Below are 269,008 nucleotides of genomic sequence, written 5' to 3' on the forward strand. Positions count from 1 at the left end.
GGCTGAGAAGAGCTGGAGGCATACTGATTCCGTCAGGGCTTGCCATTGGACAATCCACATATTGCCGCCATCCTTCAGCCTCGTGGTATCTGAACGCGGCCTTGAAGCGCTAAGCGTGCCTCTAGTATGCTTCGACAAATTGGCCAACCTTTGTTGCTATGCATCGTGCCTTCTGGGTTCGTAGTTGATAGGACGGAAGACCGCGACTGAACGGGTGACAGCAGGATACCTAGGTATGGATTGGCAACAGCATCGTCGGCTGTGTTAAGAAGCGAGCGGGCACTACAACAGATGCCGGGTAAATGTCGCTGATTTGATTCGTGCCGCAGAGGTACCAGATACACAGAATACCACTCTGGCATCCGGAAGGCGGGAGATCGATGACTAACCCCGCTAGCTGCTTCCGGTCGAAACTAAGCCGCATTGTCTCAACCTTGGAAGTCACATTGCAGGTCGAAGCTGAGAGGAAGGAACTAATCGTTGGGTATCGAATATGAACGCCGTCTTTTCACGCGGCTCTCCATAACACGAGCGCAAACTCCTACCACCTAGCAAGAAAACCAATAAAGCAGCAAGCCATCAAGCTCCTATTTTTTCAAAGTCTCAGTTTCCAAGACCTGAACTTCCAAGGCCTGAGTTTCCAAGGCCTCTACCTAATGAGGCTTGATGCTGGACCTGGCGAGCCACAAGGCCACGCTCTCCTTTGCGACTTCACTGCCCCATACGCCATCAGCTCCGCCTCGTCGCCATTCCTCGCCAGACACGTCTTCGCCGCCACCTCGTGTGGCCTCGCCGAGTAGCACTTCCAGGTCGCGCTTCTGGCTGGACAACCAGCGCTTGAAAAAGGCCACGGGGTCCTTGGACATGCTGGTGAAGAAGGCGTGTTTCGCCTTCGACTGTCCGATTGCACCCATCAACAGCACGAGCTGCTCGTCAATCTTCTGGATCTCTTGCAGGGTCTGTATGCTATCTGGTCGGCGGAGGATGTCTTGGAACAGCGGCTGCATCGGGTCCTCGAGTGCTACCTGGACGTCGTACACAGTCGGTTCGGAGGGGGTCTTGCCAGAGTCGGCAGCGGGCGAGATGTAATCCTTGTCCACACGGATCGTATATTGTAGTTGGATTGGTGGGAGAGTCGTGAGGTGTTGCTTGATGAGTTGGGGCAGGTTCGGGAAGAAGAAGTGGTCCTGGCCACCGAACAGGGCCTTCAGCCTCGCGTCGCACGCAAACTTGCGCTCGTCGTCTTCTTGTTGTAGGTGTTGCGACCTCGCGTATTCCCAGATGCCCATGAGGACACCAGCGCGATCCTCCTCATCGGTGTCAAGCAGCTCGGCGAGAGGTTTGCTCAGGCGAAAGACCTCGGGGTTTTGGTACCGCTGTAGGTTGATCGTGATGTTGATGTTCTCGTCGCCCTTGCGCTCGAACTCGAGTTCGCTGAAGTTGGCTTCCTTCGCAGTGGGGTTCTCGGGTCGTTTCCATTCGATTTGCGTGAAATTGTCAGGTTGTAAGCTCTTGGCGCGGTCGAAATCGATGTTGATGGACGTGAAGTAGTGTGAGAACTGCTTGGGCTTCGCGGCTGGCTTTTTCTCGGCTCCGTCTTCATCCCTAGATGCTAGTCAGTTTTGCTGTACGTGGTAAAATCCGACCGACAGGCGCTCGAACTGGCGCCGGCGCAAGTAAAAGGTCGACATACATAGCATCGGCGTCCTTCTCCTCGTCCTCATCCTCCTCGAGGCCTTCGTCGCCGTCCTCGTCGAGCAGGCGGCCTTGGATCTTAACGCGGTATGTCGCGTTGTTCTCGCCGTCAAAATCGAAAGCGTCTGCGTCGAGGCCGGTGCTCTGCCAAGGCTGGTTCTCGGCGGTGTTTGATATCCATATGCGCATGGTGCCGTAGCGCGATGCGCGCGAATGGTGTTTTGAGTCCATGACATCCAGCTTCTTGCGCATCATGGTCGCATCCAGCGTGCGCTCGACCTCGCGCAATTCCTTGTAGCGGGCTACGGCGTCGCCGATGCACACGTCTTCCACGCCCTCGGCAATGTTCTTATCGGTCGGGTTCTTCGCGATTCGGCGCATCTTCTCGCGGCGTTCAGCTTCGGCGCGCTGCGAAGCCTGCATGTTGGCGTTGTTGTACTGCGGTTGCGCAGCCGGGTGCGCAGCGTGGACAATGGGGCCTGGGTTGCGAAACAAGTGAGCGAGGTCGTTCCTACTAATCATCGTCTTTTACGGAAGGTATGCGCAGGCGGTCGGTGCGATGGGGCGTGTTGGGGAAGCTGTGGTTGGCAATGGGTACTTACCTGGTCGCCGGGATGGCGTAGCTGCATTGTGCTGTTGCGGATAATTATATCCCCGTGCCTGATAGTTCGGTTGCATGGTGCAAAGTGTGCGAAAATGAACGGCAGCGAAGTTCGCGATGAAAGCGCGTCAGTGGAGATGGAAGGTGGATAGGATGGTAACTTCTTCGAGACGCGTCGAGGTTAGGTACGACTACGTGCATGCACGGATACTCTAGCTCCCCCTATAGGCCATGCGGGGCATCACCCCCACCCAGCCCTCGACTGCACAAGCTTTTCCATCTACTTCCAGCCTCATCGACATCAGGGACCCGCGTGTGATGTAAAATAGCAGCCTTCAAGAGGTGCTTCTCGCTGCTATTGGGGCCCCGTCTCATTCACTGCTTCAGCATCCGTCTTGGCACTCGTTGACGCTCGTTCAGTGAAGCGATCTAGTATCCTCCAAGTTTATCTAAGCGTCATTATCGCTGTCCCCTGTTCTTCTTCTTCCTTTCTTTTTCTCCCATCTGCACCTAACAGGCAAGACCAGTCGACACCCAGCGCTCTAGTCTTTGGCGTGAGTGAAGAGAAGGAAAGCATGGAGGACCAAACGTCCAAGAACCCTCTCAGAAGAATTACCAACGTGCGTATACCAGATAAACCGTCGTCGACACTCTGGGACATCACGATCAACGATGGGAGAATTGCTTCGGTAGACAGCCATGTCAAGGACTCGGACGGGCGCAGTGAAGACACGCTAGATGGAGGCAACCGTCTCATAGCGCCATCGCTTTGTCATGCCCACATCCACCTTGACAAGTGCTTCCTCCTACAAGACCCCAAATTCAGCGACTTACAGATCGAGAGCGGCGACTTCACGGAAGCCATGTCGATGACAGGTGAGGCCAAGTCAAGGTTTGAGGAAAATGATCTCCTGAGGAGGGGCGCGCGTCTTATCGAAGAGAGCATCCAACATGGTGTGACCGCTATGCGGGCGTTTGTAGAAGTGGATGGGGTGGTGCACACGAAATGTTTGGACGCAGGTCTCAAGCTGAAAGAAATGTTCAAGGATCGCTGTGAAGTGCAAATCTGCGCGTTCGCCCAGCTCCCGCTATTCTCTGGCCAAGACGGGGGTGAGGAAGTAAGGAAGCTGATGGCCAGTGCTGCCTCGTTGGAGAAGGTGGCTGTTCTCGGAAGCACACCATATGTTGAGGATGATGAACAAAAGTCCAAGGATAACGTGAAATGGATCACGCAGTTAGCACTCAAATACCAGAAGCATCTAGATCTCCATCTTGACTACTTCCTGGAAGAAGACAAGAAGCCACTGGTCTGGGATACCCTGGACATGTTCAAAGAGCTCAAATGGAACGAAAAGGCGGGAGACAGGCAAATTACGCTAGGACATTGCACCAGATTGACGAGATTTCGGAACGACGAGTGGACGCATCTAAGACAGGAAGTAGGCGACCTGCCAATTTCTTTCGTAGGCCTGCCGACTTCCGACCTGTTCATGATGCGAACACCAGAGAATGTGCGCGGGACTCTGCCTGTCGTTGAACTCATCAACGAGTACGGGTTCAATGCTGCCATTGCCGTTAATAACGTGGGCAACGCGTTCACACCGTACGGGAACTGCGATCCTCTGGTAAGACATCTCGCCTTAATGCTCATACAGAAATGTCGCTGAAACTGTGACTAGAGCATTGCATCACTAGGTGTCGGTCTTTACCAAGCTGGTACAAAGAAAGACGCTGAACTCCTATATGTAAGCAGCCGTTCAACACCCCGTTTGCTCATGCTAACCATGCAGGAAACCGTATCTACACGGGCAAAGACCGCTATTGGCTGCGATTCGACGTCTCTCGCCCTAAAGCCGGGCCAGCCTGCCGACTTTGTGTTGTTCGACCGAATGGACAGTGGCTGGCACTGCAGAAAGAGCGTGGTAGAGGTGGTGTATGATGCCGGGAATGCTCGCCAAACGGTTTTCGGAGGCCGGTTGATTGCATCGAAAGATACGCGAACGTAATGTATGAGGGCTCTTCAGTGATGCTGAATGAGTTGGTGACACTGGAGGGGAATTTCTAGGATGCGACCTCATACCGAGTGTCTCAAACGTACGTATGAAAACTTCACCCACTCCGCGCTTTTTAGTCTGAGCATATGCCTGTCGCTTTTTATCAGCTGCCTTAGATTGAATCGTTGAGTAGGAGTGCAATATTCTTCCGCAGTCATCGCGACTTCCCTCAGATGCAACAGTCGTCCCAATGGGGCCTAGGAGACCCTGCTTGTGACACAGTATGTGCAAACAACCCGCGAAGACTCCTAACCGCGCACGTCCACTCACTATACAAACGAGCGATTTTGCGTTTCCGCGCCCGCGAGACCGAAAAGCGGTGGACGACACGCGCTCACGTGTTTCATCTTCACTTCACCGGAAGGTGCAATCGCTGCTAACAGACCAGACTCGGCTATTTGAGGACCGAGCGTCTGTACCACGAGGCTCCAGCACCCATCAATTCTGCAAATATCTCGCATCAACGCCGGTATTGAGATTGGACTGAAGGTTGTGGCCAAGAGATAGTGACCGTGCTGCCGCCTGGACGAACGTCATGGAAGCTCTCGACAGCGACAACATGCTCAATATTGCGCAGCAATCGCGACACCCAACCGAAATGATCCACTCCGGAACGATCAACGGCAGACACGAGCACGTGATTCGTGGTCATCAACCGACTATCGGGCAGGTCGTTTACATATTCCTGGACAACATCAAGGTGCGTCGTTGCTTTTGCACTTATCTTAGACCCTGCACCCTATACAAGAGAAAAGCTAAACACCTAGGAGCCTACGTTGCTGTTAAGCTACTAACTTTATAAGTTTTTATCTTAATGTAGGCTCTAGGGTATTTAGTTTTTCCTTTAAATAGGGTGCATTCCCGTAGCATCTGAGACTGACTATCGAAGCTCCGATTCGGTGAACATTCGACTGAGGTCATCAGCATCTTGAACATCCTTGGTACATTCCGAGCTGGAGAGATGTCGAAGAAAGACACACTCGTTGCGATCAGGAACACGCTCGGAGATCATGCAGACCTCAAGCAAGATCTTCTGAATATCCTGTTTCACAGAGAGGCCGACTGGGGTAAGTTTTGACTATACGAAATGCATGTGAGACATATACTGACGTCGTGCGTCTACCTCCAGGCGTGGGCGACTTCGACTTTGGGTTCCGCCAGCCTCTCGAACAACCCAGCCCTAGCCCTCAATTCCTGCAGCCGACTCATCAGCCTCAGATGCGCTTACCCCGAATCTCTCCACTATGGCACGAGGATGATCATACCTACTATAGCCAGCCTTGGTCTTCTGTCACCAACGGTCCGATGCTCGACCATGCGCAGTCTCCCACCGGCAATCACTTCAATTCGCCAGCAATCTCTTACCAAACCCAACTGTCTCCAGCTCTCTCGCCAAGGAAGGGAAAGACTGCCACCGCTAGCCCATCTGTGCTTGGAGTACCCGTCGCTGTACCCATCGGCCAGCCCATCGACGAGATGCCCCCTCCATCAAAGAAACGCCGTCGTCGTCAAAGCTCAACAATCCAGGCTAAGACGAAGGAGGAACCAAGAGAAGAATATGCCGAGATCGCTGATCGACTCTCAGACCCAACCCAGCCGGAAAAGAAGATCAGAGAGGCAAACACCATGTCGCAAGGAACAGGAGGGCCATACATTCACAGTCTGTGCGGCAAGGGATTTTCCGGCAGGTCAAAGGTCAAGAAACACCACTGGGGTAAGAAGCTTGATGATCTGGAGACAACTAGCGGTTGTTGGGCGAAGAACAACAAGCCATACGTGAGCTGGAACGAGCATCCGAGCTGCAGAGAGGGCGTGGCACAACGAAAGCCTTCATCGGCCGTTCTGAAACCGAAAACGTTGACCCAAGAAGCCCCATTGGTGCCTTCGATGGTACCTACCTCTGGAGACCGCAACCATTCTTTTGCCGACACTTCGCGGTCCCGCCAAGAGAGGGAGCAGCCTATCGAACACATGAGCTCTTATCATTCTCATCGGCTGCCTACTCGATCAAGTTTCGACGACCTGCTCACTGCTGTCAACGTCGCATCCGAGATCGACGCGCCACGACCGCAAGGACGCATCGACTCAGTGGTCTCTCATCTCGATGCTCAGGCAGCCGCTGCTGAACAGAACAGGCAGTACATCACCAACTGGCAGGATGCTTCAGATGATCGCCGTGAGGAGTCTCTTGCATACGGTCGCCAGTACCCATACACGACACAGGGACTTGGCCTTCGAGGTGTTCACGTGCCAGTACACATGGCTTTGCCGGTTCTTGATGGATCACACCAGTACCCTCCTCCCTCACGTTCTTTCGCCGATTCACACTGGAATAACGGCAACGAGTTGGAGTTCGACGGTTCGAGGCGACAGTATGCAGCTCTCGGATCGCCGTTCTCGCCTGGTGCAGATGCGGAATACCGTTGAATCTAGCCGGGGAGCCAGTTTGCGCGTTTTACTGGGACGAAAACGGAGACGGTTGTATGGAAAATGACTGTAAGCGTCAGCGAAAATGAAGCAGAATTCATCGAGTGTAGTAGTGATTGGAGCTGCAGAAAGAGTGTACGATTATAATCAACGAGAATACCCGACTCATGTATGTAGCGGTTGTTCGTAGAACAACAGAACATGGCGCGATCTAATCTAATGTCTTCCGAAATCATGTTGTATCTGTATGATCAGGGCGTGATGATGAATGACGAGCTGCTTCGTAAAATGATGCAAATGGCGGTGTCATTGCTGCATGCAGTATACCATCCCGACCTTGCATACACGACATGTGGCGTGGTTCAAGCTTCCGCCTCAACGGGTAAGCTCATCGGCAGGGATACTTCACCCCAGCCGCTCTCCGCGTAAACAACAAGCCATCTCCACGTTCTTCTGCCTGTGAAGGGGGCGCGTTTAGTTTTTTCCGCTATTTTCCGCGAATGGCGACTTTTGCCGGTGCCTTTTACTAGACTAATCCTTGTCAAGTGAGATTGTGTAGTCGCGCTGCTGGGAGCTATGACGACCGAGGCTTCGAGCTTGCGACGGAGCTGGATGCCTCACGGTGCAACACGAACGAAGAACAACTGCAATTGAGAGCGACAACCTTGTGCGACAGCTGATCATCACGCTCCATGGCACAGATGTGACTAGTATGCAGCTTCTGTGAGCTTACGCGGGCCGATTTCGTCATAGCCGCGTTCCTGGGGAAATTGACATGGCCTTCCTGCGGGGAAGAAGCGCACGTTCGCTACCCTCGAGCGGCGACCCGCACTTTCCCCAGTACGAGCCCATTAGCACCATAAACCCGGAGGCTGGAGAAGTGAGAATATGCGGGATGGATCCTAGTCACAGGATCGTGGAACGGTAATTACGCCGGTAGCCTGTTCGTCTATAGCAGTATATAATAACCCTCCGCCGTTCAACCCCGTACTCTTCTCCACACCACATCACATCACCTCCACTTCTCAACTCGATCGAGCTTGGCAAGTCACGATGCGGTTCTCAAGTGCACTCCCCCTCTTTGCTGCGACTGCCCTCGCGCAGTACAGCACCCCACCGACTAACTCGAGCTCGTCCGGACCTGACAAGGACGGCAAGTACGAGATCTCGTCTGAGGGCATTCGCGGTCACTTCATCCCATATGGCGCGTCCGTCTCCAACTTGTTCGTCATGGGCAAAGACGGTGTTGAGCGCGACATTGTCCTCGGCTTCGACAACGCGACTGCTTACGAAGGCGAGGTTCACCCCCATTTGGGTGGTGTGCCAGGCCGCTACGCCAATCGCATTCGGAACTCTACCTTTTCCATCGATGGCGAGCAGTTCTTCATCGAGCCCAACGAGAATAACAACAACAACACCCTGCACGGTGGACCAGATGGATGGGATTACCGCAACTTTACTGTTGTGGCGCATACCGAAGACTCCATCACCTTCTCTATTGTCGATCCCGACGGCAAGGAGGGCTTCCCCGGTGAGGTCGTGAGCTACGTTACCTACACCATGACCCCAAACACCTGGAACATCAAGATCGTGGCGCTTGCTACCACCAAGAAGACACCCATCATGCTGACTTCTCACGTAAGTAAATTGCTTTTTGATGCATATTGCAATGCTAATAAGCGTAGACCTACTGGAACTTGGACGGATTCGGTAACCCCGAAGATGAGACTATCTTCAACCACACTTTCCACATCCCATACTCTGGCCAGCGCATGGATGTAGATGCCATTCTTATCCCCACCGGTACAATTCTTCCCAACGAGCAATACTCTGTCAACGACTTTTGGTCGGCGCCCAAGCAGATTGGTGCTAACCAGACTGCGCCCGAGCTTCTCGGCAACTGCGGAACTAACTGCACCGGTTACGACAACTGCTACCTCGTCAACCGCGACGAAGCCGAGGCTCTCGACTGGCGCAACTCTGGACCTGTCGCTTCTCTGTGGAGCGAGTGGTCCGGCATCAAGCTCGACGTCTACTCTGACCAAGCCGCGTACCAGATGTACAGCTGCCCCGGTCAAGATGGTATGTAAAACCCGCAAAATTCCCGTAAAACCGCTAACAAAATGTCAGGTACTCTGCCTATCAAGTCTACCCAAGGTGCTGAGGGAAGCAGCGGCTACGTCCCCAAGTACGGCTGCGTCGTCATGGAGGTTCAAGACTGGATTGACGCCATCAACCACCCCGAATGGAGGCGCGAGAAGGAGCAGATCTTCGGTCCTTCCAGCGGAGCTTACACGCTCGAGGCCCAGTACGTGTTCTCTACTACTGAGTAGATTACGCACTATTGTGACGAATGAGCGGAGCCTTGGATAAGGCGACATGATACCACGTGCGATAGTATAATTAGGCACCTTTTGAGGATGTCGTAATGGTAATCGAGGTTGATTCCTACTTCACGTCGAGTTTCTACTTTGCTTTGTTTGTTGTGATACTCCTTTTCGTCGGTCACCATGGATATGCAGTCGCCTGGATTTGCGGTCACCTTGGAGTTGCGGTCACTATGGAGTTGCCGTCACCGCGGATTCGATGCCGTCGTCGTTGCCTACGTCCCTGTCCATCTCGCCGACTGCTCCTTCCTTTACACCTTTACCCTCACCAAACAACTCGCCATCTTGAGAGCGAGAACTTGCTATCCAAAGACAACCCCAAGGGGTCGTCTATACGACTCTAGCAAGCAAGCTGCTCGATCCCATCCCCTTCACCTTCACCATGGCTGGCGGCCACAAGAACCGCAGCAAGAACCGCCGCAAAAACAAGAACAAAGGCAACGCCAAAGAGGCCACCGAAGAAGGCCCCAAAGCCAGCGATGAGGGTAAGGCAGAGAGCTCACAGCTGCCCGCACCCACTAACCTCAAGTCCCCCATTGACCTCCCCGAGCTCGACACGCCTAACACTACTTCATCCCTGAACTTCGCATTGCGCAAATTTACACCTCAACTGAGCACGACTGACAAAGAGAAAGTGGGCAATGAAATAGGTCCTCAGACACCAGTTGTGAACCCAGCTCCACCTCGATCTGGCTTCGATGACTGGACTTCACCAGAGCCTGACGTTCACAACAAGCCCGAGCCCGGTCCCTCTCAATCACGAAAGAGCAAGACGACTCGCGCATTGGGTCTCGCTCGAGCAACTGACGCAGCGAAGAGGCTGCACCGCGTCTTGGGCATAGCACCACCAGAGCCGTTCGTTATGCCGCCTGACATGCCGGAGGGTCTAAAGGAAGAGTTCGAGGCTGGATTGGAGGAGTATGGACTCGATAAAAAGATGCAGAATATGGGGTTAGATGTGCTGAGTCAGGCGGCGGGTATGCAAAAGCCTCTACCGGATAAGCCGCTGTTCCCTTCTCCTCAAGTTGAGGCAGAGACTTGGGATGAAGGAAAGGGCAAGGGCAAAGGTAAGGAGCCCATGTCTACTCCAACAGCCAAGGGTAAGCAGCCCATGGCACCTATTCAAGCTACCGTCGCCATCCAAGCCCCATCAGGAGTAGAGCCTTCGTCAGCCAAGAAGCGTATGTCGCCTCCAGGTGGCGATGAGGCCCCCGGTCCGGCACCCAAAGGTTCCCGTGTAGACGGTACAACCGGCCTACCAACCCTTCCTGAGTCATCTTCATGGGATATCGATTTCCCCGGCTATACTCCCGCGCTCCTCACCATCCTCCTGAACTGGTCCTTCACAGTACAGTCATTCTACCGGCGCCTCCCAAACCCTAAGGCATTCCGTGCCCATGCCTCATTTCCCTTCCCCGTCACCGCTCCGATCTATAACCACCTCATCTCCGTCGGCTTTTACGACACCAGCGTCGTTCCCCACAAGGAGATCAGGTTCTTGGGTCCAGGTGACGCGGCTGAGATCGCCTACGCAGAGGTCGACGTATTCCGTGGCAAGGATGAACGCGCTGCTTTCGAGGAGCAAGAGCAAAAGCATACGAAGCTCGAGGAAATGAAGAAGAAGCTGAAGCTTGGACGCGGGTACCGTGGGCCGGGAGGAGAGGCGACTCGATCCCAGGACCAGTATCATCTTGCCATCCATGGAGAGGGACGATGGGCGTATGTCCTGATCAAGGGTCACCCCACCTCGCCTGAGGACATCGCGCCGCCGCATATCATGCTCGCGTGGCACATCTCCGCCGTCACCAATGTGTCGAGTTGCCTGCACACTGTCTTTCCCGAGAAGGATACTCCCGCTCCTGGTGACCAGCCCATGACTCCGACATCTTCTAAGCAGCCACTGAGGCCCTTTGCTTCCCTACAGAATCTCGTGAGCGGAAGCCGTGGCCAGAAGCATCTCCATCGCGAGATCCGCTCAGCCTCGAGCACTTCGGAGCTACCTCAGGTGGATGCATCGAGCATTGAGCCGCAAGAGGGTGCGCTGACGTTGAAGAGGACGGTCGCCAAGATGGAGAATGCTGGGAGTATACCCCTTGTTGAGGGCTTCCGGGTTGACGTTGGGCAGTTCAAGGGATGGCTGGATGCTGTAGGCAAGGGAACAGGCAAGCTCATTGTTTGGAGGAAGTAGTAGTCTACTACTCTACCATCCATGCGCCGGTTGCCTAATATGTGGCATCAGTGGCTTGCAGTACGAGTGGGCGAAGGATTGAAGTTGGGTTGGCCGTTCGGAACAGATGCTTCTAGCGAGAACAGTGTGTGAACTTGCTCTCGATTGATACAGCAATCGCTTGAAGCTAGTCATCGTTCTGTCTTGGGGACTCCGTTCTAACTACACACTATTAGCTAAGACCACCCAAGGCATGGAATTTACTTCTGCCCCAAAAATACCCAAAAGGCGTCGCAATCGTGAAGCTCTTGAGGCCATCAGATTGATAAAAATTGATGCAGTTCGCTTACATTAAAGTGCGGCGTGTCATTGCGACACATGGTGGTCCCTTATCCAATGATTCACGTGTTTCCTGAGCCGATACAACACGGCCTCTTCGTCCATCGTAGGCAGGCCACTTTCATCAAGTCGCCTGTTAACGTCTTCCGCGAGTTCCATTCGAACATCTTCGGGAATATCCATCCAGTAGCGGAGTCCTTTTCTGGGAATCTTTTCCATGTTTGCATTGACCGCCTCGCGAAGTACTTTCTGGGAAGTGGATTAGAACATGTGACAACGCTCCGTGTCACCGAGCGAATGCATGACATTGTACTTACATAAGGGAAAGATCTTTGAGCTACCTTCTCCCAGGCTTCGTACTGATCTGCGACTGTTATCGGTTAGCATCGATAAGCGTCATGTGCGCCGAGTATGCATACAGCGCTGATAGTGGCGCAGCTCTGGCAGAACCTTTGAAACACGCCACTCGATCCCTTCATCGTCTACAGGTGGAAGCCCTTCTTTCACTACAGACTCTCTGATCGTTTGAATCAGATATTCCTTCTCTTTTGTAGTGAGCTCGGTCAATGTGGAGCGTGTGAAGTCTTTGCAAACTGCGAGTGAGACACGCTGCGAGAAAGTCAGCACTATGAGCGCGTCGCGACAACTGATTGAGCAAGATTTGTACCAGGAAGATTGGCCATTGTTTCTCAGATAGACCCAGAGTTTCTCTGACGGTACTTCTGCTCATGCGCCGTGGGATATGGGTCCCGGTTGCCCAGAGAAATGCTGTGATCCTCATTGCGCGGGTTATCCAACGCGCAAGGTTGGCAACATCGCACGGGCTAGATCAACTCGGAAATAAGAAGATTCCGGTGTCGTGGTATCCGGTCTGCTCGTACTTGGGTCCAAGGCTGTCGTGTGGCGGTATGGTGTTGGAGATGTGGGGAATGCATGGCGGCGTTCCATGTCGCGTTTGACAGAGTGCAGACATCATGACCCTTGCATTAGCCTATTTTCGGACCACGCTAGCATCCTAGCGGCAAAAAACAATCCGATCCACCACACAGCGTCGTCGACTTCGCGCGCAACACATGATGGCCCCAATGCGGCGTCAACTTATCTACGATCCTCCAGTCTGAGAGCCTCACCGAGAGCCTCAGCCGCTTATCGCGCATGTTCTTTCGAACTTAACCCCCGTTCCGAGGCGGGGCGGTGCCCGCTGCAAGGTACCATGCCGCATGTGTGTGATTGGGGCCAAAAACGCAGGTGGCAGGCAGCATATTTCATGCTCTGTCCTTAGAATCCTTCCTAGTACCTGTGTAGCTGTTCGAGCTTTCCTTTCTCTAATTCGTTTTTCTTTACTGCTTTTCGACTTTGGCGACGATACTTACTTGTACTCCCGAGCGCCATGGCTTATGAACCCGTTGGACCCCAGGCAAAAGGTCCACATGTGTCGGTGGAGTATGATGGCGGCCTGAACACCCAATACGATTCCGGGGCGTACAACACCGCCCCGCATGTTCCCCAGGATAGCGATACGGAATACAGTGTTGATAATACCAAGGGCGTATCGCAGAAATGGCCTTCGGATTTACGGAAGGTTGGGAGGATTACGCCGTTGAAAGCACTGGTCCTGGTTTTCGATGTGATTTTGGCTTCATCGCCTATTATGTTTCTGGGTGAGTACGATCGATCTCAGCGTGACCACACTGAGCTGCTTTAACGATTACATCGACCACTTGCTGACATGCTACAGCTCTGGCCCTTATCGCTGCCAGGTTGAACGGGAAAGAAGTGTCGGACTATGGTACCAAGCTGGAACAAACACTTCTCCTTTCGCCGACAATCTTCCCCCTCATCTTCGCGGCCTTGATGGGAAGGTTTTTCCGACATGTTGGTCTCTTCCTTGCTCAACGAGGCACAACTCTCGGCCGTCTCGAACAGCTGATAGGTTGCCAATCCGTCTTCTCCGCACTCGAACGTCAATTTTGTCTGAGATCTTGGTCTCTGCTTGGACTTGCATCCGTCTTGATTTGGCTCCTTTCGCCAGTCGGTGGACAGTCTGCACTTCGTCTTATTGACCAAGAGATTGGAAACGTCCAGTTTACCAAACAAGTGCGCTACCTCCATCCGACGACGTTTATGGATTCATTAATGGAGACTGCTAGTACCCTTAGTAAGTTCACATATGCCAAGCTCATTTCAGACGTAAACTGGCTCTATACTTACACTATTCGTAGGTACAGGCCGTAGCTCCTTCACTCCGATCTTCCTCACATCTATACTCAGCAGCACCAGATACCGTACTACACCCATGGACCTATGGGGAAATGTCAAACTCCCGCTCTACCGTACTATCGAGAACAGTACGTCTGACGAGTGGAAGTTTGTGCCTAACGGTACAGCCGACAACGTCACATACGCTTCCCTAATCGGTATCCCGATAGCCGGGCCTCCCTCGGTCGGCATTAGCTCTTTCAACATCGAAGCTCGCCAATTTGACGTGACCTGTTCAAGCAACAATGCATCACGAGGAGAACCTATAGATTTTGTGTCAAAATATACGTGGCAACTCCAAGTAGTTAACGATACAGCGCCGCCGCCTTGTAAAAAGAACGAGACGTTCTGTGCGCCCCCGGTTTGTGCTAGTTACCCCTGCCCAATCCGGAGTGAATCTCTCGTCGATTTGGATACAGGAAAGTACTCAGTGGCGAATTGTGGGCTGTCGTTCGAGAAATACGAAGTCGGAGTACGCTGCAATGGGACGGAGTGTGCCGCTTACAAGATGAGGAAGATGTACTTGTATGACGAGGACTACCCAATAGGCTACGATATTGCCCTAAGGAGGCAGTTCATGGCTACCGCGCTCCTCGCCATGACGAGCGCGGACAACTTCAATATGCCTGTTGCATTTGCTCGAGGCGCGACGACTATGGAGAAATGGCTGCAGGACCCACTCGACTTCACCGGCGTATTCTTTGGAAATGCCGAACTCTACAAGCTGTCGCCGCAAGTCTTCGGCGACCGTCTGACTATTCTGTACAACACATTCTGGCAGTCCACATACGCCAGCAGAGCGGTCGGCGGAAATTTACCAGCATCCGTGATGGAAACCGGCGCTATGAACTTCACCCAGGCACAACGTGCAGATGCCAATATTACATTCGTCGCGACCGAAGCCAATGTATCGCAGGATACGACGCCAATGTACAAAACAGATTGGAGATGGTTCGCAGCCTTATTAGTTTGCTCATTCATACTGCTTGCCGCCGCGTACACCGGACTCGTACTCAAGTACATCACGATCGCACCGGATATCATCGGCTATGCGTCCTCGCTGACGCTTTTGAATCCTTATGTCCCAACGCCTACGGGAGGAACTACTTTGACTGGATTGGCGAGAACAGCGTTGATGCGCGATTACCCTGTACGCATAGGAGATGTCTGCCCGAATGAGGCCGTAGGCGCGATAGCATTTGCGAGGGCCGACAGGAACGTAGGAAAGCTGGACAGGAAACGATTATACATATGAGCCTACAAAGTCGTAGCAAAGCGGCGTTGCCGGAACTATTTGAAAGATATAGAAGAACAATAACGTGCATCACATATCATCAATCGCAGCCATGGCTGATCATGCCTCGGAAGGTCGCACGTCAGATCCGCATGCCACCTCATGTGCGTCGATGCGACTCACTACAGAATCCTCGATTCATTCAACGACATTCTCGAACACTATAACGTATCACATATTGTCGCGCCGCGGTTATAATCACTACATGAAGCACACCGAGACAAACGACGCCATACCCACGCGGCTCGCGAAATCCAGGATCATGGCTGCAAGCAGCTGTCACCACCTGTCAAACCTGCGCTATAAACATTTTCACTCTTAACAGTAGGTTGAATGGTGTAGTTGTTTAGTCGCGTAGCCGATTCGAAGGTAATGAGGCATTTGGTGTGTCGGCTCCAAGACCTGCGGGGTTTCAGGTGCCTGAGGCAGCACTTTGGAACACCAACACCGGCGGGCACTGGCATTGCAACTCCGCCTAGTAATTTTGACAGAAGTGCTGTAAATCTGAGTGTAGGCGCCGTGGGGGCAAATGTAGGACTATATATGCAGGAAAGGATGCCTCTGCGAAAAGCTCATCATCAAGCCAACACTCATTCATCTCACGTTCACTTCATTTCATTCTCTTTACTTCACTTCTTCAGCGCTCGGTCGCCCCATTCATTCAATAGCACATCAAGATACCCATCGCTTTAACGCACTTTCATTCCAAATACTTCAATTTGTCAACATGAAGTTCACCAGCACCCTCATCGTTCTTAGCGTCGCTGCTCTCAGCAACGCACGCGCCATCTATGTTCGCCAGAACAACGCGCAGACCTTCACCGGCGCTCTCGGTGGTGTCGCTGCTACACCCATCCTCGACTCCGGCATCGCCAACCGCCCCTTCAGTGTCAAGGGTGACACTTTTGTCAACCTCTCGGGTGCTCTCCAGCGCTCTTGCGACCAGCAGTTCAACGGCTGCGCGAACTTGGCCAATGGTGGACAGGGAGACTTCTCCACTCAGGATTGCCAGGCTCAGAAGCGTGAGTTCGATGATTGATAGTCTCTGGAACGAAGCTAATCATATGGTAGAACAATGCGATGCTGCAGGTGCTGGCAACTAGAATTACCCTTTGAGGCAGTGAACCGGGGTATGCTGGAGGTCCTTTAGCGGTCAGCGAGGGGCTTGATGCTTTGCGACGAGGGGCTTTGCACATACATACTCTTACGATTAAACGTAACGCAATTTATGAGATCCCAATAGAACTTTCACATACGCACCTCTTGTGTCGATGATAGTGACTCAGGGTCATGTCTGCACTAGCCCTTTCTCTTTCTCTGCTTCATCTTTCCCCGTAGAATCTCTCTTCGGTAAGTTCTTGAGGCACGGCGCATTGAACAGACGACCGCTCCATGCACCGCGCGCTGTGCCAACAGCTACTACGCACCACAGCAGAATGACGGCTACAGCGAAGATCGTCCCTAGAACTCTGAAGAACAGACTTGGAAAGATGTTGCCAAGCTCCATCGTACTAAGCGCCATGACTCCGAGGGGAAACGTGAAACCCCACCAGCCCATGTTGAACGGAAAAGGCCGAGACTTGTAGATGGATGCCAGTGCGAAACAGAGCCATGTCAGCCCAAACGCCCACATGATGAGCGCCAGAAAGACCCCCAAGACGAAGAAGATGTCGCCTGCCACGGGAATATCTGAGAAGAAATCCGTCTCTGGAAAGATCCGTCTGCTGACCGAACCAAGATAGGTTATGGAATAGCCGCCCATGCCTAGGGGTCCTAGTGGCAAGAAGGATGACACGACAATCTCTCGTGGTGGTAGCTTGTGCAAAGCCAGGCGCGTGTAGTACATGACTAGAACCGTCATCGCTAGTGGTGTAGACATACCCCACATAATGTACGAAGCAATGATCGTACCGAGAGCATGTTGCGGGTTGGTCAAATGCTCTGCGACTCTGGCGCCGGTACCGGCTGCGACGATGGATGCAGCGATGGGTAGTAGCTGGGCTGCTGTGATGCGATCCAAAGCCTGGCGATCAGAAGCGGAGATCAGCAGGATGGTAAGCGATATTGTGACTGACACAGCGACTACGGAATCAATCATCCAGCAGACCCAGGCAAAGGTAACGGCCCAGGGCCCCCAATATGGGATGCATATTGAGCACCAAGCTGAGATGAGGGTAGCGAATCCCATTGGAATGGTTCCAAGGAACAGCGAGTTGACACTGTCCGCGATCATGACTGTCCATATCTCAGGGTATATCACGTATCGGAAGACTGAGACTGAGAAGGCGCATGCGAACAGGATAGTGTTGAGTCCAAAGAAGATCACCGCAAGCCAGTACAACCAGTCTGCTTTGAACGGTATAGCGACGAGAAGTAGAGATACTACTCCCGTGCCCATGGTCACGGAGAACCATGACGGCGAAAAGTTTCTGACAATCCTGCGCCAGCCCACCTATGCTTGTTTAGAGTACGTTCCCAAGCCTCGTGTGTTGATAATGTACATCGTATTTTGTCAACTCCCCAGATGCGACCGTAGTACTGGAACCGGTAGATTGAGCAGCTGACGTCGATGTCGGGCCCTGAGACTTCAGCCGTCGTATGGGAGCCTGCTGGGCCGCGGGCGCAGTCAGAGCAGGATTATCCGACGCGACGCGATCAAGTTCGTAGTCATCCATCTATGCGATGCGCTGTCCGTGTGTGCATAGCAGTCAGGCCGGCTAGAAATGCCATCTTGGATAAGACACCACTTTAGCGATGACGATGCAGTCGCCGCGCCGCCATTGCCCGCTCGCAAATCCCAGAGCCCAGATCCAATCACGTGGGTAGCACGGACCGATCAGTTTCACAACACTGAACCTCGTCGAAAAGGCTGAACCTCACTTCAATCTTCTCCGCAAACTTTCCTTGATCACGTCAGCTCCTTGTCGTCATCCCCGCATCCCCATTCTCTGGTCCCGCAAGCAGCGAGTGCAGGCCTGTACTCAACAATCCTTCGGTCTCGCTTCCGAACATCCGTGTGCCTGCCGCTGGACCCTGATCTTCGACAGGCGCATTCGCACTTTTGGTCACCAACAACATGCCCGGCTTTTTGGATCTTCCACTTGAACTCCGAAATCATGTCTACGAGGTGTTGCTTAACGAAGAGCTGGGGCGTTCTTTCCGCGGGGTTATGGTGGTGTCAGAGCATTACGTGAGGAACGATTTACCGCTTCGGTGTTATCGCGGGCTGCTGCGCGTATGTCGCCAGACACACGGAGAGTTCAAGCAAGCAATCCAACACCTGGTCGCTGCGAAACGCCTCAACTACGAATTCGACATTACCTTCTCGCATGGCCGGCCGTACTTTTCGTTGAGCTGGGTTCAATTTGCGGCGCTTTCGCCTACCATCAATCAACTCCTTATCAACGTCGACTTGCGCACAAGAGAGCCCCTCCGAGACGGGCCGCGCGAATCTTTTGTTCCTCATGAGCATGAGCTGGCTCATTTGTTGGAGCACTCGCCGACTTGTTTTGCCAAACAGCTCTTCGATTACATTGCTATCTTCCTGAAGACACTTGCGAATCTATTATTCCAAGGCAACCCTCACTTCAGTGTGTTATACACCGAACGTATGATCTTGAACCTGCGTACGCCAACGAAAGTGGTAGCGCTTGGGGGAAACGGCCACAATCCAATCACCCTGTCGCGGCGGCTTCGTGTCGACCAAGCCGAGGCCCGCAAGTTGCATAACACTATGCGCAACACTCTCCAGATTACGTCGAACAACTTCAAGGCATTTGACGCAAACAACTGTGACCGGCTATTCCCTCTGATACAGATTGGTTCTTTGCGGTTTGCGACGGAAGGGGTGATATGGGGAGAAGGACACAACTTAGTGCTTGCGCATGATGATTTTCAGTGGTTACGGTTTTAGACGACTCGCGAGTCCTAAAAGTTCGAGACGCTAATGTGACTACATTGGATTGAGAAAATTCAATCGTTATTAGCATGCTTCATTATAATGTCTACATAGAGTTTAGTAGGCGTAATCTTGGCTGCCATTGATCACTGACATGCCTACATCAGCTTTGGGATGCTTCATTTCTCGCCGTCTATCAGGTATGTAGGCGTCCTGCTGGTCTGCCACCTCGCTGATCCTTCTAAGTAAGATCTATGTAGTTGTGAGGGCCACCCAGCTGGTCGGCAAGATCGTCGACGTCAGATGGCTCTTTGCCCTTTCCTCCCGTCTTCTGCTTCGCCTTCCAGGCCGTCTTCCGCGCTTTCTCTTTCATCTTGTCTTTCATCGCCTTCTCCTTGGCTAGCGCGATCTTCGCAGCTAGGCTGCCCGCCTTCTCATACAGTGTGCTGATCACGTGCACGACGTCTTGAGCGCGGAGGAGTGGGTCTTTCGTCTCATCGTCTTTCGCACCTGAGACGCGGGCGTTGACGGCGTCGACGAGATAGCGGCGTACTAGGCTCGCGGAGCCGTGAGTGAAAGAGGAAAGGACGACGAGGAGACCGAGAACCTTGGAGGACATGTCGTTATCCTTGGCGGGCTTCATTGAAGCGGGCAGGAGCTATAGATAAGTCAGTATGAGTCTCAGTTCAGTTCGGACAAGGACTTTACTGACCATCTCCCATTTCCAAGCCCAATTCAAGAAGATCGCAATCCCAAGGTTGCGCTTGCTTTCCATACCGTCAGGAGCGGCACCGGCGACTTCCTTCAGGTCCTTTTGAACGTCGGCGTACGGGCGCGTGATCCGGATGGTGTTGTCCAAGACGAAACCTCCTGGGCCTTTGCCGAGGCTCATGACGTGCGAGCACCTCTGATAGTCGTTGAGATCCTATTTATTTGGTTAGAGTTTGTTGATTGCGCTTCAGCAGACCTCACTTACCTTCCATGGCAAGCCGTAACCGTCGACCCACTCATTGGACACCTCTTCTTCACCGTTGTAGAAGATGCAGACCTTGGGTTTGTAGTACTTCATGATCTCGCCCTTTGACGCGGCGACTTGCACAATCTGTCCCGCTTCGCAGGCGCAGATATCGTCGATCGGTTGAGCGCGGATGTCGTAGACGGCGGCGTAGTCGATCTTGAAGAACGTGCGAACTTGCTGGAGGACCTTGTCATGTTTATCGAAAGGTCCGAGGGTGAAGTCGCTCTTGGTCTTGTCGATGGAAGGGCAGTGAAGATTTATTTTGTGCGCCATAGTAGCGTTGATGTTGTTGTATACTCAGGGGAGCGCAAGGTGATGGATAGGTCAGGAGACGCGAGATCGTGAGCAGAGATAAAGAGCGGGTAGATGAGCGACGAGAGACTTGTCGCCCTAGAAGATTCTTCAAGTCAAAAGTGAAGGTGAGCGTTTGCATTGTGCGACAGTACGTCACTGCTGCCTTGCGAGCGCTCTTCCACCGCCTCGCCTTCACTGCGCTCAGGGTCCATAGGTGTAGCGACTGATCCACTGTTGCCCCCCACAGAAGATTTGTATTGACTCTAGAATGCATCTAATCTTGTAAGTTTCCATAAGAAGATTCCGGGTGGCCAAATGGGGATTACGACGGGTTTGAGATACCCAATACGCAGTTCCGATTAGATCACAGCTTGAGAGATGACGACGGGTTTGATATACCCAATACGCAGTGTTCATAGCACCGACCAAGGATTTTCTTTTTGCTGCTGGGTTCGATTCTAGGTTCCAACATTGATTCTTTTTGTTTTTGCTGCGTTCGATTCACGAACTCAATTTAACTCTTTTTGCGCGACTTTGCAGGCTGTCATTATACGTCAAAGCGCGAAGTGACTTGAGAACATGTTAAAGCAGATAAGGAGGTCTCGTAGATAACTACAAGTGATTAAGGTATGTATACGCCCGGCAATCAATCGCTAAACCCCTCAAACTCATCCGCCGCGTCTTGCGCCTCTTTCTCCGCGACCTTCTTCCTAACCTGGTCAATCATACCCTTCACCCTCTCCTCCTCTTTCCTCTCATCCTCCGTCAAAGCTGCAACACGATCATGTTCGCGCTTCGCAGCCTTCTTCTCTCTCCTTGACTCCTTAAGCGCCTTCGCGTCCTTCTGCTGCGTCCACGCCGAAGCCTTCTTGTCTTCCGTGACGTATCGCTTCTTTCCTTCTTTCTTCCCTTCCGCCTTATTGGCTTCATACTCGCTCTGCTCCACCTGCCGTTGTGCTTCGCGCGCTTTGTCTTTGTATGCATATGTGCCGAAATCCATGACTACGCCTAGACTGCGGTCTCCATCCCATTTCTTGAGTTCAGGCATGCTGGGTAGTTTGAGGAGACCCCAGGCGTTGCCGTGTTCTGTCCAGTCGAGATCGGGGATGCGGAAGATGGAGCTGGCGGTGTGTTTGCTGTAGGCGCGGACCCAGGAGACGAAGCCTCGTTGTGCTTTGTCGAATAGTGCTCTGTCGGATTTGACCACCTTTCGTATCCGATTGCTCATTGCTGTGGCTTCTTCCGCGGATACTGTGACTTCAGGTGTTGTTAACGGCGATACTGGGGTTTGTCGGACACGGAGGAACTCGATGTAATCTTCTTCTCGGCCGGGACTGAGAAACGTAACGGCTAAGCCTTTGCGACCTGCGCGACCTGCGCGCCCGCAGCGGTGAATGAAGGTTTTCGGGTCGCTTGGTGCGTCAAGTTGAAGGACCAGGTCCACTGACGGGATATCAAGGCCACGAGCAGCGACATCTGTGGTGAGAAGGATGGATGGTGTGACGCTCTCTACGAATTTGATGAAGTTGCGGTTCCTAACCTTGTCCGGGAGTTTGCCGTGCAGGGGCACGATGGTGTATCCTTTCAGAACTTCAGGTAGAATGTGTTGGAAGTAGTCGACTGAGAAACATGTCGCCAAGTACATGATAGACTTTTGCGGCTGCGGATCCAATGACTTTAAGACTTTCTTGATGGCGGGTAGCTTGTGCGATGCTGGTATGGTCAGATATGTCATCTGCAAGCTTGCTGGCGTTTTCTTGTCTTCGATGGCGCCCATTTCCCCTGTCGCACTATTGGGTGCAGCTCGCGCCTTGACCTTGACAGCGATACGAACGGGATTCCGGAGACCCACGCGGATTAGTTGGTCGACAGCCTCGGAAACACTAGCACTAAAGAGACCGGTTCGGCGTTGCTTTGGCAGTCGTGACAGGATCCTTTGTAGGTCATCTTTGAAGCCAAGGTCTAGAAGACGATCGGCTTCATCGAGTACGAGAGCATCGAATGATGACTGTGAGCAATGGACATGTGGTGAAGAAAGGAGTTCGAGTAGTCGTCCCGGTGTGCCGATGAGTACGTTGGTAGATGACTTGAGGAATCTGCTCAGATCCTGAGCGGGCGTTACTGATCCTCCGAGAAGGAGCTGGGGTATGACCTTCAACGTCCCAGGTGGAAAGGTGGGTTTTGGCGGAGCATCGGCGTCTTCCATATCAGTATCTTCATCTTCAGGATCCAGTAGCGCAGCAGAGGGGGCGTGGAATCTGAGGAGCGACGAAAGGACTGTGTGGATCTGTGTCGCCAGTTCTCTGGTAGGTGAAATGATAATGGCACCCACGTGATGCTTTTTTATAGGCGCATCCAGTCGCAACAAGCGCTCGACAATGGGAATGAGGTAACTAGAAGCTTGTTAGATGCGCATGAAGACTTGCAATGTATGACCTTACGCTAGAGTCTTTCCACTCCCTGTGACGGCCTCAACTACAACATCAGAGTTCTTCATGAACATGGGGATGGCTGCGTGCTGCACAGGCGTGGTCTTTACGAAGCCCATGGAATCCACAGCTTCGAGAATCCATTCTGACAAGGCAGGCGTTAATGCGCTGAATGAACGATCTATCTTAGTTTGGGGCGCCATGATGCACTACGATATCGTGAAGGTGTCTGCTGGAGTCGCGATGGCTGTACAGAAAAGTCGCGCGAACTTTGAAAATAAAGTGGAGCACTGCACGGCCACTTTGCGCCACACATTCGTCCACAGGCAGATACGCTCGAAGCACGCGGGCGTCGCGGGGTCGTCAGCTGTCACTGTGCTTCGAGCGCATCTGACAAAAGCTTGATTACTCAGAACATGATGCATCGAGTTCGCGAGCCTGCAATGACACACTGACACGGTGTCTCCTTTCTCGAACCTGATCGCATCGCCAAGACTGATCCGCCGCCACGCTGATCATAGGCGCATTCGCGAGACCGGATCATACATGCGTAGCCGTGAGACCAAATTTCCCAGGCTCATGCAGCAAGATTACAGCCGTCACGCCCCGACCCCTTCCCTGTTCACCCGCCTATAACAAATAAGACGACCGCTGCTGTCGCCTGCACGCACTGTGGCATCTTCTGCCTCCCTAAACGATGCGCGCTGCCCGGACGAATCCGCGGGCCATGAGCCTCTGATCACGCCTGATGCTGACATCAATGTCGAAGCCACCCTAAGTGCCGCCCTCCCACATGTTAGCTGTGACGCGCCAACCCAGCCTCATTACCTTTATTCGCAACCCTCCGATCGCCAGTCCCTGCTGGTAAACATCGCCCTACTCTGTGCCAGGGCCCACTCCACTCTCTCCGGCGTCATCCGGGCTCCTACCTTTCCTTACTTTCCCACCTGCTGGCGCGTAGCCATGGAGTCTTCACGTCAATACCAGATCCCCAACACGCCGCGTGTGATCTCACCGTCGCCAACGCCCTCGGAGGCGGGTAGTACGAAAGATGGTTATTTCGGACCCGTGACGCGCTCTTCGACGCGCAAACAACGGGTTACGTCACCTCCACCTATCGATGAGGACTCAGGATCAGATCCCGACAGCAGGGCTCGAGCAAGGAGCCGGAACGCCAGAAGTCGGAGTCCTATCCTGGATGGAGGCGTGGGACGGCGGAGGATGAGCGGCCTGACAAGCCGTAGGCAGATGAACGGGGGCATGAAGAAGGATCTCGCGCTGCCTGGCAACACTTCAAACGGCCACCTGTCACCCGCGCAAGCAAACAAGAACTACTGGAGGGAGATGAGCAGGAGTCCGAGTCCTCTCGGCTTGATTCCCATCCACCAGAAATGGCGGTCATTTGTGAGTACACACATGGTGACTTTGCAAGCTCATCACTGATACCGATAGATTCACCGACATGAGATTCCGCGCAAGATCCTCCATGTCTCTATCGGCTTCCTGACCATCTTCCTCTACTGCACCGGCACGCAAACGTCACAAATACACAATGTCCTCCTCACCATGCTGATACCCATCGCGCTCGCCGACGTCATCCGACACCGCTACTGGCAAGTCAACCGCTTCTACATCCGCTGCCTCGGTGCCTTCATGCGCGAGTCAGAAGTAGATGGGTACAACGGCGTCATCTCCTACCTTCTGGGCGCATGGATAGTCATGCGCTTTTGCCCGAAAGACATAGCAGTCATGAGCATCTTACTACTAAGTTGGTGCGATACTGCTGCTTCGACTTTCGGCAGGCTCTGGGGCCACCTCACGCCCAGAGTCAGGAAAGGCAAGAGTCTTGCGGGTTCCATCGCGGCGTGCGTGACGGGTGTTATCACAGCAGCCGTATGGTGGGGCTGGCTAGGTCCTCTCTACTCAGAGTACAATCACGGCGAATACGCTTTTGCATTCCAAGGCGCCCTGACGCTCCCTCCCCAGGCGCGGGAAACTTTTGCTCTCTCCGTGAAGCAAGCATCCCTCACCGGATACTGGGCGTTGGGCGCCATGTCTCTGGCGTCTGGCATCATCGCCAGTGCCAGTGAAGCGATCGATGTTTTTGGCTGGGACGACAATCTCACCATCCCCGTGCTTTGCGGAGCCGGGCTATGGGGCTTTCTCCGGATCTTCGGCTAATCAAAGCTCCCAACATGTACGATTTTACGTTTTGTCTCTTCTAGAGTCTTGCTATTTCCAATCTATATCCCCTTTGGATCAAATGATACCCTAGATACGGGTCCTCGGGGAGTGGCATCGCATCTGTCATAGTTACGACGGCGTTCTGGGACGTAATGGGAACTGGGCAGACGGAGATGGACGGGTATTGGGCGAGTAGATGGGGACATGAAGCGGTATGCCTGTATAAGCAAATAGTGATCTTCCTTGCAGCCACAGAAGCTACTTTGGTGTGAAGGCGTCGTAGGGCTTATCGAGTTTCAAGCCGAGGTCCAAATTCTCACGTTGCTCATCTACCAAGCACCGAATCCAGCTCTCTCACACGCCTTTAGGGCTGACTATCGGCAAGCACCCGTCCTCAATGCAGAGCAGACGCAAAAGGGAAGGCCTGACTACCCTGAGAAACCCCTGCAAAGCGGTATTCGACTTGGCGCATACCGCCACATGCGACACGGCCATTGGAGCATGCCGCCGACTTGCTTCTTCATATATGATCACGCTCACGCACGCTCACTAACAAGACTCACGGAGACACTCTGACTCTTGCGCATACCTCCATCCACCCAGTAATGCCCTACCCACGACTGCCAGCGAGCCCCCTGCCGATCGCCCGCAGCTTGCCCCGCCACACCCGCCGTTAAGAGCCCTCCACGTCCTGCGCCCGAACGCGCCTCTGGAATCTCCACCTACCCTCTTTCCGCAACAGAACCGGCGCACACAAAACTTCCCTCACGCAAGAACAACTGCATCCGGATCGCTGTAGAACGTGTGCAATCTCTGCGTCGCAGCTGTTATAACTGTCTCTTCGGCTTCGTTCCCCCACCCGTTCCCGATCTCTCTGCGCATACCGAGGGTTCGACTTCGAGCGCCACTTCACATACACATACCGAAAAGAAGGGTACTATGGCTTCGTCATCTGCGGCAGCGGGGCTGCTGGCTCGTCAACTCAAGCAAATGCAAAACGACAAGAGTATATCGGGCATAAGCTGCGGTCTGGTGGACAACAATGTGTTCGAGTGGGAGGTGATGCTGATGATCGACGACGACACAAAGTTTTATGGAGGTACAGAGCCAGACATGGCCTTCAGAGGTTACAGATCTAGTGCTAACACCAGACAGGAGGATTCTTCCGCGCGCGCCTCACCTTCCCCAGCGAATACCCGCTCCTCCCACCCAAGATGCGCTTCGAGACACCCATCTTCCACCCTAACAGTACGTCTCGTTCCCTACAAACCCCTTATAACTCGAATCGCATTACTAACAGCTCTCAGTCTACCAAAACGGCGAAGTATGCATCTCAATCCTCCACCCACCCGAAGAAGACAAGTACGGCTACGAATCCGCCGCAGAACGCTGGTCGCCCGTCCAAACGCCCGAAACGATTCTTCTGTCAGTTATTTCCATGCTGTCCAGCCCGAACGACGAGAGTCCGGCGAATGTGGAGGCGGCGAGCTTGTGGAGGGATAATACGCCCGAGTTTAAGAAGAGGGTAAGGAAATGTGTGAGGGATAGCTTGGATTATGAGTGAGGTAGACGATTAGGGGGGAGAGGGAGGGAGGCAAGTGTCTTTTGTGATAGCATAAGCGCGGACGGGTATTTGGGTAGGCGATTATCTGATTGTGTCATGGCTTGCATGGCGGTGTTTTTGACTGTTCTCAGGGAGGCTTGAATGCATATGATACCTTCTTCTGTGAGTTTGTTGATAGTATTGGTGTTGTCGGATCGTAGCAAGAGTCGGGATCTGTTCTGGTGCTTCATCATAGGCTTTACGGACTCTGTGATGAGTAAGTGGTTTTAGACTCATCGTTCGACCAGCAGAGGAATCCAGTAAGTAAATAGGGTCTCAAAGCGAATTCACGAGGTGAGGTATAAGATGTAGCTTAGGAAAACAGATTTCTCATTGTATCATACACCTCTCTATTCCTACTAGCCCTCCATCTCGAAGTATATCTACAAATAAACTGTCCCACCTAAAGGAGTGGTAGGCAGTGACAACAAGAACAGTAAACCCCCTTGCGTTACATCTCAGCGATGTCTCGACCGCCATTCATATACATCCATGTCTCCAGATGGTTCACTGCTTCAGCAGCGAACCTAGCATGCCCGAATACACCTTTGTATTGAAGTCGGAAACAGCTTAAGCAGCAGTGCAGAGCAGACCATCAGCACCGAGAGGCACAATGCAGCACTGAGCCGTCGTGCCGTCCTCAGCGCAAGCAGCCTGGAAGTCCTCTGTTGTTTCGATACCAGCGCCGGCTGTTATACACATTAGCACTCATTCTCCTCACTTCAATGCACAGAATGTTGTAGCGTACCGTTCGCGCAGTTCAAGTTGGCAACACCAAGGACATCAGTCTGGCAGCACAATGGCGTGGCGAGGCCACCGCAGATCTCGCTCTGACGAGCCTGGACGGAAGTGGCGGTGTACGGGAAACGCTTGGTGACTGCGGCGGCGGAGGTGAGGCTCAGGAGAGCGGTGAGGGTGAAGAGGGTGAACTGCATTTTGGTGGTTTGGTGGGTTGGGTTGGGTTGGTTGTGGTGGTGTGAAGGTATTGTAGGTGATAAGATGATGAGATGAGAACTGTGGTGATGATGAGTTTCCTTTGGAGGAGAGAAGGATGATTTATATATCTCTGATGGACGCGATGGCGGAGATGATTCCTTTGCCCATGATGCCCTTCTTTGCCTTGCCCCCTTGTGCTACACTGCCTACACTACTCTCGTACGATACTCGATCTTGCTCGATCCCATCCCATGCTCCCACGTCCAAGACCACGACACGTCGATCAATATCCCCAATACCCTCCTCCCCATCTCTTTTTCGTCATTACATCCCACAAACTACCCAATGTTCGCCGACCATCCTAGCCTTCCTCTCACTCTTCACTGTTCAAACTCCACTACCCGCTATCAGCCACCACGCCGATCGACATGAGGCTTAGATACCCAGTGACGATCCCCATCCGCCAAGTACGCCCAATCTACCTCCCCGTGCGCCACGTAGTCTACAAGCAGATACGTCACGCCGTTTTGGGCGAAGTTTCCCTCTCTGTTTGGCCGCCTACCCTGCGTTACCGTGCAGAAAAGGCAACGACATATGTGGGGACCTGATGAACGGCAGGGTAGTGCTTTGGTGTTTAGTGTTTCGCAGGGATCTAGGGACGAAGCGACATGTAGATCTGATAAGCTCCTGCTTTGGACGTATGCCGAGCATAAGCAATGCTTGTGGGAGAGTTTGGGCCGTCGGCGAGAACTAGAATAGTAATCTAGGTTCTTGGAAATGTTTGGTAGTGATTAGGGGTAATGTTATCGGAGGGTTGTTTGTTTGGTTCTGTCCCGCATGATCGCTGTAGAGAAAACGTGCGGTGGAATGGTAGGTAGTGAACGTCTTGTAGAGGTGAATTGGTGGTTGAGGTCATGGCCAGGTGGTGATCTCCTTCGATGCCTTCACAATTTGAAACGGTACCTGCATACTCAGCCCCAGAAACACCCACAACCTGACAGACAGATCCGACACGTCTGTCATCGGCATTAACCACCTTATCTCCCACATCTCCCAATCTCTGTGACAAGCTCGCAACGATCAACGATCCAGTCAGCTCGGCGATCTTTCCCACCCACCAATACCAGCACTAACACTTCCAATCAACTCATCGATTCCATCGATGTCAACTCCAGAATTCCGTAAAACAATCCCCATCCCTCCGCCCTATCTCGCCATCCTCCCCGTACCCACCGTATCGCGTCACCAGCCCCCACACGCTACCACAGCTTGGCGCGGCTGCAGCGTCGATCATGACGGCAGATAGCTACAAGCCTTCCGCCCTGAGCCTATCTCGCTCGGGTGCCCGGGTGCAGTACGTACCGCATGCTATCTCTTGATACCAGGGACCGAAAGAAGGAATTATGGTAGTGTGTATTTTGGGCCTGTAGGATGCAGGTGTGGAGTGGACATGTAAACCGAGGGACGATCACTACCCACACCCACATGAAAGGGGGTATTGGCTCGGCAGTGTAAGACAACGAACAGGGAATAGGGAATGTCACGAGGAAGGGAGCAATGTGGAAATGTCGATTATCTCATCTCGTCTCTTCATCTGCCCCAATAGAGAGATAAAAGAAGAAGAAAGCACACGGCCAGCATATACTCTCTTCTTCTTTTCTTCCTTCTCTTACACACAGTAATTACCATCTCTCTTTCTACATACATACACATCTCTCTATCTCTCCCACATCATCAAATCGTCAAGGAAATCGGGGTGATGGGAATAACAAAAAATCAACAACAACGGCGTATTTACATGTAAACATCCTAGGGTATCAGGCGCCAAAACATCCCGCATCCGTAACAAAACCAAAAAAAGCCAAATAGATCAAAAAGAGCGCCAGATTGCTGTCAATCCATAAACGTCGAAGCGAGTGGGTGTGTGTTATCAATGTAGTCGTTTCCTCCCTCCAGTCTTATATGTCGTCCCATGGGAAGTCTTGCGGATCGATCCTTGTGCATGTCAAATAGGGAAGTCCGCCCTCTCGTAGGTCGAGCTCGAGGAAATTGCGCATCAGCGGCTTGACTGCGTCTTTGGCTTTGACCTTGATCTCTTCGATTCTGCGCTCGAAGCGCTTCAGGTTGTCGCGGTTGTAGTGGTCGGGGTTCAGTCGCAGGAAGCGCTTGCATTCGTCGTGGTTGAGGTAACTTGAGCCGGCCTGGCCGAGCAAGCGGAATATGCGGCCAGTGTTGAAGACTGGTGGAGGTGGCAGCGGCGCACCGTCTCTCGAGTTCTGGGGTCGTGGCGATTTGAGGATTGGGGCCGGGGGTGGCGTGGTGTTCTCGGCGAGCCATTGTCGGAATAGCGAGACTGCTATCCAGTCCAGCCAGTTGCTCGATGGGCTCACACGCTCGCCGCGACTGGTTGTGAGGGATAGGCGGAAGAGCTTGACTTCAATCTTGGCCTTGAGCTCGTCCATCTCGTCGACTTTGTCTTCTATCAGCTCGATCACGGGCTCAGCGATCTGGCCGCGGAGCTGATTGATGCCTTGTGGCCACTGTCCGACAACATGCACCATGGCTTCGGCGAAGATGGCTTTACTCCGTGCCATGTAGCCAAGTTTGAGGTAGCTGGGCGGATATTTCGCGATCTGTTTCCATAGCCGGCCTTGGAAACGCAGCAGATGATGGTCTACGCGTGGTCCGATGACGCCAAGCGCGTCGTACATGTCGGCGAGCTGCAGAAGCGATTTGCACTCTACGTAGGCATTCGCGATGTTGAGAGAGTCGAGCGTGGGAGGGTAGTTGTAGAAGATGCGGAACAAGTTGTCGTAGTCTCGGAAGGTGTCGTCGTCGGGGTCGGTCTCGGGAGTGGCTGTCGCGGGCACGTGGAGGGTGGAGAAGTTGGCCATGCTGCGGAAGAAGCCTGACTGCGGTGCGGCAGGCTTGTTGCGCGCAGTAGGCGGTTGCACAGGTGGACTTGGGTCGCCGCCAAACATGGTAGGCTGGTTCTTCTGTACTCTCGTTAGCACGGTCTCCGTCGCGGACGGGAAACAAACACACCTTCTGCACGAGCATGGGCAGGTCGTCATCGCCGCTGCCCCAATCCATCTCGTACCTCCATTTCCGCTTCTGCTCGGGTCGTGATCCTGATGGTATTCTCGACAGGGCGGTGCCGTTGCTGGGCCCGGCGTTGGTCACATCGCCAGCAGTCGCCCACTCATCGCTCGTGCCAGCCTCGAAGAAGCCCGAGCACTGCGTCAGAATCAACTTGTGCAGCAGATAACGCATTTCCTTCCGCCCATTGCTGATGACGATCTCGACGTCGCCGGTATGCGTAAACACGGGGAACTCATTCTGGGGTGCTAGCGACGAGCCGCCCACATTGGAGCGGTGCTGGCGATGTCTGCGGACGGTGGATGCGCGCGACGAGTGCGACACAACCGACGAGGGACGCCGTATGGGCAGTGAGCGCTCTGCACTCGCCGAGTCTGGGTAGGAAACCATGCGCCGCGACGTCTGCTATCTCGGTGTCTAGGGTTGGTGTTGTGGTGCTCGGGGTGGCCGAAGGAGTGGTTTGCGACAATGATGCGTTCCAACAATATTGCGACGGCTCGCGGATGGCTGGAGGCGGGTGACACTGCGAGGGCGGGGGCAGGTGGCGACAGCAACAAAGCTGCGTGGTGCGGTGGTTGCACGCAGCGGTGCAGCTCGCGGTGCAGGCAGGCTGGTGGTGGGCGGCCGGGTTGTTGATGCTGGTGAGCGCTGGAGGCTGGTGCGTAGGCCGTAGACGAGAATGGCCCGCTAACCACCCCACCTCGAATGCGATGGCGCCAAAGGTGGACCTTGGCCCAGAACCGGTTCAGCGCGACAGGGTAGACTCTGCTGCTTTGCGACGCATGTGCAGTCTTGAGAAGATGTTTCAGGAGCCGTGCAGCACCAGACAGCAGTGGCTGTGGCGGTTGTTCACATGGCCGCTATCCAATATGCACCTGGCCTCATGCACCCTGCCACCCAGCTCGAACAGGTTGGAGGCTGTGCGCCAATCGCCGGCCATAACCGGGCCAAGCGCAGAGTCAGCCTCGATGGTGGCCAGCTGGGATGTCGCGGCCAAAACAGGGGAGTGCAAGCATCTGACGGTCCGAAGCTTTGATAGTTGATGCAGGGGGCGAGCAGCGTGGTTTTGTACTTTGTAGACGGCTGTGGCCATGGGATATCTTGACTGCATGTTTCTTGAGTGGTGTCGCGCATCTAGTTGCGGCACCAGTAACACCCAACCACCTGACATCATAGTCTAGATACATGATACATATCGTACAGTACTTCTTCACACCATCAACGACGCTCCGCCTGTATCTTTTCTTGCCCACCCATGAACGGTCGCAGCACCTCTGGTATTGTGACCGTGCTGTCCTGTTCGTTCCAGTGGTTCTCCAGAATGGCTGCAAGGACTCTGGGCACAGCAAGTGCTGTTCCGTTGAGCGTGTACGGGAACTCTAGTTTGCCTCCCTTCACGCGCATGCGAGTCTGTAGTCGTCGGCTCTGGTAGTCTGTGCACATGGACGATGATGTCACCTCGCCCCATCCTTCGTCTTTCTCTCGGGATGGGAAGAAGGCTTCGATGTCGATTTTCCGCGTCGCGCTGGCACCGAGGTCGGCTGTGGGCATTTCCAGGATGCGGCAGTGCAGCCCAAGTGCTTCTAGTATCTCCTTTTGGATTGACAGCATCTCATCAAAAAATGACTCTGAGCTCGGTGCCGTTGGAGTAGTAAAGTGGTCTTCTCCCATGTTGTCGGGCGTTGTCCAGGCAAACATCTCGACCTTAGTGAACTCGTGAACACGGTACAAGCCCTTTGTGTCGGCTCCTCTTGCGCCAGCTTCAGCACGGTAGCATCTGCTCACGCCGACCGCCTTGAGCGGCAGCTCCGCTTCTTCCAGGGTCTGATTGGCCTTCATGCCGGCAAGCGGTATCTCTGCAGTCCCGGCGAGAGCGAGTTGCGGCTTTGCCTTGTCCTTCTCTGACTGCTCAATGGCATAGATCTGTTGCTCTCCGTTTTGATCGCGCGGCTGGAATCCACATGCAGATGCAATGTGCGAGTACACCAAGGATGGAGGTGCGACTGCTTTCCATCCTTTCCTCCTAGCAACACCTAGAGCGTACTGTACGAGCGCCTGTTCCAGCATTGCACCGTCTCCGACCAGAAAGTACCAGCCCCAGCCCGAAGTCTGCGCTGAGCCCGAGAAGTCAAGTACCCCCAATTCCTGCCCAATGTCAACGTGCGACCTGCGATTCGGTGATTTCGATGACTCGTTGATGTAGCCGAGTACATCTGCTTCGGTGCCGACGGGCGTGCATGTGCTGCTTAAGTTGGGTAGATCCTGCGCCAGCCCTTCTATCTCTTCTTGGATCTCTGACTCTTGTGCCTCGATAGAGCTCAACTCTGCCTTCAATGCCTTCGCATCGCTGATCAACCCTTCTCTCAAGGCTACTGGCTTGCCGTCGGCGTCCTTGGCGCGCGATGCTGTCCTAGCTAGAGTGGCCCGTATGCGATTGTTGCGCTCTCGTAGGTCGCGACTGCTTTGCTGGAGTGCGAGCCATCGCTCGTGCAGCTCTATGATCCGCCATGACGATTTGCTGTGTGCGGCATAGTTGCGGTCTATGCAGTTCTGCTCATATAGTCCTGGGTTTTGTCGAATGTGTTTGATGTCGATGGTGGGTTTCGGTGCGAACGCGGGTCGTGTGTATGCTCGGCGTGGTAGTGAACTTGTCCGGCATGACGTTAAGTTGCTGCAGAAGATTTGCCTCTGACGTGTTGCATTGGCGCGGAAAGATGGTCGGACAGCTTTCATGGTTGTAACATGAGAATTGCAGTCGGATCTCTTGCAGTGTCCCGCTTTCGCGCCTTCCTAACTTTTGAGCATCCTTGATCCCTGCACGCTGCCGTCGCGTAAGTCGCGTTACGAAACCTCCCCGCATTCTCTCACTCCGCCTCACACCAGTGTACTATTCGCAGGATGTGTCTGTTGAGGATCAGCCAGACGAGTAGAATGGTAACTCTGTGCGGTAATTCAACAACTCCTGAGGGCAGAATGTTTATTCGCCTGTCCCCTCACCTTGGCCCGCTCACGACCACGGTACCACGGTGACCCTCTAAAGCCCCAGTGAGACACTCGCAAGTACTCGTAATACATCCTCGTGTTGGGTCAGGGCTTCAAATAAGAGTGTAAAAGACTGTCTGACAGACCTGTGTAAATCATGAGTTCTCTTGGCCTCTCTCTCCTACAACTTACTCACCATGACTTCCAATCCTGGCAATCGCCCAATTGACCCGGCATGCGACCCTCTGGCCGACCCGGAAGACTCCAACATCTGCTTCGAAAATGGCTCTATTGCTGAAACTGAGAGAAGGCGCAGAACAAGTACGAGTCGGGGCCAAGGACAGTCCGCGACTGTACCATTGCCGCGGCAAGACTTCATTCCATATCCATTACAGGGATTGAAGGCACATGCCACGCAAACTCCAAACCTTCAGTACATGCCATTCTACTGTTGCCCCATCTGCAGAGGGAAGCGTGAGGCGCATGCCCACGTGCGTAAACTTTTCCTAGTCGCCGAGCGACTTATGTGGGAAGAAGGACTGGTGTCGATGAGTGAGAAGCATCGCAACGCATACTTCAACAAGCAGGTCAACGACGAACTCGGCGTTCCAAATCATACTGTCAGTTACCAAGACTATTTCCCTGGTGGGAGGCATAGCCAGACCAACAGATACTATCCTTTCAACAACGAGCACGAGATGGGGTTCGCGTTTAACGTTGTACCCACACATGACAACTTGACGGAAGCTGTGTGGTCATTGTGGATTGGTTCACAGTTGGACATGGAAAGAGGGCTGGCCGAAAACAGAGCAGCAGGTACTCTTCTGCCTGGAGGGAACACAGGAGGATGGACAGGACCAACCAACATGGCATCACATGATCATGCGTCTGCCCAGGACTATCTTTCTGGGCTACCTACGCCGCCGGTATCTTCCATGGAAGAGGCTAGACGCATGAATGCCCTCTTCAACTCACCTCTACCGGTCGCACACCAGAGCCAGTTCACCGCCCACCCGGCAAATTTACTCGGTCACAGCAATCGGATCATCAGCTATAGGAGTTTGCAGGACTTCTACTTCCTTCTCGATAGAATCGAGAGAACATCGTACGTTGCAGAGATGTTCCTCGTAGCATACGCTGCGAGGTTGAAGGCGGATAAATGCATCAACTGCTGGCACAATCAGAACGTCAGACTTGATGGGCTTTGAGCGCGGCGTCTTCATCCTTATCACATATTTGCTTTAAGATACCCACTACCACCTCTACGAGGAAAACGCCGAGCAGCTGCACTGCGGTCTACTCTATTACAAAACGAAAGTTAGTCAAGTCAATAAAAACCTCTGAGCTATTTACTTCTCATACTGTTCAACTTCTTCCTTGTATGCGGTGATGCGGCTTCCGAAGAGGGTGAGATTTGTCACGGCATGACGCCTCTAGTGGCGGTGCACTGTACCCATACACATCCAACAGCATCCAACATGACGCGGTCCCGTGGCAGTGATTTAGCATTCCACAAAAATGACCCGGTGGACATGAAATCTGTCGTGTGCCTCTGGCGCAGGGCGATGGGTCCTCGGCTCGCTAATCGCATCTCGGCCTAGAACAAGGGACTGCACCAAGCTTGGTCGTCATCCGCACCTTTTCCCAGGCATCCTCGAGCGGCGTGCATCATTGTGCCGCCGCGGCCTTGGATCTTCGTATCTACCCGAGTATAAAACCGCTCTTGCTCTGCCTTCCTGCCGAACGCCCCTCCGCTGCTTCCCTGCATAAGAAGGGACCATCGCTCCTGCTCGCGTGCAACCCTTACCGCCCTGACATCACTCCTCGCACCTCCACCTCCACCTACCTCCGCGTCTGCTGCACCCCACACTCGACTGCCACGATGCACGACCCGTTCCCTTTCGCGCCGCCGGAGAGCCTGGTCAAATATGTACAGCCCGTCGCCGACTTCCTCAACATGAAGTCGCTGCCGCTGCACTTCCACGAAGTCGCGATAGCCTTCACGTTCTACCAGATTATCTTTAGCTACGGGGCCCCCGCCATCTCGCGCTTCTTCTTCCCGCGGATATACGCCAACTTCACCGCGCGAACCAAGCTCAACTGGGATGTGCACATCGTGTCATTTGTGCAGAGCACGCTGGTCTGCGGAATGGCGCTATGGGTCATGTGGACGGATAAGGAGCTGAATCAGATGGACTCGACGGAGCGCGTGCATGGATACACTGGAGCGTCTGGCTTGATCCAAGCTATGGCAGGAGGCTACTTCCTATGGGACTTGGTCATCACGTTGCAGAATGTTAAGGCATTCGGTACCGGCATGCTGTTCCATGCTATCTGCGCCCTATGCGTATTCTCGCTGGGTTTCGTAAGTAGACCACGGTGCTTCTCGGAGCACATGGGAGCTATTCAGAGTACTGATCGTGTGACAGCGTCCCTTCGTGAACTACTACGCGTGCACCTTTATCCTCTACGAGCTCTCCTCGCCCTTCCTGAACATCCACTGGTTCTGCGATAAGCTCAACATGACCGGCACCACTATACAGTTGGTCAACGGCATAATTCTGCTATGCACCTTCTTCTCCTGCCGCATCGTGTGGGGTTCTTACAACTCCATCCGCGTCTTTACCGACGTCTACCACGCCTACGCGGCCGGCGCATACACACACTCGGACCCAGACGTCGGAAAGCTATCGCAAAACACCACCCTCCACAACGCCGGCTTCAAGCATGACATCCTCCGATTCGCCGAAGGCCAGACCGTCCCTCTCTGGCTCATAACTGCCTACCTCGCCTCCAACATCATCCTCAACGGCCTGAACTGGTTCTGGTTCGGCAAGATGATTGAAACGCTGCGGAAGCGCTTCGACCCGCCCTTCGGCACAAAGACCCAAGGGCCCGAGATTAAGGAAACTACACTGGAGATACCGGATGATGAGAAGGTGCTGGTTGAGGGTATCCACGTCTCTACTCCTGGTGCGGTGGAGCGTGATGCGAAGGATTATATTGAAGTCACTGACCGGGCGGCCGTGTCGCTCGAGAAGAGCAGGGCGGGCACGCATTTGGAGGTTGGGCAGACTGAGGTTAGGAGTCGGAATGCGGGACAGAGAGGGGGTTTGAGAGCTGCGCAGGCGGCGTAAAGGGATGAAGATCAGGAATGAGATGGGTGGGTCTGGGGTGTAAGTAACATGTAAGGCATCATCTACCAAATCTACATATCACCAGGTTCTTTTACAGCCTGGAAATCAGCTACTATCAGAGCTGTCAGCCTCTTCTTCACTTGCCTCCCCAAGATCTGTCCACCCCTCCTCTCGCATAGCCTCTCTAATCTTCTTCAGCAGCATACGGAAGGCTCTAATCTTCCTACCCTTCTCCACACCCAGAGCAATGGATATATCATGCACACGATGGAAACGTTCGTCCGCAAGCCTCAACAGCTCCTTCGCTTGCGCAACTAATCTCCTTGCTGCGACGACTTCAGCATCGGCGTTCACATTGGCGGCGTGGTGATCAGGGTCGGGCAATCCCAACTCTTGCATCATGGTTTCGATGTTACGGATGAGAACGGCGTTGTCTGTGTAAGGATTAGGTTGGATTAGTAGCGTCTTTTGGCTGCATTGGAATACGTAGGTAGCATGGCGATGGTTACTTACATTCGTGTCTATCTTTATGCGATAGCTGTGGGAGTTTGGATAGAAACCATGATGCTGTTGAGGAGGGGCTGGTTAGCTGGTACTTTCTTATGGCTAGGGTAGCGGTTCTGCAAGAGGGGGGAGGGAAGGTTGCCTACTATTGATCTCGATGGTTGCCGGGAGTGGAGCTTCTTCGTCGTCGGACATTTTGGTTTCGGTTTATAGAGAGGGTCTTGGGATGGAGATACGGGAAGGTGTTTGGCGGGTCAAGGTGCAATAGCGGATTGGTAGAAGGGAGACAGATCTGGGAAACTGCTGATAAGAGAGCTTAGTATCATGATTGTATAGACTGCGTGCGGCTTGCTATATAACCCGTCGATTGGTGACATGACTGGTAGATCGACAAACCGCAATCCCGCTAGATCCTCCCACTCCAAGATGTTTTCCACAACGCTTGGTCGACCTTGCTTAGCAAATCCACCAAGCCTTCGTGCTTAGTATCATGTACTACCTTCTCGAGCTTGCTACGTTGCCTCTCTTCCTCTAGTTTCTCCTTCGCACGCTTTAGCTGCTCTTCCAGATCTTCGACACGATCCTTTCCCCGTTTTATGTCATCGTCGGATTTGTCAGTGAGTGATTGTCTCTCGACAATGCTGTCTTGGATGTAGGAGCGCAGGGTGCGTTTATCTGGATGCGTGTCAGAAGATTCGAGCTCCACTGGTGGCTATGATGTGGACCGCATCAGATGGTAAAGTAAAGCGAGCAATAGCTAGGTGGGGGTAGGTAGAAGAATGAACAGGGTGAGGAAGAATAGGGGAGCTAGGCACGTACAGGCATTTCGATCTTTGAGAGTCATTTTGGGGAGATTGGAAGTGAACCATAAGCCTGTTGTTTTTTGTTCGTTAGTCTGCTGTTTTGTTCTCGGAAAAGGACGTTGCGGTAGCACTCACTGGATATGTTTGGACGAACGGGCGGGTTTAGGGGCTCTGCATCTGTAATCATGGTTGGCGCTTTTCGCAAGTCGTTGGTGCTTTTCGGATGCCGCATTTTAGATGCAGAGGTCAGATGTGAGTTCATGACTGAGGGAGAGCTGACTGGCAGAAGAGTGATAGAGGTTTTGAGCTAAAGAGTATCGCACTGTTGGAATATATGTCATGGTACTGCTTGCTGTTTACTACGTCGGTCAAACAAGACAAAGGGTATGCAAACTACAAACCTAGCCAACCCTCTCCATCTAGGATCGATGAGCATCGGCCTCATTCGGCACATGATTCCGCACAATTTCCTCGACCGCACCGGTCAACTTCTGTAAGCCGTCATGCATGGCAGCATCCACCAACGACTCAAACATTCTCTTTTTCTTCTTAAACTCGAGCTTCTCCACCTCGTGCTTTCGTTCTTCGCCTTCTTCCATAGCCTCGACTTCTGACTGAGCGAGTTCTATGACTAATTCGTCGCGTTCACGATGTTCAGCTACACGTCTCACGCTCTTGTCAATGGACTTCTTCAGGACGCTCAGGCCTTTACAAGTGTCAAAATTTACACGTCAGTGACGGTTGCAGAGAAGGAGCCCGTCTGGGGTGTGGGGTGTACGTACATTCTTCTTTAGGACGTCGTGATTGGGTTTGGAGGAAATCTAGGTATTCCGTCACGGCTTCATGGTATCGAGTTAGCAAGTCGTTGACTTTTCCAAGAAGGGACTTTGGGGGCTTCGTTACTAGAGAACTTATCCCCTTGGGACATGTAGATTTGCGGGCCTGGTGGCTGTTCTTGTTCGGACATGCTGGTCGATTCGTTTGGAGATACTTGAGCGATGCGTTTGGGATGCTGTCTTTTAGGTGTGTATTAGATCGAGTGGAGATGTTGGTAAGTACATGACACTGATGTATGTGGCCGCATATATACTTGCGATACTTATTTGTTAGTACTGGAGGTGCTTGGTAAACAAACACAAACTCGACCTCGTGATGGAACCAATATGCTTTCTGGCTTGCTACTCGTTACATCGATCTACCAAAACGAGGAGCACGCAAGCCACGCACCCATTGTGCTCATGTGTTTTCTCAATCTAAATTCCCCCACCCTCATCCGTGAGCTCCTCAATCCTCCTCACCAACTCCACCAACCCCTCATGCTTAGCATCACTGACAGCCTTCTCAATTAGCAGCTTCCACCTCGTCATTGCCTCATACTCCCTCGCCGCATCGACCTCGTGTTCCGGGTGTTTACCTTCAAGTTTCTGAAGTTTCTGTAGTACGAATTCGGAGATTGTGGTGTTGCGTGCTTGTTGCAATGCATTCTCTGCGGCGCTTTCTTTGACGTGCAAGCGGAGGATACGGAGGTCTGTGAACAGGTTGAGATGGGTCTATGGGATGGGCGATTGGGGTATGTCCCGATATAGAGGTAGGTTGAGGGGTAGAGAGGGAGAGAATGAGTGAGATGGGAGGGTTACTTACAATCTTCTGTGTCTTCACGGGACTTCTTCTTGAGCTTGTCTAGAAGCCATTGGCCTGCTTATTTAGAAGGCTGGTACATTTGTCAAGGGGAATAGCTTTGGGTTCGAACTTACTAGAGATGGCTGGTTCTTCTTTAGCTTGCGCATTTGCTGGTTGTGCACTTGGTTGCGGTTGTTCTGACATCTTGTAGTCGTGTGACTGAGAAGGAATGTGGACGATGTGAGAGGGGAGGTATCGGAAGATATAGCAATACATACATACCTTCATGCCTCTGCTTGTTAGTAATCAAGGCGGTTGGTAGACAAATAAAAACTTGATAGATCTATTGCAATCATGTTCTGTACACAGTCTTCCCAGCTACATAGGTATCTTCCGTAAATGATTTATACCGTACAAACCCAATAGAGCCGCCTGGGTAAGACTTCTCATCCCCAATATCACATTCAAAACACTCCGGGTATATCCTCGCTCGCTCAAGTAACTCCATGTAAACACTAGACCAGTCTTGTAGCCGCCTCGTACATCCATCACTTCACTCAACTCGACATAGCGCCAAGCTTCTTCGGAGTGCCCTTCGAAGGCCTCCTCTTCCCCTTCCCCTTTCCTTTCGCACCCTTGCCCTTGATAAGCTTAGCCTCAATGACTTCAGCCCGCTCATAGATGAGGGTGATGGCGTTTAAGACATCGCCTTTCTGCAAAGCGGGATCCTTGTCGTCGCCTTGGTCTTCTTCAGTCCGAAGGGCGACCGCTTCTTCCAGGACTTCTAAGGCGAGACGAGATTGACCCTGGGTGAAGCCCGCGAGGATACTTAGGACAGCCAGTGTGGAGGAGTCGCATGACTTCGAACTGGACTTGGCGGCGGCGGGCTTCATCGACGTAGGAAGGAAGTGTTCGACGGCGACACCCCAGCACTTCTCGATGTGGTCCTCGTCTTCGGCAACACGTGCAGGAGTTGAAGTCGTAGAATCCAGTGATTCGATGTCGACCTCAACAGGCTTGTATTCGCGCGTGATACGCATCCTGTTGCGAGTTGTGGGCTTCTGCTTGTTCAGACTGGCGATGTGAAGGCACTTGTCGAGGTCGCATAGCTCCTAAGTTTCAGTCAGTGACGTGTCTTTGATATGGAAAAATAACAATGTATACTTACTACCCACTCCAGGCCGTAGCACTCGGCGTTCATGTCAACATCGTCGCCCTCTTCACCGTCGTACAGTACCCATTCAGATGGCGAGTCAGGTAACATGACCTCTTTCGCACTAGCTGCTACCAGCACTCGCTGGTCTTCTTGGAGAGTACTCGGTTCCGTGATGCGCTTGGCCTCTGTGGTATATATCGCGGCATACTTGATGTCGAGGGCAAGTCGTACACTTGGTAGAACTTGCTCGAGAGTCTGGAACGGTGTGACGAAGAAGTCCTCGACGGTATTCTTGGTGGAAGGGCAGTGTAGCTGGACGTTGACCATGGTCGCGAAATCGTAGAGGGTATTGAATAAGATCACTATTCTTGTCAAAGAGGGAGTGTGGATCAAGAGATCAAAATCGATGAGGATATATAGCCCAGAGGTCAGTGCTCTCTCTAGGCAGGCGCAGTGAGTTTGCTTTGCTCAATGAAGGACAGAAACTGTCGCTTACGCTCGGCTGACCCTTTTCAGGAGCCAGTGATGACTCACTTGACTCTCCTGGAAGCAGACTTGGGTCACATTGTGCTCACTCCAGTCGCAAGATATGGATTTGATAGCCTTATTGAGCAAGATACATGCGGGGGAGTTCGCATATATGGAGGTAAACGATATCAGATTGAGATGTTTACTGGCTATTAACGCGTCACTGCGACTTATACTCCATCTACTGTTTGCTTTCAGGCACTATCGCAACCGCAGGTGACGACATCACGTACCTTAACAAACGTCCAGCTCACACACCTCCATTACACGTGATTGAGAGTCTCAATCTCCAGACCGTCCTTGAACTCTGCCTCAAGCATCCCATCGCCACCTGCCGTGGTCGGGCGACAAACGTATCCTGCGATACTCACGCTCCATCGCTCATACTCCTCCGCAAGGACCCAGGTGACTTCTCGCAACGGCTGTCTGCTGACTTCCTTGCCAGCCTCATCCTTGATGATCCAGTAAATCCAAAGACTGTTGCCGAGCGCATCGCTCTCCCTTCTCGCCTCAATGGTGGCGCCGGGCATAGTACCGTTCTTGAACTCAGGCATGGGTGTAAGCGACCAGTCAGCCCACGCATCACAGCCCACGGTCGCCACATATGGCTTTCCGTAGTAGAACTCGATACCAGTCTTGATCCATTTGGTTTGGTTGTCTGGAACACCTGGCTTGGTGACATGCAGCAAGAGGCCGGCTTGGTCGTATTGACGGAGTTGGTCGGACGGTGGAAGCTCGAACGACAGCTGCGCTCGCTGGAAATTCTTCAGAGTGTAGGTTGGGAGCTGCTCTGGGTAGGTCGATGCATTGAAGGCGTTGTGCATGGGAGGCTTGCGCCAGATGTCAGTGTTTGGTGGAGCCGAGAGGCTGAAAGGCTTGATGGTTGTGGTTGTCGTGTTGGACATAGTGACTGCGGCTGTGGCTGTAGCTGCAAGAAAAGAGAGAATGGAGAACTTCATCTTGATGATGCATGTTAATCTATGGAATCTTGATTGCATTTATACCTTGGCACAGTGATGCAAGACAGCTCTACGGGCGTGACGACGGCGATTACTGCTAAACTATGGTAACGCATGCGATTGGCTGGAAGTCGGAAGTACGGTAGAACGTCGGTTTGATACAGCTTGATAATTGTGATGGCGGTGGAGGTCCCCATGCTCAAGAGCCCACTCAGGATACCAAAGGAGATTACCCCGAAGCCTTTTCATCCTGGGATGTCGGCATCTTGTGATGCAGACGGGGAAAGCGGGGTACTGTTCCGGGCGAGAACCTGCGAGGTTCGACTTCCGATGGGTAGCTGTGGTGGTTCGTCTTACACATCAAGCCATACTACGGCAGATCATGCAAGACGTTGTCTAGCGGGTACCGATGTTTACCCGACAAGTGGGAACTGACAGAGGAAGGTGCAGTGCTAGGCGCTTCCCTGATTGAGCGGGGAAATGCGAGATCTGCTTGGCATGAGCATCGAGACTTCAAATACGAAATACGAGACGCGATCGGGCTGCAGCAGTCGGACACGTGCCCAGCATGGCTAATCCCATATGAAAGTGTCGTGAATCTTACTCCGACGTGCAATCTGGGTTGTGCAGACTCAAAAGCGCCGACAAGTGAAGCAACTACACCGAGCAAATCATCACAGCAGCGGGTATACGTTGTGGGCCATCGGATGTTGTACAATCACATTCATTCGCAGGTATATACAATCCAAATGCTCTAAACCTTCTATTTCTTTTGCTCTCCCTCTTTGGGAGGCTCTGGCTTTGGCGTTGGGAGCTTGAACTGCGTGCATGTTAGAGGTTGAGTCGAGAACGTGGTATGAAGGATAGCTTACGTTCTCTGGCTTGAGGTCATCACCAGGACCGACCTGCTCCCATGCTGATGAGCCACCACGGAAGTTCCTGAAAGCCTGTGTCATCTCCAGGGGTTCTACGACAATCCTCTTCTTCTCCTCGTCGTATCGGATCTCAGTGTATCCAGTCATGGGGAAGTCCTTTCGCAGTGGGTGGCCGTCGAAACCATAGTCGGTCATGATTCGCCTCAGATCCGGGTGTCCAACGAAGAAGACACCAAATAGATCGTAGACCTCACGTTCGTACCAGTTGGCACCGTCGTAGAGATCGCACAGACTGGGTACTGGAGTGGCCTCATCCGCGTACGTCTTGACCCTCAGGCGCGAGTTGTGACGGATGCTGAGCATGTTGTAGACAACCTCGAAACGCTGGTCCTTGGTGGGGTAGTCGACGGCGGTGATATCTGAGATTTGTGTGTACTCTGCGGCGGTGTGGTACTTGAGGAAGGTAAAGGTGGGGATGATGCCGGCGGGCGGGACGTAGATGGTCAACTCATCCTTCCAGACGGAGAACCTTGGGTAGGGTCAGACGGCAGTTACTCCCAGGTGTGAATTGACATACTGCTGGACGTATTTGGGCAGACATGACATGATGTACTGGCCATATTTGTGCAGAGCCTCGCCCTTCTCTTTGTAGTGGTCGGCCGGGTTCACGATGGCGCGCTTGAGCGTGACGGTCTCGTCGCGGGGGGCAAACTGCGATCACATTAGAAACCACGTCTTCACCATATCATGTGACATGCGCACCCTCATGTTTGGCGTTTCCGATTCGGGACCCGCGACTTCCTTTGCCCGGAGAGCCGTGGAGGCAAAGGTGCGAACTGCATGGCGGGAGGAGCCCGAGGCGCGGACGGCGGCGCCCAATGGCCGGCCTACAGCTAGCCGCATGGCCATTGTGTGCGGTGAGAGAGTGGTGAGGCTACGCGATGTAGCAGGTGAGGGCGACTGCGGGTGGTGATGTCGTCGACGTCGTCGAGTTCGCAGCTCCCACCCGCAAATGCGCGCTTATGTAAGTCGCTAGCGTTAAGCGGAACCTGGTGTGCCATCGCGCAGGTGCAGCCTCTTAACCCCCATCACCTCCTGTGGATCCCTCTTCCAGCGACAGCGACACTCCGGCCGGCGTTTATTTGTACTTCCGCGGTTTCCTTACTGACCTCTCGTCCCGACCCCCAGGTCTCGTCTCACCCCACGTATCTCTACTTCGAGCGCCACCCGCTCTCAACAACACATCGCAACCACACACACCATGTCTCGACTGCAGCAGGACCAGTTCGTCGACGATGACGAGGAGGAGTGCTGCCCGCTCTGTGTCGAAGAGTTCGACCTCTCGGACAGGAATTTCCGCCCCTGCCCATGCGGCTACCAAGTACGCCTCTGTGCCAAAACTCGGTGAACCATCTCGAGTCCCATGCTGACCCACGTGCCAGATATGTCAGTTCTGCTACAACAACATCAAGACGACCATGAACGGCCTGTGTCCCGCCTGCCGCCGCCCCTACGATGACTCCACGATCGAGTGGAAGACCATCTCCCCCGAAGAGTGGGTCCCCTGCACCTTCCATCTCTAAACACATCTGACACTACCCAGGATGGCACAACACAAGCAGCTCATCGCGCAAAAGGCCAAAAAGAACGCGCAGATACGGCAGAAGGAAGCACAAAAGGCCGAAGCCGACTCTCTCAGCCGCAAGCATCTGTCGGGTCTGCGTGTCGTCCAGAAGAACCTCGTATACGTGACCGGTCTCACGCCGACGATACGCGAAGACGAACTGCTCAAGACTCTTCGTGGAGACGACTATTTCGGCCAGTACGGCAAGATCCTCAAGATTGTCGTCAGCAAAGCCAAGGAGAACGCGCAGCATCAACAGTCGGTGGGTGTTTATGTAACATTTGCTCGCAAGGAAGATGCAGAGAAGTGCATCAATGCTGTCGACGGTTCTCAGAATGGCGAGAGGACATTGAGGTATGTGAACCTCTATCCATGCACACGTGTCATGTAACAAGCTCACGTTTCTTGCAGGGCTCAATTTGGTACTACGAAGTACTGCTCAGCGTACCTCCGCGGCGAGACCTGCAATAACCGCAATTGCATGTTCTTGCACGAACCCGGCGAAGATAACGACAGCTTCACTCGCCAAGATCTCTCCATGATGAACTCAATCCAGACGCAACAACCGTCACAATCGTCTACGTCTCGAGCCGCGCCCCCCGCCCACCAGGGCCCCGCTGTCGCTGCCGCAATCCCGATGCATCGACAGGATAGTACCGATACGTCGAGCTCGATACACGAGGCACCCGGTTTGCCTGCAACCGCTAGCTGGGGAAGTAAGGCGTTGCTGGAACGCCGAGCCAGCCGATCCACGGTCGCTTCGAACAACGCCAGTCCCATGGTCACGAATGCTGTTCCCGCGCAACCACCCAAACCATCGAAGGGATCTGAGCCACCAAAGAAGAAGGGCAAGGACAAAGAAAAAGAAAAAGAGAAGGAGAAAGAGAGGGAAAAGGAGAAGGCTGCACAAGCATCGAAGGCTGCCACCCCGCCGCCTGCTCCGACCCCCGCACCCGCCGCCCGCCCTCCGAAGCCCCGCGACAATGGTATTCACGATTTACTGAAGGTCATCTGCTCGCCAGACTTTAAGTTCGTCTTCTCGAGCGCCGTTCTGTCGGAGGAAGAACTGAAAGCTGTCACCGAGTTCCCTCAACTACTGGATCCCAATGGCGGTGCTAAGCGTCGTGCCATCAAAGAAAAGAAGGAGAAGGAACTGGCATTGCAGCGCGAGGCGGAAGCGGAAGCTGTAGCTGTAGCAAAGGCAGCGTCCCAACAAGCCCCGGCTGCTGAGCGTGAAGACAACGAAGCAACGGCTGGCGGCAGCTTGCAGCTAGGCGGAGAGCCTGAAGACGGTCCCGAGACAAATACCAACCACCTCAATCAACACGCGATTGCACCACCTGGTCAGCAAGGTTTCGGAGGCAGCCTTTTCGGGCAGAACACGCCATTGGCCGAGGACTTCAGTAGCCTGGGATTGAGTAACAGAGGCCTTACACCTCAGCAACAACAGCAGCTGTTGCTCTCCAATTTCAAGTCTGGCACCCAAGCCACGGGCATTCTGAACAACATGCCGAGTGCTCAGCAGCCTCAACAGCACAATGCTTCTGGCCATACCAGGCACACTTCACGCTTCAGCTTCGCCAACGACAGCGCTTCCGCTTCCGCGAATGTGCAGCCTGTCGCGAACCAGAAGTTGATGAGCCAGCAAAACTCGATGATGCCCAAGAACGCCAACCAATTCAACCCGATGTCTCAGCATCAGCAGTTGAGTGGACAGTTCTTCACCAACGTGCAGGGACCCCCTCCAGGACTTAAGCCTACTGGTACACCCCCGGTCAGCGGGACTGGCATGTTCGGTCAAGGCCACGGTTTCGCTACTGGTGGTCTACCTTATGGGGCTGGCGCAACGGCAAGGAACAACAATGATGCCATGTATCAGGACCTGCTCCGCAGCCGTAACATGGACGGCGGTGCCAGGTTAGCTGATGCTGGAAAGCGTGAGTCAATGTTTCCTTCTTTCCTTAATCAACATCCTTCAACTTCCACACCTGCCCCTGCCCCTGGCCTCCTCAGCTTCCCTTATGGACCTTCGCCTGGAGCTTACCAGGAGTCTGGTTCGCAGAAATCCAAGAAAAAGGGCAAGAAGCATAGGCATGCCAACACTTCCTCCTCTGGGGGTGGCGGTCTTGCCGATGTCCAAGACCCGAGTATCTTGCAGGCGAGGCTGCACCAAGGCGGAATGGCCGGGCAGGGCTTGTATGGTCAAGGCCAAGGTGGTTTCTCTTCGCTCTATTCCAACAACAACTACGGCGGCGCTGGACGATGGTAGTCACTTTCATTCTGCACTCGGGTCGGCCTAGCGGCTTGACATTTTGTCTCAGTACTTTACTTCAATGATGGCTGCATGGCGTTTCGGATTTACGGCGAATGCATCGGCACATATTCAGTGCTTCGACACTGGATCGCCTGGCGTTATGATTGGACTGCACGGATTTTGTCAAAGCATATGGCCCCGGCATGTCTTCACGGCACCTATACCTTCTCGTTTCTTTTCATCTTCTTTTATGATTTGGTGGATTGCGCTGTCTGCCGCTGCAAAGGTTGGCTTCTCTCGTCGTCTTCGTCATGGCCATCGCATGTACGTAACTACCCCTCCTGCCGCATCATGTCGGCATGCTTACTTTCTAATAGAGAGATGGCCTGTTCACTGTTTTCTTGCCCACCAAGTGACGAAGATGTTCGAGAGACGACTTTGCAACATGATGTACCTTACGCTTTTGTCAACCCATCCTGACCATCGTCTGGCGGCCGCCGTACTTAGATCATGACCTCGCTTTTGTCAATTTACACTTTGAAGATTCTAGTGCTGACGTAGTATTGCAGATGATGGATCCTTGAGTGTAGAGGAACAGGCATCTATCAACGTCGATGCACTTGTTAACGACAGCGACAATGAGCCAACACGGCCCGCTCCAAGCACTCCACTAAGCGGCCAATTCTTCGAGCATCCTCGCCGATCGACTCCTACTATACCCCCTGGCTTCACAGTACCAGCAATTCCCAAAGCAGTACTTGAAGAGTCACGTTCGCGTGCTGGATCTCGACCAATGTCCCGTACTACATCTTCGACCATTATACCGGCCGTGCCTGTTGTACCTGCCACGCCGCTTCCCAACTCAACTCCTAACAAGAATACCAAGGGCAAGCAGAAAGCTGAGACTACTGGACCTGCAACTCCTGCAGCAGCAACTACCGCGACCACTGTCTCCAAGCCTTCACCTGCGCCTACGACGCCCTCAAGAACAACGACCAGGGAAGCAGTTGTTGTTCCACAGACACCCAAGGAACCCACACCTAGAGAGGCGTCCAAAGCAGTTAAAGAGGATGTTTTGCAGACACCGAAGTCCACACCAGACGCCAAGAAGTCGATGGCGGAAACGATCAGCAAGGACACGCCAAAATCGAAGGGCGCTTCTAAGAAAACTCAAGCTGCAGTTCAGACCACCCCAAAGAGAGAGCCACAGAAAGAGACAGCGCGCACTCCTGCGGCGACTGCGACACCTCCAGCTTCGACCAAGCGACAGCCTCCTGGCAAACTCGATATTCAAGCAGCAACTAAATTGCCGGTTGAAGCTGGCTCTCCAGCTCCAACCTCATCTAAGACAGACTCTCAGGCAAAAAGCAATCGTTCTGTGCCAACGACATCAGCTGGTTCTGTGCCTCCAAGTCCCGCCGCAGCGGTGACTGGATCGCCAATCAAGCGCGCGGGTGCGCCGAGGACTTTGCGTGTCGTCGCAACACCAAAGACAGAAGTGCCACCGCCTGTTTCCGCGGCATCACAACCGTCCTTGCCTCAGATCCCAACGGTCGACAAGCTTCGATCTAGGCAAGCGAGTATCGCTTCCGTCAATATACCAGGCACGCCAAGCGAAATGATATCGGACACTGCTTCAGTTACCTCTACATCATTTTCAAGGGCCAGCTCACCGCCTCCGATCGGCGGTAAGGTCGGGACTGCGCCTGTTAGGAAGAAGACAAAGTCACAAGCCAAGAAGGATAGACAAGAGCGAAAGAAGCAGATAGAAGAAGAAATACTGGAAGACAACAAGTCCGATGTTGAGGTAATGCAAGCTCCCATCATTGGGCGCAAGAAAAAAGCCAAAAAGCCGACAACAAACGCCAAACCTATTGCCGCTGCCTTCAAGAGTCAGCCAGCCTCGCCCAAGCCAGCTACTGTTGAAGAAGAACAACCTGAAGTGCCGACAGTGGCCTCACGGAGAGTCTCGTCAGCGAAGATCTCGGCAACAGCAACGCCTGAACCGGAGCCGGAGCCCGAACAGCCCAAGGAAAAGCGGGATCATTCAGCTCAGTCGATCATGGCTGACTTGCAGCGCACGGGCGAGCTCCTTGCATCGACCCTTGAGTTCTTCAAACCGCTGTCTTCGTCACTTGCCCATGCTACCCGCTCTACTCCGAATGGCAATGTATCTACACCTCCGGACCTGAAGTTGCACTTTTCCCAAGCCGACCTTGAGGCGCTTGCGAAGAAGAAGCCAGTACGTCTGAACAGCCAGGACGCAAAGCCAGACTCCAGGACTCTGATTACACCCAACGGCAAGTTTTTCTGGGGTTTGACTGAGGAGCTTGAGAATAAAGCACTTGAGCTTGAAAAGCATATCGAGGAGCTCAAAGGCCATGCCCGCTTCCACCCTCGTAAGCAAAATGCACACGGTCACAGCATGACTACTTCAGCGCATTCGAATGACGTCCTCCCAGCTATCGCCACTGCTCTCAAGGAGGCAGGTAAGAAGCTGAATACCAACGGCGGACAGCAGATGCCGCGACTGGACAATTCTTCTGGACTTCTCGGTTCGACGAACCTTCCCTTGCCACCGGTACAAGGCCAGGACGCGTCCATGCCCCAGGTCCCTCCCCCACAACAGCAGCAAACACCCGCAGATGCCGGCGCCTATCTGAATCAATACGTTCTCCCGAAGACGGACAACCCACCGCCAAACCAGCCACGTCCCGAGATGGCGGCTGTTGGTGGCGCACCTGGCGCCGGAACAGCGAACATCTCTGTCAACTCGAACCGACTAGCCAAAGCGGCCAAAGCAGTGGTTGAGGGAGGAGCGGTAGGAAGCACAGAAATAGACGGCATGGGATTGATGGCGGCTGACAGGCTTGGTGGCGTGTTTGTGCAGGGTCTCGAAGCGCTCGTGGGTGCTGGACTTGGCTACCAGTCTTCACAAGAGTTCGGCCTTGACGGCAACGGCAACATCACCTTTGGAAATGGCGGTGGAAGCGGACTGGACATGCAGGGGTTAATGAACGCGATTGAGACGACAGCTGGAATGGGTGGATATGGCAACACAAGGCGAGGAAGAGGCAGTGTGCTGACCATGGAAGAGGCGGAGCAAGCGATGCATGCGGCGAGGAGAGAGCACGATGTGTTGGAGAAGAAGCTCAATGCGCTGATCAAGAAGAACAAGAAGCTCGCGACTGGCGTAGGAAAGTAGTGGTGGTATAGGTTGATGGGAATCCCCAATAGGTATAGCATAGGTGATAGGAGGTTTTGACAGACGATATGCTTAGCAGCTATCGAGTAGTCCAGATTGTGATTTTGGTAGCAGAATTGTTAGCATGGTGACATCGTATATGCGCGACAGATCTAGCTTGCTCGTATTCCCTCACGGCTGGCGTGTGAAAAGGGATGAAGTCGACATGCACCTGACGATGCGCCGACGCCCCGATTCGCCAGGGCGCCTCACCGCCAACGCCAACGTGGGCTGGATTTCCAGGGTCCACCAACTCGTTCCTGAAGGCCAGATTCGCAATTGCACTCACTGCACCTTTCTTCTGATCTTGAGACATTCCGACAATCCCTTGAATCCAGCTTGCTTTTTCACATCCAAAAATACGCCAATATGAGTCTGCAGCCGCCTTCCCTCTCCATGAGGCCCAAGTCTCCGTCTGGAGGCTCGACCAAGGCCGTGATTCTGGTAGATACTGCCCACAACACCGACGCTGCCATGTGTACTCACAAGACTAGGTCGGAGGCCCTTCTCGCGGCACACGCTTCAGGCCTCTGTCTATGGAACTGCCCAAGGTACGCGACGACGCGAAATAGACAGCCCCAGGACATCCCCGCTAACGCTGCTCCAGCCGCTCTTCCCCATCGCCGGCCACCCCATAATCGAGCACTGCTTCCGCGCCATCACAAACGTCCCCGAGATCAAGGAGGTCTTCATCGTCGGCTACTACGAGGAGTCCGTCTTCCAGCAATTCATCAACGCCGTCTCGACCAGCTGGCCGCACCTGAGCGTTAAGTACCTCCGCGAATACCAGGCATTGGGCACGGCGGGCGGTCTCTACCACTTCCGCGACGTCATACTGAAGGGCAGGCCTGAGAAGCTATTCGTGCTCAACGCCGATGTCTGCTCCTCGTTCCCGCTGGTGGAGATGCTCAAGCTGTTCGAGGACAAGGATGCGGAAGCCGTAATGCTGGGTACGCGGGTCGCCAACGACGCCGCCTCCAACTTCGGATGCATTGTCTCAGACGCGCACACAAAGCGCGTGCTCCACTACGTCGAGAAGCCCGAATCGCACATCTCCAACCTCATCAACTGCGGCGTCTACCTCTTCGCGACCGAGTGCATCTTCCCCGCCATCCGCAGCGCCATCAAGCGACGGACCGAGCGCCCACGGCTGCTGTCGTACCCCTCCTCCGAGAACCTCGAATCCTCCTTCTACCAAAACGACGACGACGATGACAACAAGGAGAATGCCGTTATCCGGTTGGAGCAGGATGTGCTGTCTGACATCGCCGACAGCAGGCAGTTCTTCGTCCTCGAGACCAAGGACTTCTGGCGCCAGATCAAGACCGCTGGTTCCGCCGTGCCAGCGAATGCTCTGTACCTCCTAAAGGCCTTCCAGGCAGGCTCAGAAGAACTCGCCGCCCCCTCCGCAAACATCCTACCCCCCGTCTACATCCACCCATCCGCGCAGATCGACCCAACCGCCAAGATCGGTCCCAACGTCTCCATCGGCCCCCGCGTCGTCATTGGCGCTGGTGTACGTGTCAAGGAGTCCATTGTCCTCGAAGATTCTGAGATCAAGCACGACGCTTGCGTCTTGTACACCATCATCGGCTGGCACAGCAAGGTTGGTGCTTGGGCGCGTGTTGAGGGCACTCCTACCCCCGTTACCAGCCACACGACCAGCGTCATCAAGAACGGCGTCAAGGTCCAGAGCATCACCATTCTCGGCAAGGAGTGTGCTGTTGCTGATGAAGTCCGTGTGCAAAACTGTGTCTGCTTGCCCTACAAGGAGCTCAAGAGGGTGAGTCAATTAATATCTGTGTTCTCAGCGTGTGCTAACGTGTTGTATAGGACGTCTCGAACGAGGTCATCATGTAAATGACCACGATTGGTAACAGTGTGTTGCTAGTTGGCAGTGCGTGATGGTGCGGTAGAGGTGCATCTATAGAAATTAATCATGATGCGATGCATGATAGAGCGATATACCACTATACTTGAAATGAACCCACGATGACAGTAAGAATGATCTTGCATCTGAGCTTGCATGCGTGAAGACGCGTACCTTTGGACGCTGCTCTCTGCTGTCATGCACCATACGTGGAGGGGAAGATCTTTATCATGAACAAACACCGTGTGCAGTCATCACCTTGGACCAAATCCTTCGTGGTAGCATGGTCTGAACGCACATGTCCCATAGTTGCGTTCCGTCTCGACTTGGACATGTCCTAGAATAGCCGCGTCTAGTCTCGATTAGGCATCGCCATCCGAACATTCGACATCCCGATCTTTCTACTCCAACACACGTTTGTACCGATTCGCCAACCTCATCGAAATTCACACGCAGTGCTCATAGAAAGTCATACTTGACTGCTAACATTATTCCAGGACGATCGATTGTGAGTTACTAGGACCGTTATCGTGTCTGAGTCAGAGGCAATACGATCCATCCATCTATCATTGAGTTGAAAAGGTGCCAGCGAACCAAGCAATAGACGGTCATTTGAAGGAAGGCATAATGTTAGATATGAATACAGCCCCCGGTCCAGCAGGAGACAAACAGTCAAATGGCACCACATCCACATCTCCCACAAACCTCAACCCCACGCCCGACTCCGGCTCCCGCTACGATAAGCCCATCGCCGCCGCCCAGAAAGATGGACTCCCCATAATCGACATATCTCCCTTCATGGACCCCTCCTCCTCGCAAGAATCCCGTTTGACAACCGCCTCCGCCATAAACGCCGCCTGCATAAACTACGGCTTCTTCTACCTAACCGGCCACGGCATCCCCACGACCAAACTCGACGAAATCATCAACTTGGCGCGTGACTTCTTTTCTCTACCGCTCGAAGAAAAGAACAAGATTAAGCGCTTCGACGCCGGCAGCCCAGAAGGAGGCGACGGCGCACGAGGGTACCAGGGGCTGGGCGAAAACGTGACGGGCGGGCTGCAAGACATGCAAGAAGCCATCGACTGGTACCGGGACTGGCCCGCCGACAAGAGAGAACCAGGCGATGGCGGACCAGGCAGCGTCAAGAGCCTCCAAGGAATCAATCTATGGCCCGAGAAACCCGAACAGCTCAGACCCGTGTACGAAGAATACATCTCGCGCGTCAAGAAAGTCGGCGAAGCACTCGTGCACGCCATGGGCGTAGCCCTCGACCTCGGTCCCCCTCAAGAAAGCGCAACAGAATCAACGCAAGACGAAGAAATCTTCCTGCGTAACTGCTCCGACTCCTTCTGGGTCATGCGCATGATCGGCTACCCCCCACTCACAACCCCCATCTCCGGCGACGAAAACATCGACCAATTCTCCTGCGGCGCCCACACAGACTACGGTTGCGTGACCCTTCTTCTCACCGACCCCACTCCCTCTTCCCTGCAAGTCCTGCTCAAAGACGGCGCGACCTGGCTGAACGCGGACCCCCTGCCCGGCGCCTTCGTCGTCAACATCGGCGATATGATTGAGCGGTGGACGAACGGGTTGTGGAAGAGCACGAAACATCGGGTTATTCATAGGGGGGAGAGGTATAGGGTTAGTGTGCCGTTTTTTTATGAGCCGAATTTTGAGGCGTGGGTTGAGCCGTTGGGGAAGTGTGTGGAGAGGACGGGTGGGAAGGGCGGGTATGGGAAGGGGAGGTATGGGGATCATTTGTTGGGGAAGGTTAGTGGGAATTTTTATTATAGTATGAGGACGGATTGGTGAGGGTGTTAGTGGGGCGTGGATTGTGTCAGTGGCTTTGGGATGGGTAGAAGGGTATGTGGTAAGGTATCGAATGTATTTTGTAGTTACTGAGATCTTTAGATGGGCGTTCTGGGTGTACTGAGACACCAGTGACTTATTCGGACATATGGTAACGGTCACAAACACATTGAGCACCTGGGCGAACATTCCTTCCCACGTTGTGTGAGTACAGAGACAGCGCGATTGATGTGATCTCTTGCACTCAGGTAGTCGGCTTATCCGGCCTTTCGAAGTGACGTACCCAGTCTGTGCGGACACTGTTTGCTCATCCCAGTTCTCACAGTCACACCAGCAAACGCACTCTCACCCATAACCTCCAGGCAATTGAAACACCGTATCGTAGTATATATACGCAATAATTTACTAATATCCCAATAGAATCTGATGGGCCCGTAGCGTATGTCCTTCGCATGTCTACCCTGTCGTGCAGGGTGTGATCCGTTCACATACAGGCTTCGGTTGAAGCGATCTATTTTTGCTCCGGGTTCGAAACTGCCTGCGGTCATAAAAATTCGCATATTTCTCTTTTTGTTTCGCTACCTCCCTTCCTTTCACTTGTCACACACACCCCGCACCGCCTCAACAAGTTCAATTAGATCCCTCCAACCATCCAAACAGCGCGCTATGATATCTTTCGCTGTCCTGGACTTGGGGACTGTGGCCTAGATCATCGAATTCGATCAACGTCGCGTTTGGAATCCTCGCCGCCGCTTCTTTACCCAACACCTCGTATTTACCTATCTTGGCTTGTACATCTGGTGGGCTCCAAGCTTTACCGATAGCCGTCGTGTCCTTTGTCCCTATCAATAGAAGAGTCTTAGGCTGCACTAGCTCAAACTCATACGCAATCGGTTGAGTCAAGACCATATCCGTCGTCTGCGCCATATTGTACGCAAAGTCGATGTTCTCGGGCGACGTTTGGTAAAGTGAGACTAGCATATTCACCCAGACATCGTATTCCGGCTTCCAGGTATTGACGTAGTAGGTTGCCTGTTGGTATTTTCGGATTGATGTGTAGTTGGTGGCCAGCTCGTCTTTGTACAAAGCGTCGAGATTGCGCCATGGGACTCCAAGTGCTTTCCAGTCTTCCAGACCGATGGGGTTTGTGAGAATGAGATGGGATGTTTGCTCTGGGTACATGAGGGCGAATCGCGTGGCCAACATACCACCCATGGAGTGTCCTAGTACGTATGTTGACTCCACGCCTAGGCTTTGCAGCAAGAGATGTGTGTTTCGCGCCAGCTGCTGCAGCGAGAACTGGTAGGCGGGTGGTTTGGATGACTTGCAAAAGCCGATTTGATCGGGGATAATGACGCGGTATGCGTGGGCTGAGAGGCGACGCGCTGAGTCCTCCCATGTCGCGCCGCAGAAGTTCTTGCCGTGGAGAAGCATGATGGTCTTGTTTGAGGCATAGCTGGTGTTTTGAGAGGGTACATCCATGTAAGCCATGGAGAGATTTGCGCGTTGCGACGCAAACTCAAAGTACTGTACTGGCCATGGGTAGGTGTAGTTCCAGATGCTGGGTGGAACCGTGTTCGCGCCAAATGCTGTCGCAACAAGTTGCGTGAGAAGTAGTAGCTTCAGCCGCATCTTGAAAGTGACGATGGAAACCTGAGACGATGGAACGTGGTCGAGAGAGAAAGAGAGAGAGAGGTGGTAGAACGTGAGGTTGCCATTCAAACTCCTGGATTCCTGACATGCATATGATGTGCAATGACGCCTGCCAATCTATCTTGCCTATCGCGACCCACTCCAATTCTTGTCTCTGTGCATTGCTTCGTATTGCGATTTACTGAATGGTGCGAACGCACGCAAATACATTGACTTATCAGCAGGAGGAGACATGTTAAGCTTTGTTCGTTTTGGTATCTAAATGAGATCGCACCTTCCCGTCTACGCAGTCATGTATCATAGTCGTTACTGTGTTCAGGATGTTATTCTACTTGCCAAGATGAAGAGCGTCCGATTAATCCTCCAATGAGATGAAGGATGCCCAGCGGTACGCATGAAAGATACTTTTGAGTTGTCGTGTCGCGCTGCAATATAGGATTCTGTCAATGACCATAGACACAGCCGTCAGAATCGTGTAGATACATCCGCCGTTTCCCTGAAGCAAGGAAGTAGTCGATTACCGGGAGGATCAAACCTGCCAGGTTGTGACCAGGTGTGAGGGGAATATGGCGACTAGCGCCCAACATGGCTAGCACCAAGCTGCGCGTCTTAAACCCCGGAACCCCATCAAATTTCCAGCTTCCACTTCTCCGCCCCCCAGTTCAAGCCACACCCCGCGAACGGACAGCGAAGACATCCACCCCGACCCCTGCATCGTCTAGCATCCATGATGCCATCGCCACGAGGCCGGCGGGCTACATGCAGTGCCTAAACGGCTAAATTACATCGGACCTGAACCTCGGATGAAGATGCATAGACCACTATCGCGATGCTGCGCTCGGTGTGATCCAACTGCAGGCCAAGCGATACATCGATCTGGAAGGATTCACATCCATTGCGATATTGAGTGACAGCCGAAGATGCATATCGTATGCTCGTGTTGAGGCGAGTGCATCCGCTTCAGATACGAGAGGTTTTAGTACGCGTATGTCGTTCGGTCGGGTCGTTGCGGTACCAGTCTTCTGCTTAAGCATTCTGCCACTGCCCCTGCCTAGTGATCGATCTACACCTCGTTTCCTGGGGTTAGTCCGTTCTCGAATGCTTATTTCCAATAGCCTCATGTGGAGGAGAGCTGCTTGCGGCTAGCGCTACGGTTGTTCATCTGCAAGCACGACGCCATCCGGGTTACCGGTGCCGTATAAGAGGATCAAGATGAACGACCATGGTTCTCCAGCTGTCGATCAAGTCTCTGCGCCAAGCTGGACATTCAAGATGACAGTCATCACCACCCTCGTTGCCGCCGCAGCGGCTGGTATTGTTGCTGTCTCTCAGGCTTCACCAGTGGGATCAGCACCTGCCGTTGGCGTTTCGAACGCGAAGTCCTCTTTGACGCTCATTTACCAGAACAACCTCAACGGCTCAGACGACAAGAACCACATTGGTGCCATCATCCTCGACCCGGTCCCTCAAGCCAATGCAGCAGCAGCCTGTGCCTCGCTCAACGAGAAACTCATCTCCAAGGCTACGCTCCAGAAGTACCAGGCTGATTTCAACGATGCTCTCTCGTACCAAGATTATGCCAAATACACCGACGCTGAACGAGGGTACTACATCGACAGCGGCGTGGTTTCAGTCGGCAACCGAGTGAAGTACATGTCCGCTTCGTCACATCACAAGCAACTCCCAGTCTTGTGTACACAGTCGGCAAACAACGGTTCAGCAAGCGCCGGGCCTGTAAACGGAAGTTCCATCTCAGTAGCATCTGGTGGAAACACTTTCGTCGGTTACCGCAACCAGAAGTCGTTCAGGTTCCTAGGCATTCCATATGCCGACACGCCTACCCGTTTCAAGTACTCTTCACTCTACTCCAAGAAGGGTCAAACGATCCAGGCCACCGATTACGGCTCGAATTGCATCCAAGGTGGTGGTGGAAGCGAAGACTGCCTTTTCCTCAACATCCAAACACCATACATTCCCAAAGCGGGATCGAAGAAACAGCTCCGACCCGTCTTATTTTGGATCCATGGTGGTGGGTTTACCGGAGGAAGTGGCGCTGATCCACTCTCTGACGGTGGTAACCTTGCAAGCAAGGAGGATCTTGTTGTTGTCAACATCAACTACCGTCTTTCAACTCTCGGCTTCCTGGCCATTCCTGGAACAGACATCAAGGGCAACTTCGGCATCGCCGACCAGATTTTAGCACTCGACTGGACCATTGCAAATATCGCTGCCTTTGGTGGTGACCCAGAGAGGATCACGATTGCCGGAGGATCTGCCGGAGCCGGCTCTGTCCGAACACTATTGGGCTCTCCTAAAGCCATCGGCAAATTCCAAGGCGCAGTTGCCCTGTCCAACCTTGGAGGAGGCGTAACGCTTGGTCTGGACGGTGACTACGGAACAACGTATTCAACTTACTACACGGTCAACCAAAGCTACACCGTTGCCGGACCTCAGATCTTTGCGGCCGCTGGCTGCAACAGCACTGATGTGTCAGCCCAAATTGCTTGTCTCGACAAAGTTCCTGCTGCAGACCTAGTCGGCTTCAACACTGTAGCCCGATACGTCGTCCAAGACGGTGCCTATGTCAACACGCCCGAACTCATCATCTCAACCCGCAATGCCAGTACCGCGCACATCCCCGTCATCTTCGGTACCGTTCTCGATGACGGCGCTTCCTTTTCCACATACCCCACTAGCCCCATCTCAAACCACTCTCAAGGACTGCAGGAAGCGCTAGGTATTAACAGCACATGGGCCGAACGCGTCATCCAGTCCGGTCTTTTCCCCTTCACCAGCACTGGTAATCTAACGCTCGACTCCTTCAACGTCTCGCAGCGCATTGCCACTGACAAGACGTTCCGCTGTGCCGATCAATCTACAGTTTACTCTGCCTCGCGATCGAAAGCCTTCTCAAAGACATACTACTACCAACTCGACCGTTCCATCGACGGCTACGACCCCAACAACCTGGGTGGCCCTGCCAACGACAACCCCGAGAACCCGTACTTCCGCTTCCACGGCGCAGACTCGCCTTGGTTCTTCGGCGTTCTGAACCGTATCCGCGAACCAGAGGATCTGTGGAGTGTTCAGCTCACAACCAGCTACTTCGCTTCCTTTATCAGGAACGGCGACCCGAACCCTAGCTTGAAGTATCTTGATGTAAGAGGGTATTACAAGGTGCTTGAAGGTGTGACGAAGTATGGCCAGTGGATGCAGGTTGACGCGACTAAGAAGTCGGGAGATGAGATTAGGTTGTTGGATTGGCCGAGCAAGAGCGCCGGATACACGGATGTGGAGCAGTGTGATTGGCTGGGGTACCCTCTGGATTACTACCTGAACGGAGGGATCTGAGTAGCTGGTACTGCTATGAGCCGTGCCCGTATGTAGTCATGTGTAGGAGAAGCCTTCTTAATGCATGTGTAGCCGTCATCAAACATTCGACCAAGTCTATCAATGCAGTACATCTGTGACACCTGTAACGAAAGCAAATGGTAATCGCAAAGCTAACAGTATACCCTGGTGTTTGGTTTGGCACACAAGTTTGTCTTTTTGTCAAATTTCGTTGCCCTCTTGCGGGTTGTATCAGTGAAGGCGCCCGGGCGCTCGCACTCACTCACCGAAGTGAGAGTGGACCGCTGCTGCCTGATCAGGGCTAGTACCCACTAGGCTCTAGCATTTCTGTTTACGAATCGCCTTCCGCCAGCTTCCTTCGCGTTCAGACTACTCTCTCCGGTGAGGTATCTTCATCCACCTGCTCTAAGCCGCCATGAGTTATTTCGACGTTCGTGTTCGGGAGTCGCTCTTCCAAAGGATCGACGGCGGCAAGCTCAAGAAAACGCCCACCACACCTAAGGAAGCACGACAAGTAGCCAAGATCGCGGAAGATTGGGTTCCGCCCGGTGTGTTTCCATTCTTCCGCCTTCCACGAGAACTCCGCGATACGATATACAAGTACGCCCTAGGAACGGAGGCCAGAGTATTCCGCGCCGACAATCTCCTGTTGCTAGCCACTTGCCAAACGTCTCCCAAGTACGGTCTCCGGGTTGTGAATGAACAGAAGGAAATCGATGCGGTGAACGGTGAGGGATCTGAGGAGAAAGAGGATAAAGAAGACACAGAAGAGAAGGATGGAGAAAACGCAGACGAGAAGGATCAAGAATGGGGATGGTATGAGGGTGGCTACGGAGGTGATATTTGGAAAGAATATGAATGGTATGAGGGTCGCTATGATATGTGGTACATGGGTCTTAACTCAGCCGTACCGGAAGGTCTTCCCAACTGGCTTCGCAGCAACAAGCAACTCTGCTCAGAAGCACTCCTGTGCTTTGGCGCTACCCGAACGTTCGTCATAATCGACTACTACGATTACACCGATTACACAAAAGCCCATAGCAACCCTCCCGACATGGCTGGCTTGACCAACTCGCTGGTCATGAATAGGAACGTCATTCGCCACGTCGCAATCAGGAGAGAGGTCGACCAGCTTATGGACGACGACCCGAAATTCCTGGTTCTTCTTCAAGGCCTGCAAGTTGAAAACTTGACGATGGATTTGGAATGGAGTCATCGTCTCGACTATGAATCGGATGATGAGGATTCGCTAGAAGATTGTATTGAAGAGTGGGACACTTTGGATCTTGGCTATTGGGAGGGTAGGCTACAGAAGCTGAAGATCACGATTCCTACAAGGCGCGAATATGGAGACGAGGCTTTCAATACGAAGACCTTTGATCTGGCTGAAAGATTGGCCACTAGACTGTTCGGACCTGGCGCTAAGGTGGTCTGGGGCCCTTACGTATATGACAAGAGGCAGGGCAGTATCGGCCTGTACAAGAGGTATCTGACTGTAGAGAAAGCGGCCTAGGGTGTTAAGCTTGGGCATTTGGTGGTGAGAAGAAGTACATGCGGTGAACGAGAGGGCGTTCGATCGAGAGCGGCCATATGTATTGTACTACCTCTGTGCTTCAAGGCTATGGGATCAAGCATCTGCTCAGTAGGCGTGTTATTATCATCGTGCGTTCGATCAAGTAGTCAAATTCTCATGGTATCCAGAGTTTCTTCAGTGACTTATCAATTGATCGGAAGTCCATCATAGTAGACCCAGAACACCTTCTGTGAATTCCCAAGTAGCCGCTTGAACATCATGCCAGACCCAGGAGGTTGTTGACGTCTCGGCATGTATCACTCCACTCACTTCAATCTCACTGACACCCTCCAGGCTCAGCCACTAACCTAATTCACGCGGGTAGAATCGTTGTCGTCTCATATGGAATCAATCGCTTCGGCGGCCTCTTACATGGTTTGGACGGCGTCCAACACATCTTAATCCTGGATATCCTTGGGCTCGGAAGGACTGTTAGCCTGGCGGCTAGCCTCGGCACTAGCGAGGAGGAAGTCTTCACCTGAGAGGTGTTCACCAGGGACGATCTTGCCAAAGAAATCGATCGTAGCGAATAACCCCGGGTCTCGGATAAGGTTTTTGGTCTTTTCTGTAGTACGGACGCCCCAATCTTTCATCTCAAGCAACGTATTCGACATCCTTCTTGAGGTTCAACCGTGGCGAACGAAGCTGGAATTCACAATCATGCTACTGTTGCGACTTCTCAAGGCATCTACGTCTTACTTTCCTGTGACGAATGCGAGTAGTTAGCGACGTTTGGGAGTATGTCAATAGTTTTCGGGATAACATTCCAATGGTCTATAGCACACCTAGAAGTTTATCATGTGCTTACGCAGGTAACCATATACACTTACTTCATACCCGTGTACGCCTGGCCACATTCTTTGAACATGGTAATTGATACGATCTATTGCACGTCTTCGTAATCTTGGCTCTTTTTGCAAACAACTAGACTTTTCTCAACCTGATCACGTTTATAATTCACTTTCACTAAGATACGGTCTCGCATCAAAGCGCAAAAAAGTAGTAAATCCTGCAGAGTTTCGAACACGAGGCCGCAGAAAGAGGCAAAAAGAAACTCTTACTAAGCCACTAGAGACACGGATTAAACTCCCTAGACTATAGGGAAACATGCGTAGAACACTAGCCAGACTGTTCGTTGTTTCTTCGTGGAATATAGACGGATTAGTTGGTATATATAGAAGAGTTCAATATCCGCTTAGAATGGGCTGATGGTGGGCGCCCCAGAATTGTGGGCTTGTTTACATTTGTGAAGGTGAGCGAGCGCTCGTTTGTACACAGGCCATCCGTGCGGTGTGATACCGCTGCGCAAATACTGTCCCTACAGCAACAGAACATGAACGTCTGATGAGGGATTCCAAGCATCCATTTGTAAAGCCTTGCTCGTGATCATTCGATCTAGCTAAATACGAAAACTTGCGAAGTGATTCAGTGAAAGGAAGCCCCCGAAATGGCGCACATATCTAGGCAGCACCCCGTCACCTCGACCTCTATTATTGTCCACGGACAGGCAATCGATATTGCCAGGGAAGCGACGTCACTGCGAAATTGGGCGCAGATTTTGAGTCGCGCTCACCTTCACCTTCATCTTCACCGCGACTAGTATCACGTCAGTGGGTATATATCTTTCTTCTACAACCGCAATACTCTCTTCTCCAACCTCACACATCCCCTGACTACATATACTACATTCGTATCTACATCTACGTCTACATCATGGCTCCCACTACCCCCCTCCCGCCGAACCGCTCGCGCGCCATCAAGGTGGAGCTCTACTGCCCCGAGACCGGTGACAAAGCGAACAACTTCCTCATTACACCGTCAATGACACATGACGACATCATCTTCAACATTGAGCGCACACTTCGTCTCCGTGATCAAGAGATCTGGGCCTGCGACATCAATGGCGAGCTACTCTACAACAGCGACATGAACTCCTTCCACTTCAACAATGTCGCCGATGGAGAGAAGTTGCTGATCGGTACTTACGACTACCACCGTATCAGTCCGGAGCCTGAGCTGGAGGTCGTTCTGTATCTTGATGATACATCAGGCCTACTAAAGAGGTCACTCAGGGTAAGTTTCGAGATTTGTTGAGGAAGGGAATCGATTGGTACTTTCCCATTCGCCCACCTACCCAGAGAACTCAGCGATTATATCTACGGCTACACATCGGCCCACTGCCTACTATCCTTATGACTAAGGGTCTACTCATCCAGGCCATACGCAAGGTCCGATCTTTGGAGGAAGATGATGACGACGATGACGATTTCTGCATTGAAACATACTAACGTACCTGCAGGCACTCGGAAAAGAAGCTCTTCGCAACCACATGAGCAAGCTTCGTCGTTGCGATGCCCCCCTCCGCAAGAACGTTCTCCGCCTCGTCAAGCCATACAGCCGTATCGCGAGCTTAATCAAGGACTTCGATTCGGCGAACGCGAAGACACTGAAGCAGAAGTACAGTGTGTCCGCATCGAAGCGCGACATCAAGAGCTTCTGGTGGATCAAGGACACGGCGATGAAGTTTGAGCCGGGGGTCCTCGCTCTGATCGCGATCCTCGCTGAAGCAACAGCGGGTAACGACGAGATCGCTTCAGATGCGCTCATCGATGCGAAGAAGGCTCGTCTCGACAACACCCCTTGGGGTTCAAAGGAACTGCAAGAGGAAGACGTTCGCGAAGCCATCAAGGCACTCTATGAGGCTGCGGATGCCCTCGATTCCGTGTGGCCGGAGACCAAAGACAACAAGAAGATCACGGTCAAGGATGCAAAGAAAGAACGCTATGCGAAGGCTAGCGGCAAGGGCAAAGCGGTCAAGCGTGATGCTGATCTGGGTGAAGAGGCCTTTGAGGCTGCGCATCCTGGCACGATGGCTTCGCGCGAGATGGATGGTCTGGCCGGACTTATAGGCAAGAGCAAGTTGCCGGATACGATGGTGTCTGATGACTCCGATGAGGAGCCAGTAGTGAAGCCAGGTAGACTTCGGCGTACTTGAAATGTGCACAACGTTGGGGTGGAGATCAGTGCTAGATACGATGATTGAGGAGGGAGACTGGGCTCGTACAAGTAGGGTAGCTAGGTCTTTCGAGTGGACAAAATGAGTAGTTGGAGAATATAAATGGAAAGCACGAGACACAGGGAGAGAAGTTGATACAATGTATGATGATGATATGAAGATGGCGACCATCATCGTCGATGCTTGTGAGGTTGTATGCCGCAGATCTTCATCAGATGTACAGTAAGACTTCAATGACTAGCCTGACCATGACCAGGGTCCAGTGTGAGTCAAGGCGCATGCTCTTCTTCATTGTCGTTGTGCTCGATGTGCATGAATCATGATTCACCTTACACTGGTTCTCAGCGAGTAAGCCACCGGTTAGCAGTGCCTCTGTGTTGTTGAGTAGTCGATGGCGGACCATCGCCACAGAATCCATGAGCCGGAAGGAGACGTGGAGGTGGAGGCTTAGGTTCGGACGAATGAACGATTTGTAAGGCGGAGGTGGCGTACTTTCAACATGGCAGTACGCAGTTGCCGTTGAAGCGATCTCGGGTGGAAGCCGCGGGGCACGACTGCCGAGAGCGTGTCTTTTCGTACCGCGTATACGATTACGCTCAGCGACATCTCCTGCAGGCCGCGTCAACAATACTTTCATCTCCATACATGCATCTAGCTCATAGCTTAGCACTATGCACCGTCGCGATTCGTTGTGTAGCGCGAGGCCATAGCACCGCCGCGACGTTATGTGTCGCCCGTTGATCGTCATGGCGGAGTCCGGAGCCTCGGAACAGAACTATTTGCGAAGCTACTCCTCGCTGCGCATGGCGCATACGCTGTAGTGAAGAAAAACACGCTGTTCAGGTAATGTAGAGCAGTTCGGTCGAACAAAACGACCGTACGCAGGCTGCCTAATGGCGCGGACGCGACGCGCTATGGACGGCAATAGTTGCGATCAAGGCCCAACGAAGATGACGACATTGTTTATCGCATAACAACAGGGCAGCGGTAGTTACTTTGCGCCAAACGCTTGTCTCGACATCTCAAACATGGAGAAAGTAACACACCCTTCGTACCGGCAGCTTGCCGAGTGCCGAAAGCGTATTGTTTCGAAATGAGCGCCAGCCACTCACGGGAGATGACGCGCCACAACGGTGCCCGCTGACCAGAGCCTTACCGCAGAAAGGCGGTGTCAGCTAGCAACTGCTGCAAACGATGAAGATGTGTCAAGGACCGATGATGGCTGAGGGCCTGGTGATTCAGGCGGGCATGCGACAGCACTTTACAAACCAAACACGGACAAAACCTCGACGAGAAGAGATGGGACTAAAAATAAAGTTTGATCGTCAGGGCCTTCAGCCACGACAAGTGGCACGCCTAGTAGCACGCCTATGAGGTCAGATCCTCCTAGCTCTTCCGGGCGTTTGGTGCGTTGGAGCCAGGAGCATAGCCGCCTGTGCAGTGTGGGTCATTCCGCAGCCTCCCGTCAGCATGGAGCGCATCATTTAACATTGCCATGATTCCGCATTTGTTCGCGATTCATTTCGCGTCTTCTCAGCCTTCACACCCCTCCTTTCTTTACATTCATTCGTTAGGATGAAGTATTCTTCTGTGTTGTCTGCTTCGGCATTGACTAGTTTAGCGACCTGTAAGTGATGCGCCTCCTTGTGTTCCTGCAGGGACCCAGCTGACGCATGACAGCATCTGCGGTTGTTCCTCGGGAAGCTAGAGTCGTACCTCCCAATGGCTTGGATGTCCTGAAGCGTGCCTCGCCCCAGGCTCCCAATGGCTACGCGCCCGCAGAAGTCAACTGCCCGTCCACGCGCCCGAGCATTCGATCCGCCGACAAACTCTCCCAGCAAGAGACAGAATGGCTCCAGAAGAGGAGGCCGAACACGATCGATCCTATGCGCGAGTTCCTCGAACGCGTCAACATTGAGGGCTTCGACGTTGGTCAATATATCAGTAACCACCGCGACAACACGACCGCCCTGCCGAACATCGCGATCTCGTTCTCTGGTGGAGGATACCGCGCCCTGCTGAACGGTGCGGGTGCTCTGGCGGCGTTTGACAGTCGGACAACAAACTCGACGAGTGCAGGACATCTGGGAGGAATCTTGCAGGCATCCACATATGTTTCCGCACTATCGGGAGGAGGCTGGATGATTGGCAGCATCTACGCCAACAACTTTACCTCAGTTGAGGCAATCATCAACAAGGGCGAGGACTCGGCAATTTGGCAATTCCAGAACTCGCTGTTCAAAGGACCTCCTACGAAGGGAATCCAGCTGCTCTCGACTGCGCAGTACTACGACAACTTGGTCAGCACGGTCAAGGACAAGAGTGATTCGCCAGCTGGTGACTTCAATACGTCGATTACCGATGTTTACGGCCGCGGTCTTTCTTTCCAGCTCATCAACGCCAGCGATGGAGCCCCAGGTATGTTTACCCCCAGATCCTTTTTAAGTCCACAAGCTAACCCCAATAGCCTACACCTTCTCTTCCATCCAGGACGACCAAGACTTCTCGTCTGGAAATGCACCGATGCCTATTCTCGTCGCAGATGAGCGTTCGCCCGGAGACTTGATCATCTCTTTGAACGCCACCAACTTCGAGTTCAACCCGTTCGAAATGGGCTCATTCGACCCTACAACCTACGGCTTTGCTCCTCTGAAGTACATCGGTTCCAACTTCAGCGAAGGTGAACTTGCACAAGACCAGGGCTGCGTTGAGGGATTCGACAACCTGGGTTTCGTCATGGGAACCAGCAGCTCCTTGTTCAACCAGATCTTCCTTACACTGAACACCATCCAGGATGTGCCCCAGATCCTGGTGAACTTCGTATCGAACATCCTCAAGGGTATCGGTGAAGATGGCGACGATATTGCCGACTACTCGCCCAACCCTTTCTTCCGTTACCACAACGAGACGAACCCCAGTGCTGACAGGGAGCGTCTTACTCTCGTGGACGGTGGTGAGGATGGCCAGAACATTCCCTTCAACCCGGTCATTCAGCCAGTACGCCAGGTCGATGTCGTCTTTGCTATCGACTCCTCTGGTGACACAGTCGAGGAGGACGACCCGTCGCAGAACTGGCCCAACGGTACTTCTCTGGTTGCGACCTACGAGCGTGCAAGCGGCACTCTCATGAACAGGACATCATTCCCTTACATCCCCGGCCAGGACACTTTCGTTGCCCTAGGTTTCAACAGCCGCCCCGCTTTCTTCGGTTGCAACAGCAGCAACGTTACTGAGGGCGACAACATCCCTCCTCTCGTCGTCTACCTCCCCAACGCCCCCTACGTCTTCTGGTCCAACACCTCCACCTTCAACAAGCTCGACTACAGCATCTCAGAGCGCAACGGCATGATCGAGAACGGCTACGACGTTGTCACCCAAGCAAACTCCACACGTGAGGGTGCTTCAAACTGGCCTACTTGCGTCGGATGCGCTATCCTTTCTAGGAGTTTGGAGCGCAACGGCGAGGCGATCCCACAAGTGTGCCAGCAGTGCTTCACAGACTACTGCTGGAACGGCACCACAATCGAGACTTCGCAGCCATACACACCGGAGTTGATCGTTGGTCAGCTCGCCACTACAAACAACGGCGACGACGACAGCGGTGTAGGAAAGTTCGTTCCCAATGTCCTCGGTCTTGCTCTGGCAGCGGCCGTGTCTGGATACTTGATGATGTGAGATATTTTCTAGTTTGCTTTTGGCGACATAGGGATTGGATTCAGCGCGGTTGAAATATGATACCACCTCTCTTTTGTAGATAGTAATTGAGTCAATACACGTATACCGAACGCTCCATTGCCATTCACCTATCACACGTGCGACATTACCATACCATGCATTGCGGCTCTTCGGCGCCGCCCGTCCCTGCATCACCGAGGCGTGCCCCGCCAGTTGCGCGCCCGTCAAAAAAAGTTACAACCCCGCCACGCTTCGCGCACTCAACGCCGCTCTTCCGCAATCACCACACACAATGGCCGCCGTTCCGTCGCTCTCAGGCGCGCCCGTACTCTCTACGCCCGACACGCACATCTTCGAAGACCCCACACCCGCCGTAGACACGTCTAGTCTCCCCAGACTTTCCGATGAGCAGATCACGCTCACATACGAGATTGAGCGGACGGTCAGAGAAATTCGCGAAGGGAGATGGAAGAGGATTGCGTTGCAGTTCCCAGATCACATGCTCACTGATGCGCCGAGAGTGTATGAGCAGCTGAGTCGGGGGCTGGGTAAGGCGAGGAAGGCGCGGGATGGGGTGCAAGAGGACAATGGACATACAAATGGGACAACAGGCGTGGAAGAGATCAGCGCGGGCTTGGAGAAGGCGGCAATCAGTGAGAAGGGGAGCAAAGACGAGAGTCTGTTTATACTGGGCGACACATCATATGGCGCGTGCTGTGTAGACGAGGTTGCAGCAGAGCACGTCGATGCGGACGTTGTCGTACACTATGGCCGCTCATGTCTCTCGCCTCCTTCAAGACTACCAGTCGTATATGTCTTTACCGAACGACCGCTAGACCTCGACCCCGTAATCGCAACATTCCAAGAAACATATCCAGAGAAAGACGCAAAGATCATCCTCATGGCCGACATACCATACTCGCACCACATCCCCCCGCTCCACGCACGCCTCCAAGAAGCCGGTTACACGCACATCCACGCCACAGAAATTGTACACAATCCATCGTCGCCGCTTCCAAACCGAACGATACCACCAAACACAACAGAAACAGACGAAGCCCTCCACGACTACGCCCTCTTCCACATCTCCGACCCGCCAACCTCCCTCCTCCTCACCCTCTCCTCGCGCGTCGCCTCAATACACATCTACCCCACAGACACCCCCTCCGCCACCCCACCCACCGCCTCCCTAGCCCGCACCCACCAAACCCTCATGCGCCGCTACGCCCTCCTGACCTCCCTCTCCACAACCCCCATCTTCGGCATCTTGATCAATACACTCTCCGTAAAGAACTACATGCACATCCTTTCGCACGTCCAACGGCAGATCACGGCTGCAGGCAAGAAATATTACACCTTTGTCGTGGGCAAAGTGAATGCAGCCAAGGTGGCTAATTTCAGCGAGGTCGGGGGGTGGGTGGTGATAGGGTGTTGGGAGAGCAGTTTGATTGAGAGCAGGGAGTTTTGGCGGCCGATGATTACGCCGTGGGAGCTCAAGGTGGCGTTGATGGGGGATGAGGAAAGGGTTTGGACGGGGAGGTGGGAGGGCGACTTTCAGAAGGTTTTGGATGAGGGGGAGGGGGATGTGAAAGAAAGCACAGAGGAAGCACAGGAAGAGGTGGGCAGTGGGCAGGACGGAGAAGCAAATGCAAATGGCGATTACGATTCTGAAGAGGAATCTGCGCCTCCGGAATTTGACCTCAGGACTGGGCGCTATGTTTCGCATGCAAGACCTATGCGCTCGAGCGGCGCGACGAAAACCGTTAACGGCAATGCAACGACGTCGTCGTCTAGTTCGGCACTGACGAAACGGGCGAATGGCGATATTGCGGCTGTGGGGGGCGTCGCGTCGCCTGGTGCAGAGTACTTGCGCTCGAATAGGACATGGCAGGGTCTGGGTACGGATTACCGGGATGCTGAAGATGGAGAAGAGGGGGCTGGTGGGAAAGGGGCGGCTAAGATGGAAGAGGGGAGGAGTGGAATTGCGAGGGGGTACGTTGTTGGTGAGCAGGGGAGCAGGCATTGAGTAGATGCGAGACGAGGGATTCAATTCTCATCATCTGTTGACAGTATTACTATCTCGGAACTACGAAAGCGTTTGAAACAACAGAACGTGTTGATGCTTATGAGATACCGTCGCGCCCTTTTCCATACTCTTCACTACGTCCTCTTGAACAGTCTCGACGAGATTCTCCTTCCTTCATAAAGTCATTGCTAGATTCCCTTGGCCAGCAGTCCTCTCATTGCATTCACATCACAACTCTCGCCCAAGTCGCCTCCATGTCTTGGACCAGCGTGAGGAAGTCGTCGCTTTCCAGGTGGCGGTAGACGAATTCGTTGAGCGCTGCTCTGCGTCCCTCGTCAGACTGCATCGCATATGTCGCCAGCTGGTCGTTTTCATTCACACTCACAGTAGCACCTGGATTTGACACGCTCACACGACGGTGACCAGCAACAGATGTGGGTGGGGTGTCGAGATCACTATACGACATTCTATAGTGAAGATTCTGTGCAGCATTACTTCGTTCGCCGAGAGGTTGCGGTGTCGGGATTGCGCTGAAACTTGACCGATTGAAAGATAACGGAGAGGAGATTGGAGACGATGTCAACGGTGACTGATTCTCGATGCCGCCATGTGGAGATGTCTTTGCGCGTGCAGGAATGTACTGGTCTTGGTTCGGTGTGCGAGGAGGCTGTTGCATTGGTTGCTTTCCACGTGCGGTCTTGCTGATGACAGTGGGTTGGGGCAGAGGTGGGAGTTCGATCTCCTTGCTGGTTGCGCTTCGGCTGGAACCAGGTCGGTTACTGGCTACGCGTGCTGGTAGAGGAGGAGGCCCCATTGTGCCAGTAGAGGGCCGCACGCTGTCGCTACCGGAGGAGCGCGGCGAAGATAAGCGTGGGAAAGGAAGCTCGCGTCTCGGTGGTAGTATCTCAGTGCTGCCCGGACGATCCGCAGTACCGGGACGACTTGCACTACCAGGGCGGTTGAACAGCATAGCAGTGTCCGGTCGCTCCGTAGACGTACGATGAGGTTCTTGCAGGTCCGGAATGTGCTTGTCTGACGTATATGAAGAGTCAACATGCGAGCGTCCTAAGATATCCGACGTTGCTGAGGTAGGACGAGTGAACACTACTGGAGGAGCAAGAGGACCTGAGAATGGTGCCGGCACACCACCCGCTTCTCTAGTATAGCCTGTCGTGGCAGAAACTGGACGGGTATATGATGCTGTGGGTAGTTGATGATTCAAGGAAGCAGCGAAGTCATAGCTAGTGGACGGTCGACTAGAGATCTCCGCCAGTCGTGAAGGAGGGCATGATGGTCCACCTATAGCAGGGCTCATATTAGGCATTTGAGGGTACGCAACAGCAGTTAACCTTGGCCGGGAAGACGATCCTCCTCGCGCTGGCGATGGTGGCTGAGCCGTAGACCTTGGCTGAGACGGGACTGCCTTTTGGCCGCCCATGTAGAGACCGAGATGAAGGAGGTGGCTGAACGCGGTATCGAAGTCTTTGTCTGACTTGAACCTCATCTGGATGCGCCTGATCTTGTCGTTGGCAATCTGCCATTTGATAGCGAGCAGAGGGCAGCGCACAATGGCGGATATGTGTAGGTGGTCGGGCTGCACCTGCACTCCGCGCTCTTCACTCAGACGCGTAATGTGATTGCCTTCGTTGATCAGTCTCTCGATTTCGATGGTTTGCTGTCATCCAACGGTTAGCTAGCACATCGTTTGAAGCGGGTTTCCAAACTGAGTGGGTGGGTAATTAGTTATGATGCGTCGTACCCGAACCTGCGAGCCTTGACACAGTTTCATGAGCTGAAGACCCCCGCGCGCACCATAGCTGTCGATGATGAGTGTGAGGTCATTGGTCTCTTTCTGCCAGTTGAACCTCTGCTCGCTGGCGTCGGTGTCCTGTGCTGTTGACAGAGTCTGGAGTGGAAGGGATAGCATGATGATTGTTAGCAATGCTGTTTGTTAGTCGAGATCAATCAGCTGCCATCTGATGGCATTTGTGCGATGAACGTTGTCGTCTTGGAAAAACGCCGAGGTCGCGCATCTATGTGTTGAGGATGTGAGAGATGGTCGAAGGAAGTCGCGACCGCACCGCAGTCACATGATGTGGTCCGTGCGAATCAACGCGAGGGAGCTGGTGCAGTCTGGAGTTCTGGTGTTCGCCCATCCATCATCGCGAACGACGCGCGCCGCGCATTCACGAGCAGATCCACCATTGCGCCTGGCACACAGCTGAATCCACGCATGCGTCGCGCCCCGTGCCCGAGCAGTCCCGAGTAAATGCGACAGCCGCACCATGGCCCCAAACAAACCAGAGGAACAATCTGTCGAGCGCACCCAAGAACATGAAGACTTCCTGAACACCTTGGTCGAATACCACGAAAAGCGCGGGTGGGTTTTGTTCTTTGTCTCGCCGCAATGAGCGCATATTGACCCGACGTGTAGCACTGTCCTGGACCGCGAACCCAAGGTCGGGAGCCGGCACATTGACCTGTTGCGACTCTACAAACGCGTTAATGAAGAGGGAGGGTACGATAGGGTTTCAGATACCAAAAACAACAAGCTTGCGTGGCGCAAAATCGCGACTGAGTTTCTGCCCAAGAGCCCCAGCATCACAACCCAGGCCTTTTTGGTGAAGACGGCCTACTACAAGAACCTTGCGTACGTGAATCGTGAAAGACAACTTTGCGCCTACCACTGCTGACGCCTGCTCTAGCGCCTACGAAATATCCACCGTTCACAAGCGCGAACCCCCGCCGCCCGAAATCCTCGAGAACGTGTCTGCAAAGGGCGGAGACCTGCTCAACCGGACCGTCGACAACTTCTTCCCAACCAGCAATAGAGAGGCCGAACGACTAAGGGGAGAGGAAGACAGCGATTCCGAAGACGACGTCGAGAAGACACCCAAAGACGATAAGATGGACGTGGACGAGCCTGGTAGCCTCGGGCGGTCGACGAGGTCCCTCCGCCATGCGCCGCCGCAGCGAGTGCTCTTCCAGCCCGAGTCTTCAACCCGACAGACGCGCCAATCGACAGGCCATCTGACTTCGTCGCAAGCCAACGGCTACGGCACCAGCGGCGCAGCCATGACGATCGCGAACTACGAGCCACGGACCGCCGTACCAGCCACCATGAAGCCCGTCGTTACCCCGTCCAACTCCCTCGATACCTACATACAGTCGCGCAAGAAGTACATTCTCAACAAGAAGAACAGGCCGGTGCCGCTCAAGGGCATGATGCTGCCCGGTACCGGCTTCTCAGGGCCCAGCATATACATCCGCGCTTTGAATGCGCTGCGGTCAAAGGAGCCTGAGGAGGAGGCATACGCACTCCACCACCTGGTCAAGATCTCGCACGAGCGAGGAGACAAGTACCGCTTCGATCAGTTCCCGGGGCTCGCAGATGCACTCATCGCCAAGGTCATTGACGTGTCCACATTGTTCTTCGATGTGAACTGGGACATCTCATACGTCGAGGAGGACTTTTCTCAGCCGCAAACCCTGAACGGACTGACCGGCACCCGCGACCTGTTGCAGCGCATCAAATCTCTCCGCCCACTCGACATGCACGACAACCTCCTACCCGAGCAATCCGCAAAGGCACTCACCATGATCAACGAGGCTGCGCTCATCATCCGGAACATGGTGATGCTGAAAGAGAATGCCATCTTCGCGGCCTCTGTGCCATCCATCCAAGACATGATCGTTATCGCACTCAACCTGCCCCGCCACTCCACTATCGTGGAGCTACAGCATTACGCCCTAGAGATTGCCGAGCAGCTGACAAAGTACTGGATACTGGACTCGCAAAGCCCGCTGTATCGCTCTTTGCTCGCCCAAGTGGATTCCGACGACCGTGGCCGCATTATCACATCGCTGAGAGCACTCGCCCGGATAGCAATGAACCTGGAGGCTACAAACAAGCTCTCTGACGTGCCAGTCAAGACCCTCAAGTCAATCTGCGACTGGCTGCTAGTAGAAGACGAGGATCTGCGCATAGCATGCCTGGACTTCCTCTATCTCTTCACTGGTTTCCCCGACAACGTTGAGACGCTTGTACACGAAGTTGACATTGAAGGAGTGGCGAAGCAACTGGTACGCTTGTTACAATACGGTGCAATTGCATACGAAGAACGAAGGAGTGCCGCCAAGACGGCAAAGACCTCTGCACCTCCAGAGAATGCGCCTAAGCTTTCGTCTGCAATCATAGATCATCTTGTGACGCTTGATGAGCCAGAGCGTAGCTCGCAATGGCTCAAGACGTGTTTCGAAGAGGATGCTACTGGCGAGATTACTCAGATCCAGCTCTGGTCTGCCTACAACGCAGCCTTCTCAGAACACATGACGAATAATCCGGCTTCTTTCAAGGCGCTGATGCCAGCTAAGGACTTCATCACGAATGTATCGACGACGTTCGGTGGCGCCTCCGCTCAGGTGTTGACCGTGGGTGGGCAGCCAAAGTATACCATAAGAGGCATACGGCCACGATCCGTACCAGTTGACCCAAGCACAAAGAGGCCGTACATGCGCTGCTGCTGGCATCCACCGAGCCTCCTGAACGGCCACGCCGACTCGAAACATTCGACAGCTAACATCGAGTGCGGTGAGTTCGCTTCTGGAGCACGCTCTATGTGGGAACACGTGGTCAGTGTCCATCTCCAAGTTCCCCGCGACCAGGAAACCGGACAGTGGCTGCTTGAGCCAAAGCTGGACATCAAGGACATTGTCAATATCGAGAACGGCGACACCCCAGAAGCGACGAAATACTACTGTCACTGGGGCGGCTGCACTCGATTCTCGCCTGACGGCACGGAATCCGCGTTCGAGGCTGGACAGCATGTCAAGACGCATTTGCCTGATACGAGTATCAAGCAGGCCATCCACGCGAAACACAACCGCACGCCTTCAGAGTCACGGCCCTTGACTTCTTCCGCACAAGCACGACATGAGAACTTCCAGCCGCAGTTTGGACAACCGGTCGGGCTGGGTAGCTTGGGTATGGGTGGGCGACACCAAAGTTCATCGACCAGCTCTGCAAGCAGATACGGTGGCCGAGAGGATGCAGCAGGAGCACAATCAGCACCCAACTTCCGCTACTACAATACGGCGACTGACGATACCAATGATGCCGCCGGCCTCCCTCTGTCCTCTGTTCTTGTCCTTCGCAACCTTGCTCGGCAGCTCAACAAGATCCCGCCCCCAACCACTGTCACCGACATTACCTCACCATCCTCCCCAGCCCACAAGCGGACGTTCAGTGCCAGTGAAGGAAGCCCCGAAGCCGCCAGACGAGCCACAGCCGGCGGCAAGAAGCCACGCCTCAGCGATGCGGCAGCGGAACAAAGACGAGAGAACGAAGAGAAGGAGGAAGAAGAAGCCAAGAACGCAGGATGGGTGCCTCGCATCTTTGCTCCGCTGCGAGACCAGATTGCCTTTACAGCGAGCCATAATCTTACTCTCCGGAACTATGTCGGCGGTCTGCTCAAGGCCATCGCTGAAGGTGGTAGTTAGATGTAGTAGTATGTGTTTGTAAAGCCCTTGCTGCATGGCGTTGGTGAGGTTGCAAAAGGCTGTTTCCGCTTTCTTCTGTATGAGCGACACGGTATTGTTTGGAGTTTACTACATTTGTGCTCAGGGGAGTGTACGCTTAGATATCTGGGCATTTTCATGATACCGCTTCGACTGATGAGTCGAGTGTTGGTATGTTTATTACACGTCACTTCAACAGGGTCCATGTTGTTTTCAAATTATTCGACTATTCACTGTCAGTATGTTGTACTCTATCTCAACACATCCTAGGTGTCGTGCACTTTACAACTGCAGGAAAAGTTTACGTGTCGGAGGGCAAACTTGTTTAAATTGAAGTCTTTTCAATGGAGGTGTATCTTAACGACATGCTCCTTCCAATTCGCCGGAACGCCTTCTCCATCCATCAAGCCATGCACATACGTATCTCCGACGAGCGTATAGTGACCTTTAGTCCCATCCTCAGCTGCTCGGAGGCAGAACGGTACGCGTCCTCCCAACAAAATAGCGACAGAGTCACCCGGAAGCATCTCCGGTGGGCCTACACCCATATAACCATCTGTCGTGACAAAGAACCTCCGATCAAAGCCCGACGTAAACCACGACTCATAGAAAAAGCGATCGTCGCTAAGATCGTCGCCATGTAGGCTTCCCGCGGCATCAGGATTAGTGGCTCGAGCTTGACACCAAGTCTGCAAGTTCCGTCCCAAGCGCGTGACATCCGTATTGCCGAATCTCTGTGATTTGTTTTCTCGCGAAGAGTCTTTGGACGAAGCAGCGGGGTTCGACGAAAGCGGTTCCCAGCAGTCAGTCGTCAAGACACGCCAGAGCGCTTCTTCCAACGACTGGTTTCCCAAAGCGCGGAAGACGTTTTCCTTCTCCGCTTCGATCATGCGATAGCACGTTTCAAGGGTGTCTATGATGTTTCTCCACGTGAGACGCTCCGTGTGTAATATCTGTGAGACTTGTGATATTGTCTGGCGTGGCTCGAAAGCGTCTACCGTGAGTACATCTTTCCTTCTCTCGATGTGGGCTGCCGTTCCGCCCGCCGCTGAATATAGTGCTGAGCGATGTACTTTGAGCTGTGCGACTGCGTACTGTGTTGGCGTTTTCGGGCTGATTTCCACGACCCAAGATGGTATGCCTGATACGCCGGCCATGGTTCTACCCATCAATGCACCCAACGAATGGGTACCGCGTATATCCCTGATGGTCGCTTGAATGAAGACTTCTTTCGGAGAGAGACTGTAGTCAGGGATAATGGGCGATGTACCTTGCCAGTCTGTGACGAGGCCTAGTACACCGAACACATTGTCTCTGATATTCGTCGCTTCGTGCAGGTGTACTAGACGCATAACTTGACTCAGACACAGTCTTTTGCCTCGCTGTCTAAGCTTCTGGAGGGCTACCGCGCCGGTGTGCACAGCGAATGACAATTGACTCCAAGCCAACCTGCCGTTTGTCGGCAGCGATAAGCTAAGGCTTCTGCAACAGCCTTTAGAGTGTCTGGTTATTGACTGAACTGCCTCTATGAGCGTATCCCATGGCATGGTATTGTTGCAGTAAACCACCGTGGCCCGTCGAGCAAGCACCGTCTCTTGTACAACCCAGATTCGATACCACCATGGATTGGAAATCCACGTCTTCGTAGCTCGAATGACTGCTGACCAACCCTCCTTGCGAAGCAGCCGCCCGTTCTCTACAGTGAAGAAGGGGATTTCGCCTACGTGCTTGTCCATGCCACAGATTCGTATGTAAACGAAGAAGCCGAGTACGTCCTCTGCCTCCTTTTGCTCTTCTCTTCCACCATCTCGGATCTTGCTCTGCTTGAAGTAGGCATCCACGGTTGTGACGTCTCTTTCATCTCCAGTCCAGTCGACGGTGGCCGGTCGTTTGAAGGGTGCTCGCGGGCTGCGTCCGTAGCCGAGCCAGATGAACGTTTCTTCCGCCAAACTGTATATTTCGCCCATAAGCTGTACTTGTTCAGAACGCTCGTTGAGGTCTGACTGGTTGATGCAGGCTGCATCTGCGTAGATGATCAAGGCCTCATCCGTTCTCCGCAATCGTTGCAGCCCATTGCGCAGATTCTGTGTTATCTCCAGCGTCTCGCCATCGATCCTGATGGGTAACGTTATCGTTGGGTCGCCCCAAACATACGAGATCGCGTAGAATTTTGGGTTGTCGTTCAGCGAGGCAGTCTCGAGATGGCATTCGATATCATCATCCCAGGCCCCCGGGTGAACATGGAGTAGACGTATTTCTTTCCGGGACGCGTCGAGCTGGGAATACATGCTTGGGCGCTGAACTTGCTAGCAGTTTGCGACGGCTCGCGTTGGGTGCATGGCTCAACATCGTTGCCGGGAGAGGCTGCTGAACTTCGCGGATTACGCGTCGCTTTCCTCTCATTTATTTCCCCCTATAATTGACGTCAACGGTGGCACGGACTGTTTGCTCCTTCCTGATGTTGTTGGCTGTGATGGCATCTGGATATCCGATAAGCTGGGAGCAGAGAAGCGAGCCAATCACCCGCGTGACCTCGTGGGGCTGTGCTGGACGTGTATAGGTCGTGAAATTGGGGGCCGAAACTCAATTCAATCGTTCGCGCCAACAGAAGCGACGCAATAGCAGAACAAGGTATATAATTTCATAGCCATCATAAGCATCATCGTTATATAGCCGCGTGGCCAACATCATCATGTGATCTTCTTTCATACATCTTTCATCTTTGGCTCAATCATCAGACAAAACAGTCGAAAACCAAAAGAGAACATCAAGGAAAAGGTCATCATCGTAATATATGAGAGCAATTTCGTGAGCGCGAAAATGAAGAAGCCAACCCAGGATCAAGGGAAAGGTGGTTGCTGATCCAAGAAGCAACAAGAGGAACAGGTTTTTCGCTAAAAACGCTTCAATGCCGTCGCTATGCAGCCCCGCTGGGGAGGAAGAGCAAGATCAGGGTAAGGAAAATGGGCGTGGGTATGGTGGTCGTTACATAGCCCAGCTCGTTTCGATGGGGTAGGAACAAGGCGTCCGGGCCCGATAAGATATCACCGCAGTACTGGATAAAGATAAGCTCGTAGCAAGGCCGTAAGGGATGCAGAGTCGTAGGAATCGTGGTATCGCTGAGCTCGAGCTCTTCAAGTCTTTTGGTTCGATGCGGTCGTCGTAAGGTTTTGGTTTCGTTGTTGCTTGGTGTGGATCCCGTCGAGGGAAGCGAAGTCTATCGATATCTTACACCCTGTATCCCGCCTCTTGGAGACATCCTGAGCATCTCTCGTAAGCACGGACATATCCGCGACCGCAGTAGCATGCCGAGGTAGTTGATGGCGCGACAGAAGCCTTGCTGGGTCGTCGTCCTCCTGCCGCGGCTGCCTGTGCAGCATCGAGACCACAGTCGGAGCTTCTTGGGCTGGTGCCGCCACTGGTGGTACTGGAGCTGTCGTAGTCGTTGGATGAGGAAGTATTGCGTCGACCCGCTCCTATCGGTGTTGGCAGTCCTTGTGCGCCCTGGCCGGGCCGTTGTCCTGGGTACATTCCATCGTTTACCGAGAAGTTGCGGCAGATCATGTAGGCTCGGGTGGCGGCGGCATTCTTGGCTAGCTCTTCGCTTTCGTATTCAACATCCGTGGAGTACTCTCGGTTGTTTACTCTGACTGTTGATCCGTAACCGTAGCGTGTTCGGTAGGTTTGGAAAAGTGGGTCAGGCCAGTGGCGCCTTTGGCAAAGACCTATATCCGAGGGTCAGCAACCAGTACACACACACATTGAATCTGCTATCGTGCTGCAAAGTCTTGGACATGGTCTTCCACCCCGTTGTGTGGATCCCCTACACTAGACAGGGCTATCACCCATGAGTCTTGCACCAATTGCCATGTCGTCAAGACCTCATTTGGCTCAACTAGATCCGGCTATGTGGTACCAACTGTCTAAAAAGAAAAGGAACAGCTCTAGCACTAACCTGTCAGGTACATAACGTAGAACATGTTGGAGGTGGTCGAAAAGGATTATTGACGTGTAATGGAGCGATTGGAACGACTGATGGCGCTTCGATGGTGAGCTGTCAGTCTGAGGGCAAGACTACTGCTGCGGAGTATTGCTGAACTGGCAAGCGTTCGTTGGTGGCGACGATAGTAGGCCGAGAAGGTATCCGTGGCAGTGGTTGTACGACAGTAAATGCTTTTAGGGTGTGGGTGACAGTTGCCAATAAAGCATTGACAGCTGTACAAAAGAGATGAAAAGCGTTGATGTATGAAGAGCAAGGTAGAGGGAGCGGCTTGCAGTCAGTCGGACGGGGATGGGGGAAGCATATGTGCCTACTGTGGGATGGAGGAATATATTGCAGCAGGCGAGTGTAGCATGTATCCAAGCGCGTCTCGCCCACCAGTAAAAACGGAGGGGCAATTGGGCTTGTGGAAATGGATAATCTGCGGGTCTTGTTGCGGCTCTGAATGAGGGAGACCCATAGTATGTGCTGGCGAGAAGGTAGCCAACGGTAGAGGTTCCAGAATTTTAGCTAGTAAGAGACTCAAACCTCAAAAGGTACAGCCTGACCGGTTCGCTCTTGCCACCGTGCTGCACGCAGTAGCGCAGTGAAAAAACGGCTGGCGATCGGACACAATTGCTGTAACCCGTTTTCCCAAGGCTGGACATGTCTCGATCGGCATTGTGCAGGTTTAGACGCCTAGGATGGGCGCATAAACAACGAGGTGGCAGACGTGCATCCTAACAGCACTCTTTGCTCGTATCTCCCGGATGCACTGGGCCCACTAATGCAATATGCAAAGTGAGGGGAGAACGCAAATACGTCAGACTCTGCACCCTTTGTCAAGTGTACCGATACCCTGAAATCTTGGCAACAGAATGCGTGATATCGGCGTATGGTTTGGGAGGCAGGGTCTGAAAGGAATCAGAGACCAGACCAGACGTGCAGCAAAAAAATGGGACTGCTAATCGGCTAGGGTACCAACCGCCAGAGTCGCGACTGGAGAGGAGTTGGACACGATTGTGTGACTGCAAGACAATGCAAAGCATAGTGGCTCGAAGCGAGAACGCGTCACAACAGGCATAGCATGGAGCTACCCGACAGCCCCAGGGGCGAGCGAGACGAGTTGATTGATGCGTTCGAGGGTTCGAGGAGATACCTGGGGTTGGTGTTACCAGAAAGCATCAAGCGTCACTGCCAACGCATACATGCAGAAAGCACGGTCCTCTGAATATCGCTACTGGGAAACGCGCCTGCAGCTCGAATAGGGAAAGGGTCAACGGCTGTTAGCTGTAAGCCGTGTGCATGCAGGCATAAATTGGCATTGCGGAGACTGTCTGATGGCGCTCAAGCACGTTCGCGAGACGTAGTGGAGTACGGTTTGACAGGCGATGATTGACGAGGAGAGGACAGCTGGAGGGGCCAGGCGTTCTCGCGCACGCGATCCCGGTCAATCGAGAGAGACAGAGATGAAGAGTTCACAGACCCTGGGATCCCCATGTTCAAGACTGGTGGTAGGGCATCAAGCAGTCCCCACTTTGCCGAAGTCAAGACATTGAAGATAGCAGGATGCCAAGCTCAGCACGAACGGGTCTGGAGCTTTGGGGGGAAATTTTCGAATCGACACAAAGGGATCATGCGTCGGGCGGCTGCAGAGCGTACTCGACAATTGACCTGCCGCGAAGTGGATAGCAGCAGTACAAAGGTTGAGGGTGCACAGAGCAAGTCGTCGTGGAGCGGAAGCAAAATTCGGACGATTCGATAGGCCGGCGCGGTTCACGACAGGCAGCGGTGCATGGCTAGGTCCCAGGTCCCAGTAAGGACCGCTTCTGTCTGGCGCCGATCCAAGATGGTGGTTGATACATGGAGCGGGACGATGGCGCTTGTGAATAGCGGCAACGAAGCGCAAGGAACAGCCACTGATATATTGGACAAAGAATAGCGTTTGAAGTCCAGACGAGCGCGTCCAAGGCCAGCAGAATCAGCGCGGAGATGAGTGAACGAGCTTCAGAACTATGTCGCACGCGCGGGAGATCTGTGGATGACGCGAGCGCGCCAGCACGGCCACCCGCCCCAAGCTGCAAAACAGGCGGTGAAGAAGCCAGCGCTGTCAACCATGCGCCCCTCTTTCTGCGCATCAATTCTTGACACTACGCATTAGCAAAGAAGGCTGTTCTTTGACCTACTCGACTGCGTGAGAGGGCGGCCATTTGGACCGCAGAGTTGTCGGCCCTGGAGGCGTCCTGTCGTGGACATGTCGTCTTCGAATCGGCCTGATTCCATCAATAGGCTACTGAAGACCCACATGTTCGAGCGCTTTTCCAACCAAGAGCACCCTCACCCTCCTGTTCAGCCTCGCGCGGTGAGAGGTGGTGCTGCAGCCGGGTGTGGTGCAGGGTAATCAATCTAGAGGGGCCGGGTTTCGCGTCCATTACCGATGCTCGATGAGGGACACAACGCACCGTCCCGACCCTCCGAATCTCGACATTGCAGATTGCAGCCCCTCAGGGTCCATTCACCCTTACACAGCTCGAGGATGCGGTAAAGGCTCTGGCCAGCTCTTTCCACGCTCCATGTGTGACGTCTAACAGCATATGACTGCCATCCTTCACCGGCATCGGATAGCGGTGTTTGTCGTCTACTGTCAGTAGCATCAGTTACCCCACGATTCAAACCGACTTTCCCTCTCTAGTGACACGTTTCAGACTATCGAGACAGGCATGGTTTGCGCATCGAGAATGTACGCCTCGCCGTCTCGTAGTAGACAGGCTACGTAATTGCTGTCAGCTCACAAGCAGACCACCCGTCGTACAGCCGCAGTACGCGGGGTGAACGGCCAGACTACGGCATCCGCAAAAAGCAAATGTAATTAGACCGTAGATGGAGTATGTACTACGTCTTGAACAATACGCTGTGCAAAGCGTAGGGGAACCGACGTTGACGTTGACGTTTCGAATGGCTCTCCGCCTACTCCGGAGTCCGACAGAGTACCTAGATATACCAACTTGACAGCCTCATACATAATATACACACATTCATACAACGAGCTGAACCATACAAACCACCACTACAGCTTCTCTCCAATCACCAGAACCGACAACCGTCAAGATGCCTAAGATCGTCCGCCTCACCATGTTCAAGATCCCCGACCAGGACATGGTCAAAGAAGCCATCCAGATGTACAACACTCTCGCCCAAGACGCGAAAAAGGTACGTCGAAGCCCTCTCTTGACTCGCCAACATTCCCTCCAAGTCCTCCCATTCCCCTTCCAGATCTCCATACATACCCGCTTTCTCAGCCGAGTTACGGCCAGCACATATCCATCGAACGTGCAGTCCATACCGCCCGCCCCCTGCACGACGGACCATCTCGTCACGTCGGGACCCCAGATTTATTCTAGTCGCCCTCGGGCTATTTCCATCTTACTCCCTCGATAAGAAAAGAGCGGATAATGGCGTCAACCCTCCTCTTCGCGCGCGCGGAGCAATGTCCCTGGCGGGTAATCGCTGGAAATATTGCCGCGGCTAGGAGAAATGGGGTGGGGGTGACGAGGCTGCAGCAAGCGGGCGACACCAGCGAGCGCGCGGGATCAACTCCGAGTCACGACGCACATATCGGCCGCCTTGGATCCATTGAAGCCTCACGATGGACAGACTGACGCTAGAGATATACCGACAGCCTCCGCACCGACTGACTTCCGAGGCTATCGTCGTCCGCCGTTTGTTGTTTGTTGCTGCTTATCGAGAGGATGCATGCTAACGTCATTGTGTTTTTGTGCAGGACGGCAAGACGTACATCCAGCTTGCACAAGCCAATGCCACCTATGACGACCCGCGCAGCCAGGGCTACACGATGCTGGCGCGTTGCATATTCGAGTCTAAGGAGGATATGGACTACTACGACAACCAGGATGAGGCACATGCTAAGATCAAGGCGCACTTTAAGCCGAAGGTCAACTCGCCGCCGCTCGTCCTCTACTCGGATATGGCATAGAGGGGCTGGCATGTGGGGTGTTGAGCGCTGTAGTGGAATACATGGAATCGAAAGAGTAACACATGGCAAACTTTGTTTTCTGTTGTGATGATGCCAGAAATGACGAAAGATAGCGCATATGCCGACGCAACCTTGGAAGTCCCCACGACAGCATCAGCTGAGTAGGGAAACGAAGAGTCCTACTCGGCCAGAAAAACGTTTCGACAAAGCATGGAACGTGATAACGAGGATTGATGGCATCAGACCTAGCTGCAGTCTCATTACTCGGCCCTTCTTTGTCTGGTCCAACATCTTTGTCTAAGACAACTCCGATGGTTTACGTGCAAACCGAACAGTACGAGCTTGAGTTCTTCTATCGTCTCGCCCGAAACTTCGGGTTAAGATAACTGCCTGACTTCCAGGCAAAGTCAATAGTCTGAAATCTTGATTTCAGATAGTCTTTGATGAAGATCATCTACTGCCACGCACAAGACATGTCAACCATGAGTGAAACATCTGCTGAAGCTGCTCACCAAGCACAGAAACAAAGCCATAACCACAAAGAGTATTTTATGCCGACTTACAATGACCAAAGCCAGTATACAATGTCACAATCAAATTGATTCCGCTTCTTTCACCAGAAGAAAGAGACAACATCTTTACTGTCCAACAAAAGATACCCGTGTATCGTGGTCATCTCCGGCTACTCATAAGAGTGGAATTGCACTCAACCACATCCCTATTTACCTAGATAGCAAATCTGAACGACCTCATGGGCACGCAATAGTCTTCGACATAAACTCAAACACTAAACTCACCAGCACGATAACATCAACAAAACCGGAAAACCTTTCCAATTCTTCCTTACCTCCTGAACAGGTGCCCGCTGAAATTTCAGCACAGGAACCATGTCACCAAAAAAGGGTCAAGCACCATCCTTACCGGGCCTACCAACGTATGACTCCTCCGCCTCCTCCTCCAGTAGCTCAGAGCCAGAACCAGAAGACTACAAACCAAAGGTCAAGCAGGAAGCAGCCGCAACCCAACAAGTAGCCGCAACCCAAGATGTAGAGCCAGTCCAAAAGGCAGAGCCAACCCAAGAAGCAGAAGCAGCGCCAGGAGTCGTGGGATACACCTGGCCACCGCCGGGCTCACCCACAGAGTCCGACACCGACGAACCCGAACCCGAACTTGATCCACTTTCAGATGATATAAATTGGGATGCCGACGAAGAACCACACGGAAACGATGGAAACGAGGGGGAAAACGAAGGAGAACCGCAGACCAGCTTCGTCGGGGCCCAGAACCCCATACTCGAAGAGCCCATAGAACGTATGTACAGAACCCCATCGTGGGGACACTCCGTATACTCATTCAACTCAGCAGCTTCTTCGCCACTAGATCCAAACGTCAACTCAGCGGCTTCATCGCCGCTAGGTCCAAAAAGTCCCACTCCACCCCCTCCTTCCCCAGGTCCACCTGCGAATAAGCCGAAGAGAAGAGGTATGCCAGTCGGTATTGCCCCGCGAGCAGGACACACAGATGCGGAAACGGGTATGGAGGATGACGCCCCAGATGCTGCTGTAGCCCGCGCGGTAGCTGCAGCAAAGAAACGAAAACGCGAGGAGGAAGAGAAGAATAAGCGCAAGGCTCCGCCAAGGAAGAAAGTACGCGTGGTGTCACCGGAGGATGACGACGAGTTATCGGATGCGCCGTCGAATCCCGAACCTCCTTCGCCAGTTGCGGCTGTAGTTGAGAAGGGGAAGAAGGGGAGGAAGACCAACAACAGTAAGAAGGAAAACGCAAAGGCGGGATCAAAGAAAGCCCCTCCTAAAAAACCGACAAAAAAAGCCAAGGAAGGCGGTAAGAGAAAGAAGGGTGAGAATATGCAGAAAGTGAAGTGTAGTGGAAGAACGACGAAAGGCGAGCCGTGTAAGAATGAGAAGAATGTGAAGGAGGGAGATGACTATAATTGCGGGAAGCACAAGTCTGATAAGTGAGGCAAGGTAGGTGAACGTAACGATAACAAGTGTGTAGTTGTACGCAATCTTCAAATGGAAAGCTTTGTTTTCAGGTTTTTGGTATTCATACCTGCAGTACAGTACATGCACACATGATCTCCATCTCCATCCCCATCTCCATCTTCATCCCCATTCTTCCCCGTTTCCTCTTGAGAAAAGGCAGCATGCCGAAGCACAATCTTGCTTGTATCCCATCGCTAAACCCAACCCATAGCACCCATTCATCCGTACCAAACCAGACGCTTTTCGTATCGTGAAGGCACTCCCCATGCTGAAGAGGGGAGATGTAGAGTGTTTGTAGAGACGCCTCTGTAAAAATGCACAGCTACTACCACGCAGTTCTATATGCCAGCCGGAGTGTATGCAGAAATATACAAGAAAGATACACGTTATTAAAAAAAAGTGTGTAGAAGATTTGCGTCGACGTGTCGTTCGACCGGGTATCTCGTGGGTGCGTTTACATGATAATCGAAGGAGCTAGAATGTGTTAGTCACTGAAATCTACGTCGTGATGTGAAGGGAATCTTACTGTCAACGTTCTGCTTGATGGACTTGTGCGGCAGAACCGAACCACCATTTACGTAAACCTCATCACCAATCGTAACGTCATCACCAAGCACAGTCACGTTCTCGAGACGCGCCCACTTGCCCACGGTGCTGTTCCAGCCGACAATCGACGACTTGACCCAAGCGTGGTCCTTGACGCGGCTGTTCTTGAGCAGCACACAGCGCTGGAGACGCACACCGTCGCCGATGACAACATTGGGGCCGATTGTCACGTTGGGACCGATGCGGCAGTTCTTTCCTATCTTGGCAGACTCGTCGATGAGCACGTTGCCGCCGTAGACGTAGGGTTCCGAAGCGGGGGTCAGCAGCTTGGAGTTCTTGCGCGCGAGCGAAGAGAGGTAGAGGCATGTTCCCGACAGGAAGTCCTTGGGCTGACCGACGTCCATCCAGAAGCCCTCGAGGTCGAAGGAGTGGAGCAGGCCGTCCTTGACAATCGCAGGGAAAGTCTCTTGCTCGATGGATGTAGGGCGCAGCTCGATGCGCTTGAGCACGCTGGTGTTCATGATGTAGATACCGGCGTTGATGCGGTTGCCGACGAACTCGACGGGCTTCTCGACGAATCGGTCGATCTTGGAGGCGTGGCCGGGCTTGTGGACTACGACACCGTATTTGGAGGGCTCTTCGACCTTGGTGACGACGATGGTGCCTTCGTCGCCGTGTTGCTTGTGGAACTCGGCGAGCTGCTTGAAGGGGTAGTCGCAGGTGACGTCGGCGTTGAGGACGAAGAAGGGCGAGTCGTCCTTGCCCAGGACGTTCTCGGCGAGCTTGAGGGGGCCGGCGGTGCCGAGGGGCTCCGTCTCGACGGAGAATGTGATGGTCACGTTGTATTGCTTCTCATACTGCGCAGCCGGTTATTCGTGTGCTCTGGTTTGCGGAGGGGTGGGTATACTCACTGTCTTGAGCGCCTCGGCCATGATCTCCGGGCGGTAGTTGACGGCGAGGACAACATCTGTGACGCCAGCAGCAGCGAGGGCCTCGATCTGATGCTGGATCATGGGCTTGTTCGCGAACTCGACGAGCGGCTTGGGGTAGGTGAGGGTCTGCAATTGGCATTAGCATGGCCGTTGCTTTTGGCATCGCGGGGCTCTCGAGCGAGCGCTGCGCGGGGAGGAGGGCTTACGAGAGGCCTCAGACGGGTACCGAACCCTCCGACGAGAATGATGGCTGCAGTGGCTGTTAGCTACACACAACAGAGTCGCAATTGGCCAAGCGTACCTTTCATATTGGTGGTGTTGTAGTTGTGTAAAGGCGTAGGTACTAGGAACTTTGTCGCAGGCAGGAACGGGAGAAAACAGTCAAGTCTTCAACACAGCACAGGCAGACAGTAATTGCCGGGTATAGAAGAAGAACAGAGTCGCACGGTCGAGTGAAAGCGCAGGGCAAAGAACAAGGGAGCTTGTTGGTGATGAGGCCAGCTGTAGGTTATATGCGTCGAAGCACCCGCGTCCACAATTAGCGGAGCTAATGCTTTCCCTGGAAATGTTCTAGCTCACACCGGCGCCGGTTCCCCTTTCTTTCACCCACCACATGCGCAACCCCCGAGTCCCGCTACGCCTCGTTAAACCAACTCCCTAACCGCTATCGTGATCGTGGCCTGGCCAGATGGGCCCTGTTCCTGATCGCTCGCCCTATCCGCTTCTAATTCGGGGAGTAGCTTCGTGTTGTGACTGCTAATAGGCTGAGTTCGTATCCCATCACGAGGGAACAATCAGCTCGTCTCATTCCTGCTCCTTGGGTACGTGACGCTGGTCACCGCTCTGTTCTCCCTTTTCCAGAGCAAATTGCACCACGTGCCCGTGAAGCTGTGAATTGGGCGGCGTGGTCATCTCAGAATCTTCTGATCACGCCTCGGTCCCCACGTCGGGACCCTGAAAGCTATCCGCGCCCCTGGTACCGCCGACATGTGGCTAGCTGTGGCTGACCGAGAACACTACCAAGCCTTTGACAAACGCCAATCTATCTGTCACGTTGCTCTTGGTGCACCTGATCAATCATCAATGCACGACGTTTTGAATTCCTGCAGATCCATGGTACCTCTATCCGGCCCCTCACAGCCACACTCACGATGTTCGCTCCGCTTCAATCAGCGTTCATGCGACGCGCGTCGTATGTTGGTGGCGAGATTGCCACAATCATGCGTCCAATGCGCTTACGCAGTCTTGAATACGGGCAGATAAAATAGAACTGCGCTTCTGCCGTTATTTTGATCTAGTCTCCACGATGTTCTTCGGTCGCCAGCGGGACTCCCCTCGGTCATCGCGAACCATGGACATGGCATGCCGGAACCAGACCATTTCTTCTCCGCATGCATTGGCTGAACGCTGGTTCTGAATCATGTAATATACAAACTCCCCGTACAAACGCCCAGAACACGTACTATACACAACTTCGTAACCAATCTCACATCCTACAGACTCGTGTATTATCTCAACTCCTCTTCCGAAAGCTCATGGACCTCAACGCATCCCCCACACTACTCCCCCGCTTGAACATGCCCGGTCTCCTCCCGGGCCCATCCGTAGGACTCTGCTCGGGCGACAAACGCTGCCCTTGATTCCGCGGGCTCCCAGTCTTCGTCGGCGTCTTGACCAGCCCCTCACCAAACACAAACTCCTTGGTGAAAATCCAATTCCCACGTTCATACCGCCATAGATCCAAGCCCACGGCACGACCCTCCTGGTTCCTCTCGCTCAACTCCTGGCGTATCGTCGCAAACGCGCTATCCACTTTCGTCTCCTCATCGACTTTATTCATGACGGTCCAGTGAGGGCGGAAGCCACCTGCGTCTTGCTCGCTGAGGAATTCAGACCATTGGGATTGTAGATCGGCATGGACGTTCTTCATCTTTGTGTAACCTGAGTCGACGTTGATGCCAACGCCTTTGCGCATACGGAAGGGCTTGCCGGTTGAGACGTCGAAGGGTTGGATGCTCCCCGATACCTGTGCGAGCCCTTGTTCTAGCGCTTCCATGTGCGAATGTGGGAGTGCGTGGAAGAGCGTCAAATGCGCGCCTGTGCGGTTGAGGTGCTTAGGGAAATACTGGTTTCGCATGTCGTCCATGGGTTTGGCTAGAGAATCTGTGAGTTTGAGCGTGAGGACGTAGACCTGTTCGTCTTGAGAAGCGGTGTTCGGTCTATGTTCTTGTCGGGGATAATGTCCTGATGGTCGACTTTCTTCCACGACGTATGGCTCATTGTTGGCTTGCTTGGGACTGGTCTTGCCTTCCTTCTTGGTTGACCAGCCGCGGAAACTCGTTTTGGCACGGATTCCCGCGCCGGGGCGTTGTGGTTTCTTGGCCTGCTCTTTTTGCTGTGCTTGCGTTGCTTCAAAGGATGCGCGTAGATCTGGGTCTGAACAGGCTCGGGCTTGGATTTGAGGCTGCCGAACCCCGCCGTTGGGTGTGCTGACGGCGGCTGCGTAGGTAACTGCCATTGTGCTGAATCGTGGTGATGCTGCTAATGTGATCCCGTTAGACGGTGATGATGACAAAGATTGACCCAGCTGCCTGAGGACAGCAATCCTCATTGAAATTGGGAACGTGGCTGGTGATGTGAGCACTTTCACGAGCTGCCCCTTGAAATGTTGTACGGAACTTCGGAAGATCACATACGTCACTCGACGGCCACTAGCGATGCGCCCGCGCTATGTGGAGATGCCTCGAGCTATCGCGTTTAGGTTTATAGGACGGGAGTACCCCAAACCTCGTGATTTGAGGTGGAGATGCATTGAGTCGTAGGCTTCGAAGTATTGAACCGCAGTATAATTAAGTATATGTAGCTGGCCAGAATGTTCAACCGCCGCAATGTATGCTTGCTCGTATTTTAAGACCCACAGTTCTCGCTTCTACAGCGACCAGCTGCCTCCAGTCTATTTGGAACTGTCCACGGGTATCAAAAACTCCAGAACTCCACGGCCTAAAACATGGTATCTGAGCAATATAGGTCCCTAGATGAGCGTCTGCTGGTGGTGCGCCATCTTCCAATCGCCTGACACGCCCTCTGAAGCACCCTTCAGCACCCATGCGCTCGAGCAGATGGCCCTGAACGTCTCGCTGTCCCTTGTCGCCTCTACGCGGTAGTAGATCAGCGCGCTGTCCTTGCCCAGTATAACGACTTCATCGTGGCTGAGTTTGTATGACTTCCAGGGCTCGAAGTCGGGGCCTTGAAGCATGTTGTGGACTGTTGGAGACGATACGGAGGTCAGGATGAGGTCGCTCGGGAAGATCATGACGGGATTGCTGGAGAGAAGCGGGACGAGTTCGGCGCCGGAACTGCATAGCGCTGCCCAGGCTTTGTGTTCGAGCGAGCATATCGCAGCGGTCAAGGACGGGTTCGTGAGCGTTGGCATCGTCATAGTGATTTCGAATGTCGCGATGACTGAGATTGGTATCGGGTAAAGTGTTGGCGGTTCCTAAGTTACTGCAGTGCTGCAATAGTGAGCCGGCCAAGATGATGGCGCCACGTTCAAGGCAGAGCCTACCCCGCGACGCCATTGTGACATCACATTTCCAATTGTCGATGCTTGCCTGGGTGGCGTTTTCGATACTTACCGTCGGTATCGTCGTGTCAAGATGATGCGACGTTATTCGAAACAGTGTCGCAGCTATGCGTTGTCGCATCGCAAAATTGATTTGGTCTACCAGCCAAAAGCGCGCCTTCACAAAGAGGAAGGTTGCGCGCCACGGGACCTACGCGATGGCCGCGCAACAGTCTTGCATGGTTGAAATCTTCTCTACGCGATTTCAAGCTTGCCAGACGATGCTCGCCACTTGAAGCCAGGAAGGTGAATCGCTCGGCGGACCCATGCCGGGTATGCGGGGTGCTGCGAGTAAGCGGGTCCGTAATCGCAACGTCGTATCGCGCATCCATACTCCGGTGTCCCATGCCGGCCTCTGCCCACGCGATAGGTGAAGACTCGGGATGCAGAGTTTGATCAAGATCTGGATGGCGAGTGTCATGGAATGTCTTCGGCCGTGGAGGCGCCGGTTGAGGACCGCAGAGGCAAGGGCGCAGCTGCCTTGGTGGCGTCTACGTCACATGTCGGGCGCATGCTGGTCCAGGCTCCAGGCGATAACGGGCGGTGGGCCAGCGGGGAACCTGCGCGGTGTAGCAGTGAAGGGCGGCCGCGACGGTGATGGAGCACAGTGAGGAGGTAATAGACAATGGATTAGGCTCCGTCGTGAAGAGACAAGCCGAGTGATGGCAAACAGCGAGGTCAAGTAATGGCCCGTTGCCTGCGGTGTGTGGAAGCAGCCGGAATGTTCCCGTGCGCAGCTGCTGATTGGCGCACGGGCTCTCGCCGCATCATTACTCACTCACTGCCTCAGCCTGCCTGCATATAAACCAGCCTGTCCCCTCTCTTCCTTCTTCTCACACCACTCTCACACTCCTGCAGCCCACTCATAAGCTGTCCTACCCAACCAACACCACACCCACACCGAGACACAGCACACCGCAAACATGCAGATCTTCGTAAAGACCCGTAAGTAGTCACCGCCACCGCCATGTCTCTGCGCCTCAGCTGCTAACACGCTCACAGTCACCGGCAAGACCATCACGCTCGAAGTCGAGAGCTCCGACACCATCGACAATGTCAAGAGCAAGATCCAGGACAAGGAGGGCATTCCCCCGGACCAACAGCGCTTGATCTTCGCCGGCAAGCAGCTTGAGGATGGTCGCACCCTGTCCGACTACAACATCCAGAAGGAATCGACCCTGCATCTCGTCCTCCGCCTTCGTGGAGGTATGCAGATCTTCGTCAAGACCCGTAAGTTGCCACGTCGCTGTCCGTGACCCAACACCCTTACTAACTCTCTCCAGTCACCGGCAAGACCATCACCCTTGAGGTTGAGTCCTCCGATACCATCGACAACGTCAAGTCGAAGATCCAAGACAAGGAGGGCATCCCTCCCGATCAACAACGCCTCATCTTCGCCGGAAAGCAACTCGAGGATGGCCGCACCCTGTCCGACTACAACATTCAGAAGGAGTCCACCCTGCATCTTGTCCTGCGCCTGCGCGGTGGTATGCAGATCTTCGTCAAGACCCTGACCGGAAAGACCATCACCCTTGAGGTGGAATCCAGCGACACCATCGACAACGTCAAGTCGAAGATTCAGGACAAGGAGGGTATCCCTCCGGATCAGCAGCGTCTTATCTTCGCTGGTAAGCAGCTGGAAGACGGCCGTACTCTCTCCGATTACAACATCCAAAAGGAGTCCACGCTTCACTTGGTGCTTCGTCTCCGTGGTGGTATGCAGATCTTCGTCAAGACTCTTACTGGAAAGACCATCACATTGGAAGTCGAGTCCAGCGATACGATTGACAACGTAAAGTCGAAGATTCAGGACAAGGAGGGTATTCCTCCTGACCAACAGCGTCTTATCTTCGCTGGTAAGCAGTTGGAAGACGGCCGGACGCTCTCAGACTACAACATCCAGAAGGAGTCTACTCTCCACTTGGTGCTTCGTCTGCGTGGCGGACAGTAGGTGGTTGATGATTGACGGTTCACGATGATATCTGGGACAGGGCGTTCATGGGATGATCTGCCTGCGGGAGATCTGGTCTTATTCATAGTTTACACGACGGCTGTTAAAGCCTGAACAATGCATGAAGCATGCCTACGGGCGCTGAGAGTTTCTCAATACTTGTCTTATGTGGTTCCCTTGTAGCTTTTCGTTTTTGCGACACATCCATTTGCCATCGACGTAGCTGTAGCTGTCGCCGTCGCCATCTTGGTAGTCAGCAACACCAACGGCTTCATTGCGACGCCGAGAGCATGCGCTGCTGCCACGACGCTCATGTACCGCGGCTTCTTTCCGTTGACCCCACTTCTGACGCCATCGACCAACATTATTTCCGCTAACTCCATGAACTACAGTGGCACGTCGCACCAAATCCACATCTTCAAAGAGGAGAGAGTACCTTCGGACCCATTTTACAGCTCCTAAAGTCTAATCTGACTAAACCTGCGGCCTTTCCAGCTACTTCCGCGACCATCTCCGCGACAACCACCAACATATAGCTATCGCCCCGCCGTGCAGAACAACAGCTTCAGAGCTACACACTACGAACGATACGCTCCTCGAAAACACAAGCGATTGCAACAATGGCAGACCAGAAGATGCAATACGTCAAGTACGGATACCTCCATTTCTGGGCTACGGACCAGCCACGGCAATAACAACGCTGACTGGAGTACAGCTTGGGCAAGTCCGGCCTGAAGGTGTCCAAAGTCATCCTGGGTGCCATGAGCTTCGGTAGTTCAAAGTGGCAGCCGTGGGTTCTGGACGAGGCTGAGAGCTTGCCGCTTCTCGAGCATGCATACAAGAGCGGCATCAACACCTGGGATACGGTAAGCCTATACAATCTTTGGCGTCACAGCACCGGGACACCGACAAGGCTGTAGAGTGTGCAGAACTAACACCCGACAGGCGGACATCTACTCCCACGGCCACTCAGAGAAGATCATCGCAAAGGCGTTGAAGCAATACAACATCCCGCGCAACAAAGTCGTCCTCCTCTCCAAATGCTACTTCGGCGTCGTCGAGGAAGACCCCAGCCTGGGCATTGCATCAGTATCCACCAACGATGGAGATATGGTAAACCAAGTCGGCCTCAGCCGCAAGCACATCTTCGACGCGGTCGAGAAGAGCGTCGAACGCCTCGGCACCTATATCGACGTGCTTCAGATCCATCGTTTGGACCGCGGTACGCCCCGAGAAGAGATCATGAAAGCGCTCAATGACGTGATCGAACGCGGATGGGTTCGTTACATAGGCGCATCTTCAATGGCAGCGTGGGAGTTCCAGACGCTACAGAACATCGCCGATCGTAACGGCTGGCACAAGTTCATATCCATGCAGAACTACTACAACCTTATCTACCGCGAGGAAGAACGCGAGATGATTCCGTACTGTCAGGATACCGGTGTCGGCCTCATCCCGTGGAGCCCAATTGCTAGAGGCGCGCTCACTCGTCCCTGGAGCGACCGCTCCTCCAAGCGCGCTGAGACGGACAAGTTCCTTGAGATGCTTGTGCACGGTCGCGAAGACGCCATTGACAAGAAGATCATAGAGCGTGTGGAAGAGGTGGCGAAGAAACACAACGTTAGCATGGCGTGCATAGCGACCGCGTGGACGATCAAGAAGGGGGTTTGCCCCATTATTGGGTTAAGCTCCAAGGAGAGGATCGATGAGACTGTACGCAACAGCAACTTCAAGCTCAGTGATGAGGATGCGAAGTACCTGGAGGAGGTATATGTGCCGAAGGTCAGGCAGGGCTTTTAGATGATGGTGTTAGATATCGTGGTTTGAGGGAAACGCCATGTGGTCACCATCAAGACGTCTATCGGCCTCACTCCGTTCAAAGAAATGACTCTATGTCTAGGATTCTACAATGTCTTACAATCTCGTCGACGTTTATTGTTGCATCAATGTAGCCTGCGAAGCACCTATCCTGCATCTCCTTCGCACGCGGTAGCTCTTCAGAACGTGAGAGTTGCATCAAAGTATAGGTAGCGATTTCTCGATATTGCCAATGTCTCGGCCGACGTTACTTCTACCCACAACCTGGTCGGCAACTTTCTCTCACGACGACTTAGTATCACCTACTCACTCACGATCTACTCAAAAACCTCAGTCCCAAGTTCTCAGCATCAACAAGAACGAACATCACTGATCATCTCCGTCTCCATGTTAATTCTCGACACACCGCCCCTCAAAACCCTCGTTCAACGACGCAAAAAGCAGTTCCAATTCGGCCGTTCAACGACACCAAAAGCAACCCCAATTCCCCCAAAACTTCCCCAACACCTTTCCATCTTCATCCCCATCGGCATTACAAATCCCATACCTCACTGCCCTCACCTGACCTACTCGCCCTACCTACTACACCGCGTTCGCGCCACTAGTTCACCACTGATCTCCAACCACACACTTACCAATCATCCCCCACTGCTAAATCATCTCGAGACGAGCCCCTCGGAAAACCGTTGAGACCACAGTATGTACATCCGGAGTGCGTACATGATACATTACCTTGCATGCGCCACCACGCCGGTCTGGCGGGCGTCGTTTGTACAACGCATCAGTACGTTGCTTTTTTCTCGAACTGGGCTGTAGGGCTAGCCCCACAGGTGGCGAGGTTTCTAGCTGCTTCTAGCGGGAGGATGGTGTCTGGTAGATGGAAGTTTGGGAAATTGGGGGTCGGGGGTGTTTGTGGTAGCTGGGTACCTAGGTAAGAGGAATTTGGTATGGGCGGGTAGAAAAGGCGCAGGGAAAATTCCCTTCTAGAATCCTCGACGGCGCAACTATGTCAAGAAAGAGGTAGCGAGGTGATCAAGCTCAAGATAGTGTACCGAGATCTGTGCATGAAACGTTGAGATGTAGCTAAACCACATCACATCAGTACGTACGGATACTCGTAATCCCAACGTCGGTCTTATTCCCGTACATTCTCACGCATCCAAGAACAACCGGCTACGAAACCCGGTCCCTCAGACTCGAAACCGCGCGTACGTCGAACCCAGCCAAAAATGAGATCACCATGCGTTCCCTTTCCGGTGAATGTGGGAACCCGCCTTACACACTTACACAACGCCACACACACTCTAACCCCGCAGTAAGATGGTAACTAAGCAGAAATCTAGCCCACGGAGGCCTAAACTCTACTTTACACACATGGTGATCGCAAGCATACGCCTGTGTCTATACTACCACACGCTTACACGCTGTACAGACAAGAAGACAGGCCCATCCCGTCCTCCAATCTCTCGCCTAAGCACGCTCATGACCCGTTGACGGACGGATCGGCTAGTCAGCGGGCGTGATCGTGATCGACAAGGAAGGGGCCGGGTAGATCATTCAAAAGGGCCAAAATTAACAAACCTGTTCCTCGCTCTTCTTTCGAGCGTTTGGGCGTGAGGCAGAGGACCTCATCCTAACAGATAGTGCGTATGCGGGTAGTGTCGGAAGCGAGGGGCGGGAAAGGCGGTGTGGTGCAGCAGTCTCTTTTTTTCCCGCGAGCGAGACCTAGCCGGAGTTCTGCCGGAGATGTAGTCCGGCGATTTCATGGGCTGCATTGAACGTGAAACACAAGTTGCAGTAGGAAGGAGTGTTCCTGTCGTTCTGGCTGTTTTGGGTAAGTGGGGTGGCGAGGGGTTGGCGATGTAATGCAGGCACGGAGATTGGGGGTTGGTTTTGTAAAGTCTTTTGCCGTTGCGGTGTGGAAGTGGCTGGGGAGTCGGTGCGATTGAGTCACACCAACCCTTGCTCAGAAAACTTCACTTTGCGAGTCACGATGTAGAGCAGTGTAGATGTAAAGGCAATAATGATAATACCGATATTGATAATTCCCATGTTTTGATTTTGCTATAGCCTAGCAAAATACACCCGATAAAAGACAATGATGGATAGATACATACTCTGTTTTCAGTAGTTAAAAAAGAAATCCGCCTCACTCACAGCTTTCGGCACACAGGTGCCAAAAGGGCCGGAGGAGTATGTTCGAAGCCTCAAGGAAAGAAAGAAAGCCTGCTCGCTCGCTATGCCAGTAACACAATCGTCAAGAAGATGAAAAGGTGACTTTGTTCTGCTTGCTTGCTTGGAAGAGGAGGTTGGCAACATGATGTTGAACGTCAACAACACGGGAGAGTGTTGGAGTGCGACACCATGCCAGGGGCCCCTCCAACAATGTTGCAAGGAACAACTAAAAAGGAAACAGGAAAAAATAAACAGTTCAAAGAACACACAGGACCAGCGGTCCGCGGCTCTGCCTCGCTTGCTCGTGTTGTAAAATCAAGTAGTCGTGATCGTTGTCGTAGATCATACGTGCAGCCGTCTCCGTTCAGAAGGTCAATAAAAGTCGTATGAATTCATTTGTGGTGGTGAAAGAATAATGGTTTCCGGTGTCGCCGGGTAGTGAGCGTGATGTAGTTGGGAGGGTTAGGATGAGCCAGAAGCTGCTTGTAATCGTGAGATCGCGGGCTAACTTGGCATCCATAGGACACCGGGGAATCGCAGGAAATGCAGGACAGGTCGTTCATCATTTTAGGTCGGGTCGTCAGCCGTTATGCGTGCAAACATCGGACACATGAGTCGTGGGTCGTTCTATGTATATGGGTTGTGCCGTGAAAGCAGGCTGCTGAGAGGGTTGTCGGTGGATGAGTCGCGCGTAAACAATTGGTCGTGAAGAGTATGTGCAGCCTGGTGATTAGATTATGGTAGGGCTTAGTTGGCCCTGATGACAAGCTTCGAGAGGAACTTGTTCGACAATGAGTCGAAGTCGGTACGGTCGAACTTGCAGTCACTTCTTGAACGGAGGTACGTTTCTGTAATGTTCGTTAGTGTGTGTAGACAGTAGCAAGGACGTCAGACTTACCATATTTAGTGACGTGCGCGCGGACCTCGGTCATGGCATCGCAGACCGCAGGGTTAGAGGCGAGGAGGTGGTGGTGTTTCCTCGAATCCCACTCGGTGAAGGAAGGAAGCTTCTGGGAGATGGCCGAGAAGAGACCAACAATGACACCAACAGGAGTGCCCTCCATCTCGCCGCAGAACTTATTGACGGCACCGACGTCGGGAACGCGGTAGTTGCAGTCGAACTGGATCAACTCCCAGACAGCGAGGAGGATAGCAGCGAGCATGAAGATGGTGGGCCAGTTCTTCAACTTGTCGCCACTGTAGACCGACTGGTAGAGCGAAGAGAGCTCCTCAAGAACGTCCTTCTGCAGCTCACGCCACATGTCGGCAAGAGCACACTTGACCTGGAAGTTGATCATGACAGGTGCGATGGTCTTGCCAGAGAACTTGGACTGTTGGTCCTCGACCTTACCAGGCGTGTTGTCCTCATCGCCGAGACCCTCGATCATGGTGACGTGGAGAGTCAGGTTGTAGGCAAGGACAAGCTTGAGCGCCTTGCGGATGACGGGAAGCTTCTCGCGAGTGTAGAAGCGGTAGGCCGTCTTCAACAACTCGGTGACGAAGTAGGTACCCTCAAAGTACTCATCAACAAACTGCTCGAAACCACCGTCGATGTGGCGGTCAAGGTAGTCGGAGAGCATAGCGCGGGAGATGCCCTCCATACCGGCGGACAGCTTGGCGGTGTTGATCTCGAAGTGGAGACCGTTGAGGGTCTCGTGCCAGTCAACGCCGAAGCACTTCTCATCACGGACGTAGACGTCACGGGCCATGATGGGGAGGTAGTGGCCGTAGCCGTGGGTAACGTAGATCAGACGCTCCGATGTCGAGAAGCCCTTGATGTTGCCGATGGAGAAGCCAAGGCTGACATGGCGCTCGTAGTCGGCCTTCCAGTCCTTCATGAAGTAGGCAATATCCTTGATGTCGATACGCGTGCACGGGACCTGCCAGAGACGCGCGTGGGATGGCTGGCAACCAGCGCACGGGTCGCCCTTGTCACAAGTCTTCTTGAGGAACTTACACCTCAGGCATGCACGAAGCTTGCGGATCTCGTGAGCCTGCTGTCGCTGGTCAGGCCTGAGAGGTCCCCTTCTCCTGCCGACGCGCTTCTCGCCCGTAGCATCCTTCTTGGTGGTATGGGCGGGTGTCTTCTTGACGATGGTCTTGGCAGGCTTCGATCCTGTCGCGGTCGCGGTCGCGGTCGCGGGTGATTTCCTGCGACGAGCCGGCGGTGAGCTGACGGCTGACGAGGTTGGCGACGCGGTATTTGACGAGGATTGTTTTATGACAATGGGCTCGACGCGTGCCATGGGCGGGCTGACGGACTGGGTAGGCGAGATGTAGCTGGCGAAGTCGTGATCGCTCATCGGGAGCCCGTGGGTGTGATTACAGCTGTCAGAGTGGGAGTGGGAGTGGCTATGATGCGAGTGCACAAGCTCCAAGTTGTTCTCTGATTGAGGAGAGTGCATGGGGAACTGTATCTCCTCGAAACTGCTGAAGGAATGGGCTGACGGTGGCACGTCGGAGTGGTTCGAGTTTGACGAATTCGAGCCGGTGCGGATGTGGAGTGACTGGGCTGGGTTGAAGATGATGGCAGAGCTATCCGAGTAGTCGTACGAGTTGCGGTGACCGTGGCCGAGGCCGACGTCGACCCAGCCGTTGTCGCTGCTGGAGAGCGAACGGATCTCCATCCAGTTCTCACCAGGTGAGCCAGTGCCAACGCTGGGATTTGAGTGAGCGGTGTATTCGGCGGGCGCGCTGCCGAGGTGAGTGAACTCTTGCTGGAAGTCGTTCATTGTTTGCATTGTAAAGGGCGCAGTAGTCAGGGTGGGTAGCCCGTCCATGCTGGTTGTGGTCATGAAGTTCATGGGCGCCATGGACATGGAGTTCATCATGTGCGGGTTGATGCCGAACTCGACGGGCGATGTCTGCAGCGGCCCTCCGTATGTGCTGAATTCCGTGCCCATTCCCATTGAGCCCTGCCCATAGCTATCCTGCCCAAAGCCATCCGTATTGATGTTCATCCAAGTGGCCAACATGGGGTTCATCGGTTGCATGGCCGCGGGAAAGCCGAGACCCATGTGGAGAGGTGCCATGCTCGTCGTGCTCGGGTGCGAGTTGTGCGCGGTAGACGCGGCTGCGTTGTTGATACGGCGCTGCTGATGCGGGTGCTGGTGCTGGTGGTGCGAGTGCTGCTGGTGCTGCTGCTGGCTACCATCGTGCTGCTGCTGTTGTTGTGTCATACTGCCGGGTGAGATAGGCAGCGGCCACGTTTGGGAGAAGTTGTAGGTTTGTCGGTTCGGGTCGAAGGAAGGATCAAAGGCACCGTCCACGCCGTAAATGGCCCCGTCAAAGTCGATGTGTTGGTTCTCCATGTTTGCACGGAGAGTGAAAATGGGGTTCGAGTGTTCTCAGCCTCTTCGAGCTGATAGTAAGCGGTGAAGGTAAGCGGGCGGGCGATGGGCCGACCAGAGTGTAGGAGGATGATGCCAAGACGCGTACACCGCTTTTTGTATGCAAGTCCCAGCCCCACACACCAATGGCTCGTCTAGTCCTACACTTGGTTAGGATAGCGCCAGAAGCGCTGCAGCGGACCGCGCGATTCGCAATCGAGGTCAAAGAAAACCCTGACCAGCGCCGACGTGCACGAGGGTTCCTAGACGGGCGCGTTGGGTGGTGTGCGGGTAGCGAGAGGGTGCTCAACTATCGTGGAGAGGCGCCTCTAGTGAGCAGATCGTTGAGCGACGACAGAACCGAATTGTGTTCGCCCGCCGAGACGCTCCACAGGTGTCCTTAGCCAGCTCCGCCTCTCGGTCTGGCTGTCGTCTGGCTAACTGAACCCACGCAAGCTGACGCCTCACCCTGCAGCAGCCAGTGAGACGGCGATGCAGGCCAGTGTGTCGCAATATCGCTCTTCTCTCGGATCAGCTGTCGCCTATCGAGCACAATGACCCCTCTTGCGATAGTGCCGATAAGCGTTAGACTCGGGGTCCGGTAGGTAGCATCAGGGTGTGGAGGGGAGCGTTGGGGATGCCGCAACAAGCAAAGACAGCCTATACTCGACGCTGTAGGCTATATCCACCCCTCATGCCCGTGCTGGATCGTCCACCTTCACCTCTCGAACGAGCTGTTCAACATGCAACCAGGCGAACCGGCCTGCGCTACTGGCGCCCGTCGGTGGATCTAAGAATATAGACTGCGACAAATGGTGGGCAAAGTCGCGGATACTACCATGGACCAGGGCTGTCCGTATTTGCCTCACTGGCATGGCCCGGTCTGCGACTCTATAACGGCACTTCGCCGTCGACGTCCAGACTCACCGACACGTCCGAGGATGCCTCGCAACTTGTCCCGCCGTCATCATACATTCCAGAGTCCTCGGCCATCCGCAGCATGAGCGCCATACCTGCCTCCACGCGCGGTGCCCACTCGCCGGCGGTTCCTCGCGTTGGCAAGCGCTCATCGTTACCCTGGCATGCCGAGCGCCTTCTGCGTAACATCGCTTCCGATCGTACTACTGAGCGCCGTGTCTTGCATCCGGATTCTCGTCCATGGCAGCCGTTTCAAGTATTGTGCATCCTGTCATGCCTTGCCCGCATATCGCCGTTTGAGCAGCGACAGCTTGACAGGATAGCGCCCCCGGTCTTACTGGTAGGCGTATTACATTGGTATCACTCTTGCTGTGGCATGCCGAGATTCGTCATAGTGCTCGTGACCATCTCTGCCATCTGTTTCGTTTTACTTTCGTTTGAAGTATACTGTAGTTGACTGCTTCCCAAGTCTTAGAGATGCTTCCACGTTTTCGGCAAGATCTGCGTGGTTCTGCAGTGTCGCACCCACAATTTAACAGGTCAGTAGCCACGCAAGCCACCATCATCCGAAGTCATGGGGAGTGGATAGCGTTGTGCTACTGTACGGCCTTGCTGACGTTTCTTTGTCCAACATTCTCAGGGCGTACCATAGGCGAGGCGGCCGCATGTTGGGTCTCCGTATGACGCGAGCAACGTTGTCTTCCTATTGACTGGGTTTGACTTGCGACTTGCGCAGAGTACGAAAGGGAAAGGCGACAGGTTGGGGAACATCCCCGCACTCGATAGGAGAGTGACCGGTTGATCTCCTTAGCTTTGACAGTTGGGGAGATTGGATGAGGCATTTGGGTACTTTGTGGGATGCATTCTTCCCCGTCTCGTGAGTATGGAGTAGCACTAGAAGTGGTGACGGGTGTAAGACCACGCAAGTAGCGCCATGCAGTAGAAACAAATGGAATGAGAGCAGGGGTTGAGAGAATTGGTGGTGAGCACAAGAAGAAGTGGCGATGTAATGAGAGAAAAGCAGCGATTGCGACAAAGTTTTGCTCCGTTTGTGATGTGAAGGAAGTCGCGGTGTGCTGGAGCGCTCTTTCCGTACACGCGGCAGCCAGAGTTTGGTTCACCCGATAGAAGAACGTCACGGCCTGTCGGCCATTACAACACCATTCAAGCTTTCATTCGACAAAACTTTGCTGACCAGGTCATGCAAAGTTCTCGCCCTGTGTAAGGGGCAGTAATTGCGCATCTGAACTATAGTCGAGAAAATCCAGTGATGTCAGCTCAGCGTGAGCCCAGGGCCAAACGACTGGCCTACATCAACACAGTGCGAACGGTCTTATCGAGGCCTAGTTCATTTGTTGTAGATACGTTTGTGCTGCCTGTCACTAAACCATGTCCCACTGGTATCACTGACGGCACTGTGTAGCGATCTTTGCTTGGGTTACATTGTTACCTTGGCCAAGACGGATATCTACATACAGCCAGATGCATACCAAGAGCTTGCGATCAAGATATGATTCTGAGCGCGGATTAGTTAACTGAAGTTCAGGCGTGCACTGCGAGGTGGTGGATGCGACATATTCCCCGTTTGAGGAAGTCAAAACCATAGCGGAAGGAAGTCTGAGGATACGTATAATATCGATATGATTCATTCTGTCCTTCTCAGCTGTCCGTGTTCACCACTTGGCCAGCTTACTGGCTTTGCAGATGCCGAAGTTTGTTGCGTATAAACGATGTGGCGGCAATATAGCACACCTTATACATACCGAACCCTGAACTGCAGCGAGACGAAACTCTATAACTCAGGCTATTGTTGATGCAATGACGCCTACTCAAGAGCCGTAGATGGCGGAGTACGGGAAGTTGGGTATGTGGATCCGCAGCCGGCCTTCGGCTCCACGCGCATCTCCCGTACCTCGTGTAACCCACAGAGAGAGTGAAGCAGTATATCTGAGACTCTCGTGGGGCATGTCAATTGTCACTTCCATTCTGGCGAGATAGAAGGCGCGACTTAGTCAAGTGTTGTGATTGCCAGATTCACCTTCAACACCACTCAATCATCACGAACGAGCAAATTCCACGGCACTCCAAGAGACCTCTACTATGGCACACATCGGCGCGTTGCCCAAGATCCATCGCTACATCACGGCCCATGATGATAAAGGCAAAGCCGTCTTCAGCAAAGCCTTCAACGAGGAGAGCAAGATGAAAGCCAACGACGACGGCATCGCCTTTGCCCTCAGCTTCACCACCAAAGGCTTCCCCGTCGATATGAACGACGACCAAGATCTCGATGTATACGGCAATTATCTCAAGGACGCCCCAGGCCTCGTCGTCTCCGGTGGCACAGTTCTCCGTCACGTCGACATCCCCCCGGACACAGCGTGCACGATGCACCGGACTGTGAGCTTGGACTACGGCTGCGTGCTCGAGGGCGAGGTCGAATGTCTACTAGACAGCGGCGAGAAGCGGTTGATGAAGCGGGGTGACGTTGCGATTCAGCGTGGAACGATGCATCAGTGGATCAACCACAGCAAGACCGACTGGACGCGCATGCTGTTTGTTCTGCAGGAGTCGAAGCCACTGAAGCTTGCGGGCGAGGCGGTCGGCGAGGAACTTGCTGGGATGGCTGGCGTGCGTTCTTCGGATTGAGTTGTGAGTCGATGGAGAACAAGATGCGATGGTTCCCTATCGATAGCAGATGTCGCCAAGCCAGCTAGCACTCAATCTGATCACTCCCCACGTGCTCCACTCTTTCTTTCCTGTACCTGCGTAGCATTTGCAACAGACAAAGAGCAGTCATTAACTCACGTAATGTTGGCCACACTATGCGAGCGCGTACCGTGATACCCATACCATATCTGGACGCTGCACCTGCACTCGAACAATACTAAGCAACCCTTGCTAAAAGTCATCATACGCGCCAGCCACTCACGGATGCCCAGTCGTGTACCGCTCAATATTGAGACGCCGCGAAGTGCACGTACAAAAGATGGCTCTTCCACTACGTCCCTCAGCTCCTGCTTCCCGCTTAAAGGAGATTATTCCCGGATCAGAACGAATTGAAGAGCTTTCAGACGAAGAGCTGGACAGCGATTACGAAGATATGGGAACCGCTACTATGGAAGAGCAAGCAAACATCGGTTATCTGGAGAGTATAAGGATACCAATCAGAGATTCACTCGTAACGGACACATCGGAAGCGGATGATGAAACGTCCAAGGCCATATTGCCTTTCTTGGAAGGCAACCCCAACAATTTCCCACTCAACGCTTCTGGCATACCGAGCTTGCAGCGACGAAAGCACGCCTACTTCTTAGAAGGACAACTTGATGACTGGCCGGCACGCGCTGCCGCATTGGATGCTGCGCGACCATGGATTATCTACTGGTCTCTGCAGGGTCTGACCGCACTGGGGTCTGATATATCCGACTACAACAGAACGTAGGTCTTTCCAACTTGAACAACCCTTTGCAAACAAAAGTCCAATACATGACTCCAACCGTACATGTTCTGATAGCACATAGAACACCACACACCGCCTCCCTGGCCCAACATCCGGACGGAGGATTTGGAGGTGGCTATGGACAATACGCTCATCTTGCCTGTACATACGCTTCAGTACTATCACTCGCCACGGTCGGCGGAAAGGAATCATATGAGACGATCAATCGCAAAACACTATGGCACTTCTTGGGTCGGATGAAGCAAGCAGACGGAGGCTTTACGATGTGCGCAGGCGGCGAAGAAGACATTCGCGGTGCCTATTGCGCCCTAGTCGTACTATCCCTCCTCAACCTCCCTCTTGAGCTACCACCCGATGCACCAGTACGAAAACAAGGCTTCACCACGTTCACAGACGGCCTGGGTGACTGGATCTCCAAGTGTCAGTCCTGGGATGGCGGCATTTCCGCAGCTCCAGGCAACGAAGCTCACGGGGCCTACGCATTCTGTGGACTAGGCAGTCTCGCCATCCTCGGCCCACCAAAAGAGACGCTTCACAAGTACCTAGACGTCAACATGCTGATCTACTGGCTATCATCGCGCCAATGCACACCAGAAGGTGGATATAATGGCCGCACAAATAAGCTCGTCGACGGCTGCTATTCCCACTGGATCGGCGGCTGTTGGTCCATTGCCGAAGCTGCGACCACGAGAGGACTATGGAACCGCGGCGCACTTGGTCGTTACATCTTAGCTGCGTGTCAAGAAAACAAGGGTGGACTGAGAGATAAGCCGGGCAAAGGCGCAGACGCATACCACACTTGCTACAACCTGGCTGGGCTGAGTGCGGTACAACATAAGTACGCCTACGATGAGAATGTAAACAAGACTCTTGGTACGGGTACCTTTGGCGCACCTTTCCATTGGAAGATGGAGGGTCGTTATGACGGTGAGGACAAGGTGTGGGATGAGGGTGATGCGGTGAGGGCGGTACATCCTGTGTTCGTTATTCCCTTCATGTCGGTGTATGAGACGAGGAAGTACTTTGAGGAGAAGGAGGGCTTTTAAGCATGTCAGTCTGAATACCTATGATAATCCTCAAACGCTATAGAACCGAAACCGAAACCTCTATGAAAGCAGTCATGACCATGACTGCCGCAATAATTCTGTATCATCCAAACGCCTACCCTCAATCCTTCAAGGTTAAGTCTAATGCCCATTCATCTTCCTCCCGCCCACCTCCTCCAAAATCTTCAACTGTCCCGCACCAATATCATAGATAAGCCCATGAAGCGACAGCCCACGCTCCACAACCGCTCTCTTAATAGCCGGATGCTGTTTCAGCACTTCAATCGACTGTTGAACATTTAGCTCCGCAACACGCGCCGCCCTCGCATCATCGTTGGGAAGGCCCTCCAACTCGACTTTGTGTTTACGACGGAGTCTGTCGGTGTTGTTAGTACGGTAGCTTTTCAATTCCAGGATACTGATCCTGCGAACACGCGTTCGCCCCACCAGATCCCCTCCCCACATGCTCGCAGAGAAGGGAGTAATCAAAATGGTAAACTTACTCTCGAACAGGCCCCAGCCACTTATTCAAAACACCCCCTAAATCGTCGTCTCCCAAAGCCGCATTCGCCCCGCCGCACTTCGTGTGCCCGCAAACAACTACTTTGTTGACTTTCAAATGCACGACCGCATATTCTACTACACTCGCCGCTGAAAGATCATCTGGATGCACCGTATTCGCTATATTGCGGTGCACGAAGATCTCACCAGGCTTGCAGTGACATACAGTGGTTTCGGGTATGCGACTGTCTGCGCAGCCAATCCACAGAATGTCGGGAGCTTGACCTTGGGCGAGAAGTGTGAAGGCGTTGGGGTCGAGGGCTGTTGTGTCGGTGCGGTAGGTTGCGTTTCCGGTAAGGAGGTGCGCGAGGGGTTCTGCGTTGGGATGGTTAGTAAAGTGGTGTGAGGTGTGCAGGATGGGATCCTTGTGCGGAGCATCTGGGGTGATGCGACCGGGGTGTGGATCAGTCAGGGGACGTATAAAGTCTGTGGTAGCCCCCAGGATTACGACATCCTTTGATGCTTTTTGCGCATTCGCATCTTTTGTATAGAAAAGCCCAGAAAGTCGCAGCGAAATCGAAGGAAGACTACGTACCGATGTAAGTCGCCATCTTTGAGTCGGATAAGCGGATGGTAAGTCTATACCTATATCTCTGTATGCCCAGCACCAAGTGTATGACAAGCCTTGGCCGGATAACCCACGGCAAGGTTATATACCAAGTATGTAAGAGAAGGGACTTGAATAAGGGATGTGAACCAAGGTAGGCTTCAATGACCGCAGCCGTCGCATACCCTCTTCTCCGGCTGACTGAAGTCGCACACGAGCGCCGCGTGCGCAAACGCTCTCACAATATGCGCCACCGTTTCTTTACACCCCTCTCTTTCGTTATCTAGCTGGCCTATCGTTGCGGTCATTGTAATCGTCGAAGCCATACAAACGCGCTGTAATGAGCGCGGAGAAGGTGTGGAGAAGGAAGGCGGTATCTGGGTAGCGAACCGTACATTCCACCCAGCTTTACCTAGACTCGACCAGAAACCTTCGCGGAACCATGTACGCCAACCAATAGAAGCCAACCTGCCACAAGAAAAAGACTGTACCGATCAGAATTTGTGCAACTGCTGCTACACCACCCAACGTGCCGAGCAAACGCCTCTATGCTGTGAAGCACTTTGAAGCAAATTCAGCCGGCTTGGTCGTCCTCAGCACCATTGATCCTTTACTTGAATCTTATCTGCATCGCATCTTGGGGCTATTGTCGGTTCCTCGGCGCTTCGCCCAAGCTTGTTGGTCGTGTGTGAGAGCCCCGATTAGTTGGGAGGTGTCTTAAATTTCAGTCTTGAGGGCAGGAAAGCATGACTGTGGGATGGGCAGGCAGCGGCGACTTTAGCGTCAGCGTGTCACGAGAACTCAAAACCACACCTCCAAAGAACGCGCAATCGCCATGTACGGTTGTAACGAATGGTAAGCGTGTCAACTCACTTGCTTTGTGTCACCACAGACCCTCAAGGTATACACTGTTCAGTCTGTGATATGTCGTGGAAAAACTTGATGTACACTCCAGGACACACTCCTAGAAATGAATAGAGGGATGCACATGGGAAGCAGCGGGAACAGGCATGAAGATAAGACAAGAACAATGAATTTCACACTTCCAATCTACCCTACACCCCGAACAGAACTCCAAACGCAGAACAATTACAATAATCATCGTCTCGAAGAAAGCCAGAACGCCACCTTCCCAAGCCCACGCTTCTCACTCATACCCGTAATAGCGTCAACATGTGCCAAAGTCGACGTGGGCATTTCACAGCACCCAGCGCTCGCCGAACTTGCACTCTGGCGACTACGTCGCTGCTCGCGCTTCGGCGCCTCAACCTTCTGATACGTCCTCTCCATCGCTCCGTACGGTTTTCCATAGTTGCGGAAGCGCATCTGGAACGCGATAAGGACCACCGGTAGGACACTGATGAGCTCGCCCAGGCCCGCCCACTGCGGCGTGATCCTCACGTTGGCCTGGAGCTTGACGAATGCGCCGGCAGCAAGGATGATGGCGAAGAAATTGTAGAATGCCGACCAACTGAAGTTCCAGCAGATACGTCGGTATGCCGCATGCGAAATGTCGAGTAGGATGAGAACGTCGTGCAGTCGAGTCGTGATAAGGACGACATCAGCCGCGGACTTTGCAACGTCGGAACCATCATTGAGGTGCACGCCCACGTCGGCTTGTTTGAGCGCTGCAGAGTCGTTCGTTCCGTCACCGAGGAACATGACGATGGATCTCCTGCGCGAGTCCTGGAGATCACGGATGTATTGCATCTTTCCTTCGGGTGTGCATCGAGCCTTTGTATTCGCCTCGTCGATGTATAGGGTTGTCGCCACGTCGCTGACAGCCCCGTCGTTGTCGCCACTGAGCATGTGTACGTTTATTCCTCGAGAGTGGAGTTCTTTAATTACCATTATTGCTTCAGGCCGAGGTTGATCCAGGAGTTCGAAGCTCATGCGAAGGTCGCCGCCGTAGGTGAAGTAGCATGCTGTGTTCTTTGATTGACCGATTACGTTGATGTGAAGCCATTCTGCGTTGCCTGCGCGAATCTCCACCCCAGTTTTCGCACAATTGCCTTGGACGCCTTTACCAGGAATACTGGTGATGTTGTTGACTTGAAGAGGTTCGAAGTTCTTGTGGGCGAGTATGTCTCGTTCCAGATACTGGGTGATCGCGATAGATACTGGGTGCTTGATGTCCTTCACAAGGCCTAGCAACAGCCCCTTCATGAGTGTGTGGTCCGTGTTGCGATGCATAGGGAGACCAATGATCTCAAGTCTTCCTGTGGTAATGGTACCGGTCTTGTCGAAGATGACATCCGTGACGTTGCGTGCGATCTCGAGCTTCTGGGGGTCCCGAAAGATGATCCCGTGCCGTGCGGCCACACCACCTGCGATTAAGACGACCATGGGTACGGCAAGACCGATGGCGCATGGACATGAGACGATGAGAGTGGCGATGGCATAGGTAATGGCTGTGAGTACCGCGCTTCTGCTAACACGTCAGTACGCTGATCTGAATCTGCCTCCGCGGAGTAGAGCCTGGCGGATGCATACTAGAAAATAGTTAGCTAGGAATTTGAAATATACGCGGGGCGAACACCGTACCCTCCAGGATTTTGTGTTGTGGTATCGCTCAACGAATAGCCAGATGAGAAAGACCGTGAGCCCAATGGAAGCCATTGCGGGGACGAACCAACCAGCGACCCGATCAGCCAGTGCTTGTGCTCGCGGCTTCGTCAACTCAGCGTCTTCAACCAAGGCGGCAATCTGCTGGACCGAATTCTCGTGAGACAGCTTCGTTAAGCTCACGATGAGCTGGCCGTCTCCATTGTTGGTGCCTGCGAAGACTTCCGAGTCGAGTCCCTTCGCGTTCGGCTTGAACTCACCCGTCATCATTGATTCGTCGACGTCGGAGCCTCCGTATACGACCACGCCGTCTGTCACGATTCTGGTGTGCGGTGGTGTGCAGAAGTAATCACCGTACTGTAATAGTCTGCTGTCGATTCTGCTCGTGATTGCGTTGGCCCACGACGTCGTGGTCTGCTGCACAAGGATTGCCTGGTCGACTTGGAGCGATCTGAAGGATACCGACTTCGCAGCTGCAAGAAAAGATTAGAATGTGTCCTGGAGACTATATCGGTAGTAAAACTCATGATGAAAATATCTAAGGGCAATGTAGGCTACTGGGTGATAAGATATACTTTGACTTACCTCGATAACGGGCGTATTCATTGATGAAGCGGCCAAGCAAGAGAAGCGAGACCAACAGCGTAGACGTCTCGAAGAACGACCCAGTTTCTAGTGGCCTACCATCAAGTTGGTACTTGTATGATACGACGCTGAAAACGTACGCCATCGTGGTACCTATGGACGTATGTAGTCAGCAAACGTATTTTTGAGGATGTAGTTTAAAGTTGGCGTACTGAACGTGACTAAGAAGTCCATCTCTAGAACGTGAGAATGATAGAGAGATCTCAAGGCACTCGGGACGAATTGGTAGAAGGCGATGAGCTGTACGAGGGTTGCCAGAGCCAATGAGATGTGGGCAAACGTGGGATTTTCGTGGTTAAGCGGGGCCCATGCGAAGACGAGGACTGGAAGAGTGAGAGCCAGTGTGGGAAGGAACCATTTCAGGGCTCTTCTGGTCTGCTTGGCTCCAAGATCAAGCCCTGGGTCTGCCACTAGAGGTGCTAAAGTTAGATCGGGATCGTATTTGAGGTAGTGTTCGTAGATGTCTCGGGCGCCGATGACGTTCGCGTCGTAGTATATCTTGGTCGGTGGTATACGTAGCTTCGAGGTTCCACGAGGACTGTCCTCGGCACCGGCATCATCATTGACGTCGGCCGTCTTCTTCTGCGTTAAGCCCTTGCGCCCACTCAACAAGCCGAAAGGACGCCATGGTGCTCGTTCGGGGGCCTCGACACGTGTGACGCCGTGTGGTTGGATGGCATGCTGCAAACGCCTGGGATCGGTGATGATGAACTCTAAAACCTGACCAGAAACCGCAACCTGCTCTTCGAATTTGTATCCAGTCCTCGTTTCTAGTAGCTCGATAATCCTGTCAACGGACAGCCGATTGGTATCTAGCTCTAGCTCGACCCGAGCTAAGACAGTGTTCACTTGAAAGTTCCTAACGGCAGGGATGCGGCCAACCGCCCGCGAAAGCCCTGATTCGCAGCATCCGCACTTGAGACCATCGATTCGGAGAACGACTCGCTCAAAGTTTGAAGGGCCAAGCTCAACGTCCTCTTGTTTGCCCGAGATCGCAATATCACCTAGATGCTTTAGCGAAGAGTCCTCACTTAGGCAGGAAGACCCCGAGCAGCAAATACCCATGGCGTGAGATTGGGTATGTGGGCTCTCCAAGGCTGAGACTTCTTCCTCGTCATGAGCATCGCCGTGTGCATGTACCGTTGCCGTCGCAGGGGGTGTGTGAGGTCGACTGGTTGAGCAGCAGCTGGAAATCGCGCCAAATGGACGGTGATGTGGCTTCTTTGGGAGATGGACTGAATCTGGCGCTGGAACCTTTATCTCTTCCGCTGCCTCAGAGTACTGAGAGCCAGTGAATTCCAGTGCTCGCGGCGGGTATGCAACAGGCTGTGGCTCGACCGTAGGCAGTTTCGGAGAGCTTCGGTCAACCGTGAATGGAAGACCCAGAATATGAGCGCGTGGAATGCCATTCTCGGTGGGCTTCATAGACATGGCCATGATGAGTTGCTGTAATAGTGATAGATGCTTCTGGTGTTGCTACTGATGTCGGTGAAGCTGATGATGTTGATGATGTTGATGCGTCCGGTAACTCCACCAGGATGGGAGATAACAAGACATCCGGTCACGTAGATGTAGTAGGCGCAAGTCCTGATGAGGGTAGCAACGAGGTACGGTCAAGTAGGCAGAACCTTGCAATGCGAAGGAGCGTGTCGCCAGGCCCGCCTCATATAAAAGCGACTCTGAAGGTAGGTACTGTGTTGTATCCTGTAGAACTGTAAAGCCGCACTGGATACCTCCAGGGTATGGTTGTGTGGGTACAGCTCGGAAGTACGAGCCTACTCGATCAATGGCCATAGATATGGGCTGGTTATCAAGCTGTCCCAGATCCATACTGACAGCTGTAACACGCCTTCCACAAAGCATACAGGTGCGACTGAGGAAGTATGCTGGTCAGGGAAGAGCGACAGTCTGCTGTGCTACGCGCGGTAGTAACGTCCATAGTATCCGGGTACCAACCTCGAAAGCCATGGAGTCTGCCAATCTGTACTACATGTCCCAGATACTAGGTTCAGCATGGAAGTGCCATTTCATGGAGCCATCTCATACAAGGGAAGACCTGAACACCCCAGAGCCTACGTTGACGTTAGATGACCTACATGGCGTGTTTCTACCTTAATGTAGGCTGTGGACCTGTTCCGTTTCTTCCTTGTATAGGCCGAGTGTGGGATTGACCTTGCGATACATCTTGAGGTGACTTTGTCGAGCGTGATGTGGACGCGACCTTCCAGGGTTAGGCTCCCGAGGTCGAGGCTAGGCCGTCAAACACGTGATAGCGCGCTTTTGGACGATTGCGTCATCACGGTCAGCCTTCACTGAAACATTCCAAGCAGGCCTCCGCAACGCAGTACACTCGCGAATCGCGGTATCTGCACGCAATCTACTCTCTGCTTATTGCAGCCATGATGGTTGCTGTTGCGCTGTGTAGCTCTCAACCGCAAGCGTCACAATCGAATCCCCACGCTTTGCGCCAACTCTACCGGTGACAGCAGACATGGCAGGCGCGCAAGGAAAGTCGCATAAGGCGGCGGAGTCGGCTACTCCAAGACGCTCAACGCGGAAGGCCAAGAAGGAACAGGAGGATGCAGGCGTACCCGCCGTCTTCCAGGAAATGCTGCGCGAAGAGCAGGCCATGAGCACAGACGAACCGCCGCTCAAGAAGAGAAAAACGGCGCCTCTACGACGACAACCAAGCCCGGAACACCATGTTGAGCCCGTACGACAACGGCGACCGCTGACCGATGCTCCGAAGTCGCCACTACCCGTACCGTCCCAAGCCGAAGATGCTGCATCACAATCCCAGATGCCGTCGCACACGCGATCGCCGCCCATCGCTCCAGCCCATTCCGTCACTGACGAGGAACCGCGTACGAACGAGCGAGTGCGCCAGACTATCATCGATTCGGACGAGTCAGATGATAGCGATATGGAGTGGGAAGATGCGCTTGCCGACGGCGACGAGAGCGATAACCCCGACGAAGGCGTTGAGGCTGCACCCAAGATTGGCGACATCAACATCACTATGGGAGCCAAAAAGACAGAGGACACTGGGACAAGGAGGAAGGTGCGTCGGCGGGCCATAACCTCGGTGGACAAGAAGCGACGTTTGGATATCCACAAGATGCACATTCTCTGTCTGCTCTACCACGTCCATCGCAGAAATGCCTGGTGCAACGATAGGAGGGTACAAAGCACGCTACGTAAAATTGTGCCCTCCAAGACCCTATCCAATCTGGTACCCAATCCCGACTTGTCGCAGTACTCGGCCTCGAAGCAATTTATAGATGGGTTGAACGAGCTAAAGGTACTATGGTCAAAGCGGTTCAGAATCACGGCTCAAGGCATGTACAAGCCTAGATGGGCTGAAGCCGAAGCCGCCATCCGACCCTTCTCAGACTTTGACGACCTTGATGACCCTATGGACAAGGATGAATTTCGCACCGCAGCGCACACTTTACAAGGGTCTCAGGACGTTGGAACGCAACTGTTTTGCGCTCTTCTTCGTGGCATCGGTATTGAGGTTAGGCTTGTTTGCTCCCTACAGCCATTACCTTTTGCTTCTGCAGCCGAACGTGCCACCCCGCAGAAGACCAGCGCCCAGAAAAACACGATAATTGTCGATCCGTACAACAAGCCGGCAGAGCCCAGTCCAACGAAACCCAAGTCACAGGGCCCGCGTAACAAGAAATTATCCAGACTGGAGCGTGTGATGGGGGAGAGACATGCTGTTCTGAACAAGACAGGTGTAACACCCAAGAAACAGAAAGCCTATCACACGCCGTATCCAGTGTATTGGGTGGAGGTACTCAACCCTTCTTACCAGAAGTGGATACCAATCGATACACACTCTACATTCACCGTTAACTCGCCTGAGAAGCTAGAGCCACCGCTTAACTTTGCTCAGAACATTCTCTCCTACGCGATAGCGTTCGACGAAGACTACACTGCCAAAGACGTCACCCGAAGATACGCGAAAGCGTACAATGCCAAGACGCGGAAATACCGTGTCGAAATCACCCCTGATGGCGATAGATGGTGGAAACGGGCGATGCAATTCTTCCAGCGTGGAAGCACCCTCGACAGAGACCAGATGGAAGACGCTACTTTGGCTCGCAAAGAAGCTGCCGAAGGTATTCCAAAGAACGTGCAAGACTTCAGAGGCCACCCAGTTTACGTTCTTGAGCGTCATCTCAGGCACAACGAAGTGATACATCCCCTGAACCAGGTCGGCAAGGTCAACTGCGGCAGTGCCATGAACCCAAAGATGGAACCCATCTACCGTCGTACAAATGTTCATCTAGTCCGGACAGCCGACAAGTGGTATCGTATGGGACGGGACGTCAAGGTCGGCGAGCAGCCACTCAAGCGCGCCAAACCCAAGAAAGGAAGAAGGTCTTCGATTGGAGCAGACATGGATGTTGATGAACAAGTTGACGAGGTTGGTGCGGGGCTCTTTGCAGAGTTCCAGACCGAGCTTTACATCCCTCCTCCCGTTGTCCGAGGGCGCGTGCCACGCAATGCTTACGGTAATCTGGATCTCTACGTCCCGTCCATGTGTCCGCCCGGCGGTACGCACATCCGACACAAGCTCGCATCAAAAGCAGCGCGTATCGTTGGGGTAGACTATGCCGATGCTGTCACTGGCTTTTCCTTCAAGGGTCGCCATGGTACAGCAATCGTTCAGGGTGTCGTGGTTGCACAAGAGTACGCGGATGCTGTCCAGGCAGTCATTGACGGAATGGAGCACCAACAAGAAGAAGCTGAAGCCGAAGCGCGAAGGGTTGAGTCTCTGCGCTTATGGAGGCGCTTCTTCCTTGGCCTTCGCATCGCACAACGTGTCAACGCTATCGAGATTGATGGTGAAAAGGGCCCGGCCATTGATGTCCAAGATGAGATTAGTAAAGAGGACAGAGAGTTAGCGGCACAGGAGATGGCCGGAGGCTTCTTCCCTGATGAGGGAGATGCTGCAAAACCCTCAGCGGGTGGCTATCAACCACCTGAGCAAAATCACGGAGATGGCGGGTTCCTGCCCGAGGATGATAACGAAGACGACGGCGATGGAGGCGGCGGCTTTATCCCAGAAGAAACCGACCGTCCAGCGCCCATCAGTCTAAACCGACATCAAAGCTTTGAAAGCTCCATCCTGGATTCGCAACAGCTTCTCCCTCGGCGTAGGAGTAGCTACGGTCAAATCTACTCTTCCGAGGATGATGAAGAAGGCGGAGGCTTTGTCCGTGACGGCTCTGCAGACGAGGCCGGTCCCTCCACTGCTACCAAAGACGCTAATCCCGGGCCTTCGCAGCTTGACGAAACCGCAGAAACCGCCGGAGGGTTCATACCGGAAGCAGAACTCACCAACGACGCGAAGTTGGAAAAGACCGAAGAGTCTACCACCCCGGAGCAGTCCGATGACTTCGAACCCAAACCCGATATCGACACCGAAATGCACTCTCCACCCTCATCATCCCCCTCAGAAACCGGCTCCCTCATGATGGAAGACCCCGAAGACGAAGACGCTGATCCCGACTGGCTGGTCGACGCTACATAGTCACCATCATGTATATCCCTTCGGCGAAAAGGTAGATGAAGTTAGTAGAATGCCAATTAATTTCCAGTACAACACTACACTGAATGAATGTGACGTGCCTGTGCATCACCTTGCACAGCTTTTGACACGCCGGACAGGGCAGCTATCCGATGCATACCGCTTCGCGTGTTCAGGTACCTTGATGGTCTGGTGGAACGGTGTTGCAGTGTGATGGAATGGATTAGGGAAGCGAATGTCGGAGTTGGTGCTACGAAGGGGGGATTGACGCCGTGGCCAATTACTTCTCTTACACCATAACGAAGATGTCATGGTCACAACAGACGATGTAGAAAGATGGATGAGTTTGCATAGTGGCACATCAGCGAAACTGACTTGATCGGAGCCTCAAGATAGTGATCATCTTGTCAACTCGTGTATTCATACAGACATAACACTACACCACCCAAACCTCCATCCTCCTAAACCTTCGGCTTAACCCCCTTGTGAATAGCCGCAATCCCCATAGTCAAATCCTCCCACCCCTTGCCCGGCACCAAGAACCCCGCCTCCCTAATCATATTGCTAAACTCCTCCTGACTCGGGAACCTCGCTATACTCTCCACAAGATACTGATAGCTCTCCCTGTCCCCGGCAACCACCTGTCCTATCAGAGGTATAGCACCGAAACTCCAGCGCTGATACACGGCATCAAAGACTGGGTTGTTGACTTTGCTGAACTCGAGACACGCGAATACGCCGCCGGGTTTCAAAACGCGGAAAGCCTCTTTCAGCGCGATTTCTTTGTGTGTGAAGTTGCGGATGCCAAATGCGACGGTGTAGAGGTCGACGGAGGCGTCGGGTATCATGTCCAATTTCTCTGCATTCGCTTCGACGAAATCCAGTCTCGGACTGCGCGCGTACGGTGTTTGCAACGACCGCTTCCGGCCTTCAGCTAGCATGTCGGGGTTTATGTCTGCGACGACGACGCGCGTGTGGGGATCGTGGTTTATGGTGGAGGCGTGGTCGAGCATGCGGAAGGCGATGTCGCCGGTGCCGCCTGCGATGTCGAGGATGGACATGCCTTGTTGACTGGTGGGGGAGGTGAGGGGATTGAGGCCTGGGTTGAGGTTTCGCACGAAGTGGTCTTTCCAGAGGCGGTGGATGCCGAGGGACATGAAGTCGTTCATGGAGTCGTAGGAAGAGGCTACGGAGGAGAATACTGCGCCGACTGTTGGAGTTTCCCGTCAGTATTGGGCGTCTAAGGGGAGGTAGAATGTAATTGACATACCCCTCTGCTCTTTCAACGCTTCAGATATCGTCTCGAACCCAAAATGCGTCGTTTGCTGGCCGCTGCCGCCATTCTGCGGCGACTTCGGTGGCGGCGTGCTCTGCTGCGCTTGTCGGATGGAGCACGAGAAACATCTGTACGGCTCCCTAGCCACCCTGCTCTTCCTGCCGCCCAGCAATTGCCGTCCTATCCTCTGTCGGCTCGCCTGCATGTTTGCGCTGGTCGTGGTTGTTGTTCGACAAGGCTTGGCGGGCGACTTTCTCGAATTCATGCGCCATGACACGCGCATCTAGCTCCAGCCAGCCGTACCAACCGGAAGTTTGCTAGCGCCCGCCCGCTGTTGTTTGACCGCGGTTGACGTCGACTACGCCGACGCTTGCCGCCTACCCCAGGCGCATGCTTCCCCAGAATTTATTGATATACCGCTGTCCCCCGCCCGCGCTTTGGGTTTGAAGATGTAGAGTGTCAGCCATGTCGTTCCGGTATACTTCGCGGATATTACGGTTACAGAGGCTTTCGGGCCTGCAAGGAGGGCTTCATGGGTCGAGGAAGGTTGTCGGTACGGCGTTGCAGTCATGTCGGGGTGTTGCTTCGACGCCTACGGCTGAGAGGTGAGTTTTTGTGTATGGATTGCGTTGGGATGGGAGACTGACATAATGTTCAGAGTGTTGTTTCCTGGTGCGCTGAACAGCGAGTTCACGAATACCATGGAGTTTATGCAACCAGCTCAGGCGCCCGCGATATCCACGTACCGTGTCATGAACCAGTATGGAGAAATCATAGACAAGGAGATTGGCGTGGAGACCTCAGATGAGGAAGCTCTTTCGTTATACAAGAACATGGTCAAGTGTCAGTGAGACTGTTACCGAGTGTGGACATCCCATTGACAGGCTACAGTGAGCATAATGGATCTATTGATGTTTGAAGCGCAACGGCAAGGAAGACTATCCTTCTACATGGTACGTCAATCACCAAAAACCTCTCAACTTCATACTAACAGAACCAGGTCTCCGCCGGCGAAGAAGGCATAGCCATCGGCTCCGCGAGCGCCCTCTCCCCCGCCGACGTAATCTTCTGCCAATACCGCGAATCGGGCGTCTACCTCCAACGTGGCTTCACCCTCTCCTCCTTCATGAACCAGCTCTTCGCCAACGCAAAAGACAACGGTCTAGGCCGCAACATGCCCGTCCACTACGGCAGCAAAGAACTCAACATCCACACCATCAGTTCAACACTCGCAACGCAAATCCCCCACGCAGCAGGCGCAGCCTACGCCCTCAAAATGCAGAATGTGCAGAACCCCGAGACAGAGCCACGTGTCGCGGTATGTTATTTCGGCGAGGGTGCCGCCAGCGAAGGCGACTTCCACGCTGCCCTCAACATCGCTGCGACCAGACAAGTCCCCTGCATATTCATCTGCCGCAACAACGGATACGCCATCTCCACCCCAACATCAGACCAATACCGAGGCGACGGCATCGCCTCCCGTGGTGCAGGCTACGGCATCGCCACCCTCCGCGTAGACGGCAACGACATCTTCGCCGTCCGGCGCGCCACAGCCGAAGCGCGGCGCCTGGCTCTCCACGACGGCGGGCGCCCCGTCTTGATAGAAATGATGGCATACCGCGTAGGCCACCACAGTACATCCGACGACTCCTTCGCGTACCGCCAACGCGTCGAGGTCGAGGACTGGAAGCGCCGCGATAACCCCATTACCCGGCTTAGAAAGTGGCTTGAAGGACGCGAACTCTGGGATGATGCCCAAGAGAAGGAGTTGAGGAGTGCGACGAGGAAAGAGGTGTTGAGTGCATTTGAACAGGCGGAGAAGGAGAAGAAACCTAGTATCCGGAATGCGTTTGAGGGGGTTTGGGAGGACTTGACGGCTGAGCAGAGGGAGCATGTGCAGGAGTTGAAAGACGTGCTTGTGAGGTATCCCAAGGAGTATGATCTTGATGGGTTTGAGGGAGGACTGAAGGGGCTGGATGATTTGTTGGAGGGGAAGAAGGTGAAGTAGAGAGTACCTCTGCTTACATACATCACTACTGCGTCGCCGGGGAATTTAAAGTCGAGTACAAAATGAGCGGAGTGATAACATATTCATTCAAACTGCAGACGATCCAATCAAGACGTCTGCGCTACCCTGATAAACCGTATCCATACCCATACCATCCATGCCTATTCCATCCCATCCCAGAAACTCCGCGCCCGCCGAGCATCAAAACACTGATGACAATCATAGATAAAGATCCACTCCTTACATGAGAGTTAGATGTCCTTCCCGGCCGTTTACAAAAAAAGAAACAAACACCCATTTGTTTAACGCCGGGTCCATCCATTCCGCCATGGGTACTCAATCTGATAAGTGAGAAAAGAACGAAAAGTTGGAAATGCGCAACAACGTATGTAAAACGCTAAAGGGATGATAGAAGGATATCCCAGACTCCATGCCCCGGAAACGCCATTGGAAAGGATTGTAATAGAGATCGAGAAGTGCAAAAGCTTGACGTGTTTGTTTTGAAAGTAAAATGCTCAGCGAAAGTACGATCCACGCTTTCCGCCGCTGCCTGTACTGGTGCCGCCTCGTGCTTCCTCAAGACTGCGTCGGGAGCCCCCGGCACCAATCTCGCTCATCTGGAAGAGCAGAGGTTCGTCGTCGTCGACATTCGTAGCAGCGCGGCTGTTAAAGTTGTAGCGACTTTGACGTTCAGTCGAGCTCGTACCGCCAGTGCTGAGGCTGGTGGAAGAGCTATGCGAGAAGAATCCGCCTCGACCACGCGCACCAGCCTGGGTGCCGCGTTTGGCCATGTTGGAAGTGGACGACGGCCGGGGCAAGTCGTCGCGAGAATCGTTATCAGCAGTCTGGCTATCGCGATTGCCACTAGCTAGTAGCTCCGTTTGCGCGAATAGTCCACTAGACGTAAGACCTGCGCTGGTCAGACGATGCAGATCGTTAGCGCGATCAACCTCCTCCGATGGTAGACTGGCCGATCGGACGCCGAACACGTCGGGCTCGTCGTCAGGTAGTGTTCGATTTTGCTGCGAGACGGAACTTGATCGGCGGGTGTAGTGCCACGGCCGTGGTGAAGTTGGAATGGCAATGGCGTTCAGGTTTTGATCCTCGCTCTCGCTTTGCTCTTCGACGTTGACAACGTCGTGCTCGCGCGACCTTCGACCAGGGCGGCTTCGACTGCGTGTAGGTTGGTCGTAGTCAGCGATACTATTTGCGCTGAGACGAGACGGGATCGCTGGTGTGTGCGGAGTATGGGGTGAGATTGGCTTGCCAGGTGAAGACGCTGTCGATACTGATGTGCCGGCAATCATTGCAGGCACGCTAGATAGATGTCGGCTGGAAGATGACGGTGTGCGATGAAGCATGGTAGAAGACGAAACCGATTCAGCAAGGCCTGTATGTGACTCGCGCATCCGCTGATACTTGGACAACTGAGCAGTAGTCTTGTGCATGGTGGCTGCCTTTGCGGATTTGTCGCTCCGTGTGAAGCTCTTCAAATCCTTCTTCGATTCAAGAAGCTTGAGGAAGTCGGAAATATTCTCATCGTCCGTCTTCACTTCGCCTGAACTGCCGCCTGTGCCCTCATTCATGGTGTCAGACCCGCGTTGCGCTGACGAGGAGAGGCTTCCCTTCCCACTACTGAGGTTGTCATCCTCTGTTTTGCTGCCGCCACCTGTGGAAAACTTGCTCCTCCTATGACCGAAGCTACTGCTGTAGCGACTGATGGGCGCAGGCTTTGGCGAACTTGATGCGGAAGAAGTGATGACATTGTCGTTGGGTAATGAAGGGGTCCGAAGCGCCGTTTGAGGGAGGGCAGTCAGTGACGTTCGGTTACGCGGTTGAGTGAGTGGGTTGGGGGTAGCGGTTCGACCAAGGGAGCTGCCGGGTCTTCCTACAGAGCTGGTTGGAGATGGAGGCACACCGAGGGCTGGCGAGGATGAGAGTGAGCCAGCCTTGAAGGGCTGGAAAGAGACTGAGGTTCGCCGCTGGTATGACGGCGTATCCACAGAGCGTAAGGATGACTTGGAGCCTTGGGCGGTGCGATGGTTGGGTGGCAGCCTCTGTGGTGGTGACTCCATGGGTGATGATGACGGCATATCCCGTGCTGCGCGCAGAGCTGAGATGGGGCTTGTTCCTGTTGGCGGACCAACTTGGTGGAACGTTGAAAGGCTGCCGTATGCTTGTCCAACATCAGGGCTCTCTTGCGCATTCATCTTGTTTACAGGAAGTGATCCAGGTAGTTGGCGTGTCTTTTGCTCGAAATAAGTGTCGTCCAGGCCCTGGAACTGCGAACTCAGAAGAGACTCTGAGTCTTCTACGCTGAACTCGCAGTTGGTGCGGTACTCGACTGTCACACTCAGAGGGCCTACAGGCGAGTTGGTGGGCTCGATGTCGTTTATGTCTGTAATCCTTTCATTTGGGTCGGTTGGGTAGAGCGGCAGATTCAGGGTGTCGAAGTTGGGGCTCTTAAAATCCCCATTCGAAACGCGGTAGTTGAGCTTCAGTGAGGGTGAGTTTGCGGGTTGCTTGGCGAGCACCTTGTTGTATCTGAACGCAGGCATGAAGCGCAGGTAAGCGAACAGCGACCGGAAAGTGACGACGGCCTTCTTGTACACGTTGGGAAGCGGTTCGCTCAGCTCTGAAGGCTGCACCAAGTTCTTGTCTCCGACGTGTACCCTCCAACGCTCGAGCACAACCTGCGTGGATTTGCCGGTGCGGCCTGACGATCGGGAGGTCGCATCTGCAGAGCTAAGAGCCGCAGTGACGTCCCACTTCTTTCCATCATCGTCGTGTATGACAAGCGACTGGTTGTGGCCGAGGCCTTGTATGTCCAGGTAGATGTCGATGCATAGTGAGGGATGCTGGCCGTTCACGGCATCCATGAGTTTCCATTCGGCGAGTTGGCGCTGGAGCACATCGCTATCGGGGAGGACGACATTGAACTATGGCATGTCAGCGAGGAATGTGGAGTTGCGGGATAGTCAACACATACCCATTTGTTGTGCTTCATCTTGCCATCCTTGTTGTATGCTGGGGGCAGTGTTACGCGAGAAGATACGATGGCGAGGGCTGATTTGGTGAAGAAGTTCTGGTGGGAGTGAGTATGCGTCCAGCCACAGATGGGAGGAGAAGATAAGTACCTGGATGACTTGGTTGACCTTGTGGTATTGCCCCCTCGACTCGGAGGCGGGCTCTCCCCTCGACATCATCTCGCCTTCCGACTCTTCAGCACCGCGGTCGCTGTAGGGCGGCGTAGTCGAGTATGCCGTCATGTCCTGGCTGTTATGCCGCTGGTTGTTGGTTCGTGTGGGGTTGGTCTGGAGGTTGCTGGCAGGCGAGGCTGTCCGCGGCGAGGGGCGCGAGTATGGGTGCATGGCGGCGGCCTCCTGCAGGTACGGGCGGGAAGAGAGCGTGTCGTGACTGGCAGCGAGGGACTCGGGCGAGTGAAGTAGGACGGTTATGGTTGCGGCGGAAACAGGCGAGGGTGAATGCGCGTAGCCATCACGAGTGCAGCCAGGGTCAGGTTCGCGTAGGAGCCGTCAGATATGTCTCTCAGAAGACTTGGGCACGCGGGGGATGGTTCAACAGGCGGGTAGGGCTCAGGCAGCAGCCATGATATGCAGGGTGCTGGCGCTGTGTTGAATGCGTGCCTGGGGCAATGAGCGGAGTTAAGCTGAGCACCCGGCTGGGAGGTAGAAGGGCGCAGTGAGGGTGGCTGCAGCTGTTGGGACGACAACTGCTACGGCGGAGTCCTGGACAGAGGCAGGCAATCAGGCAGGGCAGGCGGATGGCAGATGGCGTATGAAGAGTCAGAGAGGGTTGGGACGCATGCGCCGGGAGTCAGTCACGCGGCCGTGGTGGAATGACGAGGGCGGAAGATAGCTAAGCTCGCGCACGAGATAAACGACGCAGCAGCCGCGCAGTAGTCGGGCGGGCAAGATAAAGCTATCGGGAGCTGCAGGGAGCTAGCAGCAGGTGCTCAATGAGGGAATCTATCTGACTTGGGCCAAATCCGGGGAAGATGGAGGTGTGCAGTGTCCAAGCCGTGACTGGCGTGACTCGTTGTGGAAGCTTCGGCGGGCTCAGGGAGCTGGGACCACTCCTCCGACATCGAGACCGCGGCCACGCCATCGTCCACCACCACCATCGTGGCCTGCGCATGCGCATTCACCCTCGCCCTCCAGTCGACGTGGACGGCTATCCTGGCACAGACTGCCTCATTGGTTAGCGAGCCCGGCTATGCACCACCGTTCGACGCCTCCCTTGCCTTTTCACAGCCTCTGGCCTCTGACCGGTCATACAAGATCTGCTTTATCGTCTGTGCTACCGCGTTGCCGGTGAGACGCGCTGTGCCGATTTCATCATGTCATGGCCGGCGAGCCAGGAACAGGCACTCCATCTATCGCACACAAGGTTTAGCTTGCATGTCAATGTCTGCGCAGAAGGTCCATCTGCGCAGACTCGTCTCTTCGCTGCCTACGACCCATGTCGAACAGACGTGTCGATGCATGCAAGAGCACCTCCTGTGGCTGTTCAGCTGCATATGCACTGCAAAGCATCATCACTTGCTTTTGATATCCACGGCCTGGCCTTGGCGTGTCCTTCGAAGGCACCCATGAACGCGTGGCTATCAAGACGTGCTATCACCTCATGCTCGATGATGTGATTGACGCCGTGTCTTCGGACCTTCTTCGTAGCTCCCTGGTCGTGAACTCATCGCTAGGTCCGAGTAGCTTCCAGAGGCTAGCTCCCGCCCTGCAGCGGTTCACGTTTCTTTTACAATCAAGTCTTGCCCTCCAAGTGCACCCAAAGCCTAAGAGGCCCTTCCAGTGACTACAAGCGCCAATTTGAAGTCTGTCATATAGGGCAGGTTGACCGCCAGTCAGTGTGGAGTAACCGTGCATGGTATATAGCATAGTCGTGCTCGCGCCTTCATCGCGCGTAACACTGAACCCCTCCACAGCTCTGCTGCCTCATCGACAATGTCATAGCCGAGGTCGGACATCTCATGACTTGGATGCCATAGTCACAAACCACTGTAGTCACTCGAGGAGCTTACGTTGCAAGCAATGTCGACCTCCGAGCACAGCTTGTGGAGAGGAGGGCGCACGCCATTGGCTGGAACCCCATGGCTTCGAGATGGCCATCCCACAACGCGCCCGCAGTGCACCTCCGAATAGGTATTCGCGACTGCCGCCTATAACTGACCCCTCCATCGCGCCTGCCAGAATCTTGAGGAAGTACAGCAGTCTCATTCTGACTCATCTCACTCTCGCGACTCAGCGACTCCCTTACAATCTATCGCCTCGGTAGTTTCGTCATAGATACCTAGCACCTCAACCCACTCCCATTTCGCGCCCCGCCACTTGCGCCTTCCACAACCAACACAAACGCACACATTGCCCAGCAAGCTTGTCGCAATCCATCGTCGACTTTTGCCACTTCGCACCTCTTGCAGGCTCAATCTAACCACCAGCAATCGCTTTCGGACGACTTGCCACCTTGCTCCTTCCTCGTCCCCCGCGCATTCCCACCCGCATACCGAAACACGTACACGTCTTACCTCCACCAACGACTACATCTGCCACACACCCCGCCGACCCGTCGCGTTCGGTCCCCCTACCCGGAGTCGTCCTCAGCTTTACAGCCAGCGCCTTTAAACACGCTTTGACCCCCTGAGGTTGAGGCCAGGTGCTACTCGTAAAAGCTTCGGATCACTCCTTCCTCATACCGGCACATGAGCGGCTATCTCTGGAAATACTACCTCGAAGATGATGTCGACAACTTTCGACATGTCCTCGCAACCCCCACGCATACGCACCGATCCGCAACACAGAAAAGCTTCACTGGCTGGCAGGGCGGAGGGTTTGCCACTGCAGTGAACGGGAGTCCGGGTAGCTACAATGCATCACCAATAACGAGTGCCAAGGGCCGCAAGATGGGCATGGGCGCGGCTGCGAACCTTAGTCGATTCGACATCAACAGTCGCGATGCTGCAGGAATGACTATCCTGCACCATTCAGCCTCGTCCACCGCCGAAAGCGCCGTAGACTTCGCGCAAGCACTGTTAGAACATCCCTGGACCGATGTATACATACAAGATGCAGAGAACGGCTGGACTGCGCTCCATAGGGCCTTTTACTTTGGCAACATCGCCATTGCGCGTCTCATTTTGAACCGCGATGCGCAGGACATCCTCGGTCAAGGGTCTAGCGGGTTCAATCAGCACGCGCGGGGTCTGGTCAAGATCAAAGACAAGGAAGGCTACGGTCCTTTGGATCTGTTCTCCATGACTATCAAAGACCGGACTCTGCGACCCGAAGAAGCGCCTGCTTTCGACTCAGACTCAGACGATGAGATGGCTCACGGCGACAGTGGCGACGTGGATGACGAGATGCGCAAGAAGTTGATCGCACCGCCCGTACTTCTCGAGGGAGATGAAGTGTACACCTTTGGCAGCAACAAGAACGTCACGCTTGGTTTTGGTGATGAAGATGACCGTCAGTATCCGGAACGGATCACTCTGCGCAGACCAGATCACCTCCTTCAGCGTTTCTATAGGGAGCATCGTGAGCGCCAAAATCAGTATTGGGCTGCGACAGGCGCGCCAATGCAGGATTCTGGGCTCCTCCAAGCGCGCAGTACTGTAGATCTTCCAACTCATATCCGGAATACTCCAATAGTCATCCAAGACGTACGAATGTCGAAACTGCACACCGCCGTCTTGACCACTGACCCAGTTTCCAATCTGTACATGTGTGGCCACGGTCCAGGTGGTCGCTTAGGCACGGGTAATGAAACGACGAGATATCAATTTACCTGCATTGAAAGCGGCGGACTAGGTCAGAAGAAGGTGGCTGCTGTCGCGTTGGGGCAGAACCACACTTTGGCCATTACCGAAGAAGGCGAGATTTACTCCTGGGGTAACAACGCGTACGGACAATTAGGGTACGCGCTGCCGAAGCCCGCCGTAAAAGACGATGACCCGATATCGACTATTCCCCGTCAGATCTTTGGACCGTTGAAGCGAGATGTTGTTACCGGCATCTCGGCATCCCGAATACACTCAGTCGTTCATACTGCGACCTCGCTGTACACCTTTGGCAAGAATGAGGGCCAACTCGGTATTGTCGATTCGGATGCACGGTCGCTTGAGATGCAGGTCGTTCCCAGGAAAATTGCGGCAGCACTGTTCTCCAGCCCAATTCACTCAGTTTCGGCTATCGACGGGGCTACAGTGTGTTTGTTGGAGAGTCGCGAAGTCTGGGTATTTGCCAATTACGGATATGCGAAACTCAGCTTTCCCTTGGACGGGTTCACTAGTAACTTCCTCAAGGAGAGCTGGTTGACTACCAAGTATGATACTGCACCAAACAGGATCAGCAAGATCACATCAGGTGGTGACACCATTTGTGCGCTATCTACTTCTGGTGAGGTCTTCACAGTTGCAGTCAGTCGACGTTCAGAGGGTGCCCAGGACGCCGGCACATCGACCACCAACCCGAAACAGATCAGAGGAGCACTTTCTGCACCGTTCCGCATCTGGTCGTCGAAGAAGAGCCATATGGCAGCAAGAGATGTCGATGTCGATCAGGACGGTTCCATCATTCTGACTACTGAAGTCGGTAGCGTCTGGAGACGTACGAAACGCGCGACGATCAAGAACGCAAGCATCACTGCCGCTGTAGAATCCAAGCCAAAAGACTACAAGTTCCAGCGTGTCTCGGGCTTGACCCGGGTTATTGCTGTCCGTGCCTCCGCATTTGGTGCGTACGCCGCGATTCGCAAGGATTGCGACGTCACCAGAAACCAGATAGGTGTGGATGAGGCCGGGCTTTGGGACGACCTTGCACCTTTGCTCTCTTTCCACGAATTGACAAACTATGAGGAGACGTCAGACGATGAAGAGCCGACACCAAGATTCTGGACTCGAGCTTCAGAAGCGCAAGGTCTCCGCAAGCGTGTCTTGAAATCAAAGGACCTGGAAGCGGAGATGACTGACATTTTGCGAGGCTCGTCGACGACACAAGATCGGACATACAATATGGAAGTCGGATCGACCTTGTCCGATGTCCGGATACCTGTTCACGAGTTCATCTTGACTGGGCGCAGCCGTATACTGCGGGATGCTCTGCTCGACTTTCGTGTCAGGGGCGCCGAATACGTGGTGCCTGATTTACTCACTGTCCGCGCACAGGGCGGCAGAGTCCTGTTACTCTTCCAGGGTCTCGATTTCCTCACCATCTTCAATTTGGTCCTCTACGCTTACACCGACTCCGTGGTAGACTTCTGGAACGTTACTCGGCACTATCCTTCCTTGGCGCACAGGTATCGCTCGGTACGGACAGAACTGATGAAGGTCGCTTCTCGTCTCGAAATGCGACAGCTCGAGCCTGCTGTCCGTCAAATGGTCAAACCACGGAGATCGTTGCATATGGATATGGAGCTCGCCATCAAGGAGCAGTCCTTCTTCGAGAGCGGTGACGTCATCGTTGACCTTGCTGATGGCGAGATGCTCCTGCATTCGGATGTGATTTGCCAGCGTTGTCCTTTCTTCGAGGGCTTGTTCAGAGGACGTGCTGGTGGTCAGTGGCTCGCGGGAAGGCGGACGGAAGAGTCTGCACTGATCCACATCGATTTGACGCATGTTGAGACGCGTCTCTTTGAGCTCATCGTTCGCCACCTCTACACCGACGCTGGCGAGGAGATTTTTGAGGACGTCACGAGTGAGGATCTGAATGACTTGTTAGCGCTCGACGAGCTGCTCGATCATGTTATGGACGTCATGTCTGTAGCCAATGAACTGATGTTGGACCGTCTGTCACAGATTTGTCAAAGACTGATAGGTCGCTATGGTATGTATTCACGTTGGTCTTTCTATACACTCGCTAATTGTATGCCAGTCAATGCTCGAAACGTCTGTTCTCTCTTGTCAGCAGTTGCACCTAGCTCAGTTGCCGAGTTCAAGGACGCAGCCCTTGAGTACGTGTGCTTGAGTTTGGAAGCAGTCATGCAGAATGGCTCACTCGACGAATTGGACGAGGACTTGCTGTTGGAGCTCAACCAGGTTGCCCATGAAAACCAGCTCGCTTACCTACCCTTTGCAAGAAGTGGACGAGCTGAGGCTCTGCTCTTTGACCGTTATCCCGAGCTTGCCGAAAGGATAGAGCGAGGCAAGCGCGCCAAGGTCGACGCGATAGTATTGTCGAACAAGTACGCGGATGGTGACAATCTCTCGTCCTCCTTCAGAGCTCAGAGCCTGGAAGAAGTGGCAGCTTCTCCACTACGTCAGCGCAATCGAAGGAGGGTGTCGAAAGAAGCTAAGAGTCCAGTGCTTTCGCCAGCACTGAAGGGTCAAGCTTCCACTCAGGACCTCATGTTTGAGATGTCAGATGGGGAAGACGATGACGATGTGCCAAAGAAGATCAAGCCTCCGCGGTTCACAGAGCAGATTGGGGAGGAGAAGGCGGTGGAAACGCCAGTCGGATCTCCTGAGACACCCTGGGGCACGATTCCACGACCATCACCACATACGTTTGATAAGGAAGGAGACATACCACTGAAGTCTGTCAGTCCTCTTCCTCCGCCAGCTGTCAAGGAGACAAGAGTACCCGGCCAGCCGTGGGGTACCACACCGCTCGCAGGTCCTAAGCTAGATCTCAAAGACATCATGGCTCAAGACTCTTCGGCTACACCATCGAACCTGTCGCTCGGTCTTTCACGAGGCGAGAGCGAGCGAGTCGCGAAGGCTGCCAGTGCTAAGTTGAGTCAGAAAGAGCGTAAACGTCTTTTGCAAGCACAGCAACTCGGCACACCTGTCGCAAAGCCAGAGCCTGTCCCACCAGCTGTCTCTCCTTGGACAGCAGCTGCACATCGGAAACCGAGTAACAGTCCTGTCGTGGTCCCAGTGGTGGCGCCGTCGCCGCCTTCGAAGCCATCGCCTCAGCCTTCTCGCGCATCAAGCACCCCTCAGCTTACCATGCGACAGACCGTTGCAAAGAAGGGCGCTGGATCAAAGCAAAAGGACAAGCGAACCGCCTCGCAGAGCCAAGATGCAAATGGAGCTGCTTCGCCCTCCCAACCCCGCCCTGCTGCTTCCGAACGAGGCATGTCCGTCTCAACCGACCCCATTCCAACCCCCCGATCAGTCCGCCACATCCCCCTCCCACAACACTCCTCAACCTCACCCAGCCAACACCTCAGCATGATGGAAATCCTCTCCCTGCAAGAAGCAGAAAAGACGTCGATCCGCGACGCGGCAGCCAAGCGCAGTCTACAAGAGATCCAACAAGAACAAGAATTTCAACAATGGTGGGACCAAGAGAGCAGACGTGTTATTGAAGAAGAAGAACAAACAAAGAAGCTGGTCGATAAGCTTTCAAAGGGTGCTGGCCGCGGTCGGGGCAAAGGTCGCGGTGGTCGAGGTGGCAAGGCGAAGAGTCAGGATAAGGACAAGAAGGACGGTGTCGAGGATGCTGATCGAGGGAAAGGAAAGGGTGATGGTAGCGCTGGGCCAGCTGCGAAGGATAATGCGCCACCAAAGGCAGGTCCGAAACAGGATGCTGGTGGTCGCGCACCTGGTCGCGATAATGCGGCTAGAGGCGGCCGTGGTAAAATCGGTCGCGGCGGTCGAGGTGGCGCAAGGGGTGGGCGGGCTCAAGGGCCACCGAGAGATGGCACCGCTCCATCTGCAACGCAGGCACAGGCTTCTGTTCCACGGACGTGAGTCCGGGGATTGTCATTGTATATAGCATCTAGCATCTTGATAAATCTGTATATTTACATCACACTATTCACAGCCGTTTTAGCATTTCGGTAGAGCCTGACCCATGGCTATTTGCGATCAAAGTCCCAAACCCTGCTTGCGCTGTTCGTGGCCTCAGGTGGCCCCTCCATCCCAACCTAGGAAACAAAAACTGAACACTCTGGAGTCTACGTTGACGTTAGGTCACCTACTTTGCAGGCTCTTGTCTTGATGTAGTCTACAGACCTGTTCGGGGGTTTATTCGTCTTATAAGGTGTTTCTTTTTCTCATGTCAGTCTGTTTAATCTCTTTCTGGTTATGTGCTATGATGTAGATAGTGAGGAGATGGACGGGAAGTTGGCTCTTTTTAGACGGCAAGCAGGCGGGTGAACAGAGCATCGATCTTGGATCTGCTGGTTTTGGAAAATGTGGAGATGAGGCAGAAGTCTTTCTCACGAGCGGCTTTGGCAATGGTTTTGAAAGCACAGGAAGGCAGGCACCATCGTTGAGTGCGTGACCCATTTTGGAGGAAGAATCTCGTGAATGTGGCAAAGGAGTGAAGGAAGCAACGACATCGAAGATGCTTATGTAGACGACCAGACTAGTTCTCAGAGCAGCCCAGACATGTATTCTCGTTATGCTACTTCTTTAAATTGAAGAAAGAGATCAGACAGGCTTTCTCATACAATGACAATGACCCCTTTTCTAGATTAACCCGACCGCAGACCATCAAATGTGATTGAGGTGTTTTCGTCGAGCCAAAAGCCATTACCCGCTACCTTGCGCTATTTTGGAAGTATAATTTGAGGAAAGAAAGACAGACGGGCCTCATGCATGAGTTGTACTGTAGTTTCGTTGTTGTTTTTTGTAATAGAGGAAAGAATGCAAGAGACAGATACGTAGAACATTTCGATAAGACTTGCTCAGACCATCACAGAGACGTATGTGCCTTTTGGAAGTCGAAGAAAGGACTCCGGAAGGAGGAACTCCACAGAGCCATAACATTGAAGCACACGGCTTTTGATGTGCGCGAGAAGCAGAGGTCTCTCCATCCAGCGAAGCCTTCATGTTTCTGGAAAAGAGGACAGTGTATGGGGAAATTAGGAAGCAGAAAGACGGACCGTGTGAGGGACCGCTTTTATACATCTAACATCGCTTTGACTAAGACAGCATCCTGTGATCGCGGTACAAGCCAAGTTTACATGAAGTTGTCGTCTTTGGTTTTTGAAACACACCAGAAGCACAGATTCCATCACGCTCGTTCCATTCCCAAAAGATCACAAGAATCGATGTTCTGCGTTGTCTCCAGAAGATGTGTAATGATGTGTTCGGGCTGCGATATACGTTGCGGCTCAAGAGTGTACGTCTCTCATCGACATACCCAGGATGATATTTTGGTTTCGGGGGCGCAGTTCCGTTCCCATGAACCGTACTTCTTGCGCTTTTGGATATGATGACGAGCTCGAGCCTTACTTCACATGGAGTACTCGAGTGCACGTTTTGGGAAGTCGGAAGAGCGCGCAACATGGAAAAAACCATTCACGGTTTTGAGATGTGAGGCGGGAATGATGGGAAGTAAGGAAGGAAGCTCGGGGTCGTGGGTGGGGTTTTATACTTGCACGAGCTAGCTAGGACGGCCTACATATGTGCTTACCACATGCATTAGTATCACCAGCTCAGACAGATTCACGATCACCAAGCGTAGAAAGATACAAGCCGTTATATTCTACCGCCTCTCTGTTTCGTCCGTCACTACCAATTTTCACTTCAATACTCTTATTTCGAAAAGTCCGGAGGCAATTTTCATGTCTCGGAATTTGAGGCCCGCGTTTCTACAACAAAAGCTCAAGCTCCAAATCCATGTGTTCGACCAGCGCACTTTGACAGGTACTACAAAGCTCAGTATCAGCACCAAAACAAACACATCATAAAATAACATAACCAATGCATTAAACTCATTTTCCACACTCAAAAACCTATTATACACATGATCGAAGTGAAGACGCTTTTCCTCCCCAGTCTAATCAATACCCCAACATGCATGCTCCATTCGCGAAAAGTCGATTCAGTTATAACCCAAACTTCAATACGCCATGAGCTTTGGGTTGATAATCCCAGTCAACTGTTCATGCTCGAGCAGATCACGCAAGTTTCCTGATCGGAGTTTTCGTATATATCGGTCCTACCGAGTAGTAACCATGACGTTGCGGTAGTAGCTCGTGCTGAGGTCGATCGAGTGCTTGAGCCATAGGTCCTCGGTGAGAGGAAGCTTTAGGATAGCGTTGCGGTTGGATTGCTGTATGATTGTTAGTTCAGACGCCCCATGAAAACGAAGGAGTTGACATACCTGAGTCTTTGAAATGAGGTTGGCAACGGTACCAGCAATCTCCATGAGAGCGACACGCTCCTCCAGACCGCATGTACCCAGCCTGTCGCGTCCGGCAATTTCCAGAGCGCGTTGTAGCTTGGTAAGCAGCTCTTTGACACGGTTGTCTAGCTCCTCGTCGACGCGGTAGTTTGAGCGTTGGCCGGTCAGGTCGATCAGCTCAATGTAGTCGAAGTAGATCTGACCACCTTGGGCCCAGCCTTGTAGGGCTTCCTTAGGGCGATCAGGTGGCGACGTGGACACAAAGCCGCCCATGAGCTCACGAAGGGCATCGTAGTCGCGAGAGACGATAGCTTCAGGACCGACCTTTCGACAGAGCACTTCATGTGCCTCTTCAAGCTCGTCGGCCTTGATGAGATGGGTCGCCTCGCGTAAGGCATCGCCGCCTGACTTCGCCTGTAGTGCTGCGGCAGCGTGAAGCCATGTTGCAGATACCTGGAGATCGATTGTGAGGTATTTATAAGTGGCATCGCCTTCCTCCAAGGTATAGGAGCTTGAGAACTGGTTGACGAGCGAGCGGATGTAGTGCTCCCGCGTCGCTGGAGAAGACAGATGTGTGTATACCCAGATCGCAGTGGTCCAGTGCTCTGGTGTATGTAGCGAAGCCGCGTATGTGAGAGTGATCTTATCACCCAACTCGACAAGTGGATTCGCTGCCTGCACATCTTCTGCAGCGCCAGGTGCGGACCATGACTGCAGTGACCGGCGGAAATCGTCATCTTCTTCGTCTTGACCGCGAGCGGTAGGCATAGCGACCTTGCGCTCATCAGCCTCAGCATCATCCTCTTGCCTAGACTTGAAGAGCTGGAAGAGCTGGAACGAAAGACGGGCGTTGAAGGGGTTGCCGGACACGTTTTCGGGAGCGAGAACGTCCTCGACATTTGCAGAAAGACTCATCTTCTCTGCCGCATAGAGCTTGAGGATGCCCCAGAGCAGATCCTCTCGGTGCTCAGCATCCGGATCTTTCCAGCCCATGTCGGCATTGTCTTGAATGAACCAGGGAACTGGTTTGACGTCTTCGTTACCGTCTCTAACGGCGTCCGCAAACTGCGCGACAGCCATCTCGATAGGTTCGTCAATCATCGTACCGTACCACAGACGAAGACCAAAGGCCCGTCGCCAGTCAAGGGCAAACCGGCTCGAGACGTTAAAGGTAGAAGCACGGTTTTCTTTGCCTGATCCCGCTTTGCCCTCGGACTTGCTGCAGTTGCCGGCTAGGAGTTCGTAGAGGGCACGGTGGGCGTCCTCCATCTCGGAAAGCATATCCAGACGCCGCCACTCTTCGATCTGAGCTACCATGCTCTGGCGCATCGTTTCATCACCACCAATCTGCGCGACCATCGTGGCTAACCGGAGGTCGAGCCCGTCCAGCAATGTATGGCAAGCTTCGGCAACGTTGTTGCAACTGAGGTGGGCGATCGCGCGCTCTTCAGGCGAGGCAGCTTGCTGGGCATGCTTCTGCGCATCTTCCCAGACGAGGAGCTTCCAGAAATCAGACAACTTCTCCTTCCGGTAGGTGTTGACGTTCTCCTCTGGCACATCGGCTGGAATCGTGTCGGCATCGTCGAACAGAAGCGAGAGTAGCTGCCAAGCCTGTTGTTCATGAACACCAGCTGGCGTGTCGAGCGCGACGGCCTTTGCCATGCTGGAGAACTCGACTGGGGCGGGATCAGTCACGAGTCTTGCTGAAGGTACGCCTTGGGTTCTGGAGATCTTCGTGTACTGTTTCTGAAGCGACAGAGTTTCCGATGCACACTACAATGATCAGTAACAACATCATAGCCATAGTCATAGACCAAAACTTACATCAGTGAAGGTAGGCATCTTGACGAAGCGCATATCCTTTGTAGCATCGACGAGTGGGTCTTGAGCGGTTGCGAAGACACCACCTTCGAGGTGCGAGGGACCCTTGTTGCCGTAGATCAGGACGTTGGTTTCGCTGAAGTGGGGTTTGCTGCAACCGTGGAACTCTTTGTCGGCATCGGCAAGTTCGTCGAGATCGGAGGCGGTTTTGGGTCGCTTGGAATAGGGTAACTAGAGACAAGAGTTTCAGCAATCTTGCCCCATATCAATTTGTGACTACATACACGGGCGGACGTAAGGTCCTAGCGTCAATCTATGAAGGAGAACCACGTAGGAAACCCGCCACAGATTACGCCCCATGAATACAAACGCCAATAGGAAGGGGAGTGCAAACCTCAATACCATGTCCACCACGCTTGGGAAGCTGTTGCTTCTCGGTCTCACCGAAGAGAGAATCCATTAAATCCATGGCAGTAGTCATCTGTCGCGCACCAAAAGACTGCGATAGTTTCGTAGGCTGCGCTTCGTGTTCTCGTAGTACGTTGCCCTGGCTTTCGCGGAGAGCAAATCGATCCTGCTTCTTTGGGCTGATGGTGCGCTGGAGTTGGTTTGCCCAATCGTCATCGAATACCGGTTGCGCCTTTGTAGGTGTGCCTGCTCCGGGCTTCATGAGCTGGCTGGGCTTCAAGATCGACTTTGGCTTCAAAGTGCTCTTGAATGGGTCTTCCTTAGCGGTGTCTTGCTCCGTGGTTCGAACTGGTCCTGACACAGAGTCCGCCATGCTCTGGTCGCGTGCCAATTCCAATTCGCTCTCTTCAGAGTAGTCAGCATCGTGCTGCCCATCAAGCGAACCCACGGAGCGCTGCCCTAAAAAAGACTCGCCATGGGTGTCCTCCATATCTTCGTCATCCACATACGCCGTCTCATCGCCGAAGCCACCAGGCACGCTAGTACGGCTACTGCGCATTCCCTTCTTGAAGTCAAAGGTGTCATCAGGGCTAGACTGCGACTGTGGGCTCATGAAGGAGTCGTCTTGGGGCGTGCTGGTCATCTGGCTCGAGCGGTGCTGCTGCTCAGCGGGGGTATCAGGAACGTCGCTGAGGTCGCTTGACGCATCTTCGTCTTCGCCTTCGTCTTCGCTGTAGTCGTCGTAGTCCAGACCGTAAGACGAGAAGTGAGGAACAGAGAAGGTCCATTCACCAGTGGACTGGTTGTACTTGATGAAAGTAGTGCCAGCCACTCGCTTGAGACGCTCAAGATGCTTGACATCCTTCTTGCCAGCCCTGTTACGAGGCCAGGAGTTACCAAGAACAATCTCGGAAGGCTGGTTCAGGGCGCTGCCTAGCGGTGGCTTTGGCAGGCATGTACAGCTCTCTCCGTACACGGTAGCGTTGCGAGCATTGAGCTGTACAATGTCACCGAACAGTCTGTCAAGATCGACTTCGGACAGATCGACAGGCTTGCCGTGGTTGAACTTGATTTGACCAATGTTGTGACGACCGACAATGAAGTCGGGTACGCTCTTGAGGTCCTGCTTGCTCATCCTCCTCAGCTGATCCAGCGAGGGGCTTGACCAGTACTCGCCTGGCTTGGGGTCCTGGCCCGGTTGAACGTTGATGGATGCAGAGGACTTGGGGGTAAGTACGTGCTCCTCTGAAACGCGGGCGAGTTCCGTTCCATTGACTTGCTGCATTGCTGGGCGAGTCGGTTCGCCGTTGGTGTCCTTGTTGGACCGGGGAGAAGCATCTTCTTCATCTTGCCTGACGACCAACGCAGTCTCTCCGTTAGCACCACCGTTCGGGCTCTCCCCACCAGCAAAGCTGACGCGCTTCTGTGAAGGCTCGTCAAACAGCGGAGCCCGGTTGGCAATTGAACGGTTGATGTTGAGTCGCTTGAGACTGCCGTTACCGAAGTTGCGTCCCGTGTTGGAGAAGGCACCTGGTGCCAGTATGCTGTTCGTCTCGGGTGTGAAGCTGTTCCGGAGGTTGCTCGTGGAAAGGCTCTTACCCAGGGATCGAGACAAACTGCCGCTCGCAAACAGGCTGCCTCCAAGTTGGCCGCCGTTCTGACTCGCACCACCAACTGGAGTGCCGTACGTGGAGTATGAGAATCCATAACCGCCCCTCTTGTTTTGCGGTGTAAGGAGACGTGTCGAAGCAGCCGGGTTGAGCTTGTGCTGAGGGAGTATGGCGTTCTTCTTGTTCTTCTGACTGCTCGACAAGGGCGTGGCGATTGGGCCAGGGCTCTGTGTTGGGGTAGCAAGGCCAGCAAAGAGGGCGTCGTTGCCGTAAGGGTTGGTGTTCATCGACGTGTTCAAAAGAGAGCTCCCCGAAGCCCCGAACAAGCTGTTGCTGAGGCTCGGCTGCTCCTGTTGCTGATTCTGGTTCGAGAAGAGTGAGCCACCAAGACCCTGTTGTTGGTTGTTCTGCTGTCCCATTCCGCCGCCAAAGAGACCGCCTCCAGTGTTCTGGTTCGATGTAGAGCCGCCAAATAAGCCGCCAGGCTTTTGTTGATTGTTGTTCTGACCACCACCAAAGAGACCACCTCCTGTGTTCTGCTGAGTGTTGTTATTATTCCCAAGACCGCCGAACAAGCCTCCACCAGATGATCCAGTGTTAGCATTGTTGCCGCCGAATAGAGAACTGCCGCCAGTAGCAGGCTTCTGCCCGAACAAACCACCTCCAGTGTTGTTGGTGTTGTTGTTAGCAGCAGCACCGCCGAACAGGCCGCCAGAAGCTGGCTGACTCTGGTTGGCTTGACCAAAGAGGCCGCCGCCGCCCGTGTTACCAGTGCTTGCACCGCCGAAGAGGCCACCGGGCTTTTGCTGATTGTTGTTGTTTTGACCGAAGCCACCACCGCCACCGCCGAAGAGACCTCCAGAGGTGTTGTTCTGAGCAGGAGCCTGGTTGTTCTGTCCAAAGCCTCCACCCGTGCTGTTGCCGAAGAGCCCTCCGCCGGTGTTTGTGGCGGTGTTGTTGGCTCCGAACGCGGGGGTAGACGAAGCCTGGTTGTTGGATTGGCCAAAGAGACCACCGCCGGTGGTGTTCGATTGACCAAACGCGCCACCAGTGTTCGTGGCACCACCTCCGAAAGGTGTTGAGGTGGTGTTGGTCGCGGCACCGCCTCCGAAGAGACCGCCGCCAGTCGCAGGCTTGTTCTGACCAAACAGACCACCACCAGTGTTTGTGGATGCACCGAAACCGCCGCCTCCAGAACCAAACCCACCTGTAGTGTTGTTTGTCGCAGGAGCGCCACCTCCGAAGAGGCCACCAGTGGTTCCAGTTGTGGTGTTGTTGTTTGAGCCGAATAGTCCACCAGTGGCAGGCTTGTTCTGACCGAAAAGACCACCGCTTGAAGTGTTGTTGTTTGCTCCGAACGCAGAACCGGTGCTCTGACCGAATGCTGATGTGGTACCGGTGTTGGTGTTGCCGCCGCCGAACAAGCTGCCGCCAGTGTTGGCCGCTGCACCGAAACCGCCGGTAGAAGCGGTGGTGTTGTTGTTGCTACCAAATCCGCCGAAACCAGTGCTCTGTCCGAACGCTCCGGCTTGGCCATTTTGGTTGCCATAGCGCCTGCCCTGGTTGTAGTCGGCTACTCGCAGCTCCTCGAGGGAGTAGTTCGTGTACGGTTGCTGGAAGGTGATGGTCTGGTACTGCGACTGCGCGTTGCCTGTGCCATCCTTCTCCTGGAATGCCTGGAACGGAGTACTGGCGGTACCGTTGTTTGGAGGTGGGGCATTGCCTGCTCCAAAACCGCCAGTAGTGCTGGAACCAAAACCGCCCGTTGTGGTGTTTGCGTTGGTAGATCCGAAGCCGCTGCTGGTGTTGCCGCCTCCGAACAGACCTCCACCAGTTGTTGTTGAAGCGCCGAAGCCCGTCGCCGGCTTGGCCTGGCCAAAAAGACCACCTCCAGTGTTTGTGTTGCTGGCGCCGAAAGCTGAGGTGGTGTTGTTCGACGCTCCGAAGCCGCCGCCGAACGCGCTGCCACCTGAAGCACCTCCACCGCCAAAGAGACCGCCACCTGTTGTCGAACTGCCGAAGGGTTGCGAACCGAAAGTGGTTTTGGGTGCCGTGTTAGCGCCGAAGCCTCCTGTAGGGAAAGTTAGTCTTTGGTCCGGGTAGTGAAAAATGGATCCGCGTGAAGGTCGAGGCTATCGCGATGGAGCACCGGAACACGTAGCGTTGTTGGCGACCCTGTAGCACTTCAAATAGCGACCTCGCAAAACGCGGAGTGATCCAAATAGCGACGCGATAGTGAAGCGCAACCGGTCCACGTACCTGAGCCGCCGAAAGGCGAGCTCGAGCTGGCGTTGTTGCCGCCACCGAACATTGAACTGCCCGTGTTGTTTGCGCCGCCGCCGAATATGCTCGTCCCGGTGTTCGCGTTTGAGCCGAAGCCTGAGGCGGAGGGCAAGTTAGACACGGTTCGTCGAGGAGGCCGTGGCGATGTCGCAAGGCGCATCGAAGCGGTCGCGCGTAAAGGGATCCAAGAATTCAAGCAAGAGTTTGTACATACCGGTCGATGTGTTGTTGTTGGCTGAGCCAAATCCACCGAAGCCAGTGGACTGGTTGTTGTTGTTGGAGCCAAAGCCCCCGAAACCACCGCCGAAGGACATTTTGAGCGTGTCCGACGGGTTGCGCGTGTGCTGGTGGCTAGTTGGCTAGCAATGCGCTGTAGCGTCGTGAGGTTGTTGGGCGGTTGATAGATTCGAGGCGCTGCAGCTCTTAGAGAGGCAGGTGTTGATGAGAGCTTCGCGGAAAACGCGCCAAGGAATGGGCGGACGAGAACAAGGCGCGGTGGGGGTTTGCTGCGAGGAGCAAAAGAGTAAAGAGTGGAATTAGTAAGAAGATCAGGCGCGGCACTGATTAAGTAGTGAAATGGCCGTCATGGAAGGGAAAGAGCGACGGGCGCGAGAGTTTGGAGGGACAAGCAAAGGTGAGGTTGCACTTAGGAGGAAGGCACGTCAAAATTGCGCTAACCCGTCACCGGGCGTCACGTGTGCCTCTCCTAAACATGATTGCCAGCAAAAGACTCTTCGATACGGTTGCAGCCGCTGCACGCATGACAAAGCGAGACGGCGATTGGCGAATAATACGACACGCTTTCTGGGCGCGACTTGTGCGAAAAGATGCCTGATGGATACCTGTCGCTACCTACGGCTGCCTGGTGACTGAAGACAGCCTTGGCAACAAATCCTCGCGCAACCGGACTCACATTGCAGGGAAGAGACCGGTCTAGCCAGAGATGGATGACTGTGATTCTGGCTAGGACGAAGATGTGCCAGACAAAGGACTTGTTTTTGCGCCTGGTGAGACGTTACGCTCCCTTACTTCACGCCCTCCTCTCAGCCGCTTTACTGCGTCATTCCAAGTGCAGGGTTGGTCGATAAGGCAGGCGTCTTTCAGATCATGTGAAGATTGAAGGTCCGATAGGCAGTCGAATGTGGGTAGCTTACATGCAATGCATATTGCTTGCGCTCTAACTGCCTCGGTGGTTCGATCAGCTGCATGGAGATTCGTGGCAGTAATCGGGGGGTCCTCCGTGATGGGAACAGATCAAACGGAGGAAGACACTCGGATTGCTTTAGGGACGGAGAATGAATGAACAGGCACTAAATCTAATGTTGTACCAGAATATACATCGTGATAGTATGCTGGGGCCTCTGTCAGCCCTACACAACTCAATTCCCCACTGCAGGCCAAATCGCGCTAGAGCTGCAGCTAGGCCCTCACGCCCGACGCGCCTCGCGTCCCAAACAACTGCGCATCTTCGTCCGCATCGAGAATCTCCAAATAGCGAGAAGAATTGTCGCAGCTCAACGGGATACATTCGCAGCCTTCGTGAACCCTCGCAATTTTCCTTAGGCCTATATCTCGCCTACCAGACCGCGCGCGCAAGTCTACCACCACCTCGCGCACCCCACCAATCCCACAACATCCATCCTCAACCACAACCACCACAAACCTCCCCATGGCGACATCCTCCAACCCCCTCGGCCCCGGCCCACGCTACGGTCTAAACCGCACCGCACCACCCCAACAACCCACCCAACCGCAACCCACCTTCAGCAGCACACCGGCCTTCCCACCCAACCCCAAAAACGCCCAACGCCTCGAATCCGAGCGCCTAGAACGCGAGCGCGCCGCGCGCGAAACCGCCCAACGCATGGAAGCCTCTGGCGCAGCCTCCCTCGCCGAGCTCACAGAAGAACAACGAGAAGAAATCGGCGAAGCCTTCAACCTCTTCGACCTCGACAAGGACGGCTACATCGACTACCACGAGCTCAAAGTGGCGATGAAAGCACTCGGGTTTGATTTGCCCAAGCAGGAGATTCTGGGCATTTTGCAACAGTATGGGACGCAGGGGGGTCAGCAGGGTGGGAAGCAGAGTTCGAGACAACAACAGCAGCAGCAGTATGCGGCGCCTGGACGACAGTTGCTGAGCTTTCAGGCGTTCCAGACGCTCATGGCGCAGAGGATTTTGAGTCGTGATCCGAGAGACGAGATTCTTAGGGCTTTTGAGCTATTTGACGAGGGCGGGAAGGGGACGATTACCCTGCAAGATCTTACGCGTGTTGCGAGGGAGTTGGGTGAGGCGCTATCGCATGATGAGTTGGTGGCTATGATCGAGGAGTTTGACATGGACAACGATAACGCAATTTCGAGGGAGGAATTTATCCAGATTTGCATGGGGACATGAGAGCGAGGGCGAGGGAAATACTGTTACTTTAGTTTGCAAGGCGTTTCCGGCGTTGCTGTCATGGCTGCGAGAAAGGATGTCATGCGAGTCAATTTCAATCTTGCTTTATTTGCGCCGAGAAACTATTTACAGCTCAGCTCTTCAAAGTAATTGCACGCCGAAATCAAAATTCAAACACACGGAAAATGCATAGTACAAATCTCCCGGCTCTGCCTCTACTGGCCGGGCGAAACAAGAAGACCCTTCTTGGCGGAATCGTGTGCCCATCCACCTGCCAGCGCCTGACCACCGTTCTTCAATCCGTAGTCCTGCATCCTGGCCTCAAGCTCTGGCCTGAAATGCCTGATGAGACCCTGCAGCGGCCATGCGAACGCCTCGCCCAACGCGCAGATGGTGTGACCCTCGACCTGCTTGGTCAACTCCTGGAGCATGTCGATCTCACGCTCACGGCCCTGGCCCTTGGAGAAGCGGTCCATGATCTGATGAGTCCACTTTGATCCCTCACGGCATGGTGTGCACTGACCGCAGGACTCGTGGTGGTAGAACTTGGCAAGACGGGTGATGGCGCGGACGATATCTGTGGACTGGTCCATGACGATGACAGCGGCGGTACCGAAACCAGACTGCGAGTCCTTGAGTGCGTCAAAGTCCATCAGTTGGTCGTCGCAGATGTGCTTGGGTAGGACGGGGGTCGAGGAACCACCAGGAATGATAGCCTTCAGGTTGTCCCAACCGCCACGGACACCACCGCAGTGCTTGTCGATGAGCTCGCGGAGAGGGATGGACATCTCCTCCTCTACTGTGCAAGGGTGGTTGACGTGACCGGAGATGGCGAACAGCTTGGTACCCTGGTTGCGCTCACGACCGAAGCCGGCAAACCAGCTGCCTCCTCGTCGGCAGATTGTGGGTGCGACAGCGATTGTCTCGACGTTGGCGACAGTGGAAGGGCATCCGAAAAGACCGACAGCAGCGGGGAACGGAGGCTTCAAGCGAGGCTTTCCCGGCTTGCCCTCTAGCGACTCGATGAGGGAGGTCTCCTCACCACAGACGTAGGCGCCCATTCCTCGGTGGATGTAGACATCAAAATCGTATCCGGAACCGCAGGCGTTCTTGCCGATAAGACCGGCTTGGTATGCCTCCTGGATGGCGCGCTGGAGTACGGTGGCTTCGTGGTAGAATTCTCCTCGGATGTAGATGTAGGCGGCGGTAGCGTTCATGGCACGGCCAGCGACGAGGCAGCCCTCGATGAGCTTGTGGGGGTCCTTGCGCATGATCTCGCGGTCCTTGCAGGTTCCGGGCTCACCCTCATCGGCATTGACGACCAGGTAGCGGGGCTTGCTGTCCTTGTCCCAGTCCTTGAAGTTCATGAATGACTGCAACCATTAGCAGAGGTCGCGGTAACAGATCTTGACGTTGCCTACCCATTTTAGACCAGAGGGGAACCCAGCACCACCTCGGCCACGGAGACCAGAAGCCTTGATCTCAGAGATGATCTATACCCGTCAGCCTTGATTCGTTTGCCCTGTACATCTGCCTCTACACACCCATTCGTGACCCTTGAGCAGGATCTCCTTCGTCTTGTGCCAATCACCGTACTTCTGCGCGCTCTTCAGATCCGCGCCGTGGTGTCCGTACAAGTTCTGGAAGATCCTGTCCTGGTCCTTCAAGCCGCCATATGTCCTCTTTGGTGGCGCATCCTGGACCGTCGCGAGCGTCCTCTTCTGTGTGCGGTTCTGGGGGGCGGCCGAAAGGCGAGTAGCTGCCGAAGCCGCGGGCAGCGTTCGGTGGGCGGCCGCGCTGAGCGCCGATGAGGCAGGTGCGTGTCGTGCGAGCATCGTGACTGCTGTATGTGTGTTGTCTCGCGCAATTGATGCTCGGGGGTCCAGCGAGCGTTGGGTCTGGCGATGCGAGTGGTGGCGGTCGTGAAGTTCGATCTGGATGACCTACCGTTTTCTTGGCGTCTTTGATTGGCCCGAGCCAACATCGTTGACATCAATCCGCCAGGAAGGTCCGACTCGACGGCACCATCATCATCATCGTCACGGACCATCGACGAGATGCCGCAAGGATGCAATTACACTCCTTTCGTCCAGAATCACTCGCAACACGACTCTGAGCTCCTACAATCCATGGATTTCCGCGAATTTGAGCCATGTTGCTATAGATCAACGCTCTTCAAGTAAAGCTCTTGTCACTGTACAGTGTCGTCCTCTTATCCTATTCATGTCGAGCATTAATGGATTCGTATTCTCGCAATTTCGTCAAGTATTCGACATCAATTACAAGTACATATCTAAAACGTCGCGGGACATCTCCACGAAGGACGGCACACGCCTTTAGGACAAGCTAATGGTAGTCTCGTTGATCGCAGGTCATCGAACATTTAGTTTGTTGTGTGGAATGTCCGATAGCTACGAGCTGTCTTGCTGGAGACCCTGATTATATAGCGCGGCATCTTATCAACACACATCATTCCTCTTGTCTAAACCTCGTGGTAGTGGATCATGGTGGATTCCAAGGTACGTCTCACTTGCCACGTGGTTACTGGCTTCCGCCTTCGCTGGTAGCAGAGCTCTTGAAGTTCTATATAATACTCCTCTCTCATTGCACGACTCCTCTTCCCTCCCCCATATAGTTCTAACCGAGCTTCCCTTCATCATCATTCATTCATTTCAGTGGTAAGTTCCCCTTTCTTTTCCATTCATGATTCCAGGCATCAAATAAGCAGCCCTACAATCCCCAGCTCCCGCAAACCCCTGTATCCGCCTGCATACGTCAAATTTTCTGGAAGGTAAGGTAAAATACCACTCAGACGGATACATCATGGTCAAATCTGGATACATTGCAGCAGCAACCCCCGGTCGGGAGAATACAATGGTCTCCGACGGCAAACGAATGCGAATCCTTTGGCACCATGGCGATGGCAATGGCGACTCCAACAAGGCCTTCGTTATGCGGTCGAAGACTACAGTCCGCGGTCATCCAACCTGGAAGATGTACATGGGGAAGGTACCACGTCCCATTATCTATGGCAGAAGGGAGCCCCCAAGGTATGTATACCTCGACGACAAAGCCTGCTACGCAGTATACAACTCTCAAAAATACACCGCGAAGGAGCTCAGCACATTCTGGCCCTACGATTTTGACAATCTGGGCAACATCAAAGCCAGCAGGCCGAATCGTGGCCGGCCAGCATATCTCGAAAACTCTACCACGGTATTCGCCAGGGGTCCACTTCTTCGCAACAAGACAGCCGAATATGAGTTCTGTGGTCGCCCCGCCTCGCCAGAATATACCCCTAACTCGCGCGTGAAGAGAGCAGCAGAGGATGCGCAAGCAAAGAGAATCGAGGCTAGCACAAATTTCGCTCAGCGGTACCATGCCGGCTATGCTCAAGCCTAGTCCCTACGTCCTTGGTCCTATAGACGGTAACATCAAGCCACTGAGCATCACCGACAGGGCTGTCCAGGGCTCACCGTACTTCGACATCCCAGCAGCAGCCATGCGGAAGCGACCTAGACCTATTCCCGGTGACATGGCTGCAGTATATGCAGGTTTCACTACTAATCGGAACGCTGAGGCCGCTGGGATTAGCGCTGGACCAGAGGCGAAGAAGGTCAAAGTCAAGCAAGGGGCGGACATTCAGAATGAGCTGCTGGCGATCACAGACAAGCTAGACAGCTCTGAATAAGGTGGGTGGCGCAAAAGCGGTCCTAAAAGGTTTTGTTTGTTTGCTGTTCTGGGCGTTGACAAGATGGGCGGACGTTCATTGATGTCTTGGAGGACGACTGGGCACTTTTGGCTGAAAGTTAGCAGGGAGGAGGTAGTTGATTAACGGCAATCCAATTATAGTCAACTTCACAACACCATTGTTTGCAACTTCGATAACGTCACGCGTTCGCGCTAAGTATTGCTGCAGGCTGGTGCCGTCTTCGCGGCTTCCACTCCACCCGACTTGCACCAAACAGCACAACACGAAACCGGACTGCATGCAGGGCCTCGCGAAGAAGATATCCCGGAATCCCGGCCGATGTGTCATTAATGATGTCGGCGAATGAGACCCACTGATTCGGCTGAGACCTTTTGGCGCCAACGAGAACTCATCTGCCCACCTGGCATGTCTGACTCACAATGCGTGGCCACAAGCTTTGTGGAAAGCCAGAACATTCCAGTGGCAGCGAGCCGGGTCTCGCTCGAACAACAATGGTCACTGAGACAAGCCCGGGACGGCATATGTCTCTGAGCCACGCTGTTCGTGCTGAGAGTTGCTGTGGAGGACAGTGAAGGCTCAAGGTTCGTCTGCATACTTAAATCATCTACTCTCTCAAAGCTGAGTTCTTGTTGCATAATCCAGCTTGTACCTAAAATCTCCGACCCAGCACCTCTCTGTTTGTGCAGACTCGCAAAACTCCGACAGGTAAGCGATCTTTACGAATTCGTGGGTGCTTTATTGGGAGATGTGACGCTTTCGTGCGCTAAAAGCAACGCGTCCACTGTCTGATATCCTGACTGACAATCTTCCAGTTTCATCATTCGCCACCTGTTTTGGCTCCAAATGCCGACTCTCAATGCGGGTTCTCACATGGCGACCCTCAAAGCACCCGAAACATTGGGAAGACTACTCGAAGCTACCTTCAAAACAGCCCGAGTTCATCATTACACCGAGCCTTTGGGTCTCCGACAACCCTCCGTAGGTAACAAAGGCGCAACCAAACGAGGACGCCCTACATACGAGGGCATAGCCAGCGACCTCAACAAAGCGACTAAAGAGATTGTGGATCAAATCGTCGACACGTATCTCTCCGTGGGAGATTTATGTGAGACGATATGTTCACAGCCTACCTTTCTCGATGCGAGCATAGAGCCGCTCCTGAAGGAGCATGGTCCCTGGTTATGGAACCACAATAGTTCCTTCAAGACATGCGCCAACGACATCGACAAACTGAACCAGGACTATGTTCGCCCCGATTACCTCTTGTACGAAGACGATCAAGATCGCGTCGAGTCAGTATTGTAACAATGGGTCTGAGAACTAGCTAACGTATTCCTCACAGCATCAAAACGCTCGTGTCTTGCTGGATCCTTCAGCGTGCATGCGTGAGAATACGGGATCGTCCTTACCAAGAAACCGAACTCTTCTATATGGCATGCGTTCTGCTGTTTATACAAAGAACGCATCGCGAGATCAGTCTCCGGGGACTGAATAGGTCAGCATGTTGACTTTTCTGGGTGTAGGGTTCAATTAGGGCTTTCGCGCATGTTCCATCTCTGTTATTGTAGGTTACACAAGGGTCAGGAGTTTGTTGATCTGTTTTTTTCGTTGGAAGGAAATCAGTACATGGCGTTATGGAAGTAATTGTACGTTTTTAACCTACTCTTTCTACTCGATCAAGTCAACGCTGCATTTTGACAGACGTCCGAAATGTCCTCCGGGCCGATCTTCACTAGGGATCGGAACATATGACCCCTGCCTCGGACCTACAATTGTCGGAACGTCGGCTAAGGCGACGCCATAGACTAGGGGGTCCGGCTCCTGGACTCCTTGTTTCTTCCCGGCCCCTGTGGTGTGCGCCTCCGACCCAGGAAATTGAATAGGAACGTGCGCGGTGCGTTCCGCCGCAAGAAAGGGGCGTAAGGGGTCGCTAGTTATTGCCAGGTCCTTCACCGGCAGGATAAAGATGCTGGCAGCAATGCGGCGCGGTTGCCTCTACAGCTGAATCGAGTTAGCGTCAGTGTTTGTGTATCAGCCACTAGACAATATGCAGTGCATGCACGCTCCCAGGTAGAAGCGACGCAAAATCCCCAAAGCTTCACCGATAACGGTACTCAGCACTTTCTCTTATTGCCAATCACTCGCTAACGTGTGCGATTCGGACTCACGTGCCATGCAGTCTCGGCTCGACAAGCCACAAACCATCAGTCTGCGCATGAGAACTATTGCAGCCACCCTTTGAATCACGGCGTCTATCTTCCTTTACTTTTCTATTCCCAGGGGTTTGGTCTTGTCAGCACCATTGCCTACGCTGCGGAGGGTCATCGGCAACGCCAGCCTAGGCAGTTCTTTATTCCCGAGACCAGACGGACTCATCGAGAGCGCCAGTTTCTTGCTGTGACACAATCTTTGAAACATTAGTGTGGCCAAGCTTTCATTCCTCGTATTTCCCACGAAAGATGTATGATTTCCTTCAAGGTATGGCTGGCTTACAGCCTATGAGATCCCGAACGCACGGCCTGCGGCAACGGTTTTGCTACACCCGTCTGATAAGGCACTGGGTGATCAGCAACGATTCGCTGGGGAACGAGCACCGCTCCTCCCGTTGAAGAACAGCAGGGAATCTGGAGTGGGTAGGACGTAATCTCCGCTCCGCTCGAAATCCGCAAGGGACGCTCTCAGACCAGATCTTGGCCTGTTGCCTAACGTACTTGGACGTCTTGCAGCTCAACATCATCTCAACATCATTTCAGCCAATGGGCTGACTTTGTGTAGAGCTATGAAGGTCCTTCGTCGCCGATCATGGAAGCAATCTGGCACGAGGCGACGTTCCCCGAAATTGCATCCTCAGAATAGGAGCTGCGAGTGTCGTCCAAGCTTCTCTACTGGTAGAACCACAGTAGCTGTTCTGGCATAGCGTACCCGATTCCGGGAAACCACCAGGTAAATGAGTCATAGTATGCGAGGAGTAGATTCTTCTCCAGGTATGAATCCTTCCGGCGATTCGGCGAAATAGTCCTGCGCTTGGCTGCCGAAATCATCATCTTTCTGGGCACAAAACATACTCTGGTATGTAGATGTTGCTGTGTTGTTATAAGTAAAGCATTAGGATGCCCTCTCTGCATACCACATGGGGAGTCTCGCAGCACGGCACTGCAGAATAACCTCGTCCTTCTTCGGTAGCCTCTGTATTGCGCTTACTGTGTTCATCACATCGAAGCAATCACTTTCAGACGCTATCAACGCCCTGTAGTCTCTACGACTTCGATTCTACTTCGAAGGTGCGCACAATATCCCCTATATGCATTCTGAGAAGGAAGACATTGACTAATTAACAGTAACAGAACTCACTGATCCTGGGGTTATGCCACCAGATGATGATTCCCTGAGCTTGATCGAGGAATGCACCAAGGGGGGAATACACGCTGTTGTATATCTGTCACGTCTTGGGCTCATCAATTTAGCCAAGGATCCTGGCAAGTCCGGCATACCAGACTTCAAGTCAGTACCTGATGTTCAACGCTTCTGGGATTCGACGAAGCCCATTGTCGAGTCTATTGCGACGCGATACAAGACAAGAAACGCCATACGCGATGCTCTTCGAGATCGACGCATCTGTCTGGAAGAAATCTCAAGAGATTGCCTAGAACAATTCGGCCATCATGTCTGGAACAATGGTGTTAAAGGACCTTTCGTCACACGTGTCGATACCCCTAGCAGAGTCAGCAAGAAGTTCGAAGTCAACGATACCTTCAGAGTCCAGAAGTCTTCGAAAGTCAAGACTCGTACCAAGATTGCAGAGAGCACGTATCCAAGGCATCTGATCTACGAAAATCGAAGTGATCAACGCAAGTAAGTCAGTCCGCCAACAAAAATGTTTTCAAGCGCGAGGTACTAAGTTCACTCGACATAGAATACGATTGCAAGTCTCTGCGTGGATCGTCCAGCGCGCCTGTCGAAAAGTCGAAGCCGGTGGAAAGAACAAAGCTTACAAAGCACGCGTGAAAGCGTCAACGAGACCTTCAAGCTTCGTGGCAGCAGTCCGCGTGAATCGCGATGAGCTTCTTCGCAGCCCTACGTTATCATCCAGTGATGATATTGATGAATTGAGCCCTGATTACGAGGCTGGCGCTTCAAGGAAAACCAAACACGCAGAGAAAGTCAATACTGTTTCCCGACGTCAGCTGCAATCATCAGGAGCATCTCAGAATCCAGTTCGAACTCCAGAACGATCCACTACCCAACGTGTAGCTGTTGTGGCATCTCCAAGGAAGCCCTGGAGTGCCAAAACCACAAGAACGGTCAAGAGGAAGCCGCAGCGAAGCGAGCTGGTAGGGATGAAGAACGCAGCCGCACGGACTGTACGAAGCAACGCGAAGAAGGCGCCAACGATAACACAACCAGCATCGAGCTCACGCCGTACGAATCAACCTCGCACAACCCTCCGTCCTGTAACGCCAGCGATAGTCGACGATCAAGTCAGGAATGAGAATGCTGTTCAAAGTCTAGGCTCGATGGCAAACCAGCCGCTTCTTGATCGCGGAGAGCTGGGAATCCAGCTACTTGTTCTTCTCGAATCACAGAACGCTGGACGTCATGAGATCGCACACACGCAGAACACTATGGAGCGCATCAAAATTATAGCTGTGCAATATTCCGAGGAGCTAAAAAATGCGCTGGACAATGAGTACGAAAAGTGTAAAGTGGCTCTGGACAGATGGTTAGCATGCATGAAAACACTCGTCGAGTTCCGCAAGAAAACCGGACTTTCGGGCGATGGACCCAGCATATTAGCCGGCTTCGAAACCCTTCCACTGGAGAAAAGGAAAGGGCAAAGACTGTACTTGGAGATGTGCCGAGATGTTCGTACATGGGTGAGGGATGGTATGACGATCTTCGTGTTTTGCAGAGAGGTGGGTTCCATACTCTTGAAGATGGCTAGCTTTGCTCCTTTGGGTATGAGGTTAGATGATCTTCTGAAAGTTCTGATACCTTTCACGGCGGGTCTGATGGGATGCTTCCTTTCTAGGCCGTCCAACTCTTGATATCTACGAAGTTAGTCAACACACCGTTTCGGTTTGTATTGGTGGTATGTTGCGGCAGCTCGGTTCAGAGGGCTATAGAGGATTGGTAATATATGCGTCGATACTGTTCTGTAAGATTGTCACTACACCACACTTCGTACTTTGAAGCAATGCTCGTAGCCGCCCGTGACAACACCTGCAGTATTGACAATCTTTGGATATCGCCAACCGTCCAACGACTGCCTCACTTCGCTTGAACCAATGTTCAGTTGTTCCAGTATCTCGATGACGGCAGCATACAAAACATCGAGGTTGCCATCTCCAACCTTGACGGCAATTCCCATAGCGCCGTGATTCATCCCAGTCAGATCAGCGTGGGGTGAAGCACGAATTGCTACTGCATAACAGGCATCTGCTCCGATCTTGCCAACGACTTGTCCGTTATAAGGCGTCATGAGCGCTGTGTCGAAGCGACCTTCGCCAGCGACCAGTCCAGGGTAGCTGGCTATGCACTTGTGAATCCGAGCTAGATGTTGTGTTCTCTGATCCAGGGTCTCTTTCGAGGGACCATCAGAAAGGTCAGCGGCATCCGCAAGCCTGGCAAACATGAGCGCGAGGTTCGGAAGAGGCATCGCTGGTGTTGGAAGATTGCATCCGTCGACAGTCCATAGCACCTCTTTCTTAGTAAGCCCGCTTATGTCCTCAACAGCTCGGTACACGCGCTGCTGCATGGCATGCTCATGTAGATAGTAGTCGTGAGCCGTAGCACCCAGGCACACCGCACCTGCTACCATACCGACATGTTTTCCAGAGCAATTGTTGTAGATAGCAGTCGGTGTAAAATCTCCTTTGATCCACGCGCGATTGACAGCAGCGTTCTGAGCGGGGTGTCCACCACATGTAAGGATCCCCTCTTTCTCTCCTGTCTTCTCCAGCATCGCTTGTGCTCGTTCGATGTGTCGAGGTTCACTACTATGCGAAGCACACATGAGCGCTACATCTGCGTCATCGTAATCGAATCTCGCCGCAGCTCCTGTCTCCAAGATCGCAAGGGTCTGAATTGGCTTCGTTGATGATCGCGCAAGGGTCATCCTCTGGTAGTCGCCAATTGTGTAGAGTAGTTTGCCAGAGGCATCAACAATGGCTGCGTGTACGTTGTGTCTGTTCTCGATGATGCCACCTCGGTAGCTGATGACTACGTCATTCCCAGACAAGGTGTTCGCTCCGTTCCCGATAGTAGCGCTCTGCGTCGAGGGTTTTGTCGCATCTTGTGGCTTCGCATCCGTGTCCGTGGCATGTACCATGGCTTGGCCGAGTCCGCTATTTCTGTTTAAGTCGACTGGGACGTGAGCGGCGAAGATCCGAGATACTATGCCAATAGCTTCGTTCTTGCTAGAGTTTGAGAGGGAACCGCGTTAAGGTTGAGGCACAATTATGGAAGCCGTAGATGAAGCGCGAGGAAATATTGTTAGTGTAGGACGCTGTCGCGTCCGGCGTACACCTGCCTTTCAATGTCTAGCGCGAGTGTCTTCATTACCTAACCGATGTCCGGTTGAGTGTGTCATCGCGTTTGGAGGGCGAGAGGTGCAGCGCATTTTCATGGGAACTGCTTGGGATGCGCCCTACACGTGGCCGATAAGGCGTGCGATAAGGTACCGAATGGGCCTGCGAATAGTGAACGGGCTATGGCGGCGTCACTGATACTTTGCGCATTTTGTTGCTGAGCAGACCACGAATGCTTATCGGACAGCATCTGACGCTCTCTACTCGATGGTTGCGGGCGACTGATGTCGGGGGTTGGGATGGAAGCAAGAGTCATGAGACTGGGCCTCGGGAAGGCGCGCAACACGCTAAGACACTAGCGTGTTTGACCCTGGAAGGCTACGGGCTTGCTTTTTGAACGCGTGAACGCGTAGAAAGTAGCCTCCTCGACGCTTCAAACGTGTCGAGTTGTTGTGACAATACTGACGATACCGCCGAACAAACTATGCTTACTTTGTTACACCTTCCAGCCTCCGCGACAACGGTAAGCCTTTTCGTCTATAGGTTTTTGTAGCCTGTGTAGTCGCGATCATAGATTGTGCAGAACGTAACAGCAATTCAAGGTTGAAGAAAGTCGATAAATTGTTCGCTAAAAGTATATACATCTAGTTGAAGAGAAGGGAATTTCGAGCTCATGCGCAGCAAGAACTGGTGACGTCACCGTCTATACGCTGAAGCTTACAGCAGGAGACTTCCAGTTAACAAACTCTGGGCCGATCTTCTTGAGGTCGGTAACACCAATGTTCGCCGCATCGTTGATGAGCTCGTACTTGAGCATCTCTGTTGCCCTTGCGACACCCTCAGCGCCGTAAATGTTGGCGTACATGAAGGGCCTTCCAAGACCGACAGCCTTTACACCGAGAGAGAGGAGCTTGAGAACATCAGTTCCGTAGCGGATACCTCCATCAGCGTAAACCTCGATTTGTTGGAAGATTTCGGGGTCCTCGTTGTAGATTTCCAGGGCGACTTCGAGGGATGATGGCGAAGTGTCAGTTTGACGGCCGCCGTGGTTGGAGAGGAAGATGGCCTTTACACCCTGCTTGACGGCCTCGCGAGCGTCTTCGACGGTCTGGATACCCTTGGGGATGATAGGCAGGGAGGTCATGTTGGACAGCTGTTGGTACAGATCCCAAGTCAGAAGACTCAGGTTGACGTCGGCGGAACCGACACCGTAGCGGGCAGCACGGTGCCTGACACCATCACCGGGCGAGTCGACAGTCAGGACAATGGCCTTCGCACCGAGATCCTCGATCCTCTTGAAGAGGACCTGGGTGTCGTTCATGTCACCGTCAAGGTATACTTGTTGGAACAAGACTTGCTCTGAGCCGTTGGGGCGAGCAGCGTAGATGTCTTCCAAGCTCTTGGACGAGTAGAGCGAGGTCATGTAGAGGATGTCGCCTTCGCCGGCACCCTTAACGAGGCCAAGCTCACCGTCCTCGTTGGCATATCCACCGCGTGCACATGGGGAGATGAAGAAGGGCGCTGAGAAGTTGTGGCCGAGGATAGTTGTGGGCATAGAAGCCTGGATGTTGGTGATGTCGCGGAGGACGCGGGGCCTCAATCGGTAGCGCGAGAAGACTTCGAGGTTGTTGCGGTATGACCATTCGCCAGCCGCTCCGTTGCGGTAGTATGTATAGGCGGATGTGTTCATGTGCTGGCGGCCGACCCATTGGAAGTCTGGCAGGCCGACCAAAGACTTAAGAGGAGGTAGGGTGTCATTAGCGACGAATCCAGCCAACTGGTCGTCGATACCAGTATCGGGTTCGTTGAGGAAAGGGCGTGCTGCCAGAGCGCAAGTAGCGAAAGCAAGGAGTGAGTAACGCATCTTGAGCGAGTACTGTTGGGGTATCTAAGAGCAGGAAAGATCGACGTTGGGTGAAAGATGGGTTGAGTGGAAGATCCCAAGACTCTTATACCTCCTCAGTCAAGCCTGGGAGACATGGGACGGGCAGAGCTGTGCCTACTCGGCATGCAAGTCACTCTGGGCACAAGATCTTGCATGCCATCTAACCCTTGCCTGCACACCATCTGTGCCAAACTGGACTTCCATGGCGCTACTTGCCAACTTGGGTTTCGAAACCATTTGCGTGATCGGAGAAGGGCCGTGAAGTCCCTTCATCTGATAAACAATCCTGTCAAAACGTCTAAAGTGGAGCACCACTACGTCCCGCTGTGTCGCCAAGCGCTCCAGAGGCGGTCGCGACTGGGTTGTTGTTTAGCATGAATTGGACGCACAGGGCACCGAAGCTGCATCGGACCGATGTGGTTCATGTCAGGATTGTCAGTCCAGGCACGCGGGTGACCCACTGCGGAATTCCGCATCAATCGGTGCCGTCGCGGTAGCTTGATTGGTCAGTAGATTGATAATGGCTGCACAGTTCCTGAAATTGAGGTACCGGAACCAGCTCGAAACGTGGAAGGTGGCTTCGGTCACTGCCGTGGGATTCCCAGGTTGCTCGGCACATTGCCGGACCTGGAACGTCACTTATCCCACGAGCTAGGCTGAAACGCCTTCCAACTTTTCAGCTTGGTGACAAAGCAAGCAGCGCCTTGATTCCGCTGCTTTTCTAAGCCTTACATCGGTCACCGATGTCGATATAACGACGGGCTATGCTCTGGTCGATTAATGATGAATAAATGATGCAGCCAACGTCGTTATCCCCCCATCAGGATTACGACAACTTCTTGCTTCTTGACGAACTTTGAATGGAACATATTGAGATCAAAATGAGATGATTCATCAATACGGCAACGTAACGATGATCCAGATCATGTGTCATGTGTGCTCTGGTCGGGCGTTGTGGCAAGGCGGCTAATTGCTGTCCTTGTCCCGAGGTCACAACATCGATCGTACACACATGCTGCATCGAGCCATGTGCATACCGGACTTCCTGAAAAATGCTCGTTATCTCAGGAAATTAGCTCCTTCCTGCGATTGATGTTGTACCTACGGTGCTACCGCATCGGATCGCCGCTCCGAAGCTACGCCTGTACTTCAGTGGGCTGTAATGCAGGTCTTTCAATGTCGGCACAGTCACACGTCCCCTTGACCGCCTACTGAAAGACCTTTTTTCTCGCGCGAACAAACGTATGTGGATTATACATGATACTGAGGAACGATGAAGGAGTGAACAGTGGCCCAGATAATTTACAGTCTGAATACGCTAGTGGGTTAGCGCGTAACGGCCAAGGCTCTCGTCCACCGGGCCACGGGTTCCTGCTCACATCTGGTCTCTATCCACCGACCGCGAACATTCCAGGTCAACGCTGTGTATCGATTTACTCCACAGCTCTAGCTGAAAGAGCGGGTATCAGCACCATCTGCTAGGGAACCGGGCAAGTCCGATTATGCCCAGGTCGCATCTCCGTCTTCCCCTGCTCGCTCCCTGCAAAGCATCGCGTTCGATACCTCTCAATAGGAAGCCAGCCATGGCTTGGCTGATGAAGCTGTCTCTTCTGAGTGTGCGAAATTAGGGGGCTTCGCGAAGGCAACGCTTTGTGTAAAACCCGTCCGTGAAACGATGCCTCCTCTTGGCGTAGCGACAGCCGCTTCGGGAACCGAGAGAGGACCAGAGATCATGGAACACTCCAGTGATGCAGCAGGCTCAATTATTGAATACTGTTGAGCTTGCAGAAGCTCGTGAGGACAACATGAACTGGTTGCGTGGTTCCAAGAGGTGCGGGGAAATCACGCCGCAGACGCGGGGTTGAATGCCTAGGTATCATCAACACTGCTCTTTCTTCACTCACAGACACGAGCACAAACAAAAAAGCCGTCCATCATGGCAAGCAGCTTACGCGTTGCGGCCTGTCATGCATCACCTGTCTTCCTCAATGCACGCAAAACAACAGATAAAGCCCTATCCTTCATCAGACAAGCGGCATCTAACAAGGCGAACCTCGTGGTCTTTCCAGAAACCTACATCTCTGCGTTTCCGATCTGGAGCTCGCTACGGCCCCCCACTGAAAATCACTCGCTGTTCCAGCGTATGGTACAAGAATCTATCTATGCTGATGGCGATGAAATGGAGGCGTTGCGCGAAGCGACTCGGTCGAACAACATCCTGGTGAGCATCGGCTTCAGCGAAAGGTCGCGACACAGCAACGGCTGCCTGTACAACTCGAACATCTTCATTGGAACCGAAGGCGAAGTCCTAGTTCACCATCGAAAGCTGGTCCCGACTTTCTTCGAAAAGCTCACATGGAGTAGCGGTGACGGCTATGGGCTGCGCGTGGCTGACACGCAATACGGGCGTATCGGCGCGTTAATATGTGGCGAAAACACTAATGCACTTGCAAGGTACTCTTTGATCGCGCAAGCAGAGCAAATTCATATATCAACTTGGCCGACGATATGGCCGACAAGAACTTCGCGTCACACAGCGCAAACTGCCGAGCAAACCACCGACGATAGCAATGAGCAGTCGAGTCCAAGCGCTGCGCGTGGAACAAACTACGACAACTTAGCCGCAAACAAGACCCGTGCTGCAGCGCATTGCTTTGAAGCAAAATGTTTCGGTGTGGCGTGCTCAGGCCATCTTGGTGAAGATGCTATCAAGACGGTCATCGAGGGTGCAAGTCAAGCGGATGTGGTAGCCGAGACCCTACACGCCATGCCTCGCGCCGCGACCTTCTTCCTGGATCCTACCGGCGCGCCATTGCCTAGCTTCACCTTTAAAGGTGCGGAGAAAGAACATGTATCCGCATTACAAGATCAAGAAGGCATACTGTATGCCGACATGAATCTTGACGACTGCATCGAGGGCAAACAATACCATGATGTAGTTGGTGGATATCAGCGACCAGACGTATTTGACCTCAAAGTTGATCGGTCGAGGAGGGACCCAGTGCGATTTGTTTAATATCAAAATACTACGGATGTCACCTACCCGTCGTACGTTACTTCAGCCTGCTGTCTCGGAATGCGCCGAAGCGCCTCACAGTGCGCTCCTCGATCGCGTGTACATCTTATGCACAGGCCGGCGGCACTACTTCGACGCGCCACAACACTTTTGCTCATCACCCTGGAAGCCAGCAAACTCATCATGGCGCAATTGTATCACAGAACCCTTCCTTCTACAGCCGATGTAGCGGCCCGTCAACTCTAGGTTTCTTGACCCAAACGTACGGACCCGAGCTGACTGTCAGCAATTACTTGCGGGGTGAGAGTTCTCACCAAATCCTTGGGCGTGGGTTCCGATTCAGATGGCTGCAGATCGAGCAGGGGTCGCGAGCTGTCGCAATCAAAAGCTTAATATTCGGTCGGTCTTAGCTCGGGGACTCTAGAATACATCACGTCGCACTGCAGCAAGGCCTAGGATGAATGTTCAAACACGCAACTTACTCGCATCTCTTCCGAACAACGTACGATGCGCATAGGCCACTTACCTACAACATGCCGAACATTGTTCCTGGTTGTTGCCAAATGCTTTCATGTTGAATGCTTACTACTCGTTCCGGTGTCCTGGCATTGGGGAACATGAATCAGCTCGACCTATGATCAGCAGTAGGTCTGACCGCGTTGCCGACTTCGAGAGAGAAGCGCGCAATTTGACCCTCAAACTCGAAGCTTAGCAAGTCTCTCCACAGCACACAGCTATATGGGCAAGGTACGATGCCACTTTCGCAAATCCTTCGACACGACATGATTACTCTACACCCTTACAGTCGTAGTGCTTTGAGACCAGGATCGAAGCTTGTATGCAGGCTGCGGCGTTAAGCCATCGGAGTGTCAGCAGGTCGCATTCATCTCAGTCTGAAGAATACGGATCAAGCCGAACGTCCTCGCACGTTGCGCGCGTCAGGATCAGTCAGTCACATCAAGCACGTAGCAGATTTTGCGAGAGAAAGATCCTCTTGTTTGTTGCGCAACTAACGTAGCATCTCAAAACTCTCGCCCTCCTCTCAATCCATCCAGAAAGACGATATTGCTCCTCTCCCTTCTTCCGTAGTCTCCCGCCCATCACCGCTGGCTGCCTATCCGAACAAATCCCCAAATGCAGAGCCATCATCCGAGTCCGCATCGATATCGATACCGTCCTCTGCGTCCTTCTCGTCATTTTCATCCTCTCCAGTTGTTTTTCCATCGTCCTGGGAATCGGAAGCAGTACCACGACCGGCTGGTGTGGCCGTGGTCGCGGTGAGGATGATGTCCTTGACGTCCTTGTCCTTGAAAGCGTTGCTGAAGAGCGTGGTCCAGATTGGCTCGACGTCCTCGATACCGGCGGCTTTGAGGAGTGCTTGCAGCTTTTCCGGGGTGATGGCAATGGCTTCGTCGGCGAGGATCAAGGCAGCGTAAGAGACGGCTTGTTCGGCCTTGTTGGTGGTGGTAGACATTGAGATGACGCGGTAGAGTGTGGGTCGATGAGTGGTGTTGAGAGAAGGATTTGATAACCGCAGTAGCTGATTGCGACCCTTGGGTTGGTTTGTTGCTTTTGTCAGATAGGCGAAGTATTTTTGTTTGTGTTGATAAGGGTCTGTTGTTCAGGTGGCCGATTCGTTATCCAACTTTGGGTGGGATGAGTTCCTTTATATGTGTGCAGAGGATCACCAGCTTTTCTGACTCACAAAATGCGCTCGTTGTTCTAAGAATTTGTTGGGTAGCAATCCATTGACGCGATCATATTGCGGGTCTTGCGATGACGACCTACTTTCTGAGCAGCCAGCCGCTTACGGTACCGCAGTTTCAGACGAGCTCAGACGCGCTCTCGACGGAGGGCTATGATTGGTGCGCGAAAACTGCGCCTCGAACATTAACGGTACTGTTTCGACGTTGGAGTCAGCAAAAGGGCGCAGCGCCGCCCGGAACAGCGGCTCGCCTCGTTGCTCCTCTGAGTCACGGCGAACACCACCATCCAAGGCCACTCGCGCATACCATGAAGTCAAAGCAAAGACGCTTACCGTATCAGTAACTGATATACAGCGACTCCGTAGCTCACGGTAAGAAGGCGACTTATGGGGTACACCAACACTTGATGTTGTTGAAGCGTGACTCCATGTCCAAGTTAAATCCAGAGGCCGAAGGCCCTTGAAAGGGAGCTTGCTATCCTTGCTAGCACTGGAGTTGGCTTATATATTCTACTCTATGGGTTGATGCTCGTAGAATTTGTGGTCATAGAGGCGGACTCTTCAGCTCCAGCTATCGCCTACTCCATCAACACTCTACCGAGGTATGGCATCCCAACCTACACCGACGGTCGTACGCATCTTAGTTTCTTGCATCGACGATTTTACTCTGGCGAAATGCCGAAAGTTTTAGACATGAGACACGAAATGACATCATCTGACGTTTTGTAGCTTCCTATGCTAGTCGGTCGAGGTGAAGGGACTGAGAGGGATAGCATTTAATTATCGCTGCCAGGCGCGAGTATCTTAGCAATGCGAAGAAGAACACAAGGTGTTTCTGACAGCAGAGGTATGCCTGGAAAAGAAAGATCGCGACGGGTGAGGGTGAGGGTGAGTCGACGTGACTGCCGTTTGCATGTCTTGGCATTGTTGTTGCTGCTCCCAAAATCTCTTCGCCAGCCTCTCACCAACTTACACATACGCACCTTCTACGCCGAATTGCTGGAAACTGATCTTGCTATATGGACGTCAAGATGCGCCCTGGACCCCCAGCTATCCCAGCCAAGGGTGAAGACTGGCAGTACGGATCTGGCGTAGCCAACGACACCGTCGATGCACACTTGATCGCCATTCAGCAAGCGCAAGACTTTTGGGAGGAATGGTCGAAGAGCTCGGGCAGGGACGGTGGATTTTACGCTGCACTCGCCGACCATATCGCGCGTTTGGAAGATGTTTGGGAAGCTATAGCGACCATGTACGACGCCAAAAATTTCGACTATAGTCCCAGAGCTACAACAATGAACGCCACACTGCGGGGCCATGACCTGCGCGCCATGTGGCAAGAGCTGATCGCCGCCCAAGCAGAGCAAGAAAAAGAAGACATTGTGGTACCAGTTCAGTGGCTGGAGCAAAAGCTTCGCAGGACCGCCGCGCTTATCGGCATCCAAGTCGGTTACATTGCCAAGAAGCGCGGGGACAAAAAGAAGGAAGCTGAGGAAGGTGACATCATGAACCCTGTCTACATGTCGATATCGAAAGATGACAGACCCCTCTACCAGGCACGCTCAGGAATGCTGTTACGCCAGCAGGACATCGTTTGGTTTCCAAATGCAAGTGCAGCTGAGGCCGAAGATCTGGCCCGATCCCGATGGAAGGATATCAGGGTAAGCATAATAGATCATTAATAGACACAGATCTTCCAACTTGTGCTAACTACTTCCCATCATAGGACGTGTTGACGCTGTACGAGATGTATAAGCTGACCAAGACGGAGATCGAATGGTTCGTGCTGAACCATGCGACGAGAGACACTGCTATCGCATGGAAGAAGAAGCTGTTGCCAGAATGCGGCAGCGCAGCTCAGAACACGTCTCAGCTTACCTGGAAGCAACGAACCGACACTAAGGAGCTTTGGGCAGCTAAGCTGTCATCCTTTCAAGAGCTTACTTCGAAAGCAAACAGCTCTACGGTAGCTTACGCAGCAGCTTATTTGGACCACTACCGAAGGCGTGCGTCTCCTTTGGAGACTGTGCGCGACAGCGAAGTGGACAGTTTCCTAGTCGCATTCCTGGAAGCAAGAGTACTCCGGCCTAAAGCCGGTACGGAAGATGATTTGAGGCTCAGGCCATACACGTCTCCCAACGATGTCAGTAGCTTTGCTATCAACTGGGATTCCAAGGGGAAAGGACGTGGTGCTTTGGGTCTCAAGGAGGAAGCTTCACGGACGGTCATTTTCAAGCTGGCAGACTTGCCAAGTCTCAAAGCCATGAGTGCGATCTGCGCTGCCCAGCCAGACCAATATGCAGACACGCTTGGTCAAGCTGATCAGCTCGGTCTTCTGACGTCACCGTTCATGGAAGCTGATACTATCCTGAGCTTTCATTGCGCAGGTACTGCGCTCTACAACGAACACTACGCCTCTTGCATGCAAAAGCTCAATGCGATCATCGCGCTTGGAGCTCTCGGCCCAGTTCCTATTGCGATCAAAATCCCTAGTCTAGCTTCCGCAAGCAACCTGCATCCACAGTTGCGACAGCTACGGATTATGGTAGAGAGCTTCGTCCAGTGGTAATTTTTGTCAACCTGGTTCGAAATGTGGTGGTCAGGCTAATATGAACCCTCTAGTTTCTGCAACAACGGCAGAAAATGCCACAACGCAGTGGTGATTCGAGGCCTACAGATCGTTGGTCACGCTATAGCGGTTGTGCGGGTAGCCCAACCGAAAGACATGCACATGGAATTCCTGGCCTGTGCTCAGACACTGTCACGCGTGGTTCAGCTATTTCGCAAGTTTGAGGCAGAAGGCAAGCTGGAGATCACTCCGGCAAACTCGCGATACTCATACTACCAGCTTAGTCAACGGGATGCAGCTATGGAACAGCAGCGGGTAGTCATGGAGGAGGGCATGTATATGGGTTGAGCCGGGAGGAGAAAAGAAGAACGTTGACATGATGTCAACGTTTTTCTATTTGGTTGAGCTACGAATAATGCTCAAGCTACGAGCATTTTGCAAGAAAAGAAGGCTGGATATCGCCATATTTTCGTCAGCTGTAGGCAAATACTCATCGAGAAGAAACATGTTTCCATCATAGGAACAATCATCTTATTGAGTTGAGCTACGACCAGTGTGCAACGAAAGGATACCAGCTATCGCCAAGTTTCCATTAGCTACAATCAAATACCGATCGTTTGCATCAAGGATGAAATACATGCTTGCATTCAGTAATCACCCAATCTCCGGGACATGATGTGGTACTGTCTCATTTCCTCCTTTTCCTCCGCCTCCGTGACCGTAACTCCTTTCAAAAAATCGGGTGTCGGCCATCGCTTGTGTAGATCATCCTCTTCGTTTTCCTGTCGCCCGTCTTCCTCGTCTTCCAACTGCTCTTCTTCATCGTCTTCTGATAGGTGATCTCCCTCGGTTTCCGATATCTCCCGGCTCATACTCTCATCTACCCTGATACGTTCTTCCTCCTCATCGCTGTCTTGTCGAGGTGTTCTAGCTCTAGGAGCTGGAACCGGAGAAGCCGAAGGTCCGTGAGCTGGGGGTCGACCTATTGAGTTTGAGGCTGTAGCTGTAGCTGGGGCCGGGCTGTCGTAGAGCTCCAGATGACCGGAGTTGACAAGTTGATTGGTGAAGCTTGTGAAGAAGAGCTCTGCGTGTTCGCGACGATGATCTTGCCAGGCGTTAAACTAGTGAAGAGAATCAGCAGATCGTAAAAGAAGTAAGACCTTGAACGCTTACGCTAAGATTACCAGCGTTATTCGCGATGAGTCTCAGCGACCGCTTTGGAGGAGCTTCGACAGTGACAGGCAGTCCAGTCAAGATCTCCGTATCCAGCTGCATACCTGAATCGTCGATAAGCCTCTGGAGGATGATGAGCTGCTGAGGAAGGGGAAGTTGGGCCATTTTCCAGAGTTTGTATGGCAGTTTCTGGGAGAATTTGGATAGAAGAGATGTTGAGGAGTGTATAGTGTAGGTGGTTAGGTGAGAGACTTGCGGGGAGATGAGGCTTCAGACAGGCATAGGTAGTCGCAGCAGTGACGCCATCAACAGCTGACTTGCCTTTACTTTGTCTTGGGGTGATAGAAAATTTGCCGCCTCGTCAACGATCATCCAACAAGGTTTGAGAAGAACAAAATGGATTCTTTACAGTGAAGTGCCCGTCTTCGTCCTCGCCGGTCTCACTCACAGACTATGCAGTGGTGCTACTTCTCGTTGCGAGAGCTCCAAGACTACCGAGAATCCATACCCAGCTTTACCTTCTCGACCTTCTTCCCCTCAAGTTTCCTCTACTCAAGCTGCAGATACGGTAGCTTCATCGTTCTGCGCAGCTCTCCGCGGATAACCCGGAGAGCTACATCGCCTTGAAACAACCTAGAACTTATTGTTTTGTACAAAAGTAGACTCCCGAGCACCTCTTCAGATCCGTTGCTGCATGGCGCGGTGTTGCGATCGAAGGCCACCTGGGCACGCGCGGCCTACAAGATCTCGGGAAGGTGGCAGGGGTCAAAGCTCACAGTACGCGTATCGCGTATCCGGCGTATTGAGCTGCGCTACCGCAAGCTTCACTCCGCATCATCTCCAGGGCTATAAAACACCTGCTGCATGGCCCACCATGATGCATTCAACTTACCCAGGCCGTTACCATGGCCAAGACTAATGTTTACAGAATGGTATTGCTGCACTTATACACAGCTGCAGCTGCTCTTGGCGCAAGCGCCCTCCTGCCGTATCAAAGCAGTCACCAGCTGCTAGCCAGTAACGACGATCAACAAGCTGTTCTCAACACCCCGCTAGAAATTCCGAAGTCTCCGAAGCCCGAAAAGTTTGACATCGTCGAACTACCTTTACCTCCAGTTTCTCCAAGCCAAGACCCTGGCGCATGTCCAAATCAGACCGGGTGCATCGCGAGAGGACTCACCGAGAAGTTTCAAGCTGGCGACTTCACTCCGGACGGCCGGAACGTCATCGTCACGGTAACCTTCGTTGGAGCTCCCGCGGCTCCCGACCCGGCGAGCATCTACGATGAAGTCCAGCTAATCCTCACCAAAGCTGATGGCTCAAACTTCAGCAATGGCGATGCGTGGAAGTGCTTGACGTGTGGAGTGCCGGCTGAGAACGCAAGAGAACTAGATCCACAAAGAGACTATCCCCATGTCTTCAGAAGCGGTGACAAAGCAATCTGGGGCCACAACATCCTCGACTGCAACGGAGAGCAGTTGGCTAGCGATGAATGCACGCCTGAAAATATCCACATCTATCCAATAAACTGGTCGGGTGGCAGTCCGCGTGAGCTGCGTGTGCACCCCGATGATGTTCATATTGGTTGGAGTTCGTTTACCAACGACGCTGGGCAGTATTCCTACTTCGGGCGTCTGGAGTTCAATGCGAGACCCTCAGGGTCGGGCCCTGGTGCGCCTCGCTATGACCTGGTCGATGTCGACTTGCTCGTGGATCCAAAACGCGGAGCTCTCATAACGGCCGAGGGCGAGGAGTTGAAGCTTCACCCCGACTCAATCACGATTGGCGAACTGAGAGGTTTCAGTGGTTCCGGCGACGAGATACTCTACATTGGCGCGCCGACCGAGTCGACAAACATCGATCTGTACGCGGTTCACATCGAGACTGGGATTGTTCGCCGTCTGACCAGCCACCCCGATTACGCCGATCCTATTGCCTTCTCTGCCGATGACCAGTGGTTCGTCACTCAGGATACGCGTGCCAGCAAGCGCCAGATGTGGATGTCGGGTATGCGAGGTATTCCGCCTCTCATCGACATCGTTGCCGTTGCTGTAGCCGCATCTACACGCAACAATGGCCCACGTCGCTTCTTCCAACCAATCTTGATAGATCGTTATGGGGATCGTGAGTCCTACTACGGGCAGCAGGTCAACGGAGAAGGCGATGGCAGCGAAGGAGGCTTTGACGATCCGAACTGGAACGGCCGAGCGGACCCGGCTTTCTCTTTGGACAGCACGCGCATTGTGTACTGGCAGGCCATCGTTACATCGCCAGCATGTGGTGGCACTAATCCGCTGCAGTGTCCAATCTCCACTGCGCCAGGTGGGCGTGAGTACCGCGTCATGCTCGCTCACATGGTCAATCGCAAGCCTGCGCATCCAGTCCCAGTTTATAATGTGCCTGGTCGCATATCGTGGGCGACACCATTCCCACCAGCAGCCAAACCCCCCTCGCTACCCAAACTTAAGCCAGGAAACTATACACTCCATGGCCAGATCTCTGGGTTTGCGAAAGTGAAGCTCATCGGAGACACGGCACATCCGCAAGCAGACTCCATCAAGCGTGTCGCTGCCAACTACACCAACTTCTGCAATGACGGCGAGCACGTCATCAACGGCTGGGAGGACGTCGAGCTGACGGTTTCGACTCCGAATGTGTGGGACCAGAAACTTGATTGGTACTCTGATATCTTGCAGACGGGATCTGCGACTGGAAGCAAGAAGACCGGCCCGGACGGATTTCATTTGAGGATCGATGTGATGAAGAACATACTCGAAGCAAACGGAACGTTGACCACGACGATCGACGGCGTGGAGTATCATCAACCGGCCAACGGTACCTAGAAAGGATGTAATTAGCTACCTAGGTATTGCTGAATTGGTGCGCGTCAGCTAATCCTCCCGAGTCGCGCGTTGGTCGCGTGTGTATTGAAGTCGCATCGTTGCTTGATCACCGCCTTTCGCTTCCTCCCATGACTGATGCGGTCTGATCTGTGACAAATGCACGCGTGAGTGGCGTGGGGATAACGCACAGAAGCTGTGCTGGTCATCAGCAACACGCGATTCACACACGAGATCATGTTCGGCATGGAGAGGAGGGGGTTTCCGGCTTATGGCGCAATCTTCAATTCTTGAAGCATGATAGGGTGGCGAAAGAGTGATTGTCCCCGGCGGAGCTGCTTTTTGCCAACACGCGGAAAAAGCATACCAGGGCCACAGACGTGTCGTACAGCGTTCTTCATCAATCGACCGATATCTGCAGATGGGAGAGTCTGTCACGCATGTCGTGTGTCGCATGTAGCATGTTGAGCTGTTTGGCGTGACGGTGACGTACCTAGCGGCCGGACAATTTGCCCTTGCTTAGGCTCAGGCACGTGGCCCTCTTGGCGGCGGGTACCCGCATCTTTCGCCTACCACCACCGAGGCTTGAGCATCCGCAAGTCGCATGTTTGTGAGTTGCAACCTTCCTCAGCATTCAGTGTTCGGACTCCGACGATGGCGCCATACGTCGTTGTTGTGCTGTGCGAGTGCACACCCGTCATTGACCGACGCCACCCAGTGTGTCGCAACCCAGGATAACCACCCAGCGTTACTTCCATGGCCAGACGCATCCTCGGTGAAGCCGTCTTGTCCTGCCACCTGCTTCCCCTGGAATGCCCAGATGGAAATCACCGCTTCGCGATAGCGTCCGGCCATCCAGCTTTAAACTTTGCCCCAAAGGGCTTGCTTTTCAGGGCCAGTTAATCTATCTTATCTAGTGCTGCACATCACCCAAGGCAGGTCCTCTCATTGCCCATGCATCTCTGGATCTACTTGATCCTCCCGGGCAGGTGCATCTGGAGTTTCAGCGGAGACAGGACGAAAGCAGAAGGAGATCAAGTTAGCGCCCGGCGTAATTCGCGAAGTCGGCCAATCAGCGGCAGGCGACACCATGGCACCTCCGACACGTTTATGCTAGAGTATCACCTGCCGACCATTAGGAGAAGGTCGATCGTTACACCAAAATGGAAGGAATGTATAAAAACAACGTTGTTTCACGACATACCGTAGAACACCGGCACCTCCATTTTAACGTTCCCCATATTCTTCACCCCAAGCAGACTCAAGATGAAGTACGCTCTTGCCGCAGCTCTGATACTCCAGAGCACTACCGTACTCGGTAGCCTTTTACCTGTTCATTTCAACGCGCCTTCTCCAGCACACTTTCTCGACATTGTCAACAATGGCACATACGATCTCGGCTGCAGACCCAAGGCGGTGCCATCGAAAGAAGGTCATTTCGAGCTCCACGCTCTGCTGACCGAGGACCAAATCGCGTACCTTTCCAAAGAGTACGAGAACCATGCAGAGATCAGCCTACACCGTCGTGACCTCAGCAAGAGGGCTGCCACCGCACCGATCGGCACTGGCGACCGTTGGTCGGGCGGTTCTGTCACACCGTCTGGTCTTGGCACCAAGGCTACGGGATCGACCATGAGCAGCATCATGAATCCCACCGAGATCAACTCTGCCATCAAGGGACTCGTCAACGGATACGGTATCAGCACCGTCACTCTGCCATACAAGACCTTCAATGGCGCTACCCAAACCGCCGGATACGTTGGCGCCGGCACAGACAAGTCCAAGTACCGCCTCTATCTCTCCGCTGGAATGCACGCACGCGAACGCGGAGGCCCTGATCAACTCATTTACTGGATCTCAGATCTCCTCGCCGCGAACAAGGCTGGAAGCGGTCTGAAGTACGGTAGCAAATCCTACACCAATGCTCAAGTCAAGAGCGTCCTTGCCGCCGGTATCGTCTTCTTCCCACTCGTCAACCCAGACGGTGTTGCATACGACCAGTCTTCAGGATCACTATGGCGCAAGAACCGCAACACGCGGTCCGGCACTAGCGGTGCCTCCGTCGGTGTAGATATCAACCGCAACTTTGACTTCCTCTGGAACTTCAAGAAGTACTTCGACCCCTCCACATCCCCTGCTTCCACCTCGCCGAGCTCCGAGGCCTTTTACGGTTCAGCTGCTGCATCAGAGCCCGAGACCAAGAACCACGTCAGCATCTACGACTCATTCCCAAAGATCAGGTGGTTCATGGACATCCACTCCGCCACTGGCGACATTCTGTACAACTGGGGTGACGATGAGCTTCAGAGCACCAGCACCACCATGAACTTCCTCAACAGCGCGTATGACGGAAAGAGAGGTCGTCTTGGCGACTCCACGTACAAGGAGTACATTCCCTCGGCTGATGCGACCAACATCAAGAACGTTGCTGCCAAGACGGCGGCTGCTATGCGAGCAGTCGGCGGCCGCGACTACACATCCATGCAGTCTGTCGGCCTCTACGCTACCTCTGGTGCCTCGGACGACTACGCTGCTAGCCGCACATACGCCAAGTCTGGCGCGAACAAGATCCACGGCTTCACCATGGAGTTCGGATACAGCACCAACTTCTACCCCACTCTGCCCGAATTCAACACCAACATCCTTGACACCAACGCCGGTTTCATGGACTGGGCGCTTGCCGCGATCGCCGCCGGCCTTGACTAATTGATTTTCTTGAGTACGCGGCGAGATTTCGGTTGCGATAAGGGTGTAACGGCGTTTAAGAAATGTGTAACGTGGAGTTGTAGTAGCATGGGCGGCTCAGAGGAAGTGTTCCTAGAGCGAACGGCGTTGACGAGGATACGAGGGTTGATGACAGATGATGATTCTTTTCAACGGCCGTTGTAGCACGTGTAGTAATTTTATTTTGGTCTGAACCACCTGCCTACTTTCCAAGAGACGTGACCATGAGGCGAGATGATCTCATTACCCCAACTTGAAACCACCTCCACAACCACGCTGGAATAATCCCTCGGGATCAACGTCTGTACTAACACCCTTCAAGAAGCTTAAATTATCCTCTCCGTAGCTCTCGAATGGCTTTTGCCATGCTGCGCAGTAGTTCAAGTAGCGATACCGATGACTCGTCCCATGCTCAGTGGCAAAAGCATCAATCCGCTCAATCGCCTCTCTAGTGATAGTTCTCACCACCTCATCGTGCTGCGCCAACGCCCAGTTCACCGTAAACTGAACATTGACAAGCGGCTCATCAGATCCTTCGTCAAGGCCCAGCGGATTCGCATCGCCCTTCCGCGCCCAAGACGGTAAACATGGCTGAAGAACAAGCGTCCAGTTCATGCCCTTGATACCATGTTTCTTGATCTTCGGTATCGCATCGCGATACGCTTTATGCGCCGCCTCCAGCGTCAGCCTATCGTTCTTGATCGTCGTAGTCGCAAACTCTTGTCGGCGTCCGGGTGGGTTCAAAACACTGAGTTCGTCTGTCGCACCGACTAGACTGCGAATCTTGAACGTACTCCACACACGCCCAATCTTGTGAAACCCAGAGCTACGCCAACAATCCGGCCAGCCTCTTTCTTTCGTGTCGGGCGCGGTGTGAACGAGGTGCACAGAGATTGCTTGGATGCCAACGGATTGGAGGTACGTGAAGCATGCCAACGGGCCCGCGGCGTAGGGGTCGAAGCGTTGGTCTAGCTCGCCGGCCAGTGTTTTCGAGACGGTATCATGGAATGCTGTGAGCACGCCAGGGGCTTTCCATGGAAGGAGATAGATGAATCCGCTCCACACGTTCTTCGCAGCGAAACTACGGACCGTGAAGCTTGTCACGACGCCAAAGTTGTTCCCTCCGCCCTTGAGTGCACGCCAAAGATCAGGTTTATCGTACTCCGAGGCAGTTACGATCCTTCCGTCTGCTAATACGACCTCGTATTCAAGGACGTTGCTGCACACGAACCCGTATTGCGGCGAGAAGAACGAGAGGCCTCCACCGAGCGTGAGGCCAGACACACCAACAGCAGAATTTCTCCCACCGGCAACTGCGAGACCCTCTTTCTCGAGCTCCGAATATACATCGATCCACTTGCAGCCCGCGCCAATGACCACGCTCCGCCCATCTGTAGCAGGAACGACTTGTTTAAAGAGCGACAAGTCGATAAGGACCCCACCTTCGATGCTCGACGCACCAGCAACAGCAGAATGACCACCACCTCGAATAGCGAAAATCGATTCCACCTCTTCTCCCGTCTCCTTCGCTCGCTCAACTCTCAAATCAAACTCGCGTTTGAGAATCTTGACCGCCTGCGCCAGTTCCCACACATTGCGGGGTCGCACAACGCATGCAGGCGGCACCTCACACGCTTTCTGGTCCCAATACGCATTCATCGACTCTTTGAACTCCGTTGCCTTGTCGGGCGTGATGATGATGTGGGGAATGGCTGCGACGAGCTTGGCTTTTAGTTGCCGTCCAGATGCTGTTAGGCCATCGTCGAGTCTGAGACGGCCAGGTTTCTCGGCTTCTGCATCGCGTTCTATTTGGGATCTGCGGACGCTGAGGCGTTTTCTGATGTATACGGTTGCGAGGAGTATGGCTATGCATGTGTAGGATAGCCATGAGAGCACCATCTTTGAGATGAGTTAGGGAGGCTGGCGCCTAAACTGCGGGCAGACGGGCCAATGCAGCTAGGTATTGTCAAACTGTCGACGACAACCTTGGAGAAAGCATGAATGACGGGATCTAGGAAGAACCAAGGTATACAATGGTTGAGGTAGGTTATATGGGTGTTACTGGCGTGGAGATACACTGCGGCATCTGGTTTCACATGTGGATGACATAATCACTTGGCGTCAGCGGGCCTGATCGGTGATGACGAAATGCGTCGCGCAATCTACTACATACGTGCAGTCCTCCTCTGACGATTGCATCATACTTGGGATGCTGCATGCCTCAACCTTCATATTACAGTCAAGTCATAACAAGCGTACATGTCGGCGTCTAATGCGACCCGAACGCTGTCATCGCCTGGTGGCACTACCAATCAACAGCCATATCTCGTCTCGCTAGCTCGTGATGACAAAAGGCTGTATGTCACGAAGCTGACTCAGCTTGTGTTCCTATCGATCTCCCTGACCACACAAGTGACTTGGTCAAGCGTTTCGGTGTGTGTGATATCAAGGCGCTCGACAATGCGCAGGCAATAGGACATCCAGACTGTAGCGCCTTGGGAACTACTCCTGCGTGGGTTCTCTATGCAAGTGACTTTAGGTGCAGGTGTGACGATCGGCACAGCCTTGGTGTATGGCATCTCGTAAATGTGTTGTACACGCATCCTCGGATATGAGTTTGGGGACTCAAAGGTTCTTCAACGCGCTAATAGATAGTCGATCCTTCATATTTCGATATCAGGATACCATTTCTTTACCCACTGGTCAAGAACCTTGGGTCCTACCGGCTTCGTCAGGAACTCGTCGGCGCCGGCGTCGTCTGCGGCCTTGCGGTCGTTTGAAGAGTCTTGACCAGTGACGATGAACAAGACACTTGGTTCGTATCCATGCTGCTTCTCTAGCCGTCGTATCTGTCGTGTCGCGTCGATGCCATCACAGACAGGCATCTGCAGATCCATGAGGATAAGTCCGACTGGTTGGACGGGCAGAATTTGTCGTAGCAGTGGGTCGTACTTGGGTATAAGAGCTTCGGAAAAAATATTGACTGCCTGCTGGCCATCCTTCGCACTTCGGAATGGGATGCCACGACGACTGCAGTACATCTCCAATAGACGAAGATTGACAGCATTGTCATCAACAAGGAGTGTCAGGGGTTTGCTCGATGTTGAGGTCTCCTTCGTGGAAGCCGGAGGCTTAGTTTCGATGCGCAAGGTCCGTACCGACTGTACTAGTTCATTCTGAAGCTTGTCGGGGAATATTGAACCTCGCTCAGATGGGAGTTGCGGGCGCTCGTTCAAGTCGGGCGCAGGATCTTGATTGACTGGTTCGATGACGACCCCGCCAGTCGCACACAGCCCCGTCTCCGGAGAAGCGGCGCGGGATTCGGCAGAGATTGCATCCGCGTGCTTCAACGCTTGTTCAAATGTTTCCGACAAGAATGGTCCTTGAACGTATACAACATTTCCCTGTCGCCGAACGCGCTCCGCATGGAAGTCGAGAAAGCATGCGCATTCTGGAACGAGACATATAGCAACTTGGTCGGCATCGATGTTCGATGTGTGTCGGTAGAGCTCCGCCAGATTCGGTGTATAGTCGACCACTACGAAAGCGCCCTTCGATGTGCTTGACGATGTCCAGCCAGCACTTAAAAGATACTGGGTGAAGTAGTTGCCGAGAGACGACGTTGCTGATTTAGACGTCAGGTGGTGGAAGCTTTGCGGAAGCTCATTGAACCTATCCTTCACTGCACTAGACGCAGGTAATGAGCTTGCGCAGACGGGCTCATTGAACATCGCTCTGATATGCGAGCCTACACCATGGGGCGAAGTGACCATTGTGATCTCGCCACCTAAGAGCGTCGCCGCTTTGCTCGCCAACGTCAAACCCAAAGTAGACTCGGTACCACTGAGATCTATCTGTTCGTGTGCGTCAAACACGCGATCGTAATTCCCTTTGGGTGTCTTACGCCCACTGTGTTCGACATCGACGACGAGAGACTGGCAACCCTCCGTGACTGACAGAGTCACTGCTACCATACCGCCAGCGGCATTTTGAGCAGCGTTGACCATGAGCGGCTGGATGCAATCCAGGAATACTCGCTTGTCGATAGCAATCAAGTCGCAGCTTGGTGGTAGATGATGTTGTATTATAATCGAGGGTCGCGTGGATAGATCGTCCGATAGTCCTAGTAGGGTTTCCTTCAACAAAGCATCTTCAATCTCAGAGACTGTATGCATAGTGAGAACGCGTTCTGCCTGTGCAATGTCTGCCCACTGATTCAACTTGATAAGGCTGTTCACCGTTGAGATCAGCTCTCTTGCCGAAGTCTTGATGGTCTTGATATAGGTGTATGGGTCCAATTGCTCGATGTCTGGGCTGGCAGTGGGTGACGAGGCAGCCGTCGAAGGGACCACGTTTCGAGATTTCAGCTCCTCAGTCAGAAGCTCAACAGAGCCAAGAATGCCATGTATAGGAGTTCGAAGCTGATGCGTAATGCCGCGAAGGAACGTTTCCTTAGCGCTGAGCGCCTCCTGAAGTGCGCGGCCTTGCCAATACCGACATAGTATTGTCTAAATGTCACAGAGTATCAGCAAGAGCCCCCAGAACGAATCTACCATTGCTTACCGCACACATATGTACGAACCAAGAATCCATATCATCAAAGACCATCTTGAAGTCGTTACTGGCTACTACGAGAAACATTGCCGCACGCTGACTGGTACATTGTGCCGCGATGGCCCGTACAGGCCGGGGCGCAATCATGTCCAAATGATTGAGATTCTCGATGGCGTAATCAAAGTCTGCGAGAGTTAGCGTACGCATCACGCTCGTACCATTCACAATCACCTACAAGCGGTATCTTCCCAGAGGCCCTGCTCCAATTCCGATGTGCGAAAGCTCGTACCACCAGGAAGGGTTATGTGGCTGTCCGTGGTCTGATAAATGCTCACTCGCGTATTGAGATAAACATCTTCGAGCATTCTGGGGATGACTTCCTCCATGTTGTGGTGGTTGTCGCACTGCTGCTGAGCTTCGGAGAGCAGTTCCAGCATCCGCCTACGTTCCTTCTGACGGCGAGCTCTTGCACTGTGCACTATGTCCATAACAATCCAATCAGCCAGCCTTGCAAGAGACTGTTGTACTAATGGCGAGAGAGGCTCTTGTGGGGAATTAGAAGCGACACAAAGGGAGCCAAAAGCCACGTGCTCTCCGAATTCAGTATCAAATCTCAACGGTACACCGGCATACGCACGCAAACCGCCCTGCTCGACATGCGGTGACTTCTCGAAGCGCCAATCTTTGGCCATGTTCTGCAGCGCAAAGACAGTCTATAGCTGTTAGTAGTGACCCTGGCAGCAATGATTAACACTTACACCTGGTGGTTGATTGATGGTGTGGGCGCAAGTGCTCTCGCGACGGGGTAATATCGCAAGAGGGAGGTTCACAGTGACCATGCGAGTATAAGTGCTGTGGTTGAGAAGTCCAGCAATAACAAACTCCCATCCTACTGTCTCATGCGCGAGATGGACCTTCTCCTGCAGGCGAGACATCAACTCTACATCTTCAAGGGCCCCGCGAGTATAGTAGTAGAGCAACGTCAACCTTAGCCTCTCGTTCCGCGTCAAGACTGGGAAGAGATAGCGATCCGCAGAGCACTGAGGTGGACATAGTGTTTTGGCAGGTATTGGTGCTGGCGTCCAGATGTCGCCATCGTTGGGATACACAGACGTGACTTGTTCCGCAATCCATGGCTCAAGGGGTTTGTCGGCATTCTCAAGATCAAGTATTGGCGCGGTGGTGGTCGGGCGCTCGGACGATGCCGGCGCAGCATGCCTCGATGCGAGGACGGCCGCATCTGCCTTCGGGAAGAAGGCAACGCGCTGGCCGCCCATGGGATGCATCGAGACTTCTGTATGTCGAATTACTGCCCTGCATTGAAAGCAGAGGTCGCGCAGAGTGTTATGCAGAGGTGTGATACACTGCGGGAGCTAAGGGCTGTCAGAGGGGCGCGCCGGGTGTAACGTTCCAGACTGGTCCAGATGCTCGATCGTAAGGATTGTGGCGACCGCGAAGGATTAGAACTGCGGCGACGATCGCGACAACCGATAGTACCTCAAGAAGAACTGGTATGACGAGGATGAGTTGTTTGCATCTGTTTGTCGTGTTCAGCTCGGAAAACTGCTAGTCGCAATGTATCCCGGCCTGGCGCCTTCCTCCGGGCCGAAGCAATCGGTCGATGAGATGCCTTAGCTGCATTTTCAGAATTCGTTGCCAGATTGTTTGCTCAGCACACAAGCAGACGCCTTTGGACTGTCGCTGCTTGGAAACGCGCTGCGATCGGTTGAGCATAGTCGAAGTGGCAAAGCTCGTGAAGAAACAATGGGAGGCGGGGCGACAGCGCTTCCGACGCGTCCCATTGGCTGCGATCTGACCCACTAATTTCCCAAACCTCACGTCCTCCGGCAGATGTCTACTTCATTTCTTCACAACGCCGCGCCTCGTCTTCTCACCTTTGAACTGCCGTTTTGAGGAGCCAAGATGTCACTTCTGAATCGCCAGGGCCCCTCCATCGTGGCGGACTAGGTCGTTATAGCCTAATGGACATTGCGGCCGAGATGTCAAGCACCTATGTCGGACGCCATCCAAGACAACCCTCTAGACCCGGATGTCAGCTTCTGGTCATGCCAACCTCCAGCAACGGTCTCCATGGACCCTTGGAAGGCTCCGTAAGCCGTGAATGCACACCATAGGCTAGTCTTCGTCTGCTCGGACATAGCCAGCTATCCATCCTGTACATGGCACCTCAAGATTGGCAACATGGCAGGGGACAGGACTTCAGGCGTGGTATCGTCGGCGAGTCGAATACTATGGACACTGGAAACAATGTTTGTCTTCACATTTGCGCAAGGTAGTATGTGCGGCCATCGCCGCCTGTTCTCTGTATCTTCTATCAAACACCTCATGATGTTCTCATAGCAGTTGTCAAGGGGCCCACGTCCCTAGTATCGGCGACTACATGGCCTTACACACGGTCGCTATGTTGTGAAGCAGAGGCAGTCTTGGCTTTCACTTTCACTCCACTGCGCACATACCACCACCATGCACTCGTCAGTCGCTCTGCCCGCTCTTATTGTTGAGCCTGAAACAATAGCCTCCCAGCCAACCACTGCGACCTCTTGAGGCTCATCGCAACTTGCAATTCCGCCTAGATTCACGCAAACACCCCGCCCCTCGTTTCTCCATTTCTCGTCGCCCAATAATACACGCGAAAGGCTCACTACAGAAACAACCTACAGCTCATCTCAGCGATCTTTCCACAACTCTCCGCCTCCGAAGCGCTACCATGTCGTCTCAACTGAACGACTCGTCTCGCAGTACGGATCCCGCCTCTGCCCAGCCAGATGCAACAAACTGTCCCGAGCCTGGCTTCATTCCGAAACCGCTTCGCGCAAGGAAGAGATTATACGACCCCAGTCTGACTGCGGGGATGCGCCCACCCGACACAAACATGACAACGGATGCTCCAAATGTGGAAGCCACAAAAGAGCGTGTATGGACCGAGGAAACCCAAAACCTCCGCGTGGAAGCTACCAAGCTGCTGGCTGCCAAACTCTCCAAGTTCAGGAAGCTCAGTTCACCTAACGCCGCGATAATGCAACGCGAGCCCGAGGTCTTCGCTAAGCAATGGGAGTCCGACATCTGGACCCGATCGATGCAAAGCTCCGATAGCAAGAAGTACGACGACGAAGTCAGATCAACCTTGCGGCTCCTCACCAAGTGCGACAAGAAGTGGTCTGAGGCTTGGCCAGTCGATGATGGAAGCTATTGGACAGGTGAAGAATGGTTCGTTTGGGAAATGGACAGACTGAACTACGACATGCTGGAGAACGAGAGCATCGCATCTGGACCGCATTCTGCGGACACTCCAGCCAGCCTCAGCTATGTATATACTCAATCCGACTCCGCCACCGAAGCCACCGAAGCCACCGAAGCCACCGAAGCCATGCTCAATGCGGACATCAGACAAGAAGGCCTCTCACCAGAGGCGCAGCTGCGCAAAGACAACCGTCGAGGCTTCCGAAGCCATATCCGAGGCATCTGCGAGTTGCTGAGATCCGCGAATCATACAGCGAACCTTGACGTCGTCGCGCTTGCATCATCTTGGGAGTCCGAAATTTGGACCTCGTCGCTCGAGCACGAAGACTGCAACACTTCATATAACGAGGACATAGATGAGGCACTGGAAGACTTGGATGACTGGAAAACGTACTGGGATTCTTCTGAAGGCGACCCTGAAGGCAGCCGAACCGGTCGGCAGCTCTTCCTCGACTACGTTCAACAGCTTCAGGCGCGCGACGCTTCTTCAGATGGGCTGACTGAACTGCAGAATGAAGTCAAAGCATCGACAGAGCCCTCACATCCTCACGAAGATGGTGAAGATGCTTGCTCCTCCATTGAGACCGACAATAATGATGGTGGCGTCGACGTTGGCTCAGACGACGAGTCCGAGGATGACCAGACTGAAACGCAATACGTCACTGACGACACCTCTGAAGACCATGGCCTTGATTCAAATACTGCCGACGAGCTCTGGGATCTTGCTGGGGGTAACGAAGAGCTATCAGATGATTCTGCAGACGACGCTGAAGATAACGAAATATATGATAAGTCTGACGAAAGCGACGATGAGGATGAAAGCGAAAACACCATAGATGGTGTCAACTTTCACCCTAGCTCCCCTGTCGCAGCATCTCCGGTAGCATCAGCTATCACTTTCACCTTCAAGCCTTCTCAAAGCAGCGTCGCTGTACCTACCATCCCGTCCAGCTTCGACCCTGAAAACTGGACTGGTGCATTCGATTTCACGGCACCCCCAGGCGGCGACATGGCCGTCAATGGATCTCTTTCGGCTGGCGATGATGTCGCCAGTCAGACTTCAGAGGTTCAAGACCTCAAAGACTCTGAGCAGATTGAGGAGGTTGCCGCCGACGATAGCCTGGAGCCTACTACTTCTTCCCTCGCTGACGACGACGTAACCGCCAGGGTCAGTCAAGAGCGCGCAGTTCAGGAGGTCCCCCTGGCCGCTCCAAAGGAGCATGAGACGGAAAGGCCACAAAAGGCCGTCTCAGTAGACTGCTCTGGTAGGATCAGAGAGCTGACTGCTGCCATCAATGCATGCGAGGCCGAATGGCTGAACGCAAATGCAGGCAATTGCGCTCCTTCCGCTTTCGTCGAGCTCGCCGGTAATCTCGATGACATTGGTGCGAAGATCACCAATAAAGGTGATTTCTCTTCCCCGTCGGCATTGAGCAAGATCGAGGCGCTGTTCGCGAAGTGGGAAGCTTTTGTCAACACCATGAAAGCCTTTATCGGCATCAAAGAGTACTTCAATCCCGAAAACGACTTCCGCTTGAACCGACTTCTCAACCTATATCGCTCAGATGTCGAAATGATCCCCGTGTACGAAACCATGAGTCGCATGCCAGGCGCTCAAGAGTACTGGCTGGGCGAGGCAAACAAGCGACGAGAGAGCAGGGATGAAAATTTGAAGAGCATCAACAATGAGATTGCAAAGATGTTTGGTCTTCGTCAAGCCTACCGCCGTGAGCTTGAGATGCTGAACGGGCAAGTAGACGACGAGGTGTTCAAGGAGTTTGGCAAGATGACCCTTGACATGGTTCACGAACGCATCTTGCAGGTGAATGAGGATTTAGGCCTGCAGGACTTGTAGATACCTTCCGAAATCCCCAATTCGTTATCTAAATCTACCCAGTGCAGCGATCAAGTCTCAAACCACTCCAACTCATCCTCCTTCCCAAACACCGCCCTATAAACCCTGTCTCCATCCTCCTTAAGCACCTCCTCCGTATGTATACTGTGCAAACTATACTCCCTTTCATCAAGACTACTTCCATCAGTCCCATCTTTCGCAGACCCAAAGATGCGAATGTGAATGTATCCGTTGTCCAAAGCGGGCAGTTTGACTTTGCCGAAGAGATGCAGACCGTATGCTGTTACGGCTACGCGAACGGATTCGAGGTCGTCGGCGGTGAATGATGCGAGGTCGCTGTCGGAGAGGTGCGAGACGGCGCGGAAGTATTCGGGTTCGTGCTCTGCAGGGGTTGTTAGAGAGATGGAGAGCAGATAGAACGGGGAGGTTTTACTATCATGGTCACGGCGGAGTTTAATGAGCTCGCTCTTCACGGTGTCGAGGATAGAGGTGAATGCCTCGAGGGACGCTTGTTGGGGCGCGTGTGCGGCGCTGAGGTCGACGGTGTCTTCTGTTGCCATTGTGATTGCTCTGGTTGTAATCTACGAGATAGAGAAGTTGAATGTTAATAGATTCGAAGGGTTAGCAAGCGACCTGGTATACGGCAACTCTATATTCTGTCTATAGCACCTGCCATGTGCCATGACGTGGACAGATCAAGGATGCGATGTTGGATGAGGCGTGTCGCGTCTCAGCGAGTGGGCACCGAGCGCGCCTAGCCTGGAAAACCGGGCAGTTGGGGGGAGAAACTTGGTCTCACGGCTTGCAAAGCTTGGGAAGCACCGAGAGCTCGGACAGGACGACTACACATGCTGATAGTTTGTAGTCTGAATAATCGTGAGACGTGTAGGACTCGAAAGCGTGTGGTGAGTGCCAGAGTGCTAGACAGTCGATAGCTCGTGAACCCTTGGACCCAGGGTAGCTTATATGACTAATCACGCACTAGCGCACCTCCGCAGCTTCCCCGCTTTGTTCTTCAGCAATCTGGGACAGACTACCATCCAACGTGATTATGCGTCGGAAGGCAGTCGTCTATTGATTCGTCCTTCCATATCTCACGGTCATCTTGAGCAGTCAAACAGGTGGATGCAGCAATGGAAACATAATACGTGCGATGCGACAGCAGCCCGAGAAAAGCAGAAGTAATACATGCTCTGAAGGTATGGACCGTAATAGACGCATCAGTACAATGGTATCCCAGAGGTACACACATAAACACGCTTGGAAGTCCATCGTTGCTTGTAGTTGAGAAGTCCTCACGCTGTAGGTCTCATTTCCCTTTCCATCGGAAAAGCCCCTTCTGCACGAAGCGAGGGCAAATCGGCCCATGGCATTCTGCGCTTACCTGCATGGCTACATTGAGTACCAGTCATTCTGGCGTGTAAGGCGTGTAAACGCGCCCTTCGCAAGACATCCATAAGTTTGCCTGCGTCTGCCCTCCTGTTATAACTCTAGGATAACAGCATCAAGATGTCTACTACTACCATCATAGAAGACCGCATCGAGCTCACGAGCTTCCATGACACTCCGCAACCCCCGTCAAACAAGACTTTCACTCGAACGTCCAGACCGTCGTCTTTGACTCACATCCATGACGACACACCAGAAAACGCAGCCTACTCCGTCACCGCAGTGCCAGACGGCGGATACGGATGGATAGTAGTCGCAGGCTCCTCAACAACAAGTTTCTGCAACAACGCCATCATCAACTGCTGGGGCGTCTTACAAGCCGCATTACTCGATTCAACGCTGAAAGACGTCCCTCCATCCACACTCTCCTACGTCGGATCTCTGGGACTCGCAGGCGGTGCTTTGTACGGACTAGGAGCTGTCCGTCTCATGAGATTGATAGGCGGTCGAACAACAATCCTCCTCGGTGTCTTCCTCATGGGCTTGGGGTTGATCGGAGCAAGCTTCTGCACGTCCAATCTGCCTGGTCTATTCGGCACGTACAGCGTCATCGGCGGCATTGGTATGTCGCTCAATTGGACTGTCTGCAACACAGTTCCGGTGCAGTACTTCAGCGCTCGTCTCGGTCTCGCAAACGGTCTTATCAAGCTGGGCGGCGGAGTAGGTGGCTGCGTCATGGCAGTTGCGTTGAACGCCCTGTACGAAAAGGTCGGCATCGAGTGGACCTTCCGCATACAAGGTCTGCTTACCTGGGCTATTGGTCTTCCGGCTGCGTGGATGGTCAAGGACCGTGTGCCGCTCAGGAACATACCTTTTGTCGACCTCTCTATGTTCCGGTCTCTTACCTTCATCGCCACGTTCGTCGCGAGCGCTATCGGTGTGTTTGCACTGTTTGTCCCGCCGTACTATCTTCCATTGTTCGCGCAGTCGATTGGTCTCAGTTCTAGTACTGGTGCTGCGCTCGTCGCTGCATTCAACGCCTGCAATGCCATCGGCCGTTTCATCGCAGGTCCTCTATGCGATAAGTTTGGCCCACTCAACACGTTCGTCATCGTCATGGTTATCAACGCCGTAAGCATGCTTGCGATCTGGCCAGTCTCAAACACCCTCGGTCCACTCGTACTCTTCGCAATCCTGAACGGTGTTGCAAACGGCGCGTACTTTACCACCCAGCCAACGGTAGTCGCCGGTATCTTTGGCCCTGGAAGAGCTGCCGTCGCTATGAGTATGTCGGTCACTGGTTGGAGCGTGGGCTATCTGATGGGTGCGCCAATCGCCGGTTACTTGCTAGAGGCCGCTGGCGGTAGACAAGGTGCCGCATCGGGTCAGAACATTGACGTATATCGCCCTGCCATCTTCTACGCGGGTGGAACGGCCACTGTATCGGCACTGTGCGTTCTCATTGCGCGGCTCACGGTGACGGGGAAATTGCGCAAAAGGGTCTGAGTGCCATGTACTGGGTGAACGGAAGAGTAGCGGTAACTCGTTGCAGATGTGATTGATCAACCTTGCAGATAGATCTTGCCTATAGAATTTAATGGAATCTATGTCGTCCTGCAAGGTACCCTCACATACGCAATGACCTTATGCAAATCCCCCACGTCCATCCTCTCTCTCTCCTCTCTACTCACAAAATCTCTCAATTCGATCTCCTCTCGTCCCTTCTCTTCGAACCCCAGTCTCCCATACAACTCCCTCGCCTTATTTTCCTCCCCTGTCTCCAGATAAACAACCACACTCCTTTGATCAGCCATATCAAGTACGTGCCGTATAAGCCGCGCAGCTAAGCCCTGTCCCCGATGCCCTGGATGCGTCGCCAAATTCTCGAGAAGGAAATGAGGAGCACCTTGTAATATGCGCTCGCGTAAAACCCTGAGACGCGTCGTGAATTCCGCGATGAGAGCGGTGTTGCAAGATGCGGGGAGGGAGTTGAGGTATATCTCTTCATCAAACGCGTCTCTTTCTTTTCTCTCTTCCTTTTCGTGACCCGTCTCCTCTAATTTTCCTATGCTCTTGCTTTCCAACTTTTCTCCTTTGGAAGGGGGAGCAGGAACAGTCCACTGCGCGACACTGACAACATCCTCACTTCCCTCCTCACGCGCAACCATGAACAGCATACGTTTACCTGCTATCTGCTGCGCGATTCGAGGTGTCATCGCATTGGCCAAGTCGTGTGATTCCACGTTGCCGAATTGGAGGCGCGAGAAGGGGGATTGCCATGATAGTGCGAAGAGGGAGGATATCGCCGAAGCGTCTGAGGGGAGCGCGTTTGAGATTGTGTAGGAAGGAGGCATTGGGTGTGAATACTGGTATTAAAATTGGGTTTCGTGGGTGGGGCAGTGGATGGATAGATGTTCGGCGCGCCAAGATATTGGTCGGTGCTCGGAGTAGGAGCGGAGTTCGCAATTGACTTCCGCCTCATGCAAGGGAAAAGCTAAACACCCCGGAGCTTACGTTGCTGTTAGGCTACCTACTTTGCAAGTTTTTGTCTTAACGTAGGCCCTAGGGTGTTCGGTTTTTCCCTTGAATGGGGCGCTTCAACGGTTTGGGTAGGAACGACCTTGAGAAGACAAGATGTGACGATGAACGGAAGTCAAGAACCACGCACAGCGTCAAGTCTTTTGAGAACCTCAAACAATCGTATTTAAACACCTACACCCCTTCAACTCAACTATCTAAAGGTACCAACATCGACTTAGTCCTACACCTCAGACCAAGCCGTCCAAAAAACGGCGGACAAAAAAAGTTCAAATTCTCAAGAAACTGAAAGCATTCATTACATCATTCAATCATACCACAACCCAAGCCCACCCACCCTATAGTCTTCAAGTCGAAGAAAGTAAGAGAGAAAAAAGATGAGCCGGCACCGCCTACGAAGCAGCTAAAGAAAACCGGAAGCTCGTGGTATAGATAAAACATGTCTTTCAGAGTATAACAAGCGCAGCACGACATCTCCCTCATCGTTGTGGAGAAACAACTGCAGAACAGAACCAGCTGATTTCCTCCAACCAGCTCTGAATCCCGCAAATGTGTGTTAGGGTAGGATGATGCGATAGTGTCGTTCGTTCGGTAGAAGAGAGAAGAGCAAAAAGAGGTATTTGTGAAGCCAGCCTCCCTCCACATACAGACACAAACCCAAATTTCGCCGGGGCAATAAGGGTATGTTTGCCCCTAGGATATATCATGGAACTGGAAGAGAGAGAGTAAAAGAGCAAGCGGTGTATGCCGAGCACGCCGTGGAAGAACGCCTGAATCAATGCCCCAAATGGTGTAGTAGCGCCCCCGTGATGCCGAAAAGCAGTGTAATAACAGAATTTACCGTTGGCAGAACAGTTCAATCTCGCCGAGGCCGCCGCCGGGGTTGAGATTGCTTTGCTGCTCTTTCCAGTTCTCAAACGCCTCTTGTACGTCGTCGTCGCACTGAATGCTGACGTATGTGTTGTCGCTGTCCAGGTACTTTAGCTTGACTTGGCCGGAGCCAAGTGAGACGGATGTCGATCGCTGGAGCTTGGCATCGATGCGATCTTTGAGCGACTGGTAGCTGATGTTGGTGCTGACGACCAGAACCATCGAGCTTCCGGCTGATGGGCAGTGCACCTTGACTTTAAGTTGTGTCGGTATGCTTGAGTCTTGGCCAAGCGGTGGCGACATGTTTCGTGAATCCATAGACGCTGGCGTTAAAGTGCCCTGGCTTCGCTCAAACGATGATGCGGGCGTCATTGTACGTATTGGGTAGTTCGGATCGCGGCGCATGGCATTGTTGTGGTACTCGTTGTTCGCGTTGGCCAACTCCGCGGCGGTTCGTTGCTGTATCAAGCGGTCTCTTTGGATCGCTGGTGACTGGGTTGCAGCGCGTGGCGGTGGGTTGTTGGGCGAGTTACTGTTACTTCGGTTGACAATCGCGGCATTGTAGGCGTAGTGGGTAGGGAAAGGTGGCACATCTGGTACTGGCTGTGACGGCGGCGCTCTTCGTGTTTGTCCTTGGAGATGTGAGTTGATGTCAGGGCTACTAGCTGCCCGCAATCTACCTTGCTGTGAAAGAGTGGAATTGGCCGGAAGTGACGGGCGTTGCATCGCACGGCCTTGGGGATGTTGAACATTTTCGCCCCTGGATCCGTGGCGCGACTGAGCAGGAGCAGTGTGGCGGTTGTTCTCATCGTGAGAATATCCGTTTGGCGGGGCTTGACGGGGGAAGGGGAATGTGCCATTCGACGACGAGCTTGTGCGGGCATTGGAGTGTGTTGACATGGGAGTTTGCATTGGTGTTTCTGCCGTAGGTGAGAAGTAGGATTCATTGTTGGAGGCATTCTGTATCTGCTGGGTGCGCAGGGTTAGTGCTGGCTGACCGTTGTAGCCCATAGGAAAACGTGGAGGCGGTACCCTTGAGTCTCCATCTGGAGGGCCGCTTTCACCAGTCGTTGACCTCGAACGCAACGAGGGCGTGGAACTGTTTTGTCTGTAGGGATAGCCTGTGACGGGGTCAATGTCCTCGTCGCCATCTTCATCGTCGTCTTCCTGGTAGGGGTTTTCGAGTACTTGATCGCGCATGTACGCGAATTGGGTATCTGATGGCTTGGAGGCTGTGGTGCTGGCACTGGTGCGCGCCTGGTCCTTCCACACGCGGCGCTGGGTATCGACCTGCATGGCCCACTTTTTCATGGTTTCCTCGGAGGTGAATTTGATGATGAAGTTTTCGATTCCAGGGTCGCCCTTCCAGAAGATCTGACATGTGTAGGAGCCTGAATGGTTAGCGGATGCAAAGTGAGTGGAGGATATCAAGCGCACCTGGCTTCTGTAGGGAGATGGTCTCTGTGACGTTTTGCATGAAGATGCGGCCTTTGAGCTGTAGCTTGGGCTTTCCGTCTTTGGTCACCAGGGTTCGGGTGGACATTTTGTTCTTTGGCTTGTTGACGTTGATCTCTTTGCAGCAGAGCAGTATCATTTCGAAGAGGTAAATCTTGTACTGTGGGAAATTAGTGATGTACGGAGGTTCAATCGGTGATTGTGCCTACCTCGCGCTCTTCGTTCTTGGAAGTCATGCTCTCGCCTTTCAGCACCGTGTACTGGCCGTGCAGAAGCAGGTCTCCGAAACCTTCAATTCGGTGGCCCTTCCAGTCCTCTACAAGCGTTTTGAGCTCCTCGACCGCTTCGACGCGTTCTTCCCGAGCAATCGCATCGTTGGTGCCTGCGAGTACGGAGGAGGCTGCTTCGATGCCCTTGGAGATGTCTTCGCGTCGTCCTTCGTCGAGGTCGCCCTTGTCGCGCAGTTGCTGCATTGTATTAGAATTGGGATTCTGAGCTGGGGATTTCATTGTCATACCTGAAGTAGGAGGGGGTATTTGGTGAGTCGTTGGAAGGGCTTCAGTAGGAAAGATGCGAGTAGGGTCGGCGATTCCACCATCTGTCGCATCTCCGGCGGTCCACCCGTCTCCTTCAGCTTGTCGAATTCGCGCATGGCGATCTGCTCGCACTTCTTCTGGTTCGCGATATACGGCTCGTAGACCTTGAAGGCATCCTTGTACAGCACGAAGAGGTTGCCCCAATTCTGCTCGTCCGGGTGCTGTGCATTGGTCTGCTCGACGCGAATGAGGAAGCGGCGCTGGAAGTCGAGGAGGGCGTTGAGGTTGAGGAAGATGTCGTGGACCTGGTCGCCGCTGATGACGCCCTTTTCTTCGACCAGCTTCTTGAACTCCTGCAGCAGCTCCAAGTGCTGCACGTAGGTGCGCTCCGTCTTGACCAGCTCGTCGATAATGTGCTCGCGCTGGGTGCGCTTGGTGACGACGCCGCCGACATTCTCGAGGGTCTCGGCAACGCCAGCGATCTTGCCCTGGGCGACCAGCTCGTCGAGCACTTTGTTGACCACGTTGGTGACCTGGGGAAGTGTTAGCGCGGGCCTACCCCACAGTCTCGTCGTGCGGGCTCACCTTCACAAAACCAGTTGTGTCGTCACCGTACAGGTCGCCGAGGATGAAGCAGCTCTCCTGGGGGATGCCCAGCTCGGCGACGCAGCTCTGGATGAACTTGTAGCAGGCCATCTTCTCGTTCTTCTTGAGGCTCTTCTCGTCCTGCTTGGAGCTGGGGATGCTCAGCAGCGTGCGGGGCCCCAGGGCGTTGTACAGCTCCATCAGCGGGTAGCCGCGGCGGAAGGTGCGCCAGAGCAGCGTGACGGGGTCGGCATCGTCGTCGGCCTTGCCCTCCTCCTCGGCGATCCAGCGGTCGAAGCCCGGGATGAAGCGCAGGCGCATCTGCAGCGTCAGGCAGCGCTGGAACAGCGAGGTGTCCTTGTCGGCCCGCTTGTTGAGGACATTGTCGGAGGCTTCGACGGGCCCGCCATTGACGGGCGTGGAGGATGCGGGAAAGGCGGGCGGGGGGTGGAAGAGGGTGCTGCTGCTGGTGGCCTGGGTGCTCTGCGTGTCGCGCGCGCTGCTGTGCGAGTAGCTCGAGTAGGTGCTCTGGAAGCTCTGGTGCGACATGAGGGCAGGCGGCCCGGTCGAGGTCATCCGGGCGTGTGCAGTGTGCTGTGAGGGCGACTTGGGGGGTGGATGGGAGACGGCAAAGGTGGTATGGGCTCTCACCAGACCCGAGTGAAACGATAGTCCGCCCTCCATGCTGCTTTCATCGATCTCCTTGCGCTCGCGCTAGCACCTAGGCGGTCAGGGTCGCTGCTGCTAACTGAACAGGGCGGCGATGTGGAGCGTGCGGCGACAGGAGCAAAATCACCGCCGGCCTGCATTCGGGTCGCGATAATCTCTTATTGCTGGAGATGGGCGATAATCGTGTAATCTCGCAGGACGTCTCGCATGAGGTGTCGGGCGGCGCACGCCTAAAGGGGTTCACGGCTCGTCGTTTCACCCGCCCATGTAGGCGTTGCAGCCGGCACGTGACTGCGACTACAAAACTCAATACACGCCCGTCACTGGCATCTGCTGGCTGTCCCAGACAGGCTGGCAGCTGTCCGTTGGGCGCTGCTTGTGCCAACGACGCTGTTTGCAGCACGGCTCGGTGACACCCCACAGCCATGCGGCGCGTCGCCGTTCCACTCATTTCCAGTGCCAGTCCTTTGATCACGACCGAGTCTGCGATATATGACAGCTGACTCACAACGGCGCCTCGCTCATGACTTGCGATGACTTGCAAGGTTAGCAATGTGAATGCACGCGCGTGCCTATCACATCATCTCCAGCATCTGCCGCCTGCGGTTCGTCATGTCGGCACAGGCGCTGCCTTGGGCCGCGATCGCCCCTCTGCCTGCCCGTCGCGGACCCATTGCTCCAGCCTTGCTAGCCCCAAGTACACCACGCGGCTCATGCGAGTATTGCTAGAGAGCGGCAGTCGAGCGGTGTGAGAAAGCAATTCCCATTCTTTGGCCATGAGGTTGCCGGGAAGGCCATGGGAGGCTGGATACGCGCCCGTTCTCACATGCCGTCCGACGGGCACACAGTATTGGTCCACCTCAGGCGAACGCGAGAGCAGGTGATGTTCCCGATCGGCGCTTGAACGCCCGCAGCTACCTGGGCGATATAACAAAACCTTCAAGACAGCCGTCAGACATCCACGTGAAGTTGTCACATCTGTCAGGCATCCTCAGGCATCTTCAAACACCTGGGCAGTCTTGACAGCACAAATCCCCCCCGCGATGTCCCAACAGTAAAATTCAAACAGGCGATTGCGCAACCGTTGACTAATCGCTGCTTCACGTAGACGGCACACCTTCACATGAAAGCAACGACATCGGGGAATTGTTGCATTTCTTCTAGCCCGCATCCTTCAACTTCTAGTGCATCAGACCGTTAAGCGGGCATCTAGCGTCCCTCTCCTGGTGTGTCTCAGATGCAGCGACTTGGCCGCACGAGTAGTAGTCCGCATGCCCTAGGCAGCTCGGCTAGCGGCAGATCTGGAGTGAATGGGCGCGGGTGCACGGGCGTGTGTCGCGGGAAGCCATGACATGCTGCACCTGGGCATCTCGAGGCTCTGCGAAAGTGGGAGAGCCATCGCGAAGTTGACATTTCCATCCTTGACTTGACCTCACCCCGCCGTGATATCCCGAACGCGCATCGCACCCCGTACTCGCCACCCGTCGCTTTCCGCATCGCCAGTACCCTGATTACCAAGAGCGCCAGGCAGCACCAGCCCGACACCCTGCCAGCGCATGTTGAGACAGCATAACACAATCCTCTCGCCGCCGTCCAGCGCGCTGCAAACGGCCGCAGCATCACTTTTCAGCTAGCGACCTTTGTCTCCACTCACCCACATCCTCGCGTGCACCACCATGGCAGGCCCTCTAGGCAACCCCAACGCCCAATTTTCTGGCCCGCCCTACATGCATCCTTTCCGCCCCGCCTCTGCCATGAGCGCAAACCGCTTCGACGAAGGCTACTCCGAGGATACGAGGAGCCAGAATGAGGGCGACATGGCTATGCGCAGCGACGTGCGCTTGACCGACGCCGAGATGGAAGCCGACTCGCCGTTTGCCCTGCCCGACTGGGTCATGAACCTGAGCGAGAACGAACGAAGTGGTAAGTACATACCACGATAGCATGCGCGTCTGCGCTAACATCACATAAGAATTCGCATATGCCATACTACGCTCGCTGCGGACCTCCTCGATAGCCGGCATCGTCGAGAAGCTCAACCCACTCCTGCATCTCGACCCTGTCATGTACCTTCCGCCCGAGATCACCTTCCAGATCCTCTCATATCTCAACCCCGAGACGCTGTTACGCGCGTCGACACTATCCCGCTCGTGGAGAGAACGCGTGCTCGACAGCCCCTTATGGAAATTGCTTTTCAGGCTAGAAGGCTGGAACTCCAACTTCCCACAGGTGCGCGCATACGAGGAGGCGCAAAGACAGAAGCGCGTAGAGTTCAAGGAGAAGGAGCGGAAGACGCGACACAGAGCCGCCGAAGACACCGATTACGGAAAACCATCCCACAAGAAGCGCGTGCGAGAACGGCAGTTGTTTGGTGACGGGGCCGCGTTGGAAAATGGCACACAAAACATATCAGAGCCAATGGCCGTTAGTGGCTCTGCGGGCAATGCTTGGGGCGAACAACATGGTGCTGTAGAGGCTGATGACAGTCCATCTGTCAGGTCTGAGGATAAGATGGAGGGCATCTCGTTCCACGGTGCATCGCCGACAGCCTCGCCCACCGACGTGGCACGCCGAGAAAGAAGACAAGGCGCGGTCACCGAAGAGGCGTCACAGACGAGCACCTCCGCGGAGACCAATGGGCCTCCGATACACCCCTCGCTCTTGCTCCCCGGCCCTGAAGCAAGGATCAACTGGCAATATCTGTACAAGCAAAAGAGGAGGTTAGAAGAGAACTGGAGCACTGGGCGTTATTCCAACTTCCAGCTACCACACCCAAACCATCCCGAGGAAGCTCATACCGAGTGCGTGTATACCATACAGTATTCTGGGAAGTTCCTAGTGAGCGGCAGCAGGGATAAGAGCATCAGGGTCTGGAACCTGGACACTCAGCGCCTTGTACACCCGCCACTCGTCGGCCACGCAGCGTCCGTGCTGTGCTTACAGTTCGACGAGCGCCCCGAGCAAGACATTGTAGTCTCTGGTGGCAGCGACTGCAGAGTGATTCTGTGGAAGTTCTCCACAGGACGCATCATCAAGGAAATCGAAAAGGCGCATTCCGAGTCGGTCCTGAATCTCAGGTTTGACGATCGCTACCTAGTCACTTGCTCGAAAGACAAGACGATCAAAGTATGGAATCGCAAGGAGATGCTGCCCACGGACGACACCTACCCTTCATCCACCATGAAGTCGGGCGCTCGCTTCCCCTCTTACATTATTAACATGCAGGAACACGTCGAGAGCCAACACCTCCATTTCAAACCCCTCCTTCCGTACAGCCTGATCATGACTTTGGAAGGACACGGTGCTGCAGTCAATGCCATCCAGATTCTTGATGGTCAAATCGTGTCTGCATCTGGAGATAGGAGTGTCAAATGCTGGGACGTCCGCACTGGTGCATGCACGCGAACCTTCTCGGGCCATACAAAGGGCATTGCATGTGTTCAGTTCGACGGACGACGCATCGTTAGTGGCAGCTCGGACGAAAGTGTACGCATCTTTGACCGCGCAACGGGGGCTGAAGTGGCCTGCTTGAACGGCCACAGTAATCTTGTGCGCACCGTGCAAGCTCAATTCGGCGACCTTCCTGGCAACGAAGAGGAGCTTGAAGCTGAAGCCCGGTCTGTTGATCAAAACTACTTCGCAGCGCAAGCCAGTGGTCAGCTCACCGGTCAAAATCTGAGCAGACAGCAACGACGCGCTCGTAACGCCGGTTCTCGTGACCCATCAAAGGTGTTCGCCTACGGAGCCAAACTACCACCAGGTGGCGGCGGTAGCAAGTGGGCGCGCATCGTCTCCGGTTCATATGACGAGACAGTCATCATCTGGAAGCGAGGCCCAGACGGAGCATGGGAGAAGTCGCAAACCCTCCTCCAAAACGATGCCGTCCGAGCAGCCGGCGGCCGCCCTCGAAGACCCGTCAACCACGCAGCCAACGCAAACCACCCTGCCCAACCCCCGAACCAACAAGCCAACCCCCAAACCGCCGCACAGCAGAACAACTTCCAGGCCCTCGCACAGCAAGCCCAAGCCCAGGCCCAAGCAGCCCAAACCCTCGCCCAACAAGCCCACGCCCTGCACGCAGCATCCCAAGCAATGCATGGCCCTACCGCCAACGCCGCCAACGCATCCGCAACCACAGCTGCCACCGCTAACCCAGCTCCCACTGCGAACAACCCACCTGCCGCAAATGCCGCACCCGCACAGCAAGGTGCCGCCGGCCCTGCAAACGCTGCACCGCACCACCACCACCACCATCACCATCACCAGCCTCATCCCCTCGCTGCGCCTCTCACCAACAACGGCACTAACTCACGCGTCTTCAAACTGCAGTTTGATGCCAGGAGGATTATCTGTTGTAGTCAGGATCCGACGATTGTGGGCTGGGACTTTGCGAATGGGGATAGGGATATTATGCTTGCTAGTCAGTTTTTTGGGGACTCTTATTAGGTGTGAGAGGGGGTTGATGGTGCTGAGTGGAGGTTTAGGGGGTATTGATGGGTCTTGAGTGGAGTTTGTGATGGGTGATGGGGGTCATTTGTATGATGATTTATGTATATAGGGGCATGTTTGCATCGCATTGGGTGGTGGATTCGGTTTCTGGTGGGTTCGTTTGTAGCGCCCTTTGAGAGGTCAATGATATATTAGATCAAGCGTACTTGTTCGATCTCCGAAAGTTCTGACGGTACAGTGAGAGGATCTGATCGCTTCATATTGTGTCATCGACTTCCAATCTAGCGGCTTCTCTAATATCCAGCTAACGCTATACTCACACATGTGACATACATAATGGATGGGTGGTCAGGCTGTCTCATGAGCCAATGATGATTGGGATCCAGTGCAAGTGGCTGATTGGTCTGATTGGTGCGGTGTACGCCATAACGCCATGGGGTGGCTGTGCCTTTTGTAGGTCTCACCGGAATCTACTCGGGCATCTGATCGCGTCCACGATTCTTTGAGTCACTACTTTCGCTCTCCCATCCACTTTCTCAGAGTGCAAGTCGATTACGATGAGATCCTGACACACAATAGCTGAAAGCCACCCTACATACAGCTATTGCGCAGCAACAATGACGTACTGGACTCAATTTTGGAGGCAGTTCTTCAAACTCAGCTCTCTCCCCTTCCATCTTGACCGATGGTTATTCCGGCTACCTACTGGATGGCAATTCGGCTTCGGATTCTGGATCCGATGCACCGTTGACAGTCCAGGAGCCGCACCTACTGCAATACTAGTACGTCCCACCAAGTCGTGACATGACTAGCGCTTAATTGTGTAGAACGACACTGAAGAGCATTACCGCCACATTCCCCTCGACAAAACAAAAGGGGAAGACTTTCGTCTGCTTAAACTCCATCCAGGCAACTCAGGGGACCCGATCCGGATTAGTCTTATAGCAACGGCATTATATGACGCACCCGCATACGAGGCAATATCCTATGTCTGGGGAAACGGTCTCGACCGCGCCGAGATCATTGTCGACAGCTGTCGATTTAGCATCACCAAGAATCTTCACGACGCTTTCGGAGCTCTACGACATTCAGCGTCAGTACGAACGATGTGGGCCGATCAAGTGTGCGTCGATCAAACGAGCGTGATAGAAAGAAGTCATCAGGTTCAAAAGATGGACATGATCTACGGGACTGCAAAAAGTGTTCTTGTTCACCTCGGTGTACCGACGGAGCAAACGGGAGCAGACATGCAGCATTTGCAGTCTTTTTTACAACGTCACGTCCAAGGAGAACCCTCGCCCTGGTCACACATCGCGATACCCGACCTCGAACGTAGCGTTTCCAACATCATCGACCGACCATGGTTTGAACGCATGTGGACCCTGCAAGAGGCAGTTCTGGCTCGGCATATCGTCTTGCAATGTGGCCAGTATCGAATCCAATGGACCGCTGACTTACGCACTTTAAGAGCGTTGGTCTTCCGCGTCTAGTCTGCGATCGTATCGCCGCTCTACAATCTGCATGAACGGAATGCGAAAGAGCTCGATTGGATGCCGTTGCTTCATATTCTTGAATCTCAGATGAGACAGGCTGCGCGCAGAGAAGGTGTGGTATTGCAGCGTAACCTTCTCGATGTGGCTTTTGACTTTCGACATCGACGCTGTGGCGACCCCCGCGATAGGTACTTCGCTATCCTGTCTATCGTCGAGAATGAACAAGAGGTGTCGTTGGATTTCGTTGTCGATTATGACTTAAGCGCGGATGAGGTGTATGAGCGATTTAGGGCTGCGGTTCAACAGCTCAGTAAGATAGAAGATGCTCCGCTTGCATGATCTTGCAAGTTGTGAGAGACTCGCTACTCGCTCTGCGTCATAGCAGTTCCAATGGCGTGTCCTACGTACAGGTGAAGAAAACCGTCATCGACTAGACAAGATCGAAGTACTGGGCCGCGATACCGACGTTTCTGAGCGCCTCCACACTTGTCTCGATTGTTGGAAGACAGTTCCTTCCATGGTCATGAGCTTGAAAGCCAGGGTTGAGAAGCAACTTATCCAGTCTAGGATCTTGGAACTGTACTTCTTCTGTACGATCATCACGATAGGCTAATGTAAACCCCTCTCTTTCCTCGTCAGAGTATTCCACTAACCGTAAGTGTTCTGGTAAAGGTCCCACCAGTGCCTCTCCAGCATTGACCCCTGGCATGTATAACTGGCCCACAACTTGATAGGTATCATCCTTAGTCTGACGAAGTAGGATGGTACTCCAGCAACCGAGAAGTACACAGACTGCATCGCCCGGTCTAGCGAATAGTGGAGCGATGCCAACCGAACCTTCGGTAGTGACGAAGAAAGACCGGTTGCGACACCTATCTTTGACCCAGGCTTTGTATGTGTTCCAGTGAGCAACGGAGTCATTATCTTCGACTGATGGGGAATTGGTTCTCAATATAGACTTGAATCTTCGCATGGTCGACTTGAACTCTGGAAGGTCTTCGCGGACCGGGATTGTGGAATGGCGGAAAGCACCGCAACAAAGCGCATCACACATCGCAGACAGCTGAGATATCTCTTTGTCATTCGAAGTGGCCGGGTTGGATATGACGATCCTCCATAGAGCCATTAGCATGTTTTGGAATCCATTCTCGGCCTCGACGAACTGCATAGGTTGTACACCTTCTATTGTCGCGATTGCCACACCAGCGACGTTCAGCATCCCTTCTCGTTTGCTAGCTGCAATCGACTTGAAACCAGCGCTTGCATTGCTTGAACCTGCGAGGAATTGTTCCGCTTTTAGCTCAGTTGACCAATCTGGGACCCATGTTGGCATATGGGGAGGAGTGTCAAGCAGCTCACACTGGAGGAGTATGGATAGATTCCTCGTATAATCCATGAACCGTATAGCGGTGTCTTGGTAGACAAGAGCTACATCCCGAGTATAATCTGGGACGATACCCATGGTCTGTTGGCTTGGATGAAGTAGGCTCAACATAGCATATATCTTGTCTCGGGGGTCTGTGCATACAACTTGGCCAAGATCTGATCGTAGATATTGCAGATAGTATACTCGGGGTAAGCAGATCGAATACACCAATTGCATACGGTATTGATATCTTGGATGCTGATCTTTGAGTGCTCCCTTCACCAGCCTGGTACCTTTAACATACATAAAAAAGATAGCATCTCTAAACAGATGCCAAAGTATGGAGAGACTACCACAACGGATAATTGCTTGAGTTGCCAGCCCGATCTCTTGCCGAATCCAGAGACGTTCAAACCATTGTCGATGTAAGAGACGATTGATAGCGATGGCTTCCTTGTCTTGAAACCGGTAGTTCTGACGATCTTCTACCGTACGAAAAGGTTGATTGTTCACTGCCACCTTGGGCTTGTAAGAGTTACTGGCCCAATCCACATCGATGCTCGAACCAATGGCATGCATGATCTCGAAGGCATGGAAAGAGTCATCTTCTTCGGGTCCAAGCCAGACAATGACTTGACATGCTGCCCGGAAGATATCGCTCATCAAAGCGACTTGATCGCTCCGTTCTTTCAGATCATTCTGGTTGATGCAAATTGCATCTACCCATAGTATCCGGGATTCGTTCGCGTCTCTGAGATACCGTAACGCTGTGGATAAGTTTTGCGTCACTGAGATGGTGCGTTCTCGGGAAGGACCGACGAGGATGGAAACCGGATGAGCTGTCGAGCCCCAGACATAGGATAGAGCCTCGTAGTTGGACGTGCCATCCAAAAGCACTTGCTCCAACTCCACGTGAAGGTTATCTGAAAAGCCGCCAGGACTGAGTTTCAGAAGCCTGACGTGTTTGCCTGCTTCGGGAAGCGGAAGAGCTGGATATCGATATGGGAGCATGGTGACTCGGAAGCGATAGGGCTGAGGCTTCGGATGAACGTATTCAAGAAGGAGGATGTGAGACTGTCGGGCCTGTAACCAAGATTTCGAACGATGTCGCAGGGGTTCAATTGACGGGATATACGATATGACAATTTGATGGTTGTAACGGGCTCAAGTGTGGTCTTGTGGCAGAGGAGGCTGTAGTGGTGAAGGACCAACCGGACTAGATGTGTAGGTCCTGCGGGTTTGACGTTATCTTTGGAGGGGTTCACATGAGTGAGATCGGATAAAATCACGGAACATGCTTCGCGGCCCAAATTGAAGTCCAGCGGAGGTGTGCCAGTAGCTGCAGTGGTAGGCACCAGCGACCGATGCACTCTGTGTCAGCTACACTCTATGCTGTGAGTGAATGATAAGGAGAGCTCATGTGTGAGCAGATCCTGCATCGGTCAATACCTAAGATACCTTGCGACGCTTACGCCACCAATGCAACAGCCGTACTTCTTGGCTCAATTAGCATGGTACTTGAATGGCATGTCACTTATAAATGGCAAGTAACTGAGTGTCGTGGTGGTCGTGAGGGTGAGAATGTCCGTGACGCGTCGAGATGCGCGTCATCGGAAATTGGCCTGAATGCCAAGCTTGATCGGCAGCGCTAAGTATCCCTGCTCATCGCGCCGGATGCTCGAGCAGCGGAAGCCGCGCCCCATCTCCAGCTGACAGCACTCAAGATGGACCCAGTCTCCACGTCTCGTTTGCCCTGCACCGGTTTGACCTTACATTCACTGTAATCTTACGTACTGTCTATCGCTACCGGAAATAATCTTCGCCATGCGCATGTAGCGAACCCCCCATCATTCCAGCACATCTATGAAAGCGAAGCCCACCATGGTTGTCAGGTCGGCTTCAGGAACTCTGGGTGGGGTGCCCATGAAGCATGTTTCTCTCATGACAGTAAGTCAATCTTCGTCGCACTCATTGTATACGCAGAAGCTCATCCATGCACAGCTTATATTTCAAAACTCTGCCCTCATTCTGGTACGATGGCCCTCCACCGCGAACCACTACCGAACGCGATCGAACAGCACACAGAACATGCGGATATTGTGGAGAAGCAAGCGGGGAGTGACAGTGGCTGACGCGTCCCCAGGTTATGCATTACTCCAGGATAATGCCTCTGACTGGAGAGCAACGATACCACGCAAGCACAAGCGTCTTCTTGAATGAGGTCATCAAGCTTGCTATAAGCTTGACTATGGTACGGCACTCGGGTTGAGAGGGATGAAGTGCTTTTAGGCTCACGACCGTCCTAGGCATTACACGAGATGTCAGGCAACCTTCCTTCGAATACGACGATCCCCACACTCTTCCGTACCCTGACGACCGCGATCTTTACGAACGAGAGCTGGAAGCTTGCAATACCCGCCGTGCTATACACGATACAGAACTCTCTGCAATACATCGCTGTCAGTAACCTGGACGCCGCGACGTTTCAGGTCACATACCAGCTCAAGATCCTGACGACGGCTATCTTCAGTGTGTTGATGCTGGGCAGAACACTTTCGGCGCGCAAGTGGCTCTCGCTGTTGCTTCTCATCATCGGTGTATCCGTCATACAAGTACCGCAAGCGACTGCGCCTTCACCACCACAAGCATCTGGTGCAAAGCCGTGGACCAAGACGCTGGAGCAGCTGCACGACCTTGGCGAGAATGTCGCAGGGCGGCTAGGGAAACGGTCTGGGTCATACGAGGGCATACACGCGGATCGCGCAGCCCAGATACCCCACATGAATTACCGGGTTGGGCTCATGGCTGTCCTGATCTCCTGCGCGCTTTCAGGCCTAGCCGGGGTTACCTTTGAGAAGATCTTGAAGGACTCAACGAGCGCCAAGCAGACGCCGCTCTGGGTCCGCAACTGCCAGCTCTGTTTCTGGTCGCTCTTTCCGTCGTTGTTCCTGGGCGTGATATGGAAAGATGGGGAGATCATAGCGAAGACTGGATTCTTCGTCGGCTACAACTGGGTGGTGTGGACGGCTATCGGTCTTCAAGCAGCTGGTGGCATTGTGGTCGCGCTCGTCATTAATTATGCCGATAATATCGCCAAGAACTTTGCGACATCGATCTCCATCTTGGTTAGTTGCATTGCAAGCGTTTACTTCTTTGACTTCAGGGTGACGCGATCAGTAAGTCTCTAGTGCCATAGTGAGGCTCATGATGCTGACCATCGGCAGTTCTTCCTAGGCACATGCGTCGTACTGTTCGCGACCTATCTTTACACCAAGCCTGAGCGGGGCTCGCAATCGCTGCCAGTCAGGATTGCCGACTTCGAGAAGACTACGGTGGATCGCACAATCGATACCAACAAGCCGCGGAGGTCATCAGTGTATGAGGCTGCTCCAAAAGCAGCACCGGAGTCGCCCTCTATAGAACGGCATTCCCATAAGCGAGATGCTTGAGCTTTAGTAATTTAGGGACCATTGATCGAGACGCCGATGATCTGCATGCATAACTCACAGAGATCCACGCGCTCACTACCTTCCTTGATCGAAGTTTGCCGTCGAGTGACTCCGCCAAATCCAGATGTGGCACGTCAGGCCGCGACTTCCTCCATCGTCACTTCCCTCTCATCGCAACTCTCACTTAACGCCCCACTTTAGATTCTGAGCTTTTCCCGCCACGCCTCTACTGTCAAAGAGCCTCTGATCAAGCCACATGTAGCAGTCATGGACGACGACCGCTATCCACATGATGGCTACGAGCAGTTCGGCGCTCCCCGTCGCATGTCGCAGTACGACATGCTTCGGCCTCAGTTCAAGCAGCCTGGAAGACCAGTCGCACCTCGGGATCGCTATCGCGCCACTCAATATGACGGCCCCCAGTATGACGTGGTTGAGGACGATAGCATGTACGACCGAGGTCAGCAACTCGATTCATTCGGTATGTGGTCCTCTCGCTTCCGCAAGTTCTTCGCTCATACTTGCAGATGACAGAGTGCTTCGACAACCATATGCTGACTTTCAGCGGCAAGCTGCACAAGGCACAAAGAGGTTGTCACTTGCACCAGGCCCTTCCACGTTCTTTAGTAATGCGGCGCCTACTCAATCGCAGCCGTCTTACCAGATTCGTGACCAGGATATGTATTATGAAGAAGGTACTTTAGCCTGGACTGCAGAGAGGCTCCTGCTGACTGAGAAGCAGACTACCATGCGCGTCCTGAGCAGGCCATGCGAGGTCAAATGAGTGAGTCGAAAGCACCTCTGTCTGCCATGGGTGGCTGTGGCCATGCTGATCGCCGTCCAGGTCGCTTTGCATACAATGCCGCTCCGCTTCAAGAGTCCAGTTCCGACATGCCTCTCGGCCCGTCTTCTAGTCCAGCACTCAGGGCAAGTCAGCGACGTGCCGAGCAAGTCACTGATTTCGGACCTCAACACGGCTCACAGGCCCCACCGTTCGAAGGCGACGGCCATGTTGATGCTGAAGAGTACCGACAACAACATGAGCGCTCCCATGGAAAGGCTGCACTGCCCAGTCTTCGACCACATGCTAGCCAGCAACGCGTATCCGCCGCACAGCACAGAGGCGACCTCAATCCTCCGCATCATCGACAAGCTCCCCCAGAGCCGCAGACGTACCCAGAAGATGTGCCTAGCGCTGCTCCCATGTGCCAAGGTATCCGCCTGGTCCCTGTCACTACCCTACCAGATCGTCTTCGAACGGTGTTTCCTTACCCGACCTTCAACGCCGTACAGTCCAAGTGTTTCGACCGAGTCTTCAGGACCGATGACAATTTCGTACTTGCATCCCCTACTGGCAGTGGGAAGACCGTCATTCTCGAGCTCGCTGTCTGTCGAGCTGTTGCCACCAACGCGACAGGTCAGTATAAGGTGGTCTATCAAGCACCGACAAAGGCTTTGTGCGCAGAACGCCAACGTGACTGGGAAGCCAAGTTCAACAAGCTGGGTCTCAAATGCGCCGAGCTGACCGGTGACAGCGACCTTGGGGATCTACGCAACGTACAGAGCGCCAACATCATCATAACAACACCCGAGAAGTGGGACAGCATGACTAGGAAGTGGAAAGACCACGAGAAACTGATGAGACTCATCCGCGTCTTTCTTATCGATGAGGTGCATATACTCAAGGAAGACCGTGGTGCCACGCTTGAGACGGTCGTGTCGCGGATGAAATCTATCGGCACGGATGTGCGCTTTGTGGCTTTATCAGCGACAGTGCCCAACTTCCATGACATTGCGGCATGGTTGGGAAAGAACTCGTCGGAACCAGATATCCCAGCCGCCAATGAGAAGTTTGGTGAAGAATTTCGCCCAGTCAAGCTGCGCAAGCACGTTCGAGGCTTTGCATACAACTCCAGCAACGAGTTCGGCTTTGAAAAGGTGCTTGATGCCAAGATCCCTGAGGTTATCGCTTCTCACTCCCAGCGTAAGCCTCTCATGGTCTTTTGCGCAACCCGAAACTCCACAGTGAGTACGGCGAAGCTGATAGCAAACTGGTGGGTCTCGGCATCAGACCGAGATCGCATGTGGAAGCCTCCGTCTAAGCCACCCCTGCTGCTGAACAAGGAGCTTCGAGATACCGTGTCTTCCGGTGTAGCCTTTCATCATGCCGGACTTGATCTCGATGATCGAACCAAGATCGAAAAAGGTTTCATCGCTGGCGAGATCAGTGTTATCTGCTGCACATCCACGCTCGCGGTCGGAGTCAACCTACCCTGTCATCTCGTCATCATCAAGAATACCATGGCCTGGGGTGCGGAAGGAATGCAAGAGTACTCGGACCTGGAGATGATGCAGATGCTGGGTCGCGCGGGACGGCCTCAGTACGATGACTCAGCTGTAGCAGTGATTATGACCAGGCAAGCCAAAGTCCGACGGTACGAAATGTTGGTCACAGGCCAGGATCTCATAGAAAGCAAACTCCATCTCAACTTGGTAGATCACATGAACGCCGAGATAGGACTTGGGACCATTAGCGACCTAGAGTCTGCCAGGAAATGGCTAAGGGGTACATTCCTTTACGTCCGACTACAGCAGAACCCTAGTTACTACAAACTGGACGGCGCTCGAAGTGGTCAAAGCATCGAGGAGCAAGTTGACGACATATGCTTCCGCGACATTACACTTTTGCGCGAGACTAATCTTGTGTCGGGGCAAGAGTACTTTCGATGCACCGAGTTTGGCCATGCTATGGCACGGTACTACGTACATTTCGAGACTATGAAAATCTTCATGGAACTCGGGCTGCGGTCAACTCCCTCGGAGATTGTAAGCTACACAGCCTTGGCGCTACTTGGAGGACCTTGCTGACATTCATACACAGCTCTCCGCCATCGCTCAAGCTGTTGAGTACTCTACAATACGCTTTCGTCAAGGCGAAAAGGCGTTCTACAAGCTGCTCAACAAGTCCGCTTCGATCCGCTGGGCTATCCCTGTCAACCTTGATCTACCATCGCAGAAGGTGTCTCTCATCGTACAATCCGTTCTTGGGTCTGCCGATATCTCCTGGGAAGGCGAGGCCGGCAAGCATCGTTCTCAATATACGACAGAGACACAGATCATCTTCAAGAATATTGGCAGTCTGATTCGATGTATCATCGACTGTCAGATTGCCTTAGGTGACTCCATCAGTATCCACAGTGCTCTCATGCTCGAGAGAAGTTTAGGCGCCAGGATTTGGGACGATAGCCCTCTCCAAATGAAGCAAATTGGAAGTATCGGCAACGTCGCTGTCAGGAAGCTCGTCAACGCTGGGCTGAAGTCCATGGAGGATCTTGAAGGTTGCGAGCCCTATCGGATCGAGGCACTCGTTAGTCGGAATCCCCCATTTGGCCTCGACGTGCTGGAGAAAGTCCGATCGTTCCCAAAGCTTCGCGTCTCACTACAAGCCCAGCCTTCGACAGCAAGTCTGCGATCTTTCTTTGCAGTGCATGTTCTAATGGCTTTTCAGGCTATCAAAACCCACGATGGGGTCAAGATCCAGATCAAGGCAGACATTGGCTTTATCAACGAGCAGCCGCCCCAACGCTTCAACAACAAATTCATATACGTGTGCCTTTTGGTGGACACTTCCGATGGCCGCAAGGTGCATTTTGCTCGCATCAGGTAGGCCATTACGATCTCGGTATCGCGCTGTACTAATCTTTGTCGCAGTGGCCCAAAGCTTGGGTCTGGCCAAAGCCTCACATTCCCAGCGCTCTTGACAAACCCCGACCAGTCAATCAACTGCTACGTCATGTGTGATGGCATAGGCATGTATTTCGGCTCGTTTATGAGAGCTAAGACTGACTTTAACAAGCTGGCAGTATGCGTGCCGCCGCCGTGAAGCCCCAGGTCGCTGCCTCTATGTTTCCAACCCCAAAGCGCTTGGAAACAGAGCGGCCAACATCACATCAGTCGAACATGTCAAAGCGACGCACGGATACTGCAAGGCCGAGCAGAAAGGTGTCCGCCACCAGCGATGACTATGGAGATGGTGATGTGGATGATGATGCTCTTGTCAACGCTTCCTTCCGTGATCTTGACTTTGATCACATCGAGAACTACGCCGACCCTATCGATTCCATCACACGGAAGAATACTGCGAAGAACAAAGTGACCAAGAAGAAGGATGACGGAAAGAGCAAACGACCGATTGATACTACTGCTGAACAAGACGATCCAGAGCCAGTACAGCTAGCTAATGGAAAGTGGGCCTGCAATCATCCATGCAAAGATCGAAGTGCATGCAAGCACCAGTGTTGCAAGACTGGTATGGATAAACCATCAAAGAAGAAAGCTGTCGCCAAACGCGTTCCATCGTGCGAAGATCGGCCTGAGCTGACACAGAGACCACCGCCGCCAAAAGGCAAAGAGAAGCAAACCAAGCTTCAGCTCACAGCATCTAAGAGGAAGGTCTCTGCGCCGATTGACGAGCTCGATCTCACGCAGCAAGAAAAGAAGCAGAGAGCTGACTATGGCACCAACGGACCCAGAGACTATCGCGGCCTGCATCAGCTGCATAAGACGATCCAGGGCAAAGAGCTTCCCTCTTCCCTTCATTCTGTCAAGTACACGAAGCCAGCCTATTGTTACTCCCAAGGTGGTGAGCATAGTCTTGACTTTATGGGCGGCTCCGCTCCTGAGCGGCATCCAACATCAAGCGATTACGGTGATTTTCGATTTGACGAGCCATCAGTCGACTTCGATCATCCTCAGCATCAGCCTGCGCAACAAGACTCAATCGGTGGCACACAAGAGCTGGAAGATTACATGGACTATGAGCCTGCAGCTCCTGTAGCCTCTCACGAATCTGACGCCTTTGACGATGACGACTCCGTCCTTCGAGAGGCTTTCATTGGGCTTGCAGATTCTCAAAATCGTCAGGAGATCCGTGAAAGCGACACTAATACCATGCAGCCCTTCGAAAACGTCATCGACGATGACTACATGGGTTACGGAGAAGGTGACAAGCCGATGGACTCTAGTTTGATCAATTCCGAAGATCACGTTCCGCAAAAGCCGGAGTTCAGTCATCCCGATCATCATCGCAAAGCAAAAATCAGGACCTCTCGATCGCCTTTCTTTGACAGCGAAGACAGTGCCGAAGCTAAGATTGCAAACACCATACCCGCAAAGGTATTCACGTCGCAAGATCTGCAACAACGGACGGCTACGCCACGCGAGCTGCATGAAGCCGGCGACCAACAAGACGCGTATGTCGACGACGAGGTGGCAGGCATGTTGAACATGTTCGGCGATGAGCCGACCGTTGTCTCACTGGTCGAGGAGAAGCCGGTACCCGAAGCTTTCAAGGGCCTAGAGCCGTGGTTGTTCCAAGAGTTCGGCGACATCGTGGAACTTGTTGATGACTAGAGGTGCTACATCTGGAGTCACTGCGGTGCAATAGATAGGCAACGTGGACATGTTTGGGGTGGCGAACGTAGTAAGTGCCAAATCTGGCGACCTCTAGACATCAACAATTGTTCCGTCTTTCCAATTCGCTTTGTGCCTATTCTGTTCAGTCACATCGTGAGGTTGTTTTCCACTCTACGAAAAGATGTTGAGCCAGAAGAATTCGCAACCCTAGCAACGATTAAGGTGCGCAGTTCCAACAGTGTGTATGCAATGCGCACTCTAGTCACACCTAGACTCAACCGGCGAGTTGGCGAGGCTGACCAAAGCAGCAACAGCATCATACTCTTTCGCTTCCATCTCTCTGGCCTCCGCCTCCTCCTTGACAACAGCCTCCATCTCGACATCCGGCAGGTGCGACAGAAACCACCGCCACTCCTCCAGCCCATCCGCATAATCCGACTCAGCCTCAATCCCCCTCTCCACCAATTTCCCCTTCATCACCTTATACCTCTCCACCATCCCAAACGTAATCTCCGGCACGAACACATCCCCCGACATCCCCAAAACACACCCATTCAACCTCGCCCTCAACGCCGGAAACATACGATTAAACTTCGACGCAAACGCGTTCCCCTCTCGCTCCACCCTCGGCGGTAATTGCTCTCCATTCCTCCCCTTGATCACCCTCCCCACAAACGTCTTATTAAACGCGTCCCTCACCTGCCTGCTCCCCGGAAGCATGATCCCGCGCTTCCTTGCTTCCACAATGGAGAGCTGGAAGTAGAGTTCGAACCACAGTTCCTCGGCTTCGTACCAGAGGCTCACCGAGCGGGCTTTTAGGCCGGCGCGCCCGTAGATCTGGTTGCGCCAGGCGTTTATCTGGGAGATGTGGTGGGGGTTGTGCCAGTCGATGAGGGAGTGCGGGATCTTGCGGAAGTGGAGTTCGGTTGTTTTGCGCGGGGTTATGTTGCTGTCGCAGAGCATGAGGAGGAGGGATTCGTCTTTGACGCCGAGGGTGGCTTTTTTGCGGGGGCCGCGGGGGATGAGCGTGGACTTTGAGATGGGTGTGTTGCGACTGGTGCTTTTAGGCTTTTCGGTGGTGACTGGGGCGCATTTTGTTGATATTTTGAGCTTCTTGGCTGGTGCTGTGAGGGTTGGGTTGGTCTGCTCCTCCGCGCAGCGTTTGCGCTTCTGTGTGGTGAAGGACATGACGGAAGGCTGTGCCTGTAGCTCGAGTTTCATTGTCTGGGTTGGGGTATGAACGGAGGCGCGAATTTCGGAAGCGCCTCTGATCCCTTTGCGCAAGGTAGGCATCTTGCTTGCTGTGTGAGTTGACACGCGAAAGCACCAAATCCAATGTGAAAATCGAATACCCTGCAGTCTACCTTCACGCCGAAACGTGAGTTAGAGAACTGTTGACTCGATGTAGACTTCTGGGTTGTTTACCTCCTGTGGGTTGTGTTGATATGGTCGGAGCGGTGTTGTGTTGTATGGTTTGGATGGTTGCGAAGAAGAGCCAGGGAAGTCTGAATGAGAGACAAGATGCGACGTAGAGCCAAGCTTGCAAAATTGCGCGATGGCGAGTGGTGACTGGAAGAGTTTTCATGGGAAGCGCGGAGGTGAAAGAGGACGCGCAGTGTACGCGTTGTTGTTTACACTCGTCGATGACGCCGCGGCGCCGTCAACACTGGGTGTTGTCGTCCTGATTCAGAAAAAGTGAACGTAGGATAAGACAAGACCAAGAGACTCAAGAAGTCCGGAACAATGGTATCTGACTGAGAGATCAAAGATCGCGAAGGATGTTTATGGTGACTGCGCGCTTTTGACTGACGTCACCGCAGCAGCAGAAAGACTCTCAGTTTCACTTCCAGGAAGCAAATACGCAAATTGCGATTTTTCTGGATCCAGGCCTGGGAAAGTGTGCGAAAGTTTTGGCTCATAGCCCGATAGACATGACGAGGGCCACTTGTAAAATACGCGTTCTTGATAGTCTCCTTTTATGTGACATGCTACCAGTGATGATTGGGGGAAAGTTTCAACCTAAAACGCCAGTCCAGGCGTGCTGCGTGGATGCAGTGCTTCTTCACTCCCCTGCTCGTTCGTTCGCAGAACTCGCTTATAGGGCTCCGCCCGCATCATGTGGCCGCCGCCTGCGGTCTCCATATCAAGACGAACTGACGTTATCTCAACGTTGTGGTGTTCCGAACGACGACGAAGAGCATTGAAGGCTGGAGCGCAGCCAATAATGACTGCCATCGAAGTCTCAATGACGGTCCACATTTGCAACCACTTTGGGTCTGGTATCTTTGGCAGACCGTCTTTGACGCTGACTTGAACCACACGAAGCGTGGCGAAGACCTACCAACAGTAGTGTAAGTATATTTATTGGAAGGCGGGAAATGTTTCGTTGAGTACATACGATGCAAATCCAGCCGCTCCCGAACAGGATGAAGATGCCGAGCTTTTGGGCCCTAGGTAGCCGAAGGTTCCACGTCATGCGAAACGGAAGGAACATTACTGCACTGGTCAGTACAATTCCTTAGTCGATAAAATTGGCATACGGACCTGCGAGATCACCAGCTACATCTACTGCGTACGCGAACCATAGGCTGAACTGTGCGCGTTTCTGCTCATTCGGTTTCGCGCACATACCGTAGTTGTACTTCGCCTTTTGGTCGTCGCAGACGAAGATGGTTGTCATAGCACTTCCCACATAAGACTGTTCGAGTGTTAGTAATGAGCGCTAAACGATGGTCATGCGTCTTACTTACCGAAACACAAAAGGCCAAGATCGTCCACCACATGATGTTATACTTTGGCGAGGCTTTGTTCAACAGAAGCCGGTATAGGGCTAACAGTGATAGCTTTACTGCTGTCAGAGACGAATAGTACAACAACTGGCCAGCTGTCAGCCATCGATAGACCATTCCTGCATCACGAACTTAAGACAGTCAGCATGCCGTTTTGTCTGCGTATGGAAAGATGATTGTACGCACGAAGCCCTGGATGCAACGGCGCCTCGCCTCTCTGAACACGCTCGGCTCGATAAAGCGGGTCGTTCTCTTTGAAGAACATGACGAGCATTGCGACATAGAAAACATAAGACAGACAGCAAAAGAAGTCTTGCAGCTCGAATGTTCTCCGCTTGAATAATCGAATGGCAATGCGCGCGACGAAGATCAAAGACGTCAGAGTCAGCATGGCGGTGTTGATGCCTTCTAGTTCGCGTCTGCTCATCGTTGCGGGAGGTGCATTCTTGTCCCAAGTGACATCTGCAAGTTGTTGGGAAGTCATGGTGTCGGGTCTGGGTATATCGGAAGTGTGTTGTCGAACATCCGACGCGGTGAGCGTTCCAGTACTGATGTCGCCAGGTATTTGGGTGCTCAGGTGTGGAGCGATCAATGAAGTAGCGGAAAGTCTGGATCAATAGCACCAACAGGAAGGTATGTATACATCAGATCAAGTATTCAATATCTGACCGCTTGCGAAGCGGAGCCACACGATGAGTATTCTTGTAAGCGCCTGTCTACCTTGATAGGACTGATCTGCCGTACAGGGTACTTTGCGACGTGGGTCTGTATTACTGCATATCTCACGAAGACCAGTATTGCACAACCCAGTTGCGCAGACACAACGTGCACTGCCATCGTGCGACCAGTCTAGCATAAGTGGTAGAGCCCATGGTTACCTCGTCGGTGGCATTCGATAGCGCACCACTTTAAACATCTCTTTTCCAGGCGTTTGAAGATGTCGTCCAGCGGAGCCTGGAGGTACCTGCAGTCTCGTTCACAGTCTGGTGGGGGCGATGTTACCGAGAGTAAGGTTCTCATTTCCAGGGTCGTCCCGCCTCCGCCGCTCGGCCGGCACAGCCATCCCCGTTCCGAGCATCCTTCTGCTATCAGAGCGCATCGCAGGCCGGTTTTGATTCATCTCCTTTTCGGAATCAATGTCGTTGTGGCCTTGAAAGTGCTATACCTAGGTAGGCTGCTTGTTCGTGTAAACTTCATAGCGGCGAGGGATTGCGCGACGCGACTTTCCCAAAACTACACTAGGCCAGATTGGGAATAGCCGATAGCCTCCCCCAGGTGCTCATTCCGTGCAGGATACGGCAAGGCTTCGCTCACAACATCGCCACAATCCCGCAGGATCCAACCGTCTTCTTGCAGGAGGCTTAGCATTGCGCCAATCATCGGACACGTATCTCAAATTAGATGCTTACAGCCAAGCGAGGTGCAGAAGGATGCGGCGCACTGGTATGCTGTCAAAGAGGCCCCCAAGTGAGAGGGCCCCGGCCCCCCAGACCTCGACGCGCCCTTGGGACCCAAACGCGCAGGTTATCGCTCACGAACGCGCTGCCAAGTGACCTACCTCGCAGAATTGGTTGCAGCTATCAGCAGCGATGAAGGTCATATGTCTTGTTTCCATTGCAGCTCTTGCAGCCGGTGTGGGAGCACAAGCCAGCGGCGCTGCTTTTGAGCCGCAAGACTTCAACATTACTGCGGCTCTCGAAAACCTCGGCGTTGACGTCTCTGCTCTGCCAGAACCTGCGAATGCACTCAATGCCCGTGCCTCAGATGCGCAATGCTCACATGCTGTAAGCCTTGTCACAATATGACGAAGTAAGGGTTGCGCAAGCTGACAGACTCTAGTGTACTGCGTTGACGATACTCTTCGGCACCGACAAGGTCTTGGCTGAAGGAGCAACCACATATAGCAACTTCACCGGAGGATACTGGTCTGCTCAACAAGGTCTAGTACGACCCTCTTGTGTTTTCAAGCCCACGAAGACAACTGAGGTCTCAACATTGGTGCTTGCGGCTAGACTATACCAATGCCCCTTCGCCGTAAAAGGCGGTGGCCATGCAGCGTGGGCCGGCGCATCTAGTATCGAAGATGGAATCACGGTATCGCTTGAAAACTTCAAGCAGGCTGTTGTTGCTTCAGACAAGCAGACGGTCGACATCGGTCCTGGACTTCGATGGATAGACGTCTACAATGCTGTCGAGAAAGACGGTCTGAGTGTCGCAGGAGGACGTGTAAGTCTACGCATCTGCGCCAATTTTATGGTTCTGCCACTGATCATAGAACTAGATGGCCCCCGTTGGCGTGCCCGGCCTCATTCTCGGAGGCGGCATATCTCACTTCGCGAGCAAGCGCGGTTGGGCTTGTGATAATGTGGCGAGTTTCGAATTAGTCACAGCTTCCGGTATCGCGATCAACGTCAGCGCGACTACTTATCCCGATCTATACTGGGCACTGAGAGGAGGCGGCAACAACTTCGGAATCGTTACAAGCTTCAAGCTTGATGCCTTCCCTCTTGGCCAGATGTGGGGAGGCCAGCGGGTGTACCTCGAAGATGCATACCCCGCTGTGCTTGATGCGATTCATCAGTTCACAGTCTCCGGTTCTGCCAAGGATGAAGATGCCGCCCAGATTGTGGTAAGTGTGCTGAGTTCACTGCTCATGTGCGGAAAGCTGATGTGTCCAGACTTTCGCCAGCGCGCCCGGGATCGGCAAGGTCGCTTTCGCCAACCTCCACTACGCCAAGCCTATTGCGAACGCGCCTGTCTTCTCGAGTTGGGGTAACATCACTGCCATCGATGACACGACTGGCCTTCGCCCAATGTCCGGCATGGCCGATCTCCTCAATCAGGGTGCTCCTGCTCCTGGTGCTTTCCAGACCTGGTGGGGCATTAGTCTGAGGATGGACAGGGAACTGCTCAAGTTCATCGTCGATACGTTCTATACGCAAGAAGCCACCGTCGCAGACGTCGAGAAGATCCTGCTCATCATGGCTATCCAGCCTATCACCGAAAGCGCGACCAAGGCCATGCAAAAGAACGGTGGAAATGCTCTAGGCATCGATCCAGCAAACGGCCCATACTTCGTGCTCAACTTCAACGCTGCCTGGAACAACAAAGAAGACGAGCCCAAGTTTCACAGTGTGATTGCCAACATCATCAAACTTGTGAAAGCGGAAGCGAAGCGGAGGAACCTGGACAACGACTTTGTGTATCTGAACTACGCATCCGAATACCAAGACCCCATCGGCAGCTACGGAGCGAAGAACAAGCAACGGCTGATGAAGATATCCAAGAAGTACGATCCGAAACAGGTCTTCCAATACCTGCAACCGGGTGGCTTCAAGCTTGTCAAAGGCGCGCCGAACCCGAATACTCCGTACGTACCAGTTGCAATTGATCATGAGCTCTAAAACGAGCCGTTATTGACGCGTGGTAGTGGCTCTTAGTTGTCTTGCACTGCGCAGACGACGGACGGGGAAACCAAGCGGTAGCTGCCTCTACGGGTGAAGTGTGGGTGGAAGAACTGTAACAAAAGGATATCTGAGCACTCAGAACTTTACCTTGTCGTTGCTTCGCGTTCAAAGCGTATGCGATCTTATCCATCTTCGAACTGACGATTTGTGTGCGATGCGGTGAAAGTACAACCTGTCACATGACCGTCACATTCACGCTAGATCGACGGAAACTCTGACGGGTACAGCTGGATTCCAGGTCCGTGCTGAGCATTTGTAGTCGTTCTCTTAGCGATCTGCAGCTCGTGGAACCTCCAAGTGTTGACTCTTCTACCTTCCCTTCAGCCTACCTGCCAAGGCGCGTAACCAGATCAGGACTAGCGTCTCCTCCAAGCGGCATCATCAACACCCGCAGTCTCGACAAGCCGTCGTTTTACCGATAGCTGCGTCAACGCTGGACTCGCGAGTATGGCCTTTACGTTCCGTAAGATCATCCTCTTCGCACTCCTCATCGCCATCCTACTCCACGAGCCTACATTCAAGCTCTTCGTCAACCTGCTCGTCAACGCACACATTTTCTCGCGCATCACTCTCGATATCATATGCACCCTTGTCTGTGCGCACTTCCCGGAGGTCGCCTCCTTCACCACGGCCGCGTTTTACGAGCTACGCGCTTTCGTGTTGCAGCGGTATGAGTGGGTCATATCAGGACTTGCGTCACTGGGATACAATGTACTCGCACTTTTGGCGAGCTGGATAATCACTTGGCTGAAGGAGAGCCCGCAATGGTTGTGTGAGATGAATGAGTTCATTGTTGCTATCGGAGAGGGGGCGTTGTGGAGACTCCAGGGCGACGATGATGGGAAGATGATGGAGGGCTGGATACACGCGGCGGAGAGGTTGACGGAATCTTGTGCAAGGGTACGATCTGGAAGCTGAACAGAATTGGACACAGCTTTGTTTAATTCTTTGTCTCTATGCTTTGATGAGCAATGAGGGGCGCAAAGTGAGAACTCAAAATTGGATTGAGAGAATTATCAACTAAGACATCTTCGACAAGATGCGACATTATTTCATCGATGGGAACATAGTGAACAAATGCTCTTAAAAGAACCATTATCTATCGATGAATGGTGACAGGAAGGGGGTAGAATGAGGCAATCGAATCTGAAACAACATGAACCAAGGAAAGAATGGAGACATGACCGGAGAACGCCAAAGCGCGCGTTAAAACGCTAACCCGGTGCGAAGGTACCTCAATCGATACTACCCCAGGGTATAGGCAGGAGGCGTGGAAAAGATGCAGATGACCGTGTGGACGAAACATTAAATGGAGCCGCGCCGGCGATTCTTGCGAGGCCCGTCTTCCGAATCGTCTCTCTTGCGCTTGGTGTCTGTGCCGTTTGTACGAGGCTGACCGGTTTCCGTGGACCGCTGCGCAGGGCTACGGCCATTCGTAGCGCCTCGAAGATCCTGGACTGCTTGGTCCCCGGATGGAAGAGTCGGACGAGCTGGAGGTGGATGCGTGATGGTCTGTGGAGCGGGCTGTGATGCTGGCCCCGTCGCACCCTGCCGACGTCCTGTATCACGATAATCTGGCGGTGGTTGAGTCCGTAACCGATCAGACCGTCTAAACTCTGCGCGCGGGCCAGTGGGCGGATTGAAGCTCGGGTGAGCCGTCAGGGGCTGTGCTGGCTGCACACCCGGTGGTGTAGGATTGGCGACTGCCGAATTTGACAATGAGCTAGAGGGAGGAAACAGCCCGTACGGATTCGTCGCTTGGAATGTTTGAGCCAAAGTTGACACTCCTATAATGTCTTGCTGACTCCTCTGCTGCACAGCCCTCTGCACATCAGCGATGTGAGCCCTTCCTATGAGGCGCATGATATTATCCGGCCGGAAGGTGACGATATTCTCGGTATCCATTGCAGAGAATGCCATCCAGTATGCGCTGGAAGAGACGCGAAGAGTCGGAAGTCCGGCTGTGTTTGAAGGCGGTGGTCGACCTTCCACATGGATCAAGAAATATCTCGACACCTCGCCCGATTTCTTAATCTTTTCTTGGAGCGTGTTGTTACAGCTGGTGATTCTGAATCCAGTCCGCCTCTCGCCAGTCCCGCCAGTAACCACGACCCTGGTGGTCTTTGAGCTGTGGAGACCTCCCGATGAAGGCGTGGTCTTGCCGTCGCCTAAGAACGCGTCTCGGTTGCCGGTTGGGCCCATCTCATGAATTTCCCAGATGTCACCGACTTGTACAGAGTTGGAGTCAATGAGATCTGTCTTTTCGTCTTCGCCCTCGTAAACGACGTTGAAACCTACTACTGGTTTATTACAGTCAGGCTTTTTGAAAAGAACGAATTTGCTGGCAGCGATTACTTCCTCGATGTCGTCGAAATTCGGTGGGTCATTGTTGCGCAAAGACGGCGGTGGATGATATCTAGCACGGTCGTGAGCTAGTTGGAGTGTGTGGTTCTCATCCGTGTTCACCACGCGATTGTTGAACTCATTAACACCTGCTGGGGGCGTCTCAGATGCCGCATCTTGGACCCGTGAAGAAGCACCATTCAGCGGGTAAGTTGATGCGCGCTCGCGTGAATCCCGCTCGTATCGATGGGTACCACGTGTGTATGCAGTATCGAGCTCGACGGAGAGATCAAACTGCGCGGCATCCGGAGAGTTCCGCTGATCAGTCTGTCTCCTCTGATTTGCGATCGGGGTAGGGTCTCGACGACCTCGATACTCCGGACTCGGGCGCCGCTGATCTTGTTCGCGCCTAAAACTCCGACCGCGTGGTACCGGAGATACAGACCGAGTATGGTCACGTTGCCTACGGTTCGGGGAAGGGGATCGCTGTCGATTGTGCCGTCGATCATACGTGGGGGTCCAGAGGTCAGGATCTCCTCTAATATGACCGCGACCCTGACCCAAGTCCTGCCGCCGCCGACGGTCATCATTGGTACGATATCTTCGGTTGTCACGTTGACCTGGCCCTGTTTGTCGTCAGAAATGCAGCTATTAAGCAGTGTAGAACCTATCATACTTCGTTGATCCTCTCTCCTCGCCATGTTTGGTTTATGGAATTCTCCCCAACCCGAGGTTCCAGATTAGGTGATCAGCTTGGAGGGGGCGGGCTGGCGTGGCGGTTGCTGGGTCTTGGTTGAGAACCATGCAAGGGTGTAAATGCCCGGCGAAGATCCGTCACAGGTCGTATGGCGAGTGAACAGGCCATGGTTTCTTACTTTCATTAGGCTGGCGATCCGTGTAGAATTGAACGTGCGTGCTCGGACGTGGTCCTTATCTTGGCATAGGTAGGGAGTGAAAGCTCAACCCTCCCCTTGCTCTGCTATGTTGCGCTCGTCCAACGCTTCAATACAATCCCGTTCTCGTCACCTACTGGAATATGCATAAATTTGTTTAGATTATGATGGAGAGACATGTCCCGACTGACTAATCGATGATGACACAATGTCGAGAACCTGGATTATCGTGTCTTTGAGGCGTCAAACATGAAAGGCTTTGTCTATCAAACGCCCTTGTGGCTTTGATCCAGTCACTTCCACAGCCTGCTCACCTCTTGCCTTGGGTTTCATTAACAAACGGTCGAAAGTTGTTTAGTAGTCTGCACCCATGGTAGACCACACGCCCAGAATGTCTCGTCCCATCATACGGAAGAGCATCACCTACTTTTTGAAGAGACGGGGACCTGCACAAAAGAGGAGCAGCCATCTTACCAAGCGAATGCAAGGCGACGAGAAGCAAGCTCGACTTGACCGAGACGACAAGCACGATTTTCGGGACGAAACGGATCCACCTTCACACCGCGCGGAGCCTTTGCAAAAGTCAGGCAAACCTCATATAGTAGATGATGACCCACATCCTCTGCTAGCAGGCGAGAACGAAGACTTGCCGCAACAAAACGCGCTTGTCTTGTTCGATAAAGGTATCCGATCGGAGCCGTCAGATGACAGCAGTGTGGGAGCGAGTGGGTTATGGTCTGTTCTTAGAGATGGAGATGGTAATCTTTTTTGCCAGTGCGAATTGGAGGGCTGCCAGCGTTGCTATCCAGGCAATGACCACGCCGCTTATTGCGGCTTATCGTCCTGCAAGGATTGCGCAGATCTCGGTCCAGGATACGATGAATGGCACGTCTGTCAAACCGCGCCAAATACTCACATTTTCACGTCTGGAGTCTCCGTTTTGGCTCGGACTTTTGACGGAAAGAAGAACGTTCTGTGCCTCGTACTCGCCCGTCGACTGCTTGAAGCGATACGGAACGCGGTTGTTGAAGGTCGTGGGTATCGTAAAACGAAGAAGCGGATTGATGCGGAGCTGGATATCACGAGCAAAGACGCGCAACCCGCTTGGAAAGACTACCAACGTGCGATAACAGATCTCAGGGAGCTAAAGAAAGAATTGGGTTTTGCATATCTTCCACATTTCCAGGAGCGAGCACATCTGATAGACGCGAGAAAAAATGTCCGACGCGCACAACTCCGCTATCGAGCTATCAAGACCCGGGAACGGCGGCTGAAAAGCAGACTCAAAGACGCAGAATACTTCTGGTGGACTAGCTTGTGGGATCTTGATCATTACAACCAAATCATCTTGGAAGAAGCTGGAGTTGTACAAGATGACGGAGAGAGGCACTGGGGAGCAAATGACTATAGGTACCACCACAGAATTCGCTCACGATATTACGGGGACGATGACGTGTATAACGGTGAAGATACCAATACCGAAAGCTCTTCTCGTGAATTGAACTACACCGGAGGATCAACGCAAAATGAAGCGGCCGTATTCAGGAATGAATGGATGGAATATCTTGCCGGTTTCGAAGCGAGGCTCCAGTATGCGAGACAGCAGTACGACGAGGCCCGAGGGAATCACGGGCCTTTACTGGCCTACTACTGCCACGACAACCCTGGCCGCGACTTGGAGGAACTGAAGGACGAATATGGCCCGCAGTTTCTTCAGCGCACACGCGAACGTATAAAGACGATTCAGGAAGCGGAAGAAGCATTGGCAAACGCAAGGGTGGAGGCCTGGGGAGCTGGAATCGACCCGTATGCGGAAAATGATTACGATCTGAAATGCGATGAGAAGGTTCAGGAGTACTTGATCGCGCAAGACGTTGAAAAGTTGATAGCCAATGTCGACCGCGGAAAGATCACTCGGTGGTTGGAAAACTACCGAAGATACGAGCCATGGCCAGTACTGGAGCTAGACTCTGACGGCGGGTTCGGGTCAGAGACTGCTTCCATAGCATCTGGATCTTCGATTGGAAGCTCAGATTCAGCGGGAAGCCAATCATGTGATAGGATGAGCTCGAGACCACACCATCACAGCCGTAAGAGGAGCAAGCTGATGGTAGGCGATGTGAATCTGGATAGCATCAGCGTGTTCAATGATTATGACTACATACGGCGAAATATTGATAGTTGGGCAACCGAGAAGCGAGGTGGGTATCTGTGATCTGTATTCAAGCAGCGATAAGGCGTTGTTTTTCGGGTCTGGACGACTTGGTGGACATCGCATGATACATCGAACCCCGATTTCTCGACGTTTCTAGTCAATTGAGGCCTCCTAAGCAATATCGTCGATACTGCCGTAGATGCTCGTGAATGGCTGAAGAGGGGTTTGAACGACCTCTCGCTGGTATCTGAAGGGTGGCGGACAAATTGCAGCGGAAGTCGGAGTCGAGTACTGCGGAATGCAGGCTTGGGTCTGGGCCACCCGACATGATACTGGGCGATACTGTTCCATGTCGTCTACTTGTGATGTTGTCAGAGTAAAGAGGTTGGGATGGCTGAACGCGCCTCAAGCAAAGGAATGATGACGGCATCGAGCTAAAGCCTTCGTCCGTGCTTTCGGCTAGCGCTGGGATCCCGAGTTCGGCACACGTTCCAAGCCTCACACCACATCTCAACACTTCAGCCTTGCACTCAGCCTGACGCTACTTCACATTCCAAATCGGTATCGGGTTCTTCGCTAAACCTTCGGGGGTCGACACGTTCTCAACACTCAGGGGATGTGTTTACCGCTCAATCCGCCAGCTGTGTTGCATACCCCGAGCTGACCTCGCATTGTCACAGCGTCAAGTGTCGCGTCAAGGCCCGAGTTGGCCAGCAGTTTGTATCTCCTTATGGTTTACTGGAAAAAGTGTCAGCCTACGTAGTTGTGCATCCCCGGACGTCACGATAGATTTATTGAAAGAGGTTGGTTCTCTCAAGTAGCGTACTCGCGATTGGACGGTCGCCCTTGTGTCCGACGCAAGGGAATTTATCGTTGTCCATACACCAGGTGTGGCTTCGCGACGCGATTGGCTGTGCGCGTCGAAATTACGGTGAGATCGCATCCCTGCAAAATCGCAGGACGCTCGCAGCATCGCTCGTAGGGCTGTGTGCTAGGGCTGACATGGAAACCTGACAATTGTTGGTGATACTGTTTCATCCGGGAGCTACGTCTGCCGTTTTCCCCTATCGAGACATCGGCTCGACGAGCGCGCAGCCATTACCGCTACTCCTGTCGACTCATTGTGAGCCTTGCTGATCGTTACAGCACCTATGCAGGCACTGTGCGCGCGTTAGTCAGCGTCGTTTCCAGCACCATGGACGCAATGAGACATGCCCGGCGGCTCGGAACCGAGATACCTGATGCATGTCCCACGCTCGCGGGGGAAAGTTGCCTATCAATGGAGAGTCGGCACACACCTCGGGCGCGCAGAGATACACAAACACCCACTGAAATCATTCTAGCCAGATTCCATCCTCGCGTGGATCCTAGTACGGCATCAATCTGTTCTCGAACCTCGCTGGTGTTGCGCCCGTGTCCATTGCCCTTCCTGTAGACTGAACCGGGATGCAGAACGACCCATAGGTGTAGGTATACAGCTCCAAAATTATCATCCCATGAGCTGAACACGCAGATGGAACGTTTCACATGTCTTGGGTGCTACTCCTGTCAGTCTGCAAAGAAACGCTTGATCAGACCATCGCTAACGCCGCACGGTGATGGTACCAAGATGTGAGAGGCGTCGTAGCACCACCACCATATGCAGGCAGATTCGGCGAAGAAGTTGCTCACCTCCAAACCATCACCAGATGACCGTTTACTGGTAATATGACAAGACAAGAAGTCGGTCAGGCTTCCACCCGTAGTCAGCTTGAATAGGCTAGCCGGCCGCCCCCAGGCTAATCTAGTTGCGCGCATTGGCCGTCTGAGCCGTTTCCAGAGAACGAGAGCCTCCCTACTGCGTCGCGTCCCAACCCAACACTCTAACTCGTCGTCAGTCCCTGTCTGCAGCTGAAGACGCAAGCCAGTGCAGCTGCAGCCGATCGCCGTTGTATCTGCCTCTCCGCTTGATGACGGCCGCGAGCATGGGTTCGGAAGCTCCGCGGCAAGCTGATTCGCAGCGGCATGGCGAGCGGGGGCCCTGCGGCAGCGCCGAGCAACGCCTCGTGTCTGACTGACCCACTTCTTTTCTTACAGGCTCTCGAAATACCACACCATACATGGCAGCTGTATGAAGCTTCGTTGGGGGCTGAGAATTCCATCGTCATCCCAAATCATTTATTAACGACTGAGCCCCCAATGGACGCCGTACGCCCCAAGAAGCATAGCCAGCCCCTGAGCATTTGGGCCGCGGCACAGAATTGACAATGGCATCGAATGGTACTCACAACGACTTCATCAACATCACCACTCCACATTCTAGGGCGCCCAGCATGGTTCAAGAGACGCCTGCTCCTGCCCCACGGCCACGCTTGCCGGTCAGAAAACAAGCTCCTCAGAGGAACATCGACGAGTTCTGGAACAAATTTACGACCAAACACCCCGGTAAGATCTTTACAATCTTACCCGACAATCTGTATGCGAAACGTGCCGCCGCACATGCGCCGAGAGGTTCCATACCTGGGGTCAATGCGCTTGCATCCTACGAGGAGGCCAAGGAAGCCTGCACCAGAAAGGTCGCAAAGATCGTCAAAGAATGCCGACGACTGAACCAAAAGTATCGAGATCCACATTTCGATATAGAGGCCGACTTCAAACGGTCGCAGCTTATTCCAGACACTCCCGCCGACTGCTTGACTGGGCTCAATGAAGAGAACGCCGACTTCCATCCTTTGTCGGTTAAGAGAGTCGAGGTATGTATTACCACCACACTATCGTCGCATGCCTAACTCGTCACAGGACATCTTCGATGAACCACGATTTTTCATCGAAGGCGCCACCGCGAACGATGTACGACAGGGCAACGACGGTGACTGCTGGTTCATGTCGGCACTAGCGACGATCTCGAACAAGGAAGAATTGATACAGCGGGTGTGCGTTGCGCGCGATGAGCAGGTCGGCGTGTACGGATTTGTCTTCCACAGAGGTAAAGACATGACTATATGGTCGGGTAGCTCACAAGCTGACTTATCTCAGATGGCGAATGGATATCCGAGGTCATCGACGACAAGCTATATCTCATCAAGGAGGACTTTGACGAAGCAAAACTTGAGCGCTCCCACTGGTTGGAACTTCAGAACCGGAAAAGCCCCGAAGATGAGTACCGGACTGTCATGCAAACCGGTTCCAGGGCCCTGTACTTCGCGCAATGCAGCGATGCCAATGAAACATGGCTGCCACTGCTGGAAAAGGCTTTTGCCAAAGCACACGGCGACTACAGTGCCATTAATGGCGGCTTTGTAGGCGAAGGTATCGAGGACCTGACTGGAGGCGTTACGTCTGAAATCTTTGCAACCGACATCTTGGATAAGGACAAGTTCTGGCACGAAGAGCTCATGAATGTCAATAAGACGTTTCTCTTCGGATGTGGCCAGATGGGCGGTATCTACGGCGCTCGCAAAGGTATCCAAGAGAAACATGCATACTCCGTCATGGAAGCACGCGAGATCGATGGCCAGCGCCTGCTGAAGCTTCGGAACCCCTGGGGCCGCACCGAGTGGACTGGTCGCTGGAGCGACGGTTCAGAAGAATGGACTCCAGAATGGATGAAGAAGCTAGACCACAAATTCGGGGACGACGGTGTCTTCTGGATCTCGTACAAGGACCTTCTGCGTACCTACCAGCATTTTGACCGTACACGACTGTTCGGTCCGGAATGGACGGTTTCTCAGCAGTGGACAAGTGTCAACGTTCCGTGGAGCGTCGACTACCTCGACACCAAATTCAAGATACATCTCGCGAAGGGCGGCCCCGTAGTCATCGTGCTTAGCCAGCTTGATGATCGCTACTACCAAGGTCTGGAAGGTCAATATGAGTTTAACCTACAGTTCCGGCTCCACAAAGACGACGAAGAAGAGTACATCGTTCGCAGCAACGGCACGTACTACATGACGCGCTCTGTCTCTACCGAGCTGGATCTTGAGCCTGGTAATTACACCGTCCTGCTCAAGATCAAAGCGACCAGAATTCCTGACAATCCGACACCTGATGAAGTCATTCGGATGACCTGTACCAAACGGCGCGAGAAACTGCTCTCGATCGGGCTGTCTTACGATCTCGCGCATGCCAAAGGACACTTCAGGGAGCAAGAAGAAGACAAGGCCAAACGTCACAAAGAGGAGAGAGTTGAGCACAAGAAGGCCGAGATGAAGCAAGCTCATCAACGCCGTAAGAGATTACGCCAAAAGGCTGAGCTGCGTGACCTGAAGAAAGCTGCGAAAGAGACGCGCAAACTCAATCGATCTGGCGACATGGCAGAAGTCGAGAGGAAGCTCGAAAGCCTGTCTGGTCTTGGAATAAATGTCGAGGAAGACAACCGCACTTCCGGCGACGAAGACGCTAAGCCTGTTCACCAAGCAGTCTCCAGGCACCATCGTGCATCGAGCCTTGACCCACTCCGTGAGCGCTCGGCTAGTCCAGGTGGCGGTTTTGGCGGCCGGAGCGGATACAACAAAGGTCGTGATGGCTACAATGCATCGCTTCCCGGAGCATTGCAGGGTCGTGGCGGCTACAACCGCGACAGCACTGGCTCTGCGATCTCTGAAGCTGCAATCCTTCAAGGACGTGGTGGTTACCACCACAGTCCCCAACCTTCTCCTGCGACCCATAGTCAAGGCTTTCAAGGGCGCGGAGGCTACAATCAAAATATGCCTGGAGAGCTCCAGGGTAGAGGAGGGTACAACCAGAATATGCCTGGTGAGCTGCAAGGCAGAGGGGGGTACAACCAGAACATGCCAGGAGAACTCCAGGGTCGCGGAGGTTACAATCAAAACATGCCTGGGGAGCTTCAGGGTCGCGGCGGCTACAACACAGACTTTCCTGGCGCATACCAAGGTCGGGACGGATACAACGAAGGCCAGATGACGGATTCGCCTATTCCCACGCCACTGCCCACGCCTATGCCCACGCCGCTGACTGATGAGTTTCGCCCTGGAACGCCCGGTCAAAGGGCATACAGTCCGCGTCCTGAGCACCGACCATCAACTGGGGTTCGCCGGGCTACACTCACCCCCATCCCGGGTATCCGACCCGGTATTCAGGTCACTCGCGGACGAAGTGCTAGCGAGTACTCCCACCGCGCTCAGCACGGAATGCACTCGCCCGACGACATGTCCGACGACTCGTGGGATTCTGATCTCGATGGCCCCTGCTCGCTCGACTCAGATCTCTCTGACGATGAAGACAACATTCCACGCATGTTCTCTGAACGCCAGCGCTATATCTGCTACAACAACACGCGCTACCCCTACGTCGAAGAGGAAGATGAATTCGAGCGCGACCCCTGGAACGCTGTGTGCGTCGTCGGTCTCCGCGTCTTCAGCAGAGACAACACCGATGTCACCATCGAAGTGCAAAACAGTGAGGGCGAGACCAAGAAGAAGTCCGATGGCGACGATGCAAGTGTAGCAAGCATGGGTGCGAGCAGACGCAAGGAAAAGGAACTCGATGTTGATGATAGTGCGGCAGATGCGACGAGTCCGATGCGCAAGAGGAATACTGGTCTGGATGATGCGCTTGACTCTAAATTGAATCGGGCCGATGAAGCGGAGCTCGTGAGCAAAATTGGCACGGCGCCGGCAGGCGTGGAGAGGAGTCGCCAGGGGACATTGAGCTGAGCGAGATGGGAGCGTATTATCGAGGTTCGATCAAGATGATAACGTACTATTTGGAGTTTGGTAGCTTTTATATTGATAACGCTTTGGCTAGACTTTTGTTGTTGATTCGTCGATGGTGGGCATGGTCTTTAGAAGTCACGTGGAGTTGAATAGCGCAGCAATTTGATCCGCAGTGTTTGACTGCAAATATACATGCTCTCCATGTCTCTCATTTATATATCCTGATATACTCAACTCGTGCGTGCATAACAAATGCCATGCCCGTACTTTCTCGATGGATTCGTGGCACGAGTGAAAGGGGTCGGTGATGTCATAGCGCGAGGCTTAGCAGCATCCGCCGCAGCCTCACTGTGGCCTTCGTGCTTTCCTCATCCGCGACAAATCTTCACACCATTCAACAATGCACCCTCCATCGAATCTTACCTCTAGTTGTTTCTTGTTGGCTGGCAATATCTCACTACCGGTTCTCTTCATGTCGTCGTAGACTCAGGATGCCTTCGTCAGCGTTCGCGATGCCTTCCCCTTCAGCAGCTGAACCATTTCCAGACGTTATTGTCGTTTCTTGGTCTTAGCTTTCATAGCCGCCCGAGGCGGCTACGCATGCCCTGTCCATCATGTGTGGATAGAGTTAGAGCTGCTGTAGGCGTATTGCTGTGCCTCATGCCTGGAATTTGGTGGGGTCGAAATTGCCCCTCATTGCTGTTCAGAGGCATCACCATCGTTCCTTCTACATCCTTTTACTCTATATATCATCATGAGGTTTTGCGACGAGTGCGTTAAACTCAATATAAACCCCGCAAAGTTCCTTCCTCCAGCGGATCTCGAGGAGCCGCCGTGGTCGCACAAATGCAATGTATACATAAGGCCATCGGAATGCGACCTATGTCAGCTCATCGCAGAGTTGATCGAAGCGACTATTGCCTACAAGATACCCTCTGTTGTCGACGATCGAGGTGCACGAACCTGCCTGGTCAATTCTCGTACGCCTATAGCGGGGAATACCAAATCCAAATTTCAACCTTGCATCGCACTGGAAATCCATGGTCTGGACAGAATCTATGAATGGGGAGCGGGGATCCGACCAGCCACTAAAGATCTTCTAAGGTACCCTTACTTCAGTCGCATCCTTCCGCAGGGTCCATCGTTTCTGGATTTTGAGCACATCCAACATTGGATCACCCGTTGCGAGAGCGAACACTCGCATTGCCGAGAGAGATCAAAATTGGAAAGCGACATATCCGTCGAGAACGTTCTTGTCATCGACGTCGTAGGCCAACGCATCGTCCCTGCCCCGAAGAATTGCCGATATATAGCCCTGAGTTATGTGTGGGGAAATGCCACTCAGGTGCAGCTAAAAAAGGACAACTTCCTGGACCTCTCCCGCGAGTCTAGTCTATCCTCTCCCACCATTCCCAAGACTATACGCGATGCTATGATCTTAGTAGAGAAGATCGGCGAGAGATACCTGTGGGTGGATGCTCTGTGTATCGTTTCCGACGATGCCGCTGCGAGGCAGGCTGCCATTTCCAACATGGACAACATCTACGCAGGGTCGCTTCTTACTATCGTTGCGGGGACTTGCAGTAGCGCAGACGATCCGCTTCGCGGTGTGAGTATAGAACGCTACTGTAAGCAAATCACTCGCGCGATATCGTCGGAGGTGACCCTCCTGGCACATTTTGATATCGAGCACTTATTTAGAGAGACTAAGTATTGCGAGAGGGCATGGACGTATGTAAAGCATCATGTCAATGCACGAAGAACACTCACTCACGCATATCAGTTTCCAAGAATTCCAGCTGGCATCTAGGTTGCTTGTCTTTGCCCCAAACGATCAGGTATACTTCTTATGCGATGAAGCTAGTTATACTGAAGATGGCCCCGATGATTGCGTTCCCAATTCATCAGATAGACTTATGGTCTCTAACAACAAGAGTGAGTTTACATTCTCTCTCAAGCGACGTCTACATGGGCATCTTCCCCATACAAATTACCGGTGGGCACTGGCAAGGTACTCAAAACTCAAGATCACCAAAGAAGAGGACATACTGAATGCCTTCGCTGGTGTGGTGAAACGAATTGGTGTTGGAAGCTGTTATGAGGGCCTACCGCTTGCTTACTTCAATCACGCCTTATTCTGGAAGGGCGGCACCTTGAAGCGACGCAAATGCTTCCCAAGTTGGACCTGGGCAGGCTGGAGTGGTCTTCAGTTATATTGCAGCGAAGAGATTGACTATCTACATATGTATGGCGACGCAAAGCGTTATCCGAATGACGGGCATCGAGAATGGGTGCATAAGGCATCGGAGATGGAACTCATTCAACTTTGCCTCAAGCATGCGATGTGGATAGTGTATTATGTCTGCGACAACGCGAGTGCTGACGCCCAACCCCGATGGCTACATGGCGGCGATGAGTATGGCAAGGATGTCGATCTGGCCAGAGAAGCCCACGAGGCGAGATTTCCAGGACTCCCACGCAACTCCCTACCAACTAAGCTATGCTACGAGCGCTCAGACGGCACTGCGGGGTTTCCATCGGTACTACATTTCTGGACAGTATCGGTTTATTACGAGGTTCGGGATCATCCACCGCGTGAACAGCCTGTTATGGGGGGCGGGGACGGCAACATGCTAGATTCGGAGGGCAATATTGTCGGAAAGTGCGAATACGATGCTGGGGTCAACTTAGAGGAAGTGGAGGCGGCTCTATCATGTCGCGAGTTCATCGTCATCTCCGAAGAGGGGGATTTGAGCTATGAACGGCGGGAGAGTGCTTCTTACGTTCCTTCTCAGAGGTACAGAGTCCTCATGATTGAGTGGAACGGGGATGTCGCCGAGAGGATTGGATCTGGCTATCTCCAGCGAGAAGGCGTGTTCAAGTCGTGTCGCAGGCCGATGAAGTGGAAGAGGATTGTACTTGCATAAGCTTCTTTCGTTGTTATTTGAGATCATCAAGTCAACTCAATTGTCAATTGAAATTAACTATTAGCGCCGTCGCAAAGACCGAAGCACTGCGCACGCACCGTCTCCACTTCCTTGACATTCGACATGGTCTTAGATTAATTCATGACAATATCATGCATGATGACGCCATATTCTGGCGCACAAAAGCTCTCACACGCACGTCAAACTAGGGGAAATGTGAACACCCCAGGGTCTACATCGATGTTAACACACCCACTTTGCATGTACTTATCTTGATGTAGTCTGCAAACCTGTTCAATCTTTCCCTTGTATAAGGTGCAAGTGCCAACGTCGGCTATTGCGGGGCTCTCAATAACTCAGATCATGGCAAGACAAATGTGCTTTCAAAGGAGTGACTGGTATTCTTTCTAAATGAGTGACTAACTAGAGACCTCGTGGGAGATCAAAAGTGAAAGCAGCGCGGAAATCAGAACGCAAGACAGGGATCGAGACGGTCAAAGGAAAACGGGCATGGTGTGGGCAGGGAAAGGGGGGTGGGGCGGTAAGAGATCGCAAAGAACAAGGAACAAAGGAAATGAAAGGAGAGGTGGGCAGGACGGGGCAGGTGCAGGGGGAGCGAGTGAGGCGGTGAATGCGCGAACATAGGAAATAAGGGGGGTTTGAAGGTGACGAAGAGTCGAAAAAGATGGTGGCGAAAAGAAGGAGAGCCAAGAACGAGGTCAAAAAAGCTGCCCTGGCTACTAGCTGTGAAGATTAGCCAGACAACTAGAGGTAGAACATCTTGTCGTCAAGCTGTGACATCCAAGGGTTCTTTCGACCTGGCTGCGTTTTCACGCGCGCTTCAACTTTGCCGTAAGCAAGCAGATACTCGTTCATCATATCTGCCATCTTTTGATCGTTCTGGTATGTCTTTTCGTCGGAGAATTCCAATCGTCGCTGCACGCTCGAAAGCTGGTCGTACTGGTTTGTGGTAGCGAAAAGAAAGTAGTCGTACGTTCGCTTGGCGAGCTTCTGTGCGTAATGAACCGGAAGTGCGATAGCGAGTTCAGCGTTCTTCTGCTGGAAGTTCGAGTTGAGATGGCGTGTGAGAATCTTGCATTGCTCACCGGTGAGGAGTTTGCCAGGCGTGTCCCACACGTAGTATTGGTACTTGTATCCAGCTTGCCCAGCACTGTCAGCGATGTTGAACTCATGCGCGGCGTTCGGGGAGAATTCTTCGCTGGGGTTATTGCGGTATGACGAAAAGACGTGGGCGTTCCTGTTGACCAGCACATAGTCGAAGGTGGTCGTATTGCCATCGTCCCAAGTGAATACCTTGCATGCAGCTTCAATTGCAGCGATTTCTCTCTGCACAACGTCTTCGCTGTTGGACTGATTGCTATGGCGGTAGAACACGATATGTGGCGCGTTCGTAGCCCCTTGCTTCCCTTTCCAAGCCTCGATACGTTCGCGCATCATGCTGCTAAGATCAAGGATCTGCGATTCGACTTCGTACTTCAATTCGGAGGTTCCCCAGTCTTTCTTCCAGGAAGTAACCTTCAATGTCGTCTGTAATCGGGCACTAGCCGTGTAATGTATCAGTGCTTCGTCAACACTACCAACAAGCGCGGCGACTGAGGGGCAACTAGCGGCGGCAGCGGATCCAGAGTGTGAAATGTGAGCCCCTACAATCATCAATCTCTTGTTTGCTGTCTCCAAATTGAGCAGCTTCTCGGGGACAAAATTGGGGTCGCCTTGCAGGGCGTTCAGCTTCTGCAAGATACCGAGAGGAAGAGGCGCAGGAAGTCCTGTTGTTTGGTCGGCTCCAGGCTCGAGGTGCTTTCTATTGACACAAAGCACGACTGCGCCAAGCTTTCTGTTGCCGAACTTTTGTAGTTCTGCTCGAATGTAACGAACCTCTTGCTTGTTTCGACCCCGCTCATCTACCACGGCGATGATGGTGTCAACTTTGCTGTCGTAGAACGTTCTTATCTCCTCGATAGTGTCTTCACGCAGTACCAGGAGCGACTTGACGTCAGGAATGCAGGCGATAGGGCTCGTGTGTGACAAATCTAACGCGAGAATCTGCTGCTCCTGGTTGAGTGCCGCATGAGCGTCCAGTCGAGTGACAAGCGACTTCGCGAAGCTTTCGAAGTCTGTGGAGCGCATTCCATTGGGTCGAACATAGATGATGCCGCATTTGATCGTGGCGCCAGTCTCAGGTCCCTCCACAGGGTTGCGATCGACGCGTTTTTTCTCGTTCGATGGGAACCTGAGCGAGTTCATCTCTCCGATGTCTTTATCCACGAGTAGCTTCATACCCTACTAATGCGTTAGCACTTCATCTTTCTTTCTATAGGCAACATCTCGATGTTGACTTACCTCGTGGCGCCTTCGCATGCCATTCATTTGATCGTTGAGGAATTCGACCAAGCGCCCCTCATTTTCAGCTAGGTCATATTTCGCTCGATGTCCTTTTAGCGAAGCTATCAGGTGGCCTACAGCTGGAACCTGCTGTACTGAAGCTGCCTCCCCGGCCGTCTTGAGGAATTCGAGTGGCACCCAGGTGTCTTTCCCGATATTGGCGAGCGGCGATCCGGGGAGCTTAGTTTCCTTCAGTTGGGGGTATGCTACAATGGTGTGTCAGTCGGAACCATGTCTTGATCAAAGTCGCGTCACTTACTCTTGAAGAGATACTGAGTAACCGTCCATCTCTCGCCATCCTTCCAGAAGGCCGGAACTCGAGACGCCGGCTGCAAATCAACAATGACGGACTCTGGGAAGCTCGGAGTGGGGCGTTCTGCATTGCTACTGCCTCCCAAGCCGACTCTTGTTGTTGCACGTGAGTTTCTTTGAGAAGTAGACATGGGCGATAAAGCAGCACGCTTGCCTTTGCTTGAGGGACTGTACTCCATGGATCCGCTGTCGTGTGACATACCAGTCGCTTGACCCAATGAGCTGGAGCCTGGTTGAGACCCCGGTTCGTATTTGCGGACGACGGCAAGACCTATCAGCATCGTCCGGACGTTCTGGAAGAGCTGAGTGTTGCCCACATCTAGTGAGCCGGGACCAAAGGTTCTCGCGATGAGATCATGTAGATCCATGGCACCCTTGATGCCAGAAACAAGATCGACCTCGGCGCGAAGCTTTCGGTGGTCAGGATCGAGCTTCAACGTTGTGCGAAACAGAATCTTGAGTTGCTCAGCTCCTTTGATGGTAGTCTGAAAGTTCGGGAATCGGGCGGGGGTAGCTTCTTTCTCGTGCGTCCGTTTGATGGCCTCTTGGAGTAAAGTACCCATCTTGAATCCCGTTGCACGGCTATCGTCCTTGGAGGGCATGGTGGGGCCAAACTTGCGCACAAGAAGCTCTACCTTTTTCCAGTATCCCGTGCAGTCGGTGCCTTCTGCTGATAGTTTCTTTCCCTGGGCAAAGTCGAGTGCGCAATGGATAGCCTCTTTTCTTGGTGTACCATCGGATGCCTTGATTGTCGCGAGTGTGTTCTTCAGGATAGTGCCTTGCTTCGCCTCGTCCGGGAGACTATCCACACGAACTTGGTCGGATGCGAAAAACACGAGCTCGTCGATAGGCCAGACTAAATTATCGGCGTTTTCTTGTGCGGCGACTTTCTTCTGAGCCCAGAGTTTAAGTGCACAGCGGTCGTGGAGGTCATGCAGCGTGAGGTACTCAGTAATGGCCTTGCGTCGCAGTTTCTGGCTTATGATGGGGTTTGACTGTTCGGTCTTGTTCTGTCTGCTGACAGTGATCGGGACGACATAGAGCTCCGCTGTATCTCCCAAGGGGTAGTCGACGTGACAGATAGCGGTCTTGCTTGGGGGTTGGACGATCCAGGGAACGGGTTCGATGTTGGGAACATTTTTTTCATCTGAAGGATCTACCATTCTGTTTCTGAGGGTATCAGGAATGAATGCGAATGAACTGTTATGGTGTGGGTTTAGAGGGCGTTCTGAGCAGTACTTATAGTTATTGCGAGAGGAACTCTAGGTTTGCTTGCCCGAGCCTCATGACCACGCGTTACATTACAGACCGTAGAGACTGGATTTGCGCTATTGCTCACGAGCTCGTTGCCGCCGAAAATCAATGTGTGACAATCGACATACATTATGAGACGTGACATGTCTAGCAAGCTATCCGGTAGAGCATGACCAGTCGAAAGTCTTGGATGCATCGTAATGAGGATATGACGCCTCCACCTGGATGAGGGGAAATCTCGACATCCTAAAGCCTATATTAACGTTAGGTTACCCATTATGCATGTTTTTGTCTTAATGTAGGCCGCAGGCGTGTTTAAATTCTTTTCCTTGCGTGAGGTGCAGACGTTGATCGGGGTAGCATCCGGTTTTCACAACACGATCTTTCGTAGTCATGATGAAGCATCGGAATGCCGTAATCGCGGGTACGGTAGCTAGCAAGTTGTTGGGCTGTTGCAGTGATGTTGAGGAAACAGCCCTGGAGGCGCCGAGAACGCGTCCCGCGCCGCGGTCGAGGATGACTAAGCACTCCATGACGTCACGCGTCTAGCTCGGCTTTTCGAAGGACTCGCGTTCGCGCGAAGCTGCGTGGTCAAACAGAGACTCATCTTTAAACTATTGAATCCAGTTACGCGTGAATTCGCCATGATGAGGCCCGACTCCTACCTCTCAAGTCCGCCACGTAACACTCACTACGGCTCTTTAGCATCACGGACTCCGACGTTGGGCGATTAATACGCTTGCTGGTGTCTAGTATTACGATATGTTATTAAGCAGCCTTCTATGGCAGTAGCGGCATGTGCTGCTGATCATGCACACCAGTTCACGAATTACTACTCAACTCTTCCCATTTCTGCGACACAGCTACCGACCGCAGCGTCACCATCCTGACCCCACGCTTCGCTCTTTTTCTTCGTGCAATATGGGCCTTGATATCATCCTCAATGCTTTTTGGCGCCGTCTTAACCTCTTTGTTCGGCGGAGATGGTGCATTCGCAACGGCGTCTTCCTCAACCGCTACCGCCATCTCCTCACCCTTCCCTACTTTCTGCTTCTTACCCTTCTTCTTAGTACTGATACGTATCCTCTCCCCAGCTACTACCATTTCTGCATCCTCAACCCGACAAAGTCCTAGTTTTCCCAACACGCTAGCCTCAACCTCCGCTCCATACGCTTTGCGAAACGCGTCATCTAGCATGCGCTTCACAGCTACAGGCTCAACCTGCATCATCTTGCAAGTCGGAAAGACTGCTAATTCAAGCTGCTGTGCCATCGAACGGAGAAGTACATCGTCGACCTCATCGCGATCAATAATGGGCAGCTCACCGCGGAGCTTGCCGATGACGGCGTGTTTCTCGTCATCGTTGAGGTTGGCAGCTTGATATTGCTCAAATGTGTATTCAGTGATGCTAGGTTCGCGTTTCGCGACTGGAGTGGTATTGGGTGGCAAGAAGGAAGGTGGATGTGCGGGAGTGCCGATCCTTATGTCGTTCACTCCGCTCAGACGCCCCACGACAACTCTGGGTTCGCTTTTCTTGTCGCGTTTAGGCATACGTTGATAGATGCAGTGCGATGTTCGGAGTTGAGTTGGATAGGCGTTTCTATTGACGAATGTGATTAGGTAAAGCAGCCAGAAGCTTATGTAGCCAGAAGGTGCTTTGCACACGACCTACTAACCCTGTCATTCACTTCCATGTTGATCTGATTGGAGCGAGACTATACTTTCTGGTGCGCTCGCATCGGAGGCTTGTACTGTACGGGCGCATGTGGCTCGCTGTCTTGCATTACTGGCAACGAATAGTTGAGGAAAGATGGAAGACGATTTGACAAGAGTGAAAACGCGGTGCATCTGATGACGGTAGATATTTCATTAATAGTTTATTATATCATTCACATCGAATCATGCACCCCGTGCCTCTGGATCGCTCCAAGCTCATAGCATCAACAGTCCGGCAAGAACACCAAAGACGCTGACACCAACGGCGCCTTGACCAAGACGTGCAGCTGCGTTCTCAGTCTGCTGAGGCGGTGCACCAGTCGTGGGTGAAGTGCCGTTGCTGGTACCGTTACCAGCTCCGGGAGTGTCCTCCCTCTGGCCGTCGACCTCCTCGATACGCCCATCGAGCTCGATGTTTACTGGTGTCTGGCTCAAGATGTACGAGGTGAGTACCTCATCTTGGGTGTCCAGAGTAATGAAATCGGTCGATGGCTCGAAGAAGTTGTCACCGCCACCAGCGATAAAGTCAAGAGTGACCATCTGGTAGGTAGTGTCATTGTTGAGAGGCTCGTCGCCGATGGTGACAGAGACCAGCTTGGAGTTGTTGGCATTCTCGGGGTTGTATTCGACCTTGATGCCGGTGCTGACCTGGAAGAAGGAGGTGACTTCCCTGCCATTGCCGACGTTGACACCGGTCACGATACCCTCTAAAGACTCCCAGAGGGTCTTGCCATCGATTTCGACCTGAACAATAGCATTACCAAAGGGGAACGAGGTCAGGACTTCGCCGCGGGTGATGTCACCCTGATCAATGGTGGCACGGATACCACCAGCGTTGATGAGAGCAAAGTCGACGTCATCGGTGTTGTTCTTGCGGTAGGCGAGCATAGCATCAGCCATGAAGTCACCGAGCAGACACTCTTGTTGTTGGCAGGTCGTCTGGTCGAGCTCTACTTCGCTGGTACCAAGCACCTCAGCAGCGAACTCCTCGAAGGGAATGCGCCACTCCTCAATCTGCTCTTGAAGGTCCTCATCCTGTTCAGTAGTGTTGGTGAGGTGAATCGGGGCGCCATGATAAGCGAGAATCTTGCCCTGAGGGTCGTATGTGACATCGATGTAGCCGAGGTACTCGCCCCAGCGGTAGGCAGTAACAATGAAGACCTCGTCGCCATCTTGGTTCTCAACAATGGTTGGGTATTTGCCCTCGGCGTCTTCCATGTCACCGAGAAGGGTGTGGCTATGGCCACCCATGATGAGCTGGAGACCAGTAGTAGCCTTGGCCAGCTCCTGATCCTTGTCGTAACCAATATGAGTGAGAGCAGCAATCCTGGTGATGTTGGTAGTGGCCTTGATCTCATCGATGGCACCTTGGACGGCCTCAACGGTGTTAGAGAAGACAGTGGTAACATCGGCGTTGCTGAGACTACCAGTCTCCTCTGCAGTGACACCGATCAGCGCCAAGCCGTGCTCCTCGAAGATGGTGTATGGCTTGACAGTCTTGTTGACGTTCTCGTCTTCGGAATGCACGTTCGCGCTGACGATGGGGAATGTGAGGTTGACCAGGAATTCTCCGAGCGCCGCATCACCGCCATCAAACTCGTGGTTGCCGAGAGTCATGGCATCAAATCCGAGCTGGTTCAGAGTCTCCGCAATCTTCTCGCCACCGTAGTAGCCGTAGAACAGAGTGCCCTGGAACTCATCACCGGCGTTCAAGAAAAGACTGTCCTCGTAGTTGGGGCGTTGCTCCTCGATGACGGTCTTCACACGCGCGTAACCACCATAGCAGCCGCGCTCGGGCCTGGTGCAGTCGGTTCCTGAGGAGCTGAACTCATCAAGGTGGGCATGCACGTCGTTGATGTGGAAGAATGCTGAATCACGTGAGCAGAAGCAATGTTGGAGTCAACACATGCTGACTTACAGATGTTGTAGTTTCCATCCGCATCGATACCTCGCTTCACCATACGCTTGCTGTACAGCGCGTCTTCTGCTTGAGCGATCGCCGTCAGCGCCGAGACGGCGATAAGTGACGCGCTAGATCCAGTGGCGAACTTCATCTTCACTCCGACTGGGCTTGGTGGAGTTGGTGAGAAGAGGCACGAGCACGACAGTAAGCCTCCTTTCTGGCAGCCTGTCACTATTTGTACCACGCAAACAAAGCGGACGCCGCCGCCTCAGTAGCTGCAGTCACGGCATTTCAGCCTTGGCAACCTTGGCGGTGGCCGTGCTTAATTCTCGGCAACTGCCTCTTGAGGTTTGGCGCCTTGCTGTGCCTGATAACAATTCACCAATGAGCAACACACGTGCGGCGTGGGCTTACAGGACGCAGGAACGTTGCACGGAGACCTGGAACTCGGCGTTGCCTGCTGCATGATTTCGATGACATTGCCGTCAACACGTGGGCTTGGGATGTGAAATAACTAATGGAGCTGGCGCTTAGAGGAGGAAATACAGTCCTCTGGGAGCCGAGCTATCCATAGTCGAGTTCATACTAACGGGAAAACGGGCGGACCGATGACGGTGATGATGATACCGGTAACGGGCCAGATGTGGCATGCCAACTCCGAAATCCCCAAGACCTGGATCCTGGAAGCCCCGGACTTCAGAAAAGGTTCGTTCGTACGTAGAGGAAGATGAACATGTATAGTACATTGCGCTACGACAAAAAGACGAATATGTAGTAAGCAAACAAGAACGGTATACAAAATGTGAAAATCGCCCAAACGCAATCCTCCAACATCAAAGCCAACAAAACCGTTATCACACCTGTGCGAGCCTGCCGCACCTCCTCCAAGACGCTCGCGTCCCACTGCATCGGTTTCCAAGTCGTAAAAGCGTTCGCGATAAATGCGGGGTCCCACCACTCGCCCCGCCCTGTCGAAAAGGACGCCCCGGCTTTGTTACGTGCTAGTGATCGTCAGCGTAAACCCACTTATCCTACCGGACCTCCATCAATCTTCCCATCATCTCATTCCATCTCTTGAACAGCGCTCCTTTCTCGTCCGCAACCAAAGCCTTGATAATCGTCGTTAGCGAAGAATGTAGAACCGCTTTGGAAGTCTCTTACCTCCAATAGGCCCATCTCTCAGATCACCAAATCGGCACCTTGGAGACATTTCAGGTGCTCGTCCGCAAACTTCTCTAACCGTGACTCAACCCCCGTGGTCGGCCATCGCAAAGGCTTCTTGTACGCCTTGACACCCTTCGCCGGGATAGCCGCGTTGTCGAAAGGCTCCTTGAACGATCCGAAAACCAGCACGGGTGTCTCCATCGCCCGATTACCGCACCACAACTTGCCAGCCTTGCCGATGTTGCTCAGATCCTGCATCATGCCAACATCATCCGCGGTGATGACATTGGAGGCCTGCAAGGCGATCCTGAAGTCTGCATTGCCGTAGTCAAGCTGACCCAGCGCTGGTTGCTCGCTGCGAGCCAACGCTTCTTGGCGGCGGCGCGCCTCGTACCGCTGAACGCTGGCGTAGCGGTTGAGGAAGCGTCGCTTGATGGTCAGGGCGCCACTGTTGGAGCCTTCAAAGAGTTGAGTTGCACCTCTGCCTGGCGAGGGTGGCTGAGAGTGGAGAAGGCCCGTCGGTGGCTCCCAGGAAAAGGACGCTGTGGACCCATCAACTGCAGTAGCGGACTGCTTGACGGTCTCTTCTACGTCGTAGAAGCGTGGCGCGATGGGTCCCTCAACGTAGTAAACGTGCTTCTTGACGGCCTGGGAGTTGGGCTTGCGCATGGCAGACTTCAGTACAGTCTTGGCCTTGCGTGATGCCTGTGCATCTGGCTTCCTTGCAGACCTCTTCGTGTTCGCACGGCTGACTCTGCGCTTCGACAACGAAACTGGAGCCAAGTTCCGCTTCGGGAGCGACTTGGCAACAGTGGTTGGCTTGTTCGGAGTCTTGCGCAGAGCTGCCACCGGAGCGACCGGCTTGCGTGGCTTTGACGCCGTGGCGTCGCGAGTCGATGATGATGTTGACGTTGTCTTCGAGGTAATCATCTGTCGTTTCGTAGTCTTCTGGGAGACAACAACAGATTTTGGCTTGACAACAGGTAGCCGTGAAGCTGGAGCCTTCGCCGAATGTGGCCTTTCGACAAAAGCTAAAACTGAAAGACGTTAGTTGTGAAAATAATTCGAACTCAATGAACTCGCCTCCTTCACTGGCGTCCTGTGTCAGATGAGACTCAGTCGTCACCGTAATCCTTGATCGCACGCGCTCTAGACCAACCGAATCACCGGTGTAGTCAGGGCAGCGAGACAATCCCACGAACCAGTCCCGGTTGGTGCGTAGCCCCATACCGAGCCGCTTCATGCTGACCATCTTTCGTCCGAAGAGGTTCATGGCGGAAGTCTGCTGCTCAGGGCTGACGGAGTCGTCGAAGCTGTTGTCGTTGAACATGAGCGAAGTGTTGTCCATGTCGTCGTCCGCGGGCTCATCAATCTCCGACGCCGGCTCTTCAAACTCCATCGTAGGCTTCTCGGTCTCCTCATATAACTCTTCCTCGTCATCCTCCGCCTCCGTAGTGGTCTCGGCAGCGAGTACCGTAATCTTACGCCGAATAACCACACTCGTCATCCTCGCCCAAAGCCTCGACTGCCTCCGTACACTAGCCTCTTTCACCGCCGTAATCGTAGGCCTTGGGATACGCGTCTTACCAATCCTGCTATCCGCATTCTGCTTATAGTCAGCTCGTGCTCTAGCAAGTATCTTGGGTACCCTTGGCGCCGAAGCGGTAGTAATTGTCCTTGACGCCAACACACGAGGTGCTGGCTTAATTTGCTTCGCCGCCACCGGAGTAGCAGCTAGCCTTGTCCTTGAAGAAGTTGGTCGATGGATTCGCTGGTACAGCGGCCTGACCGGGTTGGCAGTGACATTAGTGTTGACTGCGGCGCGGCGCATGTCGGGGACGCGGCGGGCAGGAGAGAGCGCATTCACGACTTTCTGAGTAGTGGCAATTTGCATTGTGACTAGTCTGTGACGATGTGAGTGTCTGGATATGAGAGAAGGTGCAAAAAGCAGGGGGCTTACTCGAATGTGTGGATGTGGTGAGGAGGCAGAAGTCGGGTGGGATCAAAATATTATATGTGTGGGTTGCGGGCGCCGACGCGCGAGTTTGCTATGGCAACGAGGAAATTCTCTCTATCTCGACAGAGATGGGATGGAAATTAGTGTTGGAAGTATACGCCATTATCTGCATTCCGTTTTGCGACGACGTGGTCGACATGCACTGCGTTCTCAAAGTCGCGTTTACGATTCAGACGCGCTAGAGCATCAGATCGCAACCCCCGAAGTGCTGGAAGCTTATCAACACTCACTATTGAGTCAAAGAGGTCGTTTCATGAACACATTTAAGCCAGCGTAGACTTGTTAGAGCAAGCGATAGTCGACGTTCCTGCACTCAAGCTTCCAATACACTGATAATACTAAGGAATATCATGTGGATTTATTCAGATATATTGCTCTCATTTATTACACATTACTACCTAACTAGCAGTAAGAACAACCTTCCCACCACTCAAGCCCTCCGCCTTCGCCTCAACTACAATCTCCCCACTAGCACCCGCCTCGCTCCTCACGATAGCCAGGGCCATTCCGCCAAACGCCTTCCTCTTCGTCTCCGGGAACGGGCTCATGTCTGTCGGATCACCATTATCTGTAGCAACGATAACGCCTGGGCCAGACGAGACCTCGAAGCTAATCTCATCATCAGCCATAGGGACCAAGATACCATCCTCGTCGTGCACGGAAACAGTGATGAATGAGAGGTCGTAGCCGTCACCAGCGATCTTTGTGCGGTCAGCAGTCACGTTCAGCGATGCGGCTGATCCCGCTGTGAGCTGGGATGCGGTGGCCCATTCTTCGCCGTTCTTGTATGCAACGACGCTGATGTTGCCGGGGCGGTACTTCACACCATCCCAGCGGAGTCTATAGTCGTACTTTCCCCTTGATTGACGGCCTGCAGAGACACCGTTGACGAAGAGTTCTGCTTCGTCACCAGAAGTGTGAACATGTACGGGTGTGATCTCGCCGATGCGATCTTCGGGCCACGTCCAATGGGGGAGGATGTGAGCCATGGGTAGATCTGGTCTCCAGCGTGCTTGGTAGAGGTAGAAACGATCCTTCTTGAAACCAGCCAAGTCGATGATACCGAAGTAGGAGCTGCGACTTGAGTTGTCGTATGGAGTGGGTTCACCGATGTAGTCAAATCCAGTCCAGACGAATTCACCAGCGACATATGGGTGCCTGTCTTGTTGCTCGAAGACTTTATCGGGTGATGCGGCCCATTCAGGTGCGTAGAGATCGTATGAAGATACAATGTTGCTCTCTGGGTCTCCACCTTCCCCAGGTCCGCCGCCTACGATAGCACTCTTGTTTGCGGTGATAGGGAAGAGGTATTTGCCGCGAGTGCTCAGTGCTGATGCAGATTCGGTGCTCCAGATCATCTTCTCGGGGAATTCTTGTTTGAAACTGGGGAAGGTGCTCACCCAGGAGTCTCCTTTGCCTTCACCTTGGTAGTTCAGACCGACGATGTCGATAACGGCTGCTATTCCAGTAGTGGCGTTAGCGTTGTTCATACCGATGGTCACTTGGCGGGTAGGGTCTTCTTCGTGAGCTATGTCTTGGAGTGTTCTGCAAGTCTCAGTACCAGTAGAGTTCCTTTGTTCGGGAAGCTCGTTGCCAACACTCCATGAGATGATGGAGGGGTGGTTGCGATCACGGCGAATGAACGATCGGAGGTCAGGCTCGTGCCATTCTTGGAAGATACGATGGAAGTCGTTCTCCACCTTGGGAAAGTTCCAGGTATCGAAGATTTCATCCATGACCATGAGACCGTATCGATCCGCGAGATCAAGGAACTCGGGGGCAGGTGGGTTGTGAGACGTGCGAAGAGCGTTATTGCCCATCTCTTGTAGGATTTCGATCTGACGTTCCGCAGCCCTGGTGTTGAAAGCTGCTCCAAGAGCGCCCAGGTCATGGTGGTTGCAAGATCCCTGAACGTAGATACGCTCGCCGTTGATGAGAACACCTTGGTTTGGATCGTACGTGACCGAGCGAATACCAAATACAGTTTCATAGGTGTCCATAGCCTCTCCGCCGACTGAGACGGTAGAGATAGCGACGTACTCGTTAGGCTTTTGGCTAGGTGGTGGTCCCCAAAGCTTTGGGTTTGGAACTGTGACCGAGCCATGTACTGCTTGTTTAGAATGGCCTGCAACGTCCGCGTTCGCTGCAGCAAATTTTGCGACAGCTTCACCAGTAGCTTGTTTCGTAGTTGCGTCGCGCTCAAAGACTTCGGTGACAACTTCAACATGTTGACTGCTGTTACCCTTGTTTTCCAGATCAAGGACCATCTCGACAGTAGCTTCCGCTTCCGAGATGCTAGGAGTAGTGACGTAGGTTCCCCAATGTCCAACATGCACTGGGTTGACTGTGACAAGCCAAACATTACGGTAGACACCAGCGCCCGGGTACCAGCGCGATGAGTCGAGCTTGTTGTCCAGACGAATAGCAAGTGTGTTCTCGCCAGCTTTGGCGTAAGGAGTAAGATCCAGACGGAAAGAGTTGTAGCCGTATGGCCATCCACCAACGAGGTGGCCGTTCAGCCATACCGCAGCATACGACATAGCTCCATCGACATCCAGAAAAACGGATTTGCCAGAGTGGAGGACTTCCGCATCCATGGAGAGCGTGCGGCGGTACCATCCAATTCCGTTGATCGGTAAGCGACCCAAGCCTCCCTCAACGCCTGGGGCGTCGAAAGTACCGGAGATAGCCCAGTCATGCGGGAGAGAGACAGCATCCCACGCGGCATCGTCGAAGCTAGATTGGACATAGCTGATGTTGGCGCCGGGAGCGGCACCGGAAGGTCTCTCGTACTTTTTTCCGGTGATGAAGTCGTTCGCGCAAGGTAGCATCCACGGCTTCAAGCCCTCATAGCTTAGACCATCTGGATCTGAGGTGAATCGCTCAAATCGCCAGTCTGCGTTTAGCGAAGTACGTTGACGGCCTGATGTTGTAGATCGTGGCTTGGACACCACATGAGCGGCTGTAGCGTCGAAGCAGGTTGAGAACAAGAAGCCAAGGAGTAGTATGCTGTACGAGTTGTACAGCGCTCGCAAGGAACCCGTCATCCTGATGGGTGGTGATATGTTGGGAAATATACCAACTTCAGAACTAGCTCATCTGATGGTTGATGGCACCGATGCTGTCACTAAGGATGAGCGATAAGCGTGAACGACGAAGACGGTAGATACACGGCTACTTTGTACCCAAGCAGAACCATACGATGCGATAGAGCACACTACGGGTCATTTCCCTCCGTCCCATGCACACACTCCGTCATAAACGGAAGAAACATAATGGTCGGCCCGTCTGGGCAGTACATAAACCGCTGCCCGTAGAGCGTTTTTCGCAGGACATTAGCCTACAGAGGTACTTCCCCGCCATGCAGCGTGCGGGGTGGCTGTCTCGGCGATACTTGGCCATCGGCTTAAACTGTCTTTGCATAGGACGGATCCACTTGCCATGGTGAAGCTTCCGGATAAGTTGTGGAGGATGAAGATCACGGAGGTTCAGTGGTGAGCTTCGGTGGTAGTGACGTCGCGAGCTAGACCCGATAAGGTCATCGGTCCGCTTGCTATCTCCGCACGGTTCCGCAAGCGGGGTCAGCGAGCTGCTTCACGCTGGGGGGTCGTGGGAGCGATGAAATGAGTTGAAGTCTAAGGTATATAGGCGTAATTTTTAAGTCGGTTGGTGACTGTGCAAAAGATAAAGAGACAAGTGAGACGCCGACAGAGTACCCGAACTTAACGAGAAAAGGAAAGACTCATCGCATCATTGGACAGTACCGAAAGGAAATTGTGAACAGCACTGAGAGAGGAAATCAACGGTGCATCTCCGAAACACGACCGTTAGGAGACTTCGACTCCTCAATCTGGTCCTTATAGTCGTTGTGGCCGGTGTAAGGCTCAGCGACCATAGGTGCCGCAGGTCCGCCCACGGCAGCATACCGCTTACGCCTACGGAAGAAGCTGTGTCACGATGAGTCAGTATCTGTCTCAGTATCGCGACACTTGTGAGAGGGTTGACTTACATAACAGCTCCGATGATAGCAATCAGGATGGGCAAAACTAGACCAACGCAAACACCAATGATGATCTTGTTACTGACACCTCCGGTCGAGCCATTAACGATATCGTGAACATGGTCGCTTCCATCTTTGCCGTCTTCGTCGGGCGGAGCGACGTACGGAGTTGGTTTGCCGGACACAGCTCTCATAGTCTTTGCCTGCGTGCCGAATGCAACGGTCTCTTTGACGGTATCAGATGCTTCGACTGGCCATGTCGCTTCAACTCCTGGTGCCACTGACGTTGTGATGAAGGACATGAACGTTTTGCTCGTAGTGATTTGCGCTGAGTTGGGGCAGTTGGCAGGCCCTGTGATGTTGCAGCTAACACCGCTTCTGGTGATCTCCGTACTTATTACAGTCTCAGTGAGATCTTCGCGTCTCTCTGGAGCGGGTGTAATGGTGGGTAGTGCCGACGTTGGCTTGCCTGCAATGCCGCATACCTCTGCCAACGTGGTCGTGAAGATGGCAGTAGACGCTTCGGCCACCGGACCCCATGTCTTGGTCTCGTTGAACCATTCGACAGCGACTGATGCGCCAGCGATCGCGCCTACGGCGAAGTTATATTCTTGAATGACTTTCAACTTGCAGTCCTCGTCGTCTGCATCGTACGTAACATTGGTGTTGAACTCGGCTATGTTTGCGTAGATGGCGACTTCGATACCAGCTTCGACTTGTGGACTCAACTTATCAACCAGGCTCAAACCTGGTGGTGGCTCTGGCATCACAACCTCGAGCCCACAGTGAGCACCAATACGGAGGGCTGCTTGCATAGTAATGCTTGCGCTTTCGAGGGTGACAGGCAGAAATTCGAACTGTCCCCCGTTGCTGCACATGGTCAGTCATTTGGACACTTGTTGAATGTGTGGTCGTAGAGTAGACTTACACTGTCATGTCGGCAACCTCATTTCCAAATAAGGGTAGATCTATCGCGACACCATCGTCCAGCTTGACATGAAAGCCACTGCTAATGTCGATGGCACCTTCCACAGCCAAGATAAGATCAACACTAAGCACCGCACCGAGCATCAGGTTCGGCCCTATCTTCATACCGACAGGAGTTTGTGTAGCAAAAAGAGTGATTTCATATGTCGCTCCAGCATTGAGAACGGTTCCAATCTCTAGGTAAAGCTCCATACCATCGAATTGTAAGTGTAGGTTGGCTGCATCGATGGTCGGAACGTTCAGGTCGAATGCAAGATCGAAGGTTGGCCACTCAAAGTCTGACCTGTCAATGCCGTCGCTGAGGGTGAGGTTGTCCAAGACGTGTTCTACCGCATCGCCTAGTTTCTCTTCGAATCTGTCAGTGAAGTTTTGCACAGCTGTGCTGACTGAGTTGATGGTGTTGTTGAGGAGCTCGCCAGCGTCGAACTCGGCGTCGATAGTGAGCTCAGCAGAGGCAACTCCCTTGACGTAGCATTTCCGGCAGGTGACTTCTATACTAGCTTCGACTGTCGTGGTCCCATTCTCGTGCTCCTGTAGCGGATTTGGTTCGAGTGCCCTGTACGAATAATTAACGCCCGCCGACGTAACGAGTACTATAGATGTGTACTCACACGGATAGCAAAGTAGCACCACTCCAGCTTCTCGCTATGTTCATGGGTTCAGCTTTGAAGGAATCTCGCTTCTCTAGACTGGCTAGAGCTAGACCGCGCTTTATGGCATGGTATGTATCCTCGACAGAATGGCCTGGAGCATTGCGGACCTGTACGGAGGAGTCGAGTGGAGTGACCGCGGCATGAGCCCAAGTGAAGGCAAGGGACAAGAGAAGATTGCGAAGTAGCGCCATTGTGTCCGCAGAGATAGATGCAAAATCGAAGCGAACTTTTGCGTCTGTCTGAAATGACCCAAGAAGAATAGCAAAAGCTAGAGACTTGCTACATCTCGAAAGAGACCAAAACTACTCACTTATACACCACCCTCCTCACCCCACCGCAGTACATCCGGGTATGTACCATTAAACGGCACGAGGCTTTGCGGCGTAGCACAACCGGGGGCCGAATATGCGGGATGCAACCGAAAATGCTTCAGTACACTGCTTCGCCACCAGCACCATACCAGAACCGGCGATACTGTAAGGAAGAGCATCCTTCGGACTTACATGAACTAGGCTCCGGTACATCTGCGACGGTAATCGTGACCTACTTTGTACTTTGTGTGTGTCTCCCGGTAATAAGACATGCATGCTACGATACATTCCCCTGTAGATTGGGGGAGAACTGTGAGTGGTAGGGATGGTAAGCAGGATGTTATTGGAGTACTGAGGGGAGTAGAGAGAAGGCAGATCCAAAGCCAAGGATCAAGTACGAGAAGTGTATGCATCTCGTCGTTGTGGTGAGACTGCGAATGTACTCAGACTGCGCTCTCAACCTCAGCCTTGCGGCCTTGACCTCGCAGATACGATATGGGAGTGCCAGTATGCGGAAATGTCTCGGCCCCAACATGATGGCCCCTATGAAGAGACCGAACCCGTGGGGAGATAAGCAAGGCTGGCGCAGATAGTATCTGTATACTATTTATGGGCATACATATCCACGGAGTCCAGGTATCTAAGCCCTCCAAAAGATATAGGCTGAGCGACTTACCACACCTACCCCGCAGCAAGCAGCTGGAAGGCGTCGCTGTAATGGTTGTTGTTCCCCTGGCAAGCGATGCTGCGTTTTGCGGCGCAGTAGATGCATGGCACATATTTTCAGAACACTGCAGCGAGTGAGTGACCCCGCAGTGTTTCGAGTTGGAAGCCATGCAGAATCGCAGCCTTTACTGGGTTGTCGTGTGTGCATCCTCCATGCTTGAAGACTGCGGCGTGCAGGGACGCGCGAATCAGAGGTGAGAGCTGGCTTTAGCCGTATCTTCCAGAATGTTGATCTCCAGGTGCTTTGTCGTTGGATGTAGTGCTACATGACAGTACCTAGGTACGCTGTTCTCCGATGGCGATGGGTGCTGCGCAAGGGGTGTCGAAGTACTTTGCTGCTGCTGCTGCCTTTAGGCACCTGCACGATGCGCTAGGTAGTGAGTGATCATCGGCGTGGTCGATGTACTTGCAAGGCCATGATAACGGGCAAGACAAAGAAGATGACAGCAGAAAGTATGCAGACGTTTGGGAGTTGCAGAATGCGCGGAGCGCAGCTTCCCCAGACCCGCGCACGCGTGAACCCGCCCATTGACGCTAGCCCCATTCCTTCAGGGCCCGGGGTCCCTTGGCGCCCGAACGTCACCCATGGCAAGTCGCGTATGAAGGTTGCCAGACGATCGCGGAGCCGCCTCAAAGACACCCTCAGCATCCAGCAAGCCCGAGAAGGAAGCATTACACACCCCGTATTGACGCGACCGCACATCCCTCGACAACAGCCTTCTCAACCCCAAAAGACACCTGGAACGAAGACCGGGCGCCCCCGATAACCCGCAACAATGTCGCAAGCCTACGAGCGCGAACAACAAAACAACTCTCGCCTCGATGAACTCGCCTCCAAAGTATCTGCGCTGCGGGGCGTAACGATAGACATCTACGATAATGCGCGCGACCAACATGTCATTGACAGCACGGTACGTTTCCCCGACACGTATACAAGAGCACGGCTAACATCTCATTCTATAGAGCGATACCTTCTCCTCCTTCGGCACATCACTCAAAGGCTCCGCCACACGCCTCACACGCATGGCTTCATCGGGGAACAAAGTCGCGATTCTGAAGTTGGCGGGGATAATAATAGGGACGGTGGTGGTGTTGTATTGGATTTGGCATTTGATCTTTTGAGAAAAGATAGAGTGGGTGAAGATGGGAGTTTATACAGGAACTTGTTCCAGGATGGTCGGGGTGCAACATCACGACAAAAGGCTAGAGAGAGGACATGAGGTTGGGAGCGCAGGCGACCACGATGGGGATACTGATAAAAGTCCTGGGATAGGGTCACAGGAATGATGTGTTACAGGCGGGAACGGCAGGCGCCGTATGCATATCTGGCGTTTTGGGAGCATGTCTATTGTGGTTTCGATTCAGCGGTCTATAAACATCATACTATGTACATTACACTCCGTCCAGAGCCGCATCTTGTTTCACGCTCCGAAGGATACGGATTAAAGTACGTGTAGCATGCAAACACCGATCCAACACACCACTTCTATTCCCAAACATTCGAGAAGAGATCATCGCTACCACCACCGAATCCTCCTGCAGGCTTACTTTGAGTGGTCGTGGTGTGAGTTGTAGTAGTCGTCTGCGTGGATGTGGTAGGTGCGGCACTGCTCCAACCACCGAAATCGTCGTCTTGGGTTACTTGTGGTGCGCCCCAGCCGGGGGTCGTAGGCTGAGCGTGCGATGCCGTGGATGGAGCTGCGGGCTGGCTCGGAGCAGAAGAACCCCAGACGTCATTGCTACCCCAAGCGTCCATGTTCGAGAATCCTGAGTAGTTAACGGTCGCAGGGGCAGGGGCAGCTTTGGGGGCGGGTGCTGGTGCTGGTGAAGACAGGTTGAAAGCTGAGCTCGCTTGTGGCGATGCGAGTGGTGGGGAAGTGACCCTTGGTGCAGGTGCCGGTGCAGAGGGCATAGACAGATCCAGAAGATCGTTCATGCCGCTTGCTGCGGGAGCTGCAGCCTTGGATGGGGCAGGGGATGAGAAAGCGCTGAAGTCAGCCATACCACCTGACGGACTCATTATGCGGCTTTGCGACTGGGTCTGGGGAGCAGGCTTGGAATCAAAGAAGTTGCCGCCACCACCAAACATGTTGGAGGAAGAGGTTGAAGGAGGTGACTTTGCGCTGGAGAAGCTGTCGAGGCCAGAGAAAGGTGAGGGTTTAGCTGCCGGAGCAGGGTTGAAAGACAGACTGCTAAAGGCATCGTTCATGCCACCAAAGGCCGACTGTTGGGGCGATTGCTGTCCTTGGGGTGACGGCAATCCGCCGAATGAGTCTTGACGTGCATGCTGCTGGGGCTGGGGTGGTGCGGCAGGCTTGGAAGCGTATAGCGATAAGATGGACTGCTTGAGATCTGGTCTCGATGGCGCCGCTGCAGCAGGGCCTGTGCTAGATGGGCGAGATGGTGCCGCAGAAGACGAACCGCCGAGAAAGTCCAATCCCAACAATGAATCGCCTGCCTTGTTCTGTTTCGGTGGGGCTGTCTCTGCCTTGGGAGGCCCTCTGGCTGCGATCGGGGGTCCGGTGCTCGGTCGCTGAGGAACGGGGTCGTCGCCGAAAAGGTCGATGGTTGGCGGCGGCTGTGCTTGTCGCGGGGGAGGGGGAGGCTGGCTGGAGCTCTGAGCTAGGCGTTGCGATGCGGAGCGTTCTATTTGGACCTTCTCCTGAACCTTCTTCAATGGCTATACTTTATTAGTTGCTATCCCTTGCAGCTATCCTGGCCCACTTACAATATCGTCATCGTCCGCCTCCAAAGTCGAGGGATCGGGCATAGGCCCTTCCATGACCCATCGCTTCGACTCGTACTTTGTGCGAATGAAGTTCTCAATCTTTGCCTCGGACGGCACATGGCCAGGCGCCAGTTTCGACTCCCAGTACTTGTTCGCTCGCGCATTGCCCCATTTCAGCACGCTCTGGAGTTGCTCGTCGGTCCAGGTATCGAGGTCGACCGACTTCACTTTGCTGATATGTGTTCCCATGCCACGGTGGATGCCCGAGCACCGAATGCAGATGAAGACGCCCAAGTTCCAGCTGGCCCATCGTGGGTCTGCAGTAGCTGTCAGTAAAGGCGCATTATACGTAGATCTTCGATAACTCACGTTTGTTCCTCTTGCAGTCGGAGCATGTCTTGTTGCCCTCAAGCTTCACCAAGTTCTTGAGCGTGGCGCGATTCTGTTCCGCCCGATCAGCGGCAGGGTTGGGCCGTCGCGACATTGTGGGGTAGGATGCCGTGTGCGGAGTTCGTGTTGGGGGTGCCGAGTCGTATTTGAACGCGTGTGTCTAAGAGAGAGCAGTAACTCGCGAGGGCACGTGTCAGTCGAGGGTGGAAGTGGGTGAGTGGGGTTAGGTTGTCTCATTCGTGCCTGAAGCGTTTGGTTTCTCACCAATGACGCTCGCCTTGGCACTCGATACCGCCATCTCACATGTCAGGGGTTTGGTTTGGGCTGCAAGTCGTTCGAAGTGTTGGAAAAGCAAGATAGGTAATTGTCTCTATGTGATGTCGTATTTGTATGACAAGGACAACCCTGCTTGGACTGAACGCATCGCTGCTTGGAAACGCCTCCCCGGGTATCACAATGGTGTAATGCTACAATATAGTACATGCGCTGACCACCAGAAAGCCTGTTATATGCAATGCAGTTATGAAAATCAAGCGGGACGGAACCTCCAGTCGTCCCAGTCTTCGTCGTCGGACTCGCTCTCGCCATCTTCTTCGATGGTTTGAGGCGCTGGCGCAACGCTCTCTGCCTTGACTGGTGCTCCAGACGTGGATCGCAATGCTTCCCTCTGTTCCCGTAGTCGCTTCACCCTCTCTTCAAGGCCTTCCATCTCCTCGAATTCGTCTTCGAGCGCCCGCGCAGCATCCTCTTTCTCGCCCTCCATCTCCTCGTCCCTCCTTGCGCGTTGTGCACTCTGGTCTTCTCGTGCTTGTGCGGCGATCTGGGCGGCTGTCATGGGCGCGGCCTCGATGACAGCGCCCGAGTAGGCGGATCTCGTGGGTGGTGGTGGCATGGGCTTCTCGGCGTTCATCTCGTTCAAGAAGGCATCGAGCTCTGCTTGGGCTGTGGGATCGAGTTGGGGCTCAGGCGCCTTGGGTGCCTCTGGAGGCTGGGTATCTGGTGTTGGCGCGCTTTTCTGGTCTGCTGTCGGCGCGGCTTCTTCTCCATCTTGTGCAGCTCCAGCATCGAAGAAGCCCGCTGGTACGCCAGCCTCTTCCTCGGTTCGCGTGCGTTTCCTCTCCTCCACGGTCTCGTCTGTAGCCTTGCGCTTTTTCGACGCGGGTGCCGTCGCAGGAGCTGCCGATTGCTTTTGGGGCTTTTGCGCCTGCTGCCGTGCTGCGCGCTGTTGTCGCAAAAGAGCTCGTGCGTCGGCCATGATGGTGCAGGTGGTTCTTGCTCTTTTGGAAATATGGGTCGTCGTGTATGTGCCTATAGTCTGCGATGCCGCCAGTGTTCTTGTTCTTGTTGAGACTGGCTGGCGCTGCTCCCAGTAGCTCTGACGCCAGCCGCGCAAAGGGTCCACAGCTCGCTAGTGGCCAGGATTACGGCAGCCAAGGCGTCGGCAAAACGCTGTGTCAAAGCTCCACCTCCTCACTGACACCACTCAGTCCGACACCACACGACACATTGCGACTCCCACTGGCAACCCGCGCCCGCCCACTGCTATCTTCTAGTGCGCTCACGACCCAGCGCATGCATTGAGCTTCCATCCCTCGCGGCTGACATCTCTTTTGCGCCCACGCACCGCGCGGCACCGGCTCCGCATTCGGCAGGTACGCGCAAGAGGCAGTTGCGACTCATAACCGGCAGTCGCACAACGCATCGCGCCTTCTGTCTGTGCAGTTGGGCAGGAGCGCTCGCTCGCGCTCGTTTACTAGTTAGAGGCGGCTCCATACTTGGTGTCCGTCTGTCCGCAGTGCGACGCGCGTAAGGCAGGATTGGGGCTTCCGTAGAGACTTTTTGAATCTTGTTCCGCAATAGCATAAGCTGCACTCGTGGTATCGTCTATATTGAGCCCATCACCCGTGTCCGACACCATGGCCGGTAAGCAGACACCATCTACGCGCATCCGTCGCATCAAGCCACTGAGTCGCGCCCCTCATGGCACCCGCACCACCACGCGCACGCCCATCCCCAACCCTCACACTGATGCTGATATTGCCACTGCAGACGAGATCCGCCGCTCCGGCCGCGCCAACAAAGGCCACCACACCAAGAACGCAGATTCCCTCGACGAGCCCTCCCCCGCTCCCAAGGCCAAGGCGCCACCAGTTCCGGAGAAGAAGGGACAGGCGCAAACCAAGAAGGGACAAGCAAAGGCACAATCGCAGCGCGCGCAGTCGACGCAGTCCTCCCAGCAAGATGAGGAAGAGGAGGACGCCATCATCCGCTGTGTCTGCGGCGACCAGCGCGACATCCGCGGACGCCAGATGATCTGCTGCGACAGCTGCGAGGCCTGGCAACACAACAAGTGCCTGGGCCTCCCCGAGGGCGACTTCTGGGAGGGCAAGAACTACTACTGCGAGCAATGCAAGCCCGAAGACCACACCGAGCTGCTCGCTGCCATGGCGCGTGGAGAGAGACCGTGGGCGCGCAAGAAGGGCTCCAAGCCTAAGCCCCGCCCCAGCGACGTCAAGCAGGAGGCCGTCTCCGAGAAGGCCAGCACGCCTCAGCAGTCGGCCACGCCCTCACAAACCGCTCAGGCCCCCGCTGAGGCTCCCACGCCCACGCCTGCTCCCGTCACTGTGCCTACGCCAGAGGCCTCCAACGGACATGCAGAGTCAAAGGTATGTCGTTTTACACTAAACAAACTGTCGCACGCTCACACATGTAAACAGGAGACGAGTCAGCCACAATCGCCACTTGGTGAGAAGCGTCGCCATGAGCCTGCCACTGAAAAGGCCAACGCGAGCAAGAAGCGCAGAAAGTCCAGCCACCACGAGAGCAAGCCTACCCCTCAGTCAGCCCCAGTCGGCGACATCGATTCGCTCCCGCAAAACCAAAAGGCTGTGGCAGAGAAGCTTCGGGACACACTTGCACCGTTGATCAGCACCGCCTCGGAGACCAGGGGTTTCCGCATACCGGATGGGCAGACTGCCAAATCCCTCGCCACCAAGTACACTCTCGAAATGAGCCATGCCGCTTTCAACCTCTACGGCGAACCTACTGGATCGTCTTCGCCATACTTCACCAAGATTCGTACCATCATGTTCAATGTCAAGAAGAACACGGTGCTCGTGGATCGCCTCCTTTCTGGAAGCTTGAAAGCTGATGATCTGGTCAGTATGGAGGCTGAAGAGATGGCGAGCGAGGACAAGCAACGTGAATACGCAGCCATGCGCGAAGCGGCCGAGAAGCAGATGATCCTGACTGCGGAGGCCGGACCGCGACTACGCAAGACTCACAAGGGCGAGGAGATTGTCGGCGAAGACAACTTCGAGAACGACCATGATGACTTTAAGCAGCCCACACTCCGCGAACGAGAGAGCATCACCGAGGACACTGCGATGCAGTCACCATCCGGAACACGCCCTCCAGAGAGTCCCGCCGGTGCATCACGAAGACCTACAGAGATTGACACCGCCCAGTCTGAGCACGCACGACGAGCATCGGCCAACTTCGACATCAACTCTGTGTTTGACAAAGTTCGATCGCCGCAGCATGATCAGCAGGCCTTCCTACAGCGTCGCCAAAGCTCAATGCATATGCAAGACAAGCCTCCGGCTGCAGTTGATGACGCCGACGTCGACCGTTTACTCAAAGACGAAGACAATGATGTTGAGATGTCAGGATACTCCTCGGACCCGACTGTTTGCTGGCAGGGCTCCATCAACATGCAGTCAATGGAGCCTTTCGATGCGGTCGCTAGGTTCGTCGCTGGTGGTGACTTTGGTCAGATTGTGCCGTGGGAGAAGCTGCTGACCAACACCGTGGCGATCCAAGGACGCATCGAGAGCGCAAAGGGAAACGACTATATCCAGAACATTGGCCACACCGAAAGCCATGAAGTTTCCATCCTGGCCGTCAGCCCTGTTACAACGGATGGACGCACCATCATGGACCATCTGTACGAGTACTTCCACTCACGCGGCAGATGGGGAGTAGTACCTGTCGAAGACAACGACATCCTGCGCGACCTCTACGTCATCCCCATTGAGGAGGGCGGCAGCAACCTCCCTCTTTTCATCGACATGCTCGAGTACTGCACTATCGAGACCCCTCGCAAGGAACACATGTTAATCCTAGCCATGGTTGCCAAGCTTCCCGAGATCAAGCCTCAGCTTCCACCTACCCAACATTTCGAGCGATACCCAGAACAAGAGATTGCAACTGGTCAAGTCGCCCCGCCTGTTCTCAACAACGGCCCATCGCCGCTTAGCAACCCTCACGCACCTCAGTTCTCGCCTGTCAGTGCTGCCTACCCATCAGGCCAATACGGCAATCCTTTCGCCGCACCGCCTGCAAACATGGTCCCAGTCCAACAACCCACGCCACCCGTCAACGGCCCGCCACACCACCAGATCCCCAAGGCACTTGAAATTCTCGGTCCATACATCGATGCGCCAGTCATTGTTACGATCTTGGGATCTAGTTTGTCCCAAAACTCTGTAGTCTCGGAACTGCAGATGATCAACCTGAGGCATATCGTCGAAACGGTGCCTGAGGCGCGCGACAACATCACAGTGCTTACGAACCACCTCCGCTCAAAGACCGAGTCGAATGGCCAACAGCAGGCACAGCCATCTGGGGCCCCGTAGGTAAGGGTATCAGGTGCGCTGGCCTCTTTGCGCATTCACATGCGCTGAATTCGAGAGGAGGAGCGATGCTTTTCAGGTTCGGTGTTTTGGGGCGCTTGGATGGATGTACAGGGTTTCTTGTAGCAAGGCAGGGCGAGGCCGGGATGCGGAATTGTGGGCGGCGCTCTCTTTCTCCTGTATTTGATACCCACATGTGGTGTACCCTGTTTGTCCCATGCGATGAGGCAGAGACAGTTTCTGCCATCCATTTACCTCATTGCTTACGTGTACGCTCATTGCTTCTTTCTGTTCAAAATACACATACTGTTTCGTTCAAAATGATGCCTCCTCGCACTGCTTTGTGTAACCTGGCTAGCTGATGGTGGTGGTGCATGCTATGCAGTGTCAGGCCTCCAGCTAAGCCTTTTCTCCCCAGGTGATCTCTTGAGGCCATGCGGTAAGCGAGATTGACAGTTCGCTATAATCCACGGTTTTCTGGTCTATTCGACTTTTCTTACTATATGTAGTAATGCAACAACCCCTCCTTCGTCTACCCTTGTCCGACTTACACTCTCATCGGTGACGAACCTTAATCCTCGCCCCGTTCACCGGCATATCTGCAAGCAGACACCCACACACACAGGCATCATACCTACACCTACCTACCTGGGTACACAGGAATGCGCAAATCACCCCTCTTTGTGACCATGACGCAGCATGCAGAAGAGCGCATAAGGTGCATTTCCGCATCCCCGATGTCTTCTCATGCACCTACAATCTACACTCTTCCCCCAACCTACTCGATACAGTGCGTTGAGCTTCTTGGCACCGGAATGGCGCATATGCGGGTTGTGTCCATGCCACATCCATAGATCCATACCTTTGCCCCAAGTTACTGCTTCCGGTATATTGAGTGTGTTGGCACGGGGTGTAACGTGTGATGCAACGGAGGTGCGCGCATGTATGCTGTGTAACTGTCGCTTTGACTAGGTAGATTGATGCCTAAATATGCCGGCTGTGCATGGCTCGCAGGAGGAGCTACGATCAACAGTTTACTTAAAAGTTGCTGAATACAGTAGAATTGGCGGGGTAGGGACGGGGAGGGCAGACGCTGTGTAACTGTTGCGTGACTATTGACGTGGGGATACATAACGAATATGGTCGAACTGCAGGAACTACAATCAACACTTCACCTGGGAATTGCTGTGTTGAGTAGAATCGGCGGAGTAATGACGATCGCACATGTTGTGTTAGTGACTACTGCGGTGTTCCGTCAACCGGCAATGTGGAACGCAGTCATCGACACGCGGCTTTAACATTACTCGCAATGGTGTGTTGAATGTGTTGAGGAAGTACAAAAAGTGTTGAAAACGCGGTGTCACACTCTGGGAATCAACGGTTAACGAGGAACCTGCTAGATACAGTAGATTCCAATCTCTAGCTCGCTGGTCTGGGATAGGCAAGGTGGTATTAGGAGGGCACAGCAGATGAGGGGACTTGGCATACCTACCTAGGTACTCATGCATGCACGTCGACCTCGACTTACATAGTGTCACGCTGTAATCGATGGCGAGCCAAAGACTTTCCTGATGAAGTATCTTCGCAGCTGCAGCTCGATGGCCTGAAGCGGACAAGGAGGTAAATGGAGGTACAGGGAGGTACAGAAGACCGGAAGTGAAGCAGTGCATGGAGAATTTTATGCGGGCATCTGTCTGTAATCGATGGCCAACCGTGAACTTTCTACATGAAGTATCTTTTCACCTGCAGCTCGCTGGTTCAGAACATTGCACGGTGAGACCAATACTTCATAGCAGGGGTACAGAAGAAAGGCAACCTAATCTCGCGGCCACCGCGATCCACAGCTCCCTCACAAACCTGCCTATCCGAGTAACCCAGCCCTGTCTGGCGGCCGTCATTGGCTCCACAGGGCCAGTGCCCTTCCTGTGGGTGGAATCGACAGCTTTTTGCAAACCTTCCCAACGGGGTCGCCAGCCCTGCCTCGCACTTGCGATTGGCCCTGTAGGGCCAGTAGCTGCTCCACATTGCCCTGTCTGCCAAGACCACCGTGATCTACGACCGCTCGCGCAAATTACCCGATGCGGCACCTATCCCTGTTGGGGACGTTACGATTGGTTCCACAGGGCTGGGAGCCCCGCAGTGCCCTTCCTGCCGCGATCGATGGTCTCTGAGTAGTTGCCTAACGGGGAAAGCCGTCCTAGGGCCAGGATTGCGATTGGCTCGCAAGCGTCTCGCCGGTGTCCCACGCACGGGAGAGTGACCGGCAGGCGTATGTTGACATGTGCGATGCCAACGCAGCACCATACAGTTTACGCATCGTACTTTGCACTTCGCATGCAGGGAAGCGGATCAAGACGCAAATAGCGGAAGATCAATGTCGCATCTAGACTCCCTCAACGCCGCTCGACCCTAAGGCGCTCAGCTCGAGTGCCTGCGGATCCATGTATCCACGTATCCATCCTCTTGGAGATGTCTAGGGAAGGCCTCATCATTTGCGCAAGAGTCGGGGGAGACACAACGAACCGCGTCAGACTTCCAGGACATGACAGAAACAGAATGAGAAAGAGAATAAGAACGAGACCGAGATTCAGGGCCCTCGCGCCGTCGTCATGAGCCGTTACTCTGACCTACACTACACCCACTAGCACCCCCATACGCACTGCTCGAGCAGAACCCCCCAACGCGAACGCGAGACTATCATCAACACCTCCTCCAGCAACTACTGCATGCAGTCATTTCGTATTCGTAGAAGAAACAACGCAGCTAAAGGAAAACCACCGACCGCGAACAACCGCACACACCGATGTTGCGCGGCACCTTCCCTTAGCGTAGTCCTCAGGTAATCAGTAATCGGAGCCAAAGCGAAAGCGAGCCTGGGCACGGTTCTTTGTAAGATACCCGCTCCTACCACACGAGACTGCGAACAAACCAACGCACTGGTACGCTACTCCTTCCTTTATCTCAACTCCGGATACGAAGATAGGGTTTTTGGCGGAAGGGAAAGCGAATGCGGTGCTGTGATCGATGGATTACTTGTTTGGGGATGTTTACAGGTTAGGCACAGTAGGTTAAGGTGTGGAGAATGAGGCTATGGCGTGGGATTTCGGATGATTACTTATTTTTCTTGTCGGTAACGTGTCGGTGGATACAGGGGTTACCCACGGCGAAGGATGCGAATCCGATGCTGGAATCGATGGATGGGCGTGGAATTACTATAGTTGGGCAGTTCGAAAGCCAAGATTAGTGATAGAGAGTTATTGTCCCCTCCGGCGATCGAGGGATCATGGATGTAAGGTTGATATCGCCAAGGAAGGTTTGGGTATGAGGACGGTGGAGACGTGGGAAGGATCCGAAAGCGAGAACTCTGATTGGAACTGTGACTCCGAATGAGAATGAGAAACAGAACGAGAGGCTGTGATCGATAGGATCCAAGATAACTTCCCATCGCGGTAAGCAGTGATGCCGTATCACGCGAGAACGAGAACACTAAGACCAACTCACGAAAGCGAGATACATCTCGTAAACACGAGCATAAGCCAAGACTAAGTAACGCCGTGGATACATGCAACCTCCACTCAGGTCCCACCTGCATCTCATCTCATCTCATCTCACCCGATCTCTGCCGTCCCCACACACTCCACTCAGCCCGACACCAAGACCGATATTTCTGAAGAATGAATTGACGGTATCGACGTTGCCAGTCCCAAGTAACACGCTCGAAAAGCTAAAGTACTGAGTGATAGTGTATCTTGAAACTCAAAAGCGAACATCCAAATAACTTTTTCGGACAATTTTGCAAGTCTTCTATTGAACTACAAACATACTAACGATCAAATAACCATCGTGCCACCACCAGCACCAACATCACCCCCAACTCCAACCTGAGGCTCAGAAATGTATATAGAACAACCGTTACCTATTCTGAATCAGTAACTGATCAGGATGATTTGTTCATTGTCCTTTTCATCACCGCCTCGCTCACACCCAGACCGAAGAATCTGACGGCGGAATATCCTCCATCAAACTCTTTCATATCCCGTCAAGTATTGAAGACGACTAAACCACTTGTAGGGGTTATGTCGCATTCAACGCTTTTCCGGGACTACTCTTGTAGGGGGGACAAGGGATAGGAAGAGCCAAACATCAATTCATACATCTCTCACGAGGAGGATGTTTGGTCTGGGGTGATTGGAAGAGTAGTTGGAGAAGAGAAGAGAAGGGGAGGTGGAGGGGATTATATACGTGTTGCAGGATGTGCGTGGGCGTGGGTGAGCATGTGGGGACGAGACTTACGCGGACGTATAATGAAGAGGGGGAGTGTAAGGCGTACCAGTGGTACAGTACTGCAGAACCAAACTCTGAAAACCCTCAATATGCAAGTATTATCTTGATAACATCAATGTAAGTTGAAATTCAGTGTATGTATTCTGCATGGGTATCTACTCTTTCAGATAACTCTTCAAGCCCTCTTTCCCTACATTCATCGCTCGCTCAATTTCCGCTTCTTCTTCGCGTAACCTGCCTTTCCCGTAGACCAGATCGCGCTCTTGCTTTCTCTTTTCCTCACGAACACGCCTCTCACGGTCTGCGAGCGCTTTCTTGCGTCGTTCGCGCTCGGCCCACTTCTTTGCGCGTTCTGCTTCTTCTTCGGCGGAGTAGACGACGCCTTCGGGTGCGGGTGGTAGCGTGGAGATGTATGTGTTGATGAGGCCTTCGCGTGTTGATGGCGGGAGGGATATGTAGCAGAGGTCGCTTAGTACGGCGGAGGGTAGAGTATCGAGGGTTGTGGAGCGGTTGAGGAGAGCGAGAGGCTGAGCCCGTAGGAGCGCTGACAGATCGGATTTCAGGTCGGATGATCGCATGGCTAGACGCTTGATGTGGTCGCGGTATAGCTTCTCCTTCTCTTTGTCTGGAAGCTTGGCATCCTTGAGCTCAGGTTCTCTCTTGTATTTCCGGCGAAACTCTGGCCAGTAGAGCTTTGGTGTGGCATGTTTGTCGAGGAAGGCCAGGTACGGTATCCGAGGGTCTCGTTTCGCTTGCCGGGCTTTCTCTTCCTTGAGGAATTGCGCTTTATCTCGCGACCATTCGTTGAAACATTCCTTGCGCGCTGCCATATTCGGTAAAGCTTTGTATCGGTCGTCGTCAAACAATACACCGTCCTCTATGATCTTGTCCCAGGGTGCAAATGGGCTGACTTTGATATCGTCGAGGAGCTCCTTGAACAGCGCTTTGCAGTCTTCTTCGGACAAAGCAGGCTCCTCCTCATCAAAATGTTCGTCGTAGCCCTGGTCCATCTCCATCTCCTCCATTTGTGCCAGTTGCCATGCAAGATCGTCATCTTCTTCGGGTTGTGGGTCTCCAGATGGCTCTTCGGTGCGCTGTCGTTTTTGTGCATGCCCTGACGCCTCGCCCTCATCGTCCGTGACTTCCACCTCTTCATACTCCTCATCGTTCTCCATGCCCTCCTCACCGTCCACTTCGACTATTTCCACCTCCTCTTCCGCTTCTGCAAGCTCCGCCTCGATCTCGGCCATAGCATCGTTCTCCTCTTCCACGTCGCTTGGCTCGCCCCGTTCCCTGCGTTCCTTCTTTTCGCGCTCCTTCCGATCGAACTCGACAACGGCAGTCATGACATTGGGCGGGAACTTCCAGAAACTTTCATTCGTGTCCTTGTTCCACACAAAACGTCGTCCGAACTTAGTCTTGACCAGAACCCAAGGCGCGCAGTTTGGTATGTCCTGGCGATGCTTTGGCCTATCATCGCGGTCTCTTCTTCGGTCGTTGAAGCTGTTCTGCCCTCCGCGCATCCCTCCACGATGCCCACCTCTTGCTTGTTGGTGCGCCCCGCCATGTTTGGGGAATTGCTTCGGCGCGCTCGCGAAGATGAAGTCGTTGATTGAAGGCTGAGGCTGAGAGGCAGTTTGCGCTGTCTGACTATCGTGGCCAAGGCCGTAATTCGAAGGCGCGTTGTAGGGTGCGGGTGCAGGTGGCGGCGTTGGATTATGGTATTGCGGGATCTCTGCAACAGGTCGCGTATATGTCGACTTATTTAGTTCGGCATTGTAGTAGTACGAGTGGCCTGTAATGTTAGCGGAAGCATATGACGCAAGTAGGAGCTATAGCTACCTGAGGGCGCCTTGTGCTCTGTCCAGCCTGGAGGAAGCGGTGCAGCTGGTGCAGGCGGTCGCACCGGTATGTCTGACATTTTGGTGTCGGATGTAGCGAGAAATTGAAGCTATTCAGCTGTTGCGAAAAGACTTAGGGATGGGAAAGTTGGTGTTGCAGCGCGCGCTCCAAAAAGTGGTCGGCGCCAAGCAGCCTGAATCGCCGACGCGCTGCGTAGGAGCTTGTGCCTGGAGCTTCCATCAACACCAGCCCACGCCCCGACTTCCCCGCCGCCCTCTCCCTCGCCCACCGCTGTCTACACCCCCAATACCACCCAGACCGCCAGAGTAGACCGTCATCATGTCACGGAGATACGACTCCAGGGTACGATATACCCGTAACCACGGCCAGGACACAGCTAACGGTGCATAGACGACCATCTTCTCCCCCGAAGGTCGCCTCTACCAAGTCGAATATGCCCTCGAAGCCATCTCGCACGCCGGAACAGCGCTAGGTATCTTGGCTCAGGATGGCATTGTGCTCGCCGCAGAGAGGAAGGTCACCAGCAAGTTGTTGGAGCAAGACACATCAGCCGAGAAGCTGTACATCTTGAACGAGTGCGTGGACCGTCAACATCACAATACCATGACTAATGTCGTTTCAGCAACATGATCTGCGCTGTAGCAGGAATGACCGCCGACGCCAACATCCTCATCAACTACGCCCGTCAAAACGCCCAACGCTACCTCCTCACCTACAACGAAGACATTCCGTGCGAGCAGCTTGTCCGCCGCTTATGCGATCTCAAGCAGGGTTACACGCAACACGGAGGTCTCCGACCGTTCGGTGTATCATTCATCTACGCAGGATGGGACCCCCAGCGCCAGTTCCAGCTCTACCAGAGTAACCCCAGTGGCAACTACGGCGGCTGGAAGGCTACCAGTGTCGGCGCGAACAATGCCTCTGCGCAGAGCTTGTTGAAGCAGGACTACAAGGAGGAGTGCGATCTGAAGGAAGCATGCGGGCTTGCAGTCAAGGTGCTCAGCAAGACCATGGACTCGACTAAGCTGAGCAGCGAGAAGAGTACGTTCATCACCTGACTACTATACCGGGAGAGTACTAACAATGCACAGTTGAGTTTGCGACAGTGGGAAGGACAAAGGAGGGCAAGATCTACCACCACCTGTGGGGAGCGGACGAGATCGATGCTCTGCTGAAGGAGCACGGCCTGGCCAAGGCTGAGGACACCGAGATGTCCGAGACATGAGCAACACGACCAATGCACGATATGAACAGGCGCAACGGAACGGCCTCTGCATGATAGACGAGGCTTGTAGTATACCATATCAGGTGAGAGCTATGTGGCATCTCGTAGCGAATCTCACTTCATCATGACCCGTTTGTTGTCTAGACCCGACGTAGTTTCTCTCTCGCTGACACGTGCATCCAATGGAAGTCTCCGGCGCTGTACGGGGCAGTCGCATGTGACGGCATTGTAGCTGCCTCTTCTGTTGTTTCCTTGACACCTTCCCCACGCACGACATCAACTCGACAACTTCAATTCCTCCGCCATGCGTCTCCCTCACCTCACATCATCCAGTCCCGTCCCAATCTTATTGCGCTACCATTAGCTCCATTACCAGCTGCATCGCCTATCACAATCTGTGAGCATCAAGATGCCTACACCCATCCTACGGCCCACCTCCAAGTCCCCAAGCGGTGCCGTGGCGTCGACATCCTTCCTACGCCTGCTCCTCGACGAGATCAGGTCACAAGATGGCCCTACAAAGGATGCGCCCCGACCGCCCCGACCAACCCTCAGGAGCCTACAGATCCCACTTTCGCGCTTCATAACTCAGCCAGATGCCACTGGGGAGGATATCGACCCCTCCAAGTCGCCACTTCTCTTCTGCGACTCTGATATATCGTCCATGCCTTCACCTGCTGAGCCTCCGACTTCGGCAGTGACTTCAGCTTCAACTGAGACGACGGTTCCGAGCTCAGCGCTGACGGACTCAACTGTGCCTTCAGATCAGAGTTCCTGGGTCACGTGTCGTACGTACACCAAATTTTTTACCATACCCAGGCGCTGACATTGCGAAGCACGCAAGCGAGGGAGAAGCCAAGAGACAGCCCGGCGACAACATCAGGCCAAAAAGCTGCGGAGCGACTCACCAAAACGAACCCTGGCGCCTACAATACCTCGGTCAAGAACACCTGAACGACACGACACGCGAAGGTATACGTCAGGGTCCCCTGAACCCCCTGAGACCCCCAGCTACCTGAGACCACTACACTTGATGGATACGAGCGACGAACTCAGGCACGACATCTCCATATACAAGAACCCCCATGGCGACGACTGGAAGAGGAACGCGCTGTGCAGACACTGCTTCCAGCGCCGCGGCACCTTCAACAGAATCATGACGCATGGCTACGAGGCGTGCGGTCGTGAGGAATGTTTAGATAGCCACTACTGGGAACCTACTCCTGGGCCTTATTACTAGGATATACGCGCTGGACGCGGTGGTTATAACGAGATTGGATTGAATGAACGGTTTTCCTTGCTATGACACTTCTTGTGAGTGATTAACTACATCCCGTACCGCAATCTGCAAGAACATTGTTCAAAAATCTTTTTTAAGGTTGAGGTATACATTGTCTAATGCCGTAGCAACTTATCAACTTTCAACAGCATGTATGCAGCAACCCGCAACCCAAATCCCACCCGTCCCCAGCTTCGCCGCGCCCACCATGAAACCCCGCCCGCCCATCACCCTCCCAACTTCCCAACCATTTAGTTTTGAGGCTCAGATATTTTCAGTTTCGGACTTGTGGATCCCCTCCTTGGAGAGATGCCTGTCCATCTGTCGTTATCATCACCGCCTCCGATGAACTGTCGGCCTGTTGAGTTCGAGTCCCTCAAGGACACTAATCCAGAACCACGCATTCTAACCAAGTAAGAAAGGGGCTTTGAGTAGTGTGTTTCTTGGTGGCTGTAGCTGCTCAGGCATATGGGCGTTTGACAGAAGGAAGATTTTTTTCGGTGTTCTGCCACCGAAGGATAGGATAACTCCATTTGATAGGAAAACAGTTTTGCGCATGGAGAAAAGGTGAAGGCGGGGATGCAAGGGCTTTTTATATTCCTGAACGCTGGGTGTGGGGCGGTACGACCATGGTATGAATGCTCAAATGCATCGTATTTGTAATATGGACCGTGGTACTCTACCTTAGTTACAATCCACTCCTTTGGTTGGTATTACGATGGCGCAAAACGATGGCCCAGTCCGATCGTCCGTCATACGCAGCATTTACATCTACGTACTGTGCACTCCAATGGGCTGTTTTATATCATCGAAAACTGATTACGCGCCGACATCTTAGCATCCAATCCATATTCATTATGCTCACCTTCTTGTTGCATCCCGAGGTTGCCTTGGCGGCGGCGGTCATACGTACCGCATGCGTCATCGTTGCCTTCAGGAGCGATAATCCAATCAACAGAACCGTCAGTCACGAACACACAACATCTGCAGATCCCGAATCAGCAGCAAAGGCAAAGGCAAAGGCAAGGGGTTGTATTCACGTCACCATAGCACAACATCACAAAGAGGAGGAAGAAAGTTGCCATTTCGCGCTCTCGCACTAATCTGAAACAAGCAAGAAATGTTGCCCAAGCAGAGTCACACAGTGAAGAGACACCGTCAATGCATCCGAAGACACTCTGGGCTCACGCTGGCAAAGGGCTGTTTGATATTCCCGACCCAGATGACCACGTATGCTATGGAAGAGCATCGTAGCGGAGATATCCTATTTCAGGCCCCGAAAGCCCGAGTACCCGAAGGTCCAAGGACCTCGAAGGCCAAGGAGCGGGTGGTATCCCTCAGTAGCCCTCAATAACCCTCAGTAGCCCTCATGCTAGCCCTCGGTAGCCCTCATGTTAGCATGTCACCGTGGTGCACTGTGCAAGGAAAGGAAAGGAAAGGGCGAAAACGAATGCAAGTGGGATGAAGGGGAAAAGGTGGTGTTGAGGGCGAGGACGGGGTTTTGTAGGGGGCTTGGGACGGCGGGCTTCTTGCCAGTGTTCAGATGCGCTTGCTATGGCACTGAGGGTGGCTGCTCGTTTCGATGGCATGGGGGCTCTTCGGATGGCAAGTGGCACGCGTTGGGGGAGAAGGCACTGATGGTTCGTGGCAGGAGTGGTTCACGATGAAGGCACGATTTGGGGTATGGAGAAGGGGAGTATGGTCGTATGGCAGGAATAGGGCTGCATCATGGAGTTTGATTGTCACGATTCATGGATTGGCAATGCATGAGTTGCTAGCTATGATACACATTCTAGATTTCACGCATTCTTGTGGAAGGCGACGTTTTGGAGATATCGTCTAGCTAACATTCTGCTTGTATGATTACATGCAGTGGAGTGTCTCCTATTGTGCATCGCTGTGTACATCTCAACTGCACATCACTCGAACGAGCACCAAATATTACATCGAACAAGAGTGATCACAATCACGGTCGGTAAACTCAGTGCACTTCGTGCATGTTAGTAGGAAATAGAATGAGGAGAATCGTTTAACAAGACTTGCATGGATAGACACTGCTCTATCTGCTTGATGTCATGGATGCACAACCAGCTCATGAACCTCTTAGGTATAGCTAGAAACCACGAGATCCCCTTCAAAACTCCAGCCTTGTGATAGTGTATCATTAACATGACGTATGGATGTAGTTTTAATTCGCATAGTTCCGATTCGAAAAGCCCGAGCAAATCATCACCGCCGCATCGCTCAACTCGTCATGTTCAGCTTTCCATTCAATGCAGGCATGTTCTGTCCTAAGACCGATCAATGAAAAGAGCCACTGTGAGGCGAACTGCATCAGTGACCAAGCTTTGACGTCTTACCCGATATCAATCAGGCGGACTATTACACATGTATCGAATGCGCAACGCCTTTCCCACCACATCACCATCACGACAAATCCAGAGAGACATGCATCAGCCATCCCGTCGGCGGCGTACTCGCGTATAATTTGCGCGCTCAAGGCGCTACCTAGAAACGTCTGGAAGAAGGGCTCCATGCTTTCTTTTTCTTTGCTAACGCCCGTCATCTCCCCTAGTGCATTTCCCACGTGGTGCCGTTATTGCGGCAGTCCGAATATGTATGTCAGAAGCTTACATCTGATGTCATCTCTACACTGAAAACACCACACCTAGATAAGCAGATAAACTGTTACAAAGCGTATATGTTGCGTTCTGCTTTCAAAGCCAGAACGAGATGCCTCGTGGTCTCGGGGATTGGAGTTAGTGGCAATCGTGGCGGGCAGGTGCGCCCTTGCGAGCTAGTTGCACAACAACTCCAACGCGGTCGGTGGCTGGACCTGATTACAACGCGAAGGTATGGTATCTGTCCTTGCGCGGATTTCCGGAATGAGGAACATGAGTTGGAAAGACGTTATCACATAGCAGTTTCCAGGGACCAGGGCAAATGCTTTTCCGAACGGATGGTTTTGCTAATTACGGCCCGCTAGTCTTTTGCATCGGCAGGTCTTGCGCCGATCGCGGCAATTCAAGGGCGAAGACATGAATCGCACCGTCGGAAGCACTGTCGGAAGTACCGTCGGAAGGCCGCTCACGAAAGACGACGGTGTTGTATGTCCAGATCGATGTGTGAGTCTGCCATGGAATTTATCGTCGGCACTCGCGCGTTAAATCCGCATTACATACCAACATGCTAATCAACATGTTCATGTTAGAACCCTAGCAGATGTCTTAGCCAGATAACGCACATACGCACCCTAGCAATCTAGACAGAATACAGGCTATCTAACTAAGAGCGCGCTAAGACATAGTATGCTAAAGCATCTATGCGTAGTTAATACGTACGCTAAGGTAGCGCCTTAGTAGATTAATTATAGATTATTCTTAAAATAATTTTACTTAAATAATAATAATATAACTTTACTAAACCTCTCTACTAAACTACGCTACTTATAATAGCTTACTAAATTTAAAGTATTCTTTAAGAAAATATATAAACTATTTTTAAATTAATTTATAAATAATTCTAATAAATTTAGCTTACTTATAAGTAATTTTTCTAGCTTAACTAATACTTATTTAGATATCTACTTTTTACTACTAATATATAGAATAAGCTAATTATCTATATAAGTTAGCTATACTACTATATTAGAATCTAAGATAGAATTCTTTATAAAGTATAAACTATTTCTAAATTATTTTTTAATTATTTCTAATATTTTTTCTAGTAGAAGTACACTAGTTATACTACGCTTAGAAACTACTTACGCTAAGCTTACTAGCTAAAAATAGTGTTTACTAAGTAAGTTAGAAATTCTACTAACGCTCTAATCTAAGCTAAAATAAGTAAGTTTATTTAAATTACTTCTTAATTAATTTTTAATTAATTTAACTTAGGTTTCTATATTTAGACTATAGCTATTTATAATACTATTACTAACTTTTTTACTATCTTCTTTACTAACTTTACTACTTCTTCTACTAACCTAGCTTAGGTAGAATTTAATAATAAGTTTAAGTTAAATTATTTATTAAGCAATTTAGACTATAAGTTAGATTAATTAGTAAATAATTTAAACTATAATAATTTTAAGAACTTTACTACTACACTAGATAATAAAAAAGAAAAGAAAGACTAGAAAAACTAGAAATACTCTCTTTAGAATATTATCTAGGTTAATAATTTAGAGAAAAAATAGATAAATTATTTCTTAAATATTTCTAAATTATTTCTAACTTTTATAGCTTAACTTTACTACTATAACTAATATAGTTAGAGACTATTATAATAATTAGGCTAAAGATAACTTTCTTTACTAAACGTGTAATATTAATAGCTTAGATATAGACTTTATTTATAGTAAGTTTTATTTAGATTATTTCTAGAATAATTTAGAATTATTTCTAATAAATTTAGACTATACCTTCTTCTAGAATAAAGAGAATAAGTATAAATCTTACTAGTTCTTTTTAGACTTTTCTTCTAAGCGTGTACCTACTCTTTCTAAAAGTAGTAGTTTTAGTAGGTAGTTAAGTACTATTTTTAAGTAAATTATTTCTAAAATAGTTTAGAATTAATTTAGTATAAAAAAATATATATTAGAAATAAAATAAATAAATATTATATAACTCTCTTTCTACTATATACTTTATAAATAAGTACTATTATTATATTATTAATAAGAATAATATACTATATCTTACTTAGTAGAATATACTAAGTAAAATATAGTTAATTATAAAGTATTTTTTATTTAAGTTTATAAACTTTACTTAGCTACTACTATTAAAAGATTTAAGTAATAGTTAAAAACTTATAAGTATATTATACTTTATTAAGATTTATATATAATTATACTATTTTATTAGTAAACTAATAATTCTATAGCTTATAATTAAGTTTTAAAAGAAAAACGTTTAGTACTAGTATACTAAAGAATATAAAACTAAAGATTATAGTACTTTAAAAGTAAATAAACTAAAACTTAAAGTTTTAGTACTATTATTTCTAAAGTAGTTAAAGCTTTTAAATCTCTTAGACTAGCTAAAAAGCTATTTTAATACTAAAGTACTTTATAATAGAATTTAAAATTAATCTTTAAAAAAAACTATAGAATAATAATATATATATATAAGCTTTAAACTATTATAGTAATATATTCTAAAAACTAATAGTTAGAATATATATACTAAGAATTTAGAAGAAGTATACTATTTATACTTTTAAAATTTCTATAATAATTAAAACTTTAAAGATATTTTAAAAATACTAATAGTAGTTTAGAGCTAATACTTAAAGCTATACTATTTAAATAATATTTTTATAAGGTTCTAAAATAACTATAAGTAAATTAAAAATATTTTTTATTACTTCTATATATTTTAATTATCTAAACTTTATAAGACTCTTATAATAGAATCTAAGAATAAAAAAGTTTAGCTAGATTTATATAAAAAAGAAAAAGAAAGCTAATAGAAACTAGTACTAAATAGTACTAGCTTATAGAGTAGCTCTTTTATAAGCTAGATCTTAATATTATTAGTTATTTAGTAGCTAGAAGTTTATATATTACTAAAGTTCTAAAGAAGTATATTCTTAATATACTAATAATTAAGTACTTTCTTAAAAGTAGAGATACTATCTATATCTACTTTACTATTATAGTATAGTAATTAGTTACTTAATTAGATTATATACTCAAAAGAAGAGTAAGTACTCTAGTAGCTTATTAAGATAGAAAAAAGCTTTTTTAAATAAAAATACTATTTTATTACTTATTACTACTTACTTTACTTTTAGATTCTACTAATTAGATATTAGATATATTCTATCTCTATATATAATATTATTATACTATACTTTATATATACTTAGAATAGAAGTTAAGCTATATCTAAGTATAAATATAGAAAGCTATATTTAGTAGTAGTAGACTATACTAAAAAGATTTTTTAAAAAAAGATAATAAGAAGTAAAATTATAATTAAAATATTTTTATATATTATCTCTAGTATATAAATACTATTATATAGATAGTAGTAATAATAAAGTTTTATTAAATCTACTACTATATTATAGTAAATATAAGGTATTTAGAAAATATATCTATATTAAGATTACTATATAGAGTTACTAAACTATCTTTTATTACTCTACTTTATATTAATATTCTACTATAATAAAAAAGTTTTATTAAAGCTAGTAAAGATATAATATTATAAAACGTACCTTTAGATACTCTAGTAGAGTATTATATATAATTATACTAGTATAGATTAAGATAAGCTCTTAAAAGCTTTACTACTTAAAAAAGCTTTCTAAGTAAGCTTATAATATAATAATTTATCTTCTATTTATTTCTATACTTCTAAATATAATATATAACTATTAAATAGTTATTTTAATATAGTAGCTATTAGAGAATAGAAATACTATTATAGTTATAGTAAATAAAGAATAAATATACTAGTTCTATAAGTAGTATTTATATTAAACTATTACTATTACTCTATTACGTATACTAGTATAGAAATATAAGTATAATATAGTAAAGTAATATAGTAAGAAGAGGTAGTAAGTGTAATTATAGTAGCTATAAATAGAATAGAAAGTATAAGTGTAGTAAGTGTAAGTTAAGTAGACCTACTACTACATTATAGCGAATATAAGGTATTTAGAAAATACACCTATATTAAGATTACTATATAGAGTTACTAGACTGCGTTTTATTACTCTGCTCTGCATTAACATTCTACTATAAAAGTAAGTTAAGTAGCTAGAATATAGTAGATATTCTAAGTTAATTTAAGTTATATTCTAAAGTATAGTAGCTAAAGAGCTAAAGAAAAAGAAAGAGCTAAGAACTATATATAAGATATTAGGTGTAAGAGAATAGTAGTAAAGAAGTATATAGCGCATTTATAAAAACTTTAATCTAAAGAAGTATTCTCTATAAAATATTCTCTAAGAATATTTAAAAGTATTAAATAAGTTTAAATAAGATTAAATAAGTTTAAATAAGATAATGCCTTCTATTCTAGAACTAGTTATAACTAGTAGGTATTCTATAGTATATACGTATATATATAGTAGCTAATTATATATAAATTTAAAAAGCTACCTAATATAGATTATAAATAAGATAAACTTAAAGTTTCTAAGCGTAGAGATAGTGTATAAGTATTAGAGGGTATAAAGATGTATTACTACAAGAACGTAAGGTAATTAGTATAGGTAAGAAAGTATATAGATATTAGTTTAGTAGAAAAGAGTTCTATTATAAAAAGATTCTATTATCTAAAGTATTATATAAGAGTCTAATACTAAAAAGTAAAAATAAAAAATAAAATAGATAGATAATAAGATAATTCTAAAGAGCTTTTATTAAAAGACGTTTTTCTTCTAAGTAATTCTTAGGTTGTTAAAGATCTAATTTATATAAGAATACCTTATATACTAGTATAAACTTTCTCTTCTTAGTAGTATAGTCTTATTATACTATCTAGAATATATTAATTACTTATAGTATAAAGAAAAAATAAAAAAAAAGTATAAAAAAGAAAGTAAAAAGTAAAATAAATAATTAAGTAGAGATATTAGTAATACACTACTATAGTATAGGTAGTAGTTAGATTTTAGATAAAATAAGAAGCTTATCTAAAATCTAAGTACTAGTAATATTACTAGTACGCCTAGTCTACTTTACGTTTTATTTACTATAACGTAGCTTAGATAAGCTAGTAGAAAGAGCTAATAGAGCTAGTGTTAGTATCTTAAACTAAGAAAGAAGTAGTAGAACTAGTAGTAGTAATATTATTAGAGAGCGCAAGAAGCTAGAAAGTAATAATAAACTAGATACTAGACTACTAGCGTAAGCCTAAGAAGTCTTAAATAGAAAGAAAGAAGTAAGTATAGTATTAAAGTTAGTAGCGTTATAGAAGTAGTAATAAATATCTAGTTCTATATTAATTTTATTAATAAGACGTCTAATAGTATCTTCTATACTATAATTATAATTCTAAATATACTACTATCTCTTATAAAAAGAAGGTGTGCTCTTATTAGTAAAGAAGAAAATGTCTAGATATTTACTATTAGCGCTCTTAGCAAAGACAGCCTTTTTAAGCTCTTTAACTACTAGCTATAGCGCCTTAATCTCTCTAATAATATACTTATACTCTTTCTAAATATACTCTAGAATACTATTTTTATTCTTACTAAGAAGATTATAAATTTTCTTATGTATAAGAAAGTTATTCTAGAAGACTTACGTAAGAATAGCCTTCTAGATCTAAAAGAAGAAGTTAATATATATATCTACTAAAAATATCTACTTAATACTACTATACTTATTATAATATCTAGATAGTATTATAGAAGAAGCTATAAGATTATAATAAGCCTTTAAGATCTTATTATATATTTCTATAGCTAGAATCTCTATAACGCTCTAGCGTACTATAATATACTATAGAAGAATTATTTAATAAATCTTAGTTACTAGTCTTATAAAGCTATAGAGTATTATAGAGTAGATAATATAAATGTCTCTTTCTCTATAAATAGACTTCTCTTACTTTACACCTAGCACTATTACTTATACTTCTTATATCTAATTAATATTATTATACTATCTTTTAATAAAGCTAGTAGAATTCTTCTTAGTAGTCTTACGCTATTATAAGTATAGCTTTATATATTAATAGAAGTCTTCTAAGACTTCTATATAGTTCTAAGAGTTCTTATTATTAATTAAGACTAATTCTTAGATTATATCTATATCTTAACCTTAAGCGTAGGTAAATAATAGATTAAGATTAATATAGTAGAAGAACGTCTTGTTACTTAGTATAGTGTACTTAGTATAGTAAAAGTAAGAAACTATAGTGTATTCTTTACAAAGTACTAAGTAGAGTATCTAGTAATAAAAGTTAGTATAGATAGCTTATTAAATAAGAGAATAGTATATAATATAAAGCTAGCTAAGGTTCTTATTACTATTAATATATTAGAGGTAGTAATAGTATATCTTAAAAGATTCTTTAATAATCTTCTTAAGTTTTTTATTATTAAAGAATAGCTACTTAAAGCACTTTATAGTAATATTACCTTTCTACTTAAAGTCTTCTACTAGCTTACCTTAATCTATCTTTTTACTAATCTTTTTCTAGAAAGAAATTAAGTATAGATTATAGGCTATCTAAGAATAAAAGTAATAGCTAAGAAAGTTAGAGTCTTATTTACTAAGCTTATACTACTTAACAAAGAGAATAGATATAACTAAATAGATTTAGAGTTTATACTACTTATCTTAGAAAAGATATAGAAGAAGAAGAATATTATTTATAGCTTTTATATTTATAGCTTACTTAAAGAAATTTATATAGATAGCTATTACTTATATATAAGTCTAATAGATATAAGTACTATTAATTAATAAGCTATTAGAGTAGTAACTAATATAGACTTCTTAATACTATACTTAGATAACTTTAATATGTTTACAGTTATTAAGTTTAGTATACTTAGAGTAACTATTAAGAATTAGTTAAAGAAAATTAGAAGTTCTATCTAGATATTTATAGTTCTTAGCTATAGTTAAAGCCTTAAGCTTATTAGAATTCTAGTCTTTATCTTCTAAATTATCTTTATTAAGTATAGTATCTATCTTCTTAGATAAAGATTAGTAAGCTAAAGTAGATTTTAGAGCGCTAGCGCTAGATAGTAGTAGTAGTAGTAGAAGGCTAGTTTATATACTATAAAGCCTTAATTTCTATAACTTAGCTACTACTACTCTCTTCTTAACTACCTTAAGACTAGCCTAGCGCTCTTAGTGTACCTACTTCTCTAAGTTTACTAAAGAAGTAACTAATCTAGCTCTACTAAGTTACTTTACTCTAATCTTTTTTAGCTCTACTTTAATATAATTACTATCTTTATTAATTACTCTTAACTTATATAAAGATAATCTAAGTTCTATTATAATAGAGATAGCTAATTAATAGGTAGAGTAAAGCTTTATCTAGTATCTAGCTATAGTATTAGTAATTATTATATTATTACTACTATAAAGAGTGTACGTAATTTAGTAGTTCTTATTAGAATACCTATTAGCTATGTATAGAAAGATATATTACTAAAACTTATATTAACTATTATAAATGCTATCTTTCTTATACTTATAAGTAAAAGAAACTATAATATTTCTAGTAGTAAGACTAAGTATATCTAGCGTTATACTATACTTTTTATAGTTCTTTTTTAATACTTTAATAGAATACTTTAAAAGAAATAGTGTTTTAGAAAGTAGATTCTTTTTAGTAAACTAAATAGTTATCTTAATAGAATTTCTTAAGATAGCCTAGTCTTATATAATAATATTAGTCTTAGTACTTTTGCGTAGAGTATAGACATAAATAGCTACTACTTAGACTAAGAAAAGAGCTACGTTACTAATATCTAAACGTTTAAAGTAGAACTATATATTAGATATAGCTTAGTAGTTATATAAAATCTTACTTAAAAAGTAAGAGATATAGCTTATAAGACTAGACTCTAATACGTTAACGCTTTTAGTAGTAGTAGTTAGCTCTATAATATACTTATTCTTAGTATTCTTAGCTTAGCTTAAGACCTAATACTAGCTATTAAATACTTTAATACTACTATACTTATCTATAAGCTCTAGTAGCGCCTTAACTATATTAGATACTTTAAGAATAAAGTTAGTAATCTAGTTAAATAGAAAGGTTACGTTAGTTATAAATATATTAAGAATAATCTTCTATTACTTAGAAGACTACTATTTAAGACTAGTAATAAACTCTATTATCTTACTATTAATATTTAGATTCTAGAGATTCTAGTTCTAGACTAAAGTAAGAACTTAGTTCTTAGCTTTAGTGTATAAAGCCTAGATAATTATAAGAGTATCTTTCTTTAGACGTAAACTAGATAGAGTAGTAGAGAAAGAGCTAGCATTACTTTTAGAGGCTTAACTATAGATACCTAAAGTAGTAAAATTCTTAGTTAGACTAGGTATATAAAGCTTAAAAAGTAAACCTTTTTAAGAAGAAGTTTTTTATAAAAAAGAGCTTTAGCTATAAAAGAAAGTTAACTTTCTAGTATCTATAGCTTTACTCTTACTTTTATTCTTATTACTAGCTATCTTCTACTAAGTCTCTAGTAGCGTAGGTGTCTTTCTTTAGTAATCTAAGACTAGCTCTTATAAAGAAACTCTTACTAGACTAGCTTAGAGTATAGAACTAATAGTACTAAGCTTATATATATATATATATAGTTACACTTATACACTTATTTATAGAATTAGTTATAGGTATAGTAGGCTAAGCGCGTATTCTTATATATAAAGTTAATAGTAACTAGAAGTTATAGAGAAGGTTTAGGTAGCCTATAGACTTATTATACTTCTCTATACTAGGCGTAGTAGTTATAGTTATAGTTATAGTTATAATTACTAAGGTAGAAAATAAGAAAGATTAAGTTAATAAAGAAAGAAAGAAGATATAGCCTACTTCTAAGAGGTAACTATAGTGTATAGAGATAGAGAGAAAAGATTAAGAAGGTTAGAAAAGAAAGAAAGAAGTAATAGCTAAGAAGAAGTATATATATATATATAATTAAGAAACTTCTATCTATTATAGTATTATAATATTATAATATTAATAGGTAAAGTTAAAAGGTAAAATTATAGTAAAAATAAGGTAATTAATTACATAATTAGCTATTATACTTAGTAGTATTCTTACGCGTATAGTAGTATTAGTAAATAGATAGTGTTATATTATTATAGTAGTAATAACTAGATTTTAGATAAAATTCTAACCTATCTAAAATCTATATATTAGAACTATTATAGCTTATAATTATTAGAATTATAGCTAAAGAACTATAATAGCTATATAAATATAGTTTAAAGAAAGTTTAAAGCTAGATAGAATAGTTAAAAAAATAATACTTATTATAATTAGTACTAGTATTTCTAATATTAAAGTTATAAGAGAGCTATAATACTTATAGCTCTTTTCTTTATTACCTCTAAAAGTATATAAAGATAATAGAAAATTAGCTACTAAAGATAAGATAGTTATAGTTATTATAGTAGTTTCTAGGTAGTTATACGTAAAGTTATAGCTAGTTATTATATGCAGAATTATAGCTACTACGTTCTCTAAGCGTTCTAAGTGTGTTAAGATAGTAGTAGAATAGATATATTCTTATTTACTTAGTAGTAGTTACTTTCTAGAGACTTAACTATAAGTAGGCTAATACTACTAGAAATTACTATTCTAAGCTCTAATTTAAGTAGCTTAAAAAGCTTAGAATAGTAAATTAACTAAGTTTAGGTAGTTATTACTAGGTAAAGGCAACGCTTTAGTAGTTATACAACTCTATAGTCTAGTAGACTAGTAGTAGAGAATCTAATATAAGATAGAATATAGCAAGGTAGTAAGAATAGTAGTAGCTATTTTTTCTACTTTATCTTAAGATTTATAGTACTTATACTCTACTAAGAGTATCTAAATATATACTATCTAATACTTATAAAAAGAGGTATTACTATATATAGTAAACTCTTTATTTATATTATCTAGTATTAATATTATAGTAGAGAAGCTAGAGGTAGTAAAAAGTACTTAGAGCAGCGTTTACCTTAGGCTCTAGTAGTAGCTTCTAGCTAAACGCTACTATAAGCGCTGCGCTATCTTTATTACTACTTATCTTATAGTTTATAATACGTTTATCTAGTATAGTTTAAAACTATAGAGAAGTTAGATACTTCTCTTACTAGTAGTAGTAAGAGTTAATAGAAAAGAATACTTCTCTATAAGACTAATATAGTCTATATATATTTACTATATTAAGATTCTTTATAGTGTAGTTAATATAATAAAAGAAAAAGAAATAAAAAAAAACTAAAGAAGTATACTTTAAATACTTAGTAATAGTAGACTATATATTATTAAAGAGGCTTTTAGACAAGAGAGCCTATAGTAGACTTCTTTTTCTCTTTCTTAAGTAAAGGCTATTCTATAGTCTAAGCTCTTTCTCTATCTAACACTAATAATATATTAGAATTAGAGAAAAGAATAAAGTTTAGTCTAAATACTTTCTATTCTTCTTCTATAAGGCGCTTAGTAATAACTATACTTAGCTAACTAATAAGCCTTAGAAAAATACTTAGCTAGTTAATAAGTCTTAGAGTATTACTTATCTTCTCTTTCTTAAGTTATAGTTAGAAAAAAGTACTCTAGCTATCTTTTTTATTATTATTAATAGAGCTAGCTAGTACGTTAGTAGAGACGTTAGTATTCTTCTAGTTATCTAGGTTATAGAGCTTTATCTAGCTACAATATTACTTAGTAATATCTTTTAGTATTTATTAGTAAAAGAGCTTTAGTCTCTTACTAGAAATAGTGTATAAAAGTAGTATTCTATTAAGATTCTTAATCTAATAGGTATCTTACTCTAGCTATAGCTATTAAATATAATAGAAGCCTATTTACCTAGTATTAAGCTTTTTATCTCTAGATATATTAATTTTCTATATAGAGTTCTATAGAAGAACTAGGTTACTAAGTTAAAGCTTCTTATAGCGTATCTCTTTAGTATTATTTTAATAATTCTTCTTAGCTTAACGTAGTTAATTAGTATAAGTAATAGTATTCTTAGTAAACTAGTTCTAGAGGTCTAGTTATATTACGCGTATTACTAGAAGTTATACGTAATTCTTTACTTTCTAGAATAGAAGAGTCTACTATATTAGAAGCTCTAATTCTAATAGAAGAACTAGATTTTAACTAGTAATTAACTAGTATAGTAAATAGCCTATCTAAAACTAAGTAGAAATATAGTTAGTAAAAAGAATAGTAGATAAGTTATTTACCTATAGGCTTAATAGCTTAGTAAAAGTATTAATAATAAGCTTATATCTACTCTTAATCTTATCTATAGTCTATAGATTATATAAGAATAACTAAATATATTTAATCTTATAGTTAGCTATAAAATACTTTACTATCTTAGTAAAGTCTAGTCTACTATTAACTAAGAGCTTACGTATTATACTCTATTAATAGATAATATTCTTATAAATAAACTTAGTAATAGTACTAGACTTATTATTAGAAAGCGCTCTAGCCTCTAGCTATCTACTTAAGTATTCTTTAGTAATAATAAGATACTTCTTACCTTAGTAGTAAGATATATAAACTATATTAATTATAACTAACTTCTAGATTATAAAGCTATATATATTAGTTAACATATTAACTCTTCTCTTAGAGAAGTAAAGCTAGCACTTAGAATAACGCTAAATTCTTTCTTAAACGTCTTTATATATATTAGGCTACTAGTAATATTAGAATAGTATAAAGTATATAGTATTAGTTCTGCGATAGCTAATAGTCTTATATATTAACTATATAGTTTATAAGTAGATATTAGCGTTATTAATAATATAGTATATAGTAATATTTCTTAAAGTCTTATAGAAGAGCGCGTAATTACGCATAAAAAAGTTTAAAGCTCTTTTTTTCTATATATAAAGCTCTTTTAGCGTTATACTCTTAAAAACTTTAAGATTAATAAGAAACTAGGTAATCTACTTAGATTACTTAGTATACTTATACTTAAGTATCTAGACTACTCTAATAGATAGTAGCTCTTCTTCTATACTTCTAATTATATAGTTAATAAACCTTTTAAAATTATTCTTAGGCTCTTCTAGTAGAACCTAATTATTAGGTTTAAAATAGTAAAAGAAAGTATCTATAATAATATTCTTCTTTCTAGAAATGTAGATAATATTAAAGTTCTAAAGAAGAATAGTAGAGATCTACTAATTTATAACTAATTCTAAGTTATTAGTAGAAGAGTAATTAAGCTAGATAATAAGTATTACTATATTAGTTTTAATAGTAAAGTATATACTATATAAGTATATATAAAACTTCTTTAAAGCCTATAGTACTACCTTATATTCTAACTTAGTAAAATACTAAAGATATTCTCTTACTAACTAAAGTGTGCTTTTAAATTAAATAGAGTAGCGTCTACTATTAGCCTATAGCTATTTAAGATAAGCTTTTTCTTTATTCTAACTAGCGTTAGTTATAAGAAAAACCTTATACTTTAATATATCTAAGTAGTTAAGGCTTACTAGCGCTAGTGCTAAGTATATAGTATACTTAAGTATATATATTACTTAATTCTAATCTAGACTCTACTTATACTTTATATCTCTATAAAGAAGATAGAAGAGAGGCTTAGTAATAGTAGTAAATTCTTTTATCTAGATGTAGTAGTAGATATATAGCCTAAGAAAAGAGTAAATATTATATATATTATAGTAAAGTAGCTAGTCTAAAAGCTTCTAGACTTTCTTACTATTAGAATAGCGTTCTTTAGAGCTAATTTTATAACTAATAACCTCTAGGCGTTTTATAAGAAAGTAGTACTT

The 269,008-nt window shown here is 52.0% G+C and overlaps 97 protein-coding genes across 97 annotated transcripts; 48 read left to right on the top strand and 49 right to left on the bottom strand.

Annotated features, from left to right (window-relative positions):
* Positions 1–653: 653 nt before the first annotated feature.
* J4E79_005552 (uncharacterized protein) lies at positions 654–2,324 on the bottom strand (the record flags this gene model as incomplete). Its single annotated transcript, XM_049354430.1, has 3 exons — positions 654–1,605; positions 1,694–2,220; positions 2,298–2,324. 3 exons carry the CDS (start codon positions 2,322–2,324, stop codon positions 654–656), a joined length of 1,506 nt encoding a protein of 501 aa, XP_049211295.1.
* Positions 2,325–2,871: 547 nt separating this feature from the next.
* On the top strand, positions 2,872–3,963 carry J4E79_005553 (uncharacterized protein; the record flags this gene model as incomplete). The annotated part of the gene is made up of 1 exon (XM_049354431.1): positions 2,872–3,963. The coding sequence occupies one exon, from the start codon at positions 2,872–2,874 to the stop codon at positions 3,961–3,963; it is 1,092 nt and encodes a 363-aa protein (XP_049211296.1).
* A 922-nt stretch (positions 3,964–4,885) lies between these two features.
* J4E79_005554 (uncharacterized protein) lies at positions 4,886–6,777 on the top strand (the record flags this gene model as incomplete). The annotated part of the gene is made up of 3 exons (XM_049354432.1): positions 4,886–5,050; positions 5,240–5,417; positions 5,480–6,777. 3 exons carry the CDS (start codon positions 4,886–4,888, stop codon positions 6,775–6,777), a joined length of 1,641 nt encoding a protein of 546 aa, XP_049211297.1.
* Positions 6,778–7,830: 1,053 nt separating this feature from the next.
* Positions 7,831–9,110, top strand: J4E79_005555 (uncharacterized protein; the record flags this gene model as incomplete). The annotated part of the gene is made up of 3 exons (XM_049354433.1): positions 7,831–8,415; positions 8,463–8,859; positions 8,908–9,110. The coding sequence occupies 3 exons, from the start codon at positions 7,831–7,833 to the stop codon at positions 9,108–9,110; spliced, it is 1,185 nt and encodes a 394-aa protein (XP_049211298.1).
* Positions 9,111–9,546: 436 nt separating this feature from the next.
* J4E79_005556 (uncharacterized protein) lies at positions 9,547–11,352 on the top strand (the record flags this gene model as incomplete). The annotated part of the gene is made up of 1 exon (XM_049354434.1): positions 9,547–11,352. The coding sequence occupies one exon, from the start codon at positions 9,547–9,549 to the stop codon at positions 11,350–11,352; it is 1,806 nt and encodes a 601-aa protein (XP_049211299.1).
* Positions 11,353–13,966: 2,614 nt separating this feature from the next.
* J4E79_005557 (uncharacterized protein) lies at positions 13,967–15,184 on the top strand (the record flags this gene model as incomplete). The annotated part of the gene is made up of 1 exon (XM_049354435.1): positions 13,967–15,184. One exon carries the CDS (start codon positions 13,967–13,969, stop codon positions 15,182–15,184), a length of 1,218 nt encoding a protein of 405 aa, XP_049211300.1.
* A 766-nt stretch (positions 15,185–15,950) lies between these two features.
* On the top strand, positions 15,951–16,326 carry J4E79_005558 (uncharacterized protein; the record flags this gene model as incomplete). The annotated part of the gene is made up of 2 exons (XM_049354436.1): positions 15,951–16,245; positions 16,295–16,326. The coding sequence occupies 2 exons, from the start codon at positions 15,951–15,953 to the stop codon at positions 16,324–16,326; spliced, it is 327 nt and encodes a 108-aa protein (XP_049211301.1).
* Positions 16,327–16,511: 185 nt separating this feature from the next.
* J4E79_005559 (uncharacterized protein) lies at positions 16,512–17,898 on the bottom strand (the record flags this gene model as incomplete). Its single annotated transcript, XM_049354437.1, has 2 exons — positions 16,512–17,675; positions 17,725–17,898. The coding sequence occupies 2 exons, from the start codon at positions 17,896–17,898 to the stop codon at positions 16,512–16,514; spliced, it is 1,338 nt and encodes a 445-aa protein (XP_049211302.1).
* Positions 17,899–18,299: 401 nt separating this feature from the next.
* J4E79_005560 (uncharacterized protein) lies at positions 18,300–19,136 on the top strand (the record flags this gene model as incomplete). Its single annotated transcript, XM_049354438.1, has 1 exon — positions 18,300–19,136. One exon carries the CDS (start codon positions 18,300–18,302, stop codon positions 19,134–19,136), a length of 837 nt encoding a protein of 278 aa, XP_049211303.1.
* A 226-nt stretch (positions 19,137–19,362) lies between these two features.
* Positions 19,363–20,412, bottom strand: J4E79_005561 (uncharacterized protein; the record flags this gene model as incomplete). Its single annotated transcript, XM_049354439.1, has 3 exons — positions 19,363–19,779; positions 19,834–20,046; positions 20,098–20,412. The coding sequence occupies 3 exons, from the start codon at positions 20,410–20,412 to the stop codon at positions 19,363–19,365; spliced, it is 945 nt and encodes a 314-aa protein (XP_049211304.1).
* A 667-nt stretch (positions 20,413–21,079) lies between these two features.
* On the bottom strand, positions 21,080–23,065 carry SPB4 (ATP-dependent rRNA helicase spb4; the record flags this gene model as incomplete). The annotated part of the gene is made up of 2 exons (XM_049354440.1): positions 21,080–22,826; positions 22,875–23,065. 2 exons carry the CDS (start codon positions 23,063–23,065, stop codon positions 21,080–21,082), a joined length of 1,938 nt encoding a protein of 645 aa, XP_049211305.1.
* A 760-nt stretch (positions 23,066–23,825) lies between these two features.
* Positions 23,826–25,043, top strand: J4E79_005563 (uncharacterized protein; the record flags this gene model as incomplete). The annotated part of the gene is made up of 2 exons (XM_049354441.1): positions 23,826–24,266; positions 24,315–25,043. 2 exons carry the CDS (start codon positions 23,826–23,828, stop codon positions 25,041–25,043), a joined length of 1,170 nt encoding a protein of 389 aa, XP_049211306.1.
* Positions 25,044–25,985: 942 nt separating this feature from the next.
* Positions 25,986–26,610, top strand: UBC15 (Ubiquitin-conjugating enzyme E2 15; the record flags this gene model as incomplete). Its single annotated transcript, XM_049354442.1, has 3 exons — positions 25,986–26,145; positions 26,202–26,294; positions 26,354–26,610. 3 exons carry the CDS (start codon positions 25,986–25,988, stop codon positions 26,608–26,610), a joined length of 510 nt encoding a protein of 169 aa, XP_049211307.1.
* A 609-nt stretch (positions 26,611–27,219) lies between these two features.
* J4E79_005565 (uncharacterized protein) lies at positions 27,220–27,584 on the bottom strand (the record flags this gene model as incomplete). The annotated part of the gene is made up of 2 exons (XM_049354443.1): positions 27,220–27,338; positions 27,398–27,584. The coding sequence occupies 2 exons, from the start codon at positions 27,582–27,584 to the stop codon at positions 27,220–27,222; spliced, it is 306 nt and encodes a 101-aa protein (XP_049211308.1).
* Positions 27,585–29,543: 1,959 nt separating this feature from the next.
* On the bottom strand, positions 29,544–31,074 carry J4E79_005566 (uncharacterized protein; the record flags this gene model as incomplete). Its single annotated transcript, XM_049354444.1, has 2 exons — positions 29,544–30,581; positions 30,631–31,074. 2 exons carry the CDS (start codon positions 31,072–31,074, stop codon positions 29,544–29,546), a joined length of 1,482 nt encoding a protein of 493 aa, XP_049211309.1.
* Positions 31,075–31,902: 828 nt separating this feature from the next.
* On the bottom strand, positions 31,903–33,417 carry J4E79_005567 (uncharacterized protein; the record flags this gene model as incomplete). Its single annotated transcript, XM_049354445.1, has 1 exon — positions 31,903–33,417. One exon carries the CDS (start codon positions 33,415–33,417, stop codon positions 31,903–31,905), a length of 1,515 nt encoding a protein of 504 aa, XP_049211310.1.
* A 446-nt stretch (positions 33,418–33,863) lies between these two features.
* Positions 33,864–34,874, top strand: J4E79_005568 (uncharacterized protein; the record flags this gene model as incomplete). Its single annotated transcript, XM_049354446.1, has 2 exons — positions 33,864–33,987; positions 34,177–34,874. 2 exons carry the CDS (start codon positions 33,864–33,866, stop codon positions 34,872–34,874), a joined length of 822 nt encoding a protein of 273 aa, XP_049211311.1.
* Positions 34,875–35,548: 674 nt separating this feature from the next.
* On the top strand, positions 35,549–36,803 carry J4E79_005569 (uncharacterized protein; the record flags this gene model as incomplete). Its single annotated transcript, XM_049354447.1, has 2 exons — positions 35,549–36,031; positions 36,096–36,803. The coding sequence occupies 2 exons, from the start codon at positions 35,549–35,551 to the stop codon at positions 36,801–36,803; spliced, it is 1,191 nt and encodes a 396-aa protein (XP_049211312.1).
* A 105-nt stretch (positions 36,804–36,908) lies between these two features.
* Positions 36,909–37,502, bottom strand: J4E79_005570 (uncharacterized protein; the record flags this gene model as incomplete). The annotated part of the gene is made up of 2 exons (XM_049354448.1): positions 36,909–37,237; positions 37,454–37,502. The coding sequence occupies 2 exons, from the start codon at positions 37,500–37,502 to the stop codon at positions 36,909–36,911; spliced, it is 378 nt and encodes a 125-aa protein (XP_049211313.1).
* Positions 37,503–37,713: 211 nt separating this feature from the next.
* J4E79_005571 (uncharacterized protein) lies at positions 37,714–38,151 on the bottom strand (the record flags this gene model as incomplete). Its single annotated transcript, XM_049354449.1, has 2 exons — positions 37,714–37,982; positions 38,127–38,151. The coding sequence occupies 2 exons, from the start codon at positions 38,149–38,151 to the stop codon at positions 37,714–37,716; spliced, it is 294 nt and encodes a 97-aa protein (XP_049211314.1).
* A 378-nt stretch (positions 38,152–38,529) lies between these two features.
* J4E79_005572 (uncharacterized protein) lies at positions 38,530–39,077 on the bottom strand (the record flags this gene model as incomplete). The annotated part of the gene is made up of 2 exons (XM_049354450.1): positions 38,530–38,816; positions 39,014–39,077. 2 exons carry the CDS (start codon positions 39,075–39,077, stop codon positions 38,530–38,532), a joined length of 351 nt encoding a protein of 116 aa, XP_049211315.1.
* A 286-nt stretch (positions 39,078–39,363) lies between these two features.
* Positions 39,364–39,934, bottom strand: J4E79_005573 (uncharacterized protein; the record flags this gene model as incomplete). The annotated part of the gene is made up of 3 exons (XM_049354451.1): positions 39,364–39,638; positions 39,752–39,805; positions 39,865–39,934. 3 exons carry the CDS (start codon positions 39,932–39,934, stop codon positions 39,364–39,366), a joined length of 399 nt encoding a protein of 132 aa, XP_049211316.1.
* Positions 39,935–40,287: 353 nt separating this feature from the next.
* Positions 40,288–41,213, bottom strand: J4E79_005574 (uncharacterized protein; the record flags this gene model as incomplete). Its single annotated transcript, XM_049354452.1, has 2 exons — positions 40,288–40,842; positions 40,899–41,213. 2 exons carry the CDS (start codon positions 41,211–41,213, stop codon positions 40,288–40,290), a joined length of 870 nt encoding a protein of 289 aa, XP_049211317.1.
* A 464-nt stretch (positions 41,214–41,677) lies between these two features.
* Positions 41,678–42,319, bottom strand: J4E79_005575 (uncharacterized protein; the record flags this gene model as incomplete). The annotated part of the gene is made up of 1 exon (XM_049354453.1): positions 41,678–42,319. One exon carries the CDS (start codon positions 42,317–42,319, stop codon positions 41,678–41,680), a length of 642 nt encoding a protein of 213 aa, XP_049211318.1.
* Positions 42,320–43,136: 817 nt separating this feature from the next.
* On the bottom strand, positions 43,137–44,157 carry NUO31 (NADH-ubiquinone oxidoreductase 30.4 kDa subunit, mitochondrial; the record flags this gene model as incomplete). Its single annotated transcript, XM_049354454.1, has 4 exons — positions 43,137–43,193; positions 43,246–43,777; positions 43,826–43,959; positions 44,011–44,157. 4 exons carry the CDS (start codon positions 44,155–44,157, stop codon positions 43,137–43,139), a joined length of 870 nt encoding a protein of 289 aa, XP_049211319.1.
* Positions 44,158–44,509: 352 nt separating this feature from the next.
* On the top strand, positions 44,510–47,141 carry J4E79_005577 (uncharacterized protein; the record flags this gene model as incomplete). Its single annotated transcript, XM_049354455.1, has 4 exons — positions 44,510–44,629; positions 44,691–44,803; positions 44,852–45,226; positions 45,284–47,141. 4 exons carry the CDS (start codon positions 44,510–44,512, stop codon positions 47,139–47,141), a joined length of 2,466 nt encoding a protein of 821 aa, XP_049211320.1.
* A 296-nt stretch (positions 47,142–47,437) lies between these two features.
* Positions 47,438–50,331, top strand: J4E79_005578 (uncharacterized protein; the record flags this gene model as incomplete). The annotated part of the gene is made up of 2 exons (XM_049354456.1): positions 47,438–47,450; positions 47,696–50,331. 2 exons carry the CDS (start codon positions 47,438–47,440, stop codon positions 50,329–50,331), a joined length of 2,649 nt encoding a protein of 882 aa, XP_049211321.1.
* Positions 50,332–50,739: 408 nt separating this feature from the next.
* J4E79_005579 (uncharacterized protein) lies at positions 50,740–52,230 on the top strand (the record flags this gene model as incomplete). Its single annotated transcript, XM_049354457.1, has 4 exons — positions 50,740–50,814; positions 50,865–50,921; positions 50,978–52,153; positions 52,204–52,230. 4 exons carry the CDS (start codon positions 50,740–50,742, stop codon positions 52,228–52,230), a joined length of 1,335 nt encoding a protein of 444 aa, XP_049211322.1.
* Positions 52,231–52,876: 646 nt separating this feature from the next.
* On the top strand, positions 52,877–54,105 carry J4E79_005580 (uncharacterized protein; the record flags this gene model as incomplete). The annotated part of the gene is made up of 2 exons (XM_049354458.1): positions 52,877–53,887; positions 54,088–54,105. 2 exons carry the CDS (start codon positions 52,877–52,879, stop codon positions 54,103–54,105), a joined length of 1,029 nt encoding a protein of 342 aa, XP_049211323.1.
* A 580-nt stretch (positions 54,106–54,685) lies between these two features.
* Positions 54,686–55,687, bottom strand: J4E79_005581 (uncharacterized protein; the record flags this gene model as incomplete). Its single annotated transcript, XM_049354459.1, has 1 exon — positions 54,686–55,687. One exon carries the CDS (start codon positions 55,685–55,687, stop codon positions 54,686–54,688), a length of 1,002 nt encoding a protein of 333 aa, XP_049211324.1.
* A 1,293-nt stretch (positions 55,688–56,980) lies between these two features.
* On the top strand, positions 56,981–59,059 carry J4E79_005582 (uncharacterized protein; the record flags this gene model as incomplete). Its single annotated transcript, XM_049354460.1, has 1 exon — positions 56,981–59,059. One exon carries the CDS (start codon positions 56,981–56,983, stop codon positions 59,057–59,059), a length of 2,079 nt encoding a protein of 692 aa, XP_049211325.1.
* A 415-nt stretch (positions 59,060–59,474) lies between these two features.
* Positions 59,475–60,572, top strand: J4E79_005583 (uncharacterized protein; the record flags this gene model as incomplete). The annotated part of the gene is made up of 1 exon (XM_049354461.1): positions 59,475–60,572. One exon carries the CDS (start codon positions 59,475–59,477, stop codon positions 60,570–60,572), a length of 1,098 nt encoding a protein of 365 aa, XP_049211326.1.
* A 458-nt stretch (positions 60,573–61,030) lies between these two features.
* J4E79_005584 (uncharacterized protein) lies at positions 61,031–61,500 on the bottom strand (the record flags this gene model as incomplete). Its single annotated transcript, XM_049354462.1, has 2 exons — positions 61,031–61,247; positions 61,463–61,500. 2 exons carry the CDS (start codon positions 61,498–61,500, stop codon positions 61,031–61,033), a joined length of 255 nt encoding a protein of 84 aa, XP_049211327.1.
* Positions 61,501–62,345: 845 nt separating this feature from the next.
* On the top strand, positions 62,346–63,627 carry J4E79_005585 (uncharacterized protein; the record flags this gene model as incomplete). The annotated part of the gene is made up of 2 exons (XM_049354463.1): positions 62,346–62,705; positions 62,932–63,627. 2 exons carry the CDS (start codon positions 62,346–62,348, stop codon positions 63,625–63,627), a joined length of 1,056 nt encoding a protein of 351 aa, XP_049211328.1.
* A 1,694-nt stretch (positions 63,628–65,321) lies between these two features.
* Positions 65,322–67,323, top strand: J4E79_005586 (uncharacterized protein; the record flags this gene model as incomplete). Its single annotated transcript, XM_049354464.1, has 2 exons — positions 65,322–66,066; positions 66,116–67,323. The coding sequence occupies 2 exons, from the start codon at positions 65,322–65,324 to the stop codon at positions 67,321–67,323; spliced, it is 1,953 nt and encodes a 650-aa protein (XP_049211329.1).
* A 292-nt stretch (positions 67,324–67,615) lies between these two features.
* On the top strand, positions 67,616–69,349 carry J4E79_005587 (uncharacterized protein; the record flags this gene model as incomplete). Its single annotated transcript, XM_049354465.1, has 1 exon — positions 67,616–69,349. One exon carries the CDS (start codon positions 67,616–67,618, stop codon positions 69,347–69,349), a length of 1,734 nt encoding a protein of 577 aa, XP_049211330.1.
* Positions 69,350–69,572: 223 nt separating this feature from the next.
* Positions 69,573–71,276, bottom strand: J4E79_005588 (uncharacterized protein; the record flags this gene model as incomplete). Its single annotated transcript, XM_049354466.1, has 3 exons — positions 69,573–70,381; positions 70,649–71,024; positions 71,109–71,276. The coding sequence occupies 3 exons, from the start codon at positions 71,274–71,276 to the stop codon at positions 69,573–69,575; spliced, it is 1,353 nt and encodes a 450-aa protein (XP_049211331.1).
* Positions 71,277–71,634: 358 nt separating this feature from the next.
* Positions 71,635–74,848, top strand: J4E79_005589 (uncharacterized protein; the record flags this gene model as incomplete). The annotated part of the gene is made up of 3 exons (XM_049354467.1): positions 71,635–71,729; positions 71,784–71,999; positions 72,055–74,848. The coding sequence occupies 3 exons, from the start codon at positions 71,635–71,637 to the stop codon at positions 74,846–74,848; spliced, it is 3,105 nt and encodes a 1,034-aa protein (XP_049211332.1).
* A 359-nt stretch (positions 74,849–75,207) lies between these two features.
* Positions 75,208–77,154, bottom strand: J4E79_005590 (uncharacterized protein; the record flags this gene model as incomplete). The annotated part of the gene is made up of 2 exons (XM_049354468.1): positions 75,208–76,178; positions 76,536–77,154. The coding sequence occupies 2 exons, from the start codon at positions 77,152–77,154 to the stop codon at positions 75,208–75,210; spliced, it is 1,590 nt and encodes a 529-aa protein (XP_049211333.1).
* Positions 77,155–78,094: 940 nt separating this feature from the next.
* Positions 78,095–78,846, bottom strand: J4E79_005591 (uncharacterized protein; the record flags this gene model as incomplete). Its single annotated transcript, XM_049354469.1, has 2 exons — positions 78,095–78,591; positions 78,822–78,846. 2 exons carry the CDS (start codon positions 78,844–78,846, stop codon positions 78,095–78,097), a joined length of 522 nt encoding a protein of 173 aa, XP_049211334.1.
* Positions 78,847–81,953: 3,107 nt separating this feature from the next.
* On the top strand, positions 81,954–82,839 carry J4E79_005592 (uncharacterized protein; the record flags this gene model as incomplete). The annotated part of the gene is made up of 2 exons (XM_049354470.1): positions 81,954–82,055; positions 82,627–82,839. 2 exons carry the CDS (start codon positions 81,954–81,956, stop codon positions 82,837–82,839), a joined length of 315 nt encoding a protein of 104 aa, XP_049211335.1.
* Positions 82,840–83,726: 887 nt separating this feature from the next.
* J4E79_005593 (uncharacterized protein) lies at positions 83,727–84,818 on the top strand (the record flags this gene model as incomplete). Its single annotated transcript, XM_049354471.1, has 2 exons — positions 83,727–84,150; positions 84,292–84,818. The coding sequence occupies 2 exons, from the start codon at positions 83,727–83,729 to the stop codon at positions 84,816–84,818; spliced, it is 951 nt and encodes a 316-aa protein (XP_049211336.1).
* Positions 84,819–85,296: 478 nt separating this feature from the next.
* MPG1 (mannose-1-phosphate guanyltransferase) lies at positions 85,297–86,628 on the bottom strand (the record flags this gene model as incomplete). The annotated part of the gene is made up of 5 exons (XM_049354472.1): positions 85,297–85,316; positions 85,369–86,245; positions 86,300–86,446; positions 86,527–86,570; positions 86,622–86,628. 5 exons carry the CDS (start codon positions 86,626–86,628, stop codon positions 85,297–85,299), a joined length of 1,095 nt encoding a protein of 364 aa, XP_049211337.1.
* A 1,205-nt stretch (positions 86,629–87,833) lies between these two features.
* On the bottom strand, positions 87,834–88,838 carry J4E79_005595 (uncharacterized protein; the record flags this gene model as incomplete). The annotated part of the gene is made up of 1 exon (XM_049354473.1): positions 87,834–88,838. The coding sequence occupies one exon, from the start codon at positions 88,836–88,838 to the stop codon at positions 87,834–87,836; it is 1,005 nt and encodes a 334-aa protein (XP_049211338.1).
* Positions 88,839–89,351: 513 nt separating this feature from the next.
* Positions 89,352–89,759, bottom strand: J4E79_005596 (uncharacterized protein; the record flags this gene model as incomplete). Its single annotated transcript, XM_049354474.1, has 1 exon — positions 89,352–89,759. The coding sequence occupies one exon, from the start codon at positions 89,757–89,759 to the stop codon at positions 89,352–89,354; it is 408 nt and encodes a 135-aa protein (XP_049211339.1).
* Positions 89,760–92,513: 2,754 nt separating this feature from the next.
* On the top strand, positions 92,514–93,693 carry J4E79_005597 (uncharacterized protein; the record flags this gene model as incomplete). Its single annotated transcript, XM_049354475.1, has 3 exons — positions 92,514–92,542; positions 92,609–92,759; positions 92,839–93,693. The coding sequence occupies 3 exons, from the start codon at positions 92,514–92,516 to the stop codon at positions 93,691–93,693; spliced, it is 1,035 nt and encodes a 344-aa protein (XP_049211340.1).
* Positions 93,694–96,633: 2,940 nt separating this feature from the next.
* Positions 96,634–99,197, bottom strand: J4E79_005598 (uncharacterized protein; the record flags this gene model as incomplete). The annotated part of the gene is made up of 2 exons (XM_049354476.1): positions 96,634–96,734; positions 96,785–99,197. 2 exons carry the CDS (start codon positions 99,195–99,197, stop codon positions 96,634–96,636), a joined length of 2,514 nt encoding a protein of 837 aa, XP_049211341.1.
* Positions 99,198–102,233: 3,036 nt separating this feature from the next.
* On the top strand, positions 102,234–102,782 carry J4E79_005599 (uncharacterized protein; the record flags this gene model as incomplete). The annotated part of the gene is made up of 1 exon (XM_049354477.1): positions 102,234–102,782. One exon carries the CDS (start codon positions 102,234–102,236, stop codon positions 102,780–102,782), a length of 549 nt encoding a protein of 182 aa, XP_049211342.1.
* A 340-nt stretch (positions 102,783–103,122) lies between these two features.
* On the top strand, positions 103,123–104,642 carry J4E79_005600 (uncharacterized protein; the record flags this gene model as incomplete). Its single annotated transcript, XM_049354478.1, has 2 exons — positions 103,123–103,574; positions 103,658–104,642. 2 exons carry the CDS (start codon positions 103,123–103,125, stop codon positions 104,640–104,642), a joined length of 1,437 nt encoding a protein of 478 aa, XP_049211343.1.
* A 639-nt stretch (positions 104,643–105,281) lies between these two features.
* Positions 105,282–105,754, bottom strand: J4E79_005601 (uncharacterized protein; the record flags this gene model as incomplete). Its single annotated transcript, XM_049354479.1, has 3 exons — positions 105,282–105,323; positions 105,370–105,518; positions 105,739–105,754. The coding sequence occupies 3 exons, from the start codon at positions 105,752–105,754 to the stop codon at positions 105,282–105,284; spliced, it is 207 nt and encodes a 68-aa protein (XP_049211344.1).
* A 1,094-nt stretch (positions 105,755–106,848) lies between these two features.
* J4E79_005602 (uncharacterized protein) lies at positions 106,849–110,397 on the bottom strand (the record flags this gene model as incomplete). The annotated part of the gene is made up of 4 exons (XM_049354480.1): positions 106,849–108,178; positions 108,290–108,788; positions 108,901–109,053; positions 109,173–110,397. The coding sequence occupies 4 exons, from the start codon at positions 110,395–110,397 to the stop codon at positions 106,849–106,851; spliced, it is 3,207 nt and encodes a 1,068-aa protein (XP_049211345.1).
* A 1,054-nt stretch (positions 110,398–111,451) lies between these two features.
* J4E79_005603 (uncharacterized protein) lies at positions 111,452–114,505 on the top strand (the record flags this gene model as incomplete). Its single annotated transcript, XM_049354481.1, has 1 exon — positions 111,452–114,505. One exon carries the CDS (start codon positions 111,452–111,454, stop codon positions 114,503–114,505), a length of 3,054 nt encoding a protein of 1,017 aa, XP_049211346.1.
* A 458-nt stretch (positions 114,506–114,963) lies between these two features.
* On the bottom strand, positions 114,964–115,983 carry J4E79_005604 (uncharacterized protein; the record flags this gene model as incomplete). Its single annotated transcript, XM_049354482.1, has 2 exons — positions 114,964–115,712; positions 115,773–115,983. 2 exons carry the CDS (start codon positions 115,981–115,983, stop codon positions 114,964–114,966), a joined length of 960 nt encoding a protein of 319 aa, XP_049211347.1.
* Positions 115,984–116,243: 260 nt separating this feature from the next.
* On the top strand, positions 116,244–117,786 carry J4E79_005605 (uncharacterized protein; the record flags this gene model as incomplete). Its single annotated transcript, XM_049354483.1, has 4 exons — positions 116,244–116,383; positions 116,437–116,621; positions 116,670–116,731; positions 116,779–117,786. The coding sequence occupies 4 exons, from the start codon at positions 116,244–116,246 to the stop codon at positions 117,784–117,786; spliced, it is 1,395 nt and encodes a 464-aa protein (XP_049211348.1).
* A 515-nt stretch (positions 117,787–118,301) lies between these two features.
* ATG13 (autophagy protein 13) lies at positions 118,302–121,157 on the bottom strand (the record flags this gene model as incomplete). The annotated part of the gene is made up of 3 exons (XM_049354484.1): positions 118,302–120,725; positions 120,776–120,871; positions 120,924–121,157. 3 exons carry the CDS (start codon positions 121,155–121,157, stop codon positions 118,302–118,304), a joined length of 2,754 nt encoding a protein of 917 aa, XP_049211349.1.
* A 2,363-nt stretch (positions 121,158–123,520) lies between these two features.
* On the top strand, positions 123,521–128,509 carry J4E79_005607 (uncharacterized protein; the record flags this gene model as incomplete). The annotated part of the gene is made up of 2 exons (XM_049354485.1): positions 123,521–126,638; positions 126,687–128,509. 2 exons carry the CDS (start codon positions 123,521–123,523, stop codon positions 128,507–128,509), a joined length of 4,941 nt encoding a protein of 1,646 aa, XP_049211350.1.
* A 2,200-nt stretch (positions 128,510–130,709) lies between these two features.
* Positions 130,710–137,331, bottom strand: J4E79_005608 (uncharacterized protein; the record flags this gene model as incomplete). Its single annotated transcript, XM_049354486.1, has 6 exons — positions 130,710–130,823; positions 130,875–132,668; positions 132,720–132,947; positions 133,111–136,805; positions 136,994–137,113; positions 137,232–137,331. 6 exons carry the CDS (start codon positions 137,329–137,331, stop codon positions 130,710–130,712), a joined length of 6,051 nt encoding a protein of 2,016 aa, XP_049211351.1.
* A 1,355-nt stretch (positions 137,332–138,686) lies between these two features.
* J4E79_005609 (uncharacterized protein) lies at positions 138,687–139,415 on the top strand (the record flags this gene model as incomplete). The annotated part of the gene is made up of 1 exon (XM_049354487.1): positions 138,687–139,415. One exon carries the CDS (start codon positions 138,687–138,689, stop codon positions 139,413–139,415), a length of 729 nt encoding a protein of 242 aa, XP_049211352.1.
* Positions 139,416–139,630: 215 nt separating this feature from the next.
* Positions 139,631–141,250, bottom strand: NUO51 (NADH-ubiquinone oxidoreductase 51 kDa subunit, mitochondrial precursor; the record flags this gene model as incomplete). Its single annotated transcript, XM_049354488.1, has 3 exons — positions 139,631–140,788; positions 140,837–140,908; positions 140,960–141,250. 3 exons carry the CDS (start codon positions 141,248–141,250, stop codon positions 139,631–139,633), a joined length of 1,521 nt encoding a protein of 506 aa, XP_049211353.1.
* Positions 141,251–142,238: 988 nt separating this feature from the next.
* On the top strand, positions 142,239–143,106 carry J4E79_005611 (uncharacterized protein; the record flags this gene model as incomplete). Its single annotated transcript, XM_049354489.1, has 2 exons — positions 142,239–142,789; positions 142,818–143,106. The coding sequence occupies 2 exons, from the start codon at positions 142,239–142,241 to the stop codon at positions 143,104–143,106; spliced, it is 840 nt and encodes a 279-aa protein (XP_049211354.1).
* A 3,385-nt stretch (positions 143,107–146,491) lies between these two features.
* Positions 146,492–147,132, top strand: J4E79_005612 (uncharacterized protein; the record flags this gene model as incomplete). The annotated part of the gene is made up of 2 exons (XM_049354490.1): positions 146,492–146,966; positions 147,041–147,132. 2 exons carry the CDS (start codon positions 146,492–146,494, stop codon positions 147,130–147,132), a joined length of 567 nt encoding a protein of 188 aa, XP_049211355.1.
* A 1,162-nt stretch (positions 147,133–148,294) lies between these two features.
* On the bottom strand, positions 148,295–149,455 carry J4E79_005613 (uncharacterized protein; the record flags this gene model as incomplete). The annotated part of the gene is made up of 1 exon (XM_049354491.1): positions 148,295–149,455. The coding sequence occupies one exon, from the start codon at positions 149,453–149,455 to the stop codon at positions 148,295–148,297; it is 1,161 nt and encodes a 386-aa protein (XP_049211356.1).
* Positions 149,456–150,357: 902 nt separating this feature from the next.
* Positions 150,358–151,518, bottom strand: J4E79_005614 (uncharacterized protein; the record flags this gene model as incomplete). The annotated part of the gene is made up of 1 exon (XM_049354492.1): positions 150,358–151,518. The coding sequence occupies one exon, from the start codon at positions 151,516–151,518 to the stop codon at positions 150,358–150,360; it is 1,161 nt and encodes a 386-aa protein (XP_049211357.1).
* A 2,164-nt stretch (positions 151,519–153,682) lies between these two features.
* Positions 153,683–154,555, top strand: J4E79_005615 (uncharacterized protein; the record flags this gene model as incomplete). The annotated part of the gene is made up of 1 exon (XM_049354493.1): positions 153,683–154,555. One exon carries the CDS (start codon positions 153,683–153,685, stop codon positions 154,553–154,555), a length of 873 nt encoding a protein of 290 aa, XP_049211358.1.
* A 1,114-nt stretch (positions 154,556–155,669) lies between these two features.
* J4E79_005616 (uncharacterized protein) lies at positions 155,670–156,029 on the bottom strand (the record flags this gene model as incomplete). Its single annotated transcript, XM_049354494.1, has 1 exon — positions 155,670–156,029. The coding sequence occupies one exon, from the start codon at positions 156,027–156,029 to the stop codon at positions 155,670–155,672; it is 360 nt and encodes a 119-aa protein (XP_049211359.1).
* Positions 156,030–157,291: 1,262 nt separating this feature from the next.
* On the top strand, positions 157,292–158,829 carry J4E79_005617 (uncharacterized protein; the record flags this gene model as incomplete). The annotated part of the gene is made up of 2 exons (XM_049354495.1): positions 157,292–157,921; positions 157,987–158,829. The coding sequence occupies 2 exons, from the start codon at positions 157,292–157,294 to the stop codon at positions 158,827–158,829; spliced, it is 1,473 nt and encodes a 490-aa protein (XP_049211360.1).
* Positions 158,830–159,476: 647 nt separating this feature from the next.
* J4E79_005618 (uncharacterized protein) lies at positions 159,477–160,167 on the bottom strand (the record flags this gene model as incomplete). The annotated part of the gene is made up of 2 exons (XM_049354496.1): positions 159,477–159,950; positions 160,003–160,167. 2 exons carry the CDS (start codon positions 160,165–160,167, stop codon positions 159,477–159,479), a joined length of 639 nt encoding a protein of 212 aa, XP_049211361.1.
* Positions 160,168–160,907: 740 nt separating this feature from the next.
* Positions 160,908–162,845, top strand: J4E79_005619 (uncharacterized protein; the record flags this gene model as incomplete). The annotated part of the gene is made up of 1 exon (XM_049354497.1): positions 160,908–162,845. The coding sequence occupies one exon, from the start codon at positions 160,908–160,910 to the stop codon at positions 162,843–162,845; it is 1,938 nt and encodes a 645-aa protein (XP_049211362.1).
* Positions 162,846–164,108: 1,263 nt separating this feature from the next.
* On the top strand, positions 164,109–165,548 carry J4E79_005620 (uncharacterized protein; the record flags this gene model as incomplete). Its single annotated transcript, XM_049354498.1, has 1 exon — positions 164,109–165,548. One exon carries the CDS (start codon positions 164,109–164,111, stop codon positions 165,546–165,548), a length of 1,440 nt encoding a protein of 479 aa, XP_049211363.1.
* A 261-nt stretch (positions 165,549–165,809) lies between these two features.
* On the bottom strand, positions 165,810–167,465 carry J4E79_005621 (uncharacterized protein; the record flags this gene model as incomplete). The annotated part of the gene is made up of 1 exon (XM_049354499.1): positions 165,810–167,465. The coding sequence occupies one exon, from the start codon at positions 167,463–167,465 to the stop codon at positions 165,810–165,812; it is 1,656 nt and encodes a 551-aa protein (XP_049211364.1).
* Positions 167,466–168,229: 764 nt separating this feature from the next.
* On the bottom strand, positions 168,230–171,406 carry J4E79_005622 (uncharacterized protein; the record flags this gene model as incomplete). The annotated part of the gene is made up of 4 exons (XM_049354500.1): positions 168,230–170,074; positions 170,130–170,305; positions 170,356–170,833; positions 170,879–171,406. The coding sequence occupies 4 exons, from the start codon at positions 171,404–171,406 to the stop codon at positions 168,230–168,232; spliced, it is 3,027 nt and encodes a 1,008-aa protein (XP_049211365.1).
* A 1,442-nt stretch (positions 171,407–172,848) lies between these two features.
* J4E79_005623 (uncharacterized protein) lies at positions 172,849–175,236 on the top strand (the record flags this gene model as incomplete). The annotated part of the gene is made up of 1 exon (XM_049354501.1): positions 172,849–175,236. The coding sequence occupies one exon, from the start codon at positions 172,849–172,851 to the stop codon at positions 175,234–175,236; it is 2,388 nt and encodes a 795-aa protein (XP_049211366.1).
* A 50-nt stretch (positions 175,237–175,286) lies between these two features.
* Positions 175,287–175,796, bottom strand: J4E79_005624 (uncharacterized protein; the record flags this gene model as incomplete). Its single annotated transcript, XM_049354502.1, has 2 exons — positions 175,287–175,618; positions 175,670–175,796. 2 exons carry the CDS (start codon positions 175,794–175,796, stop codon positions 175,287–175,289), a joined length of 459 nt encoding a protein of 152 aa, XP_049211367.1.
* Positions 175,797–176,745: 949 nt separating this feature from the next.
* Positions 176,746–178,131, top strand: J4E79_005625 (uncharacterized protein; the record flags this gene model as incomplete). The annotated part of the gene is made up of 1 exon (XM_049354503.1): positions 176,746–178,131. The coding sequence occupies one exon, from the start codon at positions 176,746–176,748 to the stop codon at positions 178,129–178,131; it is 1,386 nt and encodes a 461-aa protein (XP_049211368.1).
* A 1,869-nt stretch (positions 178,132–180,000) lies between these two features.
* J4E79_005626 (uncharacterized protein) lies at positions 180,001–183,158 on the bottom strand (the record flags this gene model as incomplete). Its single annotated transcript, XM_049354504.1, has 5 exons — positions 180,001–181,424; positions 181,471–181,648; positions 181,698–181,955; positions 182,006–182,557; positions 182,610–183,158. The coding sequence occupies 5 exons, from the start codon at positions 183,156–183,158 to the stop codon at positions 180,001–180,003; spliced, it is 2,961 nt and encodes a 986-aa protein (XP_049211369.1).
* A 1,796-nt stretch (positions 183,159–184,954) lies between these two features.
* Positions 184,955–187,724, top strand: J4E79_005627 (uncharacterized protein; the record flags this gene model as incomplete). Its single annotated transcript, XM_049354505.1, has 2 exons — positions 184,955–185,201; positions 185,251–187,724. 2 exons carry the CDS (start codon positions 184,955–184,957, stop codon positions 187,722–187,724), a joined length of 2,721 nt encoding a protein of 906 aa, XP_049211370.1.
* A 5,180-nt stretch (positions 187,725–192,904) lies between these two features.
* On the top strand, positions 192,905–194,035 carry J4E79_005628 (uncharacterized protein; the record flags this gene model as incomplete). Its single annotated transcript, XM_049354506.1, has 2 exons — positions 192,905–193,711; positions 193,811–194,035. The coding sequence occupies 2 exons, from the start codon at positions 192,905–192,907 to the stop codon at positions 194,033–194,035; spliced, it is 1,032 nt and encodes a 343-aa protein (XP_049211371.1).
* A 267-nt stretch (positions 194,036–194,302) lies between these two features.
* J4E79_005629 (uncharacterized protein) lies at positions 194,303–197,702 on the top strand (the record flags this gene model as incomplete). The annotated part of the gene is made up of 3 exons (XM_049354507.1): positions 194,303–194,516; positions 194,880–196,861; positions 196,917–197,702. 3 exons carry the CDS (start codon positions 194,303–194,305, stop codon positions 197,700–197,702), a joined length of 2,982 nt encoding a protein of 993 aa, XP_049211372.1.
* A 293-nt stretch (positions 197,703–197,995) lies between these two features.
* J4E79_005630 (uncharacterized protein) lies at positions 197,996–199,447 on the top strand (the record flags this gene model as incomplete). The annotated part of the gene is made up of 2 exons (XM_049354508.1): positions 197,996–198,262; positions 198,332–199,447. The coding sequence occupies 2 exons, from the start codon at positions 197,996–197,998 to the stop codon at positions 199,445–199,447; spliced, it is 1,383 nt and encodes a 460-aa protein (XP_049211373.1).
* Positions 199,448–199,708: 261 nt separating this feature from the next.
* J4E79_005631 (uncharacterized protein) lies at positions 199,709–200,671 on the bottom strand (the record flags this gene model as incomplete). The annotated part of the gene is made up of 1 exon (XM_049354509.1): positions 199,709–200,671. The coding sequence occupies one exon, from the start codon at positions 200,669–200,671 to the stop codon at positions 199,709–199,711; it is 963 nt and encodes a 320-aa protein (XP_049211374.1).
* Positions 200,672–201,968: 1,297 nt separating this feature from the next.
* Positions 201,969–202,723, bottom strand: J4E79_005632 (uncharacterized protein; the record flags this gene model as incomplete). The annotated part of the gene is made up of 3 exons (XM_049354510.1): positions 201,969–202,148; positions 202,201–202,280; positions 202,426–202,723. 3 exons carry the CDS (start codon positions 202,721–202,723, stop codon positions 201,969–201,971), a joined length of 558 nt encoding a protein of 185 aa, XP_049211375.1.
* A 1,105-nt stretch (positions 202,724–203,828) lies between these two features.
* On the top strand, positions 203,829–205,643 carry J4E79_005633 (uncharacterized protein; the record flags this gene model as incomplete). The annotated part of the gene is made up of 4 exons (XM_049354511.1): positions 203,829–204,023; positions 204,079–204,465; positions 204,521–204,868; positions 204,918–205,643. The coding sequence occupies 4 exons, from the start codon at positions 203,829–203,831 to the stop codon at positions 205,641–205,643; spliced, it is 1,656 nt and encodes a 551-aa protein (XP_049211376.1).
* Positions 205,644–207,011: 1,368 nt separating this feature from the next.
* On the bottom strand, positions 207,012–208,750 carry J4E79_005634 (uncharacterized protein; the record flags this gene model as incomplete). Its single annotated transcript, XM_049354512.1, has 2 exons — positions 207,012–208,376; positions 208,433–208,750. 2 exons carry the CDS (start codon positions 208,748–208,750, stop codon positions 207,012–207,014), a joined length of 1,683 nt encoding a protein of 560 aa, XP_049211377.1.
* Positions 208,751–213,409: 4,659 nt separating this feature from the next.
* Positions 213,410–216,751, top strand: J4E79_005635 (uncharacterized protein; the record flags this gene model as incomplete). Its single annotated transcript, XM_049354513.1, has 3 exons — positions 213,410–213,829; positions 213,876–214,062; positions 214,113–216,751. The coding sequence occupies 3 exons, from the start codon at positions 213,410–213,412 to the stop codon at positions 216,749–216,751; spliced, it is 3,246 nt and encodes a 1,081-aa protein (XP_049211378.1).
* Positions 216,752–220,443: 3,692 nt separating this feature from the next.
* J4E79_005636 (uncharacterized protein) lies at positions 220,444–223,556 on the bottom strand (the record flags this gene model as incomplete). Its single annotated transcript, XM_049354514.1, has 3 exons — positions 220,444–221,979; positions 222,040–222,287; positions 222,341–223,556. The coding sequence occupies 3 exons, from the start codon at positions 223,554–223,556 to the stop codon at positions 220,444–220,446; spliced, it is 3,000 nt and encodes a 999-aa protein (XP_049211379.1).
* Positions 223,557–224,469: 913 nt separating this feature from the next.
* On the bottom strand, positions 224,470–225,198 carry J4E79_005637 (uncharacterized protein; the record flags this gene model as incomplete). The annotated part of the gene is made up of 1 exon (XM_049354515.1): positions 224,470–225,198. The coding sequence occupies one exon, from the start codon at positions 225,196–225,198 to the stop codon at positions 224,470–224,472; it is 729 nt and encodes a 242-aa protein (XP_049211380.1).
* A 381-nt stretch (positions 225,199–225,579) lies between these two features.
* On the bottom strand, positions 225,580–227,417 carry J4E79_005638 (uncharacterized protein; the record flags this gene model as incomplete). Its single annotated transcript, XM_049354516.1, has 2 exons — positions 225,580–227,231; positions 227,282–227,417. 2 exons carry the CDS (start codon positions 227,415–227,417, stop codon positions 225,580–225,582), a joined length of 1,788 nt encoding a protein of 595 aa, XP_049211381.1.
* A 1,028-nt stretch (positions 227,418–228,445) lies between these two features.
* Positions 228,446–229,937, bottom strand: J4E79_005639 (uncharacterized protein; the record flags this gene model as incomplete). Its single annotated transcript, XM_049354517.1, has 2 exons — positions 228,446–229,135; positions 229,161–229,937. 2 exons carry the CDS (start codon positions 229,935–229,937, stop codon positions 228,446–228,448), a joined length of 1,467 nt encoding a protein of 488 aa, XP_049211382.1.
* A 908-nt stretch (positions 229,938–230,845) lies between these two features.
* Positions 230,846–233,494, bottom strand: J4E79_005640 (uncharacterized protein; the record flags this gene model as incomplete). The annotated part of the gene is made up of 1 exon (XM_049354518.1): positions 230,846–233,494. The coding sequence occupies one exon, from the start codon at positions 233,492–233,494 to the stop codon at positions 230,846–230,848; it is 2,649 nt and encodes an 882-aa protein (XP_049211383.1).
* A 958-nt stretch (positions 233,495–234,452) lies between these two features.
* On the bottom strand, positions 234,453–236,278 carry J4E79_005641 (uncharacterized protein; the record flags this gene model as incomplete). The annotated part of the gene is made up of 3 exons (XM_049354519.1): positions 234,453–235,317; positions 235,376–235,990; positions 236,046–236,278. The coding sequence occupies 3 exons, from the start codon at positions 236,276–236,278 to the stop codon at positions 234,453–234,455; spliced, it is 1,713 nt and encodes a 570-aa protein (XP_049211384.1).
* Positions 236,279–237,900: 1,622 nt separating this feature from the next.
* On the top strand, positions 237,901–238,246 carry J4E79_005642 (uncharacterized protein; the record flags this gene model as incomplete). The annotated part of the gene is made up of 2 exons (XM_049354520.1): positions 237,901–238,035; positions 238,088–238,246. 2 exons carry the CDS (start codon positions 237,901–237,903, stop codon positions 238,244–238,246), a joined length of 294 nt encoding a protein of 97 aa, XP_049211385.1.
* A 364-nt stretch (positions 238,247–238,610) lies between these two features.
* J4E79_005643 (uncharacterized protein) lies at positions 238,611–240,336 on the bottom strand (the record flags this gene model as incomplete). The annotated part of the gene is made up of 3 exons (XM_049354521.1): positions 238,611–239,804; positions 239,853–240,169; positions 240,222–240,336. 3 exons carry the CDS (start codon positions 240,334–240,336, stop codon positions 238,611–238,613), a joined length of 1,626 nt encoding a protein of 541 aa, XP_049211386.1.
* A 435-nt stretch (positions 240,337–240,771) lies between these two features.
* On the bottom strand, positions 240,772–241,497 carry J4E79_005644 (uncharacterized protein; the record flags this gene model as incomplete). Its single annotated transcript, XM_049354522.1, has 1 exon — positions 240,772–241,497. The coding sequence occupies one exon, from the start codon at positions 241,495–241,497 to the stop codon at positions 240,772–240,774; it is 726 nt and encodes a 241-aa protein (XP_049211387.1).
* A 661-nt stretch (positions 241,498–242,158) lies between these two features.
* J4E79_005645 (uncharacterized protein) lies at positions 242,159–244,879 on the top strand (the record flags this gene model as incomplete). The annotated part of the gene is made up of 2 exons (XM_049354523.1): positions 242,159–242,908; positions 242,960–244,879. The coding sequence occupies 2 exons, from the start codon at positions 242,159–242,161 to the stop codon at positions 244,877–244,879; spliced, it is 2,670 nt and encodes an 889-aa protein (XP_049211388.1).
* Positions 244,880–249,315: 4,436 nt separating this feature from the next.
* J4E79_005646 (uncharacterized protein) lies at positions 249,316–251,081 on the bottom strand (the record flags this gene model as incomplete). The annotated part of the gene is made up of 2 exons (XM_049354524.1): positions 249,316–250,955; positions 251,003–251,081. 2 exons carry the CDS (start codon positions 251,079–251,081, stop codon positions 249,316–249,318), a joined length of 1,719 nt encoding a protein of 572 aa, XP_049211389.1.
* A 260-nt stretch (positions 251,082–251,341) lies between these two features.
* J4E79_005647 (uncharacterized protein) lies at positions 251,342–252,248 on the top strand (the record flags this gene model as incomplete). Its single annotated transcript, XM_049354525.1, has 4 exons — positions 251,342–251,365; positions 251,414–251,598; positions 251,646–252,064; positions 252,115–252,248. 4 exons carry the CDS (start codon positions 251,342–251,344, stop codon positions 252,246–252,248), a joined length of 762 nt encoding a protein of 253 aa, XP_049211390.1.
* Positions 252,249–252,657: 409 nt separating this feature from the next.
* Positions 252,658–253,267, top strand: J4E79_005648 (uncharacterized protein; the record flags this gene model as incomplete). The annotated part of the gene is made up of 2 exons (XM_049354526.1): positions 252,658–253,036; positions 253,068–253,267. The coding sequence occupies 2 exons, from the start codon at positions 252,658–252,660 to the stop codon at positions 253,265–253,267; spliced, it is 579 nt and encodes a 192-aa protein (XP_049211391.1).
* Positions 253,268–269,008: the final 15,741 nt, after the last annotated feature.

Source organism: Alternaria viburni (assembly GCF_023758015.1).
Source record: "Alternaria viburni strain BMP 2772 chromosome Unknown scaffold_10, whole genome shotgun sequence".
Classification (NCBI taxonomy): Eukaryota; Fungi; Ascomycota; class Dothideomycetes; order Pleosporales; family Pleosporaceae; genus Alternaria; species Alternaria viburni.